General features: G+C 40.6%; 6 protein-coding genes, 1 long non-coding RNA gene and 5 pseudogenes across 15 annotated transcripts; 4 read left to right on the top strand and 8 right to left on the bottom strand.

The window, feature by feature from the left end:
* Nucleotides 5151-6272, bottom strand: Gm38429 (predicted gene, 38429; annotated as a pseudogene).
* On the bottom strand, nt 5404-17622 carry Gm10323 (predicted gene 10323). Its single transcript, XM_017315700.2, has 6 exons — nt 17525-17622; nt 10246-10372; nt 9986-10046; nt 6172-8370; nt 5974-5998; nt 5404-5559 (listed from the first exon to the last, which is right to left on the bottom strand). Exons 1-6 carry the CDS (start codon nt 17525-17527, stop codon nt 5404-5406), a joined length of 2571 nt encoding a protein of 856 aa, XP_017171189.2. The 5' UTR covers nt 17528-17622.
* Nucleotides 19944-21667, top strand: Cbx3-ps4 (chromobox 3, pseudogene 4; annotated as a pseudogene).
* On the bottom strand, nt 24957-28518 carry Vmn2r-ps109 (vomeronasal 2, receptor, pseudogene 109; annotated as a pseudogene).
* On the top strand, nt 29562-30253 carry Gm5451 (annotated as a pseudogene).
* On the bottom strand, nt 30588-31209 carry Gm7911 (predicted gene 7911; annotated as a pseudogene).
* Nucleotides 56076-60850, bottom strand: Uqcrb (ubiquinol-cytochrome c reductase binding protein). The gene is made up of 4 exons (NM_026219.2): nt 60793-60850; nt 58230-58301; nt 56902-57068; nt 56076-56326 (listed from the first exon to the last, which is right to left on the bottom strand). The coding sequence occupies exons 1-4, from the start codon at nt 60809-60811 to the stop codon at nt 56249-56251; spliced, it is 336 nt and encodes a 111-aa protein (NP_080495.1). The 5' UTR covers nt 60812-60850; the 3' UTR covers nt 56076-56248.
* A 64-nt stretch (nt 60851-60914) lies between these two features.
* Nucleotides 60915-64666, top strand: Gm10767 (predicted gene 10767). The gene is made up of 3 exons (NM_001177750.1): nt 60915-61121; nt 62651-62809; nt 63381-64666. The coding sequence occupies exon 3, from the start codon at nt 63445-63447 to the stop codon at nt 63754-63756; it is 312 nt and encodes a 103-aa protein (NP_001171221.1). The 5' UTR covers nt 60915-61121; nt 62651-62809; nt 63381-63444; the 3' UTR covers nt 63757-64666.
* Mterf3 (mitochondrial transcription termination factor 3) lies at nt 62077-88583 on the bottom strand. Of its 9 annotated transcripts, none has more exons than XM_011244548.3 (9): nt 88435-88538; nt 87106-87158; nt 85385-85723; nt 83670-83822; nt 78256-78445; nt 72526-72673; nt 72113-72184; nt 70127-70288; nt 67354-67878 (listed from the first exon to the last, which is right to left on the bottom strand). In XM_011244548.3, the coding sequence occupies exons 3-9, from the start codon at nt 85701-85703 to the stop codon at nt 67684-67686; spliced, it is 1239 nt and encodes a 412-aa protein (XP_011242850.1). In that variant the 5' UTR covers nt 85704-85723; nt 87106-87158; nt 88435-88538; the 3' UTR covers nt 67354-67683. The 9 variants fall into 9 exon arrangements, with proteins under 9 accessions (XP_006517385.1, XP_011242850.1, XP_030103213.1 ...); XM_030247353.1 differs by having other exon boundaries at nt 85385-86807; nt 88435-88470; XM_030247357.1 differs by lacking the exon at nt 88435-88538 and adding an exon at nt 87894-88242.
* Ptdss1 (phosphatidylserine synthase 1) lies at nt 88330-153901 on the top strand. The gene is made up of 13 exons (NM_008959.3): nt 88330-89186; nt 100777-100868; nt 109020-109064; nt 111882-112006; nt 118813-118971; nt 121890-122041; nt 127994-128135; nt 129945-130057; nt 132246-132311; nt 143254-143353; nt 149453-149521; nt 150847-150916; nt 152468-153901. The coding sequence occupies exons 1-13, from the start codon at nt 89008-89010 to the stop codon at nt 152575-152577; spliced, it is 1422 nt and encodes a 473-aa protein (NP_032985.2). The 5' UTR covers nt 88330-89007; the 3' UTR covers nt 152578-153901.
* On the bottom strand, nt 152318-187905 carry 4933433G19Rik (RIKEN cDNA 4933433G19 gene). Its single transcript, NR_045851.1, has 9 exons — nt 187858-187905; nt 168882-168954; nt 166616-166776; nt 161890-162036; nt 161574-161622; nt 158639-158769; nt 155460-155535; nt 154050-154188; nt 152318-152554 (listed from the first exon to the last, which is right to left on the bottom strand). It is a non-coding gene; the product is annotated as an RIKEN cDNA 4933433G19 gene (long non-coding RNA).
* A 6188-nt stretch (nt 187906-194093) lies between these two features.
* Zfp712 (zinc finger protein 712) lies at nt 194094-216670 on the bottom strand. The gene is made up of 4 exons (NM_001166218.1): nt 216563-216670; nt 207787-207913; nt 200258-200353; nt 194094-197732 (listed from the first exon to the last, which is right to left on the bottom strand). The coding sequence occupies exons 1-4, from the start codon at nt 216566-216568 to the stop codon at nt 195844-195846; spliced, it is 2118 nt and encodes a 705-aa protein (NP_001159690.1). The 5' UTR covers nt 216569-216670; the 3' UTR covers nt 194094-195843.
* Nucleotides 216671-223253: the final 6583 nt, after the last annotated feature.

Raw genomic sequence — 223253 nt, forward strand, 5'->3', positions numbered from 1 at the left:
TATCTATTCAAAATATTATCTAAAAGTTTAACTGGATCAATAAAACTGAAGGAGATGAGGGTAATATGAATTATAAAGAAGGAAGTAAAATTATCTTTATTTGCAGATGAAGTTATAGTATACATAAGTGAACCAAAACTTCCCAAAGGCAATTCCTAGAGCTGACAAACACTTTTAGCAAACTTGTGGGGTACAGGATTAACTAAAAAAGAAAAAGAAAAAGCAGTAGCCTTCGAATGTGCAAATGAGCTTGCAAGTGCAAACAAAATAGATATCATAATGTATGAATTGATTGTTGATGCTTGTCACTTTTTTCCCATAATAATCTTGAGGAACTCAATATAAGTGTGTAGGCTAAAATCTTACCACATTCTTTGTAGTCACAGATTACTTTTGGTATTATTAAAGGTCACCAAAGACTACTGTGATATGTAATAGCTTTGATATATTGAGTCCATACTAAAGAGTTTACTCTTGTTTAAAGATACCAATAAGTGCAAAACCTTAACCTATTGACTGTGTTTATGGGTTTTCTCTGCATTATGACTTTTTCTCATGGATTCTCAGCTTACTGCTATGTCCAAAGGCTTGAACACATTGCTTATCCATAGGCTTTCTCTCCATGATGTGTTCTTTTATGTTCATAGATAACTGTGCTGTGAACAGCTTTTAATCACATTGATTACATTTAAGATTTTTCTCCAATATGTATTCTGTTATGTATTTGAAGAGAACTATGATATCTAACTGTCAGGAACAAGCAAAAGAAAATTGTCCTAAGAACTGCCTTTTTCTTTTCACTCTCCATTTAACCTGAGGTTGAAATTAAGTTCAAGTCCCAAGTCCTAGTGACCTGTGTACTTAACAATATCCGGCCAGGTTTCACTATTCATGTTTTGTTCCCACCAAAATGATGACTGTTCCTAAGTATAATTTCTGTTACTTGTGTTTTATTCCTCAAAACATAGTGCCCGTTCCTAATCACAAAAGAACAAATGGCTATGATATGCTAGACCATAAAACCTACATCTTGTATCATTTGACATAAAGTAACAACAGAGAAAAATCATGATGTGGGGGGATGTAGCTGTAACTTGGCACAGGATGTTGTGGTTTCAATCCTGCAGCTTATATTCTTTTATATAACCTGAAGGTTTGGAAGATGTATAACTTTCTGATTCAAGGAGGGGCTGGGGTATTGCAGCTAAGCTTATGAGTATATTTTTGGCCCTTATTGATGAGTAGTGACTTGATTATAATAAATTATTATCATTTGCATTGTCCTGTGTTTGAGATGTGTTGGACCTCAGTCACCCCATACCAAAAAGGCTTTATCACATTGCTGGTATTCATAGAATTACTCACCAGTATTAATAGTTTCATAATGATTAAAACTATAGAGGTGTGCAAAAGTTTCACCATACTAACTGCATTCACAAAATTTCTTCCCAGTACAAATTCTTATATGATGAAGAAGAATACAGAATTGTGCAGTGGCTTCACTATATTAACTGCACTCACAGGGTTTCTGTCTTAGAATTTCCATTGCTAGGAATAGATTTCATGACCAAGGCAACTCTTGTAAAAGCAAACATTTAACTGGGGCTGGCTTACAGTTTTAGAGGTTTAGTCCATTTTCAACATAGCAGGAAGCATGGTAGGCATGCAGGTAAGCATAATGCTGAAGAAGGAGCTGAAAGTTCTGCACCTTGATTCACAGGCAACCAGGAAGAGACTGTCTTCAAGGGATCACACAGGAGGGTCTTTTCAGCACTTGGTGGAACTTCAAAGACCACCCTAACATTGATGCACTTCCTACAACAAGGCCACACCTTCTGACATTGCTACTCGTTGAGTCAACTGATTTCAAGATACGACATTCCACTTGCTGGCCCACATTTCATTGTTCAAACACATGGGTGTAGGGGAACCACACTTAAACATAGCATAAAACAGAATACATCAAAATACATGAGATTCAACTTCAAAAGGACTCATCATATATAGCAGTCTCACAAATAAATAAAGTCCAAATTTCATCATCTGAGATTCATCCAATCAGCTAACTATAATCCCCTATATTTACAAAAACAAATAGCACATTACATACTTCCAAATTGACAGGATATACTTCCCTTTTCCCTGTGTAGCCGTGGCTGTCGTGGAACTAACTCTGTAAACCAGGCTGGTCTCGAACTCAGAAATCCACCTGTCTTTGCCTCCCATGTGCTGGGATTAAATCGCATACCACCACTGCCCAGAAACTTTTCTATTTCTGAATAGCATTGTGAGGAAATACTGGACCAAAGAAGGTCAGTCTCCAAACTCTGCATATCCATGTCTGATTTCAAGTGTTCTTCAAACCCTTTCTGCTTATTTCACTCCAGCACAATTCTTTCTCTTTGGCTGGACTTTTTTCAGGAAAGCAGTTTTCCTGAGCCCTTATCCCATAGCTCTAACATCTCAAAATCATGGGGTCTCCAAGGTAACTACAATATTACATCTTCATGTTCCACTGGCTGGGATCTATACATGATCTTTTGCACTCCTCAAAAGAAAGTGGGTGACTTCTCCAGCTTTTTTCTCTATAGCACCCTAGGTTCTGGTTGACTTCACTCTACTGCTGTTGCTGTTCTTTCTGCTCATCTTATGGGACTGACACCTTCAATATGCTGGGTTTTCCTGCTGGAACAGGGCTGCACTGCTTTCCTCTCAAATACTCTTCATTGTGCCATGTCTTAGCTGGTCTACATGACCCCTTCATGCCTCGAAACTAAGACTACCTGGGTAGTTCTCACACATGACCAAGTCCAGAAGCATCACAAGGTACAACTTTGGGCATCTCTGGAACACAGCATCTTTGTCCTTCCAGAAAACACTTACCAGAAGGTTCCACTTCAGTGATGCTGGTTTCTTCTTCATCACCCCTAATTTTTTATCTACAGCTAACCAACATAAATTGTCTAAGTAGTCCCTTCTATGCTTGCCTCTAAAGCCAGAGCCACAGGGACAAAGCTACTTGCTGGGGCTGGACCATGGCCTTTCTATTACATGATCACCAGCTTTCAAATTTTCAACAACTTCACACTGCCTAAGCTTGGCTGTCCTGGAACTTGCTCAGTAGATTTACCTTGAATTCAGAGATCTGCGTATCCCTGTTGATTGAATGCTGGGATAAAAAGCATGGAAAACCATGCCTGGACTTATGCTTTTCTTCACCTAAAATTCTGCACCAGGATGACTTGATCAAGATTATCTACTTGACTCTCATCTCCTGGGATTAACAGCATGTACCACCATGCCTGAACCTAAGAATTTCCATCTAGATGTTAAATTGAAAACTCAGAACAGTAATCACACTCCATCCCTTGTTAATTTGAAAAATATTTATATCTCCTTATGTGCACATGAAAAGAATAACCAGGTAACAATCATTCCTAATGTGATACAGTACTCCTTCCTAAAACTGCAAATCCACAAGTTTACCTGGACGGAATCTTGCCTTAACATCACCTTTCCCTTAATGTCAAATAATATCTTTGATCACAAGATTTAGGTTCATTAAACATCCTGGTGAGTCTGTCTTTCTCTCTCTCTCTCTCTCTCTCTCTCTCTCTCTCTCTCTCTCTCTCTCTCTCTCTCTCCTTCCTTCCTTCCTTCCTTCCATCCTTTCTATCTTTCTTTCTTTTTTTTTTTGAGGCAGGGTTTCTCTGTGTAGCCTTGTCTATCCTGGAACTCACTTTGTAGACCAGGCTGGCCTTGAACTAAGAAATCTGCCTGCCTCTGCCTCCCAAGTGCTGGGATTAAAGGCACTAGCACCACCATACCCAGCGAGCCTTTTCTTATTGAACCTTACATTTTACATTTTTCCATTCTAAGATTATGCTTGATCAAAACAATCATCATGAGAGTAAACAAAGGACAAAGGCTATGCTGGCCTTCCTGATAATTCTTTTGTCAATGCAACACTCTTCAGACAAGGTCAAAAAGCAACAACATTCTTAAGCAAAACATCATTAAAAACATATACAGAGTTCAAATCGCTCTCCAGTGCCTATGTGTTCCACATTCCTCCTAGGATGTCAACATTAAGTTCCACTTAATGCATGTACAAATCCAAAGTCTAAAATTCCACATTGCTCCAAACAAAAACATGGCCAGGCCTATCATAGCAATACTTAAGTCTGAGGTACTAACTTCTGTCTTAGAAAGAATTTCCATTGCTCAGAAGACAAACTGTGACCAAGGCAACTGTTTTAAAGGTAAATATTTAATTGGGCCTGGCTTACAGTTTCAAATACTTAGTTTATTACCATTATAACAGGAAGCATGGCAGCATGAAGGCAGCTATGATGCTAAAGAAGGAGCTGAGAGTTCTCCATCTTCATGAGAAGGCTGGCAGGAAGAGACTATCTTCCAGCCAAACAGTAGGTGGGGCTGTTTTATACTGGCCAAAGCTCCAAACTCCACCACCCCAGTAATTCACTTCCTTCAAAAAAGTAACATCTATTCCTACAAGACACACCTACTAATAGTGCCACTGCTTAGGGCCAAGCATATTCAAATTAACATAGCTTATATCTACTATAAATACTTTCATACATTTAAGTATGATTAGGACATGCAAAGTCTTTACCACATTGGTTATATTGACAAGGTTTCTCTCTAGTATGTGTTCTTTTATGTATTCAGAGACTACTGTGGCATGTAAAGGATTTTCCAACTTGACAACATTCACAAATGTTGGGAGCCAACCTGCAGCTCACAAGAAAAGGGGTACACCTGGGAGGCAAACTGGAGCTGAAAGAGAACTAGACGGTCAAGAGAAATAATGGAGCTAAGTCAAGGTTCCTGATCAAAGCTCAAATATTTAATAGCAAATGCGCTTATAAATGGGCGGAGACCCATTCCTGCCAATCCATTCTTGGTGACTGGAACCAGCTGCAGGTGAGGACAGTGCAGGACAGGGTACTGTAGTCTCTGGAATATCTCAGGGGCCTCTCAGCAGGCAGGAAACTCTTGAAGGAGAACAGCAGCAGTGGCTTAACAACAGAGCCATCTAGGCAGGAAGGCTCCACCCAAGGTGGTCTAATTCTCAGTGGCAGCAAAGTCAAAGTCTGGATCAGCCTGCTTCAGGCTGGGAGAGCCAGCTCAAAATATTTCTCTCCATTATGTGTTCTTTTATGTCTTTGGGGACTATAGTGATATGCATAGACTTTTCCACATTCATTGCATTTGTAAGGTTTCTCTAAAACGTGTGTTCCTTTAAGTATTTGGAGAGTACAGTGACACGCAAAGGCTTTAACACTTTTATTACGATCACAGGGCTTCTCTCAACTATGTGCTCATTTATGTACTTGGAAATGACTGTGATATGTAAATGTTTTCTCATATCAATTACATTCATAAGGTTTCTCTACTGCACAGTTTTTCCGTGTATTTGGAGATGACTATGGCCTCAAAAGGGATTACCTTATTCATTATATTCATGCAGTTTTTCTGCCATATGTGTTCTTTTATGTATGGGGTGATGACTGTGTCACACAAGGGATTAGTACTCTGGAAAAATGGAAAGAGTTACTTTTTTGAATGTGTTCTTTTAAGTAGTTGCAGATGAGAGTAAATTGCCAAGGTTTTTACCACAGTGATTACAATAATGAGGGTTCTCCCCAGTGTGCTGTATTTTGTGTACGTGGGAAGAATATGACATGCAAAGGCTTTACTGCATTGACAACATTCATGAGGTTTCTCTCTTGTATGTGATCTTTTATGTCATTGCAGATGACTGTGACTTGAAATGCTTTACAACACTGATTACATTCATAAGGTTTCTCTCCTGTATATGTACTTTTAGAATAATGGAGATTACAAAGTTGCGAAGTCTTTACCACATTGATTATGTTCATGAGGTTTCTTTCCAGTATGGGATCTTTTATTTTTGGAGACAAGTGGAACATGCAAAGACTTCATTACCACATTGCTTTCATTCATAAGGTTTCTCTCCAAAATGGGTTGGTTCTTTTATCTTTTTGAGATAATTACGTTGTGAAAAGGCTTTTACCACATTGGTTACATTAAGATTTCTCTCCACTATGTGTTTTTTTTTTTTTGTCTTTGTTGACTTCTCCCTTGTGAAGAGTCTTTCCACATTGATAATTATCCTAAGATTACTCTCCAGTATGGGTTCTTTTATGATATTGGAGATGACTGGATGTAGCAAAGGCTTTACCACATTGATTACATTCATAAGGTTTTTCTCCAGTATGGGTTCTTTTATGATATCTGAGACCACTGTGACAGGAAAAGGCTTTACCACATTGATTACATTCATAAGGTTTCTGTCCAGTATGGGTTCTTTTGTGATATCTGAGACTATTGTGACAGGAAAAGGCTTTCCCACATTGATTACATTCATAAGGTTTCTCTCCAGTATGGGTTCTTTTATGATATATGAGACCACTGTGACAGGAAAAGGCTTTACCACATTGATTACATTCATAAGGTTTCTCTCCAGTATGGGTTCTTTTATGATATCTGAGACTATTTTGACTGGAAAAGGCTTTCCCACATTGATTACATTCATAAGGTTTCTCTCCAGTATGGGTTCTTTTATGAAATTGTAGAGTAGTAGGTCTTGCAAAGGCTTTACCACATTGATTACATTCATAAGGTTTCGCTCCAGTATGGGTTCTTTTATGACATTGGAGATGACTGGATGTAGCAAAGGCTTTACCACATTGATTACATTCATAAGGTTTCTCTCCAGTATGGGTTCTTTCATGATATCTGAGACTACTGTGACAGGAAAAGGCTTTACCACATTGATTACATTCATAAGGTTTCTCTCCAGTATGGGTTCTTTTATGATATCTGAGACTATTTTGACGGGAAAAGGCTTTCCCACATTGATTACATTCATAAGGTTTCGCTCCAGTATGGGTTCTTTTATGACATTGTAGATGACTGGATGTAGCAAAGGCTTTACCACATTGATTACATTCATAAGGTTTCTCTCCAGTATGGGTTCTTTTATGATATCTGAGACTATTTTGACTGGAAAAGGCTTTCCCACATTGATTACATTCATAAGGTTTCTCTCCAGTATGGGTTCTTTTATGAAATTGTAGAGTAGTAGGTCTTGCAAAGGCTTTACCACATTGATTACATTCATAAGGTTTCGCTCCAGTATGGGTTCTTTTATGACATTGGAGATGACTGGATGTAGCAAAGGCTTTACCACATTGATTACATTCATAAGGTTTCTCTCCAGTATGGGTTCTTTCATGATATCTGAGACTACTGTGACAGGAAAAGGCTTTACCACATTGATTACATTCATAAGGTTTCTCTCCAGTATGGGTTCTTTTATGATATCTGAGACTATTTTGACGGGAAAAGGCTTTCCCACATTGATTACATTCATAAGGTTTCGCTCCAGTATGGGTTCTTTTATGACATTGTAGATGACTGGATATAGCAAAGGCTTTACCACATTGATTACATTCATAAGGTTTCTCTCCAGTATGGGTTCTTTCATGATATCTGAGACTACTGTGACAGGAAAAGGCTTTACCACATTGATTACATTCATAAGGTTTCTCTCCAGTATGGGTTCTTTTATGATATCTGAGACTATTTTGACGGGAAAAGGCTTTCCCACATTGATTACATTCATAAGGTTTCGCTCCAGTATGGGTTCTTTTATGACATTGTAGATGACTGGATATAGCAAAGGCTTTACCACATTGATTACATTCATAAGGTTTCTCTCCAGTATGGGTTCTTTCATGATATCTGAGACTACTGTGACAGGAAAAGGCTTTACCACATTGATTACATTCATAAGGTTTCTCTCCAGTATGGGTTCTTTTATGATATCTGAGACTATTTTGACGGGAAAAGGCTTTACCACATTGATTACATTCATAAGGTTTCTCTCCAGTATGGGTTCTTTTATGTCTTCGGAGAGTAGTAGTTGCTACAAAGGCTTTACCACATTGATTACATTCATAAGGTTTCTCTCCAGTATGGCTTCTTTTATGACATTGGAGATCAGCGGGTCTTACAAAGGCTTTACCACATTGATTACATTCATAAGGTTTCACTCCAGTATGGTTTCTTTTATGATATTTGAGATTACTGTGAGAGGAAAAGGCTTTACCACATTGATTACATTCATAAGGTTTTTCTCCAGTATGGGTTCTTTTATGTCTTTGGAGATGACTGGGTGTTGCAAAGGCTTTACCACAATGATTACATTCATAAGGTTTCTCTCCAGTATGGGTTCTTTTATGATATCTGAGACTACTGTGAGAGGAAAAGGCTTTACCACATTGATTACATTCATAGAGTTTCTTCCAACTATGACTTCTTACATGCCTGGAATGATAATTGGCACATGTGAAAGCTTTAACACACTCATTACCTTTATCGATCATTTTATCTATATTAATTAATTTTACAGGTTGTTTAATAATAAAGAATTATCAGGGTTAGGGATGCTCACAGTCAGCTAATGGATGAATCACAGGGCTCCCAATGGAGGAGCTAGAGAAAGTACCCAAGGAGCTAAAGGGATCTGCAACCCCATAGGTGGAACAACATTATGAACTAACCAGTACCCCGGAGCTCTTGACTCTAGCTGCATATGTATCAAAAGATGGCCTAGTCAGCCATCACTGGAAAGAGAAGCCCATTGGACATGCAAACTTTATATGCCCCAGTACAGGGGAACGCCAGGGCCAAAAAGGGAGAGTGGGTGGGTAGGGGAGTGGGGGTGGGTGGCTATGGGGGACTTTTGATATAGCATTGGAAATATAAATGAGCTAAATACCTAATTAAAAATGGAAAAGAAAAAAAAAGAATTATCAGATCTTAAGTTTTTATCACTTTGCATGTTCATGGTGTTCACCCTCTCTATGGGTTGTTTTGCCTCTTTGAAAACAGCTGTGATGGTAAGAGCATTTATAACATGGCATATATATATATATATATATATATATATATATATATATATATATATATATAACAACCTTTTTCTATATGAGATTTCTATATGACGTATTTCCCGTACCTGAAGAACAATGAAGCAATGCAGAGCTTTTTACAACTGATAGCATTCATAATTTCCCTGTAGTGTGAATCACAGCATATTAGCACTGTGAAGCAGGACAAACAGATGAATTTCCACATTTTTTCCTCGGTGTGACTTTGAAGATGTTCTCAGTATAGTAAGAAAACCAATTAATCAAAAACTCCTATCACGATCAAAAAGTCTAACAAAGTCAGAAAACTACATATCTTCTCATTGTTCTGAAAAGAGGTGTGTTGCTATTTTCAATGTTCATAGACTCTCATGGTTTTGTCCATTTGACACTTGATATACCCATTAAAATAAGAACAAATGAAAGTTTTCCACATTGCATTCACAACAGTTGACATTTTGTTCCTTGTAGACATGCTATATATGGATTAAGGATTCTCCACTCAAGATTCTTGTCTCTCATAAACTGACCTCTATAAAGTTAGGAATGAGTCTGCAAGAATATAAGTATCACCAACTTTACCTTGAAATATTTGCTTCCTAGAAGGTTTTATATATATATATATATATATATATATATATATATATATATATATATATGTATATATATATAGACACACACGCACATCACTATTCAATGTGCAACATTTAAATATTATGAGACTATACAGAGTGGTAGTTCCATAGCATAGGTTTAATGAAGCTACAAATCAAATAAAGGGATCTCTTAAGGCATTGTTTCCTTGTTTCCATTCTTAGAGGAATGCCTTGGAACCACAAATCAGATAATAGACTCTGAGGTACACGCACTTTCGAGAATATCATAATCATAGCTACAGGTAATGGACTGATATTTGACACTCTTGCTTTTCTTTAGAACTTCCAGAACTTACTACAATTTCCTCACAGACATATTTCTATCAGCTTGCACATGAAAATTACCTTGTATGTCTTCGAGAACTTTGACATGGTTCTTCAATGTGATGGTCTTCCCAATTGTAACCTAATATACAGCAGCAGAAAATGAATGATATGTTATTAGAAATTAGGAATAATTGAAGTTACTGTAAATTTTCACAGCTGTGAACCTGATTTTTTCACCTCAATCTTACTTGTTCTAAATTTAAATAACAGAAGATCATCAATAACCAAAACACATTTGTTCGCTTAATTTGAAAAGCAAAAGAAAATTCACAGTTTACCTATAGAAGTAAGGTTCCAGTAGGTCTCCAACATAACATCTTTGTAGAGATTCATCTGGGAAGGATCCAGCAAATTCCATTCTTCTTTAGTGAAGTTCACATGCACATCATCAAAAGTCACTGCATCCTAAAATATCCCAGAAACGTGTGCAATACAAAGCATGATACTAACATCACTACTTATTACCTGACACAGAAGTTGTATTCTAATCACCATGTCTTTTTAGAAAGAAATTGAATTATAATGTTCACCTCTGTTGCTGTTGAACCTTTTGCCTAGGAGATAGCCTTGCAAGGGAAATGCCAATTGAGAGGGAGACGCAAGGGGATACAGATCAACAGTACCAAGCCCACATCTGAGAAGCTGTATGAACAATTACTAACTACAAAAATATTGGACAAGATGGAGGTATTTGCTCATGACTTTAATCAGAGGCACAGGAAGGTGTATTTCCTCAAGCTGGAGGCCTGCATCATCTATGCAACCAATTCCAGGACAGCAAAAGTTACACATTAAGACTCTCACTCCCCCTGCATATAGCACCCAAGGAAACAGAAATGATAGAAAGAACCCATAGTTCTGCACTGAAGTTCCTACAAAGAATTATACATTAACTGCAGTTCTGTATCCATCTTGAAGAAACATGAGGTACACCAGTTTAAATTGCAACATTAATAAAATTTTGCTAAAAAAGAATGAATTTTTAAAGAGTTACAAATGGACCAATTAAAATACTAGTAGTATAAATGTTGATAACAAATATGCAACATAGGGCAGGAAAGATAGCTCAGCTGTGGAAAGCTCTTGCTGGTCTTCCACATAATTGTGGTCAATATTTAGCATTTATGGGGACCAACAACAACCCATTACTTCAAGATCAGGAGTTTTGATACCACCTACTGGCAACAGTAAAAATGAGGCACGCATGATATTCATATTCATGCACACAGAAAAATAATTACATTTACTCAAAAAACAAAGAACAAACAGAAGAGTTAGGCAGATCATCATATACCCAGAATTCAATGACTCTGAAGCCTCAGGTAGTATTGATGTCATAAGCATATGTCATCCTGGAAAATATAATATACCTATATATTTAGTCAAATTTCAAAATTGAAGATGTGGATAAAGAACTGCACAGAAGCACATGCTTATTGTACAAAAACATGATGGGTGGCTGATGTGGTGTCTATACCTACTAACAGGACAAAAAGGGTTTCACAGAGAAATTTTATCTCGAACAACAAAATCCAAAATAATAAAATTAAAAACATAAAACCACCAGGCTTGCAAAATAGCTTAACATTGAATAGCAAATGTGTCTACTGTATCTTATGTGATTTAGGGACAGAGACCAAATGGTGAATGTATGGGTGCCTGAGAAGAAAGACCGTCACTCCCCTGCAAATGTCACCCAAGGAAACAAAAATGATAGAAAGAACCCATAGTTCTGCACTGAAGTTCCTACCAAGAATTATACATTAACTGCAGTTCTGTATTCATCTTGCAGAAACATGAGGTACACCAGTTTAAACTATAACATTACTAAACTTTTGCTAAAAATTTGAATTACGAAAATTATGAATCAGTTTAAACCACAACGCTGTAGACACAAAGAACATATTTGTCCTGTCAAAGAGAAATGCAGAGGCAAAGCTGGATCAGAGACTGAGGGAATGGCCATGAAAACTTGCCCAAATAGAGACATATCCTATTTTATTTGTAACAACTAGAAACTGCAAACAATCCAGATGTCCCTCACCCGAAATACGTATACAGAAAATGTGGTTTATTTACAAAATGGAATAATAAAAAGCTATTAAAAACAAGGACATCATGAATTTTCCAGGACAATGGATACAGGTAGAAACTATCATCCTGAGTGAGGTAACCCAGAAACAAAATGACATGAATATATGTACTCACAAGTGAACATTAATCATAAAGTACAGGATATCCACACTATATTCCATAGAACCAAAGAAGCTAAACAAGAAGAAAAGCCCTAATGAGCATTGTTGAATCTCATTCAAAAGGGGAATAAAACAGTCAGAGGAGGCAGATGGTAGAAAGAGAGAGAACTGGATGGGAGAGTGGATAAGTAAGGGGAAGGGCGAGTGGCCAGGAACAGGTGTTGTGAGAGACAAGAGTTGGTCAGAGAGTCAGGAATATGAATGAAATTCTGCAGCTTGAGGGGGAGGGGTATGGAAGGGTGGGGAATCTTTAGGTTGTGCCAGAGACCAGGAATGAGAGGTCACCAAGGATAATATGGGGTTGATCTTAGTTGAGATGCATGGCAGAAAGGTATGGACCCTCAAGAGGCCACATCTTGCTACCAGGAAGTACCTCTAGTGGAGAATTAAGCACAGTATATGGACCAAATACATTTGCTCCCAAAATTGGTCCTGTCTACAAGAAATGCAGGCACAAAGATGGAGCAGAGACTGAGGGAATGGACAAATCATACCCTACCAACTTGAGACCCATCCCATGGGCAAGCACCAATCCTGACATTAGTGAAGACCCTTTGTTATACTTGCAGACAGTAGATGGCATAACTGCCCTCTGAGAGTCTCCATCCAGCACCTGACTGAAAGATGCAGAGACCCACAGCCTATCATCGAACAGGTCTCAGGGAGTCTTTATGAAGAGTTGGGGGAAAGGATTGAGGGCCTGCGAAGAAACAGGAAGTCTATTAGAAGATCCAGCGAGTCAACTAATCTGTACACTAGGAGATTCTCAGAGAGTGACTCACCAGCCAAAGAGCAAACACAGGGTGGGCCAAGGCCCCACCATATATGCAGTAAATGTGCTTCAGTCTTCACATGGGTCCTGGAACAAATAGAGTGTGGGGATGTCCCTTAAGGTGTTGTCTGTCTGTCCAACCTGTTCCCTAACTTGGCTGCCTTGTCTGACCTCAGTAGCAGAGACCTGACTTGTCATGTTGGGGGGATACTCAGGTGGTCCCCACTCTCCCTGGGTAGATGAAAAGGAGTTAAGGATGAGGGACTGTGTAATGTGGAAAGGGGAGGGGGTTGCAATTGGAATATATATTGAATAAATATATAAATGGGAAAAGAGAACAAATACATATAAATAGAATAAAAATATACAAATCAGGCAATTATTTTTAAACTTTTCCCTACTCAATATCTCATAGAAAAACCTGAATAAGAAATATTTTTGGCCAAAATGTTACACAAATGACCTCTAGCTAAAGTTTTCACAGAGTCGATTTCCCACGTACATACTGTTACCTCCCCTTCCTCTGGTTGCATTACTGCCAACACCCAAATCTTTCAGGTTCTATGACTACAACCGTTAAGCTCCATCTACAGCTTTCTATGACTTTTGACATCTCAATTTTTGATATTTTCCACATTCCTCCAAAAGAGAACGTAGATTCTGTCCAGCAGCAAAATCACCATTTTATACCAATTTTTTGTTGTTGTTGTTCTAACTTGCTACTCTGCTGCTGAATAGACTCCTGCAAGCAAAAGCACCTCAGACACTAGATGGTTGCTGTACATGGTTCGGTCAGATCACTGTCCACCATTCTGGAAAGTTAGAATAGAAACTGGAGCTAGAATATGAAGGAAAATAATGAAGGACAAACACTGTTTCTTGGATTATTCTCCAAGATGTGCTAACCATATCAATTACAGGAGCCCCTGTCACCACAAGAGAGAGGTGGAGTTGTGGCTTAGCCAGGAAAAAATCGGGAGGTCACCTGGCTTAGAGCAGGGCAGGATACAGTGGAATGAGGAGTTCAGAGGCTTTGCTGCTCTGGTGTGAGGTATCTTCAACCCCTCGTTCCCTGGCTAGTGCTACCAAAGAGGTGGCTAAAGCAGCTGGAAGGTGAACAGAGAAGAACTTTGCACCACAAGCCTACAATTAATACTGCTGGTCTAATAAGATATGTTAACTTTGTTGCAGTGGATGAAGAACAACTTTCCCTCTAATGACAGTTCCGAGTCCAAAACTACAGAGTCACATATGGACTGGGAACAGGGTTGATCAGGAGGGGAAAATGAGGTCTTTGTCCTTTCCACCCTGTAAAACAGGATAGGGAGAGCCTGGTTTTGCCCTGGATTGGGTCTCCAAGAGCTCTCTATAATGGGCAATCTAGTGGGTGTAGGTCCTCTTAGGAAGAAGGATTTAACCCCAGATGATGATTTAGTCACTAAATCAATAGGATGGAAAAAAATCTTATTTCCTCTCTCTCAGTCACAGAATAATAAAGTACCACACACATGAGAGAAAGTCACAAGGTGTCAGTAAAGGCTACCCAGCAGATTCATACATGTGTACAGAGGAGAAGATGAAGACAGGATGGCAGCTATGACTCATGAAGCAGGGTTTCAAGTCTGCTCTAACCTTCCAAGCACTTTAGACCAAGGGCGCACCATCCTCTATACCAGACTATGGAACATCTTCCAAGGCACTGTGGCTACAACTCTCCAGTGCACCCACTGTACCATGGTTCCAAGTTCACTTTAGTCATCTCCCTCCACGAATAATCAAGAAAAATAGGAAAACCAAGACACACGGATACAAATGTGACAGACAAGCCATTGATACAAAGAACAACAATGACACATTCTAACAGCTGGCCTTTCAACACCTCTGTTCTGAGTCCTGGAGGTCTTGGAGTTTCAGTCAACGCACCAAGATATTATACCCAAGTCACAGGAACCTCAATGACAACCAAGGATCTTATTACAATGCAAACACACAAGGTTTTTTATTATGGGCTCAGTAACAGGGTCTGACACCAGTCAACCTGGCATCGGGTCCAAAATGAGAGACCAAGTATAGAGGTGCTGGATATATATTGTAGTTACAGCAAGGCTGGGGAATTTCCATACAGGTCAGCAACCTAATATTTTGAAAACTGTATATCTGGCATAATCTGCAGGAACCAAACATGAGGCAAAAACTATCTGACAACCATGATGACTAAGCTAACATTTTTTTCCCTGCAAGGTGTATTAGTTATCTATATGTAGCTTGACCCTGCTGCTGTACCTTCACTGGCTGCTCATAGGATGTTTGCTCAAGTGTTCTTTGTGCACTCTCAAAAACGCAATTGGTTGAGCTTTACAACTCACCCTTGTGCCTGAGCCCATTATTATTGGAAAATACTCCTGTTCAACCACAAGCCATGCCTGCCAGTAGACTAGGTAATTTGTCCAAAGACCTACCTCACTATCTGTTATTGCAGACCCTAATATCAGTTGCCCTTATCACTGGAACAAAATACCAGTAGAAGTTTCCTCTCCCCCTGTGCATGCCTCCTATAGCTTCCACAGATAATCCCCACCTACCCTTCCTTTCCTACCTCATCCTTCTGCTCAGCCCCCACTTGGGCAGACACATAGTGCTCAACCTCATGCCATGCCTGAAGGACACAAAGTAAGCTTCCATAGATCTACCACACTATGTGCTATCCCAGATGTAATTTTCACAGTTGTCCCTACTAAACAGCAAAGGCAGCTTAATCTCTCTCCTGACTATGTCTCCTTGTGGGTTGCTAAGATCATCTCTTTCTGCCTGCCTCTTTTTCCACCTTCCAACATTAGTAAGCATTCCCTCCTGAACATACCCTTCAAACAGGTCCATCACAGAGGCAACCCTCAGTCAACACAGTGAAAATCCAGGTATCAGCTGGGCGTGGTGGCCCACGCCTTTAATCCCAGCACTTGGGAGGCAAAGGCAGGCAGTATTCTGAGTTCAAGACCTGGTCTACAGAGTGAATTACAGTACAGCCAGGGCTACACAGAGAAACCCTGTCTCAGAAAACCAAAAATAAATAAATAAATCCATATATCAACCAGTAATCCGGGTTAAAACACCCACCCAAACAGTACGAACCCAGAAACCAAATCACCTCAAACATAGAGGCCTAGACACCAGCAAATGAATATAATGAATAATAGCTAGGAAAATATATCACCAAGAAATCTAAGCTATCCTATCACAGCAGGTCCTGAGAAATTAAAACATGCAATAGATACAGTGGAAAAATGGTTGTTTGGGCAATGGGAAAGGAGTGAAAACATAGTGGAAGGTATAGCTGTGCACAAAAGAGCTTTAGACAGGCACACAGACAGAGAGCAGAGAGAGACAGCCACAAGGATAGGGAAATAGAATGGGGGTTGGGGGGGGAGCATGTGCAGAGAACAGAGACAGGGAACAAAGCACAGAGCTGCTGTAGCTGGTGGTTCATGTATATAAAGCACACCTGACAACAGCAGCAGGTGATGGAGACAGGTAACAACTTAAGCATTTGCTAAGTCCCTAAGAGAAGGCTATTGAATTTGCTGTACACTGACAAATACAGAGGCAAGGTTCACCCATGGGCCAGGAAGGGAAGCGAGACTATCAGGCATTAAAGATGAATAGAAAAAAATGAAAAATTGGTCAAAAAATATGGATTCCAAATGTTTCCTGGCACTAAATAATCAGGAATTCTGCAACATATGAGAAGGTGAAAAGTAGAAATTATTGGAATAGCAGAAGAATATCAGCTCAAAGGTCCAGAAAATATTTTCAGTGAAATCATAAATGAAAAATTTTCTAAACTAAAGAAGAAAATACCGGGCTGGCGAGATGGCTCAGTGGTTAAGATCGCCGACTGCTCTTCTGATGGTCCCGAGTTCAAATCCCAGCAACCACATGGTGGCTCCCAACCATCCATAACAAAATCTGATGCCCTCTTCTGGAGTATCTGAGGACAGCTAAAGTGTACTTACATATAATAAATAAATAAATCTTTTTGAAAAAAAGAAGAAGAAAATACCTATTAAAGTACAAGAAACATCCAAAATAGCAAACATATTGGTCCAAAAAAGTCTTTGTGCCACAAACTATCAAAACTCTAAACATATAAAGCAAAGAAATATGAAAAACTGCAACAGAAAGAAACTAAAAGCTAAATAAAACAAAAACAAGTAACGTATGGAAGCAGACCTATTAGCTTCATATATGTCTTCTCAATGTCTACTAGAAATGAAAAAAGTGTTTGGACCATTTTGTGCTGCAGAGTCAAAGAAACCACCCATGTTTCTACAAGAAAGCAACTGGTCCAAATGTTTTGGACAGATTCAGAATCAGCTATGATAATGAAGTTATTCAGAGGTCACTGCCTGAGACCTCACAGGTGGTCATATTTGGATGATGTTTCCCATGCAGCCCCAGAAAGGACCCACCACCCCAGCTCCCACGGCTCAACCACCTGCCCCTACCCATTGTGGGCAGTGATCCTGTGCTCACCATGTCTAAATCTCAGAGCTTCCTGAGGTCCCCTCAATGCACCCGACAGCAGATCTCAGAGCAGGACACAGAGAACCATTCAAGCCTGCACAGCCACAGCGATCTTCTAGAAAGGCACCCGGAAGATCCCGCCTCTTTGTCTGACTGGCATGTCTGCCTGGAGACCTTGATTGGCCACTGAGTCTTACCCCACCTCAATGTTAAAGTGTGCTTCCTGTCGAAGGGTGGAGCTTTTCCAGACCTCAGGAGCCCTTTTCAGCTCATTAGCATTTGTGTTTGTCCGGGGTGGGGGGGGGGGGGGGAGAATCCACCATTCCAGCTCAGGCAATCAGCTGCCAGCTCCTCCCCTCTGTGAGCAATGATCCTGACTTCAGACCTTGCCTGAACATTCTTCATAGCACTTGCCTTCTTTTTCCTGAAATCAAGGTGAGTAGCTTGAATAGCGCATTACTCTAGCTGCATTGTAGGTATCAATCTGACCCAGGAATGGAAGGGTGGCCAGGCTATTAACATTAAAAAGGAATTTTAGAAAACAGGAGGCTTTTTAAAATATATGTAGATTGCCAAGAGAAACTATAGCCTAGATTAAAGATGGATCTGAACATCTCAAAAGATCAAGAATAAGAAAGGGTTTCTCAGCTCAAAAGGTATAATTAAGAAATATCCCCCACAGTAAGCAGGGTTAGAATCAGGATTAGGCGATTAGAGGGTTATGGTAAGGATTAGGATAAGGGTTTTTAGGATTAGGGTTAGGGTAGTTAGGAAAATAAGGGTTGAGGTTTAAGATAGGGTAAGAGACTGAGGGTAAGTCCCAGGGTTAGGCTCAGGGTTAGGGCTAAGGTGGCCACCATTATTCTTGATGGTTCTACTGAGTCAATAGTATCCTGTTACACAAAGAAGAAATATCATGGTTAGGGCTAGGCTCAGGTTTAGGGCAATGGATTTGCTGTGCTATGTGAAATCAGCTTCTATCTCTTCTCTCATCTGCCTCCCTAGTCCTCTTTTTCATAATATCATTATCTATTTTCCTGCCCCCAGGAAAGTGGAAAGGAGGTTATCCAAGAATCTGGAACTTCCTGATGGGAAATTTCTTTACTTTACCAAGGGGCCCAATTCACATAGAACAGAAAACCACTACTGCATTGGTTGTTCTAAGTTTCACTTGAGGATCCTCATAAGATGGAAGCAATCATGGAACTTGGTGCTCTTCTTTGATAATGATATCATAAATATAGCATAGGCCATGTGTCTTCACCACAGACTTAGTTAATATAACCATATGGTTCAAGACAAAATGGTGGACAACATGATTCTTTTTTTTTTTTTTTAGATTTATTTATTTATTTATTTATTATATGTAAGTACACTGTAGCTGTCTTCAGACGCACCAGAAGAGAGCATCAGATCTCATTACGGGTGGTTGTGAGCCACCATGTGGTTGCTGGGATTTGAACTTCGGACCTTCAGAAGAGCAGTTGGGTGCTCTTACCCACTGAGCCATCTCACCAGCCCGACAACATGATTCTTGATGGTACAACTGAATCAGTAGTATCCCCATTATACAAAAAAGAAATATCAGGCCTACTATATCTTAATGTTTTGTTTTGTTCTTATTCTATCTTCCATACTTAATGGCTTCTCAAATGAACCTAAAAGTTTTTTCATCCATGTAATTCCAAAAGTAGCATCCTAACAAAGGAAGCAAAGACTTTGATATTCACAAAACTGAACAGATAATCAAAGAATAAGTTTCAAAAGCCCGTCAGACTGCTGCCAGCAAAGACTATTTATGCTACCCTCTTCTGGGCCTCACTGTCAGTTATTTACACAGCTAATTTTCCTATGAAATAAAATGCCCTTCAGTATTCTTTTGCTCTAGACACGTCTGATTTACTTTCTACCCAAACAAAAAGTATGCTTACTAAAGATCTGTATGTGAAGTTTTCACATGACAATCAAAATTATGAAAAAGGAATCTCAGACAAGCAGTAAATACATCTTTATGGTTTTAATATTTGCTTTTCATTAATATACACATATGCACATGGTTTAGAATATACACATGGTGTGTCATTCACATCATGTAATTAATAGCAAAGAAATTTTAAGTAAACTGGTTAACTTCGCCAAAGTTAATTTTATTCATAATAAACTAAACTTAAAAATTAATATGAAAAAAACAAAATATATTTAATCAATAAATCTCCAAAGGTAAAATAAATTTGAAATGATAATATTGGTCTGAATCTTTCTTTGGAATAGTTAACATGAGAATATATATTTAAATTTTAATGTGTACTTTTAAGGACATGATATATGTAAGCCTACAGATCTGGTCACAGTGATATCTTTTTGAACCCTATCCCAATTCTAGTATACCTGTAGATTCTAAATTAGTTTTAAAGAGTTTAGTTCTGGGGCAGGCGGGAGACTCTGCAGGATCTGCGGCCCTGAGCATCGGAGCGGTGAACTCTTCAAGTCTCCAATTAAATTTAGAAAATGGTCTTCAATAAAACTACATTGCAAAAAATGGGAAAGAAACAAAATGGAAAGAGTAAAAAAGTTGAAGAGGCAGAGCCTGAAGAATTTGTGGTAGAAAAAGTACTGGACCATCGTGTAGTGAACGGGAAGGTGGAGTATTTCCTGAAGTGGAAGGGGTTCACAGACGCTGATAATCCTTGGGAACCAGAAGAAAATTTAGATTGTCCAGAATTAACTGAAGCATTTCTTAATTCTCAAAAAGCTGGTAAAGAAAAAGATGGCACAAAAAGGAAATCTTTATCTGACAGTGAATCTGATGATAGCAAATCGAAGAAGAAGAGAGATGCTGCTGACAAACCAAGGGGCTTTGCCAGAGGTCTTGACCCTGAAGGAATAATCGGTGCCACGGACAGCAGCGGAGAATTAGTGTTTCTCATGAAGTGGAAGGACTCGGACGGGGCCGGCTTGGTGCTGCCAAAGGAGGCGAATATGAAGCGTCCTCAGGTTGTCATTGACTTCTACGAGGAGCGGCTGACTTGGCATTCTTGTCCTGAAGATGAAGCACAATAATTGTTTGCATTTATATATATATAATCTGGATCTTGGGTTTTGAATTACTAGTGTGAAAAAATAGCATTCTAGTGAAAATCAAGATTGATATGCTGGTTTTGAAAGTATTGACAGTAGTTGGGATATTTTTGGTTTTTGTTCTGCATCAAAAGACACTGATTCCTTTGAGCAAGTAAGAACTTTCTGTAGTTGCTTCCCTTAACAATAGCCTTAACCATAGAATATTTGATACCATGTTGTATTTCCTCAGCTTTGAAGAACAGCTTTTCTTAAACGCTGGGGAGATTTTACAGTTATTACTCAAGTCAGAACTGATTTTTAACTGGGACACAATAGGACCATTCTGGGTTTTTTGTTTGTTTGTTTGTTTCTATGCGGTGTATACATAAAACACATAACTTGTTTCTTTTGTTTTGTTTTTAACTGAAGATGAAAATACAAGTTGATGAGATTCCCTCCTTGTGAACATTTTCCTGAAACCATAACCTTTCAGATTAAGCAGATTCTGCGATTTATTGGATAGTTTAAAGGCAACAACATCAGAATTGATGTATTATCACATAAATACAGTGGTATATTTACAGAGTGTTGTACATGCCCCCTTTGGAAAACGGAATTAGACTAAGTAATAGTGTGCTTTAATAACAAGACTTGGGCTAGAGGCAGATAGAGCTCTGACCTAAGAAGCCAGCTGAGAGGCAGAGGCAATTCCAGGTCAGCCAGTCTGTGTAAAGGTTCCTCTGGTGAACCATCCCTTTGTAGAAAGTTAAAGTCTGTACTAAAAAGTTATGATTCATGGAATCTGTTTGATGTGGAAATAGAATCGTGGTTGGTGCTGACGTTGGCAATTTAAGACCTGCTGACTAAAAGAGTGAACAAAATTTGCTAATATCATTTAATGACCTGCATGCTTTTTCTTTACCCTGACTCATTCCTTACTGGTAGGATCAATCTTTTCAGTATTTGGGTTATGGTTCAATGAGCCAGAAAAGTAACTTTGTAGTTTCAGAATGTCATCCAACTGTATATTTACTTTATTGTAAATAATGGTGAACAGTGGTCAATAAATAGTTTTATATTCCTTTAAAAAAAGAGTTTAGTTCTGCTAGACCAGGAGATGATATTCATACTGGACACTATCTTCACTCATAGAAGAATAACATATCTGTGCTTTTGAAGATGAAATATACACATATGAGTGATTATTCAGACATTAAACACTTTAATAATTTAAATAATATTTATGTCCAGTAAGGCCTCATTGAAAACAAATGAATATGCAAAGATTGGAAGATCATCAAAAGGCTTGTGTTTTATCATCTAAATTAAACAACAACCATTTTCATACTTTCAGCTCTGTTGAATTAAAATAATCACAGCAGGCCTTTTTAAATGTCACTAAAACTCTACAAAATAAGAGGACCTGGATGGCCAATATTTGTACAATTTGGAAGGGGAGTAACTACTTAGGTAATGTAATTTTTCTTCAGATATACTGAATAAAGTATTTGTAATGTACCAATTGCAGGATATCTATAGTCTCATAAGAAAAACTTTGTCAATTTGCTGTAATTTCACTTTTATTCTAGGGTGTTCTTTGACAATTTTAAAATGTGGTACCATTGATAACTTAGAAAGAGGGAATATGTATTACTTATTCCCAACCCCAGAATAAATATTCTCACAGTACTTTGTGAATTTTTATGTTAAATCTATTGTATCTATGGTATTATCCTGCTCCCATTAGTTGGGGTATTCCACTGTGACAGGGGGAATTGCCTTGTCTAGCATTCATGTCTCAACTTGCCAACCGGGAAGTCAGTTGCCCACATGCACATCTCTACATGCACATGCCCACATGCCAAGTAGGATCTCAGTTCCTGGGAAGGTCTTGGGAACTTACACTTTACTAGAACCGATCAAATTGGTGCAGGTGTCTCACTTATGTTGGGGATCCATTCCCAGGGCAGCTTATAAGAGCAAAAGCCATAAAAGTGCATACATGGGTGGGTGCAGGAAATGCTGCTGGGTGGTCTGTTCCAGTCCGAAGCTTATTCTGGGTAACTATAGAACAAAGGAAGCAGTTTGACCAGCTTCTATTGTGATTGGTCTTCTGAGGACGCAGAACCAAACAGAATAGGTAATCAACTCTGGGAGTAACTGCAGAAGCAACATATGACAACGTGTCCTTGCAATATTAGTAACAGCACAAAATGGCTGGCTAGCCAGGTAAGAGTTACCTAGTCCTTAACTAATCTGACCTAGGCCTTCACATTCCATCTAGGTCTTACTATTTGACCTAGACCTTAACTGCCAGCAGCTTTGCCCTCTGAGCCACCGCATGCACATGCATGTATAGATGGATGAATATATTTTCTGTATTTATTTATTCATTTATGAGAGGCAAAGTCTCTCTACATGGTGCCAAAACATATTAGATGGTCCAGGCAGGCCTTTCAAGTGAGTCCTGCCTCTGCCTCTACCTCCCCAGTGCTGAGATCAAAGAACACCTTCCTTTTATTTTCCCTTTCTTTCATTCTAGGGAGGTAGTATGTGTGTGTGTGTGTGTTTGTGTGTGTGTGTGTTTGATTTCTTGTTCTGTCAGTGTATTGGCAGCAGAATGTTGACCCCAGAAACCTTTTTGTTTTTTATTTTATAGTTATTATCTATTTAATTTAATTTCAAAATATATCCCTGTGTGTGTGTTCGTGTGTGTTGCATGTGGTGGGTGGGTGTGTGGTGACTGTGTGCATTGGTGTGATAGTAGGAACCTGTATGTGTGTATGTTGTGTACGCATGTTGTGTATGTATGATAGTGCAGGCATATGATGAAGGTCGGGGGTGGATGGCATCCAAACTCTGTATAGCACCATGCATTTAATTCCATTTATTGTGTGTATGTATCTATGTATGTATGCATGCATGTTTATTTGTATGTGTGTTATTACTTAGTTTTTATTTATTTGATCCCACGGCGCCCTGCCCCCTGCCATCACTCTACCCACAGCCCCGCCCTGTGCAGGTGCGGCCCCGCCCCAAGCCCCTACACTCACGCCCCCCCACCCCTCCCCTGCACTGGACCCCGCGCAAGATTAACCTGCGCATTTTTAGACTCTGATGGCAACAGCAGGAGCGGGGAAGCGTGACCCTCTGACACCCTGCGTCACTCCACAGTCCTCTTCCCGGTTACTCTCAGGGGTGCGGGAGCACCCACTGCTGTCGGGAAGCACCCTCGCCTTCCTCCCCCTCCCCTCGTGGCCCCGTGACGTCACACACAGCCTCCTTAGACCTGCTCCCTCAACCTTCACCACTCAGGTGCGGATCCGGGATCACAGAGTCCTCGCGTGGCGTCCCGCCCCTCCCGTGATCCCCGAGACTACGCCCGGCCCCCCTGCAACTGCCAGAAGTCCCGCAGCTGCTTCCAGAACCGCGACAGGAATTGGAAGTCCCAGCCACCCGCCAGCGATGCCCGCTTGGGGTCGCCCGGGTCGTGGCGCAGGGATGGGGCGCGCGGGGAGGCCGCGGGGGTCCGGACTGCGGGGTAAGGGCGTGGGCTTAGTGCTCAGCGGTATCCATGCGGTGCAGCAGGCAGCGCGGCCAAAGCGGAGAGGTCAGGGGTTACTGATATCACGCTCCCTGTCTGTGGCTCGGTTCTGCCTGTGGTCCACCCTAGGGTGCCCTCTTGCTCGAGATGTCTCTCATTCCCCTACTGCCCAGGTCACGTGACTCTGACCAGGCTGTGCGACTTTCGCGGGGAAGAGGCGAGGGGTGGCGCCAAAGCGCAGTTGGGGATCACACTGTGTCTCCCAGATGGTTTTGTGACCCCTGACACCAAGGGTGACCCCTGACCTATCACAAGAAACCCGACCTCACACCTGACCCCGACATCACATGTGAACTCCGAATTCAGACCCCAACATGACCTCTATAGTGTTTTCTGATTCAGACTCTCTGCCATGACCCTGACATTGCCCTGTGACACCAATGGTACACCATGAAGTTTGACCAATATGACCTCCAAAACATGAGAAAAGGGGTCACTACAGTGTGCATTACAGCATGGAAGGAAGAAAGCTGAAAATATATAGCCTACCCAACCATTTATAGGAAACTATAAACCTCGGAATGGAAGAGGTTGTCAACTTCAGGGACAACCAGAGTCTAAAGATTGGCCATATAGTACCAAATAATGAGCCTTCAGAGCATAAATATATGCAATGTAACATGGTCTCTACAATTTATATTTCAAAATATATATGCATATGCAAATATATATACACATTCAGTAAGAATTAATGAAATATGAAGCCATATGCAGTTTAGGAGTGCAGGGAGTGGTACAAAGGTTGTTTTGGAGACAGGAAATATAAATGAAAAACAATTTAAGGACAATGACAGACACTTTTGTCAAGAGAAAGAAAAAGATATGTTGAGTATCATCTAACCTTTTCATACTATGAAAGTTGCAATAAAGCAATTTACCTTTGTAGTTCTGCATAAAATTTGTATCTGGTCTAATTAAAATAACATAACACTTTGGGACAAAGATAACATTAGCAACCCTGCACTAGAAGCCAAGATGGAAAAGACCTCCACAACCACCATGACCTTCCCCCTGGTGCTATGGTACACAGGGAGGAAGGTGATCCAGACACTGCAGAACACCAGCATGCTGAAAGTTAGGAACTTGGCTTCATTGAATCTGTCAGGAAGGTTCCTAGCCAGGAAAGCCACAGTGAAGCTCCCCAGAGTCAAGAAACCCAAGTATCCTAGGACGAAGTGGAAGGCAATGACAGGGTCTTTGATGCAAGTAATGACAGTCTTCCCATGTTCAGATTGTACATTTCTGTCAATGAAGAGAGGAGATGTTACCAACCAGATTCCACAGAGAACAAGTTGGATTAGGGTACAAATGGGAAGGACCAACTTAGGTGCCCCTGTCATCAGCATCCCTCTCATCCTTCTTCCTGGAGTAGTGAGATTGAAAGCCATGACCACAGTTATTGTTTTGGCCAACACTGTAGAAATAGCCACTGTGAAAAATACTCCAAATGTGGTCTGCTGCAGGATGCAGGTGGCCTGATTGGGATGTCCAATGAAAGCAGAAGACTAGAGAGATAAGCAGGATGTAGCTGAGAATGTGGTTATTGGCCTTCACAATAGGAGTATCCTTGTACTTCACAAAAGTGACTAGTACTAGCATTGTGATGGCTGAGAAGGACAGGGAAATGCAACCTAAAGCCATCCCCAATGGATCTTCATAAGTAAGAAATGACACAGCTCTTTGGAGGCAGTGGGTTTTCTCTAAGTTGGTATATTTATCATGTGGACACATCATACACTGTTCCATATCGCTGGTGAACAACAATAAACCTGTATAAGATATCATAGTTATGCAGTTAATAATTGTGAATTTGTATTACTCAGAGGATGTATCAATAAATAATTTGGTGTTGAGCATCTATTCCATTCCTTATTGCTGTAGGAATCACAAACCTAAGATTGCTGTCTATTGAACTATGATTTATAGTGGAAGAAAAAAACATCATAGAGAATGGACAAAAAATATTTATTAAACAAAAAAGAAAATATTATGAAAATTAATATGCATACTCTCAGATTATTTAACTCCTCAAACCATAAATTCACTATTCACAGAAAAGGGTAGTTTGCAGACATCATTGTTGGTGCCAGTTGTTGCAACGCATTATATACTTTGTTGCTTTGTGGATTGTGCCTATGTCTTTATTTACATGTAGGAGCTAGAACATTTAATTTCTCATGCAAATACAGTTTGCATAAAGGAATATTTTCATTCTTGAAACTGTATGCCTCATAGACATATGCATGTCCCTCTCATTGTGGTACAATCTCTTTCTTCCCAACTATACATTCCAAGCTGTAGGTCACGAAGGCTATTGAAATTCACATTCATCCCTCTTTCCTTAGGTTGGCTGTGATTGATGATAAGCACTGTCCCATCTCTTGTTACATTCTGGAAATCTTCACTCTTGTTCTAAGTCTTTCACAGGAAATTCTTAATCCTTTAAACCATCTAAGCTCTTAAAATATATTTCATTAAACAACAACTGCTACCCTGAACATCTGGTCTTTGTCAGGTACTAAGCTGGGTACTGGAGAAAAAGATTATGGACTGATCAAGTAGTCAAGTTGCTTTGTATAAAGGATCAAAGAAAAATAAACGTATGCATAGATTATGCCTAAAATTTTTGTTTAAAAATTTGTTACATGTATATATCCCCCTAAACATTTTCTATGTAACATAAAATCAGTAACCATCATATTGTGAGAGAAATACATTGTTTGAAGAAGATATTCCAGGTTATTTGCTGGGTCCAAAAGCAGTTGATATTATTTAACTGATTAAGTTCTGAAACATGAAGATTTTAGGTCTTCAATTTTCATCTAGACCATATCATATTTCTAGTTTGGAAAGAGAAGGTATTCAAATTTAGCAATTTTTCTTCTGCATGTAAGCATGTACCTGTTTCATTGGAAACCTCATTTTCTGGGCACTGAACACAATCAAAGCAGCAGTCTGCTATTTCTTCCTGATGAATTTTCCTGAATCCAGCAGTACATGCCACACTACACATGGAGGAGGGAACCTGAGAAAATGCCTAAATTGTATATGTTTGTTTGTGTGAGTGTAGTTCATGTATACATCATATGCATAATGACCCTTAGATTGATATATGGGACATTAACAGATATGGCTATAAATATTCCTCTGATAATCAGTATTACTTAACAATTTCAGGCACATTATTATTTGTATTACCCTGCAGTGCACTGAATGTCACAATATTTAATACACCATGTAATATTAGATATGTTATATTTAGGTTGAAGCAATTTAAATTTTTTCCTTCCTAAACTGATTAATCCAAAGGAATGTTTATGTGGCACCCGTTCTCTAATGATTTACAAATAAATAACAATACTGAGGTGTATGGAGAAATAAGGTAGGATAAATAAAGAAAGATTTGTTTGATGAACATGAACAAAATATGCAATATAAGACTCTCATAAAATTAATGAAGCTTTCCTAAGTTTAAAAGAAAACCTTGAACCCCCTATACCTTCCTCCGTTTCCCCTGGTTTATATGAGGGAGCTCCCCTATCTACTCACCCACTCCTGCCTCACCACCCTAGCATTCCCCTATTCTGGGACATCAAGCCTCCACAGGATCATGGTCCTCCCCTCCCTCTGATGCCAGATAAGGCAATCCTCTAAAGAAGAGGGGAAACATGGAAGCAAGATAACACTTGGAATGTAAATATATAAAATAACCAAAAAATACACAAATAAAAAAAAAGAAACCTTAAATTTGGAGATTTCTGTTAATGAATACATGCTATACTTAATTAGGCTATAAATATGTTCACACAGAATCAGAAAATTCTATGGTGTGTGTGTATACAAAATTGTAATATATACATACATATTTAATAAATATATGTAATAAATATATTCCTATAGTATGGGATGAATAGGCATGTGGGTACAATTGAACATGGAATCAAGAGACCTTTTTTCTCTATGATCATTTTTACTCAAAGTTGTGAGTTATGAAATGTTTGTGCTTGTAACTGAGGATAGTCGTTTGTAAAAGTAGCAATTGGTGTCAACAACACAGTTATTACTTCACTGCCTCATATTTTAAAATTTAGGTACCATGAAAAATATAGAATTGTGGCATACCCACCGATGTCCCTCCTGTGGCCCACTCCAGGTCGTCAGATATAAGAAGTTGTTGGCTCTGTGGGAAACAAGGAAAATAGCTTCTTATTTTCACTTTTAATCCAAGGCCTTGTGGAAAATTCGAACTGATGAAAATGTCATACTCTACACACTGATATTCCCTATGATTCATGTTCACCAGTTCTCTATCAGGGTTAGTAGATACCTGGGCTTTCAGCGAGAAAACCATCTAAAGGAGATTCATGCTTACATATGCATATTAATAAGGGGAAGACAAAATTGAGACAGGACAGAAACCCACTGTTTGTGTACACAGCTAAAAATTTCCAATTCATGACATTGAAGCAGGAAGTAAAGTTAATGACTTACCTAAGATTAGAACTGCAATCATATAAAATGTCAGTAAAATTGTCCTCCACTGTAAAAAGGTAAAAACCACAGTCACTTCTCAAATCTCCATGATTGTCCTCACTATTCATTATCCTCCAAAAGCAAATTGGTGCAGTCAAACAGCACAAGATGAGAGAAACCTTCAGGAGAAAAAAGGAAATAGTGAAAGCACACAGCTTCTTCATGTCTGCTAGGATCTATGATGGAGAACTTGTGAAATCCTTTTATTATGCAGACAGAAATCACACACAATTTATACCTATGTGTCTGTTTTAAGACTTGCTGTTTGGATATCCACTTAATTATATTCTGCAGCTCCTTCCCACTCATCCTGTGTTATAGTCCCTGGATACATCTGGAAAATTTTGTCCTCAAGCTCTGTTTCTGAGGTCTGAAATTTTTGATCAAGACATTTCTGAAAACATGTTGTGAAGATCATTTTCTCCATCTTCAGGTGCCATGATTTCATGCATATCCACTGCATATACTCCAGGGACAATCTTCTGAGAAACTTGGGCCAGACTACGTGTCAACAGCCATATTTATGAACACAATTGGCAATCGTGATAATCCATTTCATCAGAACTTCCATAGTAATATAAAAGTTGAGAAGGTCATAAATGTCCCATGTCATTTGGACTTTGAGTTGAATCATAGGAAATTATGTCTTCAATTTTCTTTTTTTTTTTACTGTATTTACATAGAAGCATTCAGAATGTCAACAAAACAGCTGCAATTTTTTTATTTTGCAATTACAGAGTGGTATTCACTTAACAGAACAACAATTATCTTCTTATAAGCTGCATCAGAGGCAACTGAAGATGAAAAAAGAAAAACAAAAATAAAACCAAAAGAAAAAATAACGCTTTTTGCCCCATCTACTGCGAGGATGAAGACCATTCTCAGCAATCAGACTGTGGACATTCCAGAGAATGTCGAAATCACTCTGAAGGGGCGCACAGTCATTGTGAAGGGCCCCAGGGGGACTCTGCGGAGGGACTTCAATCACATCAACGTGGAGCTGAGTCTTCTTGGGAAGAAGAAGAAAAGGCTCCGGGTTGACAAATGGTGGGGTAACAGAAAGGAACTGGCCACCGTCAGGACCATCTGCAGTCATGTTCAGAACATGATCAAAGGTGTCACACTGGGCTTCCGATACAAGATGCGGTCTGTGTACGCTCACTTCCCCATCAACGTCCTCATCCAGGAGAATGGCTCTTTGGTTGAAATCCGAAATTTCTTGGGTGAAAAATACATCTGCAGGGTTCGGATGAGGACAGGTGTGGCTTGTTCTGTCTCTCAAGCCCAGAAGGATGAGTTAATCCGTGAAGGAAATGACATTGAACTTGTTTCAAATTCAGCTGCCCTGATTCAGCAAGCCACAACAGTTAAAAACAAGTATATCAGGAAGTTTTTGGATGGCATCTATGTGTCTGAGAAGGGAACTGTGCAGCAGGCTGACGAGTGAGGAGGCCTCAGTTCCTGGCCCCAGAAACGAGATCCTGATCACAAGAACAATTTGGGCTCTTTTGGGAGAATAAAAGACTTATATATTGAAAAAAAAAAAAAACCAAAAAAAACCAAAAAAAAAAGCAACCTACTGTTCCCATATATAACTAATTTGTGCTGTGCTTTAAATTTTCGTGCCAATTTACAAATCCCAGACTATGCCAGGCAAGGTTAGTGGCTATTGAAAATATCACCAGGACAGGGCTATCTAAAGACACATTTGGTAGTGTGTTAACTATACAAAAAAAAAAAAAGACACTGTACAGTTTAAAATAAATCTTACACAGCCTTACATTTCAATTTTTTTTCTTTAAAATGAGTGAGTTGTGTACAGGAGGTTAAATGCTTTATAGGCAAGAAAAAAAAAACTGTGCTAGAGACAACTTATTCGTCATTTTCTTCATCTTTGTCTTCCTCTTCTTCCTCGTCTTCCTCATCCTCCTTCTCATCTTCTTCTTCCTTCTTTTTCTTGCTCTTTTCAGCCTTGACCACCCCCTTATTCGCTGCATCAGGTTTTCCTTTAGCTCTGTAGGCAGCAATATCCTTCTTGTACTTCACCTTCAGCTTGGCAGCCTTCTTCTCATGGGCTGCTTGTCATCCACCGCAGTGTTGTTCCACATCTCTCCTAGTTTCTTTGCAACATCACCAATGGATAAGCCAGGATGCTCGCCTTTGATTTTGGGGCGCTACTCAGAACAGAACAAGACGAAGGAGGCCTTTTGGGTGCATTGGGGTCCTTGAACTTCTTTTTGGTCTCCCCATTTGGGGGGAAATGTAGGTTTTCATTTTTCTTTCATAACGAGACTTGTCAGTCTTTGCCATATCTTCAAATTTCCTCTTTTCTTAAGCAGAAATGGTCTTCCACCTCTCTGAGCACTTCTTGGAGAACTCTGAGAAATTGACAGAAGCATCCGGGTGCTTCTTCTTGAGCTCCTCCTGGCAGGTTTGCACAAAAAAATGCATATGAGGACATTTTGCCTCTCAGCTTCTTAGGATCTCCTTTGCCCATGTTTACTTGATTTTGCTCAGCAAGGCACAGAGTCGCCCAGTGCCTGTCAGGCTCTCCCTTGCCCGGGCGCTGTCTCTATGGAGCTCAATTACTGCAATGGCTGTGAAAACAGGCTTCCATTTTCTTTTTTTTCCTTCGGCACACGTTTATTCAGTCCTGTTTCTTCTTGTTTATATCTCCCTTGTTTTTTGTTTTTTTTTTTTTTGACTTAGACAGACAATTTTAATTAATGAACCAAAATGTTTCACAGGACACACAAGAATGTAATGCTGATACTTTCAACTTAATCTTCTTACTTACTTGTTTTGAAAATTTAAAAAGAAATTGAAAACCAATTAAGCTAAAATCATTATTTAACTTACATTTTATTTATTTATTTATTTTTATTTCTTTCCTTTTCTTTTTTTTTTAATTAGGTATTTTCCTCATTTACATTTTCAATGCTATCCCAAAGGTCCCCCATACCCACCCCCACAATCCCCTACCCACCCACTCCCCCTTTTTGGCCCTGGCGTTCCCCTGTACTGGGGCATATAAAGTTTGCAAGTCCAATGGGCCTCTCTTTGCAGTGATGGCCGACTAGGCCATCTTTTGATACATATGCAGCTAAAGACAAGAGCTCCCGGGTACTGGTTAGTTCATATTGTTGTTCCACCTATAGGGTTGCAGTTCCCTTTAGCTCCTTGGGTAATTTCTCTAGCTCCTCCATTAGGGGCCGTGTGACCCATCCAATAGCTGACTGTGAGCATTCACTTATGTGTTTGCTAGGCCCCGGCATAGTCTCACAAGAGACAGCTATATCTGGGTCCTTTCAGCAAAATCTTGCTAGTGTATGCAAGGTGTCAGCATTTGGAAGCTGATTATGGGATGGATCCCTGCATATGGCAATCACTAGATGGTCCATCCTTTTGTCACAGCTCCAAATTTTGTCTCTGTAACTCCTTCCATGGGTGTTTTGTTCCCATTTCTAAGAAAGGGTAAAGTGTCCACACTTTGGTCTTCATTCTTCTTGAATTTCATGCGTTTGGCAAGTTGTATCTTATATCTTGGGTATCCTAAGTTTCTGGGCTAATATCCACTTATCAGTGAGTACATATTGTGCGAGTTCCTTTGTGATTGGGTTACTTCACTCAGGATGATACCCTCCAGGTCCATCCATTTGCCTAGGAATTTCATAAATTCATTTTTTTAATAGCTGAGTAGTATTCCATTGTGTAAATGTACCACATTTTCTGTATCCATTCCTCTGTTGAGGGGCATCTGGGTTCTTTCCAGCTTCTGGCTATTATAAACAAGGCTGCTATGAACATAGTGGAGCATGTGTTCTTCTTACCGGTTGGGACATCTTCTGGATATATGCCCAGGAGAGGTATTGTGGTGCTGGCACAACTGGCGGTTATCATGTAGAAGAATGCGAATTGATCCATTTCTATCTCCTTGTACTAAGGTCAAATCTAAGTGGATTAAGGAACTCCACATAAAACCAGAGACACTGAAACTTATAGAGGAGAAAGTAGGGAAAAGCCTCGAAGATATGGGTACAGGGGAAAAATTCCTGAATAGAACAGCAATGGCTTGTGCTGTAAGATCAAGAATCTATAAATGGGACTTCATAAAATTGCAAAGCTTCTGCAAGGCAAAAGACACCGTCAATAAGACAAAAAGACCACCAACAGATTGGGAAAGGATCTTTACCTATCCCAAATCAGATAGGGGACTAATATCCAATATATATATAAAGAACTCAAGAAGGTGGACTCCAGAAAATCAAATAACCCCATTAAAAAATGGGGCTCAGAGCTGAACAAAGAATTCTCACCTGAGGAATACCGAATGCCAGAGAAACACCTGAAAAAAATGTTCAACATCCTTAATCATCAGGGAAATGCAAATCAAAACAACCCTGAGATTCCACTTCACTCTAGTCAGAATGGCTAAGATCAAAAACTCAGGTGACAGCAGATGCTGGCCAGGGTGTGGAGAAAGGGGAACACTCCTCCATTGTTGGTGGGATTGCAAGCTTGTACAACCACTCTGGAAATCAGTCTGGCGGTTCCTCAGAAAATTGGACTTAGTACTAAAGTAATGTTCTTAACCAAAGCAAACTCTTTTGAAATTCATATTTGGTTATATGTTAAAAATCAGATTTTCGGAGTATTCTGCTAGCATCCTTCAGAAGGCTCTTAGCTCCTCCTGCATCATGCCTGTCTGGATGCTGCCATGTTTACACCTTGATAATGGACTGAACTTCGGAACCTGTAAGCCAGCCCCAATTAAATGTTGTCCTTATAAGAGTTGCCTTGGTTATGGTGTCTGCTCACAGCAGAAAAACGCTAAGACAGATGGCACCAGGGACTGGGATATTGCTGTGATAGGCTTGACCATGTTTTTGCTTGTAAGAATTAAGTTTGGGGAACTTTGGATTTGGAAAGCCATGGAATGTTTCAAGAGGGGCTTCATGGTCTATCCTAGCAGGAATATGGAACACTTTGTTGCTTTGAGTAGTTGGAACTGTGTAGACCCAGCGCAAGAGGTTTAACTGAAGAATTTCAGTATGTGGCCTAGAGACTTGTTTTTGTAGTTTGGTGAAGAAGTAGCTATTTTTTGCCCTTGGTTGAAGAGTCTGCCTGAGGCTAAGGAGCCTCAGGTTAATTACAATGACAAAAAAAGCCTCAGAAATGCCCATCGTTGACTTTGTTCTCAGGAAGAGCATTTTGAATAAGCATTGCAAGGTTAGAAAGGAAACCCAGAAATGGATGGAGCTGAATGTGTTCAAGGATATTAATTTGAATTAAGGGAGTAGTGACCTTGGGGCAAGATCCCACCCAGCTAAATTTTGGTCCACACTGGGCAGAACAAGCTTTTAATTCCTGAGGGCAAAGGCAAGCAGATCTCTACATTCTAGGACAGATCTAGTTGTAGGTGAAGAAAAGCTTAAATCCTGGTGTGCTGGTACACACCTTTAATCCCAGGAGTCAGGCATGCATATCTCAGAGTTCAGAGCAAGATCCCGACGTGCCAGGCTTAGGCCTTGAAGGAGCAGAAAGCTGGAAGCTAGTGATAACACAATAGAACAAGGGGCCATGTTCCAGCTCCAGCAAGCAGCTTTGGCTATGTGTCTCTGGCTTTATAATCATGAGGAGAAAGACTACTGGGACAGCTGACGCTAGTTAGCTGGAGCTAAGAAATTAGCGGTGATTAAGAAGAGACCAGCAGGAGACTATGGGGACTTTTGAAGTCGGACTAAATGTATTTTGCATTACGCTATGTGTAGGTATGGCTCCCATGGGCTTATGTTTGAACAAGCCTATGAGGGCCAGGGGGTGGAATGTAATGGTTGTATATTATATTCTCAGCTCAGGGAGTGGCACTTTTGGGAGGTATGGCCTTGTGGGTGTGGGCTCCTAGCTGCCTGGGAGCCAGTATTCTGCTAGCAGCCTTCAGATGAAGATGTAGAATTCTTAGCTCCGCCTGCACCATGCCTGTCTGGATGCTGCCATGTTTCCACCTTCATGATAATGAATTAAACTTCAGAACCTGTAAGCCAGCCCCAATTAAATGTTGTCCTTATAAGAGTTGCCTTGGAGCAGGGCGTGGGGGCGCACGCCTTTAATCCCAGCACTTGGGAGGCAGAGGCAGGCGGATTTCTGAGTTCAAGGCCAGCCTGGTCTACAAAGTGAGTTCCAGGACAGCCAGGGCTACACAGAGAAACCCTGTCTCAAAAAACCAAAAAAAAAAAAAAAAAAGAGTTGCCTTGGTCATGGTGTCTGCTCATAGCAGAAAAACCCTAACTAAGACAAGTATCCTCATTATTGCAGGCTCAAGACAGTGGCAGAGCACCCAGAGCTCACCCTGCCCCAGATCATGCTTTCTACTGCCATCACTGAGGAAGAAATAAATTTGTAATTTTCATTATTACTTTCCTTTTTGGCAAAAAAAAAAAAAAAATCAGATTTTCGTTGCTATGCATGAATCTTCTATTATTTCTATTGTTATAAAATTTAAGAAAAATGGAGGGTAAACATATTTATAGCAGAATTATAAAAGTCTGTGTATAGTTTTTGTTTCATTATCTATTTCTACAGTCTGAACCTGGGGTCTGAGTTGCCTGTTTTTCATTGTAAGAAATCAGAAGCCATGGAAAACTTCCTCTGCTACTTTTAGATTGAATACGTTTGTCAGAAACATTACTGGAGCCATGTTTAGTGGCAGCATGCTTTTAATCCTAGCAGGTGTATCTCTGTGAGTTCCTGGCTAGCCTGGTCTACATAAAGAATTCCAGAAGACTGTCTTAAAAACAAAACAAAACAAAACAAAACAAAACAAAACAAAGTTAGGTGATGTTATATGGTGATGAGTATATTAGCTTATTTAAGATTTAATGTGTAAGTGATTAAAGATCAAGTGTTATACAATTAAAATTTCATGAAAAAATGTCCAATACATGATCTTAACATCCTTTTGTACTTAGAGACAATTTAAATTTTTTTCTTACAGGAAAAACAGAGGCTCTTACAAGTAACCTTGGCATAGGAAGGTCACCTTTTCATCCTAGTGTTAACACCCAGCTGGAGTGGCAGTATTACTGGAATAAAATCCTGAAAGGAAAAACAGGTACACATGAGTTCTTTAAAGCCGTAGTACAGCTATGGATGGCCTTGGGATGCTGCTGGGGGTGTTGGTGCTTTAGAAGTAAAAGTAGAATTAGAATAATTGACAGTTTCAAGTTGAAGGTTTTAAGGATGCTAGTGACTGTAGAGAGAATATCTTGTATATTTGATAGATGCATCACCTTTCAATTAAAAAAAAAAATCTATGGCGTTTAAGAAACGCCATAGAATAGAAGGTGGGACCTCCAGGAGGCAAAAAGAATTCTGGGATACAGTTTTTTGTTTGTTTTGTTTCATACACAGTTGTTGTTATTAACATCACTTCTACACTGGGAAAAAGAGACAATCTCCTTTGTGGGAATCACTGCACACAGTTATGGCAAAAATATTTCTGAAAGTCTAGCATGATACAAGTGAGCACAAGACATTCTTTAGCACGACTCTGGAACAATCGACTATGAACATTCCCTAAGACTGAGACGAACTTAGGTTCCCTTGGAATCTCAATACACATAGGAACATGGGATTGCCAGTTGAACACTGTGACCTTCTAGCTACGGACCTCAGAGATTGATGAGGCATGGCCTAAAGCCTTTTTAAGTGCAAAAATGAGTTGGATTATAACAATATAAATTTGAACACAGTAACTTTTCCTCTCTTGTCTGATGGTATTTATAAAATTAGCAGAAGTAACTTGACTGCATGTACATTGCAGAGCTCACTGCATTCATCCCCTCTTTATCCTTTTACTTCCTCTGCCTTACCTGGTTCATGCCTTAGTATTTCTTTCTTTCTTTTCTTTTTTTTTTTTTTTTCTTCAGAAATTTGAAAGAAAATCTTCATGCCAAGCATCTTTTTTTTTTGAATGCATATATATTTTTTGTTTTGTTTTGTTTTTTACTTTTTCCAATTTTTTATTAGGTATTTTCTTCATTTACATTTCAAATGCTATCCCAAAATCCCCTATACCCTCCCCCGACCTGTGCCCCTACCCACCCACTCCCACTTCTTGGCCCTGGTGTTCCCCTGTACTGGGGCATATAAAGTGTGCAAGACCAAGGGGCCTCTCTTCCCAATGATGGCCCACTCTCATCAATTGACAGATCCTGGAAACAGAAACTAAACAGAGACACATTGAAACTAACAGAAGTTATGAAACAAATGGTTTTAACAGATATCTACAGAACATTTTACCGTAAAACAAAAGGATATACCTTCTTCTCAGCACCACATAACAAATTCTCCAAAATTGACCATATAATCAGTCACAAAACAGACCTCAACAGATACAAAAATATTGAAATTGTCCCATGCATCCTATCAGATCACTACAGACTAAGGCTGATCTTCAATAACAACATAAATAATAGAAAACCAACATTGACGTGGAAGCTGAGCAACACTCTATTCAATGATAACTTGGTCAAGGAAGAAATGAAGAAAGAAATTAAAGAATTTTTTAGAGTTTAATGAAAAATGAAGCCACAGCATACCCAAACTTATGGGGCACAATGAAAGCAGTCCTAAGAGGAAAACTCATAGCTCTGAGTGCTGCCCAAAAGAAACTAGAGAGAACACACACTAGCAGCTTGATAGCACACCTAAAAGCTCTAGAACAAAAGGAAGCAAATTCACCCAAGAGTAGACAGCAGGAAAAAAATCAAACTCAGGGCTGAAATCAACCAAGTAGAAACAAAAAGAACTATACAAAGAATAACCAAACTAGGAGCTGTTTTTTTTTTTTTTTTTTGAGAAAATCAACAAGGTAGATAAACCCTTAGCCAGACTAACTGGAGGGCACAGGGACAGTATCCTAATTAACAAAATCAGGAATGAAAAGTGAGACATAACAAGAGAACCTGAGGAAATCCAAAACATCATCAGATCCTATTACAAAAGGCTATACTCAACAAAACTGAAATACCTGGATGAAATGGACAATTTTCTAGATATATACCAAGTACCAAAGTTAAATCAGGATCAGATTAATGATCTAAACAACCCCATACCCCCTAAAGAAATGGAAGCATTCATTAATAGTCTCCTAACCAAAAAAAAGCCTAGGACTAGATAGGTTTAGTGCAGAGTTCTATCAGAATTTCAAAGAAGACCTAATTCCAACTCTCCTCAAACTATTTCACAAAATAGAAACAGAAGGTACTCTACCCAATTCATTCTATAAAGCCACAATTACTCTGATAACTAAACCACACAAAGACCCAACAAACAAAGAGAACTTCAGACCAATTTCCCTTATGAATATCGATGCAAAAATATTCAATAAAATTCTTGCTAACCAAATCCAAGAACACATCAAAACAATCATCCATCCTGACCAAGTAGGTTTCATCCCAGGGATGCAGGGATGGTTTAATATATGGAAATCCATCAACGTAATCCACTATATAAACCAACTCAAAGATAAAAACCACCCGATCATCTCTTCAGATGCTGAGAAAGCATTTGACAAAATCCAACACCCCTTCATGATAAAAGTCATGGAAAGATCAGGAATTCAAGGCCCATACCTAACCATAATAAAAGCAATCTACAGAAAACCAGTAGCCAACATCAAACTAAAGGGAGAGAAACTTGAAGTAATCCCACTAAAATCAGGGAATAGACAAGGTTGACCACTTTCTCCCTACCTATTCAACATTGTACTTGAAGTCCTAGCCAGAGCAATTCGACAACAAAAGGACATCAAGGGGATACATATTGGAAAGGAAGAAGTCAAAATATCACTCTTTGCAGATGATATGATAGTATATATAAGTGACACTAAAAATTCCACCAGAGAACTCCTAAACCTGACAAACAGCTTCAGTGCAGTAGCTGGATATAAAATTAACTCAAACAAATCAGTGGCCTTTCTGTACACAAAGGATAAACAGGCTGAGAAAGAAATTAGGGAAACAACACCCTTCACAATAGTCACACATAATATAAAATATATTATTTGCATGACTCTAACTAAGGAAGTGAAAGATGTGTGTAATAAGAACTTCAAGTCTCTGAATAAAGAAATCAAAGAAGATCTCAGAAAATGGAAAGATCTCCCATGCTCGTGGAACGGCAGGATTAATATAGTAAAAATGGGTATCTTGCCAAAAGCAATCTACAGATTCAATTCAATCCCCAGCAAAAGTTCAACTCAGTTCTTCACAGAATTAGAAAGGGCAATTTGCAAATTCATCTAGAATAACAAAAAACCTATGATAGCAAAAATTATTCTCAACAATAAAAGAACCTCTGGGGGAATCACCATGCCTGACCTCAAGCTGTACTACACAGTAATTGTGATAAAAACTGCATGGTACTGGTACAATGACAGACAGGTAGATCAATGGAATAGAACTGAAGATCCAGAAATGAACCCACACACCTATGTTATTTTATCTTTGACAAGGGAGCTAAAACCATGGAGTGTAAAAAAGACAGCATTTTCAACAAATGGTTCTGGTACGACTGGCATTTATCATGTAGAAGAATGTGAATTGATCCATTCTTGTTTCCTTGTACTAAGGTCAAGTCTAAGTGGATCAAGGAACTCCACATAAAACCAGAGACGCTGAAATTTATAGAGGAGAAAGTGGGGAAAAGCCTGGAAGATATGTGCACGGGGGAAACTCCTGAATAGAACAGCAATGGCTTGTGCTGTAAGATCAAGAATTGACAAATGGGACCTCATAGAATTGCAAAGATTCTGTAAGGCAAAAGATAATGTCAATATGACAAAAAAGGCCACCAACAGATTGGAAAAGTTTCTTTATCAATCCTAAATCCAATAGGGGACTAATATCCAATATATACAAAGAACTCAAGAAGCTGGACTCCAGAAAATCAAATAGACCTATTAAAAAAGGGGGTACAGAACTAAACAAAGAATTCTCAACTGAGTTATACTGAAGAGCTAAGAAGCACCTGAAAAAATGTTCAACATCCTTAATCATCAGGGAAATGCAAATCAAAACAACCCTGAGATTCCACCTCACACCTATCAGAATGGCTAAGATCAAAAATTCAGGTGACAGCAGATGCTTTCGAGGATGTGGAGAAAGAGGAACAATCCTCCATTGCTGGTGGGATTGCAAGCTAGTACAACCACTCTGGAAATCAGTCTGGCAGTTTCTCAGAAAATTAGACATAGTACTACCGGATGATCCAGCAATACCTCTCCTGGGCATATACCCAGAAGACATTCCAACTTGTAATAAGGACACATGCTCCACTATGTTCATAGCAGCCTTATTTTATAATAGCCAGAAGCTGGAAAGAACCCAGATGTCCCTCAACAGAAGAATAAAAACAGAAAATATGGTACATTTACACAATGGAGTACTACTCAGCTATTAAAAACAATGAATTTATGAAATTCTTAGGCAAATGGATGGATCTGGAGGATATCATCCTGAGTGAGGTAACCCAATCACAAAAAAACCCACATGATGTGCACTCACTGATAAGTGGATATTAGCCCAGAAACTTAGAATGCCCAAGATACAATTTACAAAACACATGGAACTCAAGACCAAAGTGTAAATGCTTCGTTAATTCTTAGAATGGTGAACAAAATTCCCATGGAAGGAGCACAGAAACATAATTCAGAGCAAAGCCTGAAGGAATGACCATCCAGAGACTGCTTCACTTGAGGATCCACCCCATAAACAATCACCAAACCCAGTCACTAAGGATATGCCAACAAGAGCCTGCTGACAGGATCCTGATATAGCTGTCTCCTGCAAGTCTCTGCCAGTGTCTGGCAAATACAGAAGTGGATGCTCTCAGTCATCCATTGGATGGAGCACAAGGTCCCAAATGAAGGAACCCGAGAAATACCCAGGGAACTGAAGGCGTCTGAAGCCTCATAGGAGGAGCATCAGTACCCCCAGAGCTCCTCAGTACTATACCACCAATCAAAGAACACACATGGTGGAACTTGTGGCTCTACCTGTATATGTAGTAGAGGATGGCCTAGTCAGTCATCCATGGGCAGAGAGGCCCTTGGTCCTGTAAGGCTCTATGTCCCAGTAAAGGGGAATATCAGGACCAAGCATGGGAGTGTGTGGGTTGTGAAGCAGGGGGAAGGTGGAGGAGGATAGGGAATTTTTGGAGGGGAAACTAGGAAAGGGGATAACATTTGAAGTGTAAATAAAGAAAACATCTAATAGAAAAAAGGAAAAAAGAGAAAATGTCTTACATTTATACAATCTAGTATTACTTAGCTATTAAAAGATTACATTGTGAAATTGGCAGGAAAATGCATGCAATTAGTAGAAAAAAAAATCATCCTGAGTAGGGTAACAGATCCAGAAAGACAAATATGGTATGTATTCTGTAAAAGTAGCTTTTATTTGCCAAATGTAATTATCATCTCCAAGGCTTACTACTTCAGTCTTCTAACCTAGGCCTAGACCTGAAAGCTTCTAGTCTCTGTACTGGCCTAGAATATTTTCAGCCCCTGCAACTTACTGCTTAGATCTCACCCTTTCCAGTTCTTTCTGAGCTCTGGCTGGCTGGTTCAACTCAGGTGTTCTGCCTCCAATCTCCTCTCCACGCTGACTGATTCAAACTGGTTTCTTTCTGCTTCTCACTGAATTGCCCTGCTTGAACTCATACTAACTTTAGCAGTATGTTCTAATCATCGGATTCCTTCCATTCTCTGGTTCACTCTGTCCTCAACTGGGTCTACTGTGTTCTCTCTCTGCAATCTGTTTCTCTATATCTTCCCTGGTAAAACTGTTCTCTCTCTGTCTCTGTCTCTGTCTGAAGGGGTATATATATATATATATATATATATATATATATATATATATATATACACACACACTGCACTTCTCTCTTTTTCCTCTTTGTTCTTATTCTTATGAGAATTGGGAGGCAACATTTGGAAGGCAATGTATAAACCCAGTGTAGTGGAAACTTCCAGGAATTTATGATGGTGACCCTATTGAGAACTCCTAGTAATGGAGCATACAGAGTCTGAACTGGACATCTTTTGTAGCTAGGCAAGGCTTCCAGTGATAGAACTCAGTTGGATTCAGTTATTGGCCGCAGAAATTCAATGAGGATTTCCAAATAACTCTCTGAGGCTAGGACAGGGGAGGGGAGCTCTGTCTAAAACCTGGACACTCTAATGCTGAGACAACATCTACATAGCTCACTGAATGTAGAGACGTTGAGCTGGTGCCTGCATGGAGCCTTTACTTCAATGTTCTAGTCTCTTTGCATGGAAAGGTACTCTGCAGGCTAGAGAAAGAGTATCCTGTACACCAACCCAGGCACAAGATCCTCCACCTATAGTCTATCCTGCCTGCAAGTTGTGCTGGGGAAATGTTGGTATAGAACTATGGGAGTGGCCATCAAATGTTTATTCATTCCACTAGAGGTATCCCTACATTGCCAGGATGCCCAGGAACTGGAGACTATGTAGTCAAGAGACTTAGTGTAGAACCAAATACAACTGGCAACAAAACAAAACCCAATAAAAGTTATTTCTAATGATATTTTGCTATACTCATACATGGTGCCTTGTTAAGTTGTCATCAGAAAGGCTTCCTGTAGGCATAATTTTTTGCAACCTACTTTTTATAAGAGTTCAACCTCTCCTCTAGCCCACCACCCAGCAGAAGTAGCGGAAGAGAAAAGTTATTAGAGTACAGGGGAAGTAGATTACTTCAGCAATAGTTCCTTGGGGGCAAGCTTGAACTTCTTGAGCAGCAATTCAGTCCTAGAGCAAGCACCAAATATAACTTAGCAGCTACAGACCAGTCCTTTAGCCAGGAAGACACCAGACTTGAACAGACAGCTACAGTCCAGTCCTTTCAGCAAGCAGACAGAATGCAGCTATAGTTCAATCCTGAAGAAACCACCAGACTCACCAACTGGCCTGAGGTGAAGCCATGGAAGTGGCAAACTGCCTCAGGAACTACACCAGAAGTTCTTGGGTGAGGTTCTCTAATGGCAGCACTTCTACAAGTTGAGATCAACAATGCTATGTAAGGCGAACCAATACATGCGTGTCTTTAGCAAAGACTAGTGAAGAAGAGCAAACCAAACCAATGCTCAGTACTGATCCCCACTGTGTGTAGTCATATTTATAGTCCATCATTAAGCATCCTTTCACCTGGGTCTGCTATATCCAAATGTCCTTTCACCTGTGTTTGCTTCAGCAGAGCAGTCTTTCCCATGTTTGCTTTAGTAAGACATCCTTTTAGCAAAACATTTGACATAGTTAACATTCCAAAAACCTAGAAGTTTTCACTTCACCTTTCTTTGGCAGAAGATGGAAGCAGGTCCTGAGACCCACAGCCAGACACTGTATAGAGAATCTAAATTGGAGATCTCCATTGGGTTTCTCCCCGTGGAGCTCAAGGAACACTGTGAAAAAAATGATTGGAGTCAGAGGGGATATAGGATACCAGGTGAACATGGTCCACTGATTCAACTAAGCAGGGCTTATATGGGTCCACAGAGACTGAAGTAGCAAATATGGGGCCTATATAGATCTGCACCAAGTCTTCTGCATATATGTTATGGCTATTAGGCTGAGATTTTTGGGACTACTAACAGTGGGTACAGATGTGTCTCTGGCACTTAAGACTCTTCTTCTGTTAGGTTGCCTCGTCCAGTCTCAATATGAGAGCTTTTGCTTTACCATGTTACATAGCCATGTTTGATTGTTGTCTCTTGGAGGCCTGCTCTTTTCTGAAGGGGCGTGGAAGAGGAGTGGATCTATGGGAGGAGTGTCTGAGAGGAGTGGAGGGAGGGAGAGTAAACTCATCAGGGTGTATTGCATGAGAGAAGAAGAGAAACATCTACTCTCATTTAAATGAGTGGGGGACGATGAGGGACCAGGGATCAAGAGGCCAAGAGACCAAGAGACTGTGTGTCCAAAATGGCAGAGGTTATATAGGGATCAGAGGCTGGAAGAAGGGAAGCCCAGACCCTGAGCTGGAATATGTAGGGGAGGGGGCAGAGTGAGAAGTGCTAGGAAGAGCCAAAGGTACTGAGAGTTATCCTCTTTGAAACCTAACAATAAAAACTGACCAAATTTGGAGGGAATGCTAAGACAAAAATTATTCAATAAACAAGGAAAAAAACATAAAAATAAAAATAGACACATAAGTGGAGGGCAGACCAAGTGAAAAAAGTTTATTTAAAGAAATGCAATCTTAATGTGAAACTTTCTCCAATCAGATCTACACAGGCTGCTTTCACTGGAAATGTGTTAGTACAGGCAGGAATGAAATGAAAGTGACTTTTGTGAATTGATTGTTTGAAGGATAATAGGTTATTATAAACTTTAAAAAGTGAACTGGCAGTTAAATATTGTGAAACATTAAACATTCATACAACATGACTTTCTACACACAGGCAAGTTCAAGCAGCTCAGTATAGTATGTAACTTCCAAGTTCTATCTCCCACATATTCCCAGATGATATTTGTTACTACATCAATTCAAAACTACTTCTGTGCCTTGAAGCATTTGCTGCTCATTTTACTCTTCTTGGAAACTCTTTTACCTCCTTCTTGCCTTGTCTCACTCTTCTGGAAACAACTAAGATGTCAAGATTTTCCTGACCTGAATCTGCTGAGTCAGTTTCCCTTCTTGGTGTTTTCATTGCACCAAGTATGTAATTATTGTGCATAATTTACATAATATGTTCATATTAGTTTACATATCTGATTACACAGTTTCCATCACGTTGGTTGTTATTCTGATATCTCCTACATTGATGGTTTTCAAAGTGGGAGAAATTCTGCTTCCCCAATAAAATTTGGCAATATTTTTAAGATTTATTCATTTTAGCCAGGAAGTGGTGACACAAGCCTTTGATCTCAGGACTTCAGAGGCAGAAGCAGATGGATCTCTGTAAGTCTGAGGCCAGCCTGGTCTACAGAGCTAGTTCCAGGACAGTCAGGAATACACAAAGAATCCAGGGATACACAAAGGCACAAGAAATTGTGTTTTTCAAAAGACACAATATAAATATACTACTTATATTTATATAGATACATAATATAAATATATTTTAAGTTTTATTTATTTTAAATTATATGTAATTTATAATATATATTTTATATAAGGTAAATTAAAAATACATCAATTATTTATATATTTTTCATATATTACATATATTGTGTTTAAGATATGATTATGTATTGATTATTTACCATTTTATAGGATATAAAAGTATACTTAATGTATGTTAAAATATTTATATATAAATAAGTTTTTATTTTATGAATGTTTTTGCCTGCAGGTATGTATGTACAGCCTGTGTGCTTATTGTTTATGGAGGTTATAAAAGGGCAGTTGATCCCCAGGACTGTAGTTACAGGTAGTGAGTTGTAGAAGGAATGGTGGGGTCACCTCTATGTAAATGCCAGGACTACGCAGTTGCAAAAGCATCTCCTGCAGGAGGACCTAATTGAGGACTGCCTCAGAGACCAAGGATTGCTGGTGCAGACAATGCCAGCCAATCAGGAACTGCTGTTTAGAAGAGATGCTTTCTTGAGACCAATGGGGTGCAGGTGGAGGGTATTAAAGGAGCTTGCAGCTGTGTTCAGAAACTCTGAAGACCGTGTTGTTGAGTCTGTACCACCTCACCTCCAACACCCAAGGGCAGGTAGGGTCAGATGGAGAGTAGTTCAGGACACAGGCAACATCTGGCACCCAGTGTGGTTGATGGGCTACTTCATGGTACTTGTTTTGTGGCTGCTTGACAACCTTCTTTTCTGGGGATTCCCTTTTGCCTCATGCTGCAAGGACTGTGCTCTTGGTTTAACCTGATCTGCTCTTCTTCTTGTGGTGTGGCTGTTGTGTCCCCTTCGTTTGCTTCTTTGGTGAGTTGGCTCCTTAGTGTTTTATGTTGCGGATTCCACAAAGGTGTGCACATGGACCTCATTTCTGTCTTTTTTGTTTTGTCTGTCTGACCTCTCTTTTGGTTTCTTTTTGGTTTGAGGGTGAATATGCAGCGGCCATCTTTTTGTTCTTCTTTGTCTTTGGATGAGCATGCAACAGCCATCCTTTTGTCCTTTGTCTTTGGGTGAGTGTGCTGTAGGGAGCATGTGGTGGCCATCTTTTTGTTCTACTCTGTCTTTGTGTAGCTGAGTATGTGGCAGCCATCTTTTCTGGCTGCTCATTTTCACTTTTGGTTTAGATTCATCCTGGTACCTGACATAGGGGCCATTTTCCTAGGTGATGTTACCAGGGGTTGGCTCCCAAATGCCTTTTCCATCCCAGACATAACATCCAGACATAAGGCCTTTGAGCTACATCTGAGGGAGTCCCCTGCTTAGCACACTGAGACTTTTGTCCCCTCTTCTGTCATATTTGTCATATCTATTTGTCTGTTTTCTTTGTTCTCGTCATCATGCAATCCTTCCCCTCCATCATCAGGGAAGGTCACCCAGATTAGGGCTCTGAAAACCATTCTGGTTACTCACGGTCTCAAGGTTAAGAGTCAGGACCTGGACCAATGTTGGTAGGAGGCTGCTATATTGGGCCCCTGTATATCACTGGAGAACCTGTGGGACCCTGACCTCTGAATGTGTGTTTTCTTCTTTGTCTGCAATTGTGAGGTATAGTCCGGAATTATCCCTCCCTTGTTCTTTTTCCTCCATCTTCCTTACAGTCATCACCAGTCTTAAGAATTCTTCCCAAGAGGAAGTGATGACTGTCCATTACAAATACTGCCAGGATCAGTCTACTATTCACCTTTCCATTACTGACCCAGTCCCTCATTCTCCAGGCAAACAGGTTGATTTTAGCAATGAGGAGGAGGGCATCTCTGCTCCAGCTCTCCAGCTGTTACGCCTCCAGCTATCCTCTAGTGCCACTATCTAAGGCCCCTCACTCTCTAGCCCTTCTGCTCCTGCCCGATCAGAAGTACTCCCAGCTTCCCCCTGGCATGATTTAGGGGGACTTTGCCTTCCAGAAAGTTACTCCTGTTGTGGTCACTCCTGCAATGCCTGCCCTCCTGCTAGACTGCCTCTTCCCCAGAAGCCTCTTTCTCCTCAAGTAGATTGTGAGGCTTTCCTTGTCAATCTTAGCCCTGATGTGGTGACTAGGCTCTGGATTCCCACTCCTTTGCCAGACTTGGCACTAATCAGAAAAGCTGCCAATGGTTCCAGCCCAGAATTCCCCTTATTTTGAACAAGTACTGAAGCAAGGGACCATGCACCTCCAGACCTATTATGATTGGTCTAATCTCAGTGCGGGCTGAACACCATCCCCACGGTTTCTTAATTGGAGGTCTGTATATCATGACTTGGCTGAAAATCAGGCTAGGATTAATCTAGAATATAACCTTAACATTATTTTTGACATGCTTACCAGCCACAGATCAGGGGGGCGATGAAGGAGTCAGAAGAAAACATGGAGATATAATGTAAATATTGTGTTTATTAGTTTTTCTTTAGCCTGGGAGGACCGATGAGCTCTGGGCTTTGGTGCCCCTGCCCCACCCCCACCCCCATTCTTTTGCCTGTGGCAGTTAACTCCCTAGCCTATCCTGTTCTTTTCTCTTTCAGTGTGATGTTTAGGTTTGCCCTTCATGGACTTAGTCACTACTACATGGCAAGTAGAAGGCGCCTGGCCCATGGAGGAAATTCTCTGCTTTACCACCAATTGTCCCCTCTGTCAGCCCTTGTATCCAACTACACAATATGACCACGGGGGACTTTCATGGTAATCTAACTTATGGCACCATGTTAGATATGGAACTTCACGTTCCCCTTACTAATTACAAATCCCCAAAGGATCCCCCAAGTGAAACACATCCACTCCTGCCTTGCTATCCAAGGGTCCTTCAAATGCCCATTTTAGTGGGACTTCCTACCCTTTGGGAGCACTGCTAGCCTGTTCTAGGTGTAAAATTCACTGGGGACTATCTGATATTATCATCTAACCTCACACTTGGTATGTGGAGGTTTACCTCACATGATGATTCCAATGTTACTCCCCATGTTAACAGGGATCCCATTAGATTCCGATATGACCCCATTATAAGCAATTGTGATTTACGTGCCCCCTCTAATTGTCTTGATTTATATCATCTTATTCTCCTAAAAGGTGGCCGACTCTTTAATGGGACATATTTCCACATAAACCAGTCAGTGAAAATGTGGACTGGGGCAATTCCCTGTGCAAGTGACCATTGACAGCCAGGTTGGCTGGAAAGCCACTCCAGTCTATGTCCAACCTTCCTTTATCTTTCTGATCACTAATACCTACATTGTCAGAGACAGCCTTAACTGCTTTAATGAGAAATGTCTACTGACCACCTGCTGGATGTGATGTTCAACAACAGCTATCCCGATGAGGGAACTAGCTGCTATTTGGATGCCTGTGGTAAATGTCACCCACTTTCATGCCATCACTCTTATGACCCAGACTCACTTACAACCCCTACAGCAGGGAAAGAGGAGTTTTGGTATTAGAGCTGCCATCATTGTAGCCATCATTGCACCATTGCAGGGGCAACAACAGCTGCTGTTGCCTTGACTTAGAAAGCCACTATGGTGAAGACTCTCAATGATGTAGTCTTTAAGTCAGCTGAGGTGCTACAGGCACAGGAGCTACTAAATCAACATCTTTATCAAGCCATCCACATTTTACAATAACAGATTGACTTATTAGCAGAAGAGTTGGGCCTTGTTAGGGACATGTCTCTAGTCGCGTGTGACCCCAGGTTTCACTCAATCTACTTAACTCCTTACCAGGTACATCACCACTGAATCCAGACAACAGTGGCTCAATATCTTAAAGATGCCTGGTCAGACAAATTCCTTAACTATTCTGTGCTTTTAAGGGAAAACATAGCCAACCTCAATGCAACCAGGGTATCTGTGCTCTCCCTGGATGCCAGATTCTTGGGAAAAGTGTAGGACAATATTAAGAGGCTGTTTGACCCCTTATGGATAGCCATTTATGCTCTGGTGGGAGAAATTGTCATACTAATAATTATTTTTTACATGTTTCACACAGCATATACCCAGGCATTGTTCCATAAATAAGGCGACCTTCCCAGTGGTGATGGCTCTTGTAATTCCTGATTGCGGCCCCCCTAAGGAAGTGATCAAAGCATGGATGGCAGAGATCCCTGAGACCACCATGTAGGCTGTTTCTCGTTTCCCTGTTGTGTGACATGCCTCCTAAGTGTTATCTCTTTGAGGGCTGGTAGTCAATGATGGATAAGATCCTGGAAGACAGGACAACCTAAGTATACACAGTCCAGTATACTGGGAATCCTCTGAGGTGGGGTCAGCAATGTTAAGGCAATAGCAGCCCAGCTCCCTCTAGGCTGTGAAAATCTAAAATCAAAAGGATATGTAGCAGGAATGGTGGGCTCAACTCTATGTAAATGCCAGGGGCTGCACAGCCACAAAAGCATCTTCTGCAGGACGACCTAATTGAGGACTGCCCGAGAGACCAAGGATTGCTGGTGAAGACAATGCCAGCCAATCAGGAACTGCTGTTTAGAAGAGATGCTTTCTTGAGACCAATGGGGTGCAGGTGGAGGGTATTAAAGGAGCTTGCAGCAGAGTTCAGAGAGCTTGCTGCAACATTTCTCACCTGCTCCTGGAGTCTGTGTCATTGACTCTGTGCCACTTTACCTCTAACCATCAAGGGCAAGTAGGGTTGGGCAGCAAGTAGTCCAGGGCACAGGCAACAGTGAACCAACATTTGGATACTGTGAACTAAACCCTAGTCCTCTGTAAAAGCATCAAGTGCTTTAACACATTAAACCATGTTTTTAGCTCACAGAAACAAAATAATAACTAAGATGAAGGAGATGGCAACAGTATTTAATGTAGAGAAGGCAAAGATGTTGCCAGTCAATGGTTCTAGATGGGTCTCTACAATTTAATCAGCCCCAAATATTAATAATTTAAAACCTCTGTACTATTATATATCTTCCTCTTGGAACATAAATACATATACTTTCTATCTCCAAACTCCACAAAATTATATATTGAAAGTTCAGGGCAAAATGAGCTTTGTTTTTGTTTGTTTTGAGTAATTCAGTCTCACCATGTGTCTCAGGCTGGATTTGAACTGTAGATCTTCTGTCTCAGCCTCCCAAATGTTGGAATTATGCTTGCACATTCAATATGTGAATTTAAAATGTTCATTTGTGTCAGTATACTGTCCATACATGTTTATGTATGTACAGATGCATGTGTGTTAAGTGAAACTTTAACGTTCAGTTTATTAGTCTATTTCATGGGTAAAGTATCTATGACTTGAGGACACAAAGAAGATAAAGGAAGATAATGTAGAAGCAATCTCTGGAACAAGGCTTGTGTTTCATCAATGTTGTAGGTGACTAAAGCTACTCAAATCGTCCCAGCAGTGGTGTGTGAGTTCCTTGTTACCCACTCCATTGTTCTGGGTTCCTGAATAACACACACACACACACACACACACACACACACACACACACACACACACAGATACTCATTTTAAAATGCCTTAAGCAGCTCAAAGGTTGGGACAATATAATCCTCCACGCAGCTAGCACACTTTCCTCTATGATATTCCTGAATTGTTATTTACTAAAACCTATATTCCATCCTGGCCACCCCAGACCCGGGCCTGTAGCTCCCTGTCCCCCTGGGCTACAATCCCCAACTCTTACATACTGCCAGTCTCTCTGTCCTACACTTCTCAGGCCTGTATCTTCTCCTTTCCAGTCATGGTGGTTTTAAATCCTCCTTCCTCTCTTGGTTCCCTTGCCTACAAATCCTACAGCCTCACCTCTGTCTTCCTGCTGGCAACTTTATTTACCAATCAGGACCAACTGGGGGCAGGGACCCTCAGTGTCTTACATGTGTGATTCTTGTGCAATTTTGGGAACCCAATAACATAAGACAAGCGTTAAACCAATTCTACAACACAACGCTATGAGTTCATTTTCACAACAAAGTGCAAAGACTAGATCAAAGTCCTCCAAAGGTGCTGAAATGAGTTATTAAAAACTCTATAGCAAAATCCCTTCACTTTGTAGCTACAGAACTATAACTATAAAGGTCAGTCTTGTCCAATACCTGACCTAATATATGTTTTCAGTTTAGTGACAAAGCAAAATATAAATATAAAGAAACTACAAACTGACTATCCAAAAAGAAAGTATTATCCCTTCTGATTCAGATTATACATTTGCAAGCATATACAATTAAAAATATATTAACCACAAATTATTTTACTTAGGTAATATCAGAAGTTTCATAGAGAGTTTTTGTTACAATTACATTTCTGCCTTTAAACAAAAACAAGCAAAAATATTAAATGCAAAGTAAACAAGCAGTACATTTTTCTAGTATAGGAGATTTAGTCAGAATTTGAAATTACTTAAAGAGTCTGCCACAAGACACTCAAATGTCAGCAGGCTTTCTGGTATATAGGTTAAAATGTTACTTAGTAATGATTCAGCTCTTCCTGCTCAATTATTAACACAGACAAGCAAATTTCATAGCAAAATTTATGTACATCAATATATCTGAGATCTTAGATTCTAAAATGCTATGGATTTTTAAAAACCAGTATTTCTATATTTTTACACTTATTAATGTATGTGGGTGTGTGTGAAACTGTGAGCATAAACAGTTTTAAAGTTGGAGGTTTGAAGACAACTTGTAGGTCGATTCTCTCCTTCCACCAAATGGGTTCTAGAGGTTGACCTTGGGTCACATAGGCCCAAGACATATAATTAAAGTTCAACATATAATCGTCTGTTTAACTAACTATAGCAAATCAATGAAAGCATTTATATTTTAATATATATGTACTTTATTGTTTCATGTACAGTCATCTGGCATGATTAAAGAGTGAGCAATCATAAAAAGGAAATATGATCAGACATGATTGAATAAAATACTCAAACTAAATAACAGCATATATTAGATTTTATTAGGTCAGTATATAGCTTCGCAGTAAATTCTACTGATGGGCATAAACTAGCAAGGTGTTGTCATCCTGAAAGATGGAGAGGGAAATTAATGAAGGTACAAAATGGATAAATCTCCCCCAGGGAAATATACCTTCAAGTTGAAAAGCTGAGGTGCATTGCCATCAAGTAGCAGAAAATAAGTCCTTGTTATAAAGGGATTCTTGCTTTCTAAAGGAAAGGGGCTAGCTATCTAATCCATTTTGCCATGTTGACCTATAGAGGAATTTTAATCTTCCAACAAGGCTGCTCTGGCAAAAGATCACATCCGAAGACCTCCTAGGTCTGTGTTATCTGGGTAGAGTGCAGTGGAATTCAGTTGAGTTCAGCAGCTGAGTTTGGCTGAGTTCAGTTCAGAGGCAGGCTTTATTGTGGGGGTTCAAGAGTTGCCCCACAAACCACATGTACACTGATCTCAGTCTGACAGGGATAGATTATTGGGCATTCACCCCAAAGAGCTGACTGTGTCCATGAATGTTTCTCAGGGTCAGTTTATATAGGCAAAACTCACAATGAGCTAATGTGCAGGTGTAGGAATCACTGCCCAGTGGTTGGCTTTGACTCAAGCTATTTTGGCTAGCTAGACAGAACAGAACAGTTCTGACCTTTATTCTGATTGGTTCAAGTGATGCTTATGGTTGTGGAATTTATTAAGATTAACAAACCTCAGAACATAACCGGGTATGTGGTCAACATGACCCTGCTCTAGGTCAAGCACATTTTCTGTGTAAATAACAATATGAAATGACTGGCAGGCATGGAAAAAAAATGGCTACAGCTATGCTGGGGGGAGCAGGCATCAACACTTCCCAGGACAGTTTTACAGAGACAGGCTAGACACAGTTGAAGAAAGAACTTGCCAGAGAATGAGACGGAGGCAGAAGATTAGAATATATTTTAAAAGTTTGAGGCCAGGCAGAGCAATTCTGTCCAAAGCCAAGAGAAGCCCACTTGAATCAGTAAGCTTGGAGAGGCATTTGAGCCAGAATAGTTAAGTTGAACCAGCCAGGCAGAGTTCAGAAAGAACTAGAAAGGGTGAGCTTATTAAGCAGTAAGCCTCCAATATAACAATTATGTCAGGCAAATAAAAGTTACTTTTACAATCATCTCTGAGCCTGGGCTCTAAAAGACATCCCACACATAGTGCATACTGCTCTGCTCTGAAAGGGCTATCTGATTCATCTTTATAAACTTACTTCTGATGCTGGGCTCTAAAAGACATCACAAAGTGTGAACAGCTCTGTGTTCATCCACCATGCTGACAAGGATCTGCACGAGACCTTTTATGTTCACTTAAGCCTTTTAATCCCAAGCATTACATTTATTTTCAAAGCTACCCAACATACTCCTATTTTAAAAAGCCACCAGGCTTATGACTTTGGAAAGTTTATTATGGTAATAGGATTTTGGACTTTGGATGAGTTTTTATTGGTGCTTCCCCATATAACTTTGTTCTGTAAAGTCTTGACATATAATATAGAGAGTACATTTGTAACCATGCTATAATATAGGTTCTAAAAGTAGCTTTAACAGCCAACTGATGCACAGAGGTTGTTTTTCCTATGGTTAAGGAGGAAGGGTAAGGATTGAGGCTATGTGATTCCAACCTAGAAGCTCGAAATGGCTATTGGTTTCAGCTGTGTCAGATTTCCCGATAACATGTAGATGTGACAGATTGTGATAAAACAAAGATTCTCGTTGTCAGTGACAGGATTGCACTGATCTGCTCACAAGTTCCTTCTATCTCCCTGGTCTCCCAGTGACCTAAATCATGGTCCTGCTTATTCTTCTCATTTAACAGAACAGAATAATTCATAGCACTGGGAACATTAAGACAGTTTTGGTGGTACATGGCTTTAATCTAAGCACTTGGGAAACAGTAGGAGGATAATCTATGTGAGCTAGCCTGGTCTACATCGTGAGTTGCTGGCCAACCAGAACAACACATGAAGGCCCTGTCTCAAAGTAAAACCAAACTCAAAACAAAGACCCAAAGAACAGTAAGTACATTCTATGGTTTTCAGAAAAGTTGTAATTATTTGTTATCATTTAGAATGTAGTAGCCACGTGATGTACATTGGTAGATGAAATCTTTCCTCATACCATTGTTATACTACATTTTTAAAAAGATTTATTTATTTTATGTGAGTACAGTGCCACTGTCTTCAGACATACCAGAAAAGGACATCAGATCCCATTACAGATGGCTGTGAACCACTGAGAATTTAACTCAGGACCTCTGGAAGAGCTGTCAGTGCTCTTAACCACAGAGTCATCTCTCCAGCCCATTATGCCACATTTTTAACTATAAAAGAGGTGGCTAGCCCAGAACCTCCTGCTCCTAGTAAGTCAAAACCTCATTTGTTGAAGTTCATCACTTGGAATTGTCTTTAGTCTTGCTTTAATAGCTTAAGTGTTAAGGACATTTAAGAACAACTTTTACTACAAGAAAAACATTTTTAGGAAGGCTCTAAATCATTAGAGAACTAACAAGACTAACTTCCAAGATAGGTTTCAAAATATGATTAAAGATCTAAGGAAAATTTGTTGTTGTTGTGTTTTTTTTTTCTGGAAATTTAATCAATAATAAATTAGCTTTCTAATATCCCAATACTTCTTTTAAGATATTTTCTTCCCCAACAGTCTTACAGTGCAACGCAGGCTAATCTCAGATGCAGCCATCCATTTCTCAAGTGCTGTGAACTATTGCAAGCACATGCCACCATGCTGAGCACATTTGACTTTAAAATACCTGTTAGGAGCCAGGCATGTTAGGTGCACACCTTTAATTCTAGCACTCAGTAGTCAGAGGCAAGTGGATCTCTGTGAGTTTAAAGCCAGCCTGGTTTACAAAGTGAGTCCAGGATGGCCAGGGCTATACAGAGAAACCCTGATAGGATCCTGCTTTAAAGGCTAACTTGTCTTTTTTTTGTCAAAGGACTGCATATAGGTGTCTGTATGTTTTAATTATTTTATGAATTTTAACTGTAATAGAAAACTTTGTTCCTTTCCTTCCATCTTGTTTCTAGCCAGAAACTTCTGCTGTATGTATAAAGCAGGTATTCCTCCTCTTGCTGTACCTATTGAAATTCTAGCTCTTATCTCCAGCGAAGAACCTCACAATTTACAGCCAGAATTTGTATCTTTAAATTAAACTGTGTTCTCTTTGCTGTTAAGTACCTAGTTTGGTTTATTTTTGTTGTTTTCCTTTTTGGTGTTTCCAAAACAGGGTTCTCTTTGTGGCTCTGGGTGTATGGGCACTGATACAGACCAGGGAGGCTGACCTACTGAGTGCTAGGAATGAGCTACTATGCATAGCTCAGTACCAAATTTTTTTGTTGTTATTCATTCCATTTCCCAGTATCAGCACCCCCAGTTCCTCTCCCTCTCCTCAAAGAGATGGGAGAGCTCCCTCCCACCCAGTACCACCTCACCATGGCACATCAAAGAAGTTCAAGACCAGGCACACCATCCCACACAAGGCCAGACAAGATGGCCCACTCAGGGGAAGAGGATCCACAGGCAGGCAACAGGTTTGGAGACAGTCCCTGCTCCAGTTGTTGGGGGACCGTAATTAAGACCAAGCCTCACGTCTGCTACACGAGTAGTCTAGATCCAGCCCATGCTCACTCTCTGGTTGGTGGTTCAATCTCTGGGAGCCCAGATTAATCCATTCTGTTGGTCTCCCTGAGGAGGGCCCATCCTCCTTGGGTCCCACAAAACTTCCCCCAATTCTTCCACAAGACTCCCTGAGCTCCTAGTTCTTAAAGGAACATAAAAGCATAATTTGCCTTTGTGCTTTTTCTCTGTTGTTTTCCAAATGCCTAATTTGTTATTTATTTACTGATTACTGATTAGCATAGGGCATGTGCACCTGTACATACACAGGTAAGTTATATAAGCCCATATTGGAATACAGACTTTTTTTTCTAAATGGCAGGATGCAAAATAAATCTAGGCAGAGAGCAATGTTCTGAAAGGCTGTGTCCCAAGTCATGTATTTAATTAACCTGGGGTAAACTTTCCCTTCTTTCCATCATTCACTTTGAAAGCTGATGGCCCAACTGTTCAGTGCTGGTTGCCTGATCCCTTGTCTCACACCTGTATAGCCAGGAGCCTAGAAAGGGAATCTAAAGCTTACTATTCAGCCAGTATAAAATGTTGTATCTTTCAGTAAGCTGGCTAGTTATCTAGCCAATGAAGAGATGATTAAATTGGCTCCCTTCATCTCTAGCTAAGCATCAACTAAAAATATCTTACAAGTCTTGAAAAAAATTGTCAGAAAAATGATAACAATAATTATGACAGTAGGCGTTTGAATTGAATTCAAATAATCCAACCATGGTTATAATAGACATTTATTTAAAGTGTGGCATAGGTAGAACAAATAATTCTTAAATTGTGATTTGGGTTGAAATAACTTTGTAAAAGTATGGTGAGACCAGGCACACCCACAGATCTTAACTAAAAGATCACTTCTTTGCCCACTCTTCTCTCTCCTTTCTTTCCCGAATAACCTCTTTTAGATAGGGTTCAAGGTAGAATTTGTCCTAAAGAAGGAAGAAGAAAACAGGTTTTAGATCACCAATGAAGTTCATTGCAATGAATTAGTCTTTGCTTATAACCTAAGAAAATATAATCTGAACCTCTAGGAAATATGTGCTTTTTAAATATAAAACCTCTGAAAGATCATGCAGTGAGCAGGTCAGGAGAAGGTGTACAATGCCTATAAGCTTGCCTGACTTTTGAGGACAGATGTCCATGCACAGAGCTACAAAAATCACTCAATAGACTTCACATAACTAAAACTCTTCATAGAGCAGGAACCAAAGTAGAGGGAAAGCAATATGGCTGATAAGGCAGAAAAATCTGAATTCTAGCCCAGGCTTTCCATACTAAAGACTAGCTTAGTGATGTCAGAAGTCACTTCACCTCCAAGTCTCACCTTGTTGTTATTTAAAATAGAGCCAACAGCTTTCTACTAACCTCACCTGGTTGCTGAAATGCTACTTATGTAGCATGATGTGGAGAACACTAAAACACTGAACAAACAAGCATGTTTCTCCTGTTTCTGATACTGCATCTTGAGTGACTAACACTGCTAGACACATCAAACCTGTTCTACCTCCTCATATTTTGTCCACTGATCCTTAGGCAAGATCTGATGCCTCATAGTCAGGTCCAGGGCTCTCTTAATTCGAAACATCCTGTCATTATAAAGGTCCTCAGGAAGCCTTCTTATGGCTTCTTTTACATCTTCAGTTTCATGTAGTGTATCATCTCGCATTAACCCTGCAATAGGAACAGAAGAACCAGATTAAAGAACAATCCAAAAAAAGTGATTTTTGTTTGTTTTGCACTTTTCAGACAGCCTCATTTTGTAGCCATTGCTAGCATTGAACTCATAGAGAATCATTTGTTTCTTCCCAATCAGCCTTAGACTCATTTGCCTCGAAACAACCATCTTCTTGCCTCTGCCTCCCCAATAATAAAATTACATAACTCACCATATCTGGTAGGAGCTTTTCATGTATGTGTGTGTGTGTGTGTGTGTGTGTGTGTGTGTGTGTGTGTGTATGTGTACATGTACACACGTATCTCCAGTACATGTGGAGGCCAAAGGGTAAACCTGAGGTATCAGTCCTTGAGTTTTCACCTTGTTTGAGATCGTCCCTGTGCTGCTACTATATAAGCTAACCACCCAGTGTCTAGCGATTCCTGTCTCTGCTCCCACCTTCCCAGAGTAGCACACTGCTTGCGCTGTGTCAACTTTTATGTGGGTTCTGAACTCAGATCATCAGACCTGTGGAGTCACTGAGCTATCTCCTCCACATAGAACTTTTCTCTTCTAATGAACAAAGAAAGATAGAAACCAAATGTGTTTTAGGCCCAAGTTACTGCTTGAAGAAATATATAGGCTTTTTAAAAGCACTATGAATCAGTTCAGAAAGCATGTAAAATGTGTACCTTGACCTTGAAACCATGTGGACCCCATCTCTTCTTCTAATCTGAGATCATTATATGATATAACTGGGACTGACCAGGGAGGTGGGTAGGCAGGTGAAGGTACTATTTACAGTCCAAAGTCTGATCCCTGGACACCATGAAGGAAGGAGAACTAGCTTCCAGAAGTCTTCCTCTAACCTCCACAAGCACACCTTGGTATATGTGCAACTGATAAATTTTTTAAAGGCATAAAGAACTCAAATTTATACCAAGAAACCCTAAGATCTGCTGATGCTTCCATTCGGCTTCTAGACCACAATGTGAAGTTCACTGCTAAGTAGACAACACTAAGTTCAAACACCACATAAAGATCAAAAATTCAAAAACAGTTTATTTTTAAATCTGATACACACAAAAACAAATGATCTCTTTTGAACTATAGGAATTCTTTAAAAGTACTGAATTCAGGGAGAACAAGAGAAGGAGGACCACAGAATGGATACTCACCCAGTTTATTGAATCCTGCAGCATTATAATACCACTTTCGAAAACCATCCAGCCACTTGCTTGATGCTGAAACTATAATTACCACAATGTTAGTTGCTACAATATACTTACAAAGCAATAGACCAATTGGTAAAGAACCAGTTATCTTATAAACCTAAGAATCCCCTTGTATACAATGTAGATAATCATTTCACTCATGACACTGTGGGAACAAATGGTAAACTCAAAACTAAAGGTGCCTAATAGCCACAGGTATACTTCCTGCCACTTTGGGTTCTCAGAGTCCAACACCCTTCTCCTGCTACCATAAGAACTGAAGGACCAGAGACAGGAAAGGATCTGAAGCACTTCTGTCTTTTGTAGCTGCGGAAATAACTTTTTCTTTTCCAAGGAGGTGGAGCTATAAGATTTCAGGTTAAGTGGCAGGCCTCTAGTCTCCAAAACTTTTAGTTTACATTGTCTTATTTGGCTATCATCCTTAAAATTATAATTTTACATAAAATATAATTTATAATTATTTCTAGAAAAACTTTCATACTATCAGCTAATTTAAATACCAATATATTAGTAAAAGAAGCCTATTTTCCTTTTCTCAAACAGCAAACTGTTCGTCAAGGGAATAATAGTATTTGAACATGGATAAGAAGAAACATTCAATGTTAAATTTAAATCTCTTAATGTAACAAAGCATGCCTGTAATCTCAGCATGCAGGAAGTTGAGACTGTGAATACCAAGCCTTGTGTAAACAAACAAACAAACAAACAAACAAACAGAGATACAAAAACTAAAATAGGGGCTGGGAATATGGTTCAGCCTTAGAGTTCGTGCCTAGCATGCAAAAAACTCTATTCAAAAACAAACTTAAACCATTTGGGGAAGAAGACTGAGCCTGAGAGAGGTAAAGGAGAAGAGGCAAGGAAGCAGGAGAGTGCCTGATGTTGACCAGACGTGGTACAAGAAAGAAGATAGAGCAAGCTTAACCTTTCTTTTTAAAATGTGAGGGGTAGGGGAGGGAACATGTGACTGCCAGAGGACGTTGTCATCCTTTTCATTTTTGAGATGGCATCTCTCACTGGCTTGGAAGTGCCAAGTACATTAGGCTAAAAGGCCAGTGAACCCCAAGATCACTTGTTTCCTTGTCTCCAGCTCTAGGATTAAAAGCATGGATTAGGGCTACTGAGACGTGTCTCATATAATGGAACTCAGTTTATTTAAAAAGAAAAAGCTCAACAAACAAAATGGGTTCTGAGAACCGAAATCAGGCCAGTATTTACATTGCAAGGCAAACTTTTTACCAACTGAGCTATATTCTCAGTCCCTAAGCGTTAAGGCTACTTTCTTACCATAGAAGGAAAAAGAGGCTCCCTTCTTATTATCTCCTTCTAATTTCCTAATCCTCAGTACAGATTACTACATGGCTTCCTCCAACCTTTAAATTAGAAGTCATGCATAAAATTGTTTCTAAGAGAAATTTAAATTGTCAAGGGCTAATGCTCAGTTGGTATATTGCTTGCCTAACATACACCACAAAGCCCTGGGCTCCAACTCCAGCACTACATAAAACATGCATAGTGATTCATTCCTGCAATTCCAGCATTTTTAGGGTGGAGGAAAAAAGAATCAGAGGTTCAAGGTCATTCTTCAATACACAGCTAACTTGGGCTACCCTGGCTCAAAAAATAAAAATATTAAAAAAAAGCATAAGAACTAAATTGTTAACACAGCAGTGATTATAATATCGATTAATATTTACTTAACAAATGTGTCAGGCACTACTCTGTTTGCCACATTATAGATCAAAAGCCTGTTGCAGAAAAGGAAGCTGGCTTACGTAAGTATTAAACTCAACAAAACAGAATACTTTTCCTAAAATTGTGTCAAATGGGTAAAATTAATGCCTTCAGAATTTCCAGGGACTGTGAGAAGGTTATCAGTATTGTTTTTAAAGACTATTCCAACGTATACCATCAGTGGGCAAAGATTAAGCTTTAAAAAAAAATAGGAGGGGAGAGGGTGAGTAATATTTGATGTGAAAACATTCTGGCACTCTATCTCAAATTTGTTCTAGTGCCTACATTAAACAAAAGTCCTTACAGCCCTGCAGCCCCAGCTCACCGTCCAGATATGCCAAGGTTAACCTGAAACCTCACTATAACCCTATCTTACTTCCTTTTAATTCTTCTGACAAGTCTTAGGAGCGTCATGCGGGCTCGGGCGCTGTTTGCTCCGATCACTGTCACTGAAGTGGCCTGCGCCTGACTCCAAATGCTCCCCACTACTCGCTGTGGCTGTCGTCTGCTGACCTCCTCACCTCCCTAAGCTGTCCCAAGGCGGAGGGGAAGGAGGCCGAACCCGGTCAGCCCCGCTGGGCTCCTTCCGGCAGAGGTCCCTGTTCTAACCCTCAGGCAGGCCCGACCTGGCTCAGCGAAACCTGTCCTTTGAGCTGCTGGGTCGCCACGTCTCTTATCACAAACTAGCTATTTAGCTAACGCAAAAGGAGAACAAGTTCGTGAGAAAATACAACCGCTCCACGATACCCACAAAGGAGGAGTAATTACTCACCAGCAGATCGGCCCGCCATTTTGACCTGAGAGTGAAGCGCTGCCTTCTGGGTAAGTCCTAGAGGACACGCCGGGCTCCTACGCAGGCGTCCTGGATACTTTAGGAAGGGGAAGGGAGGGGCAGGCGCTGCTCTGACCGCCAGCAGAAGGCATTTACTCTTTCCTACCTGAATGGACTCCACACATTAGGCTGATCTTTTTGTGTGCCTTGTTACAAAAAACATTCTTCGCGACACAATGGGGAAAGTACTGCGAAATTAGGAGACAGTGTTATTCAATGCTCTGTTATAGGAAAGAACCTTTGCGGAATAAATGGAGTCTTGGAGACAGGTAATGTAGTAAATGATTTTCAGGCAAACCGCATCTCAAAATGCATGGAGGGGATGCTAGGACGCTAGAGGACGCTTGATGCTCAAATTCTTTATGTCAAATGGTGCGGTGTTTTAATATAATGTATACACTATTGCATTCTTTAAATCACCTCAGGATTACTTTAATACAGAATATAAAGTAAGCACCACACAAATAACTGTTATACTGCACTATTTTGGAAGTAACACAGGTATAATGAACATTTATAGTTAACACAGATATACCCCTTCCCGATCTGTGGTAGACTCAATCTATAGGTCTGCAATCTTTGGGTTCAGAAGTGTGGCTATATTCTCATTTAATTCTAAATCATCAGTGTAATTACTGGTGCTATCAGTATTGAAGAGAGAAGGAAGCTGAGCCTCAGAAAAGTTCAATAAGTTATCCAAGGGCATTGAAATTGGGTAGAGTCCAGGTTTGTTTGTTTGTTTGTTAACTAGAATTGAGAAATCCAGTTTCAAATTCGGGCTTCCTTATTTCTAGGATCATATGCTGCACAACCAATCCCAGATAACTTTCAGCTTCTAGGCTTCACTTTCCCCACCTAAAAATCCCTATCAAACAATTTTAGTAGAAAGTTAGGTTGGATAAGCTTTAAAAATATTAACTTTAAGGTAGGAGTAAATGGCACATGCAAGATCCAAGAATTCAGTAGTCTGAGGCAGGAGGATCCCTGCAAGTTCAAGACTACAGTTGTCTACATAGTGAATCTGGCATCAGTCTGCAAGACCTTACCTAAAACAAAACAACAACAACAAAACCCCTAAGATATATTTAGAATTTGCATATAGTATTAAAAATGGAGCAAGCAGAAAGACTATAGACTGTGCTTTCAAGATCTCAACCCCAACAGGTAGAGTCTAAAATAAAAAACTAAGGACAGAAAGTGGAGTTACTGTTGAGTTTTACTATGACTCGATAGTGGTCTTTTTTTTTTTTTTTTTTGAGGTAGATACTATTTATTATTTCTTGGTTTCCCTCTCATTGACATCAACTATCTTTTCTGAATTTTGGACTGGATTTAATGTCAAAAATACAGAAATGAGCTGGGCAGTGGTGGTGCACGCCTTTAATCCCAGCACTTGGGAGCCAGAGGCAGGCAGATTTCTGAGTTCGAGGCCAGCCTGGTTTACAAAGTGAGTTCCAGGACAGCCAGCAGGGCTATACAGAAAAACCCTGTCTCAAAAAAAAAAAAACAAAACAAAAAAAACAAACAAAAAAAAAACAGAAATGTAGACAAAATTATTCAGTAATAAAGCCAGTGTTCTGAATCCAATACAAAATTAGTTGCTGATACATAGCTCAAATATAAACAGTGTACTTTATTAAAGCTCAATAGTGGTCTTACCATGCTGTCTTTCAGACTTAAGCTGAGACCCAGGACAGCATAGAACTGTCTCATTATGAATCCAAAATGTTATGTAATGATTTTAGTCAGAAGTTCTAGTTCCGTTGCCTTCTTCCCTTTTCTTCTGTTTCTGATGCAGCTCTCGGACTATATGCAGTGGCCACCATGAAGTCTGAAGGATAGGAGTAAATATATACATTTGTACACTGGCACATTGTAAAGGGGATTCATTAAACTTCACCCTGAGAAGTTTCAGCGCCAGGGTGAAAGATGCTAAAGAAGAAGATCATATGTCAAGGTATGTCAAAAAGTATCATATATATACATATACATATACATACATACATACATACATACATACATACATACATACATACATATATATATATATATATATATATATATACATACATACATACATGAATAACAGTCACAAAATCCAGTCTTATGTGCAGTAAGCCTAGGGCTTAGTGTTTGCTCATGCTTGTTAATGTTGGTTTGAAACGTTTTAGGGGGTTGGGGTAGTGGCTCAGTGGTTACAAACAACTTGATGCCCTTCCAGAGGACCTCAGTTCAGTTCCAAGTTGCATCACCACCTATAACTTCAGCTCTAAGAGATCTGATGCCCTCTTCTGGTCTTGTGGGTACCCGTATGCATGTGTGAACATTCACATATACACACAAATTACTAAAACAAATCCTAAAAATATTTTTTAAAAGGTTTTCTTTCTTTCCTCCTGGCATAGAAATTACACTTTGATTCTTTAAATTTTTGACATATACATGTGATGCATTGGCACACCCCTCACACACGCCTGCAAAAAAATTTTAAAGATAAATCTTTTAGATTTCTTTTCCCCGGGGTGCAGTGTAGACTGCTGAGGTCTCCAGCGCATCCCGAGAAGGATCTTAAAAATTGTACAGAACTTCAAGATGAGTGATACTTCTGAAGTAATTCCAAATTTTGAAGACATGTTTGCAAGCAGATTCACGAAAGATGGCAAAGAATACCAGGAATACTTGAAACGCCCTCCTGAGTCCCCTCCAATTGTTGAGGAATGGAATAGCAGAGCTGGTGGTAACCAAAGAAATAGAGGCAACTGGCTGCAAGACAACAGACAATTTAGAGGTAGGGATAACAGACAAGGATGGCCAACTGACAACCGGTCAAATCAGTGGCATGGATGGACATGGGGTAACAACAACTACCCACAGCAGAGACCAGAGCCCTACTATCAACAATAGTACACACAGTATGGCCACAACCAGCGGCCTCCATATGGTTACTACTGACAGAAATGTCAGCAGCTTTTAACAAAGACCTTTTATTTTGACAACGTGCTAAATGCTTGTGTGTCTTCTGTTGGTCATAGTTTTTCATTCTATTTTAAAGAATGGGTTATTAATTGATTAGAACTTGAGACTTGGAAAAAAGTAATCTTATTATAAACCTGATGATTGATGGGAATAAATTTACTGAGTGAGGATTATTTGACTTATCTTACATACTGTTTTGTTCTATGATTTGGTAGTGTTTTGAGTTTTCCTTATTTGGACTCTAGGGATTCTGTATCACAGAAATAAAAATTTTTAATTAAAATGCTGGCTTTTGCTGTATGAAAGAATAGCATGCTCACATGTGCTCGCCTCTGAAGTGTTTCAGAGGCTAGGACTGTCAGTCTGTGAAAACACACCCATAATTACTTACAGTAATTGAACAGCAGTTCAGTTGAAAGGTAAAACAGGTATGTCGCTTCTGTGTTTGTATGTGATCATGGTGTCTTGTGGTTTATAAGTGAGTCAGCTCCAGAACTGCTTTGGTTCTATGTGGAAGGACTCATTTTCTGTGCAGCCTCCTGAGGCGGTAGAGGGTGGGATGGTAGCACTCAACATTTTGTATATCCCAAGGTTTTTGTAAACTTACAACAAGGAAGACATGGATGTACGCTGTAACACAATACTCATGTAAATATTGTTGCATTTTGATTGGTTTGGTATTATGTATTGATTTTTATGAGATTATTTTCATTTTCAAATGCTTACCTTTGATGCTTCCTCTTACAGCTATAGTAAGGCTGTCACTTGCTTCAGAACAATCATTCTTGAAATATTTTCATAACAGATTTATTCAAATAAAAAAATTTAAAGTCCTTAGTATATTATGTGTGTACCAAGTTGTGAAAGAATGAATAAATTGCATTAAAATGTAGGCAACTTAAAAAAAATTTCTTTTCCCTTTAGTAGACTGCCAACACCCAAGTCATAATAACAGTGTCTAGGATGCATCACTCTGTACCCTTAAACCACTTTTACTCGCAAGATAGACATCATCAAGAAACAAACCTTTATGGTTTAAAATTGCTTAAAATTTTAGGATTGTCCATGACAGTAGCACAACTAACCTATTCTTGGTGTGCCCCTGTATGTGTTAAGTTTGTCAATGTGTGCATGTATGTATACATGTATGTGTGTAGGCATGTGGATGCCAAAGGTCTAAGCTCAATGTCTTCTTCAACCACTCTTCACATTAGCTTTTGAAAAAGGATCTCAGTGAATTTAGAGGTCATCAATTTGGGCAAGATTGACTGGCCAGCAAGCCCAATGGATCCTTTTTTTTTCCATCCCCCCAGCATTGGGATTACATGTGCATTGAAGCCCTCAGTTATTACATGGGTGCTGAGGATTAAACTGGGGTCCCCCTGTGTGAGTAACTCTTGGCTAAGTTACCACCCTAGCTCCAAGCTAGACTACCCCAAGTGGATTGGTCATAAAGGCAAAATGAAGTTCCCAGACACCGACAGACCAGGCATAGCTGTGCTTTTTTTCTCGGCTATTTTATTTATTCATTTTACCCTTGGAGAACTGATGGAAACACATTTATATCACATTAGCCAATGTATTTTAGAACCTTAAATGTCAAGTTAGAAAGTAATCAGACACACTGATTCTATCTGGCTCTGAGCAATCAACTTAGCTACTCATATTATTCTTTCAGGATTATCTAACACACACAGAACTTTGGTGTTCAATAAACCGATTCTGAATCTAGTGGCTTAACACAGGTTATCTCCCAAATTTGACTAAGCTGGGTGTTTCTGCAAAGGTGGGAATACTCAACACTGCCATCCTCACATCACTTTACTCTCTGAACTGGCTGGATTTTTTTGTTTTGCTCTTTGTCAGTCATTGTTCTCTTCACCCAATTTCTTCAATTGGTCCCTTTTACAGAATGGTTCATGATTCCAATATTCTAAGAGTAGACATAATATACAAGTGGTTTTCAAGGTACTGCTTAATAGTGTTGAGTGGGGCAAACTATAGTGACCCTAAGTCTCTATGGGAGAGAACTTCCGAGTACCAATATCAGGTATGGTTCACTGTGGTGATGATAAAGCAGACAACTAAGGTCGTGGTGCCTCACTTTACAAAAAAAGAAGTAAAGACATAGGGGCCAAGTCACTTGCCCTGGGTTAACATATAAATGGTAATTGTGGGAAATGTACCAGCTCATGCTATAAATCTTGCTGGTGCTAAGTTCAAGGTTTCTTGTGGCTGTCATTATGTCTCAATGACTTTCTTCAGATTTTCATGCTCAGGAGAAGTAATATTATGCATAAGTCCAAATGGCTTTTTTTTTTAGTAGAGTAATAGATATTGGATGAAGTGGTATTTTAAATAAAACCATCTTGTGAGAAAACTATTTCCAAAGACCAGTGAATGCAAATGAGAAAATCTTCCACTATCCCCAAAAGCTTCATAAGAATGACATATTGTTAGTCTGTGGTAAAGTTGCTTCTTTTTTTTCTAAGCTTACTGTATTTTATTTCTTAGCTTACTGTATTTTATTTCTTCCTAAGGATATGATTTTATCAAACAGGAATTAAGTTTCTGGAAATTTGTAGGAAAGCCCTACTAGAGTGTATCTCTACAAATATACAACATCAAGAAATAATTTCTCTGGCTGGAGAGATAGCTCTGTGGTTGCTCTTCTAGAGGTCCTTAGTTCAATTCCTAGCACCCATGAAGCAGCTCACAACTGTCCATGACTGTAGTTCCACGGGATCCAGTGCCCTCTTTGTTGTGCATTAATGCAGACAAAACACTCATACATATAAAATACATAAATCATTTAAAAGAAATAATTTCCAGTGAAACCATATCCCTGGCAGATCAGCTCCAATGAATACATCTACCCCCAGAGCACCTGCATCTACGGCTCAGAGAATAAAGAGGAAGATGGGACACGAGTATTTAAGAGCAACACCAAGAAGCTACTGTGAAAGTTTCTTCAAAATGGTTACCTAAACAAGACAAGAATGGCAACATTAATGGGCCATGCCAATGCGTAGGAGGAAATTTTTTGATGGGCTCGATACCTAGACAAAAAACTACAGGCAACTAATGACTGCAGATAGAATATGCTTCTCCCCAGGATGAGACTCCACATTGGCTGGTGTGGTGGTTTAAGATGGCCTGGTTACCAGCGAGTGTCAGGATTTGACAGATTAGGTGGTATGGACTTGTTGGAGGAAGTGTGCATTTGGGGTGGGCTGAGAGGTTTCAAAAGCCCATGTCAGAGCTAGTCTTTTCCTCTCTACACAGGATGTAGAACTCTAAGCTACTTCGACATCACTATATCTGTCTGCATGCAACCATGTTCCCTGCCATGATGATATGGACTAACCTCTGAAAGTGTAAACAAGCCCCAAGCCCCCAACTAAATGCTTTGTTTTATGAGTTGCTTTGGACATGGTGTCTCTTCACAGTAACAGAAAAATGGCTAAGACAGTTGGCCAATGCAAAATGGTGAGCCCTGAAACCAAATACACACAAGCAACAAAAATAACCAGAAGACTGTATTTATATATTTGCGCATGAACATTTATAAATGTATATGTGCACTTAACTACTGTAATAAAAAGAAGCTATCAACCCGAGGCAGGGTATGAGAGGGATGGGAGAGGAGGTACCAGGGTGGGTATGGAAGGAAGAAAGGAAAGTAATACAATTTTCCTATTAAAATAAAAAATGCCCAAAACCAAACCAAAAAGTTACCCAAAAAAGGGAATTATGAGAAAAATGATTGTAATATTGAAACCAGAAACATTTATTTTAAAAATACATTTATTCATATATATATTTACAAGAATATATTTAAACATTCATCAAAAACTAAAGCGTTTTTAAGAATTTCTCAAAATCATTTAGTGAAGCTTTGGCAATCTCTTTACAAAATATTTTATCAGGAAAAGATACGAACTTGTCCAAAGAAACATAGTTAGGTTTTGCTGGGTCATACTGTGCTCTTCCCAGGTAGGCAAGAAACAAGTGTCTTTCTTTAATTTTAAACACTCTTGTGTTAAATAACTGGAAAAGAAAGAAATTTACAATAAAAAGCTGAAATACTAACAAACTTACATGGTCAACTATTTTAATAAGTTAGTGACACTGTACGTTTGATTCCCAGCACACTTGTAAGCATTACTAAATAACAAATGATGAGTTAGACATGGTGGTGCCCACCTGTAATCACAGAACTTGGTAACATGACGCAGGAGTATTAAGTTTAGAGTCAGCCTGGGCTACATACTGAGTTCCAAACAACCTGAGGTATTGGATAGAAATTCTGGGCTATAGGGCAAGAGCCCATCTTTTAAAAAATAAAGGAAGAAGGTAAATTCTTATTTAAAAGGGACTAAAAACTAACACAGAATGATAATGAAAGAAGGTTTTCATGGAGGGCAGCCAACATGCTGACTCCTGAGACACAGGCAAGAGTTAGAAGGTAAAGCCTCAGGAGTTGCCCCAAAGCCACCTCATACGTACCTTGAGAATGAGACCCAGAAATTTCTTTTAACAAGCTATTTAGAGTTTAGATTATCTGTCAGGTTTGTGAACCAACACTAATGACTAAGATGTGTTAGCAAAAAGGATTTCATCATCTGTGAAGTATTAAAGTGTCTCTGTTTTGATTTTTAAATTGTGGTACCTGCCCACTAAAAATCAAAATAAAATGAGGCTGAACCCTTTTATGCCTTTTAATGTTAAAAATCCCTAAGGACTAAGGAGAGCACAGACATTTGACAAAGGAACCATGAGCTGGCTACATGCCTGGAACCTGCTGTTGTGTAGATGAAGGGGCAAGAGGAGAAGGCCCCCACACTGGAATGATGGCTGCAGCTTGGGGATCTGGGGCTGCTGAAGAGGTGGACCAAAGCCCTTCTCTTGGCTGTATTTCAGAAACCATGAGACACTCCATAGGGCAGATACTTCTAGGCCTCTTTCCCAGTGACCAAAAGTCGATACAATGTGATAACTATACACCAGGAAAAGACACCAAGAGAGACAACTGAGGAAAACTAACAGCTTTGAGAACAGTGAGCAAAGAAAGTATAGGCTGCTAACTTGTTGGTATGCCTCTGCAACAAAACATCCATTTGTGTCTCTGCACTGATTGTTATAGTGCCCACAGAAAAAGAAGCATGAGATGGAATAACATATGGAGAAAGGAGACCTGTATGGACTGGCACAAGCCAATCAGTGCTGGAGTTCCAGACACGAGGCTGGACGAGAACCCTTTATGGGATCTTATGGAGAAAACAGTCAGAATAAGAAAAAATACACTTGACTGCAGAGAAACTGAGAGGAAGACTTTCAGAAACTAACCACTATCAAGACAGGCAGACTCCAGTCCTCAAGACATGACAAGATTCTAACACAATCTTGAAACCCACTGCAGGTTTTGGTAAGAGTGGTTTCTGGGCCAGTGGTGAACAGGAGTCCCACTCTGTCCCTTTGATTGTTTTCTTCATTTGTCAAATAGGGATAATCGGTGGAAAAATAACTATAATGGGTCCATATTCGTAAAGAACTAAGCAATCAATCAATAAGTTGTTCATTTTTCTATGATTTTTCTCTCGACTACATTGAATTAATTGCCCCAGGACCCCTCTGGTTAAGATTCTACTACTATGTAAACTTATTTTAACCTCTCTCATACTAGATTACAAGCCACATACAATTGAGTTCTGTAATCTTAGTGCTCATACACACACTGGCCCAAGGCAGAAGATCCATTCTATAATGAATGACTGGACCCCACTGAATAGGACAAGGTCAGATTCTCATATAACCCACTCTCAATTATCCAACAACCTAGGAGACAACATTCTGTCAATGTTCCTTCATGGAAGATTACTTATAATTATTCCATAAACTGAAGTCACCCAATTCTCAGCTTGCTATAATCTCTCTAATGTGGCTGCAGTAACTTCTAATAAGGGTCACTCTCTCTATATATAATGTATAATGGGCAAATAAACATTCATTACTCTATGGAAAGGAAGTGGGCTGAATGCAATGTAATTCTGAAAGTGTGCTATGGTCATGTATCTTTTCACCTCTCTATAACACGGTAAAGGAAACTGTATTTTCAAATTGAATGGAGGGAACCTCAAGAGACTACATTTGTAGATAAAAGCTATAGGGCAAAGACAATTCACTGAAGACTTCAGAAGACTTGCACCTGGGAACTTCCTACAAATATAAGCACCACGCCTGGCAGCCTGAGTGCAAGACAAGGGCAGGTATCTGAGACAGCTAGGAGATATGTTACCTGTGGAAACTTGACGATGATGTGGTGGGGAATATTCATCACATTGTGTACATAATCAAAAATCTCTGTAAGTTTTCTTTTGTTTGCAGTTAGCATCTTAGGAATCTTGATGACCATATGTTGAATTTCATTATGTTTAAAACCAAGTTCAAGATGATAAACCTACAAAAAAGTAAATTTCCTGGGAGTCATGAGTAGAAATGGCCTTTGGTACTATTCTAGAGGGCAAATTGATCCTTCCAAATTTTAAAGTAATGACCTTTTAAAATTTGGGCACATTTATACCAGTACCCATGGAAGGATTATGGCTCACACTGGTCGAAGTCACTCAAATTTCAAACCCCTTATCCACGCAAGAGTGTCTCTGTATTGATTGTCATGAGGCTCACAGGAAAACAAAACAAAACAAATCAAAACAAACAAAACATCCTGAGATGGAATAAAATATGGAGAAAGGAGGCCTGTATAGACTGGCACAAGCCAATCAGTGCTGGATTTCCAGACAAGATGCTGGACTAAAAGCTCCCATGGGACCTTATGGATAAGGGTCAGAACAAGAAAAAAATACTCTTGACTTCTTTGCAGAGACCAATAGGAAGACCTTCAGAAATTAACAACTATCAAGACAGGCAGACTCCAATCCTCAAGATATATCGACAGACTACAGAATCTTCAAAACCACTGAAGGTTTTTGTGAGACAGTGATTCCTGGGCCAGTGGTGGACAGGAATCCCATTTTGTCCATCTGCACTGTGGTATACAGAGACTCTGTGCCATCTTGAGAAATAATACATTGTTTGAATCTGAGCTCCAGTTGCCTGAAATTTGGGTGACAACTATGAGACTGTGGGCTTAAAACTAATCTACAGTAATCTCAGGAGGAGTGGAAGGTAGAAGGTACAAAGTACAAGTCGTAGGAGGCCTACACTGTGAAACACACAAGGAAAAGTAACCCTCTCCTTGGCTTCCAGGAACAAGCTGGCCTCTGGAGACCCATCTCCCATTCACTGCTGTATAAAGCCTGAAAACTGAAGGTCCAGTGGTATGCCTGGCACCTGCTGCATCTCTCCAGCTAGCTTATTAAAGCTTAGGGGATGATTTGGAATGTGTGATGACAGGGCGACTGCCTGAACAATGCTGTGACTCAATGCTGTGACTGCTTCCCACAGTTCCAGTGAAATTGGGATACAGGCCTAACTGGAAAGTAGTAAACATAGTGATTATTAGCCTTGGTCAGTAAGAGAAGCTGCTCAAATTATGGACCGAGTAGTTGTAGTTAAGTAAGGAAAGCCATTGTGGAGTTTGCAAAAAAGCTAAATCAGAACCACTATAGGATAGTCAAAATGTTTTCACAGAGGCCGGATGTGGTGGCGCACGCCTTTAATCCCAGCACTTGGGAGGCAGAGGCAGGCGGATTTCTGAGTTTGAGGCCAGCCTGGTCTACAGAGTGAGTTCCAGGACAGCCAGGCTACACAGAGAAACCCTGTCTCAAAAAAAAAAAAAAAATGTTTTCACAGAATGGGAACATGGCCAGGAAGCATAGACATTGCTTATCAAACTAGGCAACAAAAAAGCAGTATCCAGGTCCCATTTATTCCTTACTGCTTCAGGATCATGGGTCCTAATGTCTGCAGGTAACTGATTTACGTAGAATAGGTAGAATGTGCAAAAACACTGGCTGAAATAAACTGTCATTTCTGACTTTTAGAAATAATTTCTGCTAACATTTTTGGTGTTTTATGAAGTTTCTACAAAGACTCTAATAAATGTTACTTTAGCTATTAAGAGTATGTGACAACTTGAGCAAGAAACTTTGCCTCCTTAATACACAGGTTTCTTTCACAGAAACACAAGACACATTTCTGCTGAAAAGTTCTGCTAAAAGTTTTGTTTTTTGCATGATGACAACAGCAGTATTTATTCTTAAAAAACAAAAACAAAAAAACAAAAAAACCTTAATCAAGTATAGTAATCAAGATATATTACCTTCATGTTTTCCTTCACAGGCTCCAGACTTCCTGTTAGTAGCCTTGGAAGGCGAACAACCAGATCTCTAGTCTATAGTTAAAACATAATAATTACCATCATTATACAAAAACATTGAACTAGTTAGGAAAACTAAAGCATTATAAGGAATGTGAAGCTAAAATTCAAAATACAATCCAATCAAATAAATGACAGGAATCCTCAAAATAAACATCAACAATGTGGTTTGATGAAACATCTGACATCGAAACAAAACCTTAGGAAGCAATGTGATGGAGCATCTTCAGCCTAAGTCATCTTTGTACACAAGTATCATCCAGTAATAAGATCTGTGTAGGCCAGGCACTTGGAAGCATGGCATCTAAAGATAACTAAGAGGGAAGGCATTCCCTTACACTTTCTTTTTTTCTTACCTTCTTCACATTCAGTTCAAGTTCTTTCTGAAAAAATCCCAGTCTGTTATCTAGTCTTTCCACGGAGAAGCTCAACAGAAATGGTGCATTTTTGACCATCCGTGCAATGTCTGTCTTACTGAAATTTTTTGACTGTAGATAAGCTACTCTAGAGAAATAATAAAACATACACATATGCATGATAAACATTTCTAGAGAAATAGAACAAAATATATATACACATACAAATATTTACTGGTATGTTACTTCAGAAAGCAGTACTGTATTCATTTAATTTCCACTACTACTCTATGTTCCATACCCATCTCTTGTCAATTTTTATGCATATATATATGTATATATATATATATACATACACACATATATATATATATACACACACACATACATATATAAACTTCTGAGTCTACTCAGTGCTAAAGTAGTGTTTTTTTTTAAAAAAGTATCCTATAACTCCCCCATAAGATCAATAAAAAATACTTCATAATAGCCTGAATATGAACACTTTTGCAGGAGAAACACCCACAAAATTTTGATCAGGGTTCATTTACTTTAAATCAGAAAATAATTCTAATATACTTCTGGGTGTATCTTTAAATTAAAAAAAATTATATATGTATGATGGAGGGGGCATGAACATGTTTTGGTGCACATATTGAAGTCAGAGGACAATCTCAGTGGTAGGTTCTAGTCTTCCACCTTGTTTTGAGACAGGGTCTTTCACTGTTCACGGACACAAAAGCCAGGTTACCTATGGTTTAAGCTCCAGGAGCTTCTAGTCTCTGCCTCCCGTATCACCAATATGTGCCATGGCATTGGGCTTTATATGGCTTTAAAGGAGCCATACTCTGGTCCTCACACTTGTATGGCAAGCACTTTATCCAGAGTCACCTGTTTCCAGATAGAATTTCTGGTTTTGAGACAGGGTCTTACGGCCTAGTCCAGGCTGGCCTTCACCTCTTTCATTTTCTGGGCTTAGTTTCCCACGTGCTAGGATTGATTACAAACTTGCATTACCATGTCTATAATTAATATGCAGTTTATTCATTTTGGAAATTCTATAGAGGACTCACAATTATACACACTAGATTATTTTCATTGAAAATAATTCTGGATTACAGGTATTGTAGAAAATAAGATTACTATATCTAGCCAAGCCAAAATCCAAGTTTAACTAAATATTATATCTTTGCCCATCCTTTTGAGTCTATACATGAAGTTTCTACAAAGACTCTAATGTGGGGCCATGAAAGGCAGCCTGTTTTAGTGGAATGAGGCTTTCTCTGGAGACCCAGTAGAAAACTCTACAAGGGACTGAATAGTGAACCACATTCACAGAGGCAGGTACTGACACTACAGAGTCCCCAACTCCGTAATTCTGTGACTATCAGTCACTCAGATAAAACCCCAAGGTCCTGGCATTCTGGCTAGACTCCACCCCCACAGTTACCTGACAATAGCTAGGTATGCTCCTTCCCACAGTTACCTGGCAACAGCAAGGTAGCCCAGCCCACTATAAAAGGAGCTGCTTGGTCCCTCCTCTCTCTCTTAAACTCTCACCTTTCTTACTCTCATAGCTAGCCATCCTTCTCTCCCTCCCTTCCCCCTTCTCTCCATGTGGTCATGGCAGATCTCCCTCTTCCTACCTTCTCTCTTTCTCCCTGCCTTTCTACAATAAAGCTCTAATACCACAGACTGTCTCTGCTCATCAAGGCCCGCCATGCTTGAACGATGGGATAGGCTTTCCCTAAAGAGCTGTGTCTAACCTCCCACATGGACCAGACCAAGAACTCTTGCCTATGTGGGAACCACCCAGCCCCCCCCCCCTTCCCACCCTCTCCTCCCTTCGGTCCTGGGGATGACCAAGCTGGCCCCGGGGCCCCCATTTTGTTCTCAGCTCTTCCTCACTCCAGTGGCATCTTGCATGCCCAAGACTGAGAACCAGTTATCTCTGGCCTCAGTGAGGCCCAGAGACCTAGGACTGTCCCTTGTCCACTCCCTGGCGGGCTGGGTTCAGTGGCTTCCCACAGCCAGACAACCACGTGGGGTGGTGAAGAAAGTGTGTGGCAATACTCCCATGTCTGCCCACCAAGAGCATTTGTGTTTTCTCCCACTCCTTTTATTCCCCCATGCCCGGTGCCCTACACTCTACAACATTTCTCTAGTTTTAAGAGTATGTGACAAACTTGAGCAAGAAACTTTGCCTCCTTAAAACATAGGTTTCTTTCACAGACTAATTATAGGAAGATGCTACATTAGTTAAGTAGTCAGAACCCTGGAGTTTGGCCAACCTGGTTAGAGTCATAGTTTTGCCATTTATACTACTGTGTGTCTAATCTTGGGTAAATTACTCAAACTTTCTATGCCTCATGTAATAATTATGGCAAAACCTCTCAAATGATTCCCACTGCGTAACTTTCATGCTTTCCTGGGATAAATCTGGAGTAATGCGGCACACTGGCTTTTGAATGGTGAAGGAATCTATACCTGAAGCCAGGATGCTGGGTGTGAAGTTTTTAGCATCACTCCTTCCTGTGTCATGATCATTTCTATCTCAGGAGTCTGAGTCCCATGATGAGAAAGCACCAGACTCTAAGTCTGATGCCTGGTGCAGAGCCTTAACTAAGATGCTCAATGTAAGAAATGCAGATGTTTTGAGCTTTGTTCTTTTCCTACTTCACAGAAATGACATTAGTTTATTATTAGCTCACGGAACTGCCAAGACCTCTGTAGCTCAATCCCAATGTAGAGGAGAGTCTAGAGCAGAGATTTGCAACATTGTGGGTCCAACCCCTCTGGCAGAGGGCTGTATGACCCTTTCACAGGGCTCACATGTCAAATATACCATATATTAGACAGTTACATTACGATTCATAACAGTAGCAAAGTTATAGTTATGAAGTAGCAACAAAACAACTTTATGATTGGGGGATCACCACAACACAAGGAACTGTATTAAAGAGTCACATCATTAGGAACATTGAGAATCACTGGTCTATTCTAGAAGGATTGTGACTGGGCAACAATAGAGAATAGTGCTGTTATCTTGGCAGGATAAGAGGCAAAATACCCCAGGTGGAGATCGAGAGAAATGTCCAATTGATGTGAGAGATAGTCAAGATAGGACTGAGTGGTCTTGGTGTTTCACTGGAGGTGAATGCCAAAAGTCATGAGTGATAATTGTGATTGAGGTAATAAGGTAAACTGAGTAGTGTGCCTGAGAACACATACTGACCCAGGGGAGACAAGTGGTGAAGTTATCATTAACATGAGAACAGGGCCCTGTCTTGTTCTAGGTTGACATCATCTCACAGTGTCTTCAGACTGTTAACAGTCTGATGGACGGCTAAAGTACAAAGATATTTACAATTCAAAGACAGCATGAGACACCTAATCATGGATGTCAACTTGACTGTACATGAAGTCAACTAAACAAAGTTTCTGGGTGCTCACCTATATGGGAATTTTCTTAGATTATTTGAGGGGGAAACACCCACCTTAAATCGAGGCCACACCTTCTAGTAACAGCCCACATAAAAAGACCTAGATGAAGGAAGCTTTTGTTTTTGTTTTGTCTGTTACCCTTACTCTAGATCACAAGAAGTGCGTTTATCCTGTTGCTTTGGCATTCTCTCATTGGTATTAGTACCAACTTCTTTAGGAGTCTAACATGTACTGAAGACCATCAACTGTCCAGGATTCGGCAAGATTCCAGCAACAGACTGAGAGTGCTAAGACTTCCAACCGCATGGATCAAACAACTAAAACATTTTTGGCTTTTTGGTCATGAGACAGCCACTGTTGGATCAGCCAGATCATAGCCTGTAATCCATTCTAATAAATATATATTGAAGGGCTACCTACCAGATTTCTTTTTGAGAGAACCTTGATTACGACGAAGGGAATTTCAATTTATGAGATAACATATTATTAAAGTATATTGTTGTTATTATTATTATTATTATTAAATAATTTGATCAAAGAATGCTAAATATCTGCCATCAAAAATTATAAATATTGGGCATGGTGGTACACACCTATAATTCCAGCACTTAGAAGGCCGAAGGAGGAGGGTTATAAGTTCAAGGCCAGTCAAGATGATATAGTGAGACCCTGTTTCCAAACAGGAAACAGGAAAGAAAAAACAGTAATGACCATGCTTTCATAATCTACCCAATTTATTTAAGTGTACTCTTAGATAATTCAATTATTTGTTAATAAAAACATCAGAGAAAAAATTTATGGTTTCTGAAGAATTTCAATATTAACTCATTAGTTAAGTTGAAATGTGAAAATAATAACTGATAGTTAAGACAAAACAACTATTTTAAATACTCTTTAGATCAGAAGTCCATAAGTAAAAGAACCATGGATATTCACTGCCTAGGGTTTTACTGCTGTGAACAGATACCATGACTGTCAGGGCACTCTGGTGGAGTCAGCTTGTGAGGCAGAAATGCCAAAAAGCTGCTCATGAGAAATGAATTTCTAGGACTCTCTTCTGGCGAAAGCCAACTCTCCAGTTTGGATCGGTTTGTCAGGCGAAAAGCCTGGAAGCTGTTTCACGAGGATAAGAGTCCAGGGAAATTTTCCTCCCAGAGTTATGGCATCTCTTTCCCTAACCCATTATATTCAAATTTCCACCACATTTATCTAGTGTATAGATTCACGTGCACTCTATATAGTATTACCTTATAGTAAATGCCTTTTAAGATTGTATTCTAACATAGCTAAAGTCTTTTTCCAGTGTTCTTAGATTCCAGATAGCAGCAAGGAGCTTAACCCATTCAGTAAACAATTAAGCACTTGCCATTTTACTCAGCTGTTTACAGATAGAGACTAAAAGTCTCACTGAGATAGAAATCTTTTACTACAGGCTACTTCCATGTCAAGTATAAGTTGATATACTACCCTGATAAGGGGAAACTCTCCAGACAAGATAAGTTTTATTAGACCTAAGAATTTAGAGCTCTGTGATAGCGCATTACTCTTAAGGCCTGTCAAGAGTTAACAACCCCCTGATGCTTTTAACCTTAAAGTGTGAAATTCTTGCCTGGCATTAGGCTGATCCTAGGCAGGGCTTGTTATCCCTAATGTAAACATTTAATTAGTCCCTGTAAATTCCTTTCTGCTGTAACTGGTGAATTTCAGTGTATCTTGTCTTTTTGTGATTTGTATCCTCTGATAATTCGTTGTTATATAAGTCTGAAGCTCAACCAGAACAATACATTCAGATTCAACACACCTCTCGTGTAGTCTGTCTGTCATTTTCATCCAAACTCTTTGTCCATCTGCCTAAGAAATCCCGTTCTTCACAGACCAGGGACCCAGAGTGTCTGTGGCACATGACCAAGGCAACTCTTATAAGGACAACATTTGATTAGGCCTGGCTTACAGTTTTAGAAATTCAGTCCATTATCATCAAGGCAGGAACATGGTAGCATCCAGGCAAGCATGGTGTAGGAGGAGCCGAGAGTTCTACAGCTTCATAGCAGGATACTGGCTTCCAGGCAGCTAGTATGAGGGTCTTAAAGCTCTCACCCACAGTGACACAACTTCTCCAACAGGGCCACACCTTCTAATAGTACCACTCCCTGGCCTGAGCATATACAAGCCATCATACTCATCCAGAAGATAGCTGAATAGCAGACTAGAAAGTTCCTCACACACATATAAGTAATTCTTTCGTAAGTACTTCCTAGGTTATGTGGGAATCATTTCAAACTTTACCTGGTCTTAAGGTTTTCAAGGTCTTCAGAGAAAATAGCATAATTTTTTGTCAGAAATGGTCCCAGCTGGTTATCTTCTAAACCCAAATCTTTAAGAAATAGCAGTATTTGCTTAATGTGCTTTTCAAAATCCAGCCTTAGAAGGAGGTTGGCTGCATCTGGATGTTTTTCTATCTTAGACAAATCCACTCCTATAACAAATGAAAAAGATTGGTTTGAAGATAATTTCTTATTCAGTCATTAATTTCATATAGAAAAGACTACAGATGAATAATCTTTTTAAGGGATAACTGATATAGACAAATGGAAGCTTTTAAATGAACTGGTTGCAGAAATGAAGTAAAATCAATTATAGCATTTATATGTTAAAGGTCAATGTAGAAAAAAAAGACAAAAAACATTTATTCTTAAATTTTCCCCAAAGACAAAGTCACTAAATCATGTTGATAGCTACTTGGAAGGTTGAGTCAGGAGGATGATAATTTTGAGGCCTGCCTGAGTTATATGGTGAGTTCATGATCAATGGTGAAAGTTGAAGGGACTATTTTAAAATACAAAGATAAAAGAAAAAAAAAAGGCTAGAGAGGTAGTTCAGTGGTAGTGTTTGCTTAGTACACATAAAACCACAGGTTCAATACTCAGTACCACAAAACCAACTTTCTAAAATTACTTCTAGAGGCACCTTTATATATGTCTTATAAAAGCAATGGAATAACATTTTTCATAATTGTTTTGCATCCACAACCAAAAAATCATCATATCCATTCACCAATTTTAGAAACAAATATAATTACAAATCTAAATTTCTTGGTATTATTAGTGTGCCGCATACCCACACACACCACACTCACACATGGAATAGAGACCAGAAACTTAACTCAGAATAAACTAAAACAATTTACCACACACTAGTGATGACATTTTAATTCAATAATATAGCTGAAGTTATTAGTTAACCTGCTGTGCTCCTGGTGGGTCATGGCTACTCATTTTACCCACCTAGGAGCTATCTGGATTCTCAAATGAAACAAACACACAGAGACACAGTTAATTTTAATGACTTGACTAACTCAAAGGTTGGACAGTTCTAATCTTCTCCTCAGCTAGCACACATTTCCCTTCTGTAATCCTGGTTGAATGCCCTCTAATTCTTTATTTTATCTTTGTTGCCTTGGCTTCTTCTGGGCGGTGCCCTGACCTTTACTGCCCAAGATGATTATGAATGGCCCTTCCAGGGGCCATAATCCTTCTCATCTACATTTTCTTTCTGAAATGAAGCTCTAATTCTGATCTGTCTCCCTCTGAATCATGGAGAGTATCCTCTCTCTAGGTCCAAAGGTCCTGCCTCAGTTTACCTGCCCAGCCATTGGCCATTGGCTCTTTAGTGATTGATCAAAAACCAACTGGGGAAAAGGACCTTTAGCATTTGAACACAGATTCCCAATTTGGGGGCTGGATTAGTTCAAAGCATCTCCCCAGTCCCAAACATCTCACCTTTTCTGACCAAATTAAAAAAAAAAAAAGGCTCTTTTTTCAGACATAAATTGAGCATAACCATAACAATTATGTAAATTACAAAGTATGATATACAATTAACATCCAGTCCATCATATTTGTCAATTAGAGAAACCTATCCTAACTGAAGAGCTTATAATTCTATACCTGCATTATGTTTTGATTTTAGCCTGAATCACTATCTGAAAACCATCCTTTCATCTGAACCATTAACTATATGTAATTTAAAAATAAAAGAAAACCAAGTACAATTAATGAATGATGGGAAAAATGAGATGGAAACTAGTTTCAAAAATCTGTGACATATGGGGGAAACGTAAAAGACTTGGACTTCAAGTGAGTTTACACATGTTGGAGGGCCTCACTCAATATGAGCTGTCATACCCTGGTCGTGGGGTTGCTTTTTAGAAGCAGTGGGAGAAAAATCCCATCAGGAGAGTACAAGGCTCACACATGATTCCATTAAAATGAAAATCCAGCCACTGACTGCCCACAGTGGAACAGCCACTTCTGCTAAGGACAGGGCATAGAAAGTGAGCAATAGATGCTCTAACAGATCCTGGCTTGCATCTTTTACTGCTACATACACTCAAGTCATCAGCCAGGGTCTGGAAAGCATATTGCCCTACAGAGCACAAATGAAAGGAAATGTAATATGATGGCATAAGGAGAGTAAAGTGGACACACAAAGGGATGTCGAGCAACACAGATAAGTAGACCAATCCTTTTCCAGAGCCCAGAGAGCTGTAATCTATTAGTGAAGGGCCAAATGAAAGAAAGCTGTTGCCATGGAGAAGTTAAAGGACCTAACGAAGAGTGAGAATGGGGGAAATGACCTGGCCTGGCCCTTCTGGCCTTTACGGTGCCCTGGCAGAAGCTGCCTAGAAGCCAGCTACACAGGGGCCCCTGTGCACAGGACTGAACTCCTGATATTTAGAACAAGCAGGAAAAGCAGGAAAACAAACAGAAGAGGACCGAGGCTTTAATGGATCCTCTAGGTTACTGCCATTTACAGTTGCTTTCTAAGGCATGCTATTGAAATTATCAGCTCATACAAAAGGAATAGGTGGAACATATCCCAAAGCTCTGAGTATACAGTAAGTTATTCATAGGTCAAGACCATGCTGATCCTTCATCACATTAAGTATCCGCTATGGTAGGGAGGCTGTTCAGAAGGTAAAGGTAACTCACTCTGCTGCTCAAGGCAGATACCACAGGTCATCTCTCATCTCTGAACTTACTACAGAAAGCATCTCTTAAGCTGTGTACATTCTGAGGATCAACAGATGTTTTAGATATAGCTGCACTATTTCTGTTAATTAGACCAAGCTAATTAACATATCACCCCCATGTATGTGTATGTGTGTGTGTATTTAAAACATACTCTTAGTAGATCATAGATTTCCAGAACTTACTAAGAATAGACACTTTGTACCCTTCCACCAACATCTCCCCATAGTCATCTTCCCTACCCCAACCACCATTCTTTGTTTTTGTGAGCTTGGTTTATTCACCTTTTACTAATGAAACATGCCTTTGTGTGCATGTCCTCCAAATCCTGTTGGAAATGACAGTATTTCATTCTCTGCTACTGCTGACTGGTATCTCATTGTGTGTATGTGTAATGCATTTCCTTTAATTATTCACTAAGTGATGGATGCTTAGGTTAGTGAAAGAGCCTTTATTTTTATCTCATTGGGGACTTCTCATCTTATCTCTATCTTTTTCTAGTTATTCTCAAATAGGTATTTGTAACCCTGACTAGCCTAGAACTCACTACGTAGACTAGGCTGGCCTTGATTGCACAGGTATCTGCCTACCTCTGGCTCCCTATGCAGAGAATACATGCTTCTAGCCTCACACGAAGTTTCATGGGAACATGGGTCACTTCTTACACATTTGGGTAACACCTGGCTAACTAGGTCACACAGGAGTGAAACATTACCATATGCTGACATTAGTAGAGTGGAACTCACAGAAGAGTCACTCAGATGGTATGGCCAGAGAACACATTGCAGAAGCTATTGAACTTGAAATAAGTTCTCTACCTGTTGGTCAACCAAAGAAGTGAAGTAGGCAAAGCAGGAGATTGATAAGATGAACAGGAAAGCAGTGAGAACTCAAAGGCTTTAAAGATACTAAGCAGTTAACCAGTATGGCCAATTTGCATTACAGAAAGAACACTAACACTACAGATACTTTGCAGGGCCAATATGGCTGAAAAATAGTAAGTTATCAAGTCAGGGGCTGGAGAGATAGTTCAGTATGTATACATGTATAGTGCTTGCGTTGTAAGCCTGAAGGCCTGAGTTTAATCCCCAGAAACCACATTTTAAAAAAAAAAAAAAAAGCCTGGTGAGTGATCCCAGTACTAGGCAGATGGAGACAGTAGAGAAGTAGAGACAGAAAACTCCCTGGGGCTCATTGGCTAATCAGCTTAGCATATCTGCAAGTCCAGAACAAGGAAAGAACCTGACCGGAAACAAAACAAATGCAAGCAATTAAATGAAAAAATGTTTTGCTTTCTACAAGTACACACACACACACACACACACACACACACACACACACACACACACACACAAAATCAACAAGGTAGGAGTTGCCTGCAGTTGTTCAGTAACAAATGAGAAGTAAAGATAACAGAGGATAAAAGCAAACTTGGAGACTTGGAGGAAACAATAAAGCAAGGACAACCTCTGAGGGTCTCTGGTATGTCACAGGTTTTCTTTTCTCTTTCTGATTAAACAAACAAAACAAAACTAGTTGTCCAAGATATAGGAAATGAGAAATATATAAACAGTTTTATCAGGGAGAAGAAGAAACTGAAAGGCCCACAGAAAAGAACTCAAATGAACAACACCAGGATGTGAAACAACTCAAAGTTTTAGAATTTGGTATTTTTTAAGTTTTTAGTTCTATGCACTAAGCAAATAGTTAAAAAACAAAACAAAACAAAAAAGAAAAAAAAAAAAAAAACAAGGAAGTGTCAAATCTCAAACACTTCCACCGCCAGGTATTTTCAGTACAAAATATTTCTGGTAGTTTGAATGAAAATGGCCCCCATAGACCCACAGAAAGTGGTACTATTAGGAGGTGTGGCCTTGTTGGGGTAGGTGTGTCACTGGAGGTTAGCTCTGAGGTTTCAAATGCTCAAACCAGGCAGGCTTACTGTGCCTCTCTCTCTTTGCTGCCTGCAGTTCCAGATGTAGAACTCAGAGCTTCTCTCTAGTTCCACGTCTGCCCGCGTGCTGCCACATGCAGGGACTAAACCTCCCAATTGTATGTAAGCCAGCCCTAACTAAGTGTTTTTGTTTCTAAGAGTTTTCATGGTCATGATGTCTCATCACAGCAATAGTAACCCTAACTTAGCACAATACTCAAACCCATTAAACAACAACAATAACCTGGATGGCTCAGAAATTGGAGTCTCTAAAGATTAACATGTCCAAGCTGAGGTACAAGTTAAAAATGGGGAACTATGTATGCCTGTATATGGGAATTCTTGGATTCTTCACTCTCTTACCCATATAATTCCTGTCAACTCCCTAGGATCATTACTGAGAAAATCAAGTAGAAGTGCCAAACCAGACTCAAAAAAAAAAAAAAAAAAAAAAAAGAAAATGAAAAAGGTTCAACAAAGAGCTACATTACAGACAGGACCAAATGGAAGTGTGCAATAAAAGGCTCTGGCTGCCTTCAATTACCTAGATTCAAGGATAACCTACTAGCCAGCCTATTAAGAAAGCTATGGTCCAGGCTGAGAGAATAATCCATATGAGGACAGTGGGCTCCAGGAGGAAGTCAGGGGATATTACATGGCAAACGGAGAACAGTACACCATGGGTCAACAGACTAACACATCACGTGACAGGGCTGACTGCTAGGTTAGAAACTTACCAAGCTGCACTAGCTTCTGCAGAGTCTTGGAATGGTCTACGTAATCTGCAAGTGTGAAGGAGGAGATGGGCAGCGGAGAGTACGCAGCAATCTGAATAGCCTCCTCCTCTGAAACTGACTGTAACGGAGACAATGGAGGCAGGTCATCCACTTCTTTGCAGCGAGTCATGAAGAAAGAGAGAACCGAGTCAGCAGTATCATGTACATGCAGAAAACTGTTTCTATAAAGGGGCTGCAGAAATGACTCAGCAGTCAAGTACTGCTCTTGCAGTTTGGATCATAGCACATACAACAGGCAGTTTCCAATCCTATAACTCCAATTCCAGGGCCTCCAATACCAGCCTCTGGGCTTCAAAGGCACCTGCATTCACATGCACATACTCATATACACATGTATAATTAAAAATAAAGTAAATCTTGAAAAAGGGACAATGCAAGATCTATTTCCATAAATATGCCATCTTCCCTACTTTAAGGATTGCTTAAATACTGGGATTATTCCAGAAGTAGATGTTTATGAAGTCTAAGCTTAGCATGATGCTCTACACCTGTAATCCCAGCATCCCAAGGTGCAGGCTGAGTCAGGAGGAGTACAGCAAGAGCCAGCATGGCCTAATAGTGGTGACCCCACACCACAAAGGTCCACAAATGGCCTAAGATCTAAGAGTTCCAGAGAGACCAACTACTGTCCCTCTAAGAAGCTTGTTGGGAAAGTTCAAGGATTTCAATCTATTTTTGAGACAATGAACACAACCCTGGCAATCCTCCTGCCTCCGCCTACTAAATGCTGGGATTATAAATTTGAATCACCTTGTCTATTTCTCTTCATGTTTCATCAACAGGTAACATTAAAGATCCACTCCTCTTCAACCACATTGTGAGACACAGGGTTTACCATGGATCCTGAACTCGGCCGAAAGAATGATTTTAAAAAATTCCGAATCTACATTCTAAAGTTTTGATATTCTGATTTTATTCATTCTGATCCAATGCCCTCATCTCCAGATTACTCTTTTAAGAGAATTTCTACCATCTGCAACCCTTTGCCAGTCTGCCCAACTATGGAGTTCTCTGCTGCTGTTTTAATGTAATTTGGTATGGAAGGCATTTGAAATCGTCACTTTAAGGAACCCAGACTAGGATCTTTTATTGTTTACTCTGTTAATTATCCTTTCTCATTCACAGTCAGTTTCTCTTCCCTGCCTCCCCTTTTAGCATCCCTTCACATCCTACTAATGGAGTAGTATTCTACCTGTGGCTTAACCACAGATTCCTATAGTGGGAGACATGGAAAGAGGAGGGTTGACTATAAAGCAATTCAAGGGCAATCTGAGGTGTAACATAACTGTTCCCACTTAATCATTATTACACAGTTAAGTCACTATGTCGAAACTGTATATTCCAAAGATACATATAACAATTAAACCCTAGTAACTCTAGTTAATGCCAAAAGGACACTTTTCAAGAGAAGCTATAAAACAGAATATTTAGAAAGCAAACATCTTACACACTTAGCTATAAAAAAATCTGACACAAACCAATTAACCTAGGAGCTTATTAAAAAAGTTTAATAGAACTAAAAGAATAGAACCAACATTGTTCCTTTTTTTTTTCCTGGTATAAAACAGGATGTGAAATGGACGAGTACTGTCTAACTATGTAGTATGATCAAAACTATCTGTGAAAAGGGGGCTTTTCTCAATGTCCGGAATTACCTTCAAGAGGCAGCTCTGATTCAAGACTAAGTATCCTCTCCTGCTGTTCAGCCACTGAAGGAAGCAGAGTGCTTTCGGCAGAACTCTTTGTCCTATTTGTGCTGGCAGAATGGAAACGATTCCAGAACAAAGTCCTGTAAGTCTTAATTCCCCGCCGGAGAAAGCTCGTGTCAGAGGAGAGCAGAGGCTGAGCTGAGAAGCCGGGCAACACGGCTTTTCCTGCTCTTGCAGAGCGTTTGGTGACTTGTTTGGCTTTAATGAAGCTAGTCAACTTAACTGAGTTGAACCGTCTGGGTAACTGTTGGGCTAACAGAGCCATTTTCTTTTTGACATTTTAGTCTACAAAGGAAAAACACACCCATCAAAAGAAGAAAGATTAATTTACTCACATATTTAAAACAGTATTCAAACAGCAAAAACAAAAATAGATAATAAATTACTTTCAAAAACAAAGGATTTAAATAAATATGTCTGGGGTAGTCAAAAATTTCTAATACATCAAAAGCCAAAAATACAGGCAGTCTCAGTTACCAACCAAAACAGGAATTTCTGAACTGGAAAGATAAAGATATGCCTTACAATTTAAAAACAAAGAATGACGTTAAAGCAAAATTTTTTGTAAATGCTCAAATTACAATGCAACCAAATCAACTGTTAATCTGCTTTTTAAAAGAAACTATGGGCTGGCGAGATGGCTCAGTAGTTAAGAGCACCGACTACTCTCCTGAAGGTCCCGAGTTCAAATCCCAGCAACCACATGGTGGCTCACAACTGTCCGTAACAAAATCTGATGCCCTCTTCTGGAGGGTCTGAAGACAGCTACAGTGTACTTACATATAATAAATAAATAAATAAATCTTTAAAAAAAAAAAAAAGGAAACTATCAGCTGGGCATGGTGGCGCAAGCCTTTAATCCCAGCACTTGGGAGGCAGAGGCAGGTGGATTTCTGAGTTCGAGGCCAGCCTGGTCTACAAAGTGAGTTCCAGGACAGCCAGGGCTATACAGAGAAACCCTGTCTCGAAAAAACAAAACAAAACAAACAAACAAACAAAAAACCTATGGTTTGAAGTATATTTAGAAAATATGTTGCAGATTACTATAATACTGAGTTATTAAAATATATCTTATGGTTATAAATTAGTCAAAAGGTAAATGAAAAGAAAACCACCGTCTTAAATGAGTCACATTCCTAAATAAAACAGTGAAACTGTTGACCGAGTCTGAGACCCAGTTCTTCAAAACAGACTTGAACAAAATTGGTTTGGTAAAATTATGCTTGGAAAAAAAAAAAGTCTTTCAAACAAAAAGGGTCAAAATAGGGAGCAGCTGGGCCGGGAGTGAAGGCCTCCTAGAATTCTCCTCCTGAGACACAGATGTTGCACTGAAAGCTCAAGTCAAGCAGGAACAATGTAGTGAGACTGCCTAAAAGAAAAGAAAAAGAATAAAACCCAAACAAGTAACCAACTCCAAAACCAAAACAGCAGAAAGAACTGAGTACAATACCTAAATATTAATTAAAATAATCACTATAAAGGAGCGTGGAGTGGGGAGGTCATGCCTGTAATCCTAGCACTCAGAAGCCTGAGGCAAGATTGCTCAAAGTTCTACAAGTGTGACACGGCTCAAATAAATGAATAAATGGAAAGTGCTCAATAAATGTTAGCCAGCAGTATTCTCAACTAAACAGACAAAAAACCTGTAACTGTCAATTAACTCTTACTTATGCCGTTGTGTTCTGTTTCTCTAGCCAGAGGATTCAGATAGTTTTATGTCCTGAATAGGAAGAAACATTTGAGAGTTTAATCTCTTGTTATAGTTGGGGGATGCTTGCTAAGAATAATACAAGGGCAAATCTTTCCTTCTGAAGTGGTATAGGAAGGCGGTGTTGGCAATAACCTTGTGGAATAGGCAATTTTTGCTAAACTTTAGTTGGAAAGGGGCTTCCAAGCCTGCCAATTTTCCCCTCAAACTCCCTCTCATCTCCAAAATAGTTAAAGTAGGAACTAAGTTGTGCCACCTAGACAAGACCAAGCTTCGAGAGAAACTTCAGCACAGCCAGGCAGGTCCAATCTACAAGTGGGGGTCCTGACAGTCAAGACTGGATATGTCACTGTAGCCCACGATGATGGAGGTTCAGACACTATTCTCCACATGCTTTTACGTATGCTATTCTAGAAAAAAACACTGGTCCACTCTCAGCATCAAAGTACTTTTTATAATGTTGGGGATTACAATAAGGGCTCTAGGGTACTTACAAACCAGCTCCCAGAACCCCAATTTCATTCTAGAGTCTGTCCAGAATCAAATTCAATACCCTTTCCACATTTAGTAGACTCTGTTAAATTCTATTTGCATTCAAAGATCTGAGTGCTAAAGACTAATAATGTTCACCCTCCACTTTTACTTGCCAGTGCACTCCTTTTCACATAAATTTGCTGTCTCAGCAATGTCAATGATTGATAGTCTGTGCAGAAGGACAGCACAGTCCCGCCCCCTCTCGAGACCCACCTTCCCAGGGTCTTTTCAGCACCAAGCTAGAGGTTTGGAGGGTTCCAGTTTGTTGAGTGGAAGTGAGTCCAGGACAAATAAAGACACAAAGGACTCAGAAACGAGTAAAGATGTGCACTCGTGAATAACGCCTTACGGTATGTACATTAAGAGGGCAAAAGAAAAAAAAAAATCCTTAAAATCTCTCAAGTTCATTAGTAGGGTACGCCAGCTCTCAGCGGTTACCGGGCACTCTTGTTTTGTTGTTAGGAATAGGAACAAGAGCCGAAACAGGCTTTTCTAGGTTCAAAATCTTTACAACTAATCCCGAGCTCCGATGATGAAAGATGCACTTCGTAATAAAGGGCCTCTGGGCAGCGCAGCCGCAGTCCTTAGACTCTTTAACCAACCGGCTTTATCCGGGAAGGACTTCCGCAGGAAGCCGGGACATCCTCGGGGCCTTAGTCTGAAGCTGATGAACAAGCCCGGCGACGTTGCCACCACAAGGTTTAGGTACCGACCGATCGAGCCCGAACCTCCTCTCCGGGTCACCGATACCTACCAAGCCGCGAGGCTCCCGGACGCTGCTGGGTACAGGTAGGCCGGACAGTAATCCGGCCGGGCGGCGGTCTCGCGCTCCTGCTTCACAGCGACCGTGCAACCTACGCCGGGGATACGGTGCACCGTAGCTTCGCAAGCCGGCGATTCGCCACGCTAGGCCGGCACCGCCCCCCACGTGGGCTGCGCTGCGAATGGGCGAGACCATCTGCGGCGGCGCGGGAAGGGACGCCGCGGGGGACCGGGACAGAGCTGGCCTGGGGTTTGCAGGCCCTGGAGCTGGTCGCCGCGTTCCCAGGATCAGTCACTCCGCCGTAATGTGGGGAGGGTGAGAGCTCTACGATGTCGCCCTACTAGGCTGCTTCTTCAGGCTGCCTTCTCCCCCTGCTCCGGGACGCGGTGGTGGCGCCGCGACCCCGCCCTCGCGCGCGGGTCCTTCCCTGGGCTAGCACCCTTCTCAGGGTGCCAGACCCCGCCCCAGCGTCAGGCACCTTCGCTGCTGCGGTCCGTCGCTGCCGGGGTCCCAGCCTTCTAGGGCCGGGGCCTCCGGGGCCGCGGCAGGACGGGGAGAAGAACTATGGCGTCCTGCGTGGGGAGCAGGACTCTGAGCAAGGATGATGTGAACTACAGGATGCATTTCCGCATGATCAACGAGCAGCAAGTGGAGGACATCACCATAGACTTCTTCTACCGGCCGCACACCATCACCCTGCTCAGCTTCACCATCATCAGCCTCATGTACTTCGCCTTCACCAGGTAAGTCTGGCCTGGAGTCGCGCGGAGCGCCGGGGAGAGGAGGACAGAGACGACAGACCGAGAAGCAGTAGAGGGGAGGGTGGCCAGGTGTGGCTGGTGGTAAGGAAGTGAGTAGCTGTTCCACGCGTGCAAGCTCGGGGACACAAGGGCCACACAGCTCCTCTGCCTACCGCGTGGCTTACAGTCCTCTCCGCCTACTTTTCCACCTGCCACCCCTCATGTCCAAATCCCATCTTTCTCATTCACTACGTCGGACCACACCAGGAACTCATGCAGGTCACCTAGCTGGGTGATCCACACCCCTTGCTCTGTATCGTTCTCTGTCACTATCAGAAGGCTCTGATCTCTAACCACTCATCCGTGGTCTGTCTCCAGCAAATGGCATGAACCATTTCATGATTGAACCTCCTTCAACTCACACTACACACATAAAACACACACCATACACAGAAAAATCCTCTGGCATTCAGTATTACCAGGCACACACACAAATGTACATGTGAGGTGCACCACACTGTTTTTCCTTTTATATACATTTCCCAAAGTCATCTAATGTAACTCTTCTCCCAGTCTCAAACACCACCTCAATGCCACAGCATCAGCAGTCGCTGTTGACACACATCCCAGTGGATGCCTCCCATGAAGCACAAGCCAATACCCATCATTTCCAATGTACTGTACTCTATAGGCTACCGCTGACCACAAGGGGCACATCCTGCCCTCTCATGCATCTCTAAAATACTGGCTGAAAGGGGATAGTGGCAAGCAGTTGTGTATTATCTAGAGACTAGAGAATGCTAACCACACTAAACAAAACACATAAAATGCACACAACATAACATGGCTCTCTTATTCCCCTAAAAATATACACACATGTTCAGATCACTTCTAATAGCTGTGTATTTCGTACCTTACAAAGCTATTGTATCTGTGGCCCCTTGACCTCAGCCAAGGAGCTAATGGATCCTACAACATACACACCCCTATTTCTGTCTTATAATTTATATTATCTGAATTACATTTTTTAAAGAGAGGGGAGTCATACCCTATCCACCAAACCATTATGGCTTCCAAGAGTAACCAAGATTTCAAAACTGGCTGTGATTTTAGGGAAGTTATTTAACTTTGTTCTCAGTGTGAGGGTCCATGCCTATAAAATGAATAAAGAGTTTGTAATCACTTCAGGATTAGGAAGACTAAATGAGTGTGTGCACTGTTGAGTAGAATACCTGGTATATGGTGTCCTCAGTGTTTACCCTTCTTTTTGTTTGTGATAGGATTAGACTGTATAGCTTAAGCTACCCTTTAACCCTTACTCCTGCCTTAGCCCAGTGTTGTGAGTATAAGCTTGAACCACCACACCCAGCTTTTCCTGATATTTTTATCAGTAATCAGTCAAAGTCTGGGGAAGATAAGTTTTGAAGAAATGTCTGGTATGTCGTAAAGGGGAGGCCAGAGGCATGCCATGCTACATGAGACAGCATTGTACAACATAGACCACACATGAGACAGCACTGTACCACATAGACCACACATGAGACAGCACTGTACCACATAGACCACACATGAGACAGCACTGTACAACATAGACCACACATGAGACAGCATAGACTAAATTGCAGATGTTGATTTGTATAAATTACTTCAAACATAGAAACAGTAGGTAACAGTTATTCTTACCTAGGGGTGCCACTTCCATTGTTGTAAAGTATGCCACTCTTTTGCAGACGAGACCTGTCTTCCTATAGCATCTAGCCAGTCACATTTCTAGCTTTGGAGAGAACTCACTCTTGAGCCTAATTATGGTTACTGTCCACTACCCATCATGCCAGTGGATTTTACTCTATAAAAGTTGTATGACTGCCTAATTTGTTAGTCCCCAGTCTCCTCATCTGTACACAAAATGAAAATACCAGTATTAACACCTCATAGGATTGTCATAAGATAGTTGTTTCTTAGCTAAGTGCACGACACTGAGTTAAGCACCATTTCATTGTTTGATAAAGCTTTCTAAACTATATTTGTTGCTGAGAAGATACAGTATGTTCTGGAATTGAGAATGAAGGTAGAGGTATTAGAAAGTGAGCCTTGTATAACCATACCTGCTTATTTCACATTAACTTCTATTTAACTTCCTCTAATAGGTGGGTTTGAAGTGACAGAGTGGCGAAAGGGTTCTTTTGAAAGGACAAAAACTATATTATTATTATTTTATTTATATATTTTCATATTACACTAATTTTACATGATGAAAAGCAGAATGAATAATTTGTTCAATAGTGTATCTTTAAAATTATTGTAGGCTGTTTAAAATACAGCTTTTTCTTTTCTTTTCTTTTAATTAATTAATTAATTATTTATTTATTTGGTTTTTTTCGAGACAGGGTTTCTCTGTATAGCCCTGGCTGTCCTGGAACTAACTCTGTGTACCAGGCTGGCCTCGAACTCAGAAATCCGTCCGCCTGCCTCTGCCTCCTGCCTCTGCCTCCTGAGTGCTGGGATCAAAGACGTGCACCACCACACCCAGCAGCTTTTTCTTTTCTAATTCAGAAAGTAATGTTCTGGAATTTCTTTTTTAGGTCATATTCTGTCTAGTTGAAGCATTGTGGCAGAGAAGTATAAAAAAACGAGTACAAATATTAGCAGCTTGTGAAAAAGTAATTTAAAAAAAAAATCACCTGATCTTTGAGCTATGGTGCTTTCCAAAAGTTATAATAATTTTATTTCTTATGCTAATTTCATAAAGAAATCACATACTGATGAACTAATCCTGCATTTACTTTACATAAAATCAGATGCATAATTAATAGAATTAAAGAGTTACTAGTGTCTATTTTTGTAATAGTTTACGGTCCGTGTAAGTGGGATATTATAATGATAGCTAAGACTGTCTCATGAAGATTGAAAGTAATGGTTTCGCAACTAAAGAGTTTTTACTCTATGCTCTTTTTGTAATGACCTCTTTTTGTATATTATATAAACTTATATAAACTTATGGTTAGACAATGTTCAGTGCAATTCCTTCAATCAAACTTTTAAAACTATGGCTTAATTTTTCTTTCGCAAAGATTACTTAGCTAAGAGAATAGAATACTTGGAAGGTGTTGTATTACCAGAATGTAAGAACAGTGCTGGGTGAGATCATATGCTATGAATACCCAGCAAGAGTTTTAGATTGTGAAGGATTTGATACAGCAAACAGAAGTCTGAAGTAAGGTTGGATTTGTTCAGGAGTTCTTCTGTTAGATAGTTCTTTAGTTTGAGTATCACCCCAAGGGTTCTTATTGATGGGAGGTTCAATACAAGATGTTGCTATTGGAAGATGCTAGAACCGTTCAGAAATAGTACCTGTTGGGAAGTTCTTATGGTCACTGAGTGCATATTCTTGGACGGTTTCTTTTATTTATTTCACCCCCGAAATCTTACGAGGAGGCTCTTATAATGGAGGAAACTTGTTTCTCTTCCCCTATTTTAAATAGAGTCATTTAACATACTGACTTTCAAGCCAGCCAAGGCTACATACTAAGACTGTCTCAAAAACAAAAGAAAATGACACCCAAAATTTAACTCACACATGCTTCTGCCATTGTTACCCATGATTGAAAGGGTTGCCGTGAATTGGCAGCACTTGTCAACAGAAATTGTTCCCTGTGTAGATGACATTGTTTTAGTGCAAATGGCTGTACCTGTGTGATTATTAATTCATTTGCCCTTGTTTTCTCCAGATATAGAACTAAGAGAACAGGCAAGGGACAGGGGAATGGATAGATGTTTACTTTGTTTTTTGATTAGTGGTTTTTTAACTTAATTTAATTTCCCTTACCAGCTTTGGAAATTCCAGTTTTTAATTTTTCCTTGGGTCCTATTTCTTGCCCTCTCTGTGGTTCTCTAGGGGTTTCTGCCAGCCTTCCTGATTTATCCTTCAAGAGCATATAAAGGCCCAATAAAAAATGCTTCCATACACTACTAATGAGGTTGTCTTGGTCCTGCTTTCTTATAGATATGGTTTTTCCCTCTCTTTCTTTAATAGACAACTTGATATCTCTGGCACTAGGAATATTAATTAGTGGTTTGTAGTAATGGCTCAAGAAGTACACAGCCAACACTAGACCAGCCCTAGACACAGACTGCTATTAGGCTTCATTGTGTTAAGTTGCATTTGAAGGATAGTTAACATTGATACTCAACATTTCTGTTTCCCAGTTATTTGAATCATTTAAAAATTAGGATTAAATAAGTATCTTTTTTTTAATTTGTCTGTTTTTCCTCCTAATAAGATTATAACCTATTAGATTGAAGATGTTTCTTTGAGATCATCTTGGATGACTCAAATACTTTGATTTCAATGGTACCTTACCCTGAGTAGATTATATATTCAGGCCTCTTGGTAAATGGTGCTAATTCACACTGGTCCTTTCAAATACTTGTTTATTGTTTCAGACGTAGCACAGTTTATCTTGTGATATAGTCCTCATAGCTCCCGATTTGTGTACAGGAGTTAGCCGTTTTTACATTTCAGCTAATCCAGAAACCAGGACTGGTCCAGCCCGCTTGGTCTGCTTCCTTGGACCTGGCTTTGTGTTCAGTACTGCTCCACAGCTGAACTGTCCCTATTCCATTCAGCCTAACTCTTTGCTATCCTTGAGCTCACCTGGGTTATCTTTAGCAGGTTTTGGGGGACTCTCGTACCCGTTCTCCATTGACTATTTCAAACTTTAGCTTAACAGATCACTAGCCCTTTAGAACAGCATACTCCCAAGCCTATCTTCAAGGATCATTACCAATTAAAGCAAAACTGTGACTCTGGCTGCCTGCCTCCCTGGCTTAACCTGTGTGACGGTTTGTATATGCTCTGCCCAGGGAGTGGCACTATCAGAAGGTGTGGCCCTGTTGGAATAAGTGTGGCCTTCTTGGAGTAGACATGGCATTGTGGGTTTTAAGACCCTCGTCATAGCTGCCTGGAAGTCAGTATTCTGCTTGAAGCCTCCATGATAATGGACTGAACCTCTGAATCTGTAAGCCAGCCCCAGTTAAATGTTCTCCTTATAAGACTTGCCTTGGGTCATAGTGTCATTTTACAGCAGTAAAACCCTAACTATGACAAATGTTGGTACCAGGGACTGGGGAATTGCTGTGATAGGCTTAACTGTGCTTGTGTTTGGAAGAATATGGATTTTGAGACTTGGAGTTGGAAAACAGTGGAATGTTTTAAATGGGGCTTAATGGGCTATCCTAGTAAGACTATGGCAGATTTTGTTACTGAGAGTGATTTGAATTGTGCAGATCTGGCCCAAGAAATTTCAGTGAAGAAGAACTTATGTGGCCTAGCGACTGTTTTTGTAGTAGTTTGGTGAAGAACTTGGTTGCTTGTTGCCCTTGACTGAAGAGTCTGCCTGAGGCTAATGTGATTAATTGCATTGATAAAGAAAGTCTCTGAGATGCCTATCATAGACTTTGTTCACTGGTGAAGTCTCATGAAGAGCGTTTTGAACAAGCATAGCCAGCTTAGAAAGAAAAAAATAGAAAATATATAGTTTAAGTATTAAAGGGGCACCAGGTGAAATGGAGCTGAGTCCTGTGTTCAAGGATAATAAATTGAATTAAGGGAATAGTGACCTTGGGTAAGATCCCACCCAGCTAAATTTAGGTCCAGGCATAGTAGTAGAAGCCTTTAATCCCAGGAGGCAAAGACAATCCTATCTCTGAGTTCAAGGCCAGCCTTGAACAGAGACAAATTCTAAGTGAAGAAAAACCTAAATCCAGGCTTGGTGGACCACACCTTTAATCACATTGTTTAGGAGATAGGCATGCAGATATCTGAGTTCAGTCTACAGAGCAAGTTTCAGCCAAGTTTAGGTAGTAAAGGAGTTGGAAAGCAGAAAGTTAGTGATGGTATAATTAGAACAAGGGGCCCCCAGCAAGCCACAGACCTCTGCAGCTTTGGCCATGTGGCTCTGGCTTTAGAGTCCAGAATAGAAGGAACTACTAGGACAATTGATGCTGCTTAGCTGGAGCTAAGAAATTATTGATGATTAAATGCTATCCTTATAAGATTTGCCTTGATCATGGTGTCTTTTCACAGTAGTAAAACCCTAACGAAGGCACCCTAGTACTGCTATATTTCTCTCTTTTTCTCCTTCTGTTTCTGTCTCTGTATGTGTGTCTCTGTCTGTCCTCTCCCCCCCACCCTACCTCCCCACCCCCACCTCTCACCCTTCAGCTCCTCTTGTCCATTCACAAGCACATAGCACCCTTCACAGCTCATTTGACTGGTTCTTTTCCTGAACATCTTTCTTGATGTTCCAAGAAGCAAGAGGATGACCCATGTATATAGTTGTCAGTGCCATTTATTTTAGCTTCTTTCATTGTAATTTTTTTTCCTGTCAAATTGTTGATGCCCAATATCTTCCATCATTGAGAGGATGAAATATGTCCTATGCAAACTTGAAAGAAGTTCTTTAGTGGGTCTTTGAGCAAATAATTCTTGACCCAGATCTCAAAAGTCTTTACGATGGAATAAACACATCGTTAAAACTATGACACATCTAGGTAGCATAGGTCCGTCTTGTAACCTAAGATTACATTTTCCACGGAGAAAGATGATCCTTGATTATGACATCGTTTTTCTAATTCAGTGACTCAAATTAAAGGAAATTAGAGGAGAAGAGGGAGTTCTTAGACTCTCTAGAGGCCTGTGGAGTCATGGTGAAGACCAGATCGTGTTATCTTCCTGGTTCCATGGAGAAAAACTTTGTCTAAAGGTCATGAGTGAGTGGGGTTGCCTAGTCTCCTGAAGATTATACTCCAGTTGCCCATACATGTCAAAAATTAAACTGGCATAGAGTGTCCTGATTTGTCCTTTTCCTGCTCTGGATTTTCCCTTTCTGAGTGGTTTCTACAGTACTGGATCCATGTTCACAGCATGGAGGTGTTGAATAGTAATACCAGCTGTAGGCTCTGCAGGCCCCTGCAGGGACCCTTTGCAGGGCGAAGGAAAATCTGTCAGTGGACACTGTAAGTTAAATAGGGATCACCACCCACTCTACCAAATCATCTGCAACATTCTTGCCCCCCCCCCAATATACAGCAGATATCCACTGTATACTTGCTGTGAGCACCAGACGTCCCTCGTCAGAACGAAGTGGGGCCTGTTCCTTCGGGAACTTAACGGCCATCTTGTTCATAGCTGGTCTCAAACTCTCAGTCTTCCTACATTCATTTCCTAAGTGCTCAGATTACCTGTATGTTTTACTGCATCTGGCTTTGAATTTATATCCTTAGTATTGATCCCAAGTTCTTATTGTTGATGTGTTGATGTGTGTTTTCAAGTGTTTTGATTGGTCAATAATTATTTTTAAATTAAAACAGTGTTATGTGTATGTGAGTCAGAGAGAGAGAGTTGGGAGAAGGGGTATGTGTAGGCTGAAGTGGGTATGTGGGGCCAGAATACATCTTTGTGGAGTCAGTTCTGTCTTGTGTGCCTTGTGTGAGTTGTGGGGGTTGAACTCGGAGTTGCAGTCTTGCACACAAGCCTTTATCCACTGAGCCATCTCATTTTCCAGTAATTGGAAATGGAGACTGATTTGATGATTTCTAAGGACTTTTATTCACATTGTTTGAAGTTAAAGTCACACCACAGGTTTGTGGAGGGAAAAGTCTCTCCCAGCCTCTCTCTCAGGCCCTAACTTGGTTTTCCTTGTTTCTTGGGTGCAGAGACATTTTATGTGGCTCTAGATACAAATTATAGCTTATATTCCTATATATTAACCCTTATTTATACAAATAATTGCTAATCATGCCTACTGTTCTATTGTTTCTTTACTTCATGATGTCTTTTTCATTTTTGGGAACAGTTAATTTGTAGAAACTTCCATTCCTTTTTATGGCTACCTAGTTTTCTGCTGTGAGACTAGGCTATAATTTAATCAGATTTCTTTGGTGAATGGCTAACTTGGGTCTAGTCTTTTGTGAATATATATGATTTTGCAGCCTTGTATACATTCCATTTAACATTCACAAGAGAATGTTTTAAGCAGAAGTTCTCAGAGGAGAGTGGCTGAGCCATGGGATATACATGGTTGTAAGTGTAGAATGTTTCTCACTTACCCTCCCTCTGTGAAAGTTGTAAGTTCACACAACTGTAACTAACGCACAGAGTGCCTGCTTATCTGTTTCTTCATAGACTCTCCCGCTTAGTCAGCTAAAAATGGTCTCTTAGTGTTACCTTAATTTGTCCATCTCTTTCCGTGAATATCTTTCATTTCCTGCCTGATGCTAGTTTCTTCATAACCCTCTCCCATTTCCCTGTTGATTTTGCTGTGGCTGTTTGCTGTATTTTCTATTAATTGATTTTTAAAGGAATGCTTTTCCACACAGCGCTTTGTCTTCCTATAAGCCACAGGTACTTTCCTCAAGTTCGGATTTTCTTGGATAGCACTACTGCTTCAGTTTCTTTCACTTTATTTCTGCGCTGATTTATTATTTGCTCGTGGTTTCTGTGTGTTGTGCTGTACCTCAGGACAGTGTTTCCATTCTGAGGTGGTTGACGTGTTTTTAATTAATCAGATTTTCTAGTCTATACTACTTCACTTTGTTTCTAATCATCTACACTATTTTCAGGTAAAGTGTGGATTATATGACCCCCCCCCTTTCTCCACACAGCAGTGATCGAGTTCACCCTTAAATTTAACTTGTAGCATGTATATAATGTAGCTATCCAATTCCTTTCTTCCAGCCCTTTGTCTCTGGCATAGCTCATACTGACTTCCCAGAAGCTGGTCATAGGTGTGACATTATCCTTTGGATCTAGCAGCCCTGGTTCCAATGCTAGCTCTGTAGCTTCTTAACCTGTATGCTGTAGGCAGTGTACTCAACGTTTCTTGGCTGTTGTGTCATTTTTTTTTTAATTTTTTTTTTTATTTATTTATTATTATATGTAAGTACACTGTAGCTGTCTTCAGACACACCAGAAGAGGGAGTCAGATCTTGTTACGGATGGTTGTGAGCCACCATGTGGTTGCTGGGATTTGAACTCTGGACCTTCGGAAGAGCAGTCGGGTGCTCTTACCCACTGAGCCATCTCACCAGCCCCTGTTGTGTCATTTTAAAATCCCGGTTGATAATATCTGTTTTGCATTTGGCTGTGAAAATTAGCGATAATGTTAACTGTCGGTAAAGTCCCCAGTGCACAGTACATACTTGGTAAAGAGGAGGTATTAGTGTCACCATCACACAGCAAGGGTACTGGGATGTTGTTTTGAAGGGAGATGTTGTTTCTCCTATGTAGCTGTTTTTCAGTTAGACCTAGTGGCCTATCAAAGGAATTATGGAGCCTCCTTGAGTTCCAGCCAAAGGGACCAGGCTAGGATATTTAGGACAGTGTGGTAGACAGGAAATCATTGGGGTGTCCATTGAAATAAAAGTACACAGTGCTGGCCTATGGGATCTGTTGGGTTCTGAGGTTTGGCTTTGGAGTGAGCCCTACCATGGAACTGGCATCAGTTCTTTTTAAGCTACTTGGGCACATGGATGGTCTAGGAAATGCTGTGTGACCTCATTTCAGAACTGTGCTCGGCCCTGTCCTAACTCTAGTAGCTGATTAATTGGTGGCAGAAACTTAGCTGCCAGCTTCTGTTTTTAACCCAGTACCCTAGGACACCCTTAATCAAGGCAGCTCTTTGTATCGTTCCAGGTCTCTTCATGTTGTGATGACCCACACTTGATTTGTGGGATAACTTTTTTTTTTCTTTTGTGTTTGTGTGTGTGTGAGGGCACACATGGTGACTGTGTGGGCTTATGTGGAGACTAGAGGACAACTTTTGTTCTCTTCCACCTTTCTATGGGTTCTGGGGATCAAAGACTTACACAGCAAGAACCCTAACCCACACAGCTTCTGGGGAGCGAGGTTGTTGTTCTTGTTGTTTGGGTTGTTTTGTTTGATTTGAGTTTCAAAGCAGGGTTTCTCTGCATAGCCCTGGCTGTCCTGGAGCTTGCTCTATAGATCAGGATCGGCTCAAACTTAGAGACCCACCTGCCTCTGCCTCCCAAGTGCTGAGATTAGCTGCCACTGCCTGTCATGAAGTCAGCTTCTTTTTGCCTGCTTCTTGTCTCTTTGCCTTTGAAATGTCTCCTTCCATTCTGTTTTGTATCATACTTTCTGCCTACTCATTTTACGTTTTAAAAACTGCAGTACTGAACTTTCTTCTGTCAAGCTTCTCAGAAATTATCAATAATTGAGGAAATCCTCTTCTTGTCTTACATTTCTGTTTCCCACATTGCATTTGCTTTTTGTGAGTTCCACATATATTACCGGTTAGTGTTTATTAGTCTATCAGTCTGTCTGTCTCACTCCTTCAACATAAAGGGTGTAACATAGTGTTTGCACAGTAGCTCATTGTTATCAAGAGTTAGTCCACAGTGTGTTAAATGTAGCATGTGTCAGGTTCCAAGGACAGAAGGGATTAAGTACCCATTTCAGAAGTGTGACTCTGGCAAGGTAACAGGGACACTTATCAACCAACAGATGGGGCCAGTCCAATCACAGGGTTGAAGAATCAATAAACAAGTGATGTTAGAAAGCCAGACACGAGAGGAAGGGTGACTTTTTTTTTTTTTTTATTATTCTACTTCCACTCTGATTTTTAAATCTTGTGGTTTTTCTTTTCTCCTCTTGATTTTCTTTGCTTACTGCTGCTTCATTGTTTACTACCATTTTCAGGCCTCTTCTTGCATCTTGTAGGTCAGTTTTCAAGAATAGTTGATATAATCTTGTCACATTGCTTCTTTCCTGGTAATTTCATGTTCCATTCTGACTTTATGAAAATTTCCCTTGCCACTTCCTTTATCAAGCAAGGGTATCTGTTGTGTTAGAAGCGCAGCTTTTGCGTCCAGACAGACCACACCAGGCTAAAGCAGCTCCACTTGGCAGAGGTTAACGGTGTGGGGAGAGGGCAAAGGTGGGGACCAAGAAGGGGAGAGGGGAAGAGAGAGAGAGAAAGATGTCAGAAGGGTCTGCCTTTTCTGTGGATAGTTACATAGCCCGCTCACAGGTAAAGGTGGGAATGTGTATTGGTTGCCATGACTGCAGATGTGCGGGTTTCTGTCACCTAGGTGTGATGTCACTGAGTTCAGAGCTGATCCTGATACCAACAGTATCTTTTGTATTTTCTAAGATCAAGATATTTCTCTAAAACAAAACTTTGTGTTTTTGACATCTTGGGGTTTTGTGTTTGAAGAACAGTGGATCTCAAATGAATGTTTGAGTAGAATATATGTTGGTGTTTAAGATGATCAGTTTTCTTTATATATTATTTCATTGAAGTTTTGGTGGCAGAGATGAGCTTTGTGGATGCGAAGCACATAACACCACTGAGCTCTACCTTCAGCCGCTGTTTCCTTTCATGTTAGACCTGGGCTTTACTGTGAGGGTGTGGGCTTTAGGATGTGACACTGAAGAGTGAACTGTGTGTAGTGACTTCGCTCAGCAAAAGTAAGTCTGCAATCCCTGGTGTTTGACTGAGGAAAGCATACTGGATTTTGGTTTCCTGTCTAAATCTGAAGGTGGATTCTCAATGTCGTCTTCCATTTTCAGGGATGACTCTGTTCCGGAAGACAACATCTGGAGAGGCATCCTGTCTGTTATCTTCTTCTTTCTCATCATCAGCGTGTTAGCATTCCCCAATGGTGAGTCATGTCTTAAGTTAATGAAGTTCTCCTGTGCGTCACGCCCTTGTGAGTTTTTGAGATGCAAATTATCTAGAAGATGGGTTTTGCAAAACTATCATGGATATAGACTCAGTAGCTAGATTGGCCCTTCCCAGCTCTGTGGCCCCCATATCCTTAAATGTGTTTCAGCTTTTCTCCTGTTTGATGGGGATAACAGGAAGATATTCTGAGAGTTAACTAAATTAATAATATTAAATGTATGTGTTGTGTTGTTTTCTTTTCTTTTTTCCTTTTTATCGAAACAGGGTTTCTCTGTGTAGTCCTGGCTGTCCTGGAACTGGCTCTGTAGACCAGGCTGGCCTCGAACTCAGAGGTCTGCTTGCCTCTGCCTCCCAAGTGCTGTGATTAAAGTCATGCCCCACCACTGCCCGGCTTGGCTTGTTTTTTAATTGCAATAACAAAATACCTGGGACTGCATACCTCATAAAGCATGGAGGTTGTGAAGCTCACAGTTTTCAAGCTGAAAGTCCATTCTCCATGCTCTGGTGAGGCTCCTTGCCTTTGCATCATGGTGCATGGTCTCATGTTAGAATTATGTATGAGAGAGGCAGCTTACATGGTAAGGCTAGATTTGATATATATTTTTAAAGATTTATTTATTATCATATCTAAGTACACTGCAGCTGTCTTCAGATGCACCAGAAAAGGGTATCAGATCTCATGGATGGTTGTGAGCCACCATGTGGTTGCTGTGATTTGAACTCAGAATCTTCGGAAGAGCAGTCAGTGCTCTTAACCACTGAGCCATCTTTCCAGCCCCTAGATTTGATATTTTATAATGACGCTTTGAAGAGAACTAACCAGGGTCCCAAAAGAACTGCATTATTTGTTTTGAGGGCAACACTCAGTGACCACTCATTAGGTCCTGCCTCCTACACCTTTTCTGCCTTGTAACATTCCTAATGTGGGACTGAGCTTTTGACATCTAAGCCCTTTGTAGATGAACCACATGCAAATCATGATGATTGCTAAACTCTTTTTTTTGTTTGTTTTTTTTTTTTGTTTTTTGTTTTGTTTTTTTTTTTCGAGGCCGGGTTTCTCTGTGTAGTCCTGGCTGTCCTGGAACTCACTCTGTAGACCAGGCTGGCCTCGAACTCAGAAATCCTCCTGCCTCTGCCTCCCAAGTGCTGGGATTAAAGGCGTGCGCCACCACCGCCGGGCTTGCTAAACTCTTGATAACTGTTCTTTTTATTTGTTTGTTAAGCTGTTATTCTGGAACAATATCTCCCTATGTATTCTAAGGCTGTCTGGAACTTGCTCTAAAACACTGGGAGGCCTTGACTGCTTGATTCTCCTTCCTGGGCCTCTGAGTGCTGGGATCACAAGCAATTACAGGCATCAACTGCAGTGGCCAGCTCAGCTGTTCTTTTCTATGTTTTTATTATTACTAGCTGAGATGTACAGTACTCAGTATATTGTTTTGTTTTGTTTTGTTTTGCCAAAGATAGAACTAGCTCCAATAAGTAATGAGTATTTATTACTTAAACAATTTGCTATCTATTGTCACAGTTACCTTTGCTGATTGAGCATTTGGATCAAGCAGGAATCAGATGATTTCTATAAACCCCTTCTGTCAGGATTAGATAAAGAGGCAAAATCTTTCATGCGTGCTTCTAACTGATCCATACCTTCCCTCTGAAGTTCTCCTTAGAAGTTGTTCTATTTTGTTCTTAATTAATCCCTTTCCATATCTCCTTTCTAGAATGTTCTGTGCTTGTTCCCTGTACCCATTTCTTTTTTAAAAAGATTTATTTATTTATTTTATGCATATGAGTACACCATTACTCTCTTCAGACACACTAGAAGAGGGCATCAGATCCCATTACAGATGGTTGTGAGCCACCATGTGGTTGCTGGGAATTGAACTCAGGACCTCTGGAAGAGTGGTCAGTGCTCTTAACTGCTAAGCCATATCTACAGCCCTCTGTACCCGTTCCTAAATGCTTACTGTTGCTTTGTATTTTTCTCACACCTCTGAGATTTTTTGCAGTCTGCCTTATGCTCCATGGATCTACTTAGATTTTAAATAGCATTCTTCAAGATTATTCAGCATGTAGGCTCCCATGCTTCAGCAGAGTGCTATGTATAGCTTATGAAGCTCGTTCTGAATGTTACTGAATGCTGCTGGATATGGTCCATGGCAAAGGCCTCCAGGTTTCCCAGGCTGGTGGCAATGGAATTTTGTTTTGTTAATTTGTTTCTTCTGTGTAGCACTGTGTTTATAAAAATGTGGTAATTTTTACTGATTGTCTGGAAGTCAACACAGTGGACCCACAACTCCGAGTTTCTTCAAAAAGGAATTCTAAGTTCCCTGTTATTTGGGAGCTGGGTTTAGCTTCCCTAACATTTTAGCCTTTCTTTGTTTTCATTTGTGGTGTGTGTGTGTGTGTGTGTGTGTTTTCATGCCAAGTGTATGTGTGTGGAATGGAGACCAGAGGTTGACATTAGGTGTTTTCTTGGGTCACTATCTTACATATTGAGGCAGGGTCTCTCATTTGAACCCTGAGCTTGCCAATTCTCCCAAGACCGATCTGACTCTACCACTTACGCTATGATTGCAGGTGGACCATCATATGTGCCAAGTAGCTGTGTGGGTGCTGGGATTTTGAAGTTTGGTCCTAACATTTTGGGGGCAATTGCTTTACCTGCTAAGCCATCTCCTCTACTCTTATCTCATCTTTTTAAATTTACCTTTAGTGGAAATCTTGCACTATATGAGAACCTACAGATTGTATGCAGGTAGAATACATTTTTTCTTGATGATTGATGTTTATAGTTATTCACAATTTCTAAGATTTAAGGACAAGATGTCCATTATTGACCTTGCTGTAAAATTTGCTAAGAACAACCCCTTAATGTCAGATATCTTTTTGGCTCTACCAACTTTTGTTTTCCTTTGTATATGTATCATTCAGGGTCTTAATGTCAGATATCTTTTTGGCTCTACCAACTTTTGCTTTCCTTTGTATATGTATCATTCAGGGTCTTCAGATTTTCAGCTTAGAAGGAGACTTTGAGCGTTATTTAGCCCAGTGTTTCCTTCAAGAATGCCATGTTGGAATGTTTCCAAAGTCTTTGTTTCCTTTCCCTGTTCTATTTTCAAAAGTGTTATAAAAATGCAGCTTAGTTCTTAGTGGTCATGTTTTCATGACTTGAAGGTGTATTTGTCTGTCTGTCTGTCTATCTGCCTTTCCATTCATTTTCTGGTTATTTTGAGTCCAGAGCTTCCTGAAAATTTGAAGTAAGTCTTAATAGCCCTGATTTGCAAGTGTGTTTTCCCTGGTGCTTTTTCAGGAACTGAGCATTGGATGTCTTTCACACATACTTTTTTCAGGATACCAAAGGCATAGAGGTAGGGAATTAAATCTATTTGAAGTAACGTTTGGTTTAACATCTGGGTTTTCCTCCATTCTTTAGTAAAGCCTTTTAATCATTCTCCCATCATGGGACTGTGATTTTCTTTTGATTTGGGATGATAAACCCATGCTCTTGTTCCCTACCTATCACTGTATCCTTAGCCAAGCCGTGCAGGCGCTGTAGTCCAGATGAGGAGAGAAGGACCCATGTAGAGCTTACCTAGTTCAGCCCACTCAGTTTATAGGTGAGAAAGCTGAAACCTGTGACCACCAGTCATCATCTGAAGTCAACTACCTGTCCCAGTTTGCCTGGCTTTCAGGCTTGGGTCTGTGTCTTCCTACCTCAGCCTTTCTCTAGCTAGATACAAGCTACTAGATCCACTCTGTAGGGCTTTCACATGGCCTTGCGATAACGCTTCCCCTTCCTTCTGTTTCTTTTCCTTTCTGTCAGGTTTTCTCTTCCCATACTGTGGACTTGGTTGGCCTGTCCATAGAATGCTTTGGCTATTTATTGCAAAAGGCAAGTCAAGGTTAGGTATGGTGCTATTCTGCTACCCTCAGATAGTATGTGATTAGAAGAAGCTAGAATATCGATCTGAGCCTTCTGAGGAGATAAAAATAGGAACTACAGACATCTTTATAGTAAGTCAGACTCCAGATAAGTAATCCAACCCCTTGAGAGCCAGAGTTTCATCAAACCCGCGAGAATTAACATTAACCTAATTAACTACAGAGCTTCATGAATCTTTCAAACACCTCTTAAAAGCCCCTCTTCCCAGCACCAGCACAGCAGCAGTCAGCTAAGGAAGCAATCAGATTTCAACAGGCATTTCCAGAGCTTTCGGGGACAAACCATATCAGGAAAGCAGGCACCAAGCCTCTCTTGCAACCATGCCCGGCACACATGTTTACATAATTTGTTTTCCAAAGGCCACTTGCTCATACTTCATGTAAAGTCATAAAACTCATTTTTCTGTGTGGAAGAATTCTTTAGAAGTAGGTTCAGGGGGACTTAGTGGAGGTTGTGGAGGGCTTTGCAGCTTTTCCTTCAGCTCCAGCTTTCAGGCCGCTGGCCTTGCTGGAGGTACCATGCAAGGATACATTCCTGAGTACAGTATACATTATATGTCTCATCTCCTGCTCTGCTGGTGTCACCTTTTCTCTGTTCTCCCCACCCTTGGCACATGCTTCCAGACATTATCATGGAAACGAAGGAGAGAATGGAAGTTCCAAACCTATGTTTTCCTTCGAAGACATTTGGGAGCATGCCTTCATATCCAGCATATTCTGTTTTGGAAGCTTCATGGATGTATGTCCTTGAACTATTAAAGGCTGCCCCCAAATGTTTGTGTATAGATCTGTTTGTTCATGACCATGTGACTCATCTTGCATGTGTGAATTCAAATATGACAGCAGTGTGGTGGAGTTGGTCTACTCTTATGGACAGGGCTCGAGATTATTTAGGAGAGTCTGCATAACATGAGCACTAGAAAACTCTATTCGGAATAGGTTGAAGGATGAGGAAATATTTTACACTCTTATATAACATAGAGTTCAGGAGTAGCATGGCTCTGGAGCTACAAAAATACAACAGGTGGCTGTGAAACCCACATTCTTTATCCCTTTCTCTTCTGTTGTCATGAACAGTTCGTCCTGGACGGCTCTACCCAGATGGGCTTAACCTGGCACCCAGGCTCAGCATTGTCCATCAGTAGATGAGCTTAGATTATTTTCTGTGTTATTAGGAGTAAAATAACCTGTTTCTGATTTTTAAAAACCTGTGTGTGTGTGTGTGTGTGTGTGTGTGTGTGTGTGTGTGTGTGTGTGTGTAGGCGGGTGTGCGCGCGCACATGTGTGTATTTGTGTGATAAGTATGTATGTACCTATGTTGATATGAGTGCATGTAGGTACATGTGTGCAATAGCATACAGATGGAGGTCAGTGATCTTGGGTGTTGGTCTCCCTGTTGTTTGCCACTACATATGCCAGGGTGTGTAGATTGTGAGCTTCCAGGGATTCTTCTCTCTCTTCCTCCCAGCTTACCATTGCAGGCCTGGGATTATAAATCTGAGCTGCTGGAGTCAGCTTTCTGGGATTTGAACTCAGGTCTTCATACTTGCACAGCAAATGGTTACTGACTAAGCCTCCTGCTTTTGATTTTTGAGAAAGGGTGTCTTAGTTTGGGTTTCTATTGATATGAAGAGACACCATGACCAAGGCAACTCTTAAAAAAGGAAAGCATGGTGCTGGGGAAGGAACTGAGAGTTCTATATCGTGATGTGAAGGCAGCAGAAAGAGACTGCCCCACTAGGCCTAGCTTGAGCATATGGGACCTCAAAGCCTACCCCTATAGGCACACACTTCTTTCAACAAGGCCACATCTATTCTAACAAGGCCACACCTTCTAATATTGCTATTCCCTATGGGCCAAGCATTCAAACACACGAATCTGTGTGGGCCGTTCCTATTCAATCCACTACACAGGGTCTAGTTTTCTAGCCTGGGCTGCCTTTGAATTCCTAATCCTCACGCTCCAGCCTTCTGTGTTCCTAAACTATAAACTGATGCTGTGACACAGAACTTGAAAAATTCTTTTCTAGAAGTCTTTTAGTGTACTTGTTCTCAGTTCTCTTTGGCTAGTGTATTAGTTAGGGTTTTACTGCTGTGAACAGACACCATGACCAAGGCAAGTCTTATAAAAAACAACATTTAATTGGGGCTGGCTTACAGGTTCAGAGGTTCAGTCCATTATCATCAAGGTGGGAGCATGGCAGCATCCAGGCAGGCATGGCACAGGCAGAACTAAGCTGAGAGTTCTATGTCTTCATCCAAAGGCTGCTAGTGGAAGACTGACTTCCAGGCAACTAGGGTGAGGGCCTTAAGCCCACACCCACAGTGACACACCTACTCCAATCAGGTCACACCTATTCCAAGAAGGCCACACCTACGAATGGTGCCACTCCCTGGTCTAAGAATATATAAACCTTGACAGCTAGAATTGGGTCATATATTACTTCTGCCCAGTCCTGAGGACAGGAATTTATAATACCCAGAGTCAATTGGGCATATAGATATCCAGTAGGTATGTATGATTGGAAAATTGCAGAGGAACTTGGGTTACCTCTGGTAGTTTAGAGTAGACATGAGTTAAACAAGAGAGAGGTGGACACTCAGCAGATTCCCTTTGCCTGTCAGTGGATGTATAGCAGGATTGGGTTCTATAATGGGGCTCTTAAATAATGACACAGAGACTTGATTTTATTTATGAATGAATAGGCGTTATAGCTAAGCTTGTTTCCAGCTACCTCATAATTCAATTAACCCATTTATACTAAACTAGGTTCTGGCACATGGGTTGTTACCCCCTCCTCAGTTTCATATGTCCATGTCTGGGTGGTGAATCGCCTACCTCTCCCTCTCCCAGAGCCCCTCTCTCTGCCTAGAAGCCCCTCCTTTCTTTCTTGCCTTTGGTATAGGCCATCAGCTTTTTTTTTTTTTACTTTTTTTTAAAAATCTGTTTATTTATTATTCATAAGTACACTGTAGCTGTCTTCAGACACCCCAGAAGAGGAGGTCAGATCTCATTACAGATGGTTGTGAGCCACCATGTGGTTGCTGGGATTTGAACTCAGGACCTTTGGAAGAGCAGTCATTGCTCTTAACCGCTGAGCCATCTCACCAGCCCGCCATCAGCTTTTTATTAAAACCATTCAGAAGGTGAGAGAAGGAATGTTTATAAAATATGATGTAGCCATATAAATAACAATGCCAAAGTCTGGTCTGCACTGTTCTGCGGGCACAGAAATCAGCTTTTTTTTTTTTTTTTTTTTTTTTTTTGAGACAGGGTTTCCATGTATAACCTGGGCTGTCCTTTGTAGACCAGGCTGGCCTCGAACTCAGAAATCTGCCTGCCTCTGCCTCCCAAGTGCTGGGACCAAAGGTGTGCGCCCCCACGCCCAGATTGAATAGTCTTCACACAGTTCACAATAATATTACCCCAACAGGGTTTCTAGATTTCTTCCTAGTTCTGTAGGGAAATATTCTATAAAGACCTGTAGTAGAAGAACCCTTGGGAGACTAGGAAATGAAAGGGGTGTGATGTCTATGTCACATTGCTTTCCATTTCCTCCTTCCTATTCCCCATTCTTCTTTGGTTCCTTTAACAAGAAGAGGACATTCCAATGGGCTCTTCCACTTCTGTGGCCCCTGGCTATATTCTGTAATAAAGACCTTTCCTCAGACTGTTACCTCTCCTGACTGCATCTCAGTGACTATAGATGTGACTGAGAAGCTTCATCTAACTCTACTGTTAGCTGACTGAAGAGAGATTATTTCACCATTCTAGGTCAGTTTTCTTCATGTGCACCCCAAGCATGCTCATAGAGCTCACCTGACATGACTGTTTTGAGCATTGGAAATAAACCCAAACAAAACAGGTTCTACACTGAACCCTACTGGAACCATGACCCTCGGTTTCCAAGTGAGGGAGCCTCTGAGTTCTACTGCCCCTACTGACTGGAGTGGAGAAGCTCTGCACCCTTCCCTGTGTGTCACCAGCTCCTGAGGTCAAGTTCAGCAAGGGCAACCAAAGGCAAAGTCCAGGCTATAGAAAGCAGCAAGAAAGCCCTGCATGTGGGCTTCATAGTTCTGCAGCTCTCCAAGGTTAAGAAGGATGTTTCAAAAGTTATAGGGGGAAAAAAAGAGAAAACAAAAACAATTCAGTTTATTCTAACCTCATATCATCTCTTTGCAGGTCCATTTACTCGACCTCATCCAGCCTTATGGCGAATGGTTTTTGGTGAGTCCCATTAGTAGATAAAATTATTTTCTACTTTAAAAACACCCTTTTTCTGTGTGTCACAATAGTGGTTTTACACCATACCTTAAAAACAAACAAACCGTTTTTAGTGTGCCTAATACAAAAATGTTAGATTCTTTGATCAAAAAATAAATGGTTGGTGATGGCATAAACTCTCATACATAGGATCATTTTCTGCTGCATATGCCTGCTCCTGCTATTTTGTTTATTATTATACACAGAGCTTAGCTTCAGCAAATGAACCTTATTTTCTGTCTTGTTTCCCTTTCCAAGAGCTGGTGTTCAAGTACATGATAACAGCACATTTGTCTTGATAGCATCTGTGGAAGCCCAGCAGTGTAGTTTCTAGGAACTCAGAAAAGAGAGATCTCTACTGACAGACAGAACCTCATTGGGTCTGAAGTTTATCATTAAGCATATAAATATTGAGGGTTTTTATTTTGTTTTGTTTTTGTTTTTTCGAGTCAGGGTTTCTCTGTGTAGCTCTGGCTGTCCTGGAACTTACTCTGTAATCCAGGCTAGCCTCAAACTCAGAAATCTGCCTGCCTCTACCTCCCAAGTTCTGGGATTAAAGGCGTACACCACCACTGCCCACCTATTTTTATACTTTTTTTTCTTTTTTGAGTCTTATTTTTGATTCTGTCATCCAGAAATTCAAATTGCCTGAATGAGTCTAAAATACAGTTTTCATACTTAGATTTTTTTATTTCATCCTGCCTAAGTAAGACATAAAATAAATTATTTTAGGTTAGGACAGTATAACCATACTTGAAATTTTAAGAGAATATTTTGCTTTTAAGCTGCCTCCTTCATTTTTTAAGGTAATTCTTCATTTTTTGTTTGTTTGGTTGTCTTTGCAACAGATCTGCGTAGCCCTGGCTGTCCTGGACCGCACTGTGTAGATAAAGCTTTAATGCTTTAGAGATCTCCCTGAGCTCTGGGATTAAACTTGTGTGCCACCATACCCAGCAACTGTTCATCTTTTTAAATTTACTTAGAAGTTTTCACCAGCAGCTGTTTACTAGCATGTGACAGGTTTGAAGATCTAAAGGGGTGCGATGAATAAGACTCTGTCACCGTGACTCCCTCCTCCACCCAAGGACCAGACAGCAGCCACAATAAGCAAACTACTAAAGAATTTAATAGTAAAAATTATAAGCTGTTACTAAGCATTTAGCTAATTAAAACTGGGTGAGGTGACAGCCACTTGGCTGCTTCCACTGGAGTGGTGAGGGAGTGACACTCCGTGTAAAGTTTAGATGCAACTAAATGTCTGTGCATGTAGCACAGTCAAGGATCAGGGCCTTCAGCTAAAGAAAATGGCTGCTATATGGTCAGTCTCATGGCTGGAAAGTACTTGGCCCTGGTGGGTGGGGGAAGAGCAGTGAGCAAAAGAGCAGAGAGCCAGCATGTACAGAAGAATTCAGACTGTGGGCAGAGTAAGGAGTGTGGGCGCAGAGGACATTGGAGAGCTTTCTTAGAAGGATGGAGTGATTGTATTTACTATTTGAAAAGGATTTCCCTGGTGCTACACAGTGCTTGCTTCACAAGCATAAGGAACTGAGTTCAGTCCCTAGCACCCCAAGCACTCACACCATTTGTGCTCTAGTACCTAGGGTTTCATAGTACTTGCAGCTCAGCCTAGAACTCTAGCCTAAATATTTCTGTGTCATAGATCATTTCTATGGTAAAAGAATTATCTCACAAATTTTAAAAGGTTATAGTGGGGGGGGGGTGGTCATTAAAGATGAAAATTTGTAAAGCTGGTGCAAAATGCAAAACCAAGTTAGTTCTTATGTGTCAGAAAATTTATGTTCCTTGGCTCTGGGATGTATGGCTATGTTGGCCTAGCTCTACAGGAAGCCTCAATGCAATGCCTTCCTTGGTGAATGGAGAGGGGCCTGGCTAGAAGGCCTGGGGATGAAGGCCTTGCTATGAATTCATGCCAGCCATGCACAGTCTCTTCTCTAGGGAACCTATTTGGAGATCAGAGCCAATCCACATTTGTGATTCAAGGTGATCAGTATGACAGTTCCTGGATGCCCTGCATCTCTGATCTAATTTCAGTCAACTTAACAGAAGAAATCACAGCCCGACTCTGGGGTCGGTGTAGAGAATCAAATCTTTGGAACTTGATTTTGCCTTGGAGTGTATTAGTGACTTTACTATTTTAAATGACATGGTATTAGTAATTTAGGATAGCAATTATGGTAGATGTGATAAGAAAATCATGCCTGCTGGGCTAATTTGAAGGATAAGCCTCAGATGGAATGGGAAAGTATGGCCCACCTGTTGTCTGCTCATTCAGCTTTATAAAAACATTGTTTCATTCATCTGATTTCCCCATTGACCTTGGGAGAAACCCAGGAAATGGGGAAATCAGATGAATTTGCCACCTTCCCTGTCACTTCTGCACCCCTTAATCCATTCTCTACCAGCAGCCCAGCCTCATGGTGAGTTAACTCTTTCTTCAGGAACATATTCACATGGCCTTTCTCTACTTCACGTTCTGTCAAGCCTACCCTATACATTCTCTGGCTACTGGTCCTTCAAAGCTTAGCTTAAGTATCGTTTCCTCAGAGAGGGAGACCCTTTCAAACCGAATAGGACTGTGTATCATCAGATCCTCTCAACAACAACAACAAAAAACCAGGCTATGATAGATTCTCAAAAGGCTACATTGTGATATTCATGTATACTATTAACTCCAAGCCATTAAGTCTAATGTGTGTCTCTCCTAACCTTGACCTTGGTTTTTTGTTTTTTTTTTTGTTTTTTTGTTTTGCTTTTTGTCAGGTCTCAGTGTGTTGTATTTCCTCTTCTTGGTATTCCTCCTTTTCCTGAACTTCGAGCAGGTTAAATCCCTGATGTATTGGCTGGATCCCAATCTTCGATATGCTACACGAGAAGCGGACATCATGGTATGTACTTGTTAGTGATCCTGTTGTTAACTTGGTAGGGTCCTGGGCGTAGGAAGCACTGGGTCTACATTTTAATTTGATCGATCTCCTTATTTCCTGGTAGTATAGCTAAAAACTGGATCTCAGGGTGCACCATTGTGCACCAAAGTGATGCCATCCAGGAAATGAAACCCTTTTATGAAATGAGGGTGTATGCTAAGAAGAATACACACACTGCCATCACATGGCCTTTGGCCTGCACTCTGCTCATGTCATTTATCTGTCATAGGACTTTGGGCAAAGTAATTAGTAGCCTGCTTCCTTTTTGGTGAATATGGTAATGCATATGGTGGGTTGGAAGGGCATATTGTGAAAAGAACACAGAAATGTTTTCTGTGCATCCCACAAGACCTGCACATTGCCTGACACACTGATTTCTTCAGCTACTGCTTGTTAACCAGTCATGTTCAGCACCTTTGCTAGATATGCCTATAGCCAGATTTTATAGTCCTCTACCTGCTTGCTACAAAGGGGCTAGCTATAATGACTTAAGCTGTTTCATTTGTTGCATATTTAGAATACATACACACATGAACCCTTTTCAGTTTTATATAAAACAACTTTTATTTTGACTTTGTATTATTGATAAGACTATTTGGGGAAGAGTCATTTTTTTTCCTTTACATTCATGGTGATCATTTCTGTGGTGAGGTATCTTAGGTTTTGCCCATACTAATCAGTTTTCCGGCTCTCCTGACATGAGCAACACTACCTGCACGCACTGTTAGACCCCAGAGCTAAGAAGTCATTCCTCAAGACTGTCTATTATTTCACATGTGAGTCTCCTCACATGTATTTCTGAATGGCCAACCTCTCATAGAAGCATTCCACTATCTTCATGACTTCAGCCTATAGGACTCAGGGATGCCTTTTACACCATTTATTTTAAAGGATGTGATATGGACTGCAGATGACTACCCAGAGAATAAGTACTTATCTCAGGGTCTGGCAGGGCTCCAAATGCTTCTTTAGAGGTAACAGGCAGGGGTCCTTATGGGTAAGGAGTACTATAGCCCAACGTGCAACTGTGTTCCTCTCCTCCAAGCTCTCCAAGCCCTAGAGTTAAGGAGTGTTCATGGAGGTTATATCATAGAATGTAGGGTGGGACTCGAAAGGTCCCACTTCTAATACATCTTTGTCTTGTAGTGCTCAGCTTCCACCCCTGGAGCCACCACTTATTGCCTCTTTAAAGTAAGAGCCACTCCAACCACCATGATCTCCAAGGCATTAGGAACTCTCTCTGAAACAGGTCAAAGACCATTAGTACACAAGATATACTCAGTACCCTTTCTCCTCAGAAAACTGCAAGGGAGCTAGGGACTAGAAACCAACGTTATTAACAGTTTTGTACATGTGACATTCTCATCTAGTGTTTTGAAGGCCTGCTGTCCAGTGCAGGTTGCAGGAAAAGCTGGTGGGATTCTGGAGAAAGAAAACACTTGGTGCACAGACATTTGCTCTGGCAATTAAGAAATAACAAAAGGACTAAGAGATCAAGAAGTACTCATCACCACAGAATGGCTAGACCCTTCTTGAGGTGATTCTTCTAAATGTTTATCTTAGCTTTCCTGGGGTCCACAATAAAAGCAAAACCAAGAGCTTGGGGATTATTTAGAAGCCTAATTAGGATTTTTCACTCTCAAGGGAAAAAATGACAAAGGGTAACTTAGTTAGTTGTGCTGCTGCTGCTGCTGCTGCTGCTTATGTTAGGTGTCCGTTAAGGAAACAAAACATCTAGGAAAGCCAGGTGTATTAGTGCACACCTTTAATCACTCAGGATGCAGAGGCAGGCAGATCTCGATGAGTAAAGACCAGCCTGGTCCATGTAGTAAGTTCTAGAACAGCCAAGGCTATGTATTAGACCCTGTTTCAAAAAGCTAAAACATCTGAGGTAATCAATAAAAAAGAAGGGGCTTTTTTTGTTTGCTTATTTCTTTGTTTTGTTTTGCGTTTGCTGTTTCAGAGGTTTCAGTATGGTTAAGGCAAAGCACCATGGCAGAAAATTTGTTTAGCTCATGGTAACCATCAAACATTGAGGGACTGACATCCCACATCCTCCTTGAATACATATCATCAATGGCCTAAGGCCTCTTACTAGGCTGCACCACTTAAGAGTTTCTACCACCTCTAATAGCACATTGTTCCCTTGGTTAGGAAGCAAGCCTTTAATGTAAGAACCTTTGGAGAAATATTCTAAATCCTCACTATAGCAAAGATGTAAACGATGATTGTAGTTTAGTCTGATAAACACTATATCAGACATTTTCTATATATTCAATATAATTCTCTTATACACATGACACGCGCGCTCGAGCCAGCTATTCATACCATTTTATAGAGGAGGAAAAAAGCTTAAATGCTGTCTGTCTTGCTCAAAGCAAAGGATTCTATCTCTGCTTTAAAACCTATTCTTTTCAATTTGACTATGCTTCAAGTGTAGCATTATCACAGTAAGGACAGTCATGCTCTTAGCAGTCTTAGAAAATAAAGATATTTCCTGAGAAATTGGAGAAAGGTATTGTAGATAAAATACTTTCCAAGGCAGCCTTTTTGGAGCTTGAGCAAAAGTAAACCAACTTGCTTGAGGTTGTGCTATTAATGTTTCTGTCATGAGCCTTATGGAACGTAAGAGCAAGTTGAATCAAAAAATGTTTTGACACTTAGCTTCTTTAGAAATACGCTATCACAATGGCATCTCAGTGTCATAGTCACAGCTCCACGATAATTGCAGTTGCCTTTACAATCTAATCCAGTACGAGCTGATTCTTGCTAAGCCAGACAAGGTATGCAGCTGTTTGCAGATTCCAGGAATCTGGGTGCTTTGTTATTGTCCTCCTTTTGTTTTTTTTATTCCTCATCATATTTACTTCCTCCAGCCAGCCTTTCATGGTGCTCAGTACTCATTGATGGCTATAGAGAAAACCCTTCCTTCTTATATGGATCATTTCACTGTTTTCTATAGAGAAGTGTTCTTCCTATTTGTGAAATGTTTAGAAAGAAGTTCCTTTATAGAGATGTGTCTAGAGATAGGTATATAAACCCACCATTCAGGAGGTTGAAACAGGAGGATCATAAGTTCAAGACCAGCTTGAGCAGTTTAGTAAGACTCCCTTCTCTAAAAGTAAAAAGAGGATTGAGGTATGGCCCAGCAAGAGAATGCTCACTCAGCACTGGACTGGGGGAAAATTGTTCTTGCATATAAATGGGGTCTGTGAGTCACACTTGTCATGGGGCCACTGTTCTTGCCATTCTTTCACCTTGCCATTCCCAATCTTGATATATATGTGTTGGAATTTAGACTTATATTTTCATTTAGGATTTCTTCTATAAATTGGTGTCAGGGATGAAATTATTAATCTTAATAGAGGCAGTGTATTTTTGTTTGTTTATTTATTCATGCCTTTTTTTTTAGATCTATTTATTGTTATATGTAAGTACACTGTAGCTGTCTTCACACACACCAGAAGAGGGCATCAGATCTCATTAGGGATGGTTCTGAGCCACCATGTGGTTGCTGGGATTTGAACTCAGGACCTTCAGAAGAGTAATCAGTGCTCTTAACCGCTGAGCCATCTCTCCAGCCTCTATTCATGCCTTCTTTTAAGACACGTTCTTAAGTAGCCTGTGCTGGCCTCTAACTCACGATGTAACTAAGGATGTCCTTGAAGAGGTCATCTTGCTTCTGCATCCCAAGTACCACTAGGCTCTACTTTGAGTCAGTCTCTTATCTAATCATGGATAATTTGCTGATTTCTAATGTGATTGATTCTGGGCTGGAGGAAGAGCGCAGGGGTAGTGATAATAGTGCATGAGGCCCCGAGATCAATCCCTAAAACCAAAATAAGATTTTAAAAATGCGGCCTAAGTATCAAACAAGTTTGGGCAGCCCAGCTCTTTTTAAAGTTAGTCTATCTGAAGTGTAGCTGTCGTGGTATGATTGGTACTGACTGAGCAGCTCCTGTGTGCTGGCATCATGCTGGTTATAGTTGGAAACAGGTGGGTAGCCTCCCCGTCTTTTGGAGGCTAGAGTTAAAGATCGCTAAAGTTGAAGAAAAACTTGCTGGCTATTGTACCATAAAACAATTTCAGCAAAGTTTCAAGAACTTTCAACATATTTTTATAAATTTTAAGCACGTATAAGAGTACAAAGACCTCTTATACCCATTACCTAGATTCAACAAGTATTGATTTGTCGTTGATATTACCATTGTCCACCCTCATTCCATTTTAAATCTGTTCTCAAATAGTAATCTAAGATGTATAAATTCCTCTTGTTTTTTTCCAACAAACACCTCACAACTCTGTGGAGTTGGTCTTCACATAATGTATGTTTTTTACCTCACTTATTCACAACATGATGTCAATGAGGTCCTCATATTGTTCTTTGATGTAGTCTAAGACTCTTTTGATGCTTTTGTGTGTGTGTGTGTGTGTGTGTGTGTGTGTGTGTGTGTGTGTGTGCTTTCTTTTTCCTTAGAGTTTATTTATCTCCTGGGGTTTTTCACATCTAGGTTTTGTGGCTTGCCTTCAGGGCACTGCTATTTGTCTTTCTGCCCCACCCCACCCCTAGATTTTGTGCACACTACAAGCAGGAATAAAGGCTTGTTCTATGTGTTTTTTTATTCTGTGATAAATACCATGAACAAAAGTAGCTTGGAAAGAAAACAGTTTACTTGGCTTACAAGTCCTACTCCCAGTTGACCACTGATGAGTTAGGGCAGGAACTTAAGCAGTAGCCGATGTTGCTTATTGACTTACTTGCTCCCTTGCCTTGCTCAGCCTGCTTCTTAAATAGCCCAGGACCTGCCCAAGAGTAGCATTGCTCATAGTAGACTAGACCTCCTAATCAAGAAAGTATCCCACAGTCCAATCTGATAAAGATATTCCTTAGTTGAAGTCTCCCCATAGGTGACTCTACTTTGTGTCAAGGGGACAAAAAAACTAACCAACACCAGGCTGGGTTGAGATTCCGCCTTATTGTAGAGCTGCATCACACACAGTTGGTGCCATCTCTTATATCATCCTTTATTTTAACTAATTTCAGATCAAAAGTATTAGGAAGAGACAATTGCCACTTTGCCAAACATGGACAGACTATTTTCTTGTCATTTTTCTCAAACCACACAGAGCATTTGTACTGTGTCAGGTAGGACAAGTAACCTAGGAGTGACTTATGGTATGTAGAGGGATGTGTGTAGGTTCTATACAAAACTGCCATTTTATATCTGGGATGTGAGCATCTGGATTTTGGTATCCTCCAGGTATCTTGGGATCTGTCCCCTGGGAGGAGGGAGGAAGCATTCAAACTGCTCTGCCTACCCTGCAGCAAGGACCTCAAAGGCCTCTAATGGTGATTAATTGGGGGCCTCTAGGGATCAATTGGTGAATCTACTCTTTAAAATTCTAGTCCTGAGTTATTCAAATTGATTCTTTATAGTTCTTAAAGTGTCTTTGTTTAATGAAAGCATACATATATTTACAAATCCCCCAGAAACACTTCCAGCCAGTGTTTATGCTGAGTGGCCACTAAACACAGATACTCCCAACTTAGGTCCTTATCTAGCCTTAGGCAGCCTATTCCAGAGTAATCATAGGGTAAGAGGTTGAAGAATTCTGGGCTAGTGGTACCTTGTCACTCTCCTTAAATTAATAGGCAAGCAGTTTCAGCCCCAGAGTCTCAGCTAGGAAGACCATGCTGTTGCAGATCTGGGAACTTGCCTGTGGGATTCCTGTGGTAAATGAAAAGATTGCTAGGACTCCACACTCATGCATGTCCTGTTCAACTTAGCAAAAGCTTTAACAGCAAGAGTCTTAGAGGAACTTGTTAGATTCCAAGTGAGTTAGTATAAGGAGAGTTTCTAATTGGTAGTTTCTTTTTTTGTTGTTGTTTTGTTTGTTTGTTTTTTCAAGACAGGGTTTCTCTGTGTAGCCCTGGCTGTCCTGAAACTCACTTTGTAGACCAGGCTGGCCTCGAACTCAGAAATCCGCCTGCCTCTGCCTTCCAAGTGCTGGGATTAAAGGCATGCGCCACCATGCCCGGCTTTAATTGGTAGTTTCTAAATGACAGTTGCAACATTGGGATACAATGGTTAAGAAAGTAATTAGACAAAGTTTCAGCATATCTTTAAGAAGTGACATCACTCTCAAAATAACAACAGCAACAACAACAACAACAACAAAAAGTGACTTCACATGTACACAGCCAGAGAGAAGCTGAATAGAAGCTAGAAATAGAAACATAAAGAATCCAGTAGACTTGGAAATTTAAAAACCCTTTCTAAAAACCTTGGGCTGAAGAAGAAATTATGGGTTGAAGAAGAACTCACAGTGGAATATTTGTAAATTTCTAATGACAGTGAAAATGCTGAGAAGATATAGGCAAGTGACCTCTGATGAAGATGAAAAGCCTAAACTGCTTTAAAGAGAAGAGTCCCCACCCAACACTGTACTAATTATTATATAAACTCAAAACTGAAAGTTCCCAGGCATTTAAGAATGTTGGGCCATGAAGGCCTTGTTGATCCATAGTTATGGGCTCTGCTGGCCAATCAGTATCAAGTGGGAACTCACAGAGGTAAGACATGGACAAAAGTATCACCAGGCTATGTAGTCACAGTGTCAATGTGTGTAACAGAGGCTGTGATTTCTTAGATGGTAGTCTAATTCTAATTTCAGCTTTGAATATATTATATATTTCTAAGTAAATTTTAAATAGTATGCTTGTTATGCAACCAGCTAACATGTTTGAACCTTTTTATGTTAACCAGGAGTATGCTGTGAACTGTCATGTGATAACCTGGGAGAGAATCGTTAGTCACTTTGATATATTTGCATTTGGCCATTTCTGGGGCTGGGCCATGAAGGCCTTGTTGATCCGTAGTTATGGGCTTTGCTGGACAATCAGTATCACCTGGGAGCTGACAGAGGTAAGACATGGACAAGGGGATCACCAGGACTCTAAAGTCACAGTGACAGTGTGTGTAGAGGAGGCTACGACTTCTTAGTAGTTCATCCTCTAGCCCCTGGACAGCATACCGGCTTTCTCTTTTGATCTCTGGGACTGGGTGTTCTGGATTACAATAGTTTGTTTTCTCTCTGATGGGAGACTTCCCAATAGAGCCCTGTGACCTGTTATCAAAAGGTAATGCCTGTTAATAAATGACAGGTACACCCCCAGGGAAGCTATCAGCAAACTGAAAGTTGGAGAACTACTTCCAATTAGTTTAACATTTATTGATCATTCCCAGGACACAGAATTTGACCATGTGCACAGTCAGTATATTTCTCAGTGCCAGCTATTACTGCCCTGCATATACAAAAGCATTCCCGTTAGGTGAGCTTCTGTCAGTGTGTTCCTAGTTTGGGAGGCCAGAGTCTGCAATCAAGCTTGAGCAGGGTTGCTTCCTTCTGACAGTGCTATGGACACCCAACCCAGGTCTCCCTCTTAAGAGCCTTTACCCACTTCATACAATCTTTAGCATTCCTTGACTTAAAGATGCATTACCCTGATCTCTAAATTTATCATCAGGTGGCCTTCTCCCTGTGTGTATGAGTTTCCATGGACTGCATTTATAAGGACATGAGCCATAAGTGGGTCAGGTCTTGCTTGGTTTCAGTGTGAACCCTGCTTAAGTTGCTACTGCTGCAGCGACTACAGTTCCAAGTAAGTTTGCCCTTTAAGGAACTGGAGGAGGCTGAGGCAAGAGAATTCTTAGAGGGTGACGCTTAGCTCACACATAGCACTGCTTAGTCCCTTTTATCTCATTCAGAATTTTCTCAATCAGCTGTATCTGTTCCCATTGTGCAGAGGAAGAAAACTGATTTCGGGGTGACATAGAAGAGTCACATCTTCATCCCAGATGTATAGCCCACCTTCCTGCCATTATGTCACTTTCTACCTGGATAAGCATCTTCCTTGCGTAGCTGTTCTGTGACTGTGTAAAGCACCTAGCCTTTCTCAGATACCCGTGCTTCCCCTTATCTGTCAGGGTTCTTCTGCCCTTTGCTGCTCCCCAGGATCCTCTGGTCCCTAGGTCTTAGCGTAGAGCCAGTGAAGTCTTCCATTCCTCTGTTCCCACTCATGTTAATCTCTGGGTTTTTTTGAAGTGTTTTCTTCACACTGTTGTGAAAATGATCCTTTCCAGTACCTCATCATATCAAGATCTCCTCTTCCTACAAACTCTTTAATGGTCCATTGCTCTTTAGAGTCAGCTTATGAATCCCAGAGGAACTGACTACTGCATCCAAGTCTGGAGTCACTGAGTCCATCTCAAGCTTATGGTCCATTTGTCTTCTTCTTCTTTTTTTTTTTTTTTTTTTTTTTTTGGCTTTTGGCTTTTGGCTTTTGTTGTTGTTGATGATGTTGTTGTTGTTGTGTTTTTGAACACCTCTATCAGAGCTTGGGCCCAGCCCTTCCCTCCTTACTCCTCCTCACCTTCTAGACTAGTGACCATGTGCACAGTCAGTATATTTCTCAGTGCCAGCTATACTATAATCTCCCTGGCTATACTTTTCCCCACCTTTCCACTCCCCAGTTCCATGTTCGGAAAGAGCACCTCCTTTCTGCCTTAAGAGCATGTGACCCATGTCTGCATGTCCCCACAATTCTATTGTGAGTGAGTGAATGAAGGTGTTCCAGCTCTCAGACTCTATCCCTCAGGATTCTATCTTGCCCCAGAATTTGTAACCCTCCAGGAAGCACCTAGGCTGAAGGGCATCTTTCATGCCCACGCCTGCCCATAGTTTTGCTTCTGTAGTTTCTTTTCCTTCTAGTCTTAGAACTAGTGCTCCAGCTGTGTCTGGTAGCTCACAACCTAGAAAAGCACCTCAGTGGAGATGTGAGCCCTAACACAGCAGCCACAGATACAAATGTACCAGCTGTCCTGTGGCCTCTCGGTTTTAGGCACATTGAGAAGAAATGTTTGACTGATAGAATACCTTACTACTAGGGCTGATATCTGGATCTTTATAATTTCATCTTAGGCTGGATAGTCTTTCAACAGGCTGTATTTCAGACATAGCTGACACACCCTTTGTTTTGTATAAAACAGTTTCCAAGAGATCTTGTCTCACTCTTGATCTTATCACAGCCCTCTCTAAGAATGGCCTCTTTTTCTATCTCTTGAATTCTCTAATTTCTGTTCACATTTCCACTCAAACATGGTTTCCTTCCAGAAACCGTTCTGAGTTACCCTCAGTCAGAGTGAGTCCTCCTCGTCCTCACAGCCTATTGATTGCACCACTGCAGCACTTGCCCCTGGCTGGTTTATTTTGAGGTTCAACCTCTGGCTACTTAGCCTAGTCTTCCTGTTGACTGGCCACCAGGCATGCCATGGTGCCTAATTGAAAGATGGAACCCCTGGCCACCAGTAGTGGAAAATGTCCTTTTGAGTCTCCAGTTTCCTTTACTGCCATCAACAGCCAACCTTTCTGGTTCTTTTACAGTTGCTCATATTTGGCCACCATGCTGGCTTGTTCTCAAATGCTCATCTTGCTTTCTCAGACTTCTCATTTGAGGATTTTGCTACACTCTGTTGTCAGCTTTGAAGATACTTCTGTGTGTCATTAGCCAGTGTTACTCACGCAGCTGCCACTCTTTCTTAAAATCCATTTTTTTATGTTTTGTTTTTAAAAGAGAACTATATTGGTAAATGTTGTTTGAAGGAAAAAAAAAATCCCCAAAACTCTCAAATAAGAGCCTGATTCAGACTTTGTTGTTGTGTTTGTATACATTGGGGGAAAAAGGAAACTCATCTTCTGAAACATATTATTAAAAAAGAAATGTATATGCATGGTGTGCCCCATCGACACTGTTTGCCCAACTGCTATCTCTTGTGTTCCTCAGCTTTTCTTCATGCATCTCCTGCCCAATTTTGCTGAGTGCTGGTGGGACCAAGTCATTCTGGACATCCTGTTGTGCAATGGTGGTGGAATCTGGCTGGGCATGGTCGTTTGCCGGTTTCTGGAGATGAGAACTTACCACTGGGCAAGCTTCAAGTGAGTCCTCTTCTTTGGAACCTTGGTTATGATGTTGTATCTCTTTTGTGCTTTACTATGAATGGGTTGTAGTGCAATCTCAAAATAATGGATGAATACACTTTGGCAAGTGAAGCACTTATAATTGAAACAATTATAAAACTGATTTCAAACATCCATGTAGAAAATGCTGCTGAGACAGTTATTAACACATCATCTCAGTACTTGGGAGGCTTGAGGCAGGAGGATTGTGCAAGTTAAAGGCCAGTCTGGGCTATGAAGTGCTATTCATGGCAGCTTGGCGTTATATAGTAAGACTCTGTCTTAAAACACACACACACACCAAAAAAGGTGTAGGAAGTGCTAAATCCTTTTGTCTTTTTCATCCTGCTTATTTAAAGATTCTAAACATGCTCTTGGTTCAAAATAATTCTTTTTTTTTTTTTGTAAACAAGGCAAAAGATAATCTTTATTCCAGCAATCAGGGAAGGCTCCTCTGGGATGAAGGGAGACAGAAGCTACTTCCAGCAGGTATTTAGAGTTAGAGAGAAAGGCAAACATGTGCAAAGGTTCTGAAGCAGGACTGTGCTTCACAGGTTTAATGCCCAGCAAGTAGACTCAAACTCAGCTTGTGCCTCCAACTTGACTGAGAGCCGCCATTCTTCTTAATGGCTCTGTTCTAGTTTTTTCTCCCAGTTCTCTTCCTCCCCTGCTCCTCCTCCTCCTCTTTCTCCTCCTCCTCCTTCTCCTCCTCCTCTTCTTCCTCCTCCTCCTCTTCTTCCTCCCCTGCTCCTCCTCCTCTTTCTCCTCCTCCTTCTCCTCCTCCTCCTCTTTCTCCTCCTCCTCCTTCTCCTCTTCCTCTTCTTCCTCCTCCTCCTCCTCTTCCTCCCCTGCTCCTCCTCCTCCTCTTTCTCCTCCTCCTCCTTCTCCTCCTCCTCTTCTTCCTCCTCCTCCTCTTCTTCCTCTTATTCCTCCTCCTCTTCCTCCCCTGCTCCTCCTCCTCTTTCTCCTCCTCCTCCTTCTCCTCTTCCTCCTATTCCTCCCCTGCTCCTCCTCCTCTTTCTTCTCCTCCTCCTTCTCCTCCTCCTCTTCTTCCTCCTCCTCCTCCTCTTCCTCCCCTGCTCCTCCTCCTCCTCCTCTTTCTCCTCCTCCTCCTTCTCCTCCTCTTTTTCCTCCTCCTCCTCCTCTTCCTCCCCTGCTCCTCCTCCTCTTTCTCCTCCTCCTCCTTCTCCTCCTCTTCTTCCTCCTCCTCCTCCTCTTCCTCCCCTGCTCCTCCTCCTCTTTCTCCTCCTCCTCCTTCTCCTCTTCCTCTTCTTCCTCCTCCTCCTCCTCTTCCTCCCCTGCTCCTCCTCCTCCTCTTTCTCCTCCTCCTCCTTCTCCTATTCCTCTTCTTCCTCCTCCTCCTCTTCTTCCTCCCCTGCTCCTCCTCCTCTTTCTCCTCCTCCTCCTTCTCCTCCTCTTCTTCCTCCTCCTCCTCCTCTTCCTCCCCTGCTCCTCCTCCTCTTTCTCCTCCTCCTCCTTCTCCTCTTCCTCTTCTTCCTCCTCCTCCTCCTCTTCCTCCCCTGCTCCTCCTCCTCCTCTTTCTCCTCCTCCTCCTTCTCCTCCTCCTCTTCTTCCTCCTCCTCCTCTTCTTCCTCCCCTGCTCCTCCTCCTCTTTCTCCTCCTCCTTCTCCTCCTCCTCTTCTTTCTCCTCCTCCTTCTCCTCCTCCTCTTCTTCCTCCTCCTCTTCCTCCCCTGCTCCTCCTCCTCTTTCTCCTCCTCCTCCTTCTCCTCTTCCTCCTCTTCCTCCCCTGCTCCTCCTCCTCTTTCTTCTCCTCCTCCTTCTCCTCCTCCTCTTCTTCCTCCTCCTCCTCCTCTTCCTCCCCTGCTCCTCCTCCTCCTCCTCTTCCTCCTCCTCTTCCTGTAACACCGATCGAACAGGGATTCAGCCTCAGAGTTCTCTTGCTGCTCTCAGCTTCAGTCCTCTTTCCTGAACTTGCCCTAGGATTGGCTGTTCAATCAGGTCTCAGCTAGGGACTTTACAGGTATGTATGTGGAAGATAAAGACAGAAAGGTGACCCATTTGGAAGGCACTGCAACAGTCCAAACAGGTGTTCATGGCCACTAAGATGGTTGTTTAGCTTTGGGAGGCAAAGTGAATCTGGTGAAAGTAGTTCAGTTGCAGGTATACCCTCCAGATGGAGCTGGGCAGGCTCGGAGAGGTGAGGTGACAACTACTCCTTTTAATTCATTCGATTCCTTATCCTGATCATTTCCGGATTAAGTGGTCTGCCCCTGGGGATAGCTTCTCCAACTTTTTATCAGACCATTGTTTGAGCGCTTGAAAACATTAAGTTCATCACGTCACATGTAACATTCTGTATTAGAGTTCTGTTAACTGTGAAGAAGCACTATGACCCCTGCAACCCTTATAAGGGAAATCATGTAATTGGGGCTGCCTTACAGGCTCAGAGGTTTAGGCCATTATCAGCATGGCAGCATACAGGGATACAAGGTGCTGGAGAAGGAGCTGATAGAGAATTGTACATTTGGATCTGCAGGTGGCAGGAAGAGAGTGATAGTGGGCTTGCCTTGAGCTTTTAAAATCTTAAAGCCCACCCCCAGTTGTGTACTTCCTCCAAAATGCTGTACCTATTGCAACAAGGCTCCTAAGTGCTACTCCCTATGAGCCTATGAGGCCATTTTCATCCAAACCATCACCACATACCTCTGTTTTGGTTCTCCAGCCTTAAGTAGAGTGTGCCTGGGAAGGAAGACCCTTTGCCATGTCATTCCAGGCACCCATGGCTATTCACAAGCTCCTTCTGTACAGGGACTTGGTCTGCATTCTGAAAACTGGGCTGTTCAGCTTTCCTTTGCTGACCACGATTACTTGTCAATCATGATTACTTGTCAATAAAGGGAAGCTGATCCCGACTCTAGCTTGAGTGTCACATCTCTCTCTGTTCTTGTAGGGTGGCACTTTGTGTCAGCACCATTTCTGCATTGTGCTTAGGTCAACTTGCTGTTCAGCTTGTGACGGGAACCATACATACCAAGTGTGAGGAAAAGAGCCAAGGTGTGGTAATGGAAGTAGATACTTTCATTGCATTAGGAAATTTATATCATGAAATATGAGCATTTCCCCAAATCAGCCAATGTTCTTCCAAAAGATGATTTTAAAGGGCTTTCCCATATATATCTCAACTTAACAGACAAACAATAAAATAGGAACTTGCTTCCTGTCCATTTCTCCATAGTGCTGGGCTGGAGAGAGGGAAGTTTAGCTGAGGCAGGTGAATACTATGCAGGGTCTTGGTCAGATTTTTGAGCAATATCTACACACACAGGGATAGCTTCAGAGAACTTGTTCAGTTTAATGGGGGTGGGGTGGGTATTTATGCCCCTGGGGAGGTGGCCATGATCTCTGGGGCAAGGTCTGTGTGATTGTGTACAATTGGCCAGGACAGGGATGTTGGAAGACACTTCATCTGCATATTCAGAGCTGAGGGTTGGGGCTGGAGGCTGGGGTAGGGGTGTACCTTGTAAGGTCAAACAGTGAGTGAAGTCTGATAACTCAATGTAGTAAATTCTTACTGGGGTCGATGGTGAGAGCCAGCTTTCTGGTGCCAGGTTGGGAGCAGGGAAAACAACCAACTCCTGCCTTCCAGTCTTTGAGGGTTCCAGGGTTGAAGCTGTCGCAAACCCTTCCTCCATGTCTCTGGGCCATTATGGTCCCACAGTAACGGGATCATGACCATTGAGGTGTTCCCGGGTTTTACTGTCAACAAAGGCTTCAGTGAAAATTATGACATGTCTGTGGATCTATCAATCTCTAGTCCTCTCTCCCTTTTTAATTGGCAAGCTTCTTGTAATTAGAGTCCACTGATTTCATTCTCACCTCTGTTGAACACGTAGATACATTTATTCACTGTTTCCTTGAATCTAATTTTAAACCTTTCAGATTCATCCTATATCAAATTGAAAGGATTTCTGCCTAATTCTTCTGGAGTTTCTCTTTTCACTGCCTTTTATAGTTCAAGAATACTTGGATGTTGCCATAAATTGAACTTTAGTTTTCCATTTTGTCATACACGGCTCCCCCCCGCCGGCCCGCCTGCTTCCCCAACAGTACTTGGACTGAGCCCAGTGCCTGCATATGCTGAGCAAGTTCTGGACTACCAAGTCTACCAAGTCGTTCTCAGTCTTTTTCTCCTCCAATCACATTAAGCTACAGTGACAGCCTTCAACTCACTCTGTATCCCATACAGACTCTGAATCAAGCTTTTAGTAGCTGGGGTTGTAGGCCTGCCCACTTCTTTCTATTCTGATTGTGTGTTTTCTTTCCCTAGAATAAAATGTTTGATCTGTCTCAGAGTTTTTGTTTATTATTTGTTTGTCTGAGTTTTTTCTTTTTCTTTGACTTGTTGGTTTTTTTAGATGAAATCTACTAACATAGCTCAGGCTGACATTGATTGAACTTAATCTTCCCAGTTGAGCCTCTTGAATGCTGGGATTATAAACCTACATAACCATGTTCATCCTAGGGTAGGTTTACATTGGTATATGGTGCAGAGGGGAGATTTTATACCTTTTAGCATTAATTACTACCTTACCCTCTTTGGTTTACTAATAATCCTTTTTTGCCTGTTGATGTGAGGCCTTGCTAATTATTTAAAGACAATCTACTGTGTAACAGTATCTGGGCTAGACACTGCTACAAGAAGGGAGCCTTGTATCAATTCTGAGGGTAGACAACTGCTATTCTCTTTGAGATGGCAATAATAAGGGCAAGGTTCAATAACTTGCCTTAGGACACACAGTCACTAAGCATTGGTGTGTGAATTTATATCAGGCTGACTCAGAAACAGCCACAATACTGCATTCATCCTCTCAAGTTCAATAGAACCAATTTGTCAAGATGCTAGGTCATAAGCTCACTGCTAAGCACTCAGTATATCAAACCCATATTAAATACATAAATGAATATGGACTATTTTAAACTAAGCTAGCCTCTTACTACATTAAATATTATGTTTATGGATTGTGATGTATTTTTATTTCTGTTTTGTTAATTTCGGTGTTTTAAAAATACAGGTCCTTTGCCATCTCTGTTCTCATTGCTGTTGTGACTCCAACCTTGTTAGGATGTCTTCCCAACACAATTTTATGCTGAGAAGACTTATAAGGCTGATAGATAAGAGATTTAACCTGCTTTCCTCCTGTCTTCTCTCCCTCTGGAAAGAAATGTCTGAAATGTTATTAATATCACTGACACTGAGCACACAGTTTAGACACAGACTCCTCAGGGTAAGCCTCTGTTGAATTGGATTCCTCAGCAGGTATTTAAATGGCCTAGATTTCAGCTTAACTGCCTTAGTCGAAATGCTCGGATTATTATACCTAGTTCCTGTGTTGACAGAGTTGGTCTATACCACCTAATCTTTGAGCCTACATAGTCTCACATGTAAGATACATTTTTTTTTCCTGTGATGACACATTTGAATGAGTGATTCCCAGGATTAAACTCACAAAAAGTGATGTCGCTCTCACCCCAAACTCTAGGGAAGTATAGGGGTAAATAAATAGTATTGGTGAGCTCAGGAAAATGAAACATGAACCCTACAACACCCCCTTAGGAGGCACAGTGGACTGGAATAGAATCCTTACTCCACCTACATTCTTTCTGCGTGCTTCTAGGTTAGGTCGTCAATGCCTGTTTAGCTTCCTTTGACAAACCCTTCATAAACTGAACCCTCTCTTAGCTCAGCTGCACCAAGACCCCTGATCTTGTTGACATCACTGTGTCCTGCCCATCATCCCTGGAACCCGTAAGCCCCAATCCAGTATACTTCTTGGACCTTTGCTTGAGACCCTTCCAATAGAAAGGGCTTTGTCCTGTTCTGCACTTGCTAGAACATCATCAGTGCAGTGTTCCCTTTTCCCCTCTTTTCTTACCCCTCGATTTTCATGGTTTCCATTCTCTTTCCCTAGGGACATCCACACCACCACAGGGAAGATCAAGCGAGCTGTGCTGCAGTTCACCCCTGCTAGCTGGACTTACGTCAGGTGGTTTGATCCCAAGTCTTCCTTTCAGAGAGTGGCTGGTATATACCTCTTCATGATCATATGGCAGGTAATCTTATAAATACCCATTCTACACAGAAAAACAAAATATAACATGAATCTTGAAACCTAGAATTAATGATACATTGCATTTAAGCTGGATACTCTGGAAGGAGATTGTTGTAGCTGGCAGTAAGGGAGCTTATTCTGTCCGAGGAGCTGCTTCAATGTGGAAAAATCTGAAAATTTGAGCCTCTGAGTTACAAATTAAAAACTGATTCCCTAGAAATGGTCATATTTAGTACCCAATGAATTAGGTATTAACACTATTCTGAAGAATATTTTCAAAAACCAAAGAAACTGGGATGGCTTTTTCTTATGTTTTAATTTAATTTTTAATTTTAGTTTTTGTATTGCTGGATATAGAATCCATGGTGTCCAAGAAATGTCCCGTATCCTATCCTCAACAGATACTGAAGGGCAGTTTATAAAAGTGAGACTCTTCAATGGCTTGTTGAGCTCTGTCTTTTCCTTATTAGAAAAAAGCACAGCCTATTTTTCTAGGTCCTTGTACTTGCAATGCAAACACCCTATTACTGAATCTTTTCTTGTATTCCTAACTCTTTGGTGTACAAAATTGTACCTGTGCTGTAGAAATGGAAGCATTGGTTAGTGTGGATCTTGGAGAAAACTAGGGGAGAAAAGCAAAAATTCCAGATAGTCAGAAATCTCAGTAGTCTTAGGAGAACTCTCATGCCTCAGGCGGTGTCCCCTTCCCTCCCCCCCCCCCCCTTCTCATCTCCAGGGATTTTTACAGCTTCTGGAGACTCGCTTTCGGAAGCTGGGTTTTGTTTTGCCTAAAGGTTCTTTAAGAGTCATCAAACATAAAATGTTGGTATTTTCACACATGCGCTGGGTTGCATATATTCATACACTACTCATAATTTGTAATTAAATGGGAATTTTGAAAATTAAAATACAAAGGAAAAGATCAGAAGATATTACTTTTAAGAAGAAAATATTTTGTTCACACATGGAAAGCAAATCCTTTCTTGATAGATGGAGAAGAGTAAGAAAATAAATCATTACTATGGTTTAGTGATGTCACTATCTCTCTATATCTATAAGATTGGTCTGAAGATTCAGCCAACTGTAAATAAAAATATTTTCCAAAAATGCTTGCAAACTGGGAGTGGTGCTGCACATTTGACCATCCCAGACCTTGGAAGAATGAGACAAGATGATTAATGCAAGTTCAATACCAACCTTGGCTACATGATACCAGGTCAACCAGCCTGCATAGCAAGACCCTATCCTGGAACACTGCCAACAAAAATTGAATCTGCCCTTAACACACACACACTATATGCCTCTGTCATCTCTCAGATGGACTTCAAGCTTCATAGGTCAGTGGTGATTTATTTAGAGTTGGACTTTCGTTAAACCTGGCCTGATTTTCAAGGCTACTTACAGAAGCTAGCTTACTCTGCCCAAGGAGTTCCTTCATTGTGGAGACATTTTAAAATATGAGCCTGTCCTAGCAGATCACACAGAGAAGCCAAGTGACATGCAAAATAGAAAGCATTTCAGTTCCTTGATGACCAGAGGTCATACCCTCCCTTCCCACCACTGCAGTCATACATATACATGTACGTGCACATGCACACACGTGCATACACATGCCCTGGCCTCCTCCCAGTTGGCCAGTGCTTAGTAATGGCTGTTACTACTTAAAGTATCAATTCTTGGGAAAGCTCATATATTTTCCGAAACCACTTCAGATAGGCTGGTTATTTTTAGCTCTAGAATGCCTGTTTGAGGATTGGCATGCTCAGACGTCGACTTGCCTACCACAATGACTGACCTCTCTTCTCTTCAGTTGACTGAGTTGAATACCTTCTTCTTGAAGCACATCTTTGTGTTCCAAGCCAGCCATCCCTTAAGCTGGGGTAGAATCCTCTTCATCGGCTGCATTACGGCTCCCACAGTGAGGTAATTCTGTCCAGTTGCACTGCCATTTGTTGAAGACATATGCTTATGTTTTCTTTCTTAGCATAAAGTCTATCACATCAGCTAGAAATTTTTCTGTGAAAATGCCATTCTAAACAAGTGTTCATCCAAAATATAAAGAAAACATTTTTATTTGAGACCTCAGTACAACAGTGTGAGCTTGTAAGAGAAAGAGACTATGTAGTGGTATGGCCATACAAATGCCCTTGTTTTCAGCCCGTGTAGTCGGTCCCTGCTAAGTAATGATGAATGATGATTAGAAGAAATGGCTGAGATAGTCTCTTTGAGCAAGGTAGTCAGTCCCTCCACGTGTGTAGTTAAAATGGATATTTAAAATGATGATGTGGCTAGTAAGACGGCTCAGCAGGTAAAGACACTTTCTGCCAAAGCTAACAAAAACTGTTAAAAAGTAGTAAAGGTGACACTAAGGTTTCCTAAAATGATTGGTAAGTAGAAAAGTTTGTATAGAGTTGAAGTCATGAGCGACAGACTTTAGTTTTAGAACGGAACTTCATTGAGACTCAATCAAGCTGATTCCTTTTTAAGTTCCTGTAGTCCTTCAGGACAGCCATGATGAGCTTCGCTGTCCTTGTGAATACTTTGCTGTATTCATGTAGAGCTGGAGGAATGGCATCATTCACTGCTCTTCAGGAACACCCATGAGGGGCAGCTTAAAGCAGAACTTTTTTTCTTGTGTTAGTTTCCTATTTTAAAGTGGCATTTACACTGTATAGCTCATAAAGAGTACAGTAGCCACATCTGAGATCTGCTGAAGAAACAGGTAGGAACTAAGCAGTTAGAGGAGTTGCTACCTTTTAAAAAAAACATAGGATTGTTTAGCTTGCCTTCCCCACCTTTTTTCCATTTTAAATGCTTTTGTGTTGCACTCATGCACATGCGTGCCACAGTACTCTTGTGGATGATCAGAGGACAAGTTGCAGGAGTCTGTTCTTTCCTCTCACCATATAGATCTTGGGAATCAAACTCTAGATTGTTAGCTTTGGCAGAAAGTGTCTTTACCTACTGAGCCGTCTTACTAGCCACATCATCATTTTAAATATCCATTTTAACTACACAAGTGGAGGGACTACCTTGCTCAAAGAGACTATCTCAGCCATTTCTTCTAATCATCATTCATTATTACAATAATCAAACATCAGCAAACAAAATTAGGAAAATTAATATTGATCTAGTAAAGACAAATAAGGTAATAAAAATATGGGTAAATGAGAGAAAACCTGTTTTCAGATGTTTTGATTGGGGTCTTTGAAGTAATGAGGTCATAGTTCATGCATGAGTGTTGTATAGTATCTTAGTCCCACAGAGTTTAATGTAAAGTCTTTTGTGCATATATTATATTTCTTTGCCATAGAATCTCTCAAATCCTCAAGGGAACCTGTAATTCTCCCAAAATTCTGGTTCACTTGACTTCTGTAGGCTTGGACAGACCTTAGGAGTGTTTGGGAGACTACAAGCCACACTGCTATTGACACCACTCCAGTCACATGTAAACAAACACACCAGATTTCCAAGTGTTACTTCAAAGGCAATACAAAATATTATTCTAGTATTTTGATATAACTTATGTATTGGTCGCTTTATTAAAGTGACTTGCATATGTCTTCTTTATCTTCATTTGACAGCTGGAAATATTTGAACAGCATATATAGTTGTGGGTGCTGCTCAGAGCACTTGAACACCCTTTGCTAAACTTGTCACCAACACTCAGTAACTATAGTGAAGTGCAGCTGGGGCCCCTCTAGTTTCTGCAAGACAAAGATGTCTACATTTTTACCTGGTTACAGTAAACACCCATAAACCTGAGGATGCCATAAGAGACAGTTGAAGAAGCCTGTAGTTAACCCTCTGGAATGGTCTCCACTCCACAGAGAAGCTATGTCAGGCTCAGGCTGCTCAGGACTGTGGCAGTGTTACTAGACCAAAGCTGCCTTTGCCAACAGTGTGATCCTGTAAGCTGAGCTTCCTTCACCCCCATCTGACCCAAATTCAGAATCTCTTAGAGCAATGTTTCAATAGCCCTGGCTGTCTGTTCCCTTGCATCAAATTAGACCAGGCTGCTGGAGTATGGCAAGCAAGGCAGAGCAGGTTTTATGTTCCTCTGTGGTGCCATTGTGTAGAAATCTCATGGATTCTAATTCTGTTTTTTCAGACAGTACTATGCCTACCTCACGGACACACAGTGCAAGCGTGTAGGGACACAGTGCTGGGTGTTTGGGTGAGTATTTGTGATTGTAGGGGTTTTGAAGCCATTTGAGCCCCTAAGTTTCTTTGAATAGTTTTTGTTAAGAGTCTTCAATGTAATTCCCCATGAAGGAAGTTGATCAAGGTAAGAAACTATTTCTGATAGAACTCAGAGACCTTGCTTTATAAAATAAATTAGATCCAGTATGGATCTGTTGAATTTCTCTGAACATATTTGAGTTTGGGACATCTGCCCTGGGTTAAGCAACACTTTGTGTTATTTTGACCTTAGAAGGCCCCCCAAAAAACCAGCTTACTGCATATTCAATATAATTTTATAATAATAAAATAATTTTATTGCTTCAAGAATTAACGCAGACACATGGTTACAAATTGTGGGTACAAGTGCTATTTCCTAATATACTGTTTACTGTTTCACATTCCTAGTTTCCCCTCCAAATCCCCTTATGGGTGAGTCTCTTTTCTGTGTGTCATGTAGGTCACTCTGCTGCTTAAATACCAACCATCTATCATTATATTTCTTCACATCTAGAGTTCAAGAGGGGTCTGAGTAAACCTGTATAGGAAGTTAATTCCTTGATGTAGCCTAGGTTCAAGACTTAATCTAGGTTCTAATTTGAGTGGATAGGATAGGATAAATGACTACAGGCAGAGTTAGAAATCACTGCACACATTGGTAAAACTTCTAAGCAAAATACAAAAGAAACTCATGTAAAGATGATCCAGAGGTGAACGGCCGGGACCCTGCCTTCCCTGTAGCACTCTCCCGTGGGCCTGCGTATAAACAGGCACCCGTTGGGAAGATTCAGAAAGCTTCTCTATGATTTTACAGAAGGAAGGACGCCAGGCTTTAGCCAGAAGTGGAGGAAGACGTGTCTACATCCCATACAACTGACCTTTAATCTTTTGGAAGGTAGGAAAGGTAGAGCAAAGGTCAAACAGGGCCACCCACCTCAGGTTTCCTTTCCGTAATTTCACAGTTTTCTCCTGAAGGAGATACTTTGTTTTGTTTTATATAAACATTAACTCTGAATTACTGAACTACTAATTACAGACTTGCTAAGTCATCTCCCTCAGTTGAAACATAGGTCTAAGTTTTGTTTTGTTTCTCACCTGTATGTAGTGTGCGCATGCAGGTGGAGGCCCAACGGTGAGTCAGTTGTCTTCCTCAGTCCCTTCCTACTGTATTCATCGAGGTACCCTCCGTTGAATCCAGAGCTTAGTAGTTGAGAGAGACTGATTGGTCAGGTTGTATCTGAGTCCCTCTTGTATCGGCACGCCACCTTGTTCTGAGCACTTACTGGCTTGGGAACCTGAGCTCCTGTCACCAGGCTTTCACTGCAAGTACTTTGCCCTCTGAACCACCTCCCCGTGCCTGGATCTGAGGCTTTTCAGAAGACGTTCTCATAAATGTGTTGACATTCTTCCCAGTTCATAGCCTCAGACTGTTCAAGAACAGATGCAGGCATAAAATGGGAAGAGTAAGCTGTCGAGAATAGATAACTACTAGTCGTGTGAGGTCTCCTCCTGACTGGGACCCTGATCAGTGGTTGCTGTCTTGCTGACTGACCACACTGTCTAAGCCCTTTGCTGAGCCTCTCCTCCGGGGCCCACCATGCCTTTACTACAGCCCTTGGTACCCTTTCTACTCTCTTTACACCATCATCCTCTCCTCTCTCAGTTCCCAGCTTGCCACTCTCCCTTCTCAGCATAAGAAAACCTCTCTCACATCTCAAGAACTCTCGAATTAGCTTCTAAGTGATTTTAGTAGCTGATTTTCTTTTCCTCAGATTGCATCTCGCCTTAAACCCTAAAGGTATAGATCCCGATGTGGATTCAGGACCTTTCCCCTTTCCCCTTGGGGTTCCTGAGCTCAGGAAGCCCTAGAGCACAATCATAGCTTTCTCTCTCAACCTCAATGAAACTCTCACTTCCTCCAAAATAAGGTCTTGATTCTTTCCAGCCAGAACTAGAAGACCGCTCCCAAACCCTAGGATCACTGTCTGGCTTCCTGAGTGACCGTGATGAGTTAAATTAGAAAATACTCACCAAGTTTCCAATCTTGAGTGTGGTTCTGATTATCCTCCGCAGATCCTCTCCTGTAGGAATCATCTAGAGGAACAGGAACAGGTTTGTTTCCTGCTGATTAATGAGCTAAAAGACAAGACACGTTTGAAAGTCAAAGCCAAAGTATATTCAAAAGGACAATTTTATTAGATTTTAAGAGAAAAAAACACGAGGACAGACCAGCTATAACTCTAAGCAGCCTCCCAGAGAAAGAAAATGCTGTGTAAGTTAAGCCAAAGTGGAGGTCAACCACATGACACAATAGGGTTTAGAAATAGTATGAGGAATTGTTTTGGAATTTTCCAGAAAAAAAACAAACACAAACCCCTAAACCTACTAGGTTCTAACTAGAATCTCAGAGGGACGGGAAAGTTACATGGAAAGGTCAGTAGACTCAACAGAATTTTACAGTGGCTGGTAGAGACTGCTAGAAATAGAGACTCTGGAGGGGAAAGGCCATATTTCACTAAAGGAATTATTCCACTTATCTCTTTAGCACAGCTAATAGTAGTTTCACCTTTCTAAGGTGCAGTCCCTTGCCCAGGTGATTGGAATAAAACTGTTTTGGGTAGTTTGGAATGCTATGTCTCAAGCCAGGCCAGATAGATAAATATAAATAGAGATTTTTTTTTCCTCTTTGGCATAAGAAAGGTCCCTTAATTGGCCTTTACTGATGCAGGTGGCCCACATGGTTGTGGTGTTGATGTGGTTATAATCTAGAGATGGTTCTGATGGCAGAATAAAAGCCCCTTACATGCTGCTCAGGGTTAGACTTGTACACTTAGTTCTAGAAATAACTCCAAATACCATCTAGCTCCATTAGCAGAGGGATTCTGCATCCCTGCCCATGCATTAACATACATTTTCCGCCCAGTGGACCTAGTTACAGAATGGAAGACCTGTGACTGAGGAGGCTAGCATCTCCAGTGTCTGCCCCATGGCAGAGGCCTCGGGCAATTCCAATATTTGTCTTTTATCTTTGCTTCTTCAAAATGAGGGTGGCAGCAGACATCAAAGGTTCAGAAGAGAGGCACTGGCTGAGATCCATCAGGCTGTATTGTCAGCTACCTCTTTCAGTCTGGGAAAGAGTCCCCATATTTACATTTGAACTGAATAAGGAGAAATGTTCACCCCAGGGCATCTGGAGGTAGATGGGAAGGTAGGGGGTATCTCAGTGAACAGGCTTTGAGTTGGTGAGGAAAGCTATGCTAACCTTTCAGAAGGTTGTTATTGCATAGGAATCTGTCCCTTGAGTTGAAGACTGGGTGGTGCTTGAATGAGTTCCTGTGATTATTAGAACATTCTCACCTTTCCCACCATCTCCTCTGATCACCACACCTGGACTGCAGTGGTAGGCATCCTGTGTTCATCCCTCTTGTTCTTACTACAGTTTGGCTCAGCCTCCAGAGCGATCTTATTAATATGTAAACCTTATGTTGTACCTTCCCTTACACTAAAAGCCAAGCCCTTAGGTAGTCTTGAAGATTGCTCTGACTCTATTACCAATTCTTTTTGTTCCTTTCACTTCTAGCCCTTGTTCTTGCTTTGCCCATGCCAGGTCTCCTTCCTATCTCACACCCAGAAGATCCCACAGCTGGTCCTGTCTGGATTTACTCTGTTACTCCCACCTGACAAGAATAAAACCACTAGCACAATTTTGAGCCAAATTTGAAGGAAACTTGATTTTTACTAGGGTGCATCCAAGAGCTGACCAGAGATTACCTCTTCAGTCTAGTTAAAGAAAGCAGTCCCGAGTCCATTTCTTGGGCTCCCTTTAAGGAGTAAAGTCACAAGTCGTTGCTGCAAAGGACATTTACAGAAGAGAAATGGTGGAGCAATAAAGACTGAACACCGTGTAGTTGATTTATGATTAGAAAAAGTGATTGGAGAAGGTTAGGGAGGGTCAGGGTGTTCTCATCAACAAGTCAAGGTCATAGGTTGGAGCAAATCGGACTCCAGGAAACAGACTTAAAAACAGCAACTCAGCTCTTACGGTAAATGAAAACTTCTTTATTTAACAATACAGCCTAAGGCTGGGCAGTGGTGGCACACGCCTTTAATCCCAGCACTTGGGAGGCAGGGGCAGGTGGATTTCTGAGTTCGAGGCCAGCCTGGTCTACAGAGTGAGTTCCAGGACAGCCAGGGCTACACAGAGAAACCCTGTCTCAAAAGACAAAACAAAGCAAAACAAACAAACAAACAGAAAAACAAACCAATACAGCCTAGTGGCTCCTGTCTTCAAAATGGAGTCAGGAATGTTCCTTATTCCCTGCTTGACTTATGTGTCCCTTTCAAATCTTTAGGGAACTGCCTTTAGTGGTATTATGGAGTAGCAATGATTCTAAATTTTTTTTTTTTATGTAACAGGTGATAAAGTTAGTAGCACATTGGAGGGCAAAGAACCCACTTATGATAAGTAGTAAAAATAATATGAGAAGGTCAGTGAAGTGGGAGAGCCATCTTAGGCCTGTCAAATTTTGTTTGACAGCTTTTATTTCTTCTTGATCATCAATTTAGTTGTCAATAGTAGGAGAGAAATCAGAGATATTAAAACAGCACATTTCAGTAAAATGCTGACAACCAATATTATGTTTAAGTAATAGGTAATCTATAGTAGCTCTTACTTTGTAGAACAGTTATTGTCAGATCTTCCATTTCTTGATTAATTTCAGTTAACTTTTTTTACTATAGTAGTTTTTTTTTTTAATTAGACAAGCTATGCCTAATTAGAAACCTCTCTTTGCAGTCCAACAACAAGCCCTGAGATTGGTATCAAAGGCTGAGTTGCAGCCACTATAGTGGGATCCAATAGATAAAAGGAATCATTGCAGTTATCAGGAAGAGCTCTTATAATTCTACCCAGTTATAAGAGTTTCAGAGTACAAAGGTGTAACAAGCCCTAGCCTATATACCTTGTGCCCTGTACTCTGCAGGGAGTGCAGAACAAGTACTGGTTTTTTGTTTGTTTGTTTTTAAATTCCATCCTATGTGCTGTGGTTTACCAAATGGAGAGTCTGTTAAAAACTGAAATTACAGTAAGAAAGAACATTAGTGCAATCAAAACACAGACAGTGAAGGCAAATACCTTATCAACAGTAACATTGGCCACAGCTTTTAAAACATTAGTGGGGGTGTGTTCCATTTTGTTCCCCATTATACTCATATAATTTTCATATGAAAACCCTATTCTGTACAGATTTTCTTTTTAAAAGCCCAGGAACAAGGAATATCCTCTAACACAAAAGGAGTGTCTTCATTGGCTTTTAGTGTTAGATAGAGCCAAAGATTATACCCCATAGTATAAATTACAGACAGGGTTACTCTGGGTATGTTAAGTTCAGTTAAAGTAATTAATGAATCTTCCCTTTCCATTCTTATTTTAGCAATCTGTAATTTCTAATATCAGAACCTTTTAAAGAATATTGGATTATGTTGAAGCCTGTATTATGTAGAGATGGGTCAGTTAAATTATTTTATTGTAAGTATTCTCCATCTGTACCTAAAGACTGTTTGCCCCCCCCCCCCTTTTTTTGTCTAAACTATGGGCCCTGGTGGATAAAAACAATATTTTGCATAGGAAGACAATATAGGAGTGTTTCTTATAATAGGGGTGCCTTTATTTCCCCTGTTAAGATACATTTAGGTTCTGTTTACGTTCAAAATTAAACAATAAAACTGTTAGCCATAGGAAAATCATGGTGGGAATCCCAACATCAAGAACACAGTGTTTAAAGTTATGTTGACAGTCAAAAGTTCGAAAGCTTGACTTTTTTATTAGATATTTTCCTTATTTACATTTCAAATGTTATCCCCTTTCCTAGTCTCCCCTCTGAAAATCCCCTATCCCCTCCATCCCTCCTTCTGCTCCCCAACCCACCCACTCCTGCCTCCTCCTAGCACTGGCATTCCCCTATACTGGGGCATAGAGCCTTCACAGGACCAAGGGCCTCTCCTCCCATTGAAGACGGACTAGGCCATCCTCTGCTACATATGCAGTTAGAGACACGAGTCCCATCATGTGTTTTCTTTGATTGGTGGTTTAGTCCAAGGGAGCTCTGGGAGTACTGGTTAGTTCATATTGTTGTTCCTCCTATGGGGCTGCAAAACAGAAAGTTTGACTTTTAATGAATGGTCTTTTTTATTCCCTTTTCACCTCTGGGGGTTGGGTTCTTCTTCTATGGATTCATCAGGTGCCTTCTTTAGGTGCAACTAATGAACCCAGACAAGAGTAGCAAACAATCTCAACAGCAGTCAGCATCCAACGAATCATCTAATGTAAGCCCTCCCCACCTAGTTTCAAGCTGGTCAGTTTTGAAGCAGTGGATTAGTATAGTGTCTCCAGGCTGGAATGGGTCATCAGGTAGAGACCACCCAACTGGTTGAGCAGCCTGGACCTGAGGGAAAAATCTTATCCAAGGTTAACTGCAATCTTTTTAAGGACTCAGAGATTGGAGCGGGACAGTCCAGCATGTACTCAGGAGATCATGGGAGGTGGTTGTCCCATGTTTCATGTTGGGTGAACTTTTTTTGTAAGTGGGTATATCGGACCCTGAGAAGGGTGTGAGGCCAGAGTTACCACCATTCTCATGGGTATATTTAGTTAAAATCTCCTTTAAAGTTCTGTCCATCCTCTGCCTTTCCTGAGCTCTGAGGATGACACAACAAAGTTTGCAATTTACGTTAAGAACATTAGAGAACAACTGAATTCATTTGGCTGTTGACAGACCTCAGAGATATGGGGAAGCCAAATCTCAGAATCATTTTCTTAATAATTTTTAGTTACCACTTGGCCTGTTTCCTCTTAGGATGGAACAGCCTCTATCCAGCCCATGATGGTATCAACAAAGACCTGCAGATTTTTGTAGCCATTCAGTTCTGGCTTGACTCGGTGAAGTCTAGTTCCCCAAATTCACCTGGTATAGTACCCTGACTCCATTATCCTGGGAGAAGCATGCCCTTCTCTGCATATACCTGGGCATATACCTGGGCATATACCTGGGCATATACCTGGGCATATACCTGGGCATATACCTGGGCATATACCTGGGCATGCTCAAGCAGCTTCAGAAATGCTCTGAAAGAGTTTCTGTCAGTGTCCAGACATGAGGGGTGAGTCCTGAGGTCTGTTTAGGTGACAACTGCATAGAGCAGTGCAGAGCAGGAGCCACCATCCTGAGCTCCAGTCAGAAGATGGTGTGAACTCTCTGGGTCATACTCAGGACATCTCCAGGATAGCAGACAGTTACAGGACCACTTAGGGTTTGGGTTGCCCCAGAGCAACATCTTTAGGCACTTGATCTGCATGTTGTTACCTTGAGTTTGCGACTCTTTTTCTTTTTGCTGCCCTCATGAGTTCATTTGGGAGTCACACGGCTTCTAGCAACCGGACAATTTCATGATTTTTTTGTTTGGTTGTTGTTTTGTGTGTGTGTGTGTGTGTTTTGGGATTTTTTGTTTGTTTGTTTGTTTGTTTTGTTTTGTTTTTCAAGACAGGTTTTTTTTTTTTCTGGCTGTCCTGGAACTCTGTAGACCAGGCTGGCCTCAAACTCAGAAATCCGCCTGCTTCTGCCTCCCAAGTGCTGGGATTAAAGGCATATGCCACCACTGCCCAGCTCATGTTTGTTTTTAATAGTCTTTTTCTCTGAATTGTAAGCTCCTCTGTTTACATATCTGTCCATGAACATGAGCCATGGCAAAAGCATATCAGCTGTCTGTGTACATATTCACCATTTCCTCCTTCAGCCCATCTTAAAGCCTGTGTCAAAGCAGTTATTTCTGCTCACTGGGTGAGTGTGCTCCTGGGCAGTGCTTGCATTCAGTGACCCCCTTCTGGCCTGTGATCGCCACTGTCCCGACATACCTGGCTCCTTCTTGATGATCTAATAGAGACTCACATCTCTGGTGGTAAAAGGAATGTCTTTCAGGTCCACCAGTTGACTGATGACTCAACAGTTAATAATATTGGTTGGTTTTCCAGAGGACCTGGGTTTTACTCCTTTTTTTTTCCCCCCCATTACTTTGTTTATTTACTTTACATCCCAATTGAAGCTCCTGCTCCTCTCAGTGCCCTCTTCATAGACCCTCATTCCCCTTATTGCCCCTCCCTCTCAGCTTCGAGAAGGGGAAATCCCTCCTGGTTACAAACCCATCTGGCACCTCAGGTCACTGCAAGACTAGGTACAGCCTCTCCCACTGAGGCCAGACAAGACAGCCCTGTTAGGGGAACAGGATCCACAGACAGGCAGCAGAGTCAGGGTAAGCTCCTGCTCCAGTTGTTAGGGGACCTGCATGAAGACCAAGCTGCACAACTGCTACATATGTGCAATAAGGGGTGGGGGTGGGGCTGTCTAGAGCCCTTGTATGCATTTTGGTTGGTGGTTCAGTCTCTGGGAGCTCCCAAGTGTCCAGGTTAGTTTCACCCATGAGACAACTCATGACCTCCCGTCTCAGGGGATCTGATGCCTTCTTCTGGTCTCCACAGGCACAGACATACATGTAGGCAAAACACTTGTGCATATAAAATTAAAATAAAGTAAAAATGAAGCAGAGTAGAAAACCAACAAAGTAAGTGTCAATAGACAAATTATAATTTAGTTAAAGATCATAAATGCTCTTGTTTTCTAGAATTGAGAAACACTCTGTAAAATAGGACAAGTGTTCCAATAAACTGAGGAGTTTCTTTTCATGGAAATTAAAGGGTGGGAGAAAGCAGAAACAAAAAATTAGAAAGATAAGTTATCTCTTTAAGATAAAGACAAGGAAACAGAATCACAGGCAGATAATTACCTGTTGATACCAGGTTACTGCAGCTTATATTTATATAGTGTTAGGTTGGAAGAACTTCCTTATACCTATGAAATTGGCCGACTTGGCACATTTTGCATTTTGTAATCTCTAATCCCATTTTCTTAAATCAAATGAATATCTACCTTGGTTTCTACTTGTTGAAATGGAACTTCTTCAGCATGAGTGAATGACTCCATTCTGACTTTTAGCCTGCTCTCCTGGGATCTGAGGCAACAGCTTAGTTGAAAACAGTGGCCTCCTATAGTTTTCATTTCATCACAGCTGCAATTATTTTATGAAGCTTGTGTTTAAATGGTGTGTGTGTGTGTGTGTGTGTGTGTGTCTGTGTGTATATGAATATGAATTCACAATGGTTTGTTGCCAGCATTAGTCATCTACTTGTAGATATTAGTTACTTTTCTCACTGCTCTGACCAAATAAATGGCAAAACAACTCAAAGGAGAAAGGGTTTCTTCTGGTTCATACTTTGAGGGTGCAGTCTACCATAGTAGAGAAGGCAGGTTTGTCAAGCACTGTTTGTCAAGGCTGTGGCAGCAAAGAGGACATGAAGTGGAGCTAGCCATAAACCTCAAGGCTTGTTTCCCAGAGATCCACTGCCTCCATTGAGACCCCTCCTAACAGTTTTATAGCCTCCTAAACAGCACTACCAACTGTAGACTAACTATTAATATGTAAATACAAGCTTGTTGAGGAGGACATTTTGTTCTTAAACTGTAACACCATGCTTTTTGAAAAGGGACTCAAATCTGAGTGAACAAACAGAACTCTCATATGCTCAGGATGTTCTGTATGCCTTACTCGAAGATAGTCACACTTGTGTCCCAGCAAAAGAAGGGAGAGGAGGCAGTCTCCAGCCCACAACAACAAGCTCTATAGCAGCAGCTGAACTCTGACCAGAAAACAGATAGTGTACAAGCCATGCGTGAACGCAACCTCATTGTTTAGAAAGTCCCAGTCAAAGGGTGACTCTGACCAGCAACAAAATCGACTGCGTTCTAGGATTAGTTCATGGTCTAGGTTTCAAGGCTGGATTTCTGTCTTCTGTAAGAATTTATGAGTTTAAATGATGCTTAGTAATGCATCATGGGCTTTTGGGGGGAGGGGCTGTTAAAGAGCAGTGTTCTTTAATTTCAGATAGCAGCCATTTAACTTTGTTTGGGTGCATACCGAAGGAAAAAGACTCCCAAGCTCTTTTTCAAGAAGACTTTAGAACCAGCCATGTATTTGATGATGGCTGTGACTTTTGTGCCTTGCCAGTGGACAGAGGGACCAAGCTAATCATTCACCAATACTTGACTGTCTAGATTCTGTTCCAAAACATAGATCCTTTAAATTAATTGAACATCTTTATTCTCCTGCTATCTTTCTAGCTAACTATATAACCCTAACCTCATCCATTCTTACCTCCAACCTCTGAGCCTTAATAAAGGTCTGATACTTTTTGTTAATATTTTAATTTAAAGGGAAATCATGAGTTATATGCATATGTTGTTAACATTTTTTTTGTTCTTAGCAAAATTGCTGAAGATATAGGGAGGATAATGGGCTTATATTGGTAGTAAAACAAAGGATATTTAATCTGAAACTCTTGAAAAACTAGGAGAGAATGTGGTTGATACAGTATTGACAGACTGCATTAGATGACTCTAACACTACCTGTATATGCCAAGAGCTATATGAAAACAGTAGAAGAAAGGTAGAGGAGGCAGTCTCTGGTCACAGCAACCAGCACTGAGTCAACTACACTCTAACCAGAAAACTGAACCATCTCTCAAAGACAGTGGGTTCTCTGTGCTTCAAAGGGTTCCTAATTTGACATATGGGTCCACTCTCCAGTAATGCTGAGTGTTTCTAAACATTTAAAAAAAAAAAAGAGTGAGTTACAATTTTAGAGAAAAGAAGAGGGGGAAAATATTTCCAATGTAGGTGTAGTAGGGAGAAGTGATTTTTGTAGGGTGCCCACTACCCGTGTTTGGAGCAGAATTCTTGACCATTTATGGCTCAGCCATTGAATGTTTCTGACTATGGGCATGCTCTAATAAGGTGAACTAACATTGAACTTCTTGCTCTTTTCTACTTAGGGTCATTGGTTTCCTGGAAGCTATTGTTTGCATAAAATTTGGACAAGATCTCTTTTCTAAGACCCAGATACTCTATGTGATGCTTTGGCTTCTTTGTGTGGTAAGTGTTACTCTTGTACTCCAGAGTGTTAGCTGAGCACCCTAGTTGTTTCTAAGGGAAATAGAGATACAAAAGTAAACTTCTCTTGTGCTCCAAGTTTTCCTTAGAAGTTCATAGACATTTTTTAAGTTGGACACTAATCTAAAAGTTTAGGAATAAAACAGCCTTACAGTATCTGCAATGTGTCACTGTAGCCATTTCCAAAGATGCCCTCAGTAGATGCACCACCTATCTGTTTATTAGCTTCTGAGAATGTGTCTACATGAGGTGAACTTGGGGACTTTGAAGAAGCAACAAGGACACTTTCCATGCCCTCTCTTTCATCCTATTACTGTAGCTTTTATAGTATAACATTCATGTCACTATACCTGGGTATAGACAAATTGGCATCACAGAGTGGTTTGGGAGGGAGTCAGACCACAGGTGTTCTGCTCATAGGCCACACTTATACCCCAGGGAAATGCACACTGTGCAGAAAGAAGCCCAGAGTAACAGCAGCCCACAGCTCCATCCTTTCATTTTTCTGTCCTTTACTCCCCTTTTAAACTGAAATGTGGGAGTGGTGATTAACTTAATTGTATTCAGGTCTTCTGCAGAGGCCATAGGTGGTGTGAGTTCATGAGTACAGTGGTCTTATCCTGTCCAGAAGCCACAGTTTAAGCCAGTCTTGCCTGCCTTAGAGTTTATAGTTTTACAACATCTGTGCACTCATCCCAAGTAGCTGTCGTGGCCATCAAGTCTTTTTTGTTCTGTAGCATTGCCTTTTGACTCTAGTTCGCGCTCCCTTCCAGGAGAAAGCAGCTCTTCTGTTCTGTAGACTCTCTCATCATCTCACCAGCTTGATCCTGTTCTGTAATTAAACATCTGTTTTTGACTTTCTGTAAGGTCAATGTCCTTTGGGGGGTTGTGGGGAGGTTGTAGGTTAGAAGTCCTGAATTCACCAGAGCACCTTGCATCTTGCTCTGCCTTCCTTGATCTTGAGCAGTAATAGGGAGTAGCTCCAATTTAAAGTACAGAGGTAATTAATTAGCTAATTAATTAAATAACAAAATTAATTGTATTTTCCTATTCTGGTAAAATTAGAAAAAAGAGTAGGTGTGGGGGCCAAGATGGTGAAGTGTGACATTTTGCTGCTGGTTTTGAATTGTTCTCTGGCATGGTCACTTCAGATCTGGACTGGAATGTGACCTGCCTACAATGAGTAAAGGGCTTCTTACCTAATCTGCTATAGGAGAGCCATGGGGACACAGAGAAGATAAGCCCTCTCTTGTGAGAGAGGAAACAACTTACCACAAGACATCATGGGCCAGCCAGTCAGCTTGTCATACCTGGCTCTTCTAATCCTCTCCTCATGTAACAGAATTGATTTTGTTTGTATCTGCCTCTACAGTGTTGTACTTTGTGAGTATGAAGAAGCTTATTCTTTTTTTTTTTTTTTTTTTTTGCCTCCCACTGTCATGAGTACAGAACACCTGGTACACAGGAATCTCAGCAAGTATGTAAAGAATGAGTTGGAGAGGCAAAGACTAGAGGTATCAGGCCAAGGGATCAACTTGTATAGACATGGGACTGTAAAGAGTGCCCACTGCTGGGCTGGCGAGATGGCTCAGTGGTTAAGAGTGCCGTCTGCTCTTCCAAAGGTCCTGAGTTCAAATCCCAGCAACCACATGGTGGCTCACAACCATCCGTAACGAAATCTGATGCCCTCTTCTGGAGTGTCTGAAGACAGCTACAGTGTACTTACATATGATAAATAAATAAATCTTAAATTAAAAAAAAAAAAGAGTGCCCACTGCCTCAGGATAATAGCCAATTTTGGGGAATGAGAGCAAACTAGGAACACTGAAGAGGATAGGAGTTGCCTATATAGGAAGAGCTATGCACACTTGTAGTTGCTTCTTCCAGGATTTGTAAATAATACAATAATGTAGTCTGGTTTTGTCTGAGAGAAATACTCTGCAGGATAGGGTCTGGAGGGAGAGTGTGCTGCTGAGTTCTAGTCTACAAGTGACGGGGAAGTGAAGCAGAGGCATGGAGTACAAGAATAGAGGTAGTTAGGTTTGTTAGTTGTTCAGGAGATAACTACGTAGAACACTATTGTCCAGAAGAGGCTTGAAGGCACCTCTGGGGTTTCTCGATTGTGCTAACAATAGGCCGGGCACATGAGAGCAGCTTGTGACAAGAGGAGGTAAGCAGTTCTGAGTTGAGGTTGAATTTACAGATGAAGATATCCTGCCCCATTACATGCCTCGCTGGAATTCTTATCTGCTTAGTAGCGTTGGATAAGTCTTACTCAGGGGCACCTGACCCAAACTGTCACTGTGTGGGATCAGGAGATGTCAAGAAATTATACGGAGAATTAGAAGACACTCCATAGGAACTTGAGATTCTGGCCAAGGATGGGATTTCATGGAGCAGTTAAATATAAGAAGCCAAGTCTAGCTTACATGGCATCCATATGATGATGGTGAGACTGAAGACAGGCATGAGAGACATGGAGAGGACTCAAGCTTGACAAAATGGCCCTGAGCTGGTTAGCTTCCATTACTGTAACAAATGCCTGAGGTCACTTCAAAAGAGAAAGGTTTATTTTGGCTCACAGCTTTGGAGGCTTCAATCTATAATCATTTGACCCCATGGTATTAGCACATTAAGAAGAAAGCATGCTTGCCTCTTGGCCTGATGTAAAAGAATGGGCTCATCAAGGATTACTTTTTGTATTCTCAAAAAAAAAAAAAAAAAAAAAAAAACCATTCAAACTTAACATTAAAAAAAAAAAAAAAGGAATGGGCTCCGACTTGTTCCTCTCTGTCAGCAACATTTGCTGAGTAGCCTCTGAAATCTGTGTTCTCTGCAGATCCCTAAGGAAGGGAGTCTCCGTGCTCTCATCGCTAACCCCCTTCTTTACCAAGGAGATTGCAATAGAGGCATGGTAACAGAAAAACAGAAAACCCAATCTGTATGCACATTAGCAGATCTCTACACGATGGAGTTTTAAAAGATGGGAACTAGGGACTTAGAGCCTTTAAGACTAGTCCTCTAGTGACCTGAGACCTTCTTCCGCTGGACTCAGTGTTGAAGGGTCCTACCACCTTGCAGTTGCAACAAGCTACGACTCAGGTTAAAATGAACCTCTAAGGGACATTCAAGACTCAAAGCATAGCAATTGCTATGCATATTTTATAATCAAAAAGAATGGAAACCGGATCTCAACACCTTTCATACCACGACCTTTATTAAAGAGCAAGATTGATCTCCCACTCACAAGTGAGATGGCCATTATTCAATAAGAGAGCAGTAAGTTACACCACAGTACTCAAGAGACACAAAGCCCCTAATTATTCCCTTTGCTTGACAAGGCACCATGCACAGAACTTGAGATTAGCGTGGAAGCAAGCATCTCATGTGCTAGCTAATAAAGTCGCCAAATAATCATCTTAGATTTTAATGTTCATTACCTTACTATGAAAGCTAATCTGGATTCTACATGCTCACTACTGCAATAGCCATGAGCATAGACTGCCTGGCTTTCATTCCAGAGTTCTCTATTCTCCCTCTCTTGTCCCCCTTCAAACAAAATCTGTGAAATTGCTATTTTAAATCCAGACCTTGACATTTTAAGTGTATACTTGCCTAGATTTCCACGGGTATGATTGCAAACCCATAAATTACAAGCTTTTGTCTCTTGAACCAAGTAGAAAATGGGCCTCTTGTACCTAGGTGAAGTAGTAGATTTGGCAACCATAGCAGACTCTTTGTGTAATGATCATAATTATAAGCACCAATCCTTTGCCACCAGCTTGTGTTTGCCTGGTCCCTCTGCACAGCCAGCTCTGCCCTTTTTCCTGTTGGAGGGAACCCCAGCTGCACAAGCACAAGATCAAGAGATAAGAAAAGGAAAGAGCTTGCACGCCTGCCCTCTGGTGGTCAAAATCTGCAGTGGCAGACTAGCGGAGGCATTACCTTCTGCCTCCAGGCTCATTCTGTAGCCAGTGCTTTGGGAAGAAGAGGTGCCTAGCTTCCCTCTCCCAGTGTGAAGCATAGGACATCCTGTTGTGCTCTTGAAAAATCCCTAGCACATACAGAGTATCACACGGTACATATTCCTTCCATGAAAAATGGCAAATTTGTATATGTGAGAAAATTGGACAAATATTAGAATATGCTAGAGGTTAGAAATCATTTATATGTTGTTACTTGTATCTATAATATAATCATTCATTGCATAGTTTTTTTTGATGTGAGGGAATGTGAACTTCTTTTTAAAACGCCACATTTAAAACGTCATATAGGGATTTTCTTGTTTGCCATATGAATTAGGTTTCATGTTCTCCTGTCACTGTGCCTCTGTCACAGCCTCCTTGGTAGAGAAGCAGGGAACCAACTGGAGCACTGAGATACCCTTCTTTGGGGATTTTAGGAGGACACTAATTTCAGAGACACTTAGCAGATGTTACCAACATGAAAGAATGGGCCAGATCTTAGGATCATGCCATAGGAGTGGAGGTGCACAATTCTTCTACTCTCACTTGTCTGTGCCTCGCCCTCCAGAATGCATCTGTTCAGCGTGAGCATGGCTGGAGTCTGCTATTCCTACGATGCTTTCGTTTCCCCTCGGTGGACCAAGGAGCTTCATGGAAGGATGGAGATAGATGTAAAGACAAAAACTTTGTACCTGGTTAAATTTTAAAACTAGGACTCAGCCTATCAAGAAACCTGTGTCTTGTCTCTGCTTCCTCCTCAATGCCACCTGTGTCCCTGGAAAGCTTTCACTTCTCTGAGTTCTATCCCTCTTCTTTTAATGTGGGAGGTGACTTAAGAGTCTCTGAAGTCGCCTTTTAAATCTAAAGCTATGATCTCAGAAAGAATTAAAATTATTCTCTCAGGACGAGAGGGCCCCACTATGATTTCACACCTGTCCCCATTGTTAGGGTGAGGTGCTGGGTAATGACCATTGACCATAGGCAATAAATAGTGTGAAAGAAACCAGATCTTAGGGATGGCTTGGTCCAGGTGTTCTGGACTGTGGGCCGTTTTGCTTAGTTGCTTTAGTTTACCTCTCTTTCTGGTGCCTCCTTGCCCTCCTCATGCCCCCATTGCTCCTGATCTTCTTGTTCCCTCTATTCTTTGCCACTTAGTCTGGCCAGTCAGACACTTTTCCTAACCTTAAGTTTTTTGACACATTGTGAAATTTTGTATTCTCAATAGCCATGAAAGATGGGTTCCACCTTCTCCCTCTTTGGGATATACAAATACACTAGGCATCAAGTCCTACAGTGGCTTTGTGCTTGCACATACAAAGTGTATGCATGTTCTCCTATGGCATTTAAATCATATGTAGATAAAACACAAATACTTTGTAACTTGTTTCCAGGGAATGATGATGCAAATTGAAAATTCTTCATGTTTGATACCAATACTTTTTTTTTCTTCCTCAAAAAATTTTGATTCCTTTTGTTGATTCTGAGGATGGGAAGGCTCTGCATGAAGAGGGTCAACTGCTTGGACATTTGTCCTTATACCAGATTCTCCCTTAAGGTGTGTACAGGTGTGGTGAACAATCCAGGTGAAGACTCCTGGCCTCTCATCCCACTCAGGCTGTTGTAAAATACTTTCAGTCTCTTTGTTTTCCTGTCTACAAAAGGAAGGCTACAAGGATCAAGGTGCGGTAGCCTGCACCAAAAAGGCAAGGCCAGTAAAAGTGGCATTGTCCCTCTTGCTCTCTGTCCCTAAGGAGGCACTCCCAGGCATTGCTATAATATAGACACTACATGAGAATTTTCTATCCAGTAGTTCTCTTCCTTAAGCTGAGTCTCTACTCCTTAGAGATGCATATGGGGTAAGAGCCGTATGTCTGCTGTTGCATAACACTTCTTAAAAATGGAGTATATATGACCTGCCCAGCACCAGTCCACCAAACCCATTCCTGACTGTCCCATCTCTACCACATCCAAACATTTTGAACCCTTGCGCTGAAGACAGATGGCAGAAAAGTGCTGAACTGTCTTCTGGTTTCTCACAGAAACCCAGTTCCTGGGAAGTAGAGTATGTGTGTGTGCTGTCATTAATAAAAGGGCTTTGTGTCTTTCTGTCTTACAGGCCTTCACCACGTTCCTGTGTCTGTACGGCATGGTTTGGTATGCAGAGCACTATGGTCACCGGGAAAAGGTAGAGGAAGAAACAGAGGTGGTACTCACTTGAGAGACCTGGCAGGGAGCAAACACACACACACACACACACACACACACACACACACACACACACACACACACACAGGGAAATAAATAGCATAGCAGCCTCAGGGAGTGCTGTTAGTCATGCCATATAGAAACTTAACATGTCAGAATGTGCCTCGGTTTCACAGCTGTGCTTGCTTATGACTGTCCTGGTCAATATTATTCTACTCCTTTTGCAAGGAGTTTAAATCTTAGTCATTTAAATAAAAATTTAAAAAGTAATTAAAACGAATGTAGAATTCAGAAAGCACTAAACCCAATCTCGAGGTTGTCTTGTATTCTGGCTCTTTTGTCTTTTTAACCTATTAAGTGTCCTAGCCCAGGCTCTCCAGCTGCACTGTGTTAAAGTATGGTGTATGTACCCGATGAGCAGCTTGGTCTTCATGTGGGTCCTGAAGAGCTATCCCAAAAGCTGTCGTCTGTCGATGTAATACGTTCTTCTAGCTGGCCTGCCTTGTCTGGCCTCAGTGGGAGAGGATGAGCCTAGCCTCCAACAGAATTGACGTACCAGGGTTGGAAAGGATACCTAGGGGAACCTTCACCCACTCAGAGGAGAATGGGAGGGAGAATGGAGGAAAAGGATTGTGGGGAAGGTTATCAGGAAGGGCGGCAGTAGGTGAGATATAAAGTGAATACATAAAAATTAAAGTAAATAAACATTGATATTAAAGAAATAGAGAATGGTGTAACTGGGTTTCAACACTAGGGCAGTCCCGGGGATTAGCATGTATATATTGGTATTTGTTCGTATATCATCCTCTATAGGCATTTATTGGTTTTTTCTTTTTCTTCATCTTCTTCTTTTTTTTTTTTTTTTTTTTTTTTTGCATCAAGACCTCTCACTGCTTATAAGTGTTAGCCACTCTACCAGCCTTTTTGATTTGTGTTCTGGGGATTGAATTTACGTGTCAGGCATTCACAGAAAGTACTTTACTGACTCTCCCAGCCCTGTCTTTGTTTAAATAAAGATAATGGCTTCATCGCTTATTCAAAATTTTGATCTTGGATATCTGTGTAGGTGTGTACTCAGGACCAAACAATGCTAAACTCCAGCCTTAGAGCTCATGCTATCTGGAAGGTTAATTTTGTATGGTCTGGCAGAAGATCTTAGGTTTTCTAGCTGAGAAATACAGAGTAAGTCTCTATCACACTCACTCTAGGTTCACTGTTGTTGTTATTGTTGTTGTTGTTGTTATTATTCTGCTATTCCTCGAAAAATTGACCTAAATTACCCACTAAACCTTTGTCTTTCTCTAGACCTATTCAGAGTGTGAAGATGGCACTTACAGTCCAGAGATCTCCTGGCATCATGGGAAAGGCTCCAAAGGTAACAGCTGTCTTGTTCATTGTGTAAAACTTTATTGAGTCCTCTCCATCCTCAGGCCTACTGTGGAGATTTGGGGTCAGTATTCGTCTTCTGAGCATTGGTGAATATATTGAAGTGTCTCAAACTGCTCATCAAATCTCACCTGTCACTTCACACAGTGTTCACAGAATAGAGGCAAAAGTATGCTCTGTGAGATAAGACGATGCTGGCCTCTGCTTTCCTCGGGCAGAGAAGTAATGAGGTCTTCTTGACTCTAGGCTTTCAGAGTGAGTGAAATTCTTAGAGAGAGCTGTGTGCCCAAAGGGAAAGATTTTCAAAAGAATCTGATGAATTTTATTCCAGATGCAGAACAGTGTGAGCAGGCCCCCAACTGGCCTCTCTCTGGGAAGCACTTTGTAATAGTCTAGGGCCACTGGGTTTTTGAAATTTATAAATATATGTACCATTGACAGTGAAGAGACCAGTAAACTTAAGGTCTTGTGAAAATCATGACTTGGGGAATCAAACTGGGTCTGAGAGACTGAACTCACTGTGGTCAGTGGTTAAGGAAGGCCTGTCAGTTCCTTTACAACCTGTGCTTCGAGATAACCCTGGGGAGCTGGTGTTGTGAATTCTGCTTGCTTTCCAAGCACCCTGCAGTCTGCTGACCTGTGTGGCCAAAGGGGTTCACTAGACTGACCTTCTCTGGGCCCATCCAGTTACATAATCAGCCCTGGGCATTCCTCGTTCTCCAATAGAAAGAATTTATGTGTGCAAGTGATGCAGCATATGAAGTGTGTGTGCGTGTGAGAGAGAGAGAGAGAGAGAGAGAGAGAGAGAGAGAGAGAGAGAGAGAGAGAGAGAGAGGAGAAACTTTTCAGAACCTTTGGGACTGTGACAAATACTTCGAATGAAGACAAAATGCTTCTGGGCCTTTGGGGAGTGGCGTTAAGTGGCTGTCTTTGGTAAATATTTCACCCAGAACTGAACCAGAACACTGAAGAAGAGAGGGTTTAGGCTTAGCCACTCCCTTAGGGGCTGGCCACATCCTCATATCAGAGGAAACAGTAGCCCTAGTGTTACAATGTCACCTCAGGGCTGTCACTCAGAGCATCAGGTACCTTGCCTGTAAAGATCTTGATGTCTCTGCTAATAGTTTTAAAGTTATAAAGTCAAGAATCTTTTCCAACTGAGACCTTACAAAGCCTGTCTAACCGTTCAGTGTATACAGACTTGGGGAATCTATACTGTAGCTGTAAGCATAAGATGGATACCTACCAGTGTGGCTGAACTTTTATTAATGTTTATGCTTTCATTTGAACTCACTTCTGGTCCTCATGACTGTGTCCCAGACTAAAAATTACTTAGAACTCCAGTTTTATGGGACAGTTACCTGGTACACACAAGGCATAGACAAGACTGTCAGATTCCCCTGGCCTTAATTTATTAATGGGGCCACTAGAGGGACATCAAGTAAGAATTGGATTTTAGCTGAGAAGCATGGCAGATCCCAGGAGTCAGCCACAAAGCCCAGAGGCCCCTGGTGATAATGTGTTGGCTTTCTTTGGGCAGGTTCTGAAGACAGCCCACCGAAGCATTCAAGCAACCACGAAAGCCATTCTTCCAGAAGAAGGAACCGGCATTCTAAGTCCAAAGTCACTAATGGAGTTGGAAAGAAATGAAGGAAGCTAGTTAATGTCAGATGTTCCAGAGTGCCTAGACCCGAGAGGAAAACAGCATATTTGGACCTTCCTATGCAGAGATCATAATGTACGGAAAGAACCGAGGGAGCTTAGGGGATCGTGACTTGAGAGTGTAAGTCTTGTCTCCCATAGACCTGGACACACACTAGGCTGACCATGGCTCGGGGTCCTTTGCCAACTGGAAGAGTCTCTAAACTTCAGCGTATGGCCTGCATTCTCTGGTAGCAATACAGTGTGCTGGAAGGACAGGATAGCTGTTTATTCCCAGCTGCCAGCAGTGGCTCTCTGCTGGTGTGTCTTGTGGATGTTGTATAAATGTCTTCATTCAGATGTTGACTTAACTAACTGGCTAATGAACTGGTCGCTTGGTTTTATTTTTATGAGTCTGCCTGTCCATTTGATTGATTGTTTAAGTTCAGAGAGTCTGCTTTTACTTCATGTTTTTGAGTTAAATAGCTTCAAAGCTTCCAGAATCCACTGCTGAAATTGGGGGAGGGTTCCTTCTAGAGAAACAAAGGGTGGAAGGAGCTTTGGTGTCCCAGCTAAGCATACTCAGTCCCCAGCCACATGGCAGATGACCCCAGCCGGAGTGAAGAGGCTGGCTGCTGGCACTGGAGCCTCGGCTTCAGATTAGAACTGTTTTGTTCCCTTCCAGACACTGTCCAGACTGAGTGCACAAGAACGACCTTGCGAGCGGATCTGGGACAGTGGGGCTCCCTGCCAGGGTCCTTTTCCATGTGCTTGGTTTTTCCTCTGTGATGTTTTGCCTACTCTGTCTTTCTGGCTCATGTGAGGTGCTAGTGGGTATTAATTAACTTTCATCTGTGCCATGTTCTACTAAAACATTCTCCCTGTCTACCCTGGATCCTTGTTTTAAATATATCAGTTCACATTAAACAGCTCATCAATGATCTGTCTTTGTTAGAATGATGTTTCTTTGTATCTTATTAGTCTTTTAACTACTTGGAGGCAAGTTCATATTTTGCAGTTGACCTTAGGATAATATGTATGTATGTGTGTTCTATATGGTAAAGAAAGAAAAAAGAAAAAATATATTTTAAAGGGGCTTACACATATATGTCCTATCTGAACCTTCCAGAGTGATCCACAGGGAATGGAAGTGTATGCAGGGGCATTGTCTGTCACTATGGTCTTACTTACTAGGTTGGATTTTCTTTCTCAGACAAGTGGGCTGTAAAACAAACTTGCTACAAACAATCCTGCTGCTCACTCACCAAAGCACGATGATTTCTGTTTCTTTGCCTCCTTAAAGGGAGTCTTTGAACTATAAAAGTTATGTTTTATTTTGCTTTCTCTCTCTCTTTCTGTCCCTCCCTCCCTCCCTCCCTCCCTCCCTCCCTCCCTCCCTCCCTCCCTTCCTTCCTTTCTTTTTTGAAAAAGAATTCCCAGATGAGAGATTTAAATCAATCATGAAGAAAAACTCGACTCACCGTTATTGCTCTGGGTGAACACTTGAGTTAAGAGCCACCCACAGACTTGCTTTCTCAGCCAGCCACACATGTCCACTGGTCCACCCCAAGAGGCTATGGCAGGCCACAGCTCTAAACTTTGCCATAGTGTTCCATGAGCCTGTTTAAAGGGGAACAAAGAGGTACCTATCATTCCTCATCCCTCATTTTGCAGTTCTGGAATTGAACTTGGGGCCTCTTGTGTACTAGACACGGGCTCTGCTACTGAGATTTGGCTCTCTCCTCACATTCCATCAAACAAAACAGGCTTTTTTGGGGGGGTTTTCAAGACAGGGTTTCTCTGTATAGCCCTGGCTGTCCTGGAACTCACTTTGTAGACCAGGCTTGCCTTGAACTCAGAAATCCACCTGCCTCTGCCTCCCGAGTGCTGGGATTAAAGGCATGCGCCACCACGCCCGGCCAAAACAGGCTTTTATGAATATATTTATAACTTTTAAACATTGCTTTGCTTTGCAGATAGAAGAGTGTTTTATTTCTGTGCAATTTTGATAAGCCTAAAATTTTGTATTGCTCATATAGGTTGTATGAGGGTTTCCAAGTTTGTTTTCCAGGACAGTTCAGGGACTGGCACTGTGGGACTCATCTAGCGGGTAGGCCAACCCCTCTGAAGAGGCACATGCCCAACTTCTATAATTAGACAGAAAGTGCCTGTGGAGTGTGCAAGAATCAAAGCATACAAAGCATTATTTCTCTATGGCTTTGTAGGAAACAGCTAGGAAAGTCCTTAGATACTTTCCATGTGCATTGAATTCAAACTTTCATTTTCACTTTGAGAAAGTGTTTTAGCTACGGCAATGAGGAAACCAACACTGTGCATAACTGTGCCGTTTTCCCCCACACCATACCACTGGTCCTAGTCTAAGTTTCTGCCGACGTCTGGAAATTGACCCTAGGTTGATTGAAAGTAGAGCGTATGTTCCAGAGGTATCTGTTAGTGAGTGGTGACTATAAGTCATCTCATGACCCTCTTGAAAGATTGCTGGCTTTAAAGATACCACAGTTCATGGTGTAAAGCAGGAGGAGATTTTGAGTGTCTTTCTTGTCAAATCCTCTCCCTTTTGTTATCCTTGGTCCTTACAGGCCTCTCTCCTTTCCCTCATGTCCCTTTCACCTTTCACCAAGAGGCTTTGCCCACTTGCCCTCCCAGCCATGCTTAGATGTTCACTACCCCACTGAGGTTTTAGTGATACTCAGCATCTCGTAAATGCCAGCCTTTGCTGCAACTGCCTCCTAAGTGAACTTGGAAATCAAGGTCTCACCCAGGAAAATAAAATTAGTTCTATCAGTTCCAGCTTTCTTGGTTCCTACTTAGAAACCACTTGCTTTAGAGCATCCTAAGAAATAATACCTGCTTTGTTCAATAAGGCTTACCTTTTGAAATTTAGTCTAGAATGTTTGGAGGTAAATGGTGAATTTCCCAGCCTTCACAGAGTGAACAGAAGGGAGCCTGGGCAGAGGAAAAAAAGGTTTACCACTGGATGGGAAATAAGAAACTGGGCCTTTGGGGATAGACTGCAGTATACCCTCTAAACACTGGGTGCTTGGAACCCATTCGTTGTACTCGGTGACTGTCATGGGACTCCTGGGATCACCATATGTTTATTAGGTGAGTGTCACTTAAATATCTAGAAATCCAACAAGTGGACACTTGTACCTATGTATTTTTTATTTCTGTATGGAAAAAGACCTCTGGCTCCTGCATCCCAGCACCTAGTAGACCATCGCTTTTTTCTTTTTTTTTTTTTTTTTTTTTTACAAGGATGCATGTTGCTATGATTATATTTAAGATTTTGTTCTTTGCAGTAGATATTGGAGTGGCTGATACTGATGGGTCACAGTATTACTGCTCATCCAGAATTACTAGATTTTCATATCTCCCTTTATCACCTTTTATTCTAAACCTGATGATAAGACAGTCACAGGTAAAGGTTATAATATTTTTTTTTAGTCAGACTTTTGAAATTTGATGCAATAAATAAACATAGTAGCTTTTCAATTTTACTATCTTCTGTGGACTTAAAGTAATTTTGTTAGCATATATTGATTGTACGAAATAATATGTTTCCTTTCCATTCATGTATGCATTGTACTTAGATTATACTTCCCATCATTCCCTTTTGCTTTTCCTCTTACCCTGGTGGCCTCCTTTCTCTTCCCAAATAATTTAAAGGAATAATGACTAATGTCTACAAAAGAAGGGACAAATAGCTAGACTTGAATTGTTTAGCTTGAAGGCCTGCTAAATTGTAAAAGATCTTCCTTCTCTCTGATGTCTCCTAAAACTGTTCTTTGGTCCACTTTAAAATTTTCATCTGGGACTTTGTCTACCCTGCTATTACTTTCTTTGAATGTGTTGGACGGATTTAAAAGAAAAGAGAAGAAAATGACAAACAACAACAAAACAAAAACACAAGGGTTTTCTATGTATCCCAGGCTGGCCCTGAGATCACAGATGTCTTCCTTTTTCAGCCTACTGAGTGCTATGATTCCAGGCCTATAGAAACTTGAAGCTTCCTGACCTCTAAGGTGATATATTTTGCCACAGTCCCACACTGTTCAAAGGTTGCAATAGTCTAGGTCCCATTGAGGCTTCATATGGCTCAGCTTAGTTTATATTTCTCTATAATCTGGACCTCATTATTCATGCTGAAAACTGGCCTTTATATACAGTGTCCCTGACTCACTAGAGAAGTGCATGTCAGGCTAGCTTCCTACCCACAGTCCTAGGAAAGACTTCCAGGCCCCCTGCATGACTGACTGCTGTTTAATGCACAAAAGAGGGTATTAGCACATCTCGTCCACCAGCGCCTACTAATGACAGGAACATTATGGAGAAAATATAATTTGCTAGAAGACTTTGCTTGCCCAGCTGAGTCAACCAGCTTGAGGGCCTTTTCAGGTATCTGGACGTATGCTTACATTTTGTAGTATAACTATATGTTACTTACTGCATTTTCTTTGGTACTGGAATGTTCTGATGACATTGAAACTGTGAGGGTCTGTATATTGTGGGCTCCAATGGCCATAGTAGTCAGGCATTCACGTTCCAGGGTAGAGAGCCCTCTCCCCTTTCTACGTGCTGAAAAGAGGACTCTCTGTGGTTCCACAAACCACAACAAATGAGATTTGCCTATCATTAAAAGAAAGTGACTTCTCCAAATCTCATATAAAAGAACCAAAAGATTGTATTGGTATATGTAAAGTACACCTAATACCCTTCATTATAGGGTCAAATTGTAGGCAGGATGACAGAATGCTCCCTTTCTAGAAGTATGACCTCTGACTCGGCTCACTGTCATAACCAAGGGATGCTGGTCTCATTGCTCTGTATATCACAGGCTGATAAGGTTTGTTCTAGGCAGGTACAACCAGGAACGAGTAAAGTCTCTGGCTTGCCTGCTTATTAGGATCTCGTACCTTCTCTTGGAGTGGAAATACCCAGATCAGCTGCAGGAGGACAAGTTTTATATAGCACCATAGAGAACAAGTTTTCAAGACAACAGCACTTGGAACCTCTGAAACAACTGCATGTAGTTCTCAGAGCCCGTATATTTCCAGCAGCCTCCAAAACACAGGACTTCACTTATGCACCAGTTGCCAGAGTAATATCCTAATTCCAGAGGAAAGGTTGTCCCAGATGCTCACATGAATGTATGTTCTGTGAGCCCTGTAGTTTGATGGCCTTTTTCTTGGATAAGAGGCATGGGACAGTTGGACCCTTGTTCCTGAGTACTAGGCCAAGAAGAAGCTGTTAGGTCAACCCAAGGCTCTTTTTCGAGTCTGGACACAATGCTTATGTTCCTGTCCTGTTCTCCACCACCTGACAGAGCCTCTGTGCCTCCAGCCGCAGATGACTGGTGGACAGTCAGATTGTGTACGCCTCTTCTTCAAAGAGACTCAGGTATCAGGGCCTCATTTAAGGTGACCAAACTGCCACTTTCCATATGTTGGCTACAAGTCTAGTACTCGAAATTGGGGTCTGTCTAACCATTTGTGTACGTGGCCTGAACAGGCTAAGATTTCATCCCTAGAAACAAGATTCTACCTCTCTCTGGGAATCCTGTCCACTTCGCTCCCTCTGCCTGCAGTAATGTGATTTACAATCTGGAGAAGTCATAGAGCTTTGCCCTTCTCTTCTGAAAAAACAGAAAGTACTGGAAAGAATGTAAATTATACATAACAAATTTCTATAGTCACCAGTAATGGGATGGCTGGGGTGGGTTATTTTATTATATTTTTAATAAGGACTGCATGTGGCTTTAATTTCTAAGGCCCCATATTTCTAGGAAGAACAGATAACAGTGAAATGTCCTTCTGAGATAGTGGGTTTTTTTTTTTTTAATGGAAAATACTTCTTCATGACTTACTAAATACTTTGAAGTGATCATTCAACACTGATGAAGATGGGACAGTAGGTGGCAGTAACATTCTAATCTTTCTAGGATTAGCCTGTGTCAGTCCATCCCAATACCCAGTATTTATACTTAGCCACCTCCCAAATTTCACTTCGCAGGAGTTTTGGCTGGAGTAGTTTTGAGTTTTCTTTTTACCTCTCTTGGTGGAAATTCTGTTCAGGGATCACACTGCTACTGCAAGCAGGAAAAACAGCCTCAAAGTTGTCCTGGATCGTTGTGAGTCTGCTCTGGCTTATTTCACAAGCTAGACAGCAGTGGCCCTTGACCTGCCAAGGAGGGAGGAAGTCACTGGTTGCTACATAGATTCCTGCTTCTAGGATCCTCAGACCACAGAGGCTGGGCTGGAGTTGCTTTACTGGTGTTGAACATTTTCCCATTTGACCTAGCCTCATTCCAGTTCAGAGCAGTGGGTGAAAGCTGCAAACACATAAAGAGCTCAAACTTTCCCAGGCTACTGTTGTAACAGCCTGTCTGTCAAAGTATCAAAGTCAACATGCTTCTGTTTTTCTTGGAGTGACTATACTGACAGTAGAGCAGTGTGGTGTGAATATGTTGCTTAAAATCACAAACAAATGCTGGGGCCTAGAAAACACAGTAGTGGATGCTCACAGTCAGCTATTGGATGGATCACAGGGCCCCCAATGGAGGAGCTAGAGAAAGTACCCAAGGAGCTAAAGGGATCTGCAACCCTATAGGTGGAACAACATTATGAACTAACCAGTACCCTGGAGCTCTTGACTCTAGCTGCATATGTATCAAAAGATGGCCTAGTCGGTCATTACTGGAGAGAGAGGCCCATTGGACTTGCAAACTTTATATGCCCCAGTACAGGGGAACGCCAGGGCCAAAAAGTGGGAGTGGGTGGGTAGGGGAGTGGGTGGGAGGGTATGGGGGACTTTTGGTATAGCATTGGAAATGTAAATGAGGAAAATACCTAATTAAAAAAAATCACAAACAAATTCACCTACAGAATACCCTCACAAATGCCCATTCACTCATTAGTATTTTTGACTGTCATTTCTTTAAGCAACATTTGATTCATAAAGTGTCTTGGTTTCACTTTGTAAGCTACCACATTTAATGTGTCCTGGAACCCAGCATCCTACATCCTGCAGGGCCATTTTGCTCCCTTCGTTTTCCTCCTAGAGTTCAATCAACCATGGAACTTGATAGCCCTTCTTTTACTAAGTGTTAATTAGAAAATACCTTAAGCTGGCTGTAGTGGCAAATGCCTTTAATTCCAGCACCCAAGAGACTGAGGCAAGTTCTAAACCAGCCATGTCTATATAATGAGAGCCTATTTTAACAACAGCAACCAAATGAAACAAAAATACCACAAAGTATCTCTTTGAAAATAACTGAAGACTCCTGGTCAATCTTCAGGACCTGGAGTATCCATCCTCTCTTCCCCCATACTTGTTTGAATATTTTTACCAGATCACAAAACAGGCTCTGAGTTTCTCCCTTACCCACTGATTCATAACACCCCAAAAGCCAGGCTTTGTGGGGCACCTACTTGGGATTTATAAGCTTGAGATCTTGTCTATGAAAAAAATAATTTAAAAAACTCTTAGGCATAATGTTTCACAAAAAGTAATGCCATGAAGCCTGATTTGTTAGGCTATCCCTGAAAGCCTTGGAAAAGCCCCATACCAAAGGAAGGGACTTAAAGCATTGGTTTCATTAATTTCACAGAAAACTTTCCTCTACCAACCATAATAATTCACTTCATCTGCTTAGAGATCAATCAAGCTACATCTTGTATTTTCCCCCATAAATTGTGCAGATTCCAAGATACCATTGATTCTGCTGCCCTCTGAGCCTTCAAGCCTACCCAAATTTTCTGAAGAAATGGATATTGGATGGGATTTGCTGTTCCTCAGGCCCGGCAAACTGTCTAGTCTCATCAACATAGTTCTACTCTGAGGTGCTCCCATCCTTGTTGGCACAGCAGGAGCCATCTACACATGGTCTGCTCTTCTGCCTAGACGGGACTGGGCTCTTGAGGCTCACGGAGCCAACTCTGTCATCCAACCACCCTCTTCCTCCTTGAGGACCTTCCTTGGGATCTAAGTAACTACCCATCATTGACAGGACTTACCCAAATCCAAGAAAGTCCTATAATGAATGGCTGCTTCCAAAAGAAAAAGGACCTTCAGTTCCTTTCCTCCCAGTTGGCCTGCAGATCCATCAGCTTCTCTCTTCTGTGCTTCTTGTTGGCAAGGGGTGTGGCTTGCAGATAATTTTCCAGGTCCCCAAAGCAAAACTGAAATATTCTGTTGCTGCAGTCTCCCAGTTCCCAATTTTATTGTTCCTTCCCATTAAGCTGGCAGGACCCAAGTCATCAGACCTGACAGTTTATACAGGAATCTCTGCTCCTGTAGATGTCTCTTCCCTCCTAATGGGACCAATAACCACTCTGGTTTTCAAATGGGGATCATGGTAGTGTTACTGAACTTAGCTGAGCTGCAAGATCTGAGATGCCAGGCATCTGCTCTATGTCTAAGGAAGATGCTCTTCATCTTGCAAGGCTGCTCATTGCTTTAATGAGAACATAACTCACAAGAAAAGGCATCTCCACTGGTGGTTGTACTCAAACTGAACTAATTATCATCCATCTTTGTAACTCTCTTGCTGGGACCAGTTTAGTTTAAGGAACTATTTTTTGCTTTTAAACACAAACGTGTTTCTTGCATAAGTTTACCAGACAAGCAATAATGAGCCACTGAGTTAAATGTTTTCCTGTGGGGGGAGAAAAAGTTTGGGTTTTTTTGTTTGGTTTGTTGGCTTTTGTTTTTGTTTGTTTGTTTGGTTGGTTGGTTGGTTTGGGTTGGTTTTTAAACATGTTTCCCAGAGAAAGCCACTCTCGTGTGCAACATCCACGTATGAGTGTCTGTACTATCTGACTAATCTGCACTAATTTCTTGGGTAATAAAGCAAAGACAAATCACTCATCTAGCCTCAGGGAGAGGCCATTACTCCCAGTTCCTTGTGCTGATAGGAACCAGAGGATTAGGGTGTATTAAAAGACCGCTGAGGAGATGAAACAGAATCACACATTTTCACTCACCCAAGGAAAGTCACTCCCAAATGTTCAGCCTGTTGTGCAGCTTCTGGTTCTAAAAGGGTGAAAGAAGAGGAGGAATTAGCTTGGGTAGTGCAAAGCCCTGCAGAAAACACTTCACAGGAACAAAAGAAAAAGGAGCCAATGGAAAAGTCTGGGAGAGGAGGGGACTCATGGTAGGTCTCTGAGCGAACTCCAACATTTGCAAGATTTGGAGGCTTAGAATCATTAAAACACTTGGCCAGAGCTGGCTATGCCAGAGACAGGGTTCTCGCCCACTCCTACTATTTGGGTTCCTACCTTGTGTGTGGTGTTCACCTACCGTTGTAAGGATGACCGTCTGTTCCTTGTGCATTGGGAGTCACTGTCTGTTCAGTCAGATGCCTTTCCCTCTTCCTCATCCTGCACAGTTCTCATCTCCAGGGCCCAGATCTGTTCCCGTAGGGCTTCTGTCATCAGGGGTTCCAAACTTTGAAGGTAATGTGCAGAAAGACAGAAGAATATACAGATAAGTGTACTCAGGTACTTTATTCTTGCTGTGACCAAAATCCTGGTAAGCAATGTAAGGGAGGGGATAATTTTGACTCAGTATTTGAGGATACAGTACACCATGACAAGAAAACCTATTGACTAGTCATATTGTGCCCTCGAGAAGCAGAGAGAAATTAATGCTGGTACTCAGTTTACTTTCTCCTTTTTATTCAGTCTGGGACCCTGCTTGTTTAATGGTCCTACCCTCATTTAAGGCGAGGCTTCCTTCTTCAGTTAAGCCTTTCTAGAAACGATCTCATAGACATATCTAGAGGTGTATTTCCATGATGATTCTAAATCTGGTCAGATTGACAATGAGCAGTGACCATCAAAAGAGTTGCGGACATACCTTCCAATTAAAGCATTGTGGGTGGCAGTACATGAGGTGACCTGAAGTGTTTAGAAAGTGCAAAGAAGGTCCAGCAAGTTGACTCAGCAGGTAAGGGCACTCACCACTGAGCCCAAACTATCTGAGTTAAGTCCTCAAGATAAACATGGTAGAAGGACCGAACCAATTCCCACAGTTGTTATCTGACTCCCCCCTCCCAACATATTCCATGCCATGTATGGCATGAGTAAACACACACACAAACATACACACACAAATCCACTAAATAAATACAAGAAAATGCTAAGGACGGGGGGTGGGGGGAAGTGCTAAAGGTAAGGCTTTCAAAAGATGAAAAACAAGAAGGGAAAATGAGAATGAGTTTCCACTCTCTGGGGAAAGAGCTCAGCTTAATGGTCCTTCCTGCTATAAACCCTATGATTGCACAGACCTTTGCTTTTTTTTCTGCACTGAGGGTAGAACCAGCCCCACCCCCACCCTCTGGCTCCCCAACTAGGCTATATATCCAACCTGCTTCATACTCTATCAGGTCTCCTAAGATAAGCTCTGGCCTCTGTTCACTCCGGTAATTTTCTCTTTTCATTTCTGCTTCCAGTCATATTGTCCTGTTATCATCATCCCGTGAAACTATATTAGAACCTCCCTCATCATGGCCTGTTCCTTTCATCACTACTAGGCAAGTTGTCATCTTGGAGGATCTACCCTCCATGAACAGCAGAGAGTCTCAGGAAGGAACAGTTGGCATCAGCCTTGACCATGAATCTGTCAACTTACACTCTTTTCATATGTTCTCTTTAACATGAGAAAGGTAGAACAAAACTGAAACCCAAGATGGCCTAACCTCATTTTAAATACCACCCAGAGTTCCTGAGGAGTAACTGTCATGAACTGCATTTCAGAAGTGCTGTGGAGATTAAACCTAAAGACACAAGGACGGGACACATCATCAGGGGTAGACGTTGAAGACTAGACCAATAATCTTGGCAGGAAAACCTAGAGCCCTCTCTAAAAGGAGATGTCTTGAACCATCTTTACAGGGAAAAGCAAGGATCACTGCCATCAGTGCAGGTTCATTAAGAGCAAAGCACGTGGGCTATGGACCTTGGCATACTCCTGTAATGCCAGAATTTGGGAGGCAGGAAGATCATGAGTTGAGGGCCATCCTGAGCTACATAGCAAGTTTGAAGCTAACCTAGGCTACACAAGATCTCAAAAAAAAAAAAAAAAAAAACTAGTGGAAAAAAAAAAAAACCTTAAAAGCTAACATGGTTATCAGGTACTGAGATCAAGGGAACAAATGACCTCAAGTTACAAATGACCAAAACCCAGAGCAAAACTTCCACAAAACCAAAGTTGAAATACCTGACGACTCCAACCCCACTAATACTCAGATATAATAACACAGATTTGAGAAGCAGTAAGCTCCCGTATGTCTTTGTGATGATTAATAACGTTTTCAACTTGACAGAAACTAAAATAACCTGGGAAATGGGCCTCTGGTTCTCTTAATTTATTCATTGAAGTAGGTAGACCCACCTGAGTCTGGGATCCTGGATTGTACAAAGTCAAAAAGTAAACTGAACAACAGGATGTATTATTCATTATTCTCTGTAGATGTGACTAGCTTTGTCAAGCTCCTGCCAACTTTTCTTCCCTACCAGTAACTAGGAGCTAAAATAAACCTTTTCTCCAGGCCAGTGAGGGACCCTGTTTCAAAAAATCAAGATGCCTAAGAACAAGCATGTGCACAAACGCACATGCACTTAAGACTGCCACACAGTGTAGTCTATCAGCTCCAAAAGTTTCCATCCACCCCAGTAGCCTTGGTTACTTTTCTACTGTTGTGAAAAGATGCCCTGACCAAGGCAACTTATTGAAGAAAGTTTATTGGGCTTATAGTTTCAGAGAGTGAGCCCATTGCCATCATGACAGGGAACATGGTAGCAGGAAGGCAGGCAGGTGTGGTCCTGGTGCAGTAGCTGAGAGTTTTCTTCCTTACCTGCAAACTGAAGCCATAAACGGATAGGGAACAGCATAGACTTTTCAAATGTGAACATCTATATCCAGCGACAGACCTCTGCCATACCTCGAATTTTTTCTAAACAGCTCCACTAACTGGGGGACAGATGTTAAAATATTTGCACTTCTGGGGGCCATTTTCATTCAAACCACCATACCCATTATGTATGGATGTATGCATGTTAATTGTTTTATTTTGCAATTGGAGAACAACAATGTATATCTCCAATGAATTTTAAGTATATGCTTCAATACTGTTAACTGTGATTATTATGCTGTACAGCAGATTTCTAGAACTTACCTACCTTGCATAACAGAAGCATATCCTGATCAATACCTTACTATCCCTCCTCCCCAAGCTATTGACTATCACTTTCCTATACTCTGCTATACTCTATGAATTTAACCAATCATTCCTCTTAAAATGGGACCCTATGGTATTTGTTCATGTTTCTGAGCATAATCTCTTCTAGATCTAGCCATGTTGTTGAAAATGGTATGTTTTCCTTCTCTTTTAGGGTGGAATATTGTATAAGTGTCCTAATTTGTTTACTCACCAATAGACTTTTAGATTGTTTCATTGTCTTAGCTAATATGATAGGCATCTGAATACACATATGTCTATGATTTTGACTTCAGCTCCTTTGGGTATATATCAATAGATGGGACTGTTGAATCATATGGAAGTTCGATGTTTGATATTTTTAAAGGAAACTTTATATTACTTTCATAGTAGACACCATAGAAATTTATATTCCCAGTTTGTACCAATTGCACACTTACTGCATTCACCTGTTATGATTTCTTTAAATATCCTAATACATATATGCTTCTTGTCTTCATTTGCATTGTCCTGAGAATTAGACACAGTTAAGTACCTTTTACATATATAACAGGCATTTGTATGTCATCTTTGGTGAAAGATAATATCTATCACATCTTCTGCCCACATTTAAAAATCACACTTGGTTTTCATTGCTGTATTATAGTCTCTTGGATTTTTTTTATTTTTTATTTATTTTTATTTTTATTTATTTATTTATTTATTTTGATTTTTTTGAGACAGGGTTTCTCTGTGTAGTCCTGGATGTCCTGAAACTCACTTTGTAGACCAGGCTGGCCTCAAACTCAGAAATCTGCCTGCATCTGCCTCCCAAGTGCTGGGATTAAAGGCATGCACCACCACGCCTGGCTTGGATTTTCTTATATGATTTATATTTATTTTCCTGCTCTACAGGTTGCATTGTTTCCTTGCTGAATTTCTACTTTTGTGACTTCAGCTGAAATTACCTTTTTTCATTTTGATGTAATCCCAGTGGTTTTGCTCTTGCTATCTGTGCACATTCAGCTGGAACCCCCCACCTCCTGTTCTCCGCTAGGATTTTTTTCCAGGTTTAACATTTAATGTTCTCTGTGGTTTTGGTTTGTTCTGTCTTCCAGCCAGAGCCTCTCTGATAGCTCTTTGTGCCTAAGGACAAACACAGCAGCCCTGTGGCTTACTTTTTTTCCCACCCAGCTCCATCACCCACAGGCAGGAACCTGTAGACAGGTTTATCTCCTCTAGATAGAGACCCATTTGCCCACATGGTGAATGCTTGGATTCAGGGAATCAGGACATACAGGGAATCAGCCCTACAGCCTAGCCTCCTTAGCAGGGCTGTATAGGATGAATTGTTCTGATCCTCAGGTGCAAGAAAAGCCTGTTTTGAGATACAACATTTAATGAGCACCTTAATTTTTTAAATTATTTTTAAACTTTTTTTACAGTCTAGTCATTATCCTTCTCCCAGGGTCTCCCCTCCAACAGTCCCTCATCCCATTCCTCCTCCCCCTCCCCCAAGAGGATGTCCTCACTCATCCCCACCCTACCAGGCCTCTCTACTACCTGGGGCTTTGCCAATAGGGACCCTGGTCCTCTAACCCCTATGATGTTTCTGTTCTCCCTTCCATAATGAAGAGGTCCCAGAGTTTGACAGTGAGAAATAAAACAGAAAGTAAAGCAGTGGTCTTTAACTTAATCAGCATGTATAGCGTTAGCAGAATCCAAATATAAACCACATTTCCTCAAAAATATTTCCCCTTAATTCTCCAATCCACGTGTATTATATGAAAAATCTAATCCATATGTTTCTTACTCATTTACACTTACCTCATCAAAGCATTTCCTCTGTAGAATTATTTGATGTCCAAGGAGACTTTAAAGACTTTTTTCTTTTAATGAGCCTTTGTTCTTAGAAATAAAGAAGTTTGCCCAGTTGTATAGGCAAAGACTACTTGAGCTCCAGAGAGGTCAAATGTTTCAAGAAAGTTCTATATTTGGAAGAAACAACTTTGAGACTGTGTTCTTTTTCCATTGAGAGATTTCTCTTTTTACTTTTTAAAAAGAGATGTTCTCAATGGATTAGAGATTACTAGGTAAATCAAGTCTATTTCCTTACAGTGCTCTAAAGTGATATTTGGCTTTAATTAGAAGAGATGGGCTCCTAATTTTGGCTTTTGAGAGCTTGTAGCTAAATCTTCCTCAAGGAAGTTGCCTCCTTCTAAGACCCCAACCTGCCTATGCTGGAAATACCAGGGTCCTCAGATGTTAAAAGTGTCATGAATCTATAGAACTGGCTCACCTCTCTCATTCTTCTCAGTTCTAAATTCTGCTCTTCATTTGCTGACATTTCTATCTTTGACTCATGTCTGAGCTGAACTCTACCCTGCTGCTTTGGGAGAATAGCATGTGGTGGGAGAGGCTGCCCTTGCTCTCCAATGATTAGTGACTTTACTGAGAGATAAAGCAGTCAGTGTACATTCTTGGACAGTCAGTATTCAGAACTTCTAGGAAGGGAAGGCTGGTCTATGTCTATCAGCACATGGAAGGCTTCCCAGAGCAGTTTGCCTGGTGATCTCGGAACAGCAGCCTGGACACTAGCATAGCATTCTTGGACACAGGTTCTTGGGATGCTATCAATTGGATATTTCTTGAGATAATTGGGATTAACATTTTTGTTTGGTGGTGTTGTGCAGGAAAGACTGAGAGCTCAGGTGAGGAGAGTGTGCAGGACCAAGGATGGTGGGGTTCAAAGTCTTTGATGGTCTTATTATTGTGCACTCCTTACCCAGAGAAAACCAAGCTGTGTAGTCAGTCAATCAGTTGCAAGAACTGCATTAGGACCATCAACTACTATTCCTCAAACTACTTAAGAGTCTTACAACCCACCCAAAATGTTCTCCTTTAAAGCATCACAGACAAAGGTAGAAGGAGAGGGAGAGGACATTGTGGTCCAGAGAAAACATCAGGGAAAATGAAATCTGTGTGTCAAGGAAGAGCACAGGTTTGAAGGGAAAGACACTGTAGTCGAGGCTTCTGGCTCAATCTAAACCAGAGGTCTGTCCTCCTGTTGAATTGTTGCAGGCCAAGATGGGACCTATGGATGGATAGGTCTGTTAGTCAAGAGAGTGGTACAGCACACCAAACAATGACTATTGGAATCACCAAGTATGTCTTTTATATGCATAATTGCTGCTTCTCAGGGAGACTCTGCTGCACTGAAACTGGAGCTCTGGAAAACAGAGCATTGCTTAATCTTAAGCACCAGTGGCAGGAAGGTCATGACCTCCAATAAATAAGCAGGTGCATGATATGCTAATAGCCTCAGGATGGTTCTTACACTGACATATTACTCTATAATCAATTTATTTCTTACCCCAATTGAGCATTCATTTAGGTTCAAAAAAAAAAAACTATTTGAAAGTCTTTGAGCCTCAAACCTATCTTAGATATAATTTTTATAATTTTTATATTTTATTCCATTTATATCTATACTAATTTTCATAATAAAATAAGCATATAAATAGAAAATTCTACTTTGATTTATTGGAACATATTGAAGTGTTATTTTTAGAAAATCACATCTCTGATGGAAATACTATTGCTACCATCTGAGGTATTTGTTATGTGGTTAGTGGTGATTCCCTGTACCCATTCAATCATCTGGCTATTTGGCGTTCATGCGTTTATGTTTAAACATAACTTTGAAATGCATTTTTCCTTATACAGTCCTTTCCTTTATTCTTCTTGTTAGAGTAAGGATATTGGACTCTTTGTAAAAGTTTCTAAGTGTAGATAAGTGATATGATTTATGAAATTCACTGCAGGAGGACAGTGGAGTAGTTAAAAATGAATTCTTATGAAGGAGGGTTGGGATTGATAGGGTTGATAATCAGTGATATTAGCCTCTTTCCATCCAATATGAGTGTAATATGAGACAAAAATTTAAATTTAAACTTTATGCCATTTTGACACAATAAATAATGGAATAGAATTGATTTTAAAAGGGAAGTAAGCTCTGTCCCGTGCTATAGCACAGATGACTTCTGCCAACATGGTGCTAAGGAAAAGAAGCCAGTCACAAAAATACAAATACCGTGATTCTTTTTCTCTGAGGTATCTGCTTAAGCACTCAAGTCAGTAGAAAGTGGGGTGGTAGTGGCCAGGATCTGGAGAAAAGCAAGTGGGAAGTTATTATTTAATGAGCACAGAGATACAGATTTGCAAGATGAACTTCTGTATTCTCTACAACAATAGAACAATATTCAACTTAATAATAATAATAGCCAAAATGACAAATCTTGTATTCTGTGTTGTTTCAACCACAATATAAAGATTCAGAGGAATGAGTGCAATTAATCTCAACAACAAATTTTTTTAACTTAATATGCTCAGAATGCTTTCATTTTAATGTGTAATCAACGAATGGAAAATTGTTGATAAGAAATTTTATGTTTCTTCTCTTGTACAAAGCCTGGAATCTGTGTGCATCTTCTAGTGCATATCGGCCATTTCAGTCACCTGTGGCCAGTAGCTGCAGTATTAGATGGTGACACTGGTTAGTATTAACAGATGACATTTCCAGAGCAGACCATGGGGTTTAAACACTGCTTAGAGTCAGTCCATTACACAGATTGACTCTTTATCTTCACAAGGGCACTTTGAGATAGGTGCCAGGATGCTGAACCTCAGAGAATTCAAGGAACATACCTGAGGTCAAGAACCAAGTGGACGGCTGGATCCATGCATTCTTAATCAAGAGCTTAGCCTTCCCTAAGATGCCTTTCTGACTTTTTCATAAAAGTTTCTTTGATTGTCTCAGAGTAGCAGAGCCCCAGCTGGGCAAGCTTTAGGACATTGTGTATGTGTGCAGCAAGCTTACTATTCCCTGCTTTCCTGTGTGAGGTTGGTAGAGACACTCAAGGGAGTTTCTGAGCAACAGAAAGAAACTTGTGTTTGGTAAACACGCATACACACACACACACACACACACACACACACACACACACACACACGGGGTGGGGGTGGCTGTTTTGTTCTCTGTTCCATGATTCCATTAAGGTAGTAGTGAGACTGGTAAATTAAGACAAAACATAGCTGTGACAAAAGACTCTGTCCTGACATACACATCTAATAAAGACTTGCTATCAGGACTTTGCTGGTGAATTGCCTACATTCCAATAACTTTTTCTTTTCAGTGTTCCATAATCAAGAACGATTTCTTCATTTCCTGGGGCTCTCTCAAGATTATTCTGGGCACAAGCCCCTTCCGCTCCACTCGAGCCCTGAGGTACCTTGCCAGCGGAGTCTCGCCCAACACCCGCAAGGGCCCACACAGGATTCCCCACGGGATCCTAAGACCTCTGGTGAGTGGAACACAGCTCCTGCCCCAATCCAATCGCGCGGAACCTGAGACTGCGGTAAATAGGGAAGCAGACTACCCGGGCCTGACCTGGGGCACAAGCCCCTTCCGCTCCAATCGAGCCCCGGGGTACCTTGCCAGCAGAGTCGCCCGACACCCACAAGGGCCCACACAGGATTCCACACAGGATCCTAAGACCTCTAGTGAGTGGAACACAACTCCTGCCAGGAGTCCGGTTCGAACACCAGATATCTGGGTACCTTCCCTGCAAGAAGAGAGCTTGCGTGCAGAGAATACTCTGCCCACTCAAACTAAGGAGAGAGCTACCCTCCCAGGTCTGCTTATAGAGACTAACAGAGTCACCTGAAGAACAAGCTCTTACCAGAGACAACCATAACAGCTAGCTTCAGAGATTACCAGATGGCGAAAGGCAAACGTAAGAATCCTACTAACAGAAATCAAGACCACTCACCATCATCAGAACGCAGCACTCCCACCCCACCTAGTCCTGGGCACCCCAACACAACCGAAAATCTAGACCCAGATTTAAAAACATTTCTCATGATGATGATAGAGGACATCAAGAAGGACTTTCATAAGTCACTTAAAGAATTACAGGAGAGCACTGCTAAAGAGTTACAGGCCCTTAAAGAAAAGCAGGAAAACACAACCAAACAGGTAGAAGTCCTTAAAGAAAAACAGGAAAACACATCCAAACAGGTGATGGAAATGAACAAAACCATACTAGAACTAAAAAGGGAAGTAGACACAATAAAGAAAACCCAAAGCGAGGCAACGCTGGAGATAGAAACCCTAGGAAAGAGATCTGGAACCATAGATGTGAGCATCAGCAACAGAATACAAGAAATGGAAGAGAGAACCTCAGGTGCAGAAGATTCCATAGAGAACATCAACACAACAGTCAAAGAAAATACAAAATGCAAAAGGATCCTAACTCAAAACATCCAGGAAATCCAGGACACAATGAGAAACCAAACCTACGGATAATAGGAATTGATGAGAATGAAGATTTTCAACTTAAAGGGCCAGCTAATATCTTCAACAAAATAATAGAAGAAAACTTCCCAAACATAAAGAAAGAGATGCCCATGATCATACAAGAAGCCTACAGAACTCCAAATAGACTGGACCAGAAAAGAAATTCCTCCCGACACATAATAATCAGAACAACAAATGCACTAAATAAAGAGAGAATATTAAAAGCAGTAAGGGAGAAAAGTCAAGTAACATATAAAGGAAGACCTATCAGAATTACACCAGACTTTTCACCAGAGACTATGAAAGCCAGAAGAGCCTGGACAGATGTTATACAGACACTAAGAGAACACAAATGCCAGCCCAGGCTAATATACCCGGCCAAACTCTCAATTACCATAGATGGAGAAATCAAAGTATTCCACAACAAAACCAAATTCACACAATATCTTTCCACGAATTCAGCCCTTCAAAGGATAATAACAGAAAAGAAGCAATACAAGGACGGAAATCACGCCCTAGAACAAACAAGAAAGTAATTCCTCAACAAACCAAAAAGAAGACAGCCACAAGAACAGAATGCCAACTCTAACAACAAAAATAATAGGAAGCAACAATTTCTTTTCCTTAATATCTCTTAATATCAATGGACTCAATTCCCCAATAAAAAGACATAGACTAACAGACTGGCTACACAAACAGGACCCAACATTCTGCTGCTTACAGGAAACCCATCTCAGAGAAAAAGACAGACACTACCTCAGAGTGAAAGGCTGGAAAACAATTTTCCAAGCAAATGGTCTGAAGTAACAGGCTGGAGTAGCCATTCTAATATCGGATAAAATCGACTTCCAACCCAAAGTTATCAAAAAAGACAAAGAGGGACACTTCATACTCATCAAAGGTAAAATCCTCCAAGAGGAACTCAATTCTGAATATATATGCTCCAAATGCAAGGGCAGCCACATTCATTAAAGACACTTTAGTAAAGCTCAAAGCACACATTGCACCTCACACAATAATAGTGGGAGACTTCAACACACCACTTTCATCAATGGACAGATCATGGAAACAGAAACTAAACAGGGACACAGTGAAACAGAAGTTATGAAACAAATGGACCTGACAGATATCTACAGAACATTTTATCCTAAAACAAAAGGATATACCTTCTTCTCAGCACCTCACGGGACCTTCTCCAAAATTGACCATATAATTGGTCACATAACAGGCCTCAACAGATACAAAAATATTGAAATTGTCCCATGTATCCTATCAAACCACCATGGCCTAAGACTGATCTTCAATAACAACATAAATAATGGAAAGCCAACATTCACGTGGAAACTGAACAACACTCTTCTCAATGATACCTTGGTCAAGGAAGGAATAAAGAAAGAAATTAAAGACTTTTTAGAGTTTAATGAAAATGAAGCCACAACATACCCAAACCTATGGGACACAATGAAAGCATTTCTAAGAGGGAAACTCATAGCTCTGAGTGCCTCCAAGAAGAAACGGGAGAGAGCACATACTAGCAGCTTGACAACACATCTAAAAGCTCTAGAAAAAAAGGAAGCAAATTCACCCAAGAGGAGTAGACGGCAGGAAATAATCAAACTCAGGGGTGAAAACAAGCAAGTGGAAAAAAGAAGAACTATTCAAAGAATCAACCAAACGAGGAGTTGGTTCTTTGAGAAAATCAACAAGATAGATAAACCCTTAGCTAGACTCACTAGAGGGCACAGGGACAAAATCCTAATTAACAAAATCAGAAATGAAAAGGGAGACATAACAACAGATCCTGAAGAAATCCAAAACACCATCAGATCTTCTACAAAAGGCTATACTCAACAAAACTGGAAAACCTGGACGAAATGGACAAATTTCTGGACAGATACCAGGTACCAAAGTTGAATCAGGATCAAGTTGACCATCTAAACAGTCCCATATCCCCTAAAGAAATAGAAGCAGTTATTAATAGTCTCCCAGCCAAAAAAAGCCCAGGACCAGACGGGTTTAGTGCAGAGTTCTATCAGACCTTCAAAGAAGATCTAATTCCAGTTCTGCACAAACTATTTCACAAAATAGAAGTAGAAGGTACTCTACACAACTCATTTTATGAAGCCACTATTACTCTGATACCTAAACCACAGAAAGATCCAACAAAGATAGAGAACTTCAGACCAATTTCTCTTATGAATATCGATGCAAAAATCCTTAATAAAATTCTCGCTAACCGAATCCAAGAACACATTAAAGCAATCATCCATCCTGACCAAGTAGGTTTTATTCCAGGGATGCAGGGGTGGTTTAATATACGAAAATCTATCAATGTAATCCATTATATAAACAAACTCAAAGACAAAAACCACATGATTATCTCGTTAGATGCAGAAAAAGCATTTGACAATATCCAACACCCATTCATGATAAAAGTTTTGGAAAGATCAGGAATTCAAGGCCCATACCTAAACATGATAAAAGCAATCTACAGCAAACCAGTAGCCAACATCAAAGTAAATGGAGAGAAGCTGGAAGCAATCCCACTAAAATCAGGGACTAGACAAGGCTGCCCACTTTCTCCCTACCTTTTCAACATAGTACTTGAAGTATTAGCCAGAGCAATTCGACAACAAAAAAAGATCAAGGGGATACAAATTGGAAAAGAGGAAGTCAAAATATCACTTTTTGCAGATGATATGATAGTATATATAAGTGACCCTAAAAATTCCACCAGAGAACTCCTAAACCTGATAAACAGCTTCGGTGAAGTAGCTGGATATAAAATAAACTCAAACAAGTCAATGGCCTTTCTCTACACAAAGAATAAACAGGCTGAGAAAGAAATTAGGGAAACAACACCCTTCTCAATAGTCACAAATAATATAAAATATCTCGGCGTGTCTCTAACTAAGGAAGTGAAAGATCTGTATGATAAAAACTTCAAGTCTCTGAAGAAAGAAATTAAAGAAGATCTCAGAAGATGGAAAGATCTCCCATGCTCATGGATTGGCAGGATCAACATTGTAAAAATGGCTATCTTGCCAAAAGCAATCTACAGATTCAATGTAATCCCCATCAAAATTCCAACTCAATTCTTCAACGAATTAGAAGGAGCAATTTGCAAATTCATCTGGAATAACAAAAAACCTAGGATAGCAAAAACTCTTCTCAAGGATAAAAGAACCTCTGGTGGAATCACCATGCCTGACCTAAAGCTTTACTACAGAGCAATTGTGATAAAAACTGCATGGTACTGGTATAGAGACAGACAAGTAGACCAATGGAATAGAATTGAAGACCCAGAAATGAACCCACACACCTATGGTCACTTGATCTTCGACAAGGGAGCTAAATCCATCCAGTGGAAGAAAGACAGCATTTTCAACAATTGGTGCTGGCACAACTGGTTGTTATCATGTAGAAGAATGCGAATCAATCCATACTTGTCTCCTTGTACTAAGGTCAAATCTAAGTGGATCAAGGAACTTCACATAAAACCAGAGACACTGAAACTTATAGAGGAGAAAGTGGGGAAAAGCCTTGAAGATATGGGCACAGGGGAAAAGTTCCTGAACAGAACAGCAATGGCTTGTGCTGTAAGATCAAGAATTGACAAATGGGACCTAATGAAACTCCAAAGTTTCTGCAAGGCAAAAGACACCGTCAATAAGACAAAAAGACCACCAACAGATTGGGAAAGGATCTTTACCTATCCTAAATCAGATAGGGGACTAATATCCAACATATATAAAGAACTCAAGAAGGTGGACTTCAGAAAATCAAATAACCCCATTAAAAAATGGGGCTCAGAGCTGAACAAAGAATTCTCACCTGAGGAATACCGAATGGCAGAGAAGCACCTGAAAAAATGTTCAACATCCTTAATCATCAGGGAAATGCAAATCAAAGCAACCCTGAGATTCCACCTCACACCAGTCAGAATGGCTAAGATCAAAAATTCAGGTGACAGCAGATGCTGGCGAGGATGTGGAGAAAGAGGAACACTCCTCCATTGTTGGTGGGATTGCAGGCTTGTACAACCACTCTGGAAATCAGTCTGGCGGTTCCTCAGAAAATTGGACATAGTACTACCGGAGGATCCAGCAATACCTCTCCTGGGCATATATCCAGAAGATGCCCCAACCAGTAAGAAGGACACATGCTCCACTATGTTCATAGCAGCCTTATTTATAATAGCCAGAAGCTGGAAAGAACCCAGATGCCCCTCAACAGAGGAATGGATACAGAAAATGTGGTACATCTACACAATGGAGTACTACTCAGCTATTAAAAAGAATGAATTTATGAAATTCCTAGACAAATGGATGGACCTGGAGGGCATCATCCTGAGTGAGGTAACACATTCACAAAGGAACTCACACAATATGTACTCACTGAAAAGTGGATATTAGCCCAAAACCTAGGATACCCAAGATATAAGATACAATTTCCTAAACACATGAAACTCAAGAAAAATGAAGACTGAAGTGTGGACACTATGCCCCTCCTTAGAAGTGGGAACAAAACACCCTTGGAAGGAGTTACAGAGACAAAGTTTGGAGCTGAGATGAAAGGATGGACCATGTAGAAACTGCCATATCCAGGGATCCACCCCATAATCAGCATCCAAACTCTGACACCATTGCATACACTAGCAAGATTTTATCGAAAGGACCCAGATGTAGCTCTCTCTTGTGAGACTATGCCGGGGCCTAGCAAACACAGAAGTGGATGCTCACAGTCAGCTAATGGATGGATCACAGGACTCCCAATAGAGGAGCTAGAGAAAGTACCCAAGGAGCTAAAGGGATCTGCAACCCTATAGGTGGAACAACATTATGAACTAACTAGTACCCCGGAGCTCTTGACTCTAGCTGCATATGTATCAAAAGATGGCCTAGTCAGCCATCACTGGAAAGAGAGGCCCATTGGACACGCAAACTTTATATGCCCCAGTACAGGGGAACGCCAGGGCCAAAAAGGGGGAGTGGGTGGGTAGGGGAGTGGGGGTGGGTGGCTATGGGGGACTTTTGGTATAGCATTGGAAATGTAAATGAGCTAAATACCTAATTAAAAATGGGAAAAAAAGATTATTCTGACAATTTCCCTATTAATTATCAAATTATGTTCTGTTGCAAAATGATTACACTTGCTTCCTACCTAAACACACCTATTTTTGAAAAGTCTCATTTAAATTAATATGCTTTAACTTGCTTAATTTTAACACCTCTTTTGAAACTCTTTAGAGCTGTTTCCTTGTTGGGCTGGTCTCTCAGCCCTTTCTCTGTGTTCTCTGTTCCAAGACCACTTTTGTTTCTGTAGAAAAGAAAAGGGCATGTCCCTGGAGTGAAATGCTTGCTTGGTACTTTTTGGAGTGGTGGGTAAACATAAATAGGTGACATATAGTCCAAACCTCCTGCAAAAGTTAAACTGCATTCCTTGCTTTAAATGTGAAGATTGCCTGAGAGTGGGACCACAATAGTAAACCATTCTCCCATTTTGACTGAGCAGCTTAATGACTCAGATAATTATACCCAGATTCCCTTTACAGGAGCATCTTAATTATTATTTAATACAGAGATGATTCCAGGCTATAATAATATAACCTCAGAGCTAGAGACATGCTTCTCTCTAGTTATTAACTTCCTCTGTCAGGGGGAATAAGACACTTGACAACCTCTGAGTCCTGCCTTATGGAGAAAAGCCAGTGCCAAGAGCTCCTCTCCCTGGCACTGTCTTTTTCCAAGGTGTCAGCTGGGTCACTCTGCTGGAGTGTTGGGAATCAGGTGAGTCTGTTACTCTGATTAACCCTGATCTCATTCTTTTAGCATAATCAGTAGCCAGAGTCCCTGTTGCTTTCCAAAGGGTTCCCACTTGTGCCAGCACCCCTGGTAGGAAGAAGGGTGATGAGTGCACTGAGCCTGCTTGGGTCCTAGGAGCTCACAATACCCAGGGTCTCCTGAAACTTTTATGTGGGCATCACTATACTCTCCCCCATTTTATAGATCAGGGTAGTCTTGGTCAAGTTGACACAGATCTATATATACCTTCAGATATGAAATCTCATTTGAGGAATCACCTCCATCAGATTGGCCTGTATTATATAAGCCTGGACTGCATAAGAAAGGGAGCTGAGCAAGCCAGAGAAAGAGAGCCAATAAGTATGATAGTCTTTGCCTCAGTTCTTGCCTCTAGATTCCTGTCTAGAGCTTACGTAATGATTGGCTGTAACCTATAACCCAAATAAACTCTTTCAAACCCTAAGTAGCTTATGGTAAGTGTTTTATCATTGCAGCTGAGAAGTAAACCAGGGTAGTTGCATATACCTGAAATCCTAGCACTTGGCAAGAGGCAGGGGGTAGCAGTTTGTTCCCTGTAGAAGAGGGGAAACTAAGAGTTCAATGTCATCCTTTGCCATACAGCAAGTTTGAGACCAGCCTGAGCTATGTGAAACCCTGTCTCGAAAACAAGAAATAAAATCAGGGAAATGATGATTTCAGCAGCTGAACAGGGAACTAACTGGTGGCAGAGCAGACTCAGGATGCACATGGTAACAGTAGGTGATGAGCTTGATTGTACACAGCTCTGGTCCAGCTTGGAGCAGTTCCATTAAGCTAGCACAGTATGTTCTAACACTGTGACTAAGGGTGTACTGTGCAGCCACCCACTGCTCACAGCCACAGATGTGACCCATGCATCCTGACCTGTGCCTCATACCCTGTTTTTCCTACTTCCAGAACTATCAATTACTAACTACTTTTACTTTTTTTGTTTTTTGTTTTTGTTTTTTGTTTGTTTGTTTGGTTGGTTTTTCGGAACAGGGTTTCTCTGTATAGCCCTGGGTGTCCTGGAACTCACTTTGTAGACCAGGCTGGCCTCGAACTCAGAAATCCACCTGCCTCTGCCTCCCAAGTGCTGGGATTAAAGGCGTGCACCACCACTGCCCGGCTCTACTTGTACTTTTGTCTTTGAATTGCCTTGCCAGTTTATAAGGACAGGTTTTGACTTCTTGGGAGGGCATGGGTACCTTTCCACAAAATCTACTTTTTCCTGCTGCTTAGTTGAGCCAGCTACCTTGGCTTACTCCCTCCTGGAGTGGAAGAGAAGAATGGCTAGCATTAAAAACAAACATAGGACCATGCTGTGGAAAACAGGCTCCTGACAATTTGGCTGTGTCTACTCAGTAAATTCTTGGGGAGGAAAGGGTTTATTCAGCTTACATTTCCACATTGCTAAAGGAAGTCGGGATTGGAACTCAAGCAGGACAAAAAGCAGGAGCTGATGCAGAGGCCATGGAGGGATGTTATTTACTGGCTTGCTTCCCCTGGCTTGCTCAGCCTGCTCTCTTATAGAACCATGACGACCAGCCCAGGGATGGTCCCACTCACAAGGGGCCTTTCCCCCCTCATCACTAATTGAGAAAATGCCCCACAGCTGGATCTCATGGAGTCACTTCCCTAACTGACGCTCCATTCCCTGTGATAACTCCAGCTTGTGTCAAGTTGACACACAAAACCAGCCAGTACAATTGACCTATGTTCATAGCAGCCTTATTTATAATAGCCAGGAGCTGGAAAGAAGCCAGATGTCCCTCAACAGAGGAATGGATACAGAAAATGTTGTACATTTACACAATGGAGTACTACACAGCTATTAAAAAGAATGAATTTATGAAATTCCTAGGCAAATGGATGGATCTGGAGGGTATCATCCTGAGTGAGATAACCCAATCACAAAAGAACTCACATGATATGAACTCACTGATAAGTGGATATTAGCCCAGAAACTTAGGATACCCAAGATACAATTTGCAAAACACATGAAACTCAAGAAGAATGAAGACCAGAGTGTGGACACTTCGCCCGTTCTTAAAATTGGGAACAAAACACCCATGGAAGGAGTTACAGAGACAAAGTTTGGAGCTGAGAGGATAGGATGGACCATCCAGAGACTGCCACACCCGGGCATCCATTCCATAATCAGCCACCAAACCCAGACCCTATTGCATACGCCAGGAAGATTTTGCTGAAAGAACCCTGATATAGCTGTCTCGTGTGAGGCTATGCCAGTGCCTGGCAAACACAGAAGTGGATGCTCACAGTCATCTATTGGATGGAACACAGGGCCCTCAGTGAAGGAGCTAGAGAAAGTACCCAAGGAGCTAAAGGGGTCTGTAATCCTATAGGTGGAAGAACAATATGAACTGATCAGTACCTCCCGGAGCTCGTGTCTCGAGCTGCATATGTAGCAGAAGATGGCCTAGTCGGCCATCATTGGGAAAAGAGGCCCCTTGGTCTTGCAAACTTTATATGTTCCAGTACAGGGGAACACCAGGACCAAGAAGTGGGAGTGGGTGGAGGTGGGGAGGGGAGGGTAGAGGGGACTTTCGGGATAGCATTTGAAATGTAAATGAAGAAAATATCTAATAAAAAATTGGAAAACAAACAAACAAAAAACAGAAGCTAATACTGATGAAGAAATGTTTTCTAAGTGACAAAACCAGAGACAGGGGAAGGGGGTTGTTTTAGTCGGGGTTTCTATTCCTGTACAAGCATCATGACTAAGAAGCAAGTTGGGGAGGAATGGGTTTATTCAGCTTACACTTCCACATTGCTGTTCATCACCAAAGGAAGTCAGGACTAGAAGTCAAGCTGGTCAGGAAGCAGGAGCTGATGCAGAGGCCATGGGGGGATTTTACTTACTGGCTTGCTTCCCCTGGCTTGCTCAGCTTGTTTTCTTATAGAACCCAGGACTACCAGACTAGGGATGGCCCCACCCACAATGAACCCTCCTACACTTGATCACTAATTGAGAAAATTCCTTACAACTGGATCTCATAGAGGCATTTCCTCGAGGGAGTCTCCTTTCTCTGTGATAACTTCAGCCTGTATCAAGTTGACACACAAAAACAGAGGTTATATTGAAGTAAGAAAGAGAATGAGTAAGACACATATGCTTGTCTTTCTCACTGGCCAGGTCAGCCACTCTATCATGAGCTGCAGCCTCACCCTTTTCTCTACACATATAAAGGCTGATGAACCGTCCTCATCCCCTACCAAAAGAAACGTCCTTGTGATTTCTGTCTGCCTGAAGTGAGAAAGAATCCTGCCTACGAGCAGGTGGATAGCTTACTTGTTCTTTGAGATAGTTTTTCTTTCCTCTCATAAACCTGAGAAGCCCAGTTTGTTTGATGACCCTGAATAATTGAAATTTAGAGGTATTCAGAAAGATGACCTCCTTTTGTCTCCATAAAGTAACTGTACCAAGACATTTTTCAAATCTCCATGATACCCAGTTGCACCTTTATGAGTCCTCATTCCGCAGTTTGGTTTCTCTGCAGGTAACTCAAGCATCCCAGTAGGAATTGAAGCCTGATCATGAGGACATGCATGCCTGATACCTAGGTCCATGGAGAAATCTATTACCAATATTCTGCCAACTGTATATGTAGTTAAATAGTTTTCTAAATATTTATATTTGTACTGGTATACTAGTATAGGTCTCATTCTTGGTCAGAATTTTCTTTGTAATGATTAAAACAGGGACTCATTAACTGAGAAGGGAAATTCTGAGAAAAGTGACTGTTGCAGTTATTCTCCAACCCAAATATGCCCTGGCAATGAAAGCACAACTCAATTAATATGAATACAATCTGTGCACCTAGATTGGGCAGATCTACCACCACACTACCATCTTCCCCATCTATGAGACCCCTTATATCTTGTGGTTTCTCCAGGCTATGTACTTCTGCTCTGCTTTCCTTCCACCTCCTCCTCCATCATCCTCTCTCTCTCCCACACCTCCTTCTTCTCTCTCCCAACTTTCAACTCCACCTTTCCTTCCTCTGCCCAAGGTTGAAGAAGGTTTACAGGAAATCACCTGAGTGCTGACTCATTGGTTGTTGGCAGTTCCCCCCAGGAGAACAGAATTAGCATCAACTTACGAATAGCCCCAGGGCTATCTGCAACAAGTGACTGCCAAATGCTAACCTCCAAACAGGACATCACATCTTCTAAGGTCCCTGGGACATCAAGAAAGATGGATGGAGGATTGTAGGAGTTGAAGAATGGGAGATGCACAGTCAGGCACTGAATTCTGGATATGACATGCCCCAGAAATCACCCACACCCATGACTGTGACTGAGTCTGCAAAAAAGGGGTGGAGCAAGGTGACACAGGCCTTTGATACCAGCACTTAGAAGGAAGAGGCAGGCAGTTTCCTATGAATTGCATATATTGATGTACATACTGAGTCCCTGTCTCTAAAAAGGAGGAGGAAGAGAAAAAGGAAGGGGGAAGAAAAGAAAGGAAGGACAGAAGGAAGGAAGGAAGGAAGGAAGGAAGGAAGGAAGGAAGGAAGGAAGGAAGGAAAAGAAAAGAAAAGAAAAGAAAAGAAAAAAAGAAAAGAAAAGAAAAGAAAAGAAAAGGAAAGAAAAGAAAGAACAAACGAACAACTTACTGGTAGTGAAAGACTCCGAAAGGAGCCCCTCGCTCAGGCCTCAGGACAATAGCGGGGACACCCAAGAACTCACGATAGACCGAGATTGTTGCAAACCACATGAGGCTTTATTCTGGGAAAGCCAGAGCTCTGGGAATGACTCATATCCCATGCAGGGGTAGAGGAGTCAACCTCGAGGGGAAAGTGAACCCAGTTTTTATAGGCCCTCAGGGGGGAAAGGAGAAGTGGGGGAGTAGGGGATTTCCAGATCTAAAGAATATCTATTCTAAAATGATTGATTCCTCAAGAAATGGGTATGGGAGGGAAACAAGGAACGAGTCTAATGAAGGTGCAGCACTTTGATTGGCCCCAACTATGGTTGCTGGGGAGATTTCCTGACTCTTTCCCAGCAACCAATATCACAAACACCTGGCAGTGAGGTGCAGCAATGGGCACACACCTGGTCAGGTCAGAACATTGGCATACACACAGGTTTGAGGAGCAGCCAGAGCATTGTGCACCTCTATTTTTCTAAATCAATGAAGCTAGTTCTACTAACAATGAAATCTATTTTGCCAATTTCAGGGATTCTGTGACCTTTTACATTCTGTCAGGATCTTTCAGTAGGAAAGGAACTACTTATAACTTGATAAGAAGGGGGTCAGTAAGGAGTGTGTGGGTACTGAGAAACAGTAGTGGCAATTAGTATGGTTACAGTGAATTGCATGCATGAATTAAACTATCAACACTTTTTAAATTCAGGCTAGGTCCCATGCTCAGAAATAAATGGGCAGCCTAAATTGGACCCCATGAATTTAGTGACTTACTTTATTTTTCATTTTGAACAGAGAAAGAAAATGAAATTGGGTTGATAGAGAAGGAGTAAGAATCTGAGAGAACTTAGGAGATGGAAAAAGAACATGATTTAAAAGTGTACTATATGAAATCTTAAAGAATAAATCTTTAAGAGAAAAAAAATTTAACTAATAAATAGAAACACAAACATTTTTATAACTGCCATACATAAATCTATGAGAAATTACAGTATTCTGCTTATTTGAAACATTACTAACATTGAAGATATAAATAACATAGTGAAATAAACACAGGAAGCTGACATTTAAGAAACCATATAAGAAACTAGTCTCTCAGGGTTTCTCTCCAGCCCTGAAACAAAATAAGTTGCACAGATTGAAATCAGACTTCCCATATATTTGAAACCTAGGTAAACCCTGTCTAAGGAGATAGAATTTAAGTATGAGGGAAATATTGAGGAAAATCTAAACTGAAATAAAGATGGAAATGAAACTGAAAAGTAAGTGGGAAACTTCAGTGGAAAGTCTCACCAACAGAATGCACCATATGGAGAAGAGAACATCAGAGCACAGAGACAAAGAAGAAGAATTGAATAATTTAGTCACAGAGAATAATAATCTTAACTACATGAATAGAACATGCAAGTTGCTCTTGCCCTCTTGCTCTCTTGCTCCTCTCTTGCCTTCCTGATCTCACTCTCTCCCCATTCCCCTCCCCATCTTTCTCCAAATGCACTCTCTCTTCCTCTCTCTCTCTCTCTCTCTTTCTTCCTCTCTCTCTCCCTTTCTCTGCCTCTACTACCCTGTTAACTCCACTCCCCATGCCCTGAATAAACTCTATTCTATATGAAAGAAGGAAAGAGAGAAAGAGAGAAAGAGAGAAAGAGAAAGAGAAAGAAAGAAAGAAAGAAAGAAAGAAAGAAAGAAAGAAAGAAAGAAAGAAAGAACATATGAGTTATCAAATCTATAAATTACAGGAATTGATGAAAGAGAATATTACATTGCAGGAAATATTAAAAAATGAACCAGCAGGCTTTCCACGCTACTGCCAGCAAATGGTGGACCACATGGCTCCAGCCAGATGATCTCAAAACTCTTGAACTTTATAATTAACCAATCAGATTTATATATCAATAAATTCTCAATTTACAAGATGCCAATACAATAATTTCAAAATCAATTGATAATAGTAAAAGTTTTATCTCAATTAATCTAACCTTATGATATCATAACTACCCGTGACTGGTTAAAGCCATGCTGGTTCACGCCTGCCTCCATCTTGGCCTTATTCTCTCTCCCCTGAGATGCTCTCTGTCTCTGCAACTCTTCACTCTGCCTCTCTTTTCCCTGTCCAATTACAGGCCTCCTGCTGCACTAATGTAATTGGAGAGGGAAAATCCTGTGACATTATTCCAAGACACAGAAAATATTTTTAATAAAAAGCACAGAAGAAATTTTTCAAGCTCTAACAAAAGGCACATCCAGGTAGAAGAGGTCTATAGAACACTCAATGGGACCACATCATATTACAGTTGAGTCACCGTATGCAGAACAAAGAACAAAGTATTGAAACTGAAAGAAAGAAAGATAAAATCACATAAAGGACAGTGACATTCAATTAACAGTTTCTGTTTGCACTGGAAACCCTAAGAGCCAGAAGGCATGGGAAGATGTATCTCACGTTCTCAAAGTCTACTACCACTGGCAACCAGACAACTATGCCCTCCAAAATCATCTATCAAAATTTAAGGAAAAATAATAACATCTCATGTTAAAAAAATATACTAAAGGGACTTATGATCACAAAGTGAGTTCTACAGAGATAAACAATGCAAAGGAATACTGTACACTGAAGAAAGATGAACACAGGACAAGGCTACAGGGAAATTGTATGCACTAGGACTCTTGTGAAGTAGCAGATGACTTAGAAAATGAAGCACTGCCTAAAGAAAGACAAGAACTGAAATACACAATGACACCTCTGAATATGAATGGTCTCAAGCCCTTAATCAAAAGTTATAACCTTGAAGGATGAATTAGAAAACAAAATCACACCTTACCATCAAAATACATATTATCTTAAAGTGGAGGAAAAGATGAACAAAGGTATTCCAAGCCCATGAATCAGGACATAATGACGAGGCACCACTATTCTAATATCTCACAGAAACAGACGTGAAAGTAAAATTTCTGAGACTAGATAAAGAAGGCATTTAACACTAAGGAAAGATAAATGAGGGGGACACTATACTTCTAAACATACACATACTGAACACATAAAACAAATACTACCTGATATACCTTTTAACAAACCAAGTAAAATTAGGTGACTTCAATAGCCTACTCTTACTGGAGACAGGTCATCTAGACAAAAACACAGAGAGACATCAGTGTTAAACCACACCACAGAGCAAATGAACTTAACAGACATCTACAAAGTATTCCACTCACTGCTTCAGAATACATATTTAAAAAGCAGTCCATGAGATCATCTTAGTTACTTTTCCTGTTATTGAAATAAATTATTCTAATAAAATCAGTTTAAAAAGAAAAGGACTTATTCTGGCTAACAATTTGAGAGTATAGCCTATGATGACAGAAGCAAGAGATTGAGGAGCAGGACACATTACTATTGTGTAGCAAAGTTTGCGAGATAAAATTGCCCATCTTGAAGGATACTGATGCTCTGCAGGGAGGTAAAACATCCCATCCTGCAGAGAAGTTGGTTAAGCTTAGGGAATGACAACTCAAAAGACAAGAGATAGAACAGTCCCTCTCTCCCCAAGAATATACAAGCAAAAATGCCTGCTAAGAGCCACTCTCAGACAAGCCACGCTGCTTGAAAGAGCTCAGACCAACTGGACTTCTCACAAAGGAAGCTTTCCCACCTACTGAATTGGTTACAAGTTGTTCAGTGCACACTAGTTTTCCATACTTCATGAGCTGTTATGAGTGTTGGGGTGGGTTTAGATAATGTCTTTTGAGTTATTTCTGCTCCTGTAAGTAGCCTCTCACCCAGATTCCTGGTGATAACACCAGAGAAAGTCAATGATTCACAAAGTTGGACTTTGGGACCATCCTCGCTTTGATGGACCATGAGATCCCTTATCTGGGATGAGTAGACAGATATTTGCATACCACCAGAAATATTGTTACCCAATAGTCTAACAATAGAAAACAACGAATACCAGTGCCCAACTCATATTCTCCACTTACACAATCCATATCTCACCTCAGGGACTCATGCCATCCATGTTGAGGTTGGGTCTTCCGAAGCAAGTTAATGAAGAAAATTCATCATATGCCTGACCACAGGGTAGCATAATTCAGATTATCCTTTATAGAGGCTTTTTCCCTAGGTGATTACAGATCCTATCATGTTAAAAATCAATACTAATCGTCACAGTAACTTACTCTAAAATGGCTCCCAAATGAAAGAGAAATTAAATTTCAACAAATATAAGAAAATTGAAAAACCTTCCTGCATTCTGACTCATCACAGTGGAATAAGGCTAGACATCAACACAAAATGAAACTGCAGAGAATACATAAACTCACACAGACAAACCAACACTACTGAGTGAAAACTGGGTTGGTGAAGAAATCAACAAGGAAATAAAAATCTTTGAAAACAGAATGAAAGTCAGGATGCAACATTTCAAAAGCTATGGGATACAGTGAAGGCGTTCCTGAGAGGGGAATCTCATAGGTTTACATGTGCATGTTACAAACTCAGTGTGATTGCATAAATAAATAACCCAACGACACACCATAAAGCCTTGGATAAACAAGAGCAAATGAAATCCAAGTGTGGTAGCTGAAAAGAAATAATTAAAATCTGGGTAGAATTCAATTAAATAGAATCACACAATAGTAGAAACTAACATAAAGTGATGAAATAGAAGAGTTGGCTCCTCAAAAATATTGAAAAAACCTTAGCCAAATTAATCAAAATATATAAGTTTTAATGACATGATATAAAAAAGTGAAGCATTGCAGTACATACCAATAAAAACCGAGGACCATAACAACCTATCTTTTAAAAACAACCTACTGTCTCAGTTACTTTTCATATTACTGCAATAATGTGCACAACAAGAAAACTAAAGGGAGAAAACCTTTAATTTAGTTCATATCTCCTAGGTGAGTGAAATCATAGCAGCAGGAACTGGTCTCGTACATCTGTAGTCAAGAAGGGAGTTATGAAAGTTTATGCTCAGGCCTCCTGTTCCTTTTGTATTCAGTCTAGGTAAAAGCCTTGGATAAACAAGAGCAAATTCTGTGGCTGTCCTTCTCACATCAATTAGCATGATCAAGATACTCCCTGGCACATTCTCTAAGGTTAACCTTAGTCTAGATAATTTCTCACAGGTATTTCTGGAGGCTTGTCACATTGTTGAGTCCAGAGTCTGTAAATTGATGATTGATATTATCACACCTATACTGATATTAATCATCACACCTATATTTCACCATGATGTCATTTTGTCCCTAGGTAGAACACAATGCTCTACAAATCTGCTTTTCTCAGTTTGGTGTTCTTTGCAACAAAGGTGGGTTTTCCCACTTCAAATAACTTAACCGAGATACTTCATGACAGGCACAGCAAGAAGCTTTTCTGTGAGATTCTAATCTAGACCCTGTCAGCTGGACATTAACCACCTCAGGTACATAAGGCAGACTGAGATGCATCAAAGGCTTGTGGCGTTATTTATATTTGTGGGATTTCTCAACAACAACAAAAGTGCTTGCTGCTCTTAAGATATAAACAATAAATATCTAATGAAGCTTCCATGTTATTTGAGTGTGAACGTTTTCTCTCGTATGAATGTTTTGATAAGTTTCAAAAGTAAAAGACCTTTGGAAATGTGTCACATTCTCGTCTTTGCGATGACTTTCCTCCTTCTCTAGTAAGCATGGCATTGTCCAACACTAAGGAAGCTATCCGGAAGAGATGGCATTTCTTTCCAGAGTGAATCTTTTGATATAGAGTAATGCTTAAATAATCATTAAAGTTTTGCCCAAATCCTTTCTTTTTAACGTTTCTCTCAATAATTAATTCTTTGATGTTGAATAAGACTTGAACAACTGCCTAGGGCACTGCCTCAATCTTTGCATTTGTACAATTTCACTCGAGCATCAGATTTTTATGTCTAATGAGGGCTGAATAATTAGTAAAGTTTTACAACATTCTCTACAATTGTAAAGTTTTAATCTAATATGAATTCTATGATGTCAAATATAAGCTGAGTAAAAGATTAATGGCTTTGCTACATCCCTAGTATGAGTAGGGTTTCCCACCAGAAGCCTTAATTTGTTAGTTTTCCAATCAAGATGTTAACAATCATTTTACATGTGGCATTATCAGAAATTGCATATATTAAGTTGCTGGAGAAAATAATTTTTTCAGTTACATTTTTTACTGTAACTGGAAGTTGAATTTGCTTGAACTAACCTGCATGACCAGAGACCCAACTATAGCATGAAGCACAATCCTCATACTGAATTTTGAGGAAGACATAAGTGTGGAGGAATTTGCACCAGGAAACAAAGTTGAGGCTCAGTTTCTAGAAGCTATGTTTGTGATGTCATAGTGTGCCAGACTTTTTGTCCCATAATGCTATGCTATAATTTCTAGATGTCCTGGGGTGAGCAAAGTAGAGAACAGAATAAGGGGGAATGAGAATTAGCATAAAAGACTTTTGAAAAAGTCACATAGAAGCCTACTCCCATAGAAGCTTCTTAAAGTATGTCCATAAATGGAGTTTAAGTGAGGTGATAATACCTCAATATTACATACAGGTAAAATGATGCTGAAGACACCATATACTTGAGTCATAGAACATGGAGCTATAAAGCTGGTACTAACCTGAAAATGCCATCTCTTCCGGATAGCTTCCTTAGTGTTGGACAACGCCATGCTTACTAGAGAAGGAGGAAAGTCATCACAAGTCTTATTCAGCTGTGAACTCTGCCTGCTACAATAATGGCTAACTTGGTAATACTTGCCCACTGCTGAAATAGTAGCATGAATGTCACAGGGATAACCAGATACTTTCTTCTGCTTTTTAAATTCCAGGATGATAGTATGAGCTACACGTTTTAATATGAATGGAGCCTTTGACAGTACTAGCCATTAGATGCTTGTGTTAGTTCTGGTCCTTCTTTGTAAGTTAAAGCCTCATACCTTGAGCTAGAGAGATGGTTCTGCAGTTAAGAGCATGCACTGCTCTCCTGGAAAACACAATTTCCTTTCCCAAGGCCCAGGCCAGATGGATTGCAAACACCTGTAACTCCAGGTCCATCTTCTGACCTCTATAAGTACCTTCACTCATACACACTCAGGACACACACACACACACACACACACACACACACACACACACACACTCACACACACACACACACACACACACACCTCAAAAAAAAGTCTTTAAAGTCTATTTACTATAGAATCTTATTGTAGAATGGAAAATGCACATTGACTCAATGGTCCTTTAAAGTACTTACACAATAAGCCAATTTGTCACGATTTAAGATGAATTTTGAACTGAAGTTTCATGATGCCTGGCTGGTTTCCCCAGCTACTTGGGAACCTTAGGCAGGAAGATCACCTTTGCCCATAGGACTATGCAAATTTCAGAGTAATTTGAAGGCCAGGTTTTCTCAAGAACGTTTCTCAAAATAAGTAGCACAAAAAGAAATAAAGAGGCAGGGTGATTGCTGAGAATGCCCAGTCTTCTTGTCTCTACACAGTCAGTGCTTGGATTGCAGCAGGTGAGCGCAATCATATAGGCTTAAGATTTTCTTGTATTACATTTCCTGCCACTCTGATGAGATACCTGACAAATCTCTTGCAGATGAACAGTCTATTTTCACTCAATCTTCCCTTAAGATTAAAATTTTATACTAAAACCCAGTAATTAGGTATTGTTATGTTAATCAGCAATGACACAATTCAGATTGCTGATTACAATGTGAAAACTTATATAAGACCATCAGTGTGTGTGTGTGTGTGTGTGTGTGTGTGTGTGTGTGTGTGTGTGTGTGTGGTGGCATACAATCCTGTTTAAGTAGAATGGCTTTCTGGAGCTGTAGCAATTCACTGTCCTCCAGTGGCCCTTATCTTGTTCTTAATGTCTTCCCTTTATCAAGTCTTCATTCTCCTCTTTGGAAGCTCCATGCCCTTATAATTAAATAACCAAAGCAAGTCTTTGGTTCCTGGAGAGTTGAATAAAGTAATCAGTGAGAAAATCCTGGAGAATATAAATCTTGGTTTATAGTTACTAAATTAGACCTTTCTCTTTATGATATAACTCCATTCTTGGCCTCCTAATTTTTTAAAAAAACTGATTTAGTTAAGCTGAAATGTGTCAGCCAATGTTGAGTATATTGAAAAAATATATTTGAAGGAGAATTAGTAGAACATAAGATAGCAAATACAAATGGGTGTCAGCTCTCTGAGATGGTGGCTTCTTGTTCCCAGAAGACATTTCAAGGAAAAATGGAGGGAAGACATGAGAGTAGGTACCTAAACAGGATCAATAGAAGAACAGAAAGGACTCAAAGTTACTATAAAAGGCTCAAGCCAGAGACTGATTTTTGGGTTCCTCCCATGACTAGGGACAACACTGTCACTTTTGGTGTCTTTGCAACTGGATCTTCATTCTTTACCAAATGCTCAGCTCTTGGTCCATTCCAAGTGATGAGCTTAGCATTCCCTAGGTAATCCTCAGCACCCTCATTAAATATTGATTTAATAGACCTCAAGCTGTAGGTAGCCATTTCTTAAAAAAAAAATGAATGAAAATAATTGGCATGACTTTGAATATAGTCACCCCCCTCACGAACATAGGCACACGAATCTTTAATGAAACACTATACTATTAGTCCATATTTCAGAATATCTCAAACAGCGTATCAGGAATGGGGACACTTCTCTGCCATAAAAGGTTAATTTAACTTAAGTCACTCAGTTACTTGACATTAGTAGAATCATGGTGAAAACCAAATGGCCACACAGATAAATGCAAGAAAAAGCACTGACAAAGTTGAGCAGAATTCCTTGACTAATCCTCTCAGAAAAAAATGTGTGCCCTTTCCCCAGCCTTGAGTTGGCCAAACAAACTTCCGAAGACACTAGAGCCAGGTGTCAGGCCTTGCTATATTTACATCTTCCTGCCAGAGAACTGAGAACTGCCCTCCCCGAGCTACTGAAGAGCCTACTTTGCAACTCAACCCAGCTGGAACAAGCCACAGAACCCAACCGAAATACATAAAAATTTGAACTTTGTCTTGGCTTATTTCTCTCACCGTCCTTCCCATCTATCCCCAGTTTTCCTTTCAGGAACCCTGTAACCCGGGGCTGCTGACGGCTACAAATATGTACAGATGAAAAATTTCCAATATTTTGTGGCCATTTACATACTTTAAAACTTCAGCTAACATCACAATCAGTAATCAAGAGATGCCGTCTTTACCTCAGTGATCCCATATAAGATGGGAATGGTCTCTCTCTCTTCTTTTACTCTCCATAGTGCTGAAGAAGTACATTAGCCATCTGCAGATGAAATGATCCCAAAGACTCGCCCCTCCCCAATTTAACTCAGTGAAAATTCAAGACATAGAAATCGCATTTAAGCTTGTAAGAATCAGGGTCTTGTAAGCAAGCTCAGAGGTAAAGAGTAAGCAATGATCTTGCAGAAGAGCCAAGTTTGGTTTGCAGACTTCATCTCAAGTGGCTCACAACCGCTTACAACTCTAGCATTACAGGAATCCAGTGCCACTAGCCAGCGTACCTCCATTTATACGCACATGCCACATACAATTAAAAATAAAGGATTAGTTAAGCATGTGAAATTCAACTGCACTTCTTTACATAAATTGTAATCTGTCTGAATAAGAAATTAGGGAAATCATCTAATTTACAACAGCCTCAGGAAAAATATCAGTAATAAATTAAACCAAGAAAATGACAAAGCCTGGATGAAAATTTTAAAATGTTGATAAAGGAAATCAAAGAGAATATTAAGGAATTGTAAGGCATTCTTTGTTCATAAACTGAAATAATATACAGTGTTGAAATTCCCACAGTTCAGAAAAGCAATCTATAGCCACAACACAATGCCTATCAAAATGCCAGTGGCATCATTCATGAAGTGAGATTTATTCAAAGTGAAGAGAAGTGAGCTCATTATATCTAGAGATCAAGGAAGATATTGTCTGTGGCATAGCTGGAGCATGAACATGCAAGAGCTGTGTAAGGAGAGGTCGGAGGAAACATGGTTTAACACATCCTTCAAGAAGACTTGCCTGCTGATAGATGATATAGAGCAAAAGAGAAGACATAGGGCTAGTGATGGTGCATGCAGATATATGCATGACTGCCACAGGGACAGAAAGTCCTAAGTTTGATAAAGCTATTCATTAAACTTTGCTATATATATAATGTATATTATACATACATATATGTGTGTGTTATGTATTTCCATCCCACCTTCTAACCTACAAAACTGACTCAAATTTTGATAATTGCATTGTCAGAAATATCCTATTACAATCAAATAAGCTTTAGGAGGACCAACTAGTGATTGCCATATCCAGAGATCCATCCCATGATCAGCTTCCAAACGCTGACACCATTGCATACACTAGCAAGATTTTGCTGAAAGGACCCAGATATAGCTGTCTCTTGTGAGACTATGCCAGGGCCTAGCAAACACAGAAGTGGATGATCACAGTCAGCTATTGAATGGACCACAGGGCCCCCAATGGAGGAACTAGAGAAAGCACCCAAGGAACTAAAGGGAACTGCAACCCTATAGGTGGAACAACAATATGAACTAAGCAGTACCCCGGAGCTCTTGTCTCTAGCTGCATATGTATCAAAAGATGGCCTAGTCGGCCATCACTGGAAAGAGAGGCCCATTGGACTTGCAAACTTTATATGCCCCAGTACAGGGGAACGCCAGGGCCAAAAAGGGGGAGTGGGTGGGTAGGGGAGTGGGTGGGGGGTGGGTATGGGGGACTTTTGGTATAGCATTGGAAATGTAAATGAGCTAAATACCTAATAAAAAATGGAAAAAAAAAGAAATCAGGAGAGCGTCAGAAGCATCATGTGTATGTACCTCTGTAAACCTCACTTTGTCTGCTTTGTATCACATCTAACTCTAGCTTTGGAGAAAAAGAATCTTAAAAGTATAAAAGTCAAGTCCCTTTAAAACATCCAAAAGTCTCTTTCAAAGTTCCAAGCATCTTTAAAATGAGCAAAGACAGTCTTACATTCCCAAGTCTCAAAAATTATCCGTCTCTCAATTGAGTGTTCCTGTAAAAAATCAAAAATAAATTTAGTATTTTCTGATACCTAGAGGCTAAAGAATCAAGACATGGTCACAATAAAACCAAAGCAAACCCCAAATCCACCCATGTAAAGTAACAATGTTCGATGTCTGGGACTGACAATCTTCTGGGCTCCAAGCAGCCTGGCCAGTTCCATGTCCGCTGATTCTACCATATATAGCAAACCATACTTGTCTTGTAACCTCTGGGTGGCTCCTGTTCCCCAGTTGCTTAGTGCTTATCCCATGGTACTGGCATCCATGAAATGCAAGAGCCTGTACTGCCACTGGCTGACCATTCACCAATAGCCTCTCTTGGCTCTCTTCAGAGACCTAGGCACTGCTATATAGTGCCAAGTCTTCACTTTTATGACCCCCTTCAATCCTGGGGTTCCTAGTACAACTGAGGTTGCAGCTACACCAATGGCCCAAGCCCCTCATAATGCCAAGGCTCAGCTACACTCCATACCCCCTTTATTCCTTCAAAACCAGTACCACCCAGGAAACTTGCACACTATCAAATTCAGTTGCCAACACAAGGTACCTGTACTGCACTTCTTCCATACACGTTTCTCAGAAACCCATGATCTATGAAGCCGTCTTAGTTTTCACCTGTACAAACTGATTCAGTAAACTTATTGAATATTAAGATGTACCTTATTAAACAGATGGGAACAAGTAAAAAAATGACTTAAACTGTGTTGAAAACACATGACACAAGACAATGTATACGCATATAGAAACTCTGAGATTAAATTTTCAAAGTAATATTTGAAAACTATTAAATAACATTAAGATTTTTTTTTTTTTTTTGGTTTTTCAAGACAGGGTTTTTCTGTGTAGCCCTGGATGTCCTGGAACTCACTCTGTAGACCAGGCTGGCCTCGAACTCAGAAATCCACCTGCCTCTGCCTCCCGAGTGCTGGGATTAAAGGTGTGCGCCACCACGCCCGGCTACATTAAGATATTCTTAAAAGCACATAGATATCCAAATGATGTTTTGTGGACTTTGACAAAATAATAGATAATGTATGATTTCTCCAGTAAGATGAAAATCAGCATCAAGAGACATAAAACCAGTATCCATGCCATTTTGTAGAACTTTCGAAATGGTCAAGTGTGTGTGTAGTGTGTATGAGTGTGCCTGTGGGGGTAAGTGTGTATACTTTGTAGCTGTCTTTTTCAGGAAATGATGTAGTTAAGTTTACTATGGAGTGCCAACTATTCCAAAATTAACTTTTACTCCATCAATTACTCTTTCTTCTTTCAGCCTGTGAGTCAACTAGCCAGTTTCTAGCACCCATCACTGATAAGCCAAGTAAGTGACAACCAAATTAAGAGAGAAAAGCAAAAATTAAAAACTAAATAATAAAAAAGATTTATTCAATGTAACCACACTGGGAAAAGGGAAAAAGTGATACAATAACTTCCCAGTTCATCTTCAGAATCCTAACACAATGTGGTATTATGTAGATAATATAATAATATATTTACATGTAATACATATAATCAATATAAAAATAAATATAATAAAATACAATAAATAAAAGGCAAAAGAGACAGAAAACTAAGCAGTCCAACCAAGGCATGGTATACTGCCCAGCACAGTCAAAGCCCCATGCTTCTCCTTCAAGATCAAGATTAGTCTTTCTAGCAAAGCTATTATACAAACTAAGTCTTTTTCCAAAAGGCTCGACCCTCCTATGGATGCCCCAGGGCTTTTTTTTTCTCCCAGCAGGATCTTAGAGAAATTCTATTTTCTTGAGGGCCACTGTAGCAATAGCTTGAAGGAAAAAGTAGAGGACAGTGTTTCTATGAGAACATATCAATTCCTGCCCGTCAGGCCAGGTACAGTTACAAGCATAAACATGCACATGGTGCTTCAAATATTCTCGTAATTCCTAATGTTTATTTGATTATAAATGTAGAATATTTCAGACAATGTAATAAATATCAAATTCGAATGGGGTTTATAGGTCAGAGTTGTGCACAAACACACACACACACACAATGTCTATATAGCCAGCAGCCATGCTACCATTCTCAAATGTGTGTGTGTGTGTATATATAAACTGATAAATAGTAATACAATTCAAGATTCAGAAAGCCAGGTCATAATTACCCACCTAAAACTACTTAATTCCTAGTATCACAAGAAGGGGATGAACAAATATATAACATATTTGAGTAATATCCTCCAAATATTTTGATAGACACTGGCATCTGGGATACAATGATCACTTATTCAAATAATTCTCAGCAGTATACATCTGAAACCTGTCATCTACCTCCTTTAGTAAGGTGGAATATTTTAATGTCTATGACAGAATAATGCTATCCAATAAAAAAATATATGAACCATTCAAATTTATTTTAAAATGTTAAGTTTCACACACAATCTTTATTTTATATCCACTCTATTGTCTCTGAGGAAAAAGAACTATACTAAAATCAATTAGGAACTAGTCATGTTCTTTTGACAGACTTGAGAATTGTGTTCACTTCTGTTTTCAAGCATGAATATGTAAATTTACATAGTAACTAAGGTTTCATTAATAAATTCTTATCCTTACTGAGTTGTGTGTATAATTCTGATATCTACAATGATTTATTTCTATTACATAATGTCTCATAACTTATAAGCAATATTTACTTCATTTTTACATCATCTCATATATTTATGAGATTTGTCACCTATAGTAACTCAGATCTGTTAAGATCTGAGGTATGCGCTTTACTACAGCCTATGTGTACACGTCTTCCAAAATAATTACTTTGCCCACACATACTGGACAGAGTCCCTTCCAAAGTCAATCAACAGAGAAGATTTCTATGAAGCATGAGTTCACTGATGAGGAGTAAACAGTCAGTAAAAGCCTTGACACATCATTGACACATGTAGGCTTCCTCAGTATATATTCTCTGCTATCAGTAAGACATGAAGAAGAGTTGAGAAAGTTGCAACACTATTTGAACTTGTAGGCTTTCTTTCATGCATGATTTTTTACACTGTATATGTATAGAATACTTATTAATTAGTCACCTTTCTCATTTCTACAGCTTTTCATTATCATGAAATTTTGGAGCTAAGCACTGAACTATTACTAAAGGCCCTGCCAAATTCCTTGAATTTCTAGGGTTTCAATTCCAATGTGAATTCGCTGATGTCGAATAAGGCTTGAGCTATTATTAAAAGCTTTACTACACTCTTTGCATGCATAGGGTTTCTCTCCAGTATGAATTCTTTGATGTTTAATTAGGGCTGAGTGATTATTAAATGCTTTATCACATTCCTTGCATTTATAAGGTTTTTCTCCCGTATGAATTCTCTGGTGTTGAGCATAGGTTGAATAAATGCTAAAAGCTTTGCCACATTCTTCACATGTGTATGGTTTCTCACCAGTATGGATCCTCTGATGCTTCCTCAGGTATGAAGAACAGATAAATGCCTGGCCACACTCTTCACATTTGTAGGGTTTTTCCCCAGTATGAATTCTTTGGTGTAAAATAAGACATGAAGATTTAGCAAAGGCTTTCCCACATTCTTTGCATGTGTAGGGTTTCTCTCCAGTATGAAGTCTCTGATGATACTTAAAATATGACGAACATCTAAAGGCCTTGCCACATTCTTTGCATTTGTATGGTTTCTCTCCAGTGTGAATTCTTTGGTGTACAAGAAGACTTGAAGAATTAACAAAAGCTTTGCCACATTCTTTGCATGTGTAGGGCTTCTCTCCAGTATGAAATCTCTGATGATTCCTAAGGTATGAAGATGACCTAAAGGTTTTGTCACATTCTTTGCATGTGTAGGATTTTCCCCCAGTATGAAATCTCTGATGATACTTAAGGTATGAAGAACAGCTAAAGGTTTTACCACATTCTTTGCATTCATAGAGTTTCTCAATAGCATGAATCTTCTGATGTTTATGTAGGTAGGAAGAACAGATGAACGTCTGGCCACACTCTTCACATTTATAAGGTTTCTCTCCACTGTGAATTCTTCCATGTTGGTTAAGGTGAGATGAACAGTTAAAGGCTTTGCCACATTCTTTGCATTTGTAGGGTTTCTCTCCAGTATGAATTCTCTGGTGTTGAGAGAGAGATGAGCGAAAAATAAAAGCCTTGCCACACTCTGCACATTTATAGGGTTTTTCTCCAGTATGAATCTTTTGGTGCCGAGAAAGAGCTGAGCAATTATAAAAGGCTTTGCCACACTCTTCACATTTATAGGGCTTCTCTCCACTGTGAATTCTTTGGTGCTGAGTAAGGGCTGAACAGTTATTAAAGGCTTTGCCACATTCCTCACATATGTAGCGTTTCTCCCCAGTGTGAATTCTACGGTGTTGGTTAAGACTTGAAGAACAGTTAAAAGCTTTGCTGCATTCTTTACATTTGTAGGGTTTCTTTCCAGTATGAATAATTCGGTGTTGTTTAAGATGTGAAGAACAGTTAAAGGCTTTGCCACATTCTTCACATTTGTAGGGTTTTTCTCCAGTGTGAATTCTCTGATGCTGAGAAAGTGATGTGGGAAAATTAAAGGTCTTGCCACATTCTGCACATTTGTAAGGTCTTTCTCCAGTGTGAATTCTTTGGTGTCGTGTACGGGCTGAGCAATTGTTAAAGGCTTTGCCGCACTCTTCACACTTGTATGGTCTCTCTCCTGTATGGATTCTTTGGTGCTGAGTAAGAGCTGAAGAATTATTAAAGGCTTTGCCACATTCACATTTGTAGGGTTTCTCCCCAGTGTGAATTCTATGGTGTTGGTTAAGGCTTGAAGAACACGTAAAAGCTTTGCCACATTCTTTACATTTGTAGGGTTTCTCTCCAGTATGAGTTCTATGGTGTTTATACAGTGTTGACCGAACATTAAAGGACTTGCCACATTCATCACACTTGTAAAGTTTTGCTCCAGGACGAATTTTATGTTGTTGAATAAGAAGTGAGTTCCAAGGAAAGGTCTTGCCACATTCTTTAAATGTATAAGGTTTTATTCCTGTTGAGTAAAGTTGGACATATCAGTAAAAGATTAACCATATAGCTGTAATTATAAAGCTTATCTTCCATACATATACTTACATCCCAAGAAACAGTTCTGATACAGTTCTAAGTGTACTTTACTCTCATATTAATGGAAAAATAGACTTGGTTCCATAACTGTATTTATTGCAGCATCAGTCAAAAACTAGATAATACATGAAATAACTTCCACTGACAACAGTGGAACATTACTTCATTTTAAAATTTAAAAGTAATTACTTTAAAGCCAGGAAAATGGCTCTAGGGATAAAGGTGTTGATTCCCAGGGACTCAAATGGTGGAAGAAACAAACTGAATCCTACAAGTTGTCTTCTGTACTCCATATATGAAGCCCTTAGTAGACACACACACACACACACACACACACACACACACACACACACACACACATACACTTTAGGTAAACAATAATGAAATATTTATCATAAGGACAACTCTGGAGGGAAGTATACTACATGAAATAAACCCATCATATATGACAAATATCTGATTAGAAATACATCAAAATTCTAAAATAGAAAACCTTATAGAACACAGATTTCAGTGGTGGCTAGATGTGATGGGCCAAAAAATACACAATTATTTTCCTAAGAATATGTTTGTTTTGAAGGCTATGTTTTGAAAGATTTGTGGCATACAATTTGAATGTACTGAATAATGCCCAAAGATTGGAGACAGTAAATTTCATGTTACATGTTTTAAATCCTAGTTAAAAAAAAAAAGATGCTGCTGAATGAGTTTTAAAATTTCAAGTTTACCTTTAAATCACAGAAGTTTCAGTACAGGCAACATATTTATCAATTGTTTATGGAATGATAACTTCTAGAAATATTCATTTAGCATGATAAAATAACTATTAAGTAACCAATGGAAAGAAATACAAGTACCATGAAAACATAGAACTAATATTCAATATATAAAAATGAGCATCAATTTTATTAGAACTGGTCACATAGCTTGTAGACATTTTATTATCTTACACTGTCCTATAGAGCCACTACTAAAACCTCTCATGCAACTGTTATGAGCTGGAGAGATGGCTCAGTGGTTAAGAGCACTGACTGCTCTTCCAAAGGTCCTGAGTTCAAATCCCAGCAACCACATGGTGGCTCACAACCATCCATAATGAGACCTGACTCCCTCTTATTATATGTAGACAGCTACATATAATAAATACATTAATTAAAAAATAAATAAAAGTTAGATCTAAGAATATTAGCACAGACATGAGGGAGGCCTATACAAAAATGGACCACAGAAAATGGAATTGCAAATTAAGGAAGATTCTGAACAAATACTGGTGAGCTACTAAAAATACTCTTGTACCTGTGTATAAGGTTTTGCTATCACATATAAAATAATGCATCATAAGTCATTGGCAATCAGTGTGTAGCAGAAAAATGCACAGAAATACATTATAATAATTCATAGAGGAGTCTGGTAAGAACTTTAATTACTGAGCATGTAAATATAATTAGAAAAACTTATTTGTAGTGATACTGCTCTATGAAGCCTTGACAAATAGGTCATTATAACTGTGTACAAGTTTCTGAGGCTTAGGAAACAATGTTAAGTCCATAACAATCTCTACTCTAACCCACAAAAGGGCACTCTACAGTTACTGTGCATGCATGCAGACATCACTGAAGAGCAAGGAGACCTACCAATGACTTCTCATGTTTACAAGCTTTGGTTTTGCAAACCTGGTTCCTTGATTTAAAACAGTAGGTTAAATCAAATTTGCTACAGCCAATTATTGGGAGGGATGAGAGGGAGATGGGTTTTGAGTGACCTGGGAGGGATTAGAGGGAGGTAGGTTTCGAGTGACCTGGTTTGAGGAGAAACCAGAAAAACCATGAGGAGGGAAAGATGGAGAAGGGAGAGAAAGTGCCATGGGTTAGGTGAGTCATAAAAATGTGGCCCCAAGGGCTGGCCAATTGAGTTAAGAGTAGCCAAAATAGGGCTGGTGAGATGGCTCAGTGAGTAAGAGCACCCGACTGCTCTTCCGAAGGTCCGAAGTTCAAATCCCAGCAACCACATGGTGGCTCACAACCATCTGTAACAAGATCTGACGCCCTCTTCTGGAGTGTCTGAAGACAGCTATAGTGTAGTTACATATAATAAATAAATAAATCTTTAAAAAAAAAAGAGTAGCCAAAATAAAACACAGTAAGTAATAACTTGGGGTTATAAATAGGAAAGTAGATTCTAATAACATGGAGGGTAGATATCTACCCAAGTCTTGTGATGTTTAAGGCTTACTGTAAATATAAAGGTTATGTGTCTTTTATCTGGGAACTGAATGATCAAGGTGGGGTAGAAATCCCTGATAGGGATTAAAAATTTCTACAATAGATAATAAATGGAGCATTCTAAAACGCCATTCTCTCTGAAACTGATCCCCTAATCCATCCAGCCTTTGATGCCTGCCTCTCTGTAGCATCTCTGAACCTTTCCATTGATTCACTCATTCCCACATACCTGGGTGTGCTGCTACTGTTGCAGCTTCCTTCACATTCCAGGGTTCTCTTCTTTGCTCCAGAAATGTGACCAAGTACGGCTTAGAGAAAGCAAGACCTATTAGAAGGAAAGGCAAACGTGATGACTGCATGCTGTTCTTTAGGACTGACATGTATATATTACTATTGTGTTTATAAGGAAAAAGAAAATGGAATAAAAGGTGGCAGTAAATAACTTTTTAAAATATTTCCTTATAGATATATCTAATATTTGTAGCTTTACCTCGAGAGGGGAAAAAAAAAAACAGAGCTGAGGGATCAAATATTTTGCTTTAAGATGCATTCTCCACATTTGATGTCTCTCAGTTTCTAAAATTCCAAGCAGAAGTAAGGAGTCACACTACCAAAACAATAAAGTTAAAAACACAGTAAGAACTGTGACTAATTCATCTGCTGCACACATGACTCCCACTAAGTTTTCCTTAACAGCAAGAATTTGACTGTGTGAAAGGTATCAGAAGGATTTCCCTTTATAGTTTATGGAATAATTTTAAGAAATATTACCTTAGTTCTTTTTTAAAGTTTGGCAAAATTATTAAATAGTCCATGTGCACAAGGGCTTTTTGAAACTGGAGGTTTGCTTTGTTTTAATTACTACCTCAATTTCTTTTTGTTTGAGGGAGATCTGCTTAAATTATCTCTCTCACATTTCCCTAGTTTTGTTAGTACATATTATCCTGATATGAAAACCAGATAAAGACAAACAGACAGAAAGATAGAAAGAAAGAAAGAAAGAAAGAAAGAAAGAAAGAAAGAGAGAGAGAAAATAACAGCCCAATATCTCTGATGAACATAGATAAAAATGTTCTCAATACATGTAAAAACACATCCTAGTGATCACCATCAGCAGGACATCATCCCTCACAGGCAGTGATAGTTCACCATGTGTGAATCAACAGAATAATTTACTACATAAACAAATTCAAGGACAGAAATTACATAACAATCCCAATAAATACTGCTATTTGCAGAGAATTTTACTCTAAATATAAAAGACTGCAAGGACTCTACCAGAAAACAAGTAGAATTGAAAACTGCTTTCAGGACAATGATAGGATATAAAAGTCAGTGTCTTCTTAGCTACTAAAACCAAACATACTGAGAAAGAAAGAAAAATTGACTATCTATATGTATAAGAGTGAAAGTAAATCCAAACAGACTAAGGATCTCAATGCAAGACTAGAAACTTTGAAAGTGCCTGAGAAAAAAGGGAGGGCTCTTCAATACAGGAATAAATAGGGTCTTTCTGAACAGGGCTCTGATCACTGAAGAAGTAAGATCAACAACTAAAGAGCTGGACCTTAGGAATGACCCCCCTGAACAGCAAAGAAAAACTACATGAAAAGGCGGGCTAAGGGACGGCAGAAGATATTCAGAAGCTATATAACTGACGTGAAATATCATGAGTAACATACCTCAAAAAGTAAATACCAAGAAATCAACATGATCAAATAATAGGCCCTGAAACTGAACAGATCTCAGAAGAAAATAAGTGGCTGATTTTTTAAAAGTGTTTGTTATCCTTAATTATCATGGAAAAGGTAGATTAAAACTACTCTGAGATGGTATCTCACCCTAACTGAAAAGTCTATCATCAAGAGACCAAATGACAAATTTTGGCAAGTATGTACAGGAAGAACACACTGTAAAGTGAGGGTGGGGCTGTAAATTGCTGTGTTCAGTGAGGAAATCAGGGCAGAGGATTCTCAAAAACCTGAACCTAAAACATCCACAACTACCATATGACCCAGCTATATCACTCTTGGATATATATATATATATTCAAAAGATTCCATCTCCTACTACAGAGATACTTGCATATCTATGTCACTGCTGCTCTGTACAAAATAGCTAGGAAATTAAAGCAGCTTACATGTCCACAGAATGATGAATAGATAACAAAAATGTCTTAATTATACACACCCAATGGAATTTTATTCAGATAAAGGGAAAAATGAAAATGTGCAATTTGCAGGAAAATGGATGAATAAGATAAATGAAAGCCAGAAGGAAAAATATCTAACATTCCCTCTCAAATGTGGATCTTAGCTTTGGGTTTCAGATTTCTGAGTCTGCTTTAAAGTACCTGGAGAGGCCTGGAAGGTAGAGAGGGGCCATTGGAGAGGGAATACCTAAACAAAAAGTAACGGTACAATATAAATACTATTACAGCCAGGCAGTTCTGGGAGTAGAAAGATTTAAGTGGAGATGTGTAGGGGGAATTTCCCCTAATTATCTGATTGGCTAATAAAGATGTCAAGAAGCCAATCGCTGGGTGAAGATGAGGTGGGCCTTCCAGCCCATGAGACGAGGAGGGGTGGGGAGACACAGGAGGAAGGAACGCCTTTTGGCGGTGAGGTGGAGAGCATGAGGTGTACCAAGGTATTGTAGGTCAGGGTATTTTCAGACCCCGTGGTGGCTTCTGCCACTGGAAGAATTTCCAACATAGAATCCCTGATAGATTTAGGACAACAGATTCCATACCCAGCAGTTATGTCACTCTGTTGATTTTCAATATGAAGATTGGTGTTTTCCACTCTCAACAATTCAACATTAGTGGACTCAATTCCCCACTAAAAAGATACAGGCTAACAGAACAGATGTGAAAACAGGATCCATCATTTTGCTATATACAAGAAACACATCTCAACATCCAAGATAGATACTACTTCAGAGTAAAGGGCTGGAAAAAGTTTTTTTCAAACAAATGTACCCAAGAAGCAAGCTACAGTAGCCATTCTAATATCTAATAAAATAGACTGTCAACCAAAATTAAAGAGATAGGGAAGGAGATTTCATGCGCATCAAAGAAAAAGTCCATGAAGATGACAACTCAATTCTGAATGTAAAACACCTATGCCCCAAATGGAAGGGCACCCACATTTATAAAAGATAAATTTCTAAAGCTTACATCAACATCAAACCCCAAACATTAATAGTGGGAGACTTCAAGATCAAGTTTTACCAATTAACAGGTCATCCACACAGAAAGTAAACAGAAATAATAACACTAACAGATATTATGAATCAAATGGACCTAATAGAGATCTACAGAACATTTCATCCAAACAAAAATTCCTTTTTCTCAGTACCTCATGGTACCTTCTCCAAAACTGACCATACAAAGCAAGTCTCAACAAATACAAGAAAATTAAAATAAAAACCCTGTATCTTATCAGAACACCATGGATTAAAGTTGAACTTCAACACCAACAAAAACAACAGAAAGCCTACAAACTCTTGGAAACGGAACAACTCCCTACTCAATCACCACTGGGTCTCGAAATAAATAAAGCAGGAAATTAAAGACTTTGCAGAATTCTATGAAAATGAAAGCACAACATTCCCCAAACTTATGGGATACTATAAAAGGAATGCTAAGAGGAAAGTTCATAGCACTAAGAGCCTTCATAAAGAAATTAGTAACATACTAGCAATTTAACAGCACAAGTGAAAGCTCTAGAACAACAACAACAACAAAGCAAACACATACAACACAGGAAATAAACTCCTGACAGAAATATAAAATGAAATAAACACAAAAAGAAAAGTACAAAAAATATCAATATACCCATAGTTAGTTCTTCAAGAAGATCAACAAGACAGACAAACCCTTAGCCAAACTAACTAAAAGGCAGAGAGAGAGAGAGAGAGAGAGAGAGAGAGAGAGAGAGAGAGAGAGAGAGAGAGAGAGAGAGATTACTACATTAACAAAATCAGAAATGAGAAAGGGGGACATAACAACAGATACCAAGAAAATCCAAAGAATCATTAGGTCTTAAAAAACCTGTACTTCACAAAACTGGAAATCAAGATCAGGTAAACAATTTAAGTAAACCTATATCCCCTAAGGATATAGAAGCAGTTGTTAAAAGTCTCCAAAAAACAAAACAAAACAAATAAACAAATAACAAAAAACTAAAGTCATATGGTTTTAAGCAGAATTCTGTGAGAGATTCAAAGAAGTGCTAATTCAACACACCTCAAACTATTCCACAAAATAGAAACAGGAGGTGCACTGGCAAACGCATTTTATGAAGCCACAGTTACCCTGATACCTAAACCATAGTAAGATTCAACCAAGAAGGAAAATTGCAGAACAATTCAGACCTTATGACCATTGAGATAAAAATACTCAATAAAACACTAGCAAATCAAATCCAAGAACATATCACAAACATCATCTACGAAGATCAAATAGACTTTATCCAAGAGAGTCAAGGACCATTCAATATCTTAAGATTTGTCAACATAATCCAACGTACAAACAAACTGAAAGAAAAAAAATCCACATGACCATCTCATTACATGCTGAAAATGCCTTTAACAAAAATCCAACACCCTTTCATGATAAAAGTCTGGAGAGATCAGGGATGCAGGGCGCATATCTAACCACAGTATAGGCAATGTACAGCAAGCCAAAAGCTAACATCAAGTGAAATGGAGAGGAACAAAGCAATTCCAATAAAAGCAGGGAAAAGACAAAGCTGTCCACTTTCCTTATACCTAGTCAGTATGGTACTTGAAGTTCTAACTAGAATAATAAAGCAACTAATAGAGATGACTTCAAGCCTTTGAAGAAAGAAATTGAAGATATCACAAGATGGGAAAAAAAATCTCCCATGTTCACAGGTAGGATTAACACAGTAAAAATGGCCATATTACAAAAAGCAATCTACAGATTCAACACAATTCTCATCAAAATTCCAACGTAATTCTTTACAGGCCTTGAAAGAACAATTCTGAACTCCATATGGAAAACCAAAAAACTGAGGATAACTAAAACAATCCTATACAATAAGAGAACTTCTAGAGGTATCACCATCTGTGATTTCAAGATGTACTGCAGAGCAATAGTAATAAAAACCACATGATATTGGCATAAAGACTCACAGGTTGATCAATGTTTGGTCAACAGCATTGAACTGAAGACCTAGAAATAAACCCACACACCTATGGACATTTGAGTTTGACAAAGAAGCCAAAACTATACAATGGAAAGAAGAAAGCATCTTCAACAAATGGTGCTGGTCTAACTGGATGTCTGCATGTAAAGGAATGCAAAAGATCCATATCTACCACCCTACACAAAACTCAAGTCCCATTGGATCAAGAAAACCAACATAAAACCAGATATACTAAGTCTGATAGAAGAGAAAGTGGGGAATAGTCTTGAACACATTGGTACAATGTGTTCTGTACAATGTGTTCTGTAAATATAAAGACATCATCAATAGGACAAAATGGTACCCTATAGAATGAGAAAAGATCTTTGCCAATCCTACTTCCAAGAGAGGGATTATATCCAAATATATAAAGAACTCAAGAAACTCAAAATCAAAAAACCAAATAACCCAATTAAAAAATGGGGTACAGATCTAAACAATTCTCAGCAGACAAATTTCTAATGGCTGAGAAGCACTTAAAGAAATGTTCAACACCCTTGGTCATCAGGGAAATGAAAATCAAAATGACTCTAACTCACCTGTCAGAATGGCTAAGATAAAAAACTCAAGTGCCAGCACATGCTGGGGAGGATGTGGAGCAAGGAGAACACTCCTCCATTACTGGTTCAGAGTAGTACAACCACTTTGGAAATCAACTTGGCACTTTCTCAGAAAATTGTCAGTAGTTTTACCTCTAGGTGCAGCTATGCCACTCCTGGGCATACACTTAAAAGATGTTCCACCATACTACAAGGACACTTGCTCAACTATGCCCATAGCAGCTTTATTTGTAAAAGACAGAAGCTGGAAACAATCTAGGTGCCCCTCAACAGAAGAATGGATATAGAAAATGTGGTACAATTACATAATGGAATATAACTCAGCTTTTTAAAGTAATGACATCATGAAATAGATGGAATTAGAAGCAGTTATCCTGAATGAGGTAGCACAGATAAGACAAACAGGATATTACTTGTGGATATTAGCTACAAATACACTCACTTCCCCATCAATGTCGTTATCCAGGAGAATGGGTCTTTGGTTGAAATCTGAAATTTCTTGGGTGAAAACTACATCCACAGGGTTCAGATGAGGACAGATGTTGAATGTTCTGTCTCTCAAGCCCAGAAGGGTGAGTTAATCCTTGAAGGAAATGACATTGAACTTGTTTCAGATTCAGCCGCTCTGATTCAGCAAGCCACAACAGTTAAAAACAAGGTTATCAGGAAGTTTTTGGACGGCATCTCTGTGTCTGAGAAGGGAACCGTGCAGCAGGCATCTGACGAGTGAGGAAGCCTCAGTTTCCTGACTCCAGAAACGAGATCCTGATCACAAGTACAATTTGGGCTCTTTTGGGAGAATAAAAGATTTATATATTGAAAAACAAAACAAAACAAACAAAAAACAACAAAAAAGGAGGGCCCTAGAAGAAATGGATCTCCCTGAGTAGGGGAAATAGAATACTCACTAAGGGTAGATGGAGGGAGGGAAGTAGATGGTGGAAGGGTTGAGGCGGGGAGCAGGATGGAAGGAGAGAAAACTAGAATGAGTGTGGGGAACCTATGAGAAGAGCCAGAAACCTAGGACAATGGAAACTCCCAGTAATCTATGAGGGTGACCCTAGTTAAGACTCCTAGCAATGGTGGCTATAGAACCTGAAAGAGCTAACTTAAGTAACCAGGAAGACTTCTAATGTAGGGATTGGGATAGCAACCCAGCCACAAAACCTTAGGCCCACAATTTCTCCTGCCTACAAGAGGTAAAGATGAAACAGAAATTGAAGGAAAGGTTTAAACCAATGACGGACCCAGTGTGAGATCCATGCCTGGCACAATTAATGATATTCTGTTACACTTGCAGGCAGGAACCTAGGATAACTGTCATTAGAGAGAGTTCACCCAGCAGCTAATAGAAACTGATGTAGAGAGAGACCCACAGTCAAACATTATGTGGAGTGTGGGGAATCCTCTGGAAGAGAGGGAAGAAGAATTGAAGGAGCTACAGGGGTCAAGAACATCACACACACACACACACACACACACACACACACACACACACACACACACACACACACACACAAACCAAACAAAAACAAAAAAAACCCTGTAGAATCAACTAACCTGGACCCATAGGTGCTCACAGAGACTGAACTGCTAATCAGAGAGCATGCATGGGATGGAACTAGGCCCTCTGCACATATGTAATAGCTATGCAGCTGGGTCTTCATGTGGGACTCCTAAAGCAGAGCAGGTGCTTTCTCTGACTACCTGCCTGCCTTTTGATCTGTTTTCCCTAACTGGACTATCTTGTCTAGCCTCAACAGAAGATGTGTCTAATCCTACTGCAACTTGATATGCCAAGGTAGACTGACATGTATGGAAGGCTTCTCCATTTGTAAGAATGGGGGGAGTGGAGGATTGAGGGGAGAGCAAGTAAAAGGGATGGAGCTGGGAGGAGAGAAGAGAGGGGAAGCTGTGATGAGAATGTAAAGTAAAAAAGAAGTAAGTTAGTTTAAAGAATTTTTCTCAATGGACGTGAACCTTACCCAGGAACACAAGGTGGCTGTAATTCTCCAGCATCACATCCCTGTACAGATCCCACTGAGCAGGCTCCAGGCATTCCCACTCCTCTTCAGAGAAATCAATGGCCACATCCCTGAAAGAGAGCATTTCCTGAAATAAAAATAAATGAACAATATATGTTAATTGAGAGCTTACTATCAATACAAAACTAAATACATGGTTCAAAACATTTTTAGCTTTACACGATATGAAAGAATAGTGCAGTGAATGAGATTCTTTTACACAATATCGTATATACTATCCATCTTCAAGGGACGAGACTAGCACATGCCCTAATGAACACATATGGATATTATGTTTCATAACTGACAAAACAGAATAACAATACTCCGTGTACTGTGCTGGTACTGTCTACATCTCCTGGAACATCACAGGAGAGTTACACTGAGGCAGAGTGACAGGTCTCTACTGTTACATGTGAAATGAGAGTGAAGATTCTGATGCAGTAGACCCTGCCTACATTTTGAGTACAGGAATATGTACCCTCTTCAGTACCGAGGTAAATAACAGTGCACCAAGAGACACTTGTTTGAGTATCCAAGGGGGCAACAATAAGGGAAGAATTTATAGATAAAAAGGAACTGGAATATTTTTTATACATTTGAAAAATATAAGTACAATGCTTTTTAAATATTTAAAATACATTAAATATTATTTTAAAGTTTTCTTTTTCTTCTTCCCCTCCTCACCCTGCCCCATTTAGACAAGTATTCATGTATGTGTTGGGGAGACATGGAAAGGCTCAAAGAGGGCTCTGAACAGAAGTCCCTAGGTTCTTCCTGCCTAGCAAGTCGCCTATGTATAACTATAAAGTGAACCCAGGGCTAAACTGAAGCATCATTAGACCCAGGTACACAGAATCTGGAGCTGACTGAGGGGAGAACATGATCCCACAGTTGTTCTGAATTAACATTGAGATCTCACCATCTCAGAGTATCCACCGTGTCATTCATAACACTGAGATCTCACCATCTCAGAGTATCCACCGTGTCATTCATAACACTGAGATCTCACCATGTCAGAGTATCCACCGTGTCATTCATAACACTGAGATCTCACCATCTCAGAGTACCCACCATGTCATTTATAACACTGAGATCTCACCATCTCAGAGTATTCACCATGTCAATTCATAACATTGATATCTCACCATTTCAGAGTACCTACCATGTCATTCATACACACTGAGATCTCACCATCTCAGAGTACCCACCATGTCATTCATAACACTGAGATCTCACCATCTCAGAGTACCCACCATGTCATTCATACACACTGAGATCTCACCATCTCAGAGTACCCACCATGTCATTCATACACACTGAGATCTCACCATCTCAGAGTACCCACCATGTCATTCATACACACTGAGATCTCACCATCTCAGAGTACCCACCATGTCATTCATACACACTGAGATCTCACCATCTCAGAGTACCCACCATGTCATTCATACACACTGAGATCTCACCATCTCAGAGTACCCACCATGTCATTCATACACACTGAGATCTCACCATCTCAGAGTACCCACCATGTCATTCATACTCACTGAGATCTCACCATCTCAGAGTACCCACCATGTCATTCATACTCACTGAGATCTCACCATCTCAGAGTACCCACCATGTCATTCATACACACTGAGATCTCACCATCTCAGAGTACCCACCATGTCATTCATACACACTGAGATCTCACCATCTCAGAGTACCCACCATGTCATTCATACTCACTGAGATCTCACCATCTCAGAGTACCCACCATGTCATTCATACACACTGAGATCTCACCATCTCAGAGTACCCACCATGTCATTCATACACACTGAGATCTCACCATCTCAGAGTACCCACCATGTCATTCATACACACTGAGATCTCACCATCTCAGAGTACCCCCCATGTCATTCATAAACACTGATATCTCACCATCTCAGAGTACCCACCATGTCATTCATACACACTGAGATCTCACCATCTCAGAGTACCCACCATGTCATTCATACTCACTGAGATCTCACCATCTCAGAGTACCCACCATGTCATTCATACACACTGAGATCTCACCATCTCAGAGTACCCACCATGTCATTCATACACACTGAGATCTCACCATCTCAGAGTACCCACCATGTCATTCATAACACTGAGATCTCACCATCTCAGAGTACCCACCATGTCATTCATACACACTGAGATCTCACCATCTCAGAGTACCCACCATGTCATTCATACTCACTGAGATCTCACCATCTCAGAGTACCCACCATGTCATTCATACACACTGAGATCTCACCATCTCAGAGTACCCACCATGTCATTCATACACACTGAGATCTCACCATCTCAGAGTACCCACCATGTCATTCATACACACTGAGATCTCACCATCTCAGAGTACCCACCATGTCATTCATACACACTGAGATCTCACCATCTCAGAGTACCCACCATGTCATTCATACTCACTGAGATCTCACCATCTCAGAGTACCCACCATGTCATTCATACACACTGAGATCTCACCATCTCAGAGTACCCACCATGTCATTCATACACACTGAGATCTCACCATCTCAGAGTACCCACCATGTCATTCATACTCACTGAGATCTCACCATCTCAGAGTACCCACCATGTCATTCATACACACTGAGATCTCACCATCTCAGAGTACCCACCATGTCATTCATACACACTGAGATCTCACCATCTCAGAGTACCCACCATGTCATTCATACACACTGAGATCTCACCATCTCAGAGTACCCACCATGTCATTCATACACACTGAGATCTCACCATCTCAGAGTACCCCCCATGTCATTCATAAACACTGAGATCTCACCATCTCAGAGTACCCACCATGTCATTCATACACACTGAGATCTCACCATCTCAGAGTACCCACCATGTCATTCATACTCACTGAGATCTCACCATCTCAGAGTACCCACCATGTCATTCATACACACTGAGATCTCACCATCTCAGAGTACCCACCATGTCATTCATACACACTGAGATCTCACCATCTCAGAGTACCCACCATGTCATTCATACACACTGAGATCTCACCATCTCAGAGTACCCACCATGTCATTCATAAACACTGATATCTCACCATCTCAGAGTACCTACCATGTTATTCATACACACTGAGATCTCACCATCTCAGAATACCCACCATGTCATTCATAACACTGAGATCTCACCATCTCAGAGTACCCACCATATCATTCATAAACACTGATATCTCACCATCTCAGAGTACCTACCATGTCATTCATACACACTGAGATCTCACCATCTCAGAGTACCCACCATGTCATTCATAACACTGAGATCTCACCATCTCAGAGTACCTATCATGTATTCATAAACACTGATATCTCACCGTCTCAGAGTACCCATCAGGTCATCCATAATTCTAAGCATCTCAACTATAAAAACAGAATGTTTAACTGAGTTCACAAGGTCAAGTGTTTGCCTTTGTGGAATCATTTCAATCATGCTTTTTGGAAATATTTCTGCTTCATGTTGTGCTAAAGAATACATTGCACAGTTAATGTGCACAAAGTTAGGAATTACTGAACAAATGTGTTCAATATGACAAACAGTAAAGGTTTGAATGAGAATGGCCCCTAAAAGTTCTTATGTCTTAATACTTGATCCCCAGTTGGTTCTCCTTCTCTCTTCTCTCCTGTCTGTCTGTCTGTCTGTCTGTCTGTCTGTCTGTCTGTCTGATGGTAGTGTCTTCAAGATGTTAGCTCTCAGCTAATGCTCCAGGACCATTTCTGCCCAGCTGTTCTCATGCTCCCTACCATGATGGTCATGGACTCTAATAGTCTGAAACTGTAAGCTCCAAATAAATCCTTTCTTCTACAAGTTGCCATGATCGAAGTGTCTTATCACAGCAATAGAAAAGTGACTAAGCCACAAACTCAGAGATAGCTCTGTTGAGCGAGACAGAAACACTTGTGATTCAATTCAGACAAGGAGTTCTAGCCCTAGCACACATACTTATCTCCATAGCTCACAATGGACTCAATACCCATTTTTCTATAGTGAGAAGACTATAGTGCCACTTCTGTTTCCTTTCGTGTTTTATTTTAATTGTTTTTTTTTTTAGGGTACCATACAAAAATAATAGGTTTTATCATGGCGTCTTCATATACAGGGCATTATTCTTTCATTGAATTCATTTTCCATCCCAAATCTTCAGTAAAAAATATAAGTAACTTAACTTTTCTTATTTTAAAACTCAGCATCCTGAGGCACACAAACCTTCCATGTATGAGTCCATAGCTTATGCCACTACCTTGTGCACCAGAGTGGAGGAGGGGTACATTTACCACAGTGACAAAGCTACAGAGTGATACACCCAGCAGCCCTCTTGAACAACCTTCTCCTTTCCAGCTGGCTCCCTTTCTTACCCCAGTTAGTTCTCACTTCTTTCACATAATATATCTATTCCACCCATTGTGTAGATGGACCATATTTCCTTTGTCCAAGTGTCTGTTAATGGACCTCTATGCTGGCTTTACATAGAAGTCATTGATTATAATGCAGTTGCAAGGGGGGTAGAGGGCAAGAGTCTCTCCAAGATGTTGTCTTAAAATCCTTCAAGAATACAACAGAGTGGTAGAACTAGGTCATTTAATTCTCTCACTTTCCATATTTTAAGAGACTTCCATACTGAGTTCTGTCGAGGCTACACATTTACATAGCAACCACCAATCAATGAGGTTTCTTCTTTCCCACACGATTTTGTAAACACATATTGCCATTCATATGTTCAACCATGCTGACTGGGATGAGAGAATATTAAAGTAGTTTTAATCTGCATTTCTTTGATGGTTAAAAATTCTGAACATCCTGAGTATTTCTTGACATTTGTATTTCTCCTTTTGCAAAATGTCTATTTATTGGACAATTTATTGATCAAATAAATGGCTTAGTTTTGGCCTTCTTAATTTCTGTATAACTTTTTATATATTCAATATTAGTGCCCTGTTTGATGTGTCCTTAGCAAAGATTTTTCCCATTCTATAGACTGTCTCTTCACTTTAGTCAAACTATTTAATTTCATAAAATCACAATTGACAAATCATGGGCCTATTTCCTATATTATTCTAACATGTGAAATTCAGTTTTCCCCATAGTACCTGTTAAAGACACTGTCTCTTTTTGCAGTATGTTTCTGACAGCTTTGTCAAAAGTTGAGAAGTTTAAGTAACAGGTTTATTATGGGTCTTCTATCTTATTCCACTGGCTTATATACGTGTCTGTGTTTGTGCAGTACCATGTTGGCTCTGTTAGTAGAGTTCTGCAATAATATAATATGCAGGTATTATAATATTTACAGCATTGCTCTTTCTGCCAAGGATTCCTTTGACTCTTTGATAATTGTTTTCCTCTTATGTTTCCATATGAATTTTAGGACTGTTTTTTCTAGTTTATGAAGAATATCACTTGTGGGGAACTGGGAGTCAAATCCAAGACTTTATGCATACTTGGCAAACACTCCACCAACTAAGTGACATCACTAGCTTGAGTCTGTATCATGGCATCTGTGTCTAGAGATTTATCCATTCCTTCTCAATTTTTATGATATGGTAAATGTAGCACAAGGAAAGGCAGATAATGAAGTGAGCTGCACGCGTGCACATGCACACACACAAAATCAGGCATTTTAGAGCTCGGGGAAGAATTAAAATTGTAGAAATATATTGCTAGCCCAAGGAAGACACATGCTGCAGGAAAGAGTTCCTAGATATAAAACTTTCTGTGCTATAACGTAATGGGTAATGGACAAGCATGTAGAGAAAGAGTCTGGAGGCACCACAGATCATAGACCCTTCTACCATAAATCCCACCTATGAGACAGAATCCAACAACATTCCTAAACCTTAAACACTCAATGAAAATATGTGACTATAGCCAAGAATTGCCAGTCTTAGGACACAAAGAGCAAAAGGTTGACATTGTCAATTCACAGCATTTGAGAGGAATTGAGTTGTGGAAAAGCATATTTGAGGCTGCAAGGTCTTATCACTGACCCCAGTGTAGTCCACAGGTCCACCTGATGGTATGAGTCACTTCCCACTGTTCCTTGTCTCCTGTAAGAATGCTCAGTCCTATACACTTACCGTCTCCCAGCACCTATGTGGTCCATCTCCTCTCTATTTTTTCCACAGCAATGAAACTACTACTGCGTTTATCTAAATAAAATGGTGCCAGAATAACTAGTTCTTGCTTGTGGCCCTTTTCAGTCAGAGGGCACAAACATACAGGGCACATGGCCCATGCAAAAAGGCACTGGATTATTAATAAGGTTGCATTAACTTTCTAATTACACATGAGACTATTTCTGATATTCACAAACAAAAGAGTAGGAATAATCTACAGTAATACATTACACACATATTTTTGCAGGAAAAATATGAACTTCATGGGATTAAGTCTCATGTATATACAGTTTTCACCACTCTAACAATCCATGGTCTAGGACAGACTTCAGTATAATATATTAGATTTAGACTATTTTCTCTATTTGATTCAGGATACTTGATTAAGATGGCCACAGTTGTCTTATCTTTTTGCACTAGTAGGAATTTATTAATAGAAACCACTCTAGATTACTATAATCTGAACTCATACCACACTGAATTTTGTTTTGAATTTTGAATTTTCCCAACCTCTTCACAGTAAGGTCACTGTCACTGACTGAGAAATTAGAGGTAAATGCGTGACTATGTGCAGAAAGGAGAGTCTGAAGACTCTATGGATCACAACTTTTTCTATTCATGAATCCCATTGAAGAGAGAGAAGTGCAAACATCTATGAAAATCCCTGAGTGGCGCTGTGACCATACACCTGCTAGTTTGAGGTAACAAGGCAGCAACAAGTCAAAACACCCATGTTCCCAGTTCCCAGGCCCACAGCCAGACTTTATGGCGCCATTTCCTCAATTGAGCCTTAGTGACCCTTGGCATTCGAACTCGAGAGCCAACAAAATGCAACACATTGATATGGCAAAGACACTTCTCTGAGAAATTCACACCCATGCTTCCTGAGGTACCTCATTCTTTCCCTGACTGACTCATTCTTTCTCTGTTTTAATAATCTCCATCTCTGCTTCATACTAGATCATCCCAACATTATTTTCTATGACAAAAAGCAAAGAATCATCTTTACATGAGTAGAAGTCCCTAGTAGAGTAAGGGAAGTTATCAGGCTATTGGTTGTGTTACCCACTATGCCACAGATGGAACGAGTTATATTTCCCATCTCTAAGAACAATGATCATAAATACCAATGCACAGCAACAAATATTTTTAGCAGAATACAGTCAGCACTTAAGCTTCAGTCCTGGGACATGGCCAAAATGTAAGAAATGTCTTCATGCTACATAGTTTGTTTTGATCTTAACATTCTACTTTTATGCCTTCATCCCTATAATATGTCTTTCTTCTTAATATAAATTCTCTGGTTATGAGGCAACTTAAGAAATCCAACAGTTAATAAACAAACAACACTCAAACTCACTATAAATGGAACATGGCATGGTGTCTTGATCAATATTTAGCAAAGCATCCTTCACTGATATTTATAAATTAAAATAAATATATGAGCATCTCCAAATTTCTTTTCTACATCTCATATGTTGTTTATATACCCAGTGAAATTCTGCCATTTCCTAAGCAAATTAGTAATTAGATCCTGTCTTAACCAATAAGTTATGGCTTAATAGTCATCTGAAAGAATAGAGAAGGTTTAAGGGGCAAGTCACAAAGGAAAGAACAAAGTGACAGATGGCCATCTTCCTAGGGCACAGAGGAGTAAAGAGGAGGAGAAGTCAGGAGGAACGGAAGTTAACGTCACTATCAGCTACACAGAACACTTCAGGGCAGCCTGGACTACACAAGAAACTGACTCAAAATCCCAATACAAACACAAAAGGATGGCAATAGGAAGGGGGAAAAGGTAGCTATGGTTACCAGCATAACACACAAATAACGTCAGTCAAAACTTCAACAGGGAAAGGGGAGGGGTTCACAAGGCCCCACCCTTAGCTAAGGATCGGTTGGAATTCATGACCACTGAAAAAGAGATTCGTTTTGTTTGTTTGTTTGTTTGTTTATTTTGCTTGGAGGTGTGGCCAGTGAGCGTCCACGTTCTAGGGGATGTCCTGTGCGCCCTCCCTTCCCCGCCCCATACACACAGGTATGCACACTAGAGCAATACTAAGTGGACTCAGTGGGTTATAAAACAAAAACAAAACCACCAGGACAGGAAATTGGGAGTGGAGCATTTTGGGAGATACCTGGTACTGTTGAAGTAGGGGACAGTAGGGGTGGATTTGATCGGACTGCATTGTATATACATCTATTAAATTCCGGATAACAGAAGCCATCGAGACAGTGTCAGCTAAGGGCATGCTTCCACACCTCAGGCACAAGCTGACAGCAGATGCACCCTGCCAGGCACCCTTCTCCATTCCTAGGCTACCGAGCCAGCTCTCCTGCCCCAGAAGTGCAGGACAGAACAGGGCAACGGCACCTTAAAAGAGAGGCCACTCCCAGCTCCATCCCTCCTCCAGCGTTAACCAGCACCGGAATGGACAAGCCTAGGTCACCACAGTACCTCCCATTCAACTTCTTCCCGCCTCCCTCCAAGGCGGACCCGCCCACCCCGCAACGTCCCTCTGGCTGCGCTACATCCTGGGACCAACCTCCATGCCAGAGATGCTACCAGAGCGCGCACAGGACCCGACACTGGCCCAACTTTGGAGAAGACCGCCAGAGAGGGAGACACACACAGGCGCAGAAGAAACACGGAAGCGCCCTTCCCAGAGTCCCTGTTTGTGACGTCGCCGCGGACGAGACTACATTTCCCACAATTCTCTGCGAGCGAGTTTCACAAAGCCGTGGTAGGTGATTTGAAACGTTCCCAAGTTACTGTCAGGCTGTTTGCCAAAGAGAATGGGTAGAAACAAGCCACTTCTGAAGGTGGATAGCCACGGGGAGTCAGGGTACCGCGTTTAAATTTTCAAAATGAGTATGGGTTGAACCTTTGACAGCATTGTTTATTATGTGTACTGGATACTTTGGGTCCATATATTGTGATTTTAAAACTCAACCTGCTTCCTACAAAATGTTTCGTTTTTGTTTTTGTTTTGCTTTGCTTTGGTTTGGTTTGTTTTTCCAGACAGGGTTTCTCTGTATAGCTCTGGCTGTCCTGGAACTCACTCTACAAACCAGGCTGGCCTCTAACTCAGAAATCCTCCTGCCTCTGCCTCCCAAGTGCTGGGATTAAAGGTGTGCGCCACCACTGCCCAGCTGTGTTTGTTTGTTTGTTTTTGTTTTGTTTTTAAAAAAGATTTATTATTATATGTAAGTACACTGTAGCTGTCCTCAAACACACCAGAAGAGGGAGTCAGGTCTCATTATGGATGGTTGTAAGCCACCATGTGGTTGCTGGTATTTGAACTCAGGACCCTCGGAAGAGCAGCTAGTGCTCTTAACCTCTGAGCTATCTCACCCACCCCAAAATGTTTCACATCACAAGGCAAACATGGATTAAAAAAATGAGCTAATATTTTGAGAAGACAATTCTTAAAATGAGAAATGAAAACAGACAATGAACATGTGAAAAAGTGTTGGTCCAAATAACTGGAACTTCAAACTAAAGATGATTGTATAGAAGCAAGTGTGGTTTTACATGTTGAAAATCCCAGATGTTGGTTACTGGAGATAGGAATAGGAGTCCGAGGTCACCTATAGACATATAGAAAGTTTGAAACATGTTTGGTATACATGACTCCCCACTCAAAAACAAAACAGATTCAGAAAATGAGATCACAGAATGTATATGCTTTGAGTAAACTTGCATACTAAAGTGTTACATGTACCTTTTGCTACCCCACCTAAGCTCTGGGAACAGGCAGTGCTATCAGCCCCTCACCTAGAGAATACTGGATCTTTGGATAAAAAACACAGACACACAAAGCAGTTAATCTTAAAATGTCTTTGCTAACTCAATGACAGGGCATTGCTAAATCTCAAACTCAAACTGTTCTAGAATTCAATTGTGGGGCAATGGGCTATGCACAGAGACAGCCTGGTCTCCAGTCGAACTTAGTTAGGTCTTGAACCCCGGTGGGACCCGGTGGGTGGTAATTTTCACCTACATGGGACAGAAGGCATTCGATCATGTCTCCTGGACCCCTAGCTCCTGTCGAAGTTACCGCCCCCAACAGTCCCCAAAGGAGAGGCTTGTGGCTATCAGTGACATAGACAATGTCCCAAGCTGCTGGCATTCTGGCTAGACTCCGCCCCACAGTTACCTAGCAACAGAAAGATAGCCAGCCCACTATAAGAGGGGCTGCTTGGCTCCACCTCACTCTCTTAAGCTTTCACCTTTCTTACTCCCTAGCTCTCTTTCTCTCTTTCCCTTCCTGCTCTCTCCACATAGCCATGGCCAGACTCTCTCTCTCTTTCTACCTTCTCTCCTTTCTCCCTGCCTTTCTACAATAAAGCTCTAAATCCATAGACTATCTCTGACCATAAAGGCCTGCCCTGCTTGAATGATGAGATAGGCTTTCTCCTAATGAGCCACATCCAACCTCCCACCAGAAGGCCTTCCAAGCCATGGACCTGACCAAGGATTCTCGCCTGCGTGGGAACCATCCAGTCCCCTTTCCCCCCGCCCTTTCTTCGCTTCATCCCCTGGGCCTAGTGCTGCCCTGGGGCCCCTATTCTGTTCTCAGCTCCTCCATCGTATCCAGCGTACGATGCCAGAGACTGAGAACCTGGTACCTAGAGCTGCCCCTTTCCACCACCCGCCATGTGGGGTCAGTGGCTTTACACAACCAGATGCCCACCTGGGGCCGCATGGAAATCATCCAGCAGTCCTCCCGCATCTGACCACCCAGAGCACCAAAAAACTGGTAGGACACGGGTTTTCTTCTACTCCCCTCTTTCCCACACACCCACAGCCCCACATTCAATGATGACATTTTTTTTGTAAAAAATAAATAAATAAAACTAAAACTAAGTTGATAGCAGTGTCAAACAAAACAACATAACAAAAATGACTGAAATAATGCAGGTCAAAATTCAGCAATACCTACAGAAAAAGGAGCCATACTAATATCTAGTATGTATGGAAAGCACTTAATATCAGTCAAGGAGATTGATCGCTATAATAATTTACAATCCATAACACAGCAGCCTGAAGGATCCTAAATGTTCTTACCATGAAAATCACAAATGTTTGAGGAACTAGATTTGCTCATTGTATTGATTATATAACTGACAACTATATTGAATGCACATCCTCCAGCATATGCATATACAGTGACTTTGGGTCAACTAGGAACAAGCACTTAAAATGAAGAATAATATGAATATCTAAATAAAACTACTGTTGTATGGGGGAAATTCAAAGTTCGAATCAGCAATTTAAATTTCTGATAAGAAACTGAGTGGGGAGAAAGGAGAAAATGAGAGCCACAGCTGATTCTGAAGGAGAGTGGCAGTGTCGCACATATACCTGGAGATCAAAGGGAACAGCCAAAGAATGTGAAGATGGGTAGGAAGGGGAAGGTTCTCTTCATAAGCTCCGTGCTTTCTCTGGAATGACAGCACCGTTGTCTTCATACTGCACGCAGAGCTCATACTATTTCTTCATCTCCTACCTTTCACAAAAAAGCAAGAACCTCAGTCTGAGATTTTCTACTTGCTATGAAATATTATTTTGTTTCTGTTGTTTCTAATAGTAATGTATATGAAGATTTCCAAGTGTTCACCTCTACAAAGTATCTCATAAGCATCTAATATTATGATGTATTTTGCCAAATGAAAAGGATTTTTTTTAATAAGACATAATAGTAAATGAATATGTATCTTAGTATGTTCACTCTGGTACCAAAATTTAAAAGCAATTCTGATAACCATTAAATAATATTAAACACTATTAAAAGTACATAGTTGGTAAAATAAATCTTTTTAAAATTTTTTTTTTCTTTCTTGCCTTGGCCTTGCTCATATCGGCCCCAAGATTGATTGATTGATTGATTATGTGTAAGTATACTGTAGCTCTCTTCAGACATCCCAGAAGAGGGCATCATATCCCATTACAGATGGTTGTGAGCCACCACATGGTAGCTGGGATTTGAACTCAGAACTTATGGAAGAGTAGTCAGTGCTCTTAACCACTGAGCCATTTCTCCAGCCCCGGTAAAATAAATCTTATTTAATGTACTCTTATAAACAATGTATTATGTAATATGTGACTAATAGTAGCTTTAGAATTAGCATTAAGAGATTGAAAAAGCAATCATTTATCAAAGAAACGAGCTTTATGAAGGATAAGATGTGTATGTGTGAGTTTCAAGATGTGTTTGGCTGATGAGGAGATGTTAACTATTTCAAATTTAACTTCTACTTCAGCTGTTCTCTTCTATTCTCAAGTTTCTTCTTAATACATGTTTCAAAAGTTCTCTCAGAGCTAAAGTTCATCGTGTTATAATTGAGTATTTCAGCCGATGTGAATAGCTACCAGAAGTGTGTGTATTGTTAGGCTTAAGAGGTTCTGCTGTATGTTTTTGTTAGAATTTGACAAAATACTAGCCCCCAAAATCTGGTTACCCGAAAACAGTGAATTCTCATATACATTAGACATTGTTGTGCAAACCTTGCTCCCAATTAATGGATCAATAAAAGGCTAAAGCATGTCATTGGGCAATACAGAGAGAAAGGCAGGACTTGAAGATCAAGTGAGGGCTCTCAGAAGAGATCAGGGGAAGAAGAGAAAGGGGACAAAGAGAGGAGACTGCCATGTGAAGATATGGACCATGAGCACATGACTAGGAGAAACATCAAGTAACAAGGGTCATATGGCTGGGGTGTAAGTTAGAATAGCTCAAAACCTGCCCTATCTAGGCTTACAGCTTGTAATAAAACACCAGTACATAAAGTAAGGTGTTTGTCTTTATATAGGCTAGGCAGAACACATAACTCTGTTTACAATTAGCACCTAGGTTACGGCAATTAAAATCCAAGCTTTTAGCCTGAAAGGGCCTGGGTGAAAAGCGGTGAAATCTTAGGCTAGCTGGACAACAGGCCGAGTCTCTTCCAAAAAGAACAAAAGTAGACTAACGCCTCGGGGACGCTAGAGTGAGCTAGTCCCAAAGCCTTGCGCAAAGGGCTGAACCTACAGGTAAAGGCTTGAAGCCACGCAGAAGTATGGCTGTTGGAGAGGCGTGGCCAGACCTGGTAGAAGACTAAACCAGTTGGGCAACCTTCTGTACTTGAGCTGAGGAGGAAAAAGATGGCTGCCATAGACATGTGCTGGCCTGAGGAGCCTGCAGACACACAAAACTTCAAAGGGAACATTTCCCAGGAGCTGCAATAGGACAAAAAGTCCTCCAAACTTCTGAACTGGTAAGGGAGTAAGTTTTAAATTGGCAGTTTGACGTCCTTACGGAGAGAGCCAGTGATCGAAAGGAAAAATATTTTCCATGTTAAAAATGAAAGACACTACAGCAGGAGGCGCCCGGATCTTGTATAGTTCTGGTTTTAGTTGTTACCATGGAGCTAGTTACAGTATGTTCAGTCAGGATCACAGCTTTCTATGCCCTCTTTAAGAAAGTGAAGAATAAAGCAAGACTTACGTAAGGACTGAGAGATGGAATGCTAAATTACAAGCAGTAAAATTAGCAGAAAGGAAGCCGGGCGTGGTGGCGCACGCCTTTAATCCCAGCACTAGGGAGGCAGAGGCAGGCGGATTTCTGAGTTCGAGGCCAGCCTGGTCTACAGCTTGAGTACCAGGACAGCCAGGGCTACACAGAGAAACCCTGTCTCGAAAAACCAAAACAACAACAACAAAAAGGATAAATAAACAAATAAACAAAAAGGAAAGGCTCTTCTTAATAGAAAAATGGAAATTGATGGCAGCTGGAACCCAGAGCTCAGTGTCTATGTTTCTCAGCTTTTTCTGCTAATGGCCCGCCAATACAATACAGCAACACCTAAATTCCAAGGAATAACAGACAAGGTTTGATGCTACATCCTGAGATAATACAACTGGCCCCCAAACTTACAATTTTTCTTGTTTCTTTGCTTGATTTTTTTGTTTGAAAATTTTTGTTTTACCTTAATAGCGGGAAATAGAAAGGACATTTTTATTGTTTGGTATTACTAAAACAGGAGGGTTTAAAATTTTTTAAATGCCACAATGTCACTATAGTTCAGGTTTGTTGTTCTCTAAATTAAGGAGTTACAATGATTTGGAGCTGAGGTGTTCTCAACACACAGGAGACAAAGACATGAAGATCTCGGTAAATTCTACTATGTGGTCTACACAATGAAGTCAGGGCAGGCCTCACAGCTGATTAGATAAAGCTATTGCAAACAACTATCTAAAATCCAAAATGGCACATTTTTTTTCCTTAACGGTACTATGTAGGTCTTTGCTTATTAAGAAATAATAATTTCTTTAGTGATCTAAAAGATAAATATACATCAATCTTAAATTTATATAAAGAAAAAAAAGAATACAGGTATATTTATCCACATAAGGTATACTTGTTTCAATTTGAAAGATAATGCTTTTTCTGTTGCCAGAAGGAAAATGTTGTCCTAGGAAAGATATATTCTACTAGTCAATGTCAGGACCCAGAGTTAGGGTTGGGATAGGGTTGTTTTGCTTTTATCTAACAGGAAGAAAAAAGCTATGTCTTCCATCCAAAATATTGGAAGTAAGATGTAACTGGGGAAGACCCCCTGAAGATCTTGGCTACAGAGAGACAGAGGGAGATTAGGAAGATCAATAATACATGTAATCTATATGCTGATTCCTGTATATGAGAGCAGCTCTGAGACTGGCTGAGCCATGAATAGCTATATGCAGTCAATAAATCTTATTGACTACAAAGTCCTTGGGACTCATACCATTCTCTTGAATGACATAGATTAAAATTTATATTGCAAAGCTAGGTGCTTCCTCTCCCATTGAGGCTGGGCTGCCCTCTCTAGCCTCAGTATGAGAGGAAGCACCTAGCTTCACAAAGACTTGAAGTTCAGGGGGGGGGGGCACTGAATACCTAAGGGGGCCCCCACCCACTCAGAGGAGAAGAGGAGCAGTGATGGGGGATGAGGGAAGGATTTTGGGAGTGGAGCAGTGAGCAGGATGTAAAGTGAATAAGTAAAAAAATATATAAATAAATAAAAAGTAAAGGAAATAAACACTTAAAAATTACATTGCAATTTGCTTACTGTCCAAACTAGCTTAAGAAAGATAATTACCTTTCACCTGTTCAAAGAACAAGGAATCTTCATTGACTGATCTTAGTACCTTGCCTATTCCATAACATAAATTAATGCAGAACTGCAGGTTACTTGTGAGACTTTTATATCCAA

Source organism: Mus musculus, chromosome 13 (genome assembly GCF_000001635.26).
Source record: "Mus musculus strain C57BL/6J chromosome 13, GRCm38.p6 C57BL/6J".
In the NCBI taxonomy this organism is placed as follows: domain Eukaryota; kingdom Metazoa; phylum Chordata; class Mammalia; order Rodentia; family Muridae; genus Mus; species Mus musculus.

Coding starts and splice junctions, on each gene's coding strand:
- Gm10323 (XM_017315700.2), bottom strand. Junction 10,047..10,245: donor CTGGAACCTTACTTCTATAG/GTAAACTGTGAA, acceptor GCTGTATATTAG/GTTACAATTGGGAAGACCAT. Junction 5,999..6,171: donor AAAAGAACCCATACTGGAGA/GTAATCTTAGGA, acceptor CATTTTGGAGAG/AAACCTTATGAATGAAAGCA.
- Uqcrb (NM_026219.2), bottom strand. Junction 57,069..58,229: donor TGCAGGATTCAATAAACTGG/GTGAGTATCCAT, acceptor TTCCTATTGCAG/GGTTAATGCGAGATGATACA. Junction 56,327..56,901: donor AGTGGACAAAATATGAGGAG/GTAGAACAGGTT, acceptor TTCCTTCTTTAG/GACAAATTCTACCTTGAACC.
- Gm10767 (NM_001177750.1), top strand. CDS start 63,445: ATGAGTGATACTTCTGAAGTAATTCCAAATTTTGAAGACATGTTTGCA.
- Mterf3 (XM_017315563.2), bottom strand. CDS start 85,703: ATGGCTCTGTTAGCCCAACAGTTACCCAGACGGTTCAACTCAGTTAAG. Junction 83,823..85,384: donor ATCAGAGCTGCCTCTTGAAG/GTAATTCCGGAC, acceptor CTCGCTGCAAAG/AAGTGGATGACCTGCCTCCA. Junction 72,674..78,255: donor CTTGAAAACCTTAAGACCAG/GTAAAGTTTGAA, acceptor TTATTTCTCTAG/AGTAGCTTATCTACAGTCAA.
- Ptdss1 (NM_008959.3), top strand. CDS start 89,008: ATGGCGTCCTGCGTGGGGAGCAGGACTCTGAGCAAGGATGATGTGAAC. Junction 118,972..121,889: donor TCACCTGGGAGCTGACAGAG/GTAAGACATGGA, acceptor TGTGTTCCTCAG/CTTTTCTTCATGCATCTCCT. Junction 132,312..143,253: donor ACACAGTGCTGGGTGTTTGG/GTGAGTATTTGT, acceptor TTTTCTACTTAG/GGTCATTGGTTTCCTGGAAG.
- Zfp712 (NM_001166218.1), bottom strand. Junction 200,354..207,786: donor CAGCCACCTTGTGTTCCTGG/GTAAGGTTCACG, acceptor TCCTTCTAATAG/GTCTTGCTTTCTCTAAGCCG. Junction 197,733..200,257: donor AACAGTAGCAGCACACCCAG/GTATGTGGGAAT, acceptor TTTACTCAACAG/GAATAAAACCTTATACATTT.